This window comes from Staurois parvus, unplaced genomic scaffold (assembly GCF_062004578.1).
Source record: "Staurois parvus isolate SC_StPar_1 unplaced genomic scaffold, SC_StPar_1.0 ptg000066l, whole genome shotgun sequence".
NCBI lineage: Eukaryota > Metazoa > Chordata > Amphibia > Anura > Ranidae > Staurois > Staurois parvus.
Genome location: NW_028317862.1, coordinates 11058540 through 11346897, shown reverse-complemented (window position 1 = coordinate 11346897; position 288358 = coordinate 11058540). Strand labels below are relative to the sequence as shown.

The 288358-nt window shown below is 41.3% G+C and overlaps 3 protein-coding genes across 4 annotated transcripts; 1 reads left to right on the top strand and 2 right to left on the bottom strand.

Moving 5' to 3' along the window:
- Positions 1-54267: 54267 nt before the first annotated feature.
- RPAP2 (RNA polymerase II associated protein 2) lies at positions 54268-143173 on the bottom strand. The gene is made up of 12 exons (XM_089668940.1): positions 143057-143173; positions 139769-139814; positions 139437-139551; positions 136774-136872; positions 135694-135759; positions 134122-134210; positions 131742-131777; positions 115868-116786; positions 112871-112965; positions 107360-107440; positions 86608-86676; positions 54268-54492 (listed from the first exon to the last, which is right to left on the bottom strand). Exons 1-12 carry the CDS (start codon positions 143109-143111, stop codon positions 54333-54335), a joined length of 1830 nt encoding a protein of 609 aa, XP_089525066.1. The 5' UTR covers positions 143112-143173; the 3' UTR covers positions 54268-54332.
- Positions 143174-143228: 55 nt separating this feature from the next.
- GLMN (glomulin, FKBP associated protein) lies at positions 143229-245686 on the top strand. Of its 2 annotated transcripts, none has more exons than XM_089668938.1 (19): positions 143229-143404; positions 157123-157198; positions 165700-165825; positions 186790-186909; positions 190831-190939; positions 209984-210230; positions 213010-213112; positions 215232-215419; positions 225504-225557; positions 231379-231409; positions 231489-231578; positions 233604-233645; positions 233744-233817; positions 235949-236033; positions 239677-239786; positions 242369-242432; positions 244910-245033; positions 245300-245379; positions 245503-245686. In XM_089668938.1, exons 2-19 carry the CDS (start codon positions 157163-157165, stop codon positions 245626-245628), a joined length of 1809 nt encoding a protein of 602 aa, XP_089525064.1. In that variant the 5' UTR covers positions 143229-143404; positions 157123-157162; the 3' UTR covers positions 245629-245686. The 2 variants fall into 2 exon arrangements, with proteins under 2 accessions (XP_089525064.1, XP_089525063.1); XM_089668937.1 differs by having other exon boundaries at positions 143229-143438.
- A 681-nt stretch (positions 245687-246367) lies between these two features.
- On the bottom strand, positions 246368-287330 carry CUNH1orf146 (chromosome unknown C1orf146 homolog). Its single transcript, XM_089668939.1, has 5 exons — positions 287262-287330; positions 279695-279788; positions 273814-273982; positions 259481-259559; positions 246368-246741 (listed from the first exon to the last, which is right to left on the bottom strand). The coding sequence occupies exons 1-5, from the start codon at positions 287328-287330 to the stop codon at positions 246637-246639; spliced, it is 516 nt and encodes a 171-aa protein (XP_089525065.1). The 3' UTR covers positions 246368-246636.
- Positions 287331-288358: the final 1028 nt, after the last annotated feature.

Below are 288358 nucleotides of genomic sequence, written 5' to 3'. Positions count from 1 at the left end.
AATTAAAGGTAGGTTTATTTACACAGAAACAAGGCAAAAGTCTATGCAAGTCCGACAGCAACAGTAGATGACTTGGTAGGACAGAAGTTCTCCTGCCGAGGTCGTCTTCCAGGATAATCAAGTCGAGAACCAGCGGGAATCGTAGCCAAAGCCGGGGTCAGAAGCCAGGAAGAATGATCGCCAGAGCTGGGGTCAGAAGCCAGGAGGAGTCTTAGCCAAAGCCGAGTCAGTATCCAGGAGAGCAAAGAGTTAACTGAACAGGAGCTTGCTGCTGTGCAACAGACAGGACACGAATGCAATGGACAGCTACAAACAGCAGACTTAAATGTGATAAGCCACCACCTCCTGGGAGGAGCCGCAGAGGACTGAAAGCATAAAGGATCCCACAATGCTTTGCAGACCTAAGATGGATGCCAGCACATGGAGCAGCACAAGCCCTGAGGAAAGGTAGGACCTTGATAGTGTGCCTATACACTCATCGGCCACTTTATTAGGTACATCTTGCTAATACCAAGTTGGATCCCCTTTTGCCTTCAGAACTGCCTTCTTTGTGGCATTGATTCAACAAGGTGTTGGAAACATTCCTCAGAGATTGGTCCATATTGACATGAGCATCACACAGTTGCTGCAGATTTGTCAGCTTCACATCCATGATGCAAATCTCCTGTTCCACTACATCTCAAAGGTACTTTATTGGATTGAGATCTGGTGACTGTGGAAGCCATTGGAGTAAAGTGAACTCATTGTCATGTTCAAGAAACCAGTTTGAGATGATTTGATCTTTGTGACATGGTGCGTTATCCTGCTGGGAGTAGCCATCAGAAGATGGGTACACTGTAGTTATAAAGGGATGGACATGGTCAGCAACAATACTCAGGTAGGCCCTGGCATTTAAACAATGCTGAATTGGTACTAAGAGGCCCAAAGTGTGCCAAGAAAATATCCCCCACACCATTACACCACCACTAGTCTAAACCGTTGATACAAGGCAGGATGGGTCCATACTTTCATGTTTATGCCAAATTCTGACCCTAACATCTGAATGCTGCAGTTGAAATCAAGATTCATCAGACCATGCAATGTTTTTCCACTCTTTTATTGTCCAATGTTGGTGAGCCTGTGAGAATTGTAGCCTTCATTTCCTGTCCTTAGCTGACAGGAGTGGCACCCAGTGTGGTCTTCTACTGCTGTAGCCCATCTGGTTCAAGGTTCGACGTTTTGTATATTCAGAGATGGTATTCTGCATACCTTGGTTGTAATGAGTGGTTATTTGAGTTACTGTTGCCTTTCTATCATCTCAAACCAGTCTGCCCATTCTCCTCTGACCTCTGACATCAACAGAGCATTTTCATCCACACAACTGCTGCTCGCTGGATATTTTCTCTTTTCAGACTATTCTCTGCAAACTCTAGAGATGGTTGAGTGTAAAAATCCTAGTAGATCAGCAGTTTTTGAAATACTCCGACCAGCCTGTTTGGCAACAACAACCATGTCACGTTCAAAGTCACTTAAATCTCCTTTCTTCTCCATTCTGATGCTCAGTTTGAACTTCAGCAAATTATCTTCACCACGTCTAGATGCCTAAATGCATTGAGTTGCTGCCATGTGTTTGGCTGATTAGCAGTTTGTGTTACCAAGCAGTTGAACAGGTGTACCTAATAAAGGGTCCGGTGTATTTCTCACTATAGGTCCATTTATTCTCTTATACACTTATTCTTCACTTACAGAACATCTATCTGATATGAAATCATTTACTTTGTGTATGTCAGGCTTAGAGAAGACATGATGAAGTATGTTTGTCTACGCGTAAATTATTAGACCTCATATAGATTTTTAAATCTGGAGAAAAAAAACTACATGGCTTATGGCAGTTCAATCATGATTAATCCTGATGCAATGATACAAATGTATATTTTCTGTAACCTCCCTTTGAGTAACATCAAATGGAGATATTACAACTTACTTGACATGTACTGGAAAATATCAGATTGGGAGAAGAGACCAGAGAATGATGTTGTTACGGTAAGGGGAGGAAATGAGCAATCTATGACCAGAAAGTGCAGCTATTTCAACTTCTACTGTGTAGTGAATGTGAAAATCTTTGCTTCCTTATTTATCACAATTTGTTGTCCTGAGGTCACATCCAGCATCACTAACCTTTCATTAAATGTTTTGTTACAAAAATGGAATCTGTGCTCAGCAGGATACTGCTGCCAGTCTTCAGGTGACCAAGACACAAGTCTGGAGAGTTCCTCATTCCCATAGTGAACTCTAGCCAAACCATTTCACTGGAAGATCCCGTATTGTTTTTTTAGTTTTGCCTAGTTTTTTTAAAAAAGTAAAACAATGTATACAGCATCTATATGAATCTTGGAAATCTGTCCCAAACCATGTTTTATAGGCATGGCTACAGCAGCATGACCAGAGAACTGTGATGCATTTCCCAGTAAGCATTGTAGACTACTGACGGTCACAGTAGAGATCTGGCACCGTTGGAAGCAAGCTTTATGCCTACTTTTAAAGCAAGCCTTCAGCTAAAAACAAAACAAAAACAAAGGTGAAAAGATTAAATAACAAAACCAGCTTTTGCTGTAATATTCATATTTGATCTAGAGATTTCCCCTGCAGGACTTTTTTTCTGCCACAAGATGTCCTCATTCTGATGGCCAGCTCCATTCAACTCACTTTCCCTAAGCCCAGGTCCAGGGATGTCCAAACTATGGCTCTCCAGCTGTTGAAGTACTACAAGTCCTATCATGCCTCTACCTCTGGGTGTCTTGCCTGTGGATGTCAGAGTCTTGTAAGGCCTTGTGGGACTTGCAGTTCCTCAACACCTGGAGGGCCATAGTTTGGACACCCCTGCCCAGGTCAGTCTGGATCTGCAACAGACTGTGACTGAAAAAAGAAAAGAGAAGCAGGGTAGTGATGTGCTCCTTATCAGAAATTCTTTGGCAGGTAAAACATTACAAGGGGTGTATTTATAAAAGAATTGATTATAGCAATTTGGCCAGTGAAATGCATGTACATTCTTTCTGTGTGAATGGGTGGAAAATCTTTACTGGATTTTTTTCCTTTCATTAATTTAAAATGGAAAATACTGCATTTGGCCACTAGATGGCACTAAGTAGCATAGGAAATTCTTAATCCTATGAACTAGCATTTCCAGGAGGAGGGAAGCAATGGTGCCCCTAGAGTTATTTTGGGATACAGCACCAAACATATTAGTTATGTGTGATGGTGTGTATCCCATTACTTGTAATTGGCTGCTTCTGGTAAAAATCCTCCCTGCAGTGCATCCTTTCAAGCAGACAGATACTGCCCTCAGTGGCTGTACTGGAGTTATGAAGGTCCTGCAGAAAACTGCTTCTGGTAAAAAATATTCCTTCCAATGTCTCCTTTATAGGCACCAGGTACTGCCCTACGTCTATCCTCCAGTGCTGTAAGAGTTAATAGCAGCTACAGCCACTGAGGAAAGTTGCGCCCCTTGCACACTCCTTTTGCCCTCCCTACCATTCATATTGCTGGTATTACTACACTCACACAATGCATCACATGCTGTAAATAAGTGCATTTCCCTTTTGGAAAATCAGCCAACCCCAGACCACTTATTGGACAAAGAGGAGCAGCAGCACACTGATACATGATAGGTGATCATGAGATAACCATCAAGACAGGTTCCAGCACTTATAGTATAGATATTTAATAGCATATTGAATGATTTTTCTTAAGTACAAAACTGGATTAAATTATTGATAGTGTCTTTATATCTGCTTGGAGTGTAGCCTAAGGAGTACTCTTTATTAAATATGCCTGCTTGTCTGAGGCAACCAGGAGTGTGGCACAACAAAGGTGAGGTTCATCTACAGGCAACGCGTTTCGTCCATGTCAAAATGAACCTTTTTCCTGGTCCAGAGGTATTATGCTGATTTTCTGTCCAGCTGACAGCTTGCTGGTATGATCTTTCTGCTCAGTCTGTGCCCCAGACCCGAGAGGAACCATTACAAACTGCATAGGCACTTTTTATTAATGTGGTTGATGTGTAGTTCAGGGTGGGCGGACAACATTGTCACCTATTATATGTTCAAGGAGAGGTATTTTTTATAGGAGACCTTCAGTTAATTTTTCTGTTTAATAAAATGATATGAGTATTCTGATTACCTGTTTCTTTGCTTTATTTTTTGTGTACAGATTGAACCCTAGCTCAAACCGAAAGAAACAATAATGTCACGTTATTGGTGGTTAACTACTGTGGTCAAATGTAAGAAATGTATAGGCATGGGAACATTTTGCTTGTTTATCTATACGCTCATTTAATCGCCCATATGAGTTCACATCAAACCACAGCTACTGTACTTCCAAGCCGATGAAATCGTGTTTAAATGTTTGTCAGGGAGTGTTAGAATGAAAGAATATGTAAACCCAACATTTTATATTCCTGATATGTACCTGCTGTACCATATACTTGTATGAAAAAGTATCCTGTTATCTGTGTATTGCTTCATTTGTGTGAAATCCCTGGTATTCCTTCCAATCCCTCTGCTTTCCTATTAAAATCTTACCACACTCAGGGCTGTAGATATTTTTTTATTCAGGGGTGGGGGGGTTCAGCAGCAGGTACCAAGTAGTTCTTTTTAAATAAAATAAACTGCGCCAAATCCATAAACACTGGAAAAAAAGAAAAAGTATGTGTGTTGCCCATAGTAAGCAATACATCCTTAATTCCATTTTCTCAGGTCCTCTTAAAAATTTAATTTGATTTCAGTTTTTCCTTCTTCCATTTTTTTTTAACATGGCCCGTTACAGAAAATACAAAGAGAATTACATCCAGCATACAGGACAAGGGAAGCGGGACTATGCAGAGTCCATACATACAGAATAAGAACAGATACCGAGAGGTACACCCAGCATACAGGACAAGGAAAGTGGGACTATGCAGAGTCCATACATACAGAATAAGAACAGATACTGAGAATTACACCCAGCATACAGGACAAGGGAAGCAGGACTGTGCAGAGTCCATATATACAGAAAAAGAACAGATGCTGAGAATTACACCCGGCATACAGGACAAGGGAAGCGGGACGGTGCAGAGTCCATACATACAGAATAAGAACAGATACCGAGAATTATACCCGGCATACAGGACAAGGGAAGCGGGACTGTGCAGAGTCCATACATACAGAATAAGAACAGATAAGTAGTACTGTGCATATCCATGCATACAGAATAAGAACAGATACCGAGAATTACACCCGGCATACAGAACAAGATAAGTGGTACTGTGCAGAGTCCATACATACAGAATAAGAACAGATACCGAGAATTATACCCGGCATACAGGACAAGGGAAGCGGGACTGTGCAGAGTCCATACATACAGAATAAGAACAGATACCGAGAATTATACCCGGCATACAGGACAGGAGAAGTAGTACTGTGCAGAGTCCATACATACAGAATAAGAACAGATACCAAGAATTACACACGGCATACAGAACAAGATAAGTGGTACTGTGCAGAGTCCATACATACAGAATAAGAACAGATACCGAGAATTATACCCGGCATACAGGACAAGGGAAGCGGGACTATGCAGAGTCCATACATACAGAATAATAACAGATACCGAGAATTACACCCAGCATACAGGACAAGGGAAGTGGACTGTGCAGAGTCCATACATACAGAATAAGAACAGATACTGAGAATCACACCCAGCATACAGGACAAGGGAAGTGGGACTGTGCAGAATCCATACATACAGAATAAGAACAGATACCGAGAATTATACCCGGCACACAGGACAGGAGAAGTAGTACTGTGCAGAGTCCATACATACATAATAAGGACAGATACTGAGAATTCCACCCGGCATATAGAACAAGATAAGTGGTACTGTGCAGAGTCCATACATACAGAATAATAACAGATACTGAGAATTACACCCAGCATACAGGACAAGATAAGTAGTACTGTGCAGAGTCCATACATACAGAATAAGAACAGATACCGAGAATTATACCTGGCATACAGGACAAGCAGTACTGTGCAGAGCCCATATATACAGTGGGAAACCCCTGATCTGTTCAAATCTCACTCCTCTTGCGATCTGCAGTGGGTTTTAGTGCAATCTTAACAACACTGCAAATGCAGGTCACAAACGCAGTGCAAAACAACCATGTGATCCAGTTGCAGTGGGGCTTCAAAACTGGTGCATGCACAACTTTGGTGCAATGCAGTGTGATTTGAGCTCATTCAAAATGATTGGGCCCAATTCACCATTAAAATGAATGAGCTGCTGTGCCAAAACAAACACAGTCACTGAAGACTGCATAGATGTGAACTGAACAGAATGGTTTATACTTTCCATTTGAACACAATAAAAAAAGACCAGGGCATGCCACTGAGGGCAGCAGACAGTCCAGCAATTTGTTTTTTTGGCAAGATGCTCTGGTCGGATTTGAATCCCCTTGACCAGCCCCCCACCCTTATCTACGTTCCTGACCAAACTAGGCAGGAGAACACAGCGTGGTCAGTGTTCTAGCTGTACTGGGAGCTAGTCCAATGATCAGAATTGTGCTGACAACCCCCCCCCCTCCCGCACAGCCATTTACTAGGAAGATCATTGTACTGCTGCATCTCTTCCCCCACTCACTAAGATCCTTATGCCACTGAGAACAGAGGGGATGTGATCACTTATAAAAAAGAGGAAAAAAAGGTATTTATAAATTTTTTATATCTTATACACAAATGTTTTGCCTTTTATTTATATTTGAAGCTGAATGGGTTGTTTTACAAGGTGAAGGTTAACATATACTTTAAATGTCATGTTCGGGTTAAGAGATTGGTATAGTGTTGGAGTTATGGTTTAACACCTATGCCTCTGCAACACATGTTTTGTCACACATTTCTTTTTGAATTTTTATATGTGTGTTTATGTGAATGTTTGTGTATTTTGTATGATTTCTTTCATCCATTATATAAATGTATTAAAAGAAATAAAATGCTTGTGTTTTGGGGCAAGAAAATTGACAAGTGTAATCTAGGCCCTTGGGGTATAAGGTAAAGGGTTGAGGTTTAGGGGCATGGACAAACATTAAAGAGGAACTTCAGTGGCTCCCATTTCTCTTTTTTTAACTCCACTTACCTGTCATATATTAATAAGGTTATAGGATTAATATCTTTTTTTATTATGATGGTTGGCCGATTTCATAGGGTGAACTCCTTAATAAAGTCAGGTGACGAAACGCGTCAGGGTCAGGCCGCACAATGTTTGTTGTAACAGGCATCCACCTCACATCCCCCTCCAGAAGTGACGTACGTAAGCAGCGAGGAGGATCAGGTGAGACTCTGTCTATATCTCCTAGATTGCAAGCTCCAAGGAGAAGGGCCCTCCTATCCCTCTTGTATTGAACTGTATTGTTGCTGTATTGCCTCCCATTATATTGTAAAGCGCTGAGCAAACTGTTGGCACTATATAAATCCTGTATAATAATAATAATAATAATGATACACTGCTACCTTCCGAGCATATTGTGGATGTTGTGCATGATTTTTCCTATGTGAGTTCATTATTTTTTATATAATAAATGTTTTTTTAGCAGAATTACGCTATGAGTTCTCTTTTATTTCTTTCCCTTGTGATGGAGTAAATATTTTGGATGATATTCCGCCATCGAATCAGCCTCTAATTGCTACGTGATTGAGGATCCTTATAAAGTCTGACGCTCACCATTACCTATCAAGTTTATATGGACCACGATATCTGGTGAGTACCACTGAATTGAGGGAGGTTTTCCTCTGGAGCATGTGGTGACACTTGAGTGACGTTTCATGCACATACTCAATTTCATTTGCTCACGTGGTGACTTTAGTGGATTTGAAGGACTTTTTACTCAATCACATTTTATTAATTTCTTTTGGTGGACTTATTTGAAGTATTTATGCATTTGATGAATTGGACTTTTACTGATTTTATTTAATTTTATTGATTTTTATATATTCATATTTATTTGTTATAGCACAATATTTAATTGTACATTTATTTGTGTCACCATGTTATACTTGATTTTTTTGCACTGATTTCACTGGTCATTGTAAATATGTATAGGTTTAATAACATTGTTAACCTGGATGGTGCATGATTGTGAAGATTTTTCTGGAGTTTGAAATGCAGCAAACACTTTTTGCCCAAGGAGACCCAAGCTTAACATTTTTTACTTTCTCTTTTGGGTTGCGGTTCTGGTTAGTGGAGCACATTCCAAATGAGAGGGAGTGTCCTTTTGAGTTCTATATAAAGTGTGCGATACAGCACGCTGGTCATGCCCCTGACGATGTATTTTTGAGGACGAAATGCATAAGGGGAGTCAGGCCGGGTGATGTCATCGCCTTTCAGAAGGACAACAGCCATCTTGTCGGTTTGAAACAATAAAATTGATATGCCGGTTTTTACTGAAGTTTTTGTAAGTGCAATTTTAAATAAATTTCCAGGTTGAAATATTTACTACACAGTCAGCATCTTTTCTCCACATGGTGTTTTGTTACCTGATGGGAGGTTTGTTGTCTAGAGATCTTATGAATTGGAGAAGTGCCTGACCAGTCAATGGAGGGAGCCTGCATTCAGGATATCGTGTTACACCAGTTGGGCCAGTTTGCTGCGTTATTTGACCAGTCCTTTGGGCAGTCAAATTATCTGGTAAGAGGCTTTTATATTGGGTGGACAGTCTCCCCTCTGGATCGGACTCTCTCTTTCAAGCACCTATTCCTACCTGCATATGTGGATCCTATATGGACTTTGTCGCCACCTGTCTATGTTTTTAGCATTATTTTAAACAAAATATTTTATTCATTTTCATGTTACTGATAGCGCTGCACTTAATTGTTACCATTTCATATACTGTAGCATTGTCCTGGATTTAGATACTCACCAGCTCAGGGCATCCAGTGTTTTCAAGGTGCAGCAGCCGGGGTCTTGCACTGCATCTTGTCCTCATCAGTCATTGGAAGCTGGCCACCTCTTCTGGGTTCAGGCAGCTGGCCTCTGAAGATAACCACAGCTCCGCCTAACTGTCGCAGTGTTACCCTACTCTTATGTGATATGGAATCCCAGGAGGCTGAGGCAGCAGAGATATGTCATTCTCTCTATGGCAAAAATGGCAGTGGGTGGGCAGAGCTAGACCTAAACTGTAAAAGAATAAAATGAAATAAAGAGCCACAAAAAAGTGGCAAATCATATTGTGGAGGGTAGTGGACGTTCACAGAGGTTTAGATGATTTGGATGATGAATGTCCACTTTAAGGTTAGTGTGAGGGTTAACCACTTGACCTCCAGAGGATTTACCCCCCTTAATGACCAGGCCTCCTTTTGCTACTCGGCGCTGCACTAATTCAACTGATAATTGCGCGGTCATGCAATGCTGCACCCAAACGAAATTTACGTCCTTTTTTTCACACAAATAGAGCTTTCTTTCGGTGGTATTTGATCATCTGTGCGCTTTTTATTTTTCACGCTATAAACAAAAAAAGGCCAAAAATTTTGAAGAAAAACAATATTTTTTATTTTCAGCTATAAAAAATATATAGTAAACTGAAAGTTGGTTATAAATTTAGGCCAAAATGTATTCTGCTACATGTTTTTGGTAAAAAAAATCCCAATAAATGTATATTGATTGCTTTGTGTGGAAGTTATAGCGTCTACAAACTATGGTATATACTGCAATTTACGCCATTTTTTTGCTATACAGCGCTGTGCTAGTTTAATGGACAATTGCACGGTCATGCAATATGGTACATAAATGAAATTTACATCCTTTTTTTCCCCACAAATTGAGCTTTCTTTCAGTGGTATTTGATCGCCTGTGCGGTTTTTACTTTTTGCGCTATAAAAAAAAAGGCTGACAATTTTGAGGAAAAAAAAACAATATTTTAGACTTTTTGCTATAAAACATGTCCAGTAAAAAAAAATACAAAAATCAAATTTAGTCATAAATTTCTGCCAAAATGCATTCTGCGACATGTCTTTGCTAAAAAAAAACCCAATACGTGTAAATTAATTGGTTTACATGAAAGTTATAGCGTTTACAAATAGCGGGAAAAATACTGGGATTTTTAGGTTTTTTTTTATACTAATAATGGCGGCGATCAGCGGATTATGGCGGCGATCAGGGACTTATGACAGCAACCAGCGACTCATGGCGGGACTGCGGGACTGCAGCGGACATTTTGACATTGGGGGGTGCTGACTTGGGGTCACTGACATCCCCAAAAACACTAATACAGTGATCAGTGCAAAAAAAAAAAAAAACTGGCACTGTACTAATGGCAATGGGGAGGAAGGGGTTAACTTTATTTTGCAGGGAAGGGTTATAGGAGTGAGGGGAGTGTTTTACTAGGGGGCGGGGGTGTGTACTGGGAGGGACAAGGCTGATCGAGAAATAGAAACTGTTCTTTCTTGATCAGCTCATCCTCGAGCTGACAGAGAGGTGACAGACAGCACAGCTACTGCAGCTGTGCTCTCTGTCACTGTTTGCTGCCGATCGCCGGGACATAGCCGCTAAGGAGCGGCTGTGACCCGGGGACTGACATCTGCAGCGGTGATCCGCGGGACAAATAGGGCGGCGGCGTGCCTCGCACGCGCCCCCTATTTGTTTACAAAACACACGTCTTAAAACGTGGTTTTGCCTGTGAGTGCCGCCCTGCCGCCGTATATGTACAGTGGCTGGGCGGCATGCGGTTAAACAAACCAGTGTATAAACCCAAAATTTCATAGTCCTGATATCTGTCTGCTGTACCATGTACTTGTATGAAAACGTATCTTGTTCTTTTTGCATTGCTTGCTTTGTGTGAAATCCTTGGTGTTCTTACCAGTCCCTCTGCTTTCCTATCAAAAATTGACCACACTAAGCAAGAGAACACAGATTGATTAGCTGTTTAGCTGTGCTGGGAACTCAGTGTGCTCTCTAATGATCAGACTTTTGCTGACACCCCCTCTCCCTGCACAGTCTTTCACTGGGAAGATCATTGTTCTGCTGTTTCCCCTCCCCAACTCTCTGTTCTAAATTGCATAAGGAGCTTAGAGGGTATGTGATCACTTATAAAACAGGGAATCAAAAAGGTTTTTATAATTGTTTTATATATCTATACACAAATGTTTTGTTTTTCATTTCTATTTTAAACTGAATGGGTTGTTTTACAAGGTGAGAGATTACATATACTTTAAGGACCACAACGGTCAGATTACCACTGAGAACTGCTACAAGTATAACATTCAGGCAAGTGGTAGACTATTTTGTGCCGTGGGCAAAGCCAGATACGTGCACCCCCCCAAAAAAAAACCCCAAACATTTAATACAGTAGAAAATATTAAATCAACAAAACATGAAACTGCTAAATTTCTTTTAATTTGCAAAAATAAGTGCCATAAGATGGCACCAGCACAAATATTAAAGACAAAATCAGTGTCACGGACGGACTGTATCTGTGGCTGGCAGTGGCAGGGTTTTAGACACTGGCCAGGGACTTTCACATCCATTACATTTTTATTTTTCACCGATTGTCTTTTTGATATGGCTCATTGTTTTATATATTGATAAATTTGGGTATGAATATATTATTGTTTTTCACTTATTTAATTTACATGTTCAATTATTAGTTATTTATTTAGATAGGGGTCTGTGCACTTTTTAGAATATTAAGGACCTTTAGGACAGAATCATCAGGCATCATTTTAATGAAACAATTGAAAACAATCTTTGAAATTACACTAACCTGTTAATATTTATATGAAATGTTAGTGATATAGATCTACTTTACCAGTGCTGGATGTGGTAACAATTAGCTACTGATCAAAACTGATGTTAGGGCAGTGCTGAAGAGGTAAAAAAAAAACTGTAGTTGCTAACATTGTCCTTCAATTTGTCAGATTATTGTTAAATTGATCTGTTCCTCAGTGAGTATTTGAGCATAGGATAAAGTAAACAAAAAATAATTAAAAACATCATCTCCTTGTCCTCAAAGGGTTAAATGTGTTTGTGAAAGCATCATTGGTTCTCTGGGCAAAGAGAAGAATCTGTACCCTCAGAATGGAATATTGAAGCCAATAATAGTCCTAGATTACTTTGCCTATGAAACACAGATCATTAATATTACAATGCACCATAAGCAAAAACTAAATATTTTATTCAAGAAATTGTAGAACAGATACTGTATCTAATAACATTTTCTGTCTTTGTTCAATATTTACATGTTTCCTAGGCTGTATCTACCTCGTGGCAAACAAGGCGTTTGCCTAGGGTGGCAATTTTTAGGGGGGTGGCACCACCCCCCTGGAAGAAGGGACCTGGTGAGCAGCGGCCGACAGAGCCATGCAGGGCCACGATCAGAGGGGTACCACCAGTACTCCTGTAGGTGGCCCGGACAGCAGCAGGATTGATGTGGTGGGGGAGAGCAGTTGCAGAAGGATGCACTGTGTATCTCTCTCTCCAGCCGCTGAAAGCTGGTTTCTCCCCATCTCCCTCCCATTGGCTTTCTGCTGCTGGAGGGAGAGACAGACCTGGCCGGATGGAGGGGGTGCACTGGTGTTCCTGAGTGGCCGTTCTCTGCTGAGCTCCTTCCCTCGCCCACACTCAGAGCTGGGACCAGGGGACAGCCTGGAGCAAAGAGAAGAGAACTGATGGAGAGGAAAGAGCCTGGAGGAGGTGACCTGTGATGTGTTCTCTGGGCTCTCCCTCCTGTCATCCATCAAGCACATGAGACACTGATAGATCGTATGGGACTACACACACACACTATGATTACCACCCCCTGCCCATATTTCCTGCTGCCCAGAGATCAGCAGCCCTTGGGTGAGGGGGGGGGGAAATCATACTGTGTATGTGCAGTCCAATGAGATCTAACAGAGATCGTGTATCATGTGCTGGATGGACGACAGGAGGGAGAGCCCAGAGAACACAACACAACTCACCTCCTCCCGGCTCTTTCCTCTCCACTTTTTCTAGGAAGTGTAATGTGGATTTTGGGAAGAAGGGGGGGATTTGCTAGGAGGAATGGTGGAAGTATGTGCTAGTAGGGGAGAGAGTGAAAAGAGAAAGAGAAGAGAGAGGGAAAAGAGAGAGAAAGAGAGAGGGAAGAGAGAGAGAGAGGGAAGAGAGAGAGAAATAGGGAAGAGAGAGAAAAAGACACAGACACACTGCTCATAAAAATTAAAGGAACACTTTGAAACCACATCAAATCTCAATGGGGAAAAATACCATGCTGGATATCTATACTGATATGGACTGGGTAATGTGTTAGAAACATAAGGATGCCCCATCGTTTGATAAAAACGAAAATGATCATCCCAAATATCAAAGTAAAAAAATGATGTAGCAGGCTAGTCAGTTTTGCTGAAATTTCATTGCAGCAACTCAAAATGGTACTCCGTTGTTTGCATGGCCCCCACGTGCTTGCACTGGGGTATTTCCTCCCAGATCTGGGCATGACTGATCTCCTGGACAGTCTGAGGTGCAACCTGGCAGCGTCGGATGGACCGAAACATGATATCCCAGAGGTGTTCTATTGGATTTAGGTCAGGCAAGCATGGGATCCATTCATTGGTATCAATTCCTTCATCCTCCAGGAACTGCCTGCATACTCTCTCCACATGAGGCCGGGCATTGTCGTGCACCAGGAGGAACCCAGGACCCACTGCACCAGCGTAGGTCTGAAATGGGTCCAAGGATTTCATCTCGATACCTAATGGCAGTCAGGGTGCCATTGTCTAACCTGTAGAGGTCTGTGTGTCCCTCCATGGATATGTCTCCCCAGACCATCACTGACCCACCACCAAAACGGTCATGCTGAACGATGTTACAGGCAGCATAACATTTTCCACGACTTCTCCAGACCCTTTCACCTCTGTCGGGGTGAATCTGCTCTCATCTGTGAAAAGCACAGGGTGCCAGTGGTGGACCTGCCAATTCTGGTGCTCAATGGCAAATGCCATTCGAGCTCTATGGTGCCAGGCAGTGAGCACAGGGCTCACTAGAGGAGGTTGAGCTCTCAGGCCATCCTCATGAAGTCTGTTTCTGATTGTCCAGAGACATTCACACCAATGGCCTGCTGGAGGTCATTTTGTAGGGCTCTGGCAGTGCTCATCCTGTTCCTCCTTGCATAAAGGAGAAGATACCAGTCCTGCTGATGGGTTAAGGACCTTCTACAGCCCTGTCCAGCTCTTCTAGAGTAACAGCCTGTTTCCTGAAATCTCAATGAGACACAGAAAACCTTCTGGCAATGGCATATATTGATGTGCCATCCTGGAAGAGTTGGACCGCCTTTGCAACCTCTGTAGGATCCAGGTATCGCTTCATGCTACCAGTAGTGATGCTGACCCTATCCAAATGCAAAATTAGTGAAAAACAGTCAGAAAAGATGATCAGGGAAAAAATGTCAGTGGTCTCCACCTGTAAAACAATTCCTGTTCTGAATTCATCTCATTGTTGCCCATCTAGTGCACCTGTTGTTAATTTCATTAACATCAAAGCAGCTGACACTGATTAACTACCCCCTTGGCTACTTAACTGACCAGTTCAATATCCCAGGAGTTTAATTGACTTGATGCTATGCTCTGATTAAAAAGTGTTCCTTTAATTTTTTTGAGCAGTGTATATCCTAATGAGTGCTTTATTCATATACAAAATTAGTAAATCACTTCAAAAGATAATTACAAGCAGTATTGTGAACATATTCAGGTTTACTGTACATGTTAAAAGGATTACTTTACTTTTGTGGAAAGATATAGCAAATGATAAAAAAATAATATATCATATACAATTGCGACACAAGCCCTATTATAACGTAATGTTATTGAAAATTACCTTTCCTTTTAAATGTGCAGCACTGTACTCTGCAAACTGAAATACAATAAGGCAACTTGGAGGCATTTTATACACCTTTGGTCTACAGAATTTCCCCAGAAAGGTCATTTCCTGCATGGTTTTGGTGTTATACTCCCCAAAGGCCAAATACATCTAAAGGGATGCAAACCCTGCAACATTTCTCATCAGAACACTGAGAGTGCACCCATTGTTTAGAATGAACCAGACACTCCCATTGAAAATCAGTCTGCAAAGGACAAGGTGAAACAAGCAGCATTCATTATAAGCAGCAAAAGGTAGGAATCTGCTTCAAATGTGTTAAAATCCTTGCAATTGGCATAAATCACAAAGAGGAGATTGTTTCTTTTTTTTCACCACAAAATTGGAATTCCACTTTAGGCATGTCATGTGCTTAAAATGTCCCACTGTCTTAAAGCCTGAAAAGTATTCTCCTGACACCCAGAGCAAGAGATTTACCAGCAAACAGGCCTATATTTTTCTACTCTTTTCTATGTACTATACATGAATATTATAAGCACAGGGATTTCATAAATGGTATGTTGGTATTATTATTTTTTTTTTTTCACAGGATGGTTTTTTGTTCTTCTGAAATTGCCTTGTGGTTTTGTTATGTGGCCAGATGGAATTTTATAGCTAAAGGTCTATTCAGTAAATGCAACAAGAATGTGCAAAACACAATAAGCCACAATAACCAATCAGATTTCTGCTGTAAGCTCAGTTAAGAGAAGATTTCTGCTTAGCAGCTTTAGTTAAAATAGATGAAAACCCAATTGATAAAATCTTGTATAAGCATTAACATGTTAATGTCATTTCAAAAGCCATTCTTCACTCATTTTAAATCTGCAGCTTTCAGAAAAGTAATACCAGGGAATACTGCAAAGAAGAATCTTATGCAGGCATTTGCAGTCATGGGTTGACAATGCTCTGTCCTCATCCATCAACTGCTCTTCTGCATTGTCATCCTGTCACAGGTGCATATAATGGAGATTACAAGTGGCCATGGTGCCCCTCATCATGTAGGCATGCTCCACTGTTGCCTGTATTACCATCTGGAAGCTCATCTTGAGAAATGATGTGCAGCTGATGCTGGAGTGCGTGCATATAGACAGGAAGTGGCTGTAAAGAAGCTAAAGTGGCTGAGCAACACTAAAGCAGGCCATACATGGGTTGAATTCCAATCGATTTTTAGATAGAAAATCAAAAACATTGTTCGTCCTATAATCCAATGGTGCCACCAATGATTTAGGAAATCAGTAGTTTTTCATGAATTTTCCAGCATGCTCAATAAACGAAATGGGGAGGAACCATGAAAATCGGCCAGTGCCATTACCCCACTAACAGAGCAAAAATCTGGCAATTATTCTTAGGTCCGATTTTCGAATTAAAAATTATTCGACAATTGACCCTTGTATGGCCGGCCTAACATGCAACAAAGTATATCTAAGCCCAAAACATTTTTTAAAATGTGGGATCCTGTCCATGCCAATATGCACTTACTGCACCAACACTCACTTCTGTATTCATCTTCAAGGAAAGGGAACACTCTTCTAGTAAGCACTACTTTTAACTTAATGATATAAAGCCTAAATATTTGTATCTTGGTGCATTCCTTGTAAAAACTGTTCAGGTAGTAGCATCCCCCCTCACTCCGTTTACTTATTGAGCCCTCATTTGATCCAGCGCTGTGCTGTCTGCAGCAGCTCTCTCCCTCAATTCCTGGTCTCATGGGCTTTGCTGAGGCGGGGAGCAGGGGGTGGGGCATAGCCCCACTGTCTGTGTCCATAGACAAAGATAACGGTAATATGCCCGCACAAGAGCTCCCATAGGACGCGGCTTCTTATAAGGTCTCTCACCGGAGAGGAGGAGCCAGAAGCACTGGCGGCACACCGGAGAAGAGGAGGTAAGTATAAACATGTTTGTTATTTTTTTTTTTAAATTGCATTTACAATCACGTTAAGTAGTTTTAATGTTTATTTACAATGTTTTCCTTTACCTAAATTATTGTTTATTCACTTACAATGGGCTTTAGAACTTTGACCACTCCTGGAGAGTCAATTCCCCTGCAACAATTGCCATGTTCCTTTTCCTATGTAATACTCATATTATGTTGCTGTAATTGCATTGTACTATGTCTAACTGTTTTTTTTCATTAAAATTCCGATAAAAAAGAAAAAAAAGTTGGATAATGCCCTTGCTCTAAGTGTAGAGACCATTTACATACCTCCTGTAGCCCTACAAAAACAAATTTCCAGAGATGGCATCATCTCATCCTGCTTTGTGCCTAGGATGTTGCTAAGACACTCTCAGTCAATTGAAACCCCTTGCATGTACACTCTCTTCCATGTTACAGAAGCTCTGAGCTCAGCGATGCTACAACAATGAGATAGTGGACCACACTTGTGCAGGAATTTGAGAGTTCACTCCTGTGAAGGCTGTAGTGAGCAGTAACTGCTGGTAGTGTCTTAGCAACATCCTAGCAACAAGGCAGGACTTGAGGATGCAATATCTGGGAGCTTTTTGGCCAGGCTTCAGAAGGTACGTAAATGGCTTACAACTATGGCAAAGGGAATATCCAATTTCAGTCAATGCTGCACATTTTATTGTAGCTACATCCTCCCTTTACCTGCATAGGCAGTTTTTTTGGATAAAGGTGAATTAACCCTTTCAGCCTTACAGAACAAGTCTAGTTGAATGTGACCAACTACTACTAGCTGCAACACACTTAGCTTTGTATGATAATCTCTGCTGTGGTAACATGGAGTAAAAAGTGCATTATACTGCTTGTTACAGCAGCACCCAAATCTAAATAGAGCCGAAGGTCTCATTCACACTCAACGTGTTGCAGTAAGGTGTGGGGACGCATTCTACATTCTTTTGCAGTGCCATACATTATGAATGGCACCGCAGGTCAACTCTAACACCCATACACTGCAATGCATCCCAGTTGGCTCTGAGAAAGAGGTTCAACCTCAAAACGTGTCAGAAATCAGCTATCCAGAGGTCCTCCACCAGACTACCTTCAGGGGTATTGGACCACGCTGCATCTATTGTGACATGCTCTTCATTTGATTTTATTTCTCTTGTGAGTATTTTACTTTTTATCAATAAATTTCATTTTTAAAGGTAATGCACTAGGCCCGTGCACCCTCTTTTTGTCTCTTCATATACAGTTCTTTTTGGATTTTCCTGGTCCATTGAGGGCAGCAAGGCTTGCATTCCTTTCATACACATGTGGGAATACTGACATTGTGGAGTCCATTGTCCAGAGTAGGAGCTCAGGCATTCGCTTGCTTTTTTCTTCCTGCAATGCATCCCAACATGACACAAGCCACCACTTATGACATTGTGTCTCAACACGTGAAGAAACAAAAACTCCTGCACTACAGTGCTTTGCGTTGTGGTGTGAATGTGCCTTACAGGTATGCATGTCTAAATAAAGCCTAAGAGCTCATTTACACCAATTGTGTTGTGATAATGTGTGGTCATGTTAGGTGCATTGGTGAATGGCACCACAATGCAAGTCCAACACACATATGCTGCAATACATCGAAGTGCGGCACAATGCCGGGGGCCAATACAGTGTGCCAAAACACATGTCGACGCAAAAAACTTGTGGCTACAGCGCACTTTGTTGTGGTATGGATGGGCCCTAAAGCATGCACAGAAGACTCTGTCATGTCAGCAGTTTACTGATTTTACTTGTTGTCTAGAGAGGCCTTTTACATTTTATGGTGTCTTAGCCCAGCCTATTCAGCTGCACAATGCTAAACTCACACAGAGAATGGATTCCCCACAACATACAAACACAAGAGAGCTGAGCCTCACCTGTGGTGCCAGGGTTCATGTCTGCTTGGAGCATTTATTTCCCCAAATCACTCCTTTAGCTAATGTTTTAGTGATAGACACGCGACACATCTGGTACAAACCAAATAATTTCAGTCAGTTGGCGCCCAAAGTAAATATTTGCTGAAGAAATTACAGAGACAATTAGGAAGTACTAGTTATGTGAAGAGGAAACGTTAACCCTTTATTACAGCCTGCATGTCTGAACACATCAGATTTAGTAGGTCTTTCCCTGTCTGGGGAAGTTCTGCTATATCTCAGTGGATAAACAATGTCTTTTTTGGAATACCCTTCTTCTAAATGTCATCACTACAGCAGAGTTAATAAACGAGGCAGATTACCTGTAAAATTACTTAAGTTTCGTGGCTGCAGTCCTAAACCCTATATTCAGGTTTTTATATGCAACAATAATTCATCATGTGACATGTCTTCTATCCAACTGAACAGAGGGGTATTGTATTAAAAAGAAGACTTGTTAGAATGGCTAACAATTTGTTTGGATGCAATCACTGTTTGGCCAACAATTTTCTACCTGACACCTTCAACAAAAACTTCAATTGCATATTCAACTTTACGCAAGCAAGAGCACCTATGGCTCAAATTTTGGCCATTTCATCAGGAATCAGCTGCAGTTTGAGATGAGTATGGCAGCCTTAATGGGAAATCTCCAACAGTAACACAGACAAAAACACACCTAACAATCTTGGCATCGGTCGGGATTTGCCAGCCTTGGGTCACAAATAGACATAGAGGCTTGAATATACTTTACCCAGCAAGAAGACACATACCTTCTTCATGTTACCAATGATGGAACCCAGAACTCTGTGTCTGTCAATTGGCAGCTTCTTTGGATGTATCTCTGCTATCTCCTGCACTGGCTCAACCTTACGGTGAGACTTCCCATCTTTCATGGGCATTTTTCCCAATGCTTTACCCTCTCTCCCCCTGCTTGCTGTGGAGTGCAGTGGCATCACCCCACCACTCTTTTTGTGATCCTGGGCATCCTGCCTGTTTCATTACCTTTTAGGTGTGTATTTGATATGTGCAAAGAGAGATCACACAAACACTTGTAAGTATAACATTTATTAAAAGTAATGACAGATACAGATAAAGATAATATTAGAAAATATAATAATAACACTTAACTAAAGATGCTGACCATACATCTGTAACGATTACCCGTACCCTTGGGGATTCCAAACCAAGGGCTTGGCACTGGATCCTCAGTTAAATGATCCCACATAACAGTGGTTGCTCTGCAGTGACTTTAAACATTACTTTGATTCCAACTCTACCTCCAACCACACTCAAAAAACAGAAACTACAACAAATTGCAATTCTCCTTTCCCAAATAAGTGCGCTGGAACTCACTCATAAGAGGGACCATAAACCCTACATGGCAGCAAAACTAGCCTATGTAAAGGACTTCTTTATATTCAACTGCCTTTCCAAAGCTAAAGCCACCCTGGCATAATGTAAGAGATACATTTGCAAGAATATCAACCAGTGCAGTAGCTCTCCAACCCATGCCCTTAGACAACAATGGGTCAGGACTTTTATTACCTTTGTAAACTCAAAATCAGGGAACGGGAAGACACTCACTCACATCAGACATTGAAAAAATTATACAGTATGACCTTGTACAGTCTTCCAAAACCAAGTTGCCACCTAGAGCACATACCTCTGTAATTCTGACCTCCCTGCCCTTGACTATCAGGCCAGTTCTTTGTAAAATCCCATTACCCAACTGGAGTTAGCGATATCAACCATGCAGACAAAAAAACAGTAAACGCTGGACAAATTCACATTTGCCTATTAAAAAATCATCACGCATTCCATCCCCACACCTACATACAATGATGACCTCACTACATCAAGATCACCCTGTACTGGTGGATATCCACTTCACATTAAGATCCTGGGCAATAGCTTGCCCAGGGACCTCAACCAAACATTTATGATTAACTTCCCGCACTTTTACAGAAGATTATAACTGATCTATACCAATGGTCTCATTACACCTTCTCTTGGACAGATAGATATAACATTCTGCAACAGAACATTCTACCAAGACTATTATATCCCCTGCAAATGGCATACCCATACTTATCCCACAGGTTTTCCTGCCATTTATACATTCACTCCTCAACCATTTTTTTTGGTCAAATAAGACTGCCAGAATAAAACATACAATACAATAATTTCCAAAACATACAATCCACTCCATGGTCTATTAAACCCCGCCTGATGATAGGCACCACCTGGATGACCGGCCAGAGGGTTTTATCTCATAAGCATTTGTCAGTGCATCTCTGCTGCTCCCATTCATTGGAAACCCAGAGCTCATTCCCAAAACTTTGCAAACTTGCCTTCATCTGATTAAGGGACACTGATAAATACAGGGCAAAATATTTTTCTACTTGGCTATCACCCATAGATATGTCTTTGGACCCTGAGCATCTTTGGGACAATGGCGGTGCACATATTGACAAACTTCAATTGTTCTTCCCTAACTACAGCTTTGTCTATCAATTGGTACCCATGATGCCTTTTGAATAAGAGTATACTGAATCTTGTCCTGTGAAAAATGTCCTCTCCTATGCTACAAATTGCTGCTTTCTGCCAAACAAGATCCCTTGCTTACCTTCCTTGACATATCGGGATGAAACCTGAATCTACAGTTTACCCCAGAGGAGTGGTCCAAATGTCTTACCGTTTTCCCTAAATTGTCCTTTAGAAACAAATACCATGATTCTGGATATTAGAAAGCAAAACGATGGCATAGAACCTCCCAATCAGGTCCATATTTGGACTCAGCCCCATCTATTATAAACATTTTAGTAAATGATACCTCTAAATTGTGTTACTGGAGGCAGCATGTGGTCTGCTTTATAAGCAGAACTAATTTTCATCAGTGCAGGCTACTAGGTAGTAGAAAGGAAAAAAATATACCAAACAATAAAGATTCTTTTGACACCTTTCAACATTACCTGTACACCATTTACCCTACAGTTCTCTTGATAAATTTAGCCACAATTGCCAAGAGGTGGCCAGAAGAGAGTAACAAAATAAAGAAAAAGTTATCACAGTTCATGAATGTTAAGAATTGGCGCTGCATTCTCCAACCCTAGGCACAATCCCTAGGGTGCCATTATGGTAGAGTCCTGTCCATTATGTTGAGTTTTTCAGATGTATCCATTTTAGTACGTACACTATCTGAAAAGTGCTTGTCTGGAAAATGCAATCAGGGTATTATTATTATTTATTATTATTATACAGTATTTATAAAACGCCAATAGTTCGCTCAGCGCTGTACATTACAAAGGGGGACAGAACATGTGACAGAACAATACCAATACAATGCAAAACATGAGGGGATTGAGGGCCCTGCTCTTTCGAGTTTACAATCTAGGAGGTAGGAATTAAAAAAGTTTATCCTCCTTCAAAACCATTCTTATTCATGCTGAGCGTAGCTCCCCTTAGTTCAGGTAGATGAACTGACTATAATCTGTGTTTGTAGCCTTGGGGTAGTTAGAGGGAGTATAATTTATGTTCAGACATCAGGGGCTGTTCTTCAGAACACCTGGACCACCAAACAAACATTTCTTTCATCTCTGATAAATGATGCAGTAATATAGTACTAATATGAATGCAGATATATCTATTAAAGAAAAAACAATGTATCAGATTGAGTGGGGTTAGTTTACTGCATCATAAACAATTCATTTGGTGGAGAACAGATTGCAGGCCTGCTCCCCTACCTTAAACGGATCACATATCATGTCTGTTAACAATAGCTCAGAGTTTACGCCAGAAATCCTTGCCAGGGCCTGAAGCAAGGACCGTCTGCTGATCGATCCTCAACTCTCTGCATTAAGTTGGCGAATCAAAATTTTAACACACCAAGGAACCTTTGCCTCGGTAATTCTGTTGACTTTACTTGGAATAAAATAGCCAGTTAACAGCACAATCATACGTGTTTGACGCATATCAGTTTAATCAGCCAACAGAAGGTATGCACTGCTGGAGAATAGTTATTTCCTGTTCAGCAGTAAAATACATTGAACTTCCAAATAGAAAATGTTTAATGATTTTCTCTATAAAAGCAGGTGCATACAAAACGACAGTGACTTCAGCGTACAGTATGAATGCCAGATAAAATAGCCACCATTTGCAGCAAAATCAAACGGTGCTTTTTTCAGTGCGTATGGTAACTCCAAAATGTTTCTTTTGTATTAGGTAAAGTGTGGGAAGGTTTGAACCTCTGTCAGGTTTTTACTGCTGTCTGTGGCCCTGCTGGAAATATTCACTCTCTTTTGCTGCTGATGTCCACTATCTCCAGTATGGAAAATAATGGGAAATCCAACATTTTTGAGTGGTCATAGGAACAGGAGGTAATAAACCTGATCCGGTGACAACTGTCTGATGGGCTTTCTCCTTTCTTCTGAGAGATCTTCTCTTACCTCCTGCTGTGTCACTGGGGCAGGAACTCTCAGGTACTTATATAGCACCGTCAATACATATATATTGTATATTCGCATCAGTCCCTGCCCTCCAGGAGCTTACAATCTAAGGTCCATAATTCACATTCATATACTAGGGCCAATTTAGACAGGAATAAATTAACCTTCCAGCATGTCTTTGGAGTGTGGGAGGAAACCTATGCAGACAGAAGAAGAACTTTCAAACTCCAGGCAGGCAGTCCAGTAGTTGGGATTCAACCTGATGATGCTAGTGCTACTAGGTGGAAAGGGCCAACCACTTAGCCATTGTGCTGCCCTCTCTTGAAAATCTGAAAGGGGTCTTAAACATTCTATTTGTAACCCAGTCCTCAGCACAGACAGGAAAAGGATTCCGTATCTGGCAGCAGAGGAGACTTTTACATAGGAGGGGACTCTTGTGGTAGAGCTGTGCAATATACCCAATAGGAAGACACAAAGGATGTGGACTGCAAGGATTGTGGGAGGTGTAGTTCTAACAGTATGAGTTGGCTTGGTGAACTACTAGGAGGAGATAACTGTAGATCCCACAAGGCACTGGGGCAAAGAGGAGAGGAGGTTCTCTGCAGTTGTCCAGGGCTGAGGAGGAGTGCGGAGGCTGTTTCTGAGAGGACTGTATGCGCATTTGTTTGCTGGTAGACTGCATACTGCTACACCTGTGAGGCACAGAGAGAGACATATGAGGACATTGGAGAGAGCCACAGATGGTGATAGAGCCTGATGTTTTATCAAGGGGAAGTACACTGCAGACAAAGACCAGCTGTTTTTCACCCAGTATACAGAGGAAGACCTTTTACAAACACAAGATGTTGGTGAGAGGCTGCTTGCCAAATCAACATTGCACTTTGACAAAAGAGGGACAGTGTTGTCTGCAAGTATCACAAAGCCAGTGCCAGTGACATTATCAGAGCTTAAAGGAACCAAAGCCAGAGACATCATCAGTGTTTAAACAGACATTATCCTGAGCACTCATAACAGTTGGGCCCCAACGAGCTAGCCAGCAGAAAAGAGTACATGGCAGACTGCTGAACTTTTAGAGTAGTGTAATACTCTTTAGATAAGATTGCTCCAGTATAAAGTTTACATGAAGTTGCTCAGTACACCCATTGCTTGTTTTCACTGCATATTTCTTTCTATCTAGTTGCTATACATTCCTTGCTATAGTTTAACTGTTTGGTGCTTCATATTTCTTTTGCTACTGGGGTACTGCAACAAATAGTTCCCATCCAGGTAGGAGTGGTTGTTGCTATTTGCAGAGTAATGGACATGAAAACAAGGGACCTAGCACATCCAGCAGCTCCTTCGGGGGTAGGGGCTACATATTCTCTATCCAAAACCTCATATCAAAATACCAGTTGCCTGGTTGTTATGCTGACACTCTGGCTTCAGAAATCCCTATGTGCTTTGGGTCATGACTTAGAAGAAATGCATACCAGCCAAGTAATTCCTTTTCTTCACACTGTGAGGTCAGCAATGGCAACTGTCACATCTCTAGGGACTGTTTTATAAGTATATAAGGCATAACTTTTTTTTTGTTTTGGCCAAAGTAGGGTATTGGTAAACTCCTGTCAGATTGGTTCTCCTCTGTGTCCTATTGGGGCAGATTTACTAAAACTGGTGCACTCAGAATCTGGTGAAGCTGTGCATGGTAGCCAATCAGCTTCTACCTTCAGCTTGATCAATTAAGCTTTGACAAAAAAGCCTGGAAGCTGATTGGTTTCTATGCACAGCTGCACCAGATTTTGCACTCTCCAGTTTTAGTAAATACCTCCATTGCAACAATGTCCTTTCATCTCTTGTCTTGTAGAAACAGCAGCAAGTAAGAGGAAATACAGGCGTACCTCGGTTTATGAATTTAACGTGTTCTCCGGGACGTTTCGTATTGCGAAGAATTTGTAAACCGAAATGCGGTTTCCCTGTAGGAATGCATTGCAAACCGATTACTCCGTTTCGGGGGTCAGAAAAAAGTAAAAAAAAAAGTCTTTTATCTGTTCAAAACTCTTTATAAAGTGCACTTTAAAGGCATAAATACTGTACAGGAACATGATTAAAAATTAATTTGTAAATGCATTGAAGACCAATTAATCTGTAACAGAGGTTAGAAAAAAGTAAAAAAAAGTTTTATCTGTTCAAAACTCTTTATAAAGTGCACTTTAATCACTTAAACGGCTGGACGGGAGCAGTGCAGGAGCAGGTTACCGTTCATAAACGGCACCCGCATTTTCAAGGTGTGCGCTCCCTGGGAGCGTGAGGCACCGCGATACGGTGCCCTCTTTGTCTGGATCGCTGTTCGGGACCTCTGTGCAAGGTCCAGATCATGTGATCACTGATTGATCAATCAGTGTTCACATGAATAGTAGTAAACCAGATGTCTTCTGACACTTCTGACTCCTGCTTACTACTTGTGAAATCTGTGAATGATCACAGAGGTCACATGGTACAGACTATTCACAACAGCCTTGTACCATGTGACAAGCTGTGACCAATCACAGCTCTCACAGTATTTCTCAATGGAGCCGGACAGAAGGAGAAATGATTGCTTTTCCAGCCTTTATGGGTGTAAAAGCAATCAGTGTAAAAAAGAAAAAAAAAATCTTCATGACCCCCCAAAAGTAGTACAGTGTCACTATGGTGACACTGCACTGCTTGGGTGACAATATGTTAAAAAAAAAAAAAACCAAACAAATAGTAATATTAAAAAAAAAAAAAAGTAAAACATTTTTTTAAAAAAATCATAATTTTTGGTTATAAACTAATTTGTTTTTTTTTTTTACTAAAAGATAACTGAATACATTTTGGCCAAGATTTATGAAGAAAGATTATTTATTTGCAAAATGTTATAAAAAAAACACTTTTTTTCAATATTTTTAGACATTATCATTTATAAAGCAAAAAAAAAATAAAAATCCCAGTTGTGAATAAATACCACCAAAATAAAGTTTTATCTGTCTCAAAAAAATGCTAAAAAATTCATATGGGTACAGTGTTGCATGGCCGCGCAATTGTCATTTAAAGTGTAATAGCACTGAAAGCTGAAAATTGGCCTGGACAGGAAGGGGGTGAAAGTGTCTGGACTTGAAGTGGTTAAAGGCATAAATACTGTACAGGAAAATTATTAAAAACAAATCCGTAAACGCAATGAAAACCAATTAATCTGTTCCGGAGGTCAGAAAAAAGTAAAAAAAAGTCTTATCTGTTCAAAACTTTATAAAGTGCACTTTAAAGTCACGGGGCCGGCGCTATAAACCTCCCAGGTGCAATGCATCCTGGGGAAACTTACTTCGTATTGAGAAACAAATTCATAAACCGAGGCATTGTTTTCAATGGATTTCCATTCGTAAAACTGAAAATTATGTTAACCGATGCGTTCATAAACCGAGGTACGCCTGTATCTTCAAAATGAAGAAAATGCCCTCTTAGACAGTTATAGGTGAATAGTTGTCATCAGGGGAAGGTTCTTACTTCCTGTTCCAGTGACAAAGGTTCATTTTTTCCTTACTTTTATTTCCAGGAACAGTGGTCACTAAGATAATCAGAGAAGGTGAATGAAATTCTCCATCAGGGACAGCAATAAAACTAACCCAGGTTCTAATCTCTCCATACATTGTCCAAACCTAAATAAAAGCTTTGGCTTAGGTTCTCTTTCATGATGTAATAAACACCAAACCAAAATGCCAAAATGTAATATATTGCAGCTTACAAATCATTAGATGTGGTGGCTGCATTTGTTTTCCTTTTTTTAGACATGCAGACAGCAGCATTGTCAGTCTGGGAAGGGAGGTGAGTGTTAGATGTACTAGTAGATTTAAATACACTAACAAATTGAAGTCAAACTCCAGGTAACACTTTATAATGAGCTACAGCAGTTTCTTTCCTTATGAATAAATAAAAGCTGATCATTGTAAGCATCCATGTCAGTATTAAATGGTTTGTCTCATCCTTGTAACTCATACATCTGGACGAGAGCTTGTTCTTTTGTAAAACAACATACTTACTGGCTGGATCACCAAATGAAAATAGAAGAAACAAAACCTAAAAAAGAAAACTAATGCAACCATCTTGTCTAAGAGTTGGAAAGCTGCAATATAACAAATGTTTTCTTTTGGGTTTAATACTGCTTTAATTAATTTTAGGATTCATTTATATGAAGGTAAGATTATTTGCATCTACTAGAAAGTATTTTTTTTTTTATTCATTTACGCAAAAAGGCAATAGAACATACCTGTCCTTACACGGTTATTGTCCATATAGAAGCAAAATAGCAGAAATGTAAGCATTTGTGGATAATATTATGTAAATGGTTTAATGGCGTAATTATAACAACAATGTGTTTTATTTCTCTGTAGTCATAGTTGTTTTTTTTTTGTGGGCATAACAAATATTCCTTTTATTTAGGCCTTAAGCACCTACTGGAAAACAACAAACAGTGGATACACGGCCCAGTTTTGCATGATTACGGGATATGACCATCCATTGCCTAGTCAATATTCTGCCTTTCTTTGCTAAGGCACCTGTTGATATGTGGTACCCAGGGGTGGACTGATCATTTGGAAACTCGGGCATTGCCCGAGGGCCCAGGGTCAGTAGGGGGCCCCATGAGATGCCCCAGTACCTTTTTCATAGGCTTTTATGAGTTTGGGTAAGGACACAGGGGCCCCATGATCCCCTAATGCCCGGGGGCCCCATGAGTTGTCAGTCCGCCCCTGGTGGTACCTCTTCATAGTTCAGTTTAGAATACTCTATCAATGCACACAAATGTAAAAAAAATCACTTATTGGAACATTACTAATATAAATAATACAGATATGTTCATCATATCAAATACACTGATTATTACTTTATTAAAATAAAAATGCTAATGTGACAACTGATTAGAAAAAAATGTAAAATGGTTGTCAATATGTTACAGTTTCTAATTCCAACAGCATGTCCCCAGCTGTGAATTTGTGAACTGTCCAAGTCTGCTCATACCTGTTCTCAAACTTACTTCATGGTCCCCAGCCATGAACTTGTGAACTGTCCCAGTCTGCCCTTATCTGTTCCTAAACTAACTTCATGGTCCCCAGCCATGAATCTGTGAACTGTTCCAGTGTGTCCTTATCTGTTCTCAAACATACTTCATGGTTCCCAGCCATGAACCTGTGGACTGTCCCAGTCTGCCCTTACCTGTTCTCAAACTTACTTCATGGTCCCCAGCCATGAACCTGTGGACTGTTCCAGTCTGCCCTTACCTGTTCTCAAACTTACTTCATGGTCCCCAGCCATGAACCTGTGGACTCTTCCAGTGTGTCCTTACTGTTCTCAAACTTACTTAATGGTTCACAGCTGTGCACTTGTGAACTCTCCCAGTCTGCCCTTACCTGTTCTCAAACTTACTTCATGGTCCCCAGCCATGAACCTGTGAACTGTCCCAGTCTGCCCATACCTGTTCTCAAACTTTCTTCATGGTCCCCAGCTATGAACCTGTGAACTGTCCCAGTCTGCCCTTACCTGTTCTCAAACTTACTTCATGGTCCCAGCCATGAACTTGTGAACTGTCCCAGTCTGCCCTTACCTGTTCTTAAACTAACGTCATGGTCCCCAGCCATGAACCTGTGGACTGTCCCAGTCTGCCCTTACCTGTTCTCAAACTTTCTTCATGGTGCCCAGCCATGAACCTGTGGACTCTTTCAGCGTGTCCTTACCTGTTCTCAAACTTACTTCATGGTTCCCAGCCATGAACCTGTGGACTGTTCCAGTCTGCCCTTACCTGTTCTCAAACTTACTTATTGGTCCCCAGCCATGAACCTGTGAACTGTCCCAGTCTGCCCTTACCTGTTCTCAAACTTACTTCATGGTCCCCAGCCATAAACCTGTGGACTCTTCCAGTGTGTCCTTACCTGTTCTCTAACTTACTTAATGGTTCACAGCTGTGAACTTGTGAACTGTCCCAGTCTGCCCTTACCTGTTCTCAAACTTACTTCATGGTCCCCAGCCATGAACTTGTGAACTGTCCCAGTCTGCCCTTACCTGTTCTCAAACTTACTTCATGGTCTCCAGCCATGAACTTGTGAACTATCCCAGTCTGCCCTTACCTGTTCTCAAACTAACTTCATGGTCTCCAGCCATGAACTTGTGGACTGTCCCAGTCTGCCCTTACCTGTTCTCAAACTAACTTCATGGTCTCCAGCCATGAACCTGTGGACTGTCCAAGTCTGCCCTTACCTGTTCTCAAACTAACTTCATGGTCTCCAGCCATGAACCTGTGGACTGTCCCAGTCTGCCCTTACCTGTTCTCAAACTTACTTCATGGTCCATAGCCATGAACCTGTAGACTCTTCAAGTGTGTCCTTACCTGTTCTCAAACTTACTTATTGGTCCCCAGCCTTGAACCCATAGACTGTTCCAGTTTACCTGTACTTGTACTACTGTTACTGAGAGAGAAGTGTCCTCTGCTCACAATAAACCTTTTGGAGTACCCCACATCACCCCAAATCCAGTCCTGTTACAAGTTTCTACAAGCAAATAACCTTTAAAAGACAACCCCCTAGACTGTTCAATAAGCCGGAGTGAGTGGACTGTCGCTGTGTTCCTAGCTGCCTTTGGACTGCTTCGAGGTAGAACCTGCTAAACTACAGCGGCCCCTTTGGATTTAGCGCTACAAACATTACATGGGGGTAGCCACATTTGCTCATCATATATGAATGTTGTGCTGCCTACTCAGGTGTGCTGCACAGAGACTGTTTTATTGCTCAAAGCAGACTCTGTATGTGGCTAACTGATTTAATTGTTGTGTTCAGTAAGACAGCTATTCACACTACATTATATAGAGATAGCTATACATCATACATAGTATGCAACAGAGTGCAAGTAAAATAGGAAAATGACATCAAAAGTCACTTTCAGGTAAACGTTACAATAATAATGCCGAACGTGTACATGCTGAAAGTACACTATCATTCTTCTTAAAGGAGTGCAAGATGAGCAGATTTGTGGCTATCTGTAGCTCCTGAATAAATCAGGGTGTCACTGACTCAAAGGTAAGGGGAATCTGTCTACTTGAATTACAGAAAGACAGTGCTGTTCAGGACCTTTGGCCTGTCTGAGACACCTGACTTGCAGGGAACCTGTACTTGGCAGCAGCTGTGCTTCAGGGCATATTTTGTGTTCCCTGACCTTTATATCTTACCCTGGAAAGAAGGAAAACATATTTCAGTCGATTCATTAGAAAATGCAATGCAGGTAATATGTTTAATGAATATTATGCTATGGTGCTTTAATTGTAGGAATGTATAGACTTCAGAATCTAATAAAGGAACCTTTTCTATGCTTCAAGGTAGTTGCACAGGTGTATCGGTATTAAACCCACAACAGTAAAATCAGACTTTATCTGTGAAATCACAGTGGAACCTAAGGGGTTAATCCTCTGCATTGTTAAAAACGCTGTTTGATCCTGTCTTCTATGATCCTCCCCTTCTTCCAGTGTCCCCCTTTTATCTCCTAATAAGACATATGGTGTGGAGTCACTCTGTGCATGCTCAGTTTGGTGTGTATTGCTAGAGAGGTTTTATTTTCTTGGAGAGTGCATGTGATCAGCACGGGGCGAATCAGCACTTTCCAGACAGAGGGTCTGGGGTTCTGCATCCTCCTAGAGCAAAATGAAAACTCCTCCTACAAGCTGTAACCAGTTCTTTGCTGAACACTGATAGAAGTCACAAGACTGCTCTAACTGCTGATGAGAAAAGGTATTTAGTTTATTGCATTTCCATGTTGTGTGTACTGTGGGAGACCAGATATAATGAATGCAGGGTCCTGAGTTTAGTAACACTTTAAATAGTTTAAAGTGGAACTGGAGGAACTATTTAAAAAAAATAAAAAATATACAATGGTCCAGCTTATGTCGTTCTAATTCTTAATTTCTCAAACATGGCTGCTGGGGATGCAGAAATTCAGTGTATCAGTCTGTGCTACATACAGTCTTCCAGGTGCAATAGGCCATTTGCATATTTAACACAGGGTGGGTCACACTGTCAGCACTTTCGCCTTCCAGATGTCTTGGTGTTCTATGATTGGATGCGGCAGAGACTGCAACTTTATCTGTCACTCAGGGGCGGACTGACCATTTGGAAACTCGGCACTGCCGAGGGCCCAGGGTCAGTAGGGGGCCCCATGAGATGCCCCTGGTACCTTTTTCATAGGCTTTTTTGAGTTTGGGCAAGGACACAGGGGCCCCATGATCCCCTATTGCCTGGGGGCCCCATGAGTTGTCAGTCCGCCCCTGCTGTCACTCATCACCAGCTTGTCAAATCAGAGGACACCTTGTATTCATTCAAAATATACAAGATGTTCTTTGAACGGTGGAGGTGCCTAGCAAGTGATCCCCTGTGTTCGGTATGCAGACAGCAAGTCCCTCGAGCAGTATCCAGAACAGTAGGGTAGGAGTAGGGTGGAGCCTATATTGCTGACACCACGCTGCCGCCGCCACCAAGGAAGGGAGCGGTGGCCATTTTGGTACCTGTTTCATACCTTACTCCACGTGGATCGTTTTGTACATGCATATCGATATTTAATCAATAAATACTACACTATATTAGCTTTTTGGCTCCTGTGGTTGAGTCATCTTCCCCAGGACAAAGGATACTCGCACCACCGGTACTTAGAGGATACTGGATGATTAACCCCTAGGCTGCTTCCCTGTTCCTCCACCCAGATGTGACAGATTATAACCAATGCTTGTATACATCTAATTTCTGGTGAGTGTACATCCATCAGAGGTGGTGGATTCCCTCCAAGGATATGCGCACAGCTGCACTTTATTCAAATTGATATATAATGTTTATTATGAGGACTATTTCTGCTCATTTTCTTTAAAGATGACATTGGAGAGATATATGCGGACATTTATTTATTTACTTTTTGCACATACTGCACTGATTAGCACATTGAGTATTTTGCATAGATATTTATATGAATTGTCAGTTTTTATTAAATTATATATATTTATAGCGCTGCACTTTATCCATTTATATAGAACAGAAAACACTGACTGTATGTAGCAAAGGCTACTACAGTGGATTTGTGCATCCCCAGCAGCCCTCCAGATGTGAGATATGAAGGATTAGATAGAACCAAGCTGAACCAATGTAAGTTAAAAAAAACAACATTCCTAAAATTCAGCTTTCTATTAAAGTGGTTGTAAATGCTTACATATATCCACTGAAATGGCTAGCCTCAGGTGATACATTGAGATTAAACAAATCCTCCTTTATAAGTTGTGCCTGCTTATCTGCAGCGCTCTGTTCTCTACAATCATTCTAAGTACACAGGTCAAAGGCAATTTTTTAGCTCCAGAAGGTGGGGGGGGGATCTGATGTCACACACTGCACAGCACAGAGCTGAGTGTAATCTGAGACCTGAGCAGAGGGAATGTACACACTCTCTCCAAACAGTCTTACAGAGAAAGATGCACAGCTGAGACTGTCAAATACTTGCTGTGTGCTAGAGGGGAGGGCAGGGCTGTCTCCTGGGATTGCCTGGTGTCCAGTTCAACTCTCAGAAGTGACTCATGTAGATAGCAGAGGAAGGAGAGAGCAGACAGGATTGATACTACCTACTATAGATTGAGGCAAGTACATGTAGCACCCACCGAGATTAGGTGCTAGAAGTGAGGCAAATTTAGCTTTTTGCCTCTGCTGTTAGAAATAGAGACATAATTGTGTTTTGCCTACTCTGAGTTCTGCAGCTGCAGGCTTACCTGTCTTTCCAGAATCTTCTGGAAACATAGTGAGGGAGAGGGTAGATCCTGAGCTGCCTCTGTATACACACCAAGCCAATCCCTGGTCAAGACAAGTGACCACTAGAGGCCTGAGAGTGGTATATGAGGGTGGAAGCAGAGAGTAGCTGGGTCCTTCTCTGGCAGGAGATTGACCCATCCTGGAAATCCTGTCAAACCTTCTTAGGCTTAGGAGAGGCCTACAGAAACCCCAGATGTCTCTAGCTCACCAAGGAGCAGAAGAGTCCTCCTTTTGAATTCGCAGGAACACTGAAACAAAGTCCGGAGTGGATCTTTCTGGGATACCTTGTAACATGGATCACAGTGAGTAGGCCGCAGAGAATCCTGAGAGAGTGACTGTTGCTTGTGCACCCCTTCTGGATAGAGCAACCATTCCCGACCTTGCTGCCAGGGCTGCACTGTAGAGGAAGCCCCCCTGTGCTGAAAGCTGTTGCCACCCTTTTGTGGAGGAAAACACTGCCTGGTGCTGTTCCTTTATTTCAAGATAGTGTTCTCAGCAAGTTCACTAGTTTGGGGCATCCAAAAGCTTTTTTTTCCCAATCCGTATTCCATTTTGACCAAAACAAATAAAACAACATAGTTTGGCTGAAAAATGACGATCCAGCTCAACCATTAAAAAAAAAAAAGTTATAATCCTATACCCACAGTTGATCCAGATGAAGGCAAAAAAAACAAGCAAAGCATGATCCAATTTGCTCCTGCAGGGAAAAAAAATTCCTTCCTGATTCCCCGACAGGCAATTGGATATTCCCTGGATCAACGTTACCTATAAATGTTAGTATCCATATTATATTCTGTGTATCTAAGAAGGAATCCGGGACTTTTTTAAAGCACTCCACTGAGCTGGCCAGAGCCAACTCTTGAGGGAGTCTATTCCACATTTTACTGTGAAGAAACCTTTCTGTGTTTGGAGATTAAATTTCTTTTCCTCCAGATGTAAAGAGTGCCCTCTTGTCTTCTGTGATGACCTCAGGGTGAATAGCTCTACACCGAGTTCACTATATGAACCACTGATGTATTTATACATTAAGCTTGTGATCTACCAGAACCCCCAGATCCTTCTCCACCCTTGATTCCCCCAGTTGTACCCCCCCCCTAGTATGTATGATGCATGCATTTTCTTAGCCCCCAAGTGCATAACCTTACATTTATCAACATTAAACCTCATTTGCCATATAGTTGCCCAATTACACAGTGCATTGAGGTCGGCTTGTAAATTGGAGACATCTTGTAAGGACGTTATTCCACTGCACAGCTTGGTGTTTGGAGAACTGTGTCAAATGCTATACCACGTCCACCGCCACCCCTCTGTTCAAGGTTTTGCTCACCTTCTCATAAAAAGAAATTAGATTTGTTTGACAACTTCTGTCTTTCATGAATCCATGCTGTCTGTTGCAGCAGGAACTCATCTATGTGGTTTTTAAATAAACTCTCCAGTACCTTCCCAACTATAGAAGTTAAACTAACAGGTCTATAATTACATGGTAAAGATTTTGATCCCTTTTTAAATATAGGCACCACATTGGCCTTACGCCAATCCAGTGGTACTATGCCAGTCATTAAAGAGTCCCTAAAAATTAGAAACAATGGCTTTGCTTGAGGTGATTGTAGCCATGTTAGTGCACTTGCGACAGAAACAGTTGAGTACTGACGTGATACTTTTTTTATTTGCACTAACATACAATTTTGAGGACAAGCTTTCGGGGTATGTCCCCTTCTTCAAGGTCCAGGCAGTACTCTAGAGTACTGCCTGGACCTTGAAGAAGGGGACATACCCCGAAAGCTTGTCCTCAAAATTGTATGTTAGTGCAAATAAAAAAAGTATCACGTCAGTACTCAAACAATGGCTTTGAAATGACAGAGCTCAATTCTTTAAGGACCCGTGGGTGTATGCCATCTGATCCAGGTGCTTTATTCACCTTTATTCTGTCTAAATATTTCTGGATCATATCAATTGTGAGCCAATGTGGATCATCTGGAGCTGTGTCAATACCATGCCCATTATGGACAAGAGCTCCCCCATGCTCCTTTGTATACACAAAGCTGAAGAAGGTATTTAATAAATTTGCCTTCTCTTTGTCCCCAGTCACCCACTCTAGATTATTGTGTAAAGGGCCTACATGCTCGGAGTGGACCTTTTTACTATTAATATATTTGAAGAATGTTTTGGGGTTGGTCTTGCTATCTTCTGCAATCTGTCGTTCGTTTTCAATTTTTGCAGCCTTTATTTCCTTTTTACATATTCTGTTATAGTCTTTGTAATGTTTAAATGATGATAGCATTTTTCATTCCTCCTCAGTCTGGTGTCTATGGCACCATTTTGCTCTTGATAACAGGATCCAAAAGGTTCTGTAGATCTATGAAGGAATAGCCAGAATTACATAACCCCCCATGGAAGCATAATTGTATGAAAATGTGGCAGGGAAGTGTTCCTTTTCCCACTGTATAATATGGCTAATGGATAGAACAGTATACTGCAGGGCAGGGGAACACTGGTGATGATAGGACACATGTATGGCAACATATGTAAGATGGTATCACAAGTTCTTTTTCTGTACATGTACTGTAGAGCTTTTTAAAATAACTCCACATTTGTTGGCAAAAAAAAAAACAATCCCCTCTAAGTGATTAATGTACATTGCAAGGGTTTTAATATACTTTGTTGCAGATTCTTACCTGTTTCTGTTTTGAAGGAAAAGCTGTTCTTCTATGTCATTTGGTTACTGATTCTTAATGGGAATGAGTTTTTCATTATCTATCAGCTGATGCACTTGCAGTTTTCTAATAAAGAGAGTGGAATTCCTTTAGAAATATTTCGCCAAAATGGAAATTTGTGTCCCAGAGGATGCAAAAAAACCTGATTTGTATTCTAGTGCAGATTTCTGGGAATATCAGTGAGCCAATCACACAAGTAGGAAATTACTTTACTGGAGGCTTACAGTACACCAACTATGCGCAGAATGCCTCCAGGTTGCCATATTGCATTGAATTTTACAGAAAATTACAGCGCTACAGATTGAAAATTAGAGGTAATTTTTAATAACCTCAAATTACGATATGGCTTGTGCAACAATTGCATGTGCTATATATTTTTTTCCACAAAAGAAGGCTTTATTGGAAAAGTCCTGACATACAAGCCAGAGGAAACATCATAATACAGTATAATTAACAATACATTGCAGTATACAGCAATATGGGAATGAATGGGCCGCTTCATTCAGACATAGGCTGCTGGAAACTACCAAAGGCACATTGTGAAATAAGCTCAATATATCTTGCAATAAAAGTATAACATATATACGTATATAAATAATGCTTAGGAAGAGCAGTTTAGCAGGATGCATTCGAAGCTAACAAAAAGAGAGCAATCACTTGTTGAGCCGCATAATTTTCTGAGTGAAAATACATAATTGTACTGATATGATCACGACTTTCCAAAATCTGCTAAACCATTGAAAATGGAGGCTAACAGGCATCTTCGAGGTATCTCGCAATTTCATATATAACATCAACAAATTTTAGATTTGGGTGATAAGATGTATAGTAGGTGTGGTGAATCGTCCAATTCACGGTTTTAGATAATAAGAAAAGGAAACGGAAGCTGATATGAGAGGAAAAAAGTAGTAAGGAGAAAGAGGGAAGAAGCAGCATAGAAAAGTGGGCGAGTCCCCCTCCCAGCAGAACTGTTAAAAGTGGGGAAAACGAGCGAAAGTGAAAAGCCCAGAAGGGAACCTCCACATCGCCCAGTCAGATATTCATGACAGTTTTGTAGGCAGGAGTGGTCTGGAAGTGTATCCAGCACGACCACGTCTTCCGAAATTTGTCCAAAGTGTCCGATGATGTAGCAATTAATTCCTCCATCTCAAGAGTACGATTGCGTCTCAAAAACTAGTCCTTCAAGGAAGGAGTGGTGGGTTGCTTCCAGAGTACTGGGATACACATACGGGCCGCATTGATAATGTGCATTACCAAAGATTTATGATAGGATCGACCCATGGAGTGGTGAATCAAGTATTGCAGTGGGGTAAAATCTATGTGAAAGGAAGAGATCTGAACAATGAATCCGTGAACCTGGGTCCAGAATGTGCCAAGCTTGGGACAGTCCCACCAGACATGGGACATCATGCTGGTCACAGAGCAACAGCACCAGCAAGTATTGGGGACCTGTGGAAACATTTTGTGAAGTGGTTTGGGAGTGTCAATACCTTATAGTTGTGTTCTTGGATGGAAACATTCAGGGAGCTCTTATGGACAGAGCAGCAAATATTGCTCCATTCCTCCACGGTAAGGGCATATGATTGTTCTCTGTCCCACGCTGAAATAATGGGTTGAAGATGCTGAGAGTCTAGGCCAGAGAGCATGGAATAAATAGAGACTATTAGATGCCTCTGTGGAGCAGTGGATGTACACAGCTCCTCAAACGGCTTCAAGGGCTGGTTAAATTCCCCCACGGATTTAGGGTTGGTCAGAAAATGTCTAAGCTGTAGATATGACCACCAAGGCAGAGGCAGGAGTGGCAGAACAAAAACAATAGCCTCATATATATATATATATTTTTTAACCCCTTCCTGACCTTGAGACACATATATAGTCAAGTCCATAAATATTTGGACATCGACACAATTCTAATATTTTTGGCTCTATACACCACCACAATGCATTTGAAATGAAGCGAAACAAGATGTGCTTTAACTGCAGACTGTCAGCTTTAATTTGAGGGTATTTACATCCAAATCAGGTGAACGGTGTAGAAATTACAACTGTTTTCATATGTGCCTCCCACTTGTTAAGGGACCAAAAGTAATGGGACAATTGGCTTCTCAGCTGTTCCATGGCCAGGTGTGTGTTATTCCCTCATTATCCCAATTACAATGAGCAGATAAAAGGTCCAGAGTTCATTTGAAGTGTGCTATTTGCATTTGGAATCTGTTGCTGTCAACTCTCAAGATGAGATTTAAAGAGCTGTCACTATCAATGAAGCAAGCCATCATTAGGCTGAAAAAACAAAACAAACCCATCAGAGAGATAGCAAAAACATTAGGCGTGGCCAAAAAACTGTTTGGAACATTCTTAAAAAGAAGGAACGCACCGATGAGCTTAGCAACACCAAAAGACCCGGAAGACCACGGAAAACAACTGTGGTGGATGACCAAAGAATTCTTTCCCTGGTGAAGAAAACACCCTTCACAACAGTTGGCCAGATCCAGAACACTCTCCAGGAGGTAGGTGTATGTGTGTCAAAGTCAACAATCAGAGAAGACTTCACCAGAGTGAACACAGAGGGTTCACCACAAGATGTAAACCATTGGTGAGCCTCAAAAACAGGAAGGCCAGATTAGAGTTTGCCAAATGACATCTAAAAAAGCCTTCACAGTTCTGGAACAACATCCTATGGACAGATGAGACCGAGATCAACTTGTACCAGAGTGATGGGAAGAGAAGAGTATGGAGAAGGAAAGGAACTGCTCATGATCTTAAGCATACCACCTCATCAGTGAAGCATGGTGGTGGCAGTGTCATGGCGTGGGCATGTATGGCTGCCAATGGAACTGGTTCTCTTGTATTTATTGATGATGTGACTGCTGACAAAAGCAGCAGGATGAATTCTGAAGTGTTTCGGGCAATATTATCTGCTCATATTCAGCCAAAAGCTTCATAACTCATTGGACGCCGCTTCACAGTGCAGATGGACAATGACCCAAAGCATACTGCAAAAGCAACCAAAGAGTTTTTTAAGGGAAAGAAGTGGAATGTTATGCAATGGCCAAGTCAATCACCTGACCTGAATCCGATTGAGCATGCCTTTCACTTGCTGAAGACAAAACTGAAGGGAAAATGCCCCAAGAACAAGCAGGAACTGAAGACAGTTGCAGTAGAGGCCTGGCAGAGCATCACCAGGGATGAAACCCAGCGTCTGGTGATGTCTATGCGTTCCAGACTTCAGGCTGTAATTGACTGCAAAGGATTTGCAACCAAGTATTAAAAAGTGAAAGTTTGATTTATGATTATTATTCTGTCCCATTACTTTTGGTCCCTTAACAAGTGGGAGGCACATATGCAAACTGTTGTAATTCCTACACCGTTCACCTGATTTGGATGTAAATACCCTCAAATTAAAGCTGACAGTCTGCAGTTAAAGCACATCTTGTTCGTTTCATTTCAAATCCATTGTGGTAGTGTATAGAGCCACAAATGTTAGAATTGTGTCCATGTCCCAATATTTATGGACCTGACTGTATGCGGCAGAAGGAAATAGTGGGTCTTAACATTGAGCCATTGCACATCCTCTGAGGTTGTATGCTGAGGATGCACTTCTGGAATACTGAGCTGTTTCTGACAGCCCTCAGTCACTTCATCTGATCGGGAGTAAATAGGACAGACTAGGAAGCCACTCTGTTTCCCTGCATTAAAGAATATTTAAAGGGCCACTGGGCATAAGGGGGTAATTTAGACATTTTATTTTAATCCGTATTCATAAAATATTTTCTTTATATTTAGCTAAATTAGTGTGATGTTAATTGCGCCTTAAAAGTCATGTCTACTTCTTTGTTGTTTTTTGTATTTCAAAAAAAATTGTTGGATGTGGTGAATTTATGTTTAGTGTTGCCTCCTATGCCAGCATTTAGGTCAGGGGTTTGAGAACTAGTGTTAACTCCTGCCTTGCTGGGTCTCTCTCTACATACAGTATATAGATTTTTTTTTTAATATATTTTATTGACTAACATTTCTGCTGTTGTGAAAGTAGTTGAATGTGACATTTCTTGTGTATTGTGGAGAATTCTCTATAAATCACACATTCTTGTCTACAAATGGGATTCTTGAACTAATGCAACAAACCCAGTAAGTGCTTTTTGCCTGTGGCTACATTGTCAGATATCACAGCAGTGCAGACCTCTGGAATGCTCTGTACCACTTGTTCTCCCTGGGATGTGTTTTTATATATAAAGATTGTTGGGCTGCCGTGCAGCTTTATATAGAAAGCAGAAAGTAAATTAACCAGAAAGGCAATATGTGAGCTAGTGCTCTGATTTCTAGATTTGACAGGGCTGCCTTCTTTATGGACATACAACACTGCTTGCCAACATATAGCTTTGCCTGAAGATTTCAGCAACAATTCTGATAAGAATGCACAGAAACTACATTGAATTGCATATATAGGTTTACACATGGGCTCTTTAAAGCCCAACTCCGGGCAAAAAATATTTTTCCCTTGCAGTGGGTCTGTGCTCGCACTGCACCGGTTAACTACTCATTGTTTTCTAGGGGAGAGGAGAGTGGAGATATACTTACTTAATCCTCCTATCCTCCCAGCACAAGATCATTCTGACACCCCTGCACTCTAGGGGTCTTTAATAGTGGACTTTTCCTAAGGTCATAACACGCAGAGCAGGCTCCATAGACTAGGGACAGTCCACTGCTGGACTGTGGGGGGAGCACCGTTTTTCAGTGGTTGAAAGAATCAGGTGAGTGTAAACTTTCTGTTCACCCCTAGAAAAAAAAAAATCAAGCAGTTGACAGGTTTATCAGGCATCCAAAATGTTATCCTCAATATTACTATGGCTGTAGGGCAGCACTTCTAAATTACAATGTAAAGCAATTAAAGCAAACTATGGTCAAATAAAAAAATCAATATTGTTTTCCCCTGCCTCCCCTCCCCCCACTTTTACCTTTATCCAGCCTTTTCAATCTTTTCCCTTTCTCAGGGAACTGTGTTGCTATGTATATTTAGTGGTTTTTGCAGCTTATATATTTGTTAAATTGTTAGATTTTAAGACCATGTGCTGTTTTAGAAGCTAAGCCTCCCATATTGATATGCACATGAACCAGTCGGTTTATGAGCTCAGCAGAGGATATGATGTAACAGGAAACAGGGGGGAAGGAAAAGGAACTTGAACAACCATGTGGTGGGAGACAAAGATGGAGTTGTTCTAGAACAGGGGTCTCCAAACTTTCTAAACAAAGGGCCAGTTTACTGTCCTTCGAACTTTAGGGTTGCCGGACCATGGCCATTGGGAGCAGTTGGAAAAAACAATGCCCCATTTTTTATGTCATTGGAAAGGATTCTGCCTCATAATTAGTTTCACTGGGCCCCATTGTTAGTGTCACTAGGAGAAATTGGGCCCCTTCATTGGTGTCAGTGGGGGGAATTATGGCCCATTGTTAGTATCAGTGAATGAAATAGTGCCCCAAAGGCTGGATAAAAGCAAGCAAAGGGCCGCATCTCGCTCACGGGCCACAGTTTGGAGACCACTGTTCTAGAAGCAACAGCTGTTCTAGAGACTTGGAAGAAGAAACAGTGTGTTGGAGGACTTTGGAATGGTTTTGTGTTGAACTGTGAAGGAAGATCCTGGAACCATGAGAATAATTCATTACCAGAAAGAACTATGTTAAATAACTTTTCTCTCTCTCTATCCATTCAGTCGTATCCGACCCTTGGCGATTGCATGGACCATCACCCGAAAGCGACTTTTTCTATGAATTCTCTTAGCAATTATTTTTACAGGGTAGGTTGCCAGGTCTTTCCCCAACCCCTACCATGCAATAGATCCCACCTGGCCAGGGATGAAACTAGGGCACTTTAGACAGGAGCCAATTAAGCTACCAGCATGTCTTTGGATTGTAGTAGGAAACCAGAGTACCCGGAGGAAACCCACGCAAGCACAGGGAGAATATGCAAACTCCATGCAGGAGGCGCCATGGTTGGGAATTGAACCCATGACCCATTTACTGCATGGCAGACGTTCTAACCACTAAGCCACTGTGCCGCCCAAATAACTTTTAGTGATTGCCTATTACAGATGGTCAGCTTGTGCATGTTTAGGCATATTTTGTTATGATTTGTGTTTTCTGCATTTGTATGTCCATATTTTCTGTTTAGTAAAAGTATTCATGCACTACAGAGGTCTAGGTTTTCTTGGCGTTTATTGCAAGAACCTTTAAATTGACACCAAGCAAAACAGGAACCCTTACTAAAACCGAATCATCAATGGGGGAAATTCCCCTTGGGGAGATAACCTTCCTTACAGTGGTTGTCAGAATGCCACCCTTAAAGATAATTGGTGCCATGTTGATGGCTTTGTGTTGGTCCAAGAACTATGCAGACACCATCAGATGGCAGTTTGCAGCTCAAGGAACTTATAGCAACCTCTGGATGAACCCTAGTTGAGAAAGGCTGCCTTAATCCATGGTCCTGTGATCTTGGTCTTCTGAGGCTGCTCTGCATTTTTGTTTTCCCATTTCTTCAACATCATTGCATCTGTACAGGTTGGGACATGGGCATGCTAGAGCAACTGTCTACATTCCTGCCATGTAATCAGTCCTCTACAGGATGTAGGGTGTCGAGGTGGGACACATGCATTTGACACTCCTGGATATTTTGTACATTGAAGAGACTGATGCATGCTGAAATGTACGGGAGCTAAGACACAAGGGCCGCCAGAGAGGTGAGTATAATGCTCATCCCAAAAGAGTGTGCCTGGAAGCAAAAAGATCTGAATAATCTAATTACCAGAGCTTATTGCAATCAAAAATGTGAACAGAAACTGCCATTTTTTTTTTCAATTGTTTTGCAAATGTATTTCATGGGTGAAAAAATGCCCAGAAATGACCAGTCAGTGTGACATCTTAATATAGATCCTCTACAGGGTGTGCCCTGAGAATAGTTCAATCTCTGTTTCTTGGTTTTTATCAGCTCTGGGTGTTCCCTCAAAGCAGGTCAATACAATTATGCTGTGCAGCCGAGCAGTAAACTGTGAGTTTGATTCGCCCAACATACCCAAACATGTATTTTTCCAGTTGGTAAGCAAAGCATGACTCATAGGTCTTGTTTTATGATAGCCATATGTTGAACCTAGTTCTATCTCTTTTACGCAAAGTTTTCTAATCAGGATCTATCATTAAACAGGATTCACCATAAATTTAATATGATTACCACCCCTGCCCATTGAAAACATAATAACACACCATAAACACAGAGCTAACTTTAATACTACTTCATAACTATTGAAGCAGAATTCCATGCATGATCTTAATTGCATACTTACATCGGTCAGCATGGACTAGTGTAAGCATGAATATCTGATACCTGAGGGAACACTGGGAAAGCAGACAATCCCTATAGTAGTCGGCACTACTATAGTGATAACTGCATTCTTCCATGTCCTATGTCGTGCGGCTTGCCCTCTGCACACTGACCACAAAGGGTCTATAATAAATAATATCAAACGAGCGCTGGGTAAAATAGGTAGAGCAGCTGGCATAAAAGGTAAAACCTCTAAAACCATCTCATAAAATCATAACATAAAATATGCAGTGCTATATAAGATGATGATAAATAACGTACACGGGCACGAAACGTGTTAGGGAGGTGCCCTATTTGGTGACATCACTCCGCACGGCCCAAGTGGACGGCCAGCGGCCATTTTAGATTCAGTCATTGCCAGTTGTGAGTTCATATCTCTTTACCTGATGTATTGTTCCATCTCCTATTAAAGTACTACGCTATTGGAAGTTCTTTTCTCTGGCTTGTTTGTTACGAGCCCCCACTAAGGTGAATCCCTGTTACTCTACATCTACCTTCACGAGTGGTTCCCCCTGCTGGATGGATAGTGTGTTACTGGAACCTGGAGATGTATGCGGTATGTTACCTGTCTTGCTGATGTTTGCTAGATGACCTCCAGTGTTCCATTTCCCAGATCCAGATGACCAGGAGTTGGTTTTGATATACTTAAATGCGCATTAGATTGCGCTTTCTGGTTAGTGCAATATACACTCATTTTGAGCCACTGGAGTCACAGAATTTCACCTTTATATTGAGATTGAACTTGAAATTATTTGATTTTACACCACCTTATGCACTTTATTACATCACACCTGGACATTATTCACATTACTGTGTTTAACGCTCTGAAGCGCTTTTATCACCATTTTATTGCTTATGATATTATTAAGCAGCTGATTTATTTATCATCATCTTATATAGCGCTGCATATTTTATGTTATGACCACAAAGGGTCACTCGCTTGACACAGTCACCATTTACAGAACACCTTGTATTTTTTAAATCAATACAAGGCATTCTTTGAATGGACAAGGTGGAGACCTGAGCCAGTGACATTGTGATTCCCACCTAGTCCAATCAGAAAAGGCCTGGTATTCATAGAAAAAAAAACAAGGCATTCTGTGAATAGCAAGCACCCCCTGTGGTCAGTGTGCAGTGGTGAAGTCACTCAGCACAGAAGATTGCTGCTATCACTGTAGTAGTGCAGACTATTACAGCGATTTCCAAGCTGGAGCAATGTAAGTATGCAATTAAGATCATACCTGGAATTCAGCTTTTAAAGTTGATTGATTTAAAATAAAAAAAAGGAATATTTACAGTATGGCAAGGCAAAGGCTGTGTGCTAATATGTAGTTCCTCTATGTTATTGTATTATCCTGGACAATCACATGTACAGCTCCTGGAACTTAAAGCCAGTATCCAGTGACAGCATGCTGATAAGCAATATAGCTAAGCATGTTAATGAAAACTAGTTGATGGCAGCACAGGCAGCTGTCAAAAATGAACAGGCAATCTGTAAAAATTTGTGAAACATTTTTTGAAACCCTTAATAATAATAATAATAATAATAATAAAAATAAACGTTAAATAGGTTTTTCTGCATATCAGCCAATCACATTTTTTAAAATAAATGTGGGGGGCAGTAACAGCTCAAAACAACCACTCGTGTTTGCACTGCAAGTGAAAGTTTAGAAAACCCAAACCCAATTGGCGGGTAGAAGTTGCTGGAGACAATTCAACCCGCAGAAAAATAATATAAATAAGGTATTCTATTTAAAGCAATGTTTTTGCTAGTAAAAAGCATCTGATCACACCAATCTTGGTGTGATCAGATGTTTTTAAGGGCAGAGGAGACATCTGGGGTCTAATACCCTCCCAGATGTCTCAGAAAAGAGGACCTGTCACTGCTTATTGCTATCACAAGGGATGTTGACATTCCTTGTGATAGCAATAAATGTGATAAATGTATTTAAAGACAAAAATAATACAATTCAAATAAAATAAATAAAATACATTTTTAAAGCACCCTCGTCCCACGGTGCTCGCCCACAAGGGTTGGTCCCACACACATGTAGACAGCTATCGCACCACACCTGTAAGGTATCGTCACGAATGTCAGTGTAAGAGCATATTTCTAGCACTAGACCTCCTGTATAACTCTAAATGGATAACCTGTAAAGGCTTTTAAAGTGTCACCTATGGAGATTTTGAAGTCCCGTAGTTTGGTGCCATTCCACAAGAGTGCGCAATTTTAAAGCGAGATATGTTAGGTATCTATTTACTCTACATAACATCAGCTTTTATATTTTACCAAACTATTGGGTATTATATTGTGTTTTTCTGCATTAAAAAGTGTATTTTTAAAAAAAATTGCATTTGAAAAACAGCTGCACAAATAATGTGACATAAAAAATTGCAACACTCACCATTTTATTCTCTAGGGCCTCTGCTTAAAAAACATGTTGGGGGGGCGTTTAGCTTTCTAGAAAAAAATACTGATTTTACATGTAAACAAAAAGTGTTAGAATAGGCATGGTCTGTAGGTGGTTAAAAAAAGAAAACCGTGTTATGCACCGAGATCCGTGATTCATCACCACGCTGGTCTTGGCTGGACTGCACCACACACCAGTGTTGCAGTGCAGCGGATGGCGGGAGCGAGCCCTAAATGTATTTTTTTTTAAATACAAGCAGTGTAAGTTTCCTGGCTTTGCATCAGCCTCTTGCAATCCCCTGTACAGGAGACCGGTGGAGGAAGTAGTACAAAGAGCTAATCAGTTATGCTACAGTGCATGCAGCATGCTCACAGGAGGAGAGAGGAGTGACACAGAAATGAGTTCCTCAGTCTGCTGCTTCACCATTTGCTTTCCAGTCACGGGCTGGGGATGGGGAGGAGATCCATAAGAAAAAGCAGGTCTCCTGCCCTGTCAGAGTTCTTTATGATGTGACTGAGCTGTGTAAATATCAAGAATAAATGGGCAGAAATACAAATTTATACACAGTTCTGACATATGCATTTTATCTGTCTATCTACCTGACTACCTGAAGACTGGGCTTCAAAATGTATCTAAATCCAAAAAATGTGGTGACTGCATTAGGTTTCTTTTTTAGGCTTTTATTCTTTATTTTCACCTGGTGATTCAGCTGTAACACACTTACTGTCTTAGAGGGTTTCCTCTATGTATGCAGGAGAAACAGTGACACCCTTGGACAGGAGCACTGTCTGGACTAGAATTACATAATTTACGTAAAATAATAATTTATGTAAAACTATTACCAATTTAAACCTTGGCTCCAACTAACACTTTTTAGGCAATTACAGAAACAAGTTTTTTTTCCTTTTGGCCTAAAGTAAGCATCTCTGTTGGTGTTAAATGGTTTGTTTCAACCCTCTGTCATTTTTACTGGACAGCTTGGTCTGTTAAATAACAACTTCAATTTTGCAGGTATAAAAACGGGCATTTATTATTTTTGGTTGCAGGAGCCTGTAAAGCATAAAGATGCCATGCTTGTCTCCTGCAGTATTGCCTGTACCGGATGTATGGGCAAGCAGATATACTGACAGGAAGAATCGAACTACCACGGCACTCCATGCCATGATAGTTCATTGAGAACTACATTGCAACTCCCTCCTGATTGGCCTACCGAATCGCAGGCTAGCCCCTCTTCAGTCTACATGAATGCTGCTGCCAGACTCATCCACCTTACTAACCGTTCTGTATCTGCCACCCCTCTCTGCCAATCCCTCCACTGGCTTCCCATTGCCCAACGGATAAAATTCAAAACATTAACAATAACGTATAAAGTCATTTATAACTCTGCCCCAAATTACATCACCGATCTTGTCTCTAAATATCACCCAAACTGTACTCTCTGCTCCTCGCAAGAGCTCCTGCTCTCTAGCTCCCTTGTCTCCTCCTCCCATGCTCATCTCCAGGACTTTTCCAGAGCTTCCCCCATCTTCTGGAACTCTCTACCCCAATTTATCAGACTATCGCCTACTCTGCCCACTTTTAGGCGATCTCTGAAAACCTCTCTCTTCAGGGAAGCCTATCCTGCCCTCAGCTAATAATGGAGTCTTCTACTCTTCCTACCACTCCATCCCCCACAGTTATTACCTTTTGTACCAATAGCCCCTCCCTTCTAGATTGTAAGATCCAAGGAGCAGGGCTCTCCTTTCCCTCTTATATTGAACTGTATTGTTGCTGTATTGTCTCCCATTCTATTGTAAAGTGCTGAGCAAACTGTTGGGGCTATATAAATCCTGTATAATAATAACTACAAGTCGACAACCGCTAAGGCTGTTGGGACTTGTAGTTCATATACAGAACACTGTGAATGAATGAAGCAGCCGTGTGCCCAGCTGTTTTTAAAAAGTGACAGCTTGTACAGGGAATTCTCCCTGTACTTCTGTCTTGCTGTGGGGGGTTGGGGGCTGGGTTGCAGCACTGGAAACATAAAAACTAAAAATGGGTGGAACATGTAGCATGTTCCCAAAGGTGAACTTATCCTTTAAAGTAATTAAAAAAAATACTTACTGGAGGGATCACCAGGTGAAAATAAAAGGAAAAAACACCTAAAAAAAGTAAACAAATGCAACCACCACCTTTAAACATTGGTAATCTCCAATACATTACATTTTTACTTTCATGTTTAGATACAAGTTAGTTAATGATGTGTCAGTCTGATAAAAGCTTGAATATGTTTTGGTAGTCATCTTACAAACAGCAGGAAGTTCCAGTTCACACAACACGCCGCAGTGTCATGTCAACCAGTTAAAGCATTATATCTCTTACTTGGCTCTAAAGTGTTAATTCCTAATATCTATTATAAAATGTCAAACAAAACCTATAGGCTTTTAAGTGTATTTTAGATAAATTATTATTTTTTTTTTACATTATTTGCGTATACAGAAAATGCATATATTACTGACCTTTATTGCTGATGGAGAAGCAATTATATGATTTACAAATGCAACTATTTCCTGCTAACATCTCTAAACAAAGGCATAAGAATCATTGCTTGAATAGTTGGCCCACTCAAATGCAGGAAGAATTGAATAAATTCATAAATATGGGTTTTTGAAATATGAAGATACTGCCACATGTTGCATTCTCCAAGATGCAGAACTTTTAATTATAATGTGCTGCAAGAGGCTGTTGGAGAACTCCTCAGCTAATTATTAAAGTTACTTGTATAGCGCCGTCAATTTGGCCATCACAACATATATATTGTACATTAACATCAGTCCTCTGCTCTCAAAGAGCTCACAATCTAAGGTCCCTAACTCACATTCATACATACACATACTTGGGGCAATTTAGACAGGATCCAAGTAACCTATTAGCATGTCAAGTAGAAATGACTTTATTTTAGTACATAACGTGTATATATGAATTACATTTGTTGTTCATAGCAGTCAAATAGTTGTTTTGGAAAAAGAAGCATTTTACTGCAGCTGCACGTGTTAATGTAGTCGACACCTAGAGACCCTCTGTGCCCTCTAACCACATACAGCGTCTAAGTTGTAACCCCTCTACTGCTCTGCTAAACCACATAGAAATGTAAGAGGAGCAAAAGAAAAAAAACTTTGCACGCCTATCTTTACCCACTTCTGATTCTAGAAAGCGTAAATTTACCTTTGAAAACTAACAAGGACTGTGTGAAAAAATATACAATCATATATACCTATGTAAAGTGTACCCCACATTTCCAGCAAATGTAAAATTGTAAGGCTGATCTGTGAGATCACTCATTTTATAAATATTATTCATTACCTGTCTTGTTCTTATGCTTGTTTTTTTTATAGTGGTTCAGATTTTTCTTTTTATTTGTGAAAAAAATATTTTTACCTTATCATTTGATCCCTTTGTTCAGGCAATTCCTATCTTAATGTTCTTCATTAGACCTATGCATTTCCTTTCATTACGATTCGTTTCGTGCAAAAATATCATTTTCGGAGATTTGGATGTATACGAATCTCAGAACTGACATAGTAACAAATCAGAATAAAAAATTTAAACCAAATGAACAATGCATTTGTTTCATTTGGATAACATCAAATGATAGACTAGTAGTTCAGGCCCATGGGGAAATGAATTACATTTTCAAATTTGTTCCATAATTCGATAATGTCGTTCCACACATTAACTTGGATGTAGTTAATATTGTCCAATCAGTTCATGCCATTTCTCTTGGTTGGACTAGTGTCTGAAAATATCGAACCATTCTGATTCAAAGTTGTCTGATTCGATAATTTATTAAATATATATGGCAATCTTCCGGAAAAACTGCAAAATATTTTGAATTCACCTGGACCAACGAATATACAAAACTAATGCTGAAGATACTAAATGAATCCTGAAAGAGTTCAACATAATGAATAGGACAAAAGGAAATTCTTCAATGAACAAATGCATCCGAAACTAAACGAAATGAAAATTTCCAGTGTGCATGTCTATTCTTCATCAAAATGCCTTGTCCTACAGATATAAAAATCCTTTAACAGAACTACCATTCACCACCTGTACTGACCACTAGTTCTGTGACATTACTGAGTCTGACAGTGGCCACAGAGCTGGATACATTCCTAAATGTACAAAGCTAGATACTAATATCTACAGTGAGGAACAGAAGTATTTGAACACCCTGCGATTTTGCAAGTTCTCCCACTTAGAAATCATGGAGGGGTCTGAAATTCACATTGTAGGTGCATTCCCACTCAGAGACAGAATTTAAAAAAAATTCAGGAAATCACATTGTATGATTTTTAAAGAATTTATTTGTCTTGCACTGCTGAACATAAGTATTTGAACACCTAAGAAACAGCAAGAATTCTGGCTCTCAAAGACCTGTTACTGTGCCTTTAAAAAGTCCACCTCTACTCCACTCATTAATCTAACTTAGTAGCACCTGTCTGAGCTCTTTAAAGACACCTGTCCACCCCACAGTAAGTCAAACGCAAACTACTACCATGGGCAAGACCAAAGAGCTGTCAAAAGACACCAGAGACAAAATTGTGGACCTCCACAAGGCTGGAAAGGGCTACAGGGCAATTGCCAAGCAGCTTGGTGAAAATAGATCAACTGTTGGAGCAATTGTTAGAAAATGGAAGAGGCTAAAGACGACTGTCAGTCTCCCTCGGACTGGGGCTCCATGCAAGATCTCACCTCGTGGGGTATCACTGATGATAAGAAAGGTGAGGAATCAGCCCAGAATTACAAGGGAGGAGCTGGTCAATGACACAAAGAGAGCTGGGACCACAGTGTCAAAGGTCACTGTCGGTAGAACACTATGCCGTCATGGTTTCAAATCATGCATTGCACGGAAGGTTCCCCTGCTCAAGTCATCCCATGTCCAGGCCCGTCTGAAGTTTGACAATGACCATCTGGATGATCCAGAGGAGGCATGGGAGAAAGTCATGTGGTCAGATGAGACCAAAGTAGAACTTTTTGGTCTAAAGTTCACTCGTGTTTGGAGGAAAAAGAAGGAGGCGTTGCATCCCAAGAATGCCATCCCTACTGTGAAGCATGGGGGTGGTAACATCATGCTTTGGGGGTGCTTTTCTGTGAAGGGGACAGGACGACTGCACTGTATTAAGGAGAGGATGAATGGGGCCATTTATTGTGAGATTTTGAGCAACAACCTCCTTCCCTCAGTCAGAGCATTGAAGATGGGTCGTGGCTGGGTCTTCAAACATGACAACGACCCGAAGCACACAGCCAGGATAACCAAGGAGTGGCTCCGTAAGAAGCATATCAAGGTTCTGGTCTGGAGTGGCCTAGCCAGTCTCCAGACCTAAATCCAATAGAACATCTTTGTAGGGAGCTGAAACTCCGTGTTGCTCAGCAACAGCCCCGAAACCTGACAGATCTAGAGGAGATCTGTGTGCAGGAGTGAGCCAAAATCCCTGTTGCAGTGTGTGCAAACCTGGACAAGAACTACAGGAAACGTTTGACCTCTGTAATTGCAAACAAAGGCTTCTGTACCAAATGTTAACACTGATTTTCTCAGGTGTTCAAATACTTATGTTCAGCAGTGCAAGACACATAAATTATTTAAAAATCATACAACGTAATTTCCTGAATTTTTTCTTTAAATTCTGTTTCTCAGAGTGGGAATGCACCTACAATGTGAATTTCAGACCCCTCCATGATTTCTAAGTGGGAGAACTTGCAAAATCGCAGGGTGTTCAAATACTTCTGCTCCTCACTGTATATGTAATAACACCAGGGGTAGTTGATCCATGGAATATTCGATTGCCTCCTGCGGGATCAGGAAGTGTTTTTCCCCCTTGCTGGAGCAAATTGAATCTGAGCTTTTCTCCATGTTTAACTCAGTTCCTTGGGCCTACATAAACTTATTAATGGTAACTAAAGCTATTGGTCATGTAAAGATGTGTTATGCACTTAAAGTGTGAAACACATCTACTCCTTCATGGTCTAGCTCAGTGGTTCTCAACCTGTGGGTCGTGACCCCTTTGGGGGTCGAACGACCCTTTCACAGGGGTCGCCTAAGACCATCAGAAAACACATAATTTCCGAAGTGTAAAGAGCAGCTACTGTGTAGAAAGCAGCTGCTGTGTTGAAAGCAGCTACTGTGTTGAAAGCAGCAGTATTGGAGGTAAAACGACACTCATGAATTATAATTACTGGGTAAATAATTTTATGGTTGGGGGTCACCACAACATGAGGAACTGTATTAAAGGGTCACGGCATTAGGAAGGTTGAGAACCACTGGCCTAGCTGATAATATACAGGACAACCTGTGTTCAGAAACAGCAGGCTGTTATTTCACAGCAGCCTTGGAGAATGACTGTCTTCCAGAGAAACATCAGTGTAACAATAATGGCACTATTTTATCAAGCTTATATTCATACAATAAATACTGTCATATAGAACAGATGTTTCTCAGATGAACATGTAGGTTGTGCATGGTGAAAATTGCACAATGCACAACCCCAATTCCAAAGTTGGGAAGCTGTGTAAAATTTAAATGAAATCATAATGCATTTTTTTTGCAAATATACACTCATTTTATTTACAATAGAAAACATGTATAAACTGAGGAAATGTACCATTTCAAGGAAAAAAAAAAAATAATTTTGAAACTGATGGCAGCAAAACGTTTGACAGGGCCATGTTTGCCACTGTAAACCGCTCAAAGTTCCTGGATCTTCTTTGTTGTATTTTTCGTTTCAAGATGCGCCAAATATTATAATTGGTGGAAAGTCTGGTATAGATGCAGTATGTGCTTTAGCATTGTCCTGCTGAAATATGCAAGGCTGTGAAAAAAGACATCAACTGTATGGGAGCATATGCTGCTCTAAAACCTGGATATATCTTTCAGCATTGATGGTGCCTTTCCAGATGTGCAGGCTGCCCATTCTATATGCACTAATGCACCTTCATGCTATCAGAGATGCAGGCTTTTGAACTGAGCACCAATTACAAACCAGATGGTCCCTCTCCTCTTTAGTCTTAAGGATGCGGTGCCCATGTTTTCCAAAAAGAATGTCAAATTTCATTTTGTGTGACCACAGAACAGTTTTCCACTTTGCAACAGACCATTTTAAATGAGCTTTGGCCCAGAGAAGAATGTTTGTGGATTATGTTCTTCTTTGAATAATAGAGCTTTAACTTATACTTTTGGATAGCACAGCTGTGTTCACAGACAGTCATTTTTGGAAGCATTCCTGAGCCCATGCAGTCATGTCCATCACAGAATCATGTCCCTTTTTAATGCAGTGCTGTATTAGAGCCCGAAGATTTTGGGCATTCAGTATTGCATTTCGGCCTTGTCCCTTGTGCACAGAGATTTCTCCAAGGTGTCAGAATCTTTTGGTGATATTATGTACTGTAGATTATGATGTATTGAAAGTTTTTGCAATTTTACATGAGGAACATTATTCTGAAATAGTCTGATAATTTTTAGACACAGCTTATCACATATTGAAAAGATGCTCTTTTTATACCCAATCATGTGATTGACCTGTTGCCAAAAAATCTAATTAGTTGCAAAATGTTCTGCCAGCTTTTCCTTGTTAGTACTACCCCATTCCAACTTTTCTTAAAATGGTAAATTTTCCCAGTTTAAACTTTTGATGTTTTCCATTGTGAAAAAAATATGGGTTTATGAGATTTGCAAAACATTGCATTCTGTTTTTATGTAGATATTATACCGCATCCCAACTTTTTTGGTTTTGGGAGGGGGGGGGGGGGTTGTATGTATTTTATGGTCCCAGAAAAACACTATTTGAATTTTATGCCTAGCACACTTGCAAGTGCATCACTCTCTTGGTTTACAATTTGTAAAAAGTATGGATGATTTTCAAATGGCAATATTTAATGATCTTGATGGGCTCACATAAAAATCTGCTAACAATAAGTTGGCATTATCCCACCTCCCACAAATGACCTTTGAAATAGACTGGAATCGACTGGGTGAATGCCTAGCACAAAGTTCTCCAGTTAAGAGAATACCTTTCGTACATTTGCATTTCTATATTAAATTACTTTTTCGTAACAGGTAACACTTTAAAGTAAATAGGATAAGAATATGTGAAATCTGCACTTAGTATGTCAACCCAAAATGTCATAGTTCTGATATGTGCCTGCTGTACCATGTACGTTTATAAAAAAGTATCCTGTTCTTTTTGTATTGCTTCCTTTGTGTGAAAATACCTGGTGTTCCTGCCAATTCCTCTGCTTTCCTATTAAAAACTGACCACACTAAGCAGGAGAGCACAGCATGGTCAGTTTCCAGGCTGTGCTGAGAACTCAGCCTATTCTGCTCCAATGATCAGATATGTGCTGACATGCCCCCCTGCACAGCCATTCACAGGAAAGAGCAGTATGCTGCTGCTTCTCTTACCCCAGCTCTCCAGGATCCTTATGCAGCTGGGATCAGAGAATATGTGATCACGTATAAAGAAAGGTGAAAAAGAAGGTATTTATACTTTTTTTATATATGTATACACAAATGTTTTGCCTTTCATTTCTTTTCAAACTGAAGGGGTTGTTTTGCAAGGTGAGGATTCACATATACTTTAACCTTAGATCACAGAACCTGAAGACTGATGGGTAACTCCCTCATTAATTTATAAAACTGATTTTTTTATCAGCACACAAATATATGTAAAATCTATGATGTGACCCTTGCATTGAAACGTTTTGAGACCCCAAAGTTAGAGAATAGATGTGAATTCATAAAATCAAAGACAAAAGTTATGTTTTTCTACTTTTTAATAATATCATAAAATTGAAAAAATTATATTCTTGTTTAAGCAGGATTAAACTGATGATGAGGACAATGTATTGCTGGCAAAGTTCTTTTTCAGAAAATCAAGGTCTTCGCTGTGAAAGTGCAGCTCTTCTAAGAGTCTGGAAATAAACTCCGTGTACACTGTTTTTTTCTGGGAGTCTTTGTACAAAGGCATTGTGGGTAGTAACCTAAAAGACAGCAAAAAGAGCTTTAGAAAATATTTGATACATCAAGTCACAAATCACCACCATCACCTTCTACAAAATAGGCTTGAGCCCCCTGCATCCAAACTTGTATTTCTATATACACTAAATGAACAAAAGTTTGTGGACACCTGATAATCTCACATACTACAGTATATGGCAACAATTATGCGACACCCACTCCTAATTACTGAGTGCAGGTGTTTTCAATGAAGGTTCTTCTTAATATTACAGCATACAGAGAAATATTAAATAACTATGTGCTTCCAACCTTGTGATGACAGTTTAAAGGACGTTACTGTGCCCAAAAGTCAGGTCCAAAACAATATGGTTCGATGAGCTTGGTGTGGAGGAACCAGAGTTTCCTTCATAGAGACTTGAACTCAACCTTATTGAAAATCTTTGAGATATACTCAAATGCCTATTGCGTGCCATGGTTTTGTTTGTCAGTCAGATCACTAAGAAACTCATGAATAATTAAGGAAGAATACTGCTAAGCAGTATTTTCAACTGAACTGACCACTTAAAGCAGAGCTCCGCCCAGAAGGGGAAGTTCCGCTTTAAAGACTGGTCCCCCGCTCCCCATTAAGGATTGGCACCTTTGGGGAGCAGGTACCCGAAATTGACAGGTACCCGTTCCCACTTCCGCTGCAATCACCTAGGTGATCGGAGGAGGAAGTTGTCCTCCTACCCTCCCTCCTCGTAGTCTTTTGGGACACGTGACAGGTCCCAGAAGACTACGGAGCCATTCAGGAAGTGCAGAGCGTCTCCTGCATGCACAGTGGGCACACGGCTGTGAAGCCGCAAGCTGTCACAGCTGGGTGCCCACACAGAAGATGCAGGCGCCTGGAACACCAGACAACTGGTGAAACGGGCTGTGGGGAGGACACCGCAGGAACGTGGGACAGGTAAGTGGCTGTTTTTTAAAAGTCAGCAGCTACAGTTTTTGTAGCTGCTTATTTTTATCTTTACACAGTGCGACTAGAACTCCACTTTAACCGTGTAAGCTCAGAAAAAAAATAGGAAACCCTTCTATGAAAAGGACATCCTTTGTTTGGATTCCACATCCAAAAGTCAGATAAAGGAATCTGCCTGACCTGTTTGAGCCTACCCTGTGCATGTGTGTACGACACAGGTAAAAACTGATGCATTGAGCCATTTACTTGTATGGCAGGTTGTACGTAACATTGGTGGCTCCCTGGCAACAGGAAACCACCTGAAATATTACTCTGGGCATATTTTCAGCCTCTCCAAAACTGTGTGCATGAGGCTTCACAGCATATGCACTGAAATCACAGCTCATCATCCCTGGCTTCTTCTATCAGTGGGGACTTGGCACTTGACCAGGCTTGTAATATGAACAAATAGCAAGCGCTGTAAAACCTTTCAGCAATGGACAGCAATTCTGCAACCAGACTTCAGAACAGCCTCTATTGTGAGCTTTGAGGATCAATTATTCCACAGCACCTGCAGCTACAGAGTATGTGAGAGCTTTTAAGTATCATTTACTCCTTTTTAAGAACAAGCCTATACCTTTTTTTTTTTTTTTTTTTTTTTTTTTTTTTTAACAGGTAAGCATGCTTATACCTTAATGTCCTTAACCATGAACACGATAAAGTAATCCTGTAACAAAATCTCAATAAGCAATGTAAAATTAAGGCTTTGTAGCAAACAATCTAAGATGCCTGCTTCTACTTGCACAGCACCACTTGCCTATCCTGAAAGCTATTTAATAATTTGTTAACAGATTAGCTAAAACATAAATCTTATCTCATAAACGTAAAATCTCATCAGTGGCACAGCAAATCTGACCTCAGTCTGTTTCAAGACAAGGATTTAACTTCCTTGTCTTGAAACAGATCCCAGCAAGATCTGCAATAATTATTTCATCAACTTCACCTGCAGCTGCTGGGCACATGAAATATGAATAAGAGGAACTCAAGGGATACAGTCAATCAATAACCACAGAGAAGAATCACAATCCTGCACTTTATTCTGGAGTGAGATTACATTCATGGTATCTCAGACAAAATTACCATAATGCAAACGATGTCTTGATTTATCCGAGTTATATAAATGAAACTAGCATCTAAAATATACTGTATATACATATGTATGTATAAACACTTTTCACCATACTCAAAATGTTGTCAAATGTAATCCAATGCAACTGAAGTTAGAGAGAATCTGCCATTTTGCTTGTTCTCATAATGATTGATTATTAAAATAAAGATAATATAACTAAATGCACAGAGCCCAGTTTGTCTGCTTGTTTGGAAGTTAACTTAGGTGAAGTAGCTGAGCAAAAAGATCCCTGAAAAGAAGATATATTAGCACATTTTATTTTCCCTAATAAATTCAGGATCTAATATATTTAAAAAATGCATTTTTCCTTTAAAGTTATTTCAGTTCTTAAAAATTAAATACGCACGCTCAGGGCTTTTTTTTCCCTCAGAGAATAGGTGCAGGAACGCCCCCTTTTTCTCCACCCCTTACCCACCTCTGACCACCATCCCTTGGTTCCACCTCTACCCACCTCCCAGTACCACCCGTTTTAAAATATAGAACTAAGTATCATTTTGTGGTGCTAAGTAATTTATTTGGAATTTGTTAATAATAGCAAGAAAATCCGTAAAACAGACCCCTGCAGCCAACAACAATAGATCATCCCCAGCAATATTAAACATTAAACCCACAGCAACAATAGACCCCCCCCCCCCGCAACTACAGACCCCCCACAACAAAATACCACCCCAGCGACAATAGACTCCCAGCAACAACAGATCTTCCAGCAGGCAGCATCAGTAGACTTCTCTCTCAACAGAAGATACCTCCCAGCAACATAAGACCCCCTCAGAAACAATTTATCCCCTAACAACAATAGTCCTCCCCAGTAAAAATAGATCCCCCAGTAGCATCAATAGACACTCCAGCACACCCCATAATCACTTGCCATCAACATACATTCAGTGCTGGAGGTGCCGGAATGGCGTTCCTACTGAAAAAAAACAATGTGTACGCTTCCCATTGGTGATGGAGACATCCAATGGTGTCTTCAAGAACACACAGGGAGCCCTAAAATTCACTTCACTCTGAAATGCGAAGTCTAACATTTCCTAAAGATGTTTCACCTCCTCACTATTAGTCCAGTACGGTGATGTGTTAATGTGTCTCTAAGAAGTGATGTATAGTTATATATTCAAGTGTCCTGGGTTTCAGAACTTTATTAGATACACGTCTTTTATTTCAATAACTTTATTTAAACTTTCAAGAACAGAGAGATATGCTGTATTTTATATAATCATCTCAGAAGTTTCTGTCTAAAGGACAAGGACAGTTTTGAGCTCTCTCTTAAAACACCACAATGAAACATGTTATAAAGAGGTATGCTAAACACTGTACCCAAAATTGACTGCAACATACAACAGTACAATAAAAAAGAACTTTGGGGGAAAAAATAGAATTTATGGAGTCCCCGTAGCTTTTGCTGTCATACATCCAAGAATTAAAAAATAACCTGTATAACCACAAAGTCAGATTTAGGACATCAAAAGCTCTGTTCCATGGGCACATAGGAGACCCAGACCACGTCAAGACCTTCTGTCGCTCTCCAAGAAATACAGAGAACTAGCTGTACCTGACATTACAATATTTCATGTCACTTGCCATCTGGTACGACAAACTAACTGGTGGAGCCAAGGCTATCTCAAGCAGTGGCTTTCTCTGGAGCAAACCTTCTTTCAATACCCCCCATGTCATAGACAGGACCATGAATTTGTCTGTGTCTGCCCTGGGGAAGGATTGTCTACACTGGACACTCCGTCCACTGTGCACTCATTCTCACTTTCCCTCCCCGGCCACTAAGCCTGTCACACTTACAAGTGCTTGGCCAATAGTAGGGTTGGGTGGAGCCTGGTGGAGAACTGATCAACTAGTTCCTCTGCTCCACTTTTGATCTCACAACACATGGGAGTGGGACGATTCATAGCCACTGTTCAGTCCAACAGCAGTTTTCAAAGCCATCCACTACTGTACACTGTCACTAAAACAAGTCTTTCAGTTCCCCATCAGGCTCTGCTTATCCAGTGACAAATCATTTCCTAAATATTGGCATCCCTGGCCTTTCTGCTTACATTTAGCTTTCGCCTGGGAAACTCCTGGCCGAGAGCTAAATATGGCAGGGGATACAGCACTGTGTTGGAAGCAGTCACATACATGAGTACTGGCATACCTGTGTATGCCAGATCAGAGTTGGTCTTTATTACCACCAGTTCTCTGTTTAGGTAATTCTTTAAGAATTTTTTTGCTGGTGTACAGATAAATTCTGAAAGTGATGGTAGTATGTTTCCTGCAGTCATCCCCACTAGTTGGTGTTGTGGTGGAGACAAGTGACTGCTTTACCATATTTTGTGGACCTGCCCCCAAATCCACCCTTACTGGCGGGAAGTTTTTGCTTTGATAAATTACCTTACAGACCCCTCCCTTGCTCAGGATCCAACAGCCTGCTTGCTACACTTTAGCCCTCTTTTCAAGCTTAAATAAATACAGGCACTCCTTGGTGAAACACCTCCTCAACGAGGCTAGGGTCTGTATACCAGCACTTTGGAAAGCCCATTTTCCTCCTACTGTATGCCATTGGATTAGAACAGTAAATGGCATAATGCGTACAGAGGAACTCACTGCCTTAAGAAGACAGGAAGTCTTTTTTTGAAAAATGTAGCTCCAGAGGACCCACTTCACCTCTGAGATATCAGACCTATTTCATGAACTTGAAGATATATAGGCAACAATATAGTGGTATACACCACTGCATTAAGGTTTTTTTTTTTCCTATTTCTTTCGAATACCCATTCTTTCTACCTCTACCCTCACCCCCCTTAGGCCCTATTAAAACAGAAAAATCTAAACGGTGGGGCTCTGCAATTGCACCCCCACTACCGACATACATTATCTGCTACCACATATATTCTTTTCAAATCTGGTAGTTCCTATTTTCTTCTTTCAAAGTAGCTTCAGTAGATATATATATATATAAATAACTTTTTTACTGGCTAAGTCTTATTGGTTAATTAGCTTGTACATTTTTGAATTGTACTCAGACCTTTTGGCTTCACTGTTTATTAAGGTATAGGATTGTCTGTATCTTTTAAGCAACTTGTGAGTTTAAATAAAGAATTTAAATAAAAAAAAGTGGTGGTAGTAAGAACCACACAAATGCTTTTCCGATTAGGCGCAGTTAATTTTTAAGGGAACTACCACTAGAAAACAGTTATTAGCACCTCTTTAAATTCTCCTAAATGTGTGATGGCCAGGGCTCTCTTCATCACTCCCTAATCTGTATGCATACCCTCCTGGCACAACCCGAAAAAATCTTCCAGGCAGCTTTCTTCAGCAAGTGAAAAAAAATCTCTAAAGTTAGATGTATTCAATGTATTTGGCACTACAAATACTCTGAAATCTGTTGTCCCCTCTGCAGGAGGAAAATCTTTACATTTAGGGTCCTGACACACTATTTACATTTACAAACTAATGTAGAACCACCAGTATCATCTTCTCAGTGTCATCATCTAGCATGCTATGTCTTCTTCATTTCATACAGATTTCGAATTGTATTCCGAGCTTCCTCTTCTCGATTTTAAACCTGTTCCCAATGCTCTAACTTGTATAAAACCTCAAATAAAGAACTGGAAAATAACTCTAAAAAGAGTCCTTTGGGAAAATGTGCTTCATGTGTCCATCATGATAACACAATAGTGAAAAATGTGCGCACATACAATCACATTACCATGGTTTCCCAATGTTACCTAAAAAACAGAGTCAGAGAATTGCAGCATATTTTTGGGGGGATGTTAGTTTCCAGCTTTGGAAACTAAATCAAATTGTATTACGTTAAATATAAATTAGAAACTGTAGCAAAGGTTGGTTAGACCAGAGTTCCTCTTTATGAAACCTGATCTGATTAACGATGCAATGTTTCAGATGGCTGCATTAAATATTCAGAAAGTAAGCTCCTTGCTTTCATTATTGACTTCAAACACTGTGCTTCCTATTACATAACTACTACTGTTACACTTATCACAACAGAATCTGACCGAAGTATCACTCATTTACACATGTGCACTAGTACGGAAAAGTCAAAGAAAAATAACACTTTGCAAGACAAGGGAGCTATAGGTAAAGCCATTTAATGTTACCGTTGGATGGGAATAGAGCATTTCAGCTATAAGAAAGGGATCAGGAAAGCTACAGAGGAAGTGCTGAGAGGGTAAGATCACAGTGTGGTTATGTCTGTGCACTGGGAGACAAGGATATCAGTACTAAAGAGTGGAGCACACATAAGCAGTGCCACATCACAACACACCATTACTGATCATACAAGAGATTGCAAACCCTTCTGACCCTACCAGCCTAGACTCTCCAGCCTTGATCTGTGCAACAACCACAAAAAAATAAAATTGCTAATCTCTGGAAAACGGAAGGAAAAACAGCTAAAAGAATTGTTACATAAATTTCTCAATAAACGGACAATTATTTAGCAAAACTAATTTCACTGCTTACTGGAAACCTTTATATTATACGATGAAATATCAATAAAATACAACAGTCACTGAAAGAAAACAAGTAGGAACTGTACAGTTTCCTAACGGACCTTAATTGCTCCCTATGCAGTTTGTCAGATTTCCTTAACTTTTTCCTACAACAGCTTCCAATTCACTGACACTATGACTGTTCTGTGCCCCCCCTCCTTTTAAAGTGAAGGGGCTTACTAAACTAAAAGCCCTTTCATTGTAAGCTTGTTGGCCATCGTTTGAAGGATATACAGTGCGTTATGTAAAAGAAAAAAAAAAAAAAAACAAATCTCTGAGCAAATCTGCACATAAATTCACCAGGACCATGAATCTCAAATCCACAGGATTCAACGTGAACCCATGGCAGGGCAGACACCAAACGTCATCCCTAGTATACAGCAGACACCCCTAGTTACCGGATTAGATCACCACAGAACTAAATCAAAAAATTATTTGTGATTGGCTTCTACGAGTTACTTCTCTACTTTTTTGCCGTAGTTGGATGCAAAGAGAGATAATTACCAAAAAGTCAGCAAATCCATACAAATACAAATTACAAAAGACAATGTCCAATATGACCACTCTTTAACATTTCAGAAATACTGTAAATTATGTAAAAAAATTTTTACTCACTCTGGGGTCTTTTGACTCAACAACCTTGTCTGTGTAAAATTTATTTATTTTTATTTATTCCAGGTACTTATATAGCGCCGTCAATTTACGCAGTGCTTTACATATATATTGTACATTCACATCAGTCCCTAACCCTCAGGGGGCGTACAATCTAAGGTCCCTAACTCACATTGATTAATACACATACTATGGCCAATTTAGACAGGAGCCAATTGACATACCAGCATGTCTTTTGAGTGTGGGAGGAAACCAGAGTACCCGGAGGAAACCCACGTAGGCACAGGGAGAACATGCAAACTCCAGGCAGGAGGTGCCGTGGCTGGGATTCGAACCAACGACCCTAATACTGCCAGGCGGAAGTGCTAACCATTTAGCCACTGTGCTGCCCAGCCACTGTGCTGCCTAAAAGGTGCTATATCATCTGCCAATGATTTTGTGATTTATCAAACTAGGCTATGCTTAATACACAGTCATGTGGTGACCCAACACAAACATGTCCAAAACTCATTTTGGGTCAAGACCCATAGTTTAGGAAACACTGCCCCTCTGTATCCAAAATGAATACAAAAATTGCCATCATTCACTTTAAGTATCCAGTGCCAGCACAAAAACTAAACAACTCTCTGAACTAAATATGTGTTTTTCAGGGTAAATCACAGTATTTGGTCCCCACCAGCACAGCTCACACATCAGAGAGAAGATGTAGCATATGGCAGATGCAGACTTGCCTCAGTGTAGGAAGTTAAACTGCTTTGACACGAAAAACATGGCAGTTAGTTTGCACATCTGCTCAGGATGACTAGATTCATATTTTCACAGTTAACACCTTCAGGTTACAAAAAGATTTGGAGTCGTAGACAGGACAAATCCCCTAAGCCTTATATTGTTTAAACGTAAAGTTCACCATCTGTGATTTACAATGATTTCTGTCCATGAAACTGTTGTAGTGTCAATCGCAGGTGAACAAACAGTATCAGTGAACTTTAAAGTTGTCCCAAATTTAGTACAAAGAGCATGTAGATCTGACCATGTGCAAGAATAGGTCATTAATTTCAAAATGGTCAGGTTATTCCACAATCATTTTACACAAAAATATCACCTATTCACTTCACATCTTAATCTGTAACCTGCAGTACCAGGTCTATCCCTGAATCACAATGCATAACTGTGTGCAGACAAAATTCAATAATCAAGACATGGCCAGCTTTAGTTCCCATACACTATTCCAAACATGATAAATTCTGGTCGACTGACAGTGACGTGAGCAATCCCCCATATACAAGTATTAGCAGGCCATATATACCGTCCCCCCCCCCCCCAGTGTGATCCCTGATCAGCATTTTTAAACACAGAACATCAATTTGCAAAGCTTGCACAGCAGGATAAGGATTGTTATTTTCCACAATGTGACAGTTATTTTCAGCTGAGATTAAAAATTACAGCTACATGTCTAAAATAAACCCGCTTACCCTTGTGTTAAAACTTTGTGAATGAACCCTTCAGCCTTGTGTATATGTATTATAGAAGCATATATGTGTTTATACTCTACAGGCATAAGTAGTGCTACTGCTATCTCACAGAGGTCTACTGTTCAAAATAAAGTAAAAAGAAGACTCCACTGGTTAAGCTGTCTTTCCCTAGGAATCTGCCTGTCAAGAAACCTACAGAACACTGACATCATGATCCTGACTTGACCATGATTTGTAGTTAACACTGTTAGAAATTAGCATCAAAGTATTGGTCCAAAAAAGTACTTACTCAGTAGCTCAGATGGTTACTTTTTGGGATTGATCAGGTTAAGGTTAACATATTGTTGTGACTTGTAGTTACCACTGGTACAAAAAAGTACCAAAGCAGTGGTAATAAATAAGTGAGCAAAGCATCAGCTCAATAATTCAGATGTCAATAAGTTGTCTACAAGTTAATGTTGGGACAAATCAACACTTCACTAAAAGAAGTGGAGGCTGACAGCACTTCTTATAAGATATCAGGGAAAATCATTATAGAACAGTGCCTGTGCACAGTCCACAACCTGAAGAATAGTCATGCATTCCTCAGTGCTATGCCCAATACCTCAATTACCTATTATCAGGCCTCAGCACTGACAGCTGAGGGACGTTGTGGCTATGTCAACAGTGACTACCACAAAGTCACTATTTGCACATAAGTTTCAGAAGCACTTTGAACAGTAATTCTCTGTCACAAGTAAAGGCCTATCCTTACAACTAGTGGTACAAGCAATGATCATTAGATAATGAACAAAAATTCAGAACTCACACGACAGAAAATGGGATGGGGATATAGGGTGTAGTGGAAGGAAAAATGGGAACTGACTTAGAACACAGAAAATTATGGAGAAGAGTCACTGGGTGGAATGGTCCATAGGATAGGCAATGGGAGGAGGAGGCAGACCAAGGAAACAGGGCACCTGGATGGGAGCCAGCAAGCCTCGTCGGGGATGGTGAGGATCCTATGTGACTGGAGTGGTGGCAGTGTGAACACAGGTGGTGCGTCCAGAGGCTGATGATGGAAGAAGAGATGGATCAAAAGGCATCCGCCTCGGGAGGGACAGGTAGCTCCTCGTCAATGATGTGGGGAATCCCTCGAAGACAAGCAGAAGAAAGGGAGGGCGCCAGGTCAGGAGTAAGTCTTCCTTTTTTACAGTTTTTCACTGAATTTACTCCTCTTGACCTGTTGCCCTCCTCTTCTTCTGCCTATCATTACAATTAGCCTGTCAGTTTAGAACATTCACTGTTAGAAAACAAATGTTGCATGAAAATAAATCATTCTAACGCTATAATCTATTTTGCCCATTCAGCACTGTGAAGAAAGTGAAATGTGTAAAATCATTCCTTGTGTTATGTTTGTAATGTAGAAACCGGTCTTGCCCACTCTGTCCTATGACTCACTTCAGCAATGCTGAACTGATAACGCAGCTCTTATTTTGCAATCTTCCTGGTATTTTGGTCATGTGGTGTGTAATAGCGGCAATCTCTCTCCTCCCCTGCTCTTGCTCCTTTGATACCTCCATGTCTAAAATCTCACAAAACTTCAGATTCTGTGCAGAAAGGGAACAACAATAAAGCAAACTGTCCGAGAGTACTGAAATATGGTGACCTATGAATACAATTTACAGCACAGGACTGCAGCCTAATTTACCTTTCCTTCATTCCTCCACTGCTTGTTCAGGCACCAGGAGCAAAGAGAACATCTGTGTAATCTCCAAGTCGAGACTCTGAACTTACATAGGTCTGAGAACTCTCTTCCAAACCACACGACACTGCTTGGTACCAAATAAAAAAGAAAAAAGCGCCACTTACAAAAAACACCAAAGTGTCAGTAGCATATCCCACCCAAAATAAATTTTGGCAACAATAATCCAAATTAAAAGGTATGCGCTAATAACAAATTTATACAAAAGTGTATGTCATCATCCAAAAAACATTAGTGTTTTAAATAAATTATAGTGTCCAAACATAAATTAGTGTCCAAAAAAAAAAATATATCTTCAGTGACTTGAACCAATTGTGAGAAATCCACCACCAAAGGAGATTAAATAAACTCACCAGAGCTAATGGCTGGTCAGATTATAAACCAGCAACAGCGTTTGTGCTCTGGGAGCAATGAACCCGATGTCCAAATAGATATGGTGATGTTTCAGATACTTCCAGATAATAATCACAGCCAAACAACTTTGCAGCCCAAGCTCTTATGATGAACTTCTCCACTCTTTCTCATACCTCCATGAGAGCATGCAGTACACTCAGGGACAAAAAAGAGAACATAATGGTGCAATACGTTTTTTTCATTTATCTCTTTAATAAAAAAGGTATAAGGAAACTCGCAAACAAGGTGTCCAACAGACACCAGCTTCAATCGCAAAAAAGGGTTGAGATACAGTTAACGCTCACCGCAGATCTCTCCCATACAGCACAGACCAGCAAGGCCAACCGCCCCTTGATGACGTCGGTGTGACGAAACCGGTTGGGCGTGGCCTATTTGATGTGGACGTTAGAGAGCCTTGCTGGTCTGTGCTTTATGGGAGAGATCTGCGGTGAGCGTTAACTGTATCTCAACCCTTTTTTGCGATTGAAGCTGGTGTCTGTTGGACACCTTGTTTGTGAGTTTCCTTATACCTTTTTTATTAAAGAGATAAATGAAAAAAACGTATTGCACCATTATGTTCTCTTTTTTGTCCCTGAGTGTACTGCATGCTCTCATGGAGGTATGAGAAAGAGTGGAGAAGTTCATCATAAGAGCTTGGGCTGCAAAGTTGTTTGGCTGTGATTATTATCTGGAAGTATCTGAAACATCACCATATCTATTTGGACATCGGGTTCATTGCTCCCAGAGCACAAACGCTGTTGCTGGTTTATAATCTGACCAGCCATTAGCTCTGGTGAGTTTATTTAATCTCCTTTGGTGGTGGATTTCTCACAATTGGTTCAAGTCACTGAAGATATATATATTTTTTTGGACACTAATGTATGTTTGGACACTATAATTTATTTAAAACACTAATGTTTTTTGGATGATGACATACACTTTTGTATAAATTTGTTATTAGCGCATACCTTTTAATTTGGACACTGCTTGGTGCCTGAGTGGCTAATTGATAATCAACATTACTGTCAAGTGGGAGAAAAATGAGTGAATCCCAGGCCCCCTATAGGCAAAGCACAAGTTTGCTTTAAAAGCTAAATTCACCTTTTAAAAAAAACAAAAACTAAACACTTTTTTTTGCAGGTAAAATTTTTTACAAATGTACGTATTTTTTTTCTTAGGAGCCTACAGAGCATCACAATGCCAGGCTCCTAAAAACTCAAAAGATAGCGGTCTGACCGTATCTAATACGAGAGCACTCACCAGCACCCTTGTAGTTCATTGGGAACTACAAGACATCAGCCACAATGGCAGACAGTACTTTTAGTCTATTCATTCACAGGAAATTGTGAATGAATGACACGGCTGTGTGGGAGAGCCCCAAACAGCTGCGCTCTTTCAGTGCGTGCAAGGAAAAGATCCTTCGACAGCTATCACAGTGAGGAAGAACTGGTGGCAGGAGCTGGAACATGTTATATGTTCCACCCGAAATACGGGTGGAATATGTAACAAGTTCCAAATGGTGAACTTATCAACAGAGAACTTTAAGAACAATACACAGCAATAGTTAATCTTGGATAAATCAGTAGAAAAGTACACAACTGGCCTTTTTTCAAACCACTCAGTTTTCTGAACATAGGCTAGGAGCTTCTGATAACTGGTACTTAGAGGAAATGCATCATATTATAGTATGGAATGAATGAGCTATTGAAAGCAAAGTATAATAATGTTATAAATCTAGAATCATGGCATTTGAGATTAATACATGTTTTTGTATACATCCAGTTACTTACTGAATTATGAAATTATTACAAGGATGTATCAAATTAATCTCTGGAAAGCAGTCTTTCCATTATATCACATCAATATTTAATAAAATGATTTAAACCTTATCATAGTGGTATTGACATGTGTTCGCTAACAGGTTAAGCATGGAATATTTGTTTTACTGATTAATGTAATATCCCAGTTTTAAGGAAATTAACAAATATGTCCCACTTCTCCATTCTGAGTTAGACAATTGTTAACTTCAGACACTTATAACATGTCAAAGCTTCAAAGGCACAAACTGAAACTGCATAATTAAACAAATTTACTGAAAATATTGACAGTATACAGTATGACACATTTTTAGCTGAATGGAGGAATGGTTGACTTATGAGTATGTTATGTTGTCCTCAGATGTACTATATTGTAATATAAAAGGCTGAAACAAGGCCCACTGGCATCCAAGAGTTCCAAAACACAAATTGCAGCCTGCACCCCTTCCACAAAGTAGAGGATGCAGGCTGGATATTCATAGACTCTGGGTTATAGGATGATACCTTCAGGTGATTGGACATTGGCAAAGCTATTGGACACATCCCATTTGGGAATACCCCTGTAACCCCACCCCTAATCTGGAAGACCTAATAAAAATAATGTTATCAAACAATGCAGGAACAGAGATGAAGGTGGCTTGTGTCAAAATTCCTTTAATCCTAATAGTAAAGTATATATCCTGTGATATCCTCAAGCAAAGAGTCAGAAGGGTTGGTGGCAAGCAGTCAAAGAATCATACCAATGGACTTAGCAAAACAAAAAAAGGTCAAAGACCCCACTCAGAGTGCCGCTAAAAAACCCCCTGCAGCTCAAAAGCCCAGACATCCACCTAGCGGAACTTGGAGAATGTGGGAAATGAAGACCAGGTGGTGGCCTTACAAAACTGACCAACAGAAACCCGATGGTGGAATGCCTAGAAATCTGGTGGATTGAGCACATAAGGGTACAAAGAGGTGCCATACCTTTTTGAGCATAGGCTCTGGCAATGAGCAGTCTTATCCACCTGGCACCCTATTGGCAGCACAAAAAGTGTTTTTTTTTGTGTGTAGAGGCTGTACCTTTTTATATAGACTCTGACAGCCGTGACTGTGTTTAAACAATGGAAAGCAATTTCCTTGGGAGCACAAGGAACATAGGACAATGTCTTCATTAAGGTGGGAGGTTAACACCTCCTTAGGAAAAAAAGGAGGGTTTTTGATATAAGACTACTATGTGCCTTTGAAAGATTAAGAAGGGTTTCTTACTAGAGAGGGTTGATAACTCTGAAATGCATCTGATACACATGATAGCCATCAAAAGGCAGCTTTGCAGGAGAGATCACCCAAGGGGATTTCCCTGAAGGGTTAAAAGAGTGGTTCCTGCAAGGCAGAGAGCACCAGAATGAGATCCCAAGGACGCACAAGGTGTTGCAATTGGGGTCTGGTAAAAGAAACACCTTGAACAAAGGTTTCTAAGAGAAAGAGAGAGAGAGAAGTCAAGAGCTTTTGGAATAAGATGGACAAGGTCAAAACCAGTCCCTTAGGAATGCTTCTGGTCAAGTCCTGACTGCAGAAAAGCCAGAATACAAGGTACCAAGCAGTCTCTTGAGTTGAGATGTCTGTGCTCTAGCTGGATGAAAAAGAATCACTAAGTGTAGTAGTAGATCTTTCTTAAAGTGGCTTTTCTAGTCTTGAGCAATGTAGGAATGACACAGTGAGAATCAGGTATACCAGTGTCCTTCAAGACCCGAGCTTCAACAGCCATGCTGTTAAAGCCAGTGACTGAAAAGCAGGATGGTACAGGGGGCTGTGGGACAGCTGGTCTGGCCTGTTTGCAAGAGGCTTGGAGTCCTCTCCAGTTTGAGTATGTCTCTGTGCTAGGTTTCTTTGGGCCAGTTTTGTGCAATGAAAATCACTGTTTCCTTCTCTTTATCTTGCAGAGCTGGCGAAGAAGAATCTACATTAGATGGAAGGCATATATTAACCTGCTCTGAGCCCATGGGATTATCAGAGCATCAGATGCCAGTGCTAGGGAATCATTGGTCCTGATCACAAGCATGGGCAATTTGTTGTTGAACTTGAAGGCCAGGATGTCCCCATCTGGGGTCCCCCATTTCTGGCAGCGATTGAAGATGTTCGGATGGAGGGACAAATGGTGCCTTGCTTTAGACAATGATGGCTGAGGAAATCTGCCTTCCAATTGTCGACTTCTGGAATGTGACCATCAAGAGATTGCTGGCTAGTGCTTTTCTGTCTTGGAGATAACCAGACTTTCTTCCTTCAAGGCTACCTCACTCCTGGTTCCTCCCTGATGTTTGCTATAGTCCACTACCACATCTGATTGCACCCTGCTTGGATGTCCTTGGAGGTGATTCTAGTGGTGCAGAGCCAATTTTATTGCTCTGAGTGCCAAGATGTTGATGGGGAGCTTCGATTCACTGGGTGACCAGGTTGCTTGATCTGTGAGAGGCTCGAACATATCACTCCAGTCTGTGAGGCTGGCATCTGTTCTTACCACCTGAGGGATAAAGGACTTTGCCATTTCTAATGCTGAATCCACCAAGCTAAGGAGTTCCTTGCTTGGATGAAGAAAAGCATGGGGAAGTCGAGAGATGGACAATGTTTGCTCCAGGACAACAGAATATCATTTTGGAAGGGCCTTGTGTGCAACTGAGCAAAAGGAACAGCTTTTAAATAGGCAACCATGAGGTCTAGAACTCTTATGGAGAATCCCACAGAGGGCTGACTTTTTAATCTTAAGGTCTGAGTATGAGACCTTAGAGAAAAACGTGTTTCACGGAAAACCCTTGCCTGGGTCGTGTCTAGGATGAGGCATAGAAATTCCAGATGCAGGGAAGGCTGGAGGGCAGACTTTTGGAAGTAGATTACACAACCACAAGTCTGAAGAATCAGTATAGTCCTTTGGATGTTTGCAGACAGTTGTGAGGTAAATGAATCCTTCAGAATAATGTCGGCCAGGTGCCCAGTAACCTGAATGCCCTGAGTGAGCAACCACTCCCTGAGACAAGATATGGTTGAGGGTAGTTTGTAAATCTGACTGTCCTTGGGAAGATTTGGGTTGGTTTGAGAAAAGAAAATGATAAAGGGGTAGAGTGCCGTCTTTTAGCCATAAGAAGATTCTGTGCATATGTACATTAATGTGAGCCATTCTTGAAATTTGTTATGACATGATCTAGGGCATCAGCACAAAAAAGTAAGGAGGAAGACAGTGTTTATCAGTGTTCCTCTAGAGTTTAGTCCTGAAAGAAAGGATCCTGTTGAAAATTCATTGCCCTAGTCCAGTTAGCTGTGGCTTGATAGAGATTGTAGCAGTAGCTGGTTGCAAGGCTGGACCTGTGAGTGAAAAGAGCCTTTAAAAGGGTCTCAAAATTTTCTGTCTTCAGAATCCTTGAATGAAGGAACATCTTCTATACATCGGGGAAGATAATTATTTGATCCCCTACAGATATTGTAAGTTTGCCTAATTACAAAGAAATTAAGGGTCTATAATTTTTATCATAGGTGTACTTTAAATGATAGAGACAGAATATCAACCAAAAATCCAGAAAAAAACCCCCACATGATGCAAATGTTATAAACGGAGTTGCAGTTTAGTGAGTAACATAAGTATTTGATCCACAAACAAAACATGACTTAGTACTTGGTGGAGAAACCCTTGTTGGCAAACACAGAGGTAAGAGGTTTCTTGTAGTTGGTTACCAGGTTTGCACGCATCTCTTTCTAAATACTTAAGGTTTCTTGGCTGTTGCTTGGCAAATTGAAGTTTCAGCTCCTTCCATAAATTTACTACAGGATTAGGGTCTGGAGAATGGCTAGGCCACTCCATGACCTTAATGTGCTTCTTCTTGAGCCACTCCTTTGTTCTTTTGGCAGTATATTTTGAGTCATTGTCGTGGCTTCGGTGTTCTGGCTGAGGGAAGAAGGTTCTCATTCAAGATTTTATAATACATGGCCCCGTCCATTGGCCCTTCAATGCAGCAAAGTCGGCCTGTACCTTTAAAAGAGAAACAGCCCCAAAGCATAATGTTTCCACCTCCATGCTTGACTGTAGGGATGGTGTTCTTCGGGTCATAGTCAACATTTTTCTTCCTCCAAACACCATGAGTCAAGTTAATGCCAGAGCTCAATTTTGGTCTCATCTGACCACAGCACTTTCTCCCAATCATTCTCTGAATCATTTAGATGTTCACTGGCAAACTTCAGACAGGCCTGTACATGTGCCTTCTTAAAGAGGGGGATCCAGCGGGCACTTCAGGATTTAAATCCATGGCGGCGTATTGTGTTACCAATGGTTTGTTTGGTGACTGTGGTCTCAACTGCCTTGAGATCATTCACAAAGTTTTTCATTTTCACTTTTTCCAAGAGACATCGTTCTACTTCCTATTCAGCTAGAGAGGGTTTAGGTGGAGAAGCCTAGTGATGTTGGGCTCTGGACAGTGACAGCTAAATTAAGGTCTTCAGTGGTCCAAGAAACTCTGAAATAGCTGTAGAGAAATCTCCCCTGGTCAGATAGGCCACTTGTGTGCCTAGATAGAGCTACAATAGAATCAGAGATGCAGAATAGTAGAGTGAATATTTGCCTGAGCTACAATTCCTGGTCCTGGAATAGGTTTTATCACCTACAGAACACTAGCAAAAACAAGAGTCAAGTCAGTGACCAATCATCTGAAAAATAGCAGTCTATAATCCCTGCTATACAAATATCCAGCCTGTGTCCAGTACTGTACTCTTAAGAGAAAACTCTTTTTAAGTTCATCTCTTCTAAAGTCTGGTAAAGGCTCAATTCACATTGCTGTGACTTGGGATCCAACTTGTGAGACCCCAACTTGCATGACTTGTGAAATCCCATGTTAGTCAATGAGTGCTGTCTTAATTAGCACTACTGAAGTCACTCCAACTTTAGAAAAGGTTCCTGCACTACTTCAAGGCAACCTGTATCTGACTTGTGCCCATAGACTTTAATGGAAGTCGCCTCCAAGTTGCATCATCATCTATATTGATGTGATTTGGATCCGACACACCTTTTTTATTTTTTGACCAATTGGAAAATATCATTTTTTTCATTAAATTTTGTTCATTTATTGAATGTCTAATGAAATCATAATTTTCAGATCGAATGGAATTAGAATTGTGTGTAAAGAATAGCTGGTTGCTAAGGAGAGGGCTGGGAAGCCAGCTGCCGCGTCCTTAACAACCGATGACTCATCAGCTGTCAGTGGTTTGCCCACTGACAGTTGAATGTAAAGAATGTCGGTAATTAATTTTTTTAAATGCGTGGGGGGTCCCCCCTATCAATACCAGGCCCTTTAGGTCTGGTATAGATTTTAAGGGGAACCCTACACCAGAACTGAAAAAAAAAAAAAGAAAAACAGCGTGGGGTCCCCCCCAAATTCATACAGACCCTTATTCGAGCATGCAGCCTGACAGGTCAGGAAAGGGTGGGGGGGAGACAAGGGGTCCCCCAGATCCCAGCCCCCCCCATGTGAATGAGTATAGGGTACATAGGGGTATCCCTACTCATTCACCAAAAAGTGTAAAATGTGGATAAAAACAATTTTTGACAAGTCCTTTATTTAAAATAAAATTGTCCCCCAAAGTAGATTCAACATCACGATGACCGCCGCCGACGACCTGGGAAAGACAAGAGCTCTGCTCCTGACGTTGGCTCCTGCTGTCTGACAGTTCTTAAATTGCTAAGTGGCGGGGCCACCCGATGACATTACGGGGTGGCCCCGTTTCCTTGTGTCACCGACCGGGGAATGCAGAGTCGGTGACATCACAAGGGGGCAGGGGCACCCGGTGGTGTCACTGGGTGGCCCTGCCCCCAAGTCATTTCAGATAGCAGAGGGCTCAGATGGCAGGAGCCAGTGCTGGGAGCAGAGCTTTTTTATTTCTGATTGGCGGTGTTCACTGTGATTAATGTTGGATCTATGTCAGGGGACAATTTTTTTTTTAAATAAAGGACTTGTTTTGTTGTGTGTTTATTCACATTTTTTTGGTGAATGAGTATGGGGTACTATGTATCCCATACTCATTCACATGGGGGTGGACGGAGTGGACGGGATCTGGGGGCTTCCAGAGTCTGATAAGTCACCCCCGCAGACCCCCACAACCACAGCCTAGGGTTTTGGGGAAGAGGCCCTTAACATAGGGACAAGATGCTTGGGGGGGGGGGGAGAAGACTTTTTTTTTTCCCTAAATGAGTAACAAGTAGTACCATGTACACCTTAATGAATATTTGGGGGTCCTCTTATTTTTTTAAAGGGGCCTCCAGTATCTGACAAGCTTCCCCCTATGGACCCCACATTCACCAGGTCAAGAATGTAGGGATGAGGCCCTTGTTGGCATAAACACAGTGGCAAGGTGCTCTCCCAGGAAGAAGGGGAGGGAAGGGGTTTGCAGGGTACTTTGTTCCCATGTTGAGGGCATGTTGCTTGGCATGGATTAGAAGTGACCAATCAGGCTGCATTACTTGATAAGGGTGTGCTATGGATTTTGTGGTGGATCCCACACATTATAATTTTTTTTAAGGCACAGTAAACAAAACAAAACATAAAAAAAACAAAAACAGTGTGCATTTTTTTTTAAACAAAAGCTTGGAAATTGGCAATGAAGAAGGCCAGAAGGAAATGACAAGATTCGCTTCCCATAACGGGTTTTGCAGGTTTCCCAGAGATCGAACTTTCAGCACCCTGACCATCTTCTCAAGATCATAGCTGAATTGATGTTTACATTATTTTTAAATGTCCCCTTTCATTAAAATACTCACCCTTTCCATGCTCCAGTGCTGCCCTTTGCATTGCTGTCTGCTGCTGGTCATTGCTCCTCTTTCAGCCTGAATGACACCTAGGGGTTTATTTACTAAAGCTGGAGAGTCCAAAATCAGACTCCCTTCTGCATAGAAACCAATCAGCTTCTAACCTCAGCTTGTTCAATGAAGCTTTGGCAATGAAACCTGGAAGCTGATTGGTTTCTATGCAGAAGGGAGTCTGATTTTGCACTCTCCAGCTTTAGTAAATAAACCCCCTAGTGTCTGCCAACTCCCTGTAAACCCAGGCTGTCAATGACCTGGACTTACAGAAGAATGCCGCACAGAAAGGCACTCACATGCATCCCCACTGTCAAATCTGGAGTGAATGAAAGGAAGACCCTGCTCATGCCATGAACAGCTAGAAGACGGAGGTGAGGGGTTGGGAAGAGGAAATGAAAAGTTTACAAAATGTAACCGATTTGTCAAATAAAAGAAAGAAAGATTTTATCCTGAGCTGTATGAGAAATTCTGTTCACCAAGCAGCTTCCCTAAAATTACACTGACTTGACTACCGCTCATTGCACGCTTGTCTTATCATGAATGGCATTACAGATTACTTGCACCTGCTTACCGATGGCTTCCATTTGTATTTTCCCAGTAAAAGACAACAGCTGCCAGGCACAGAGATAATCTGTGTATTTAAAATAAACTATATCGACCTCTATCTACACATCAGCTTACAAAGGTCTGATCAGGAGACAGCAAACTGTTGCGGTCTGAATTTGGCTAAAGTTGATCATGCAAATTTGATTGGTTTTAAGCCCAGTGAATTGGCACCCTTCACAAACGTCAACATGGTGCTCTCAGGGTTCTATACTGATGTGTGTGGGACTGTGGCACCCCCAAGTTGTGCTGTTTTGTGTGTATAAGAACGGAAGACTAAGGGCTCACAGAAGTCCTTGCCACCCATCTGAGAACAAATGTGGTGGATCACATATTGGAAGGTGGCTGACAGGCAGCTGGAAGGCAAAATGTGATCTCCTCAGTGCCTGTTTTAAAAAAAAAAAAAGGTTTAAAAAAATTCACTTGAATGGACCATGGAGTATAATTTTTTTCCACGGCTGTGAAGTGTAGCGTTGTTGCCGTGGTATGTGTACAAACCCCTGCTGTTTCTGTGTTGGGTTAAGGCAGCAGTAAAACTTCAGCTCCACCGGCTCTTACTTACCCCTGGCTGCAAATGTGAATGAGCACTAATGTAGATTGACAAATCTGTGTGTGAAAACATCCATGCCTGCAAAAAAGATGAGGTATCTGTAGGCCTTATTTACTAAAAAGCTCTGCTCACCTGTGAGACCAAGCCCTGTTAGTACAACGTACAGGGCAGCTACCTCTTTGATTTAATATGCCAGAAGTCAAAGTATGATTTTTATATGGCTTGCAGCTGCTTATTTACAGGAGAATCAGATAAACTGATAGAAGGCTGCCTCTGCATAATTTAAGTTAAAATAAACCTGTCACAAACCTGGCCATTCCAAACTGAGCATTTATTACTAACCAGATGGTCCACAGACACGCCAGCCGAAGTTATATGCAAATCATTTCTTGTAAAAGATCAGCTTGCCCCCATTCTTCCCATTTTCTTAGCCTCCTAATTGTTTCTTTACGGTGATGGGTAGTGTTACTGACTAGTAGTGAGGATCAAGACTTGGGAGTGGAAAAGGGAAAACCTGAAAACAGACTAGAATAGAACTTCAGATGCCTATATTGCTTTATCTACTGACCATATTCACATGTGATTTTCATTTTTGCATTTCTCTTTTAAGATCTGCATGAATTTCCCAGGTTTACTTTAAACCTTGCCCACCCCAAATCCAATGCACATCCAAAAGAATCCCTGAAGCCTCTTATTTTCAGCCCATGTCAATAATTATGAAGCCAGCTATACTATAGAAAACAGACTAATATTAAACTGAAAGTGAACAAAGCAGTATTTTATTTACACTGACTTGGGCTTGTGATAACAGTTCTTTAAGCACAGGAAAAGAAAAGGCAGAAGTAAAGTAGAACTTTGTAATGCTGCTCCAAGCAGGAGTACAGTCAGGTCCATAAATATTGGGAACTGAAGACAGTTGCAGTAGAGGCCTGGCAGAGCATCCCCAGGGATGAAACCCAGCGTCTGGTGATGTCTATGCATTCCAGACTTCAGGCTGTAATTGACTGCAAAGGATTTGCAACCAAGTATTAAAAAGTGAAAGTTTGATTTATGATTATTATTCTGTCCCATTACTTTTGGTGCCTTAACAAGTGGGAGGCACTTATGCAAACTGTTGTAATTCCTACACCGTTCACCTGATTTGGATGTAAATACCCTCAAATTAAATCTGACAGTCTGCAGTTAAAGCACATCTTGTTTGTTTCATTTCAAATCCATTGTGGTGGTGTATAGAGCCAAAAATGTTAGAATTGTGTAGATGTCCCAATATTTATGGACCTGACTGTATGTCCTCTCTTCCCTTTGTCCTCAGATGTAGGGGTGCCGGTGATTTAGTAGTCTCAACTAGCGACAATATGTAACTACTTTACTTCTGTGATAACAGTAAAGGGCATCCAGAAAGCCACTCTCCCTCCCGCCCATTGTACTGTGTGTTATACGGCCTCAGCCAGTGCTTCACCACTGACCACTCTCCCCTGACACATCAGGAGGCGTGGTCAGTGGAGAAAGACTGGCTGGAGCTGTATAATACACTCTGCACAGGCCAGGAGGGACAGTGGCTTTACGGATGCCCATTACTGTTGTCACAGATGTAAAGTAATTACATGTTACAAGCTTTATTAGCTCTGTACTCCAACTGTCCAACATATGCAACCCTTCCCAGTGCCTAATGGGATACCTAGATGATAACTTCCCCAGTTGCATGAAACTCCTTTGTCTGTTGTTTTACTATGCTAAAATAACTGTACTTGTTCAGTGCAAATCACACACTGCTCCCACATTAACCCATTGACTTAGACTTATCGCTAGCAAGATGTATAAGCTAACATATGAGGCTCGTCGCTGCCCTAAGAACTTTGAAAAGGTTTGGTCTCCCTGGGTAAAACACACAAACTACAATCCCATCAGACTAAAATGGTATACCTTTTATATGTCACGCTATGCAGCTACGAGCTACTGGGATTGGCTTGACTCTCCAAGTGTGCCTTGATGCACTGAAGTATATATTGTATACTGCAGGAAATTTGAAAACATGTCATTTTGCTCTGTACGGCAGCGATGTATTGGCTGACTCTTGCTCACTCACATTTTTTATTTAAAAAAAAAAAAAAAAAAACCCATGAAACTTTTATAAAAACTTTATAAAATCAATAAAAATGTACCTTTAAAAAAAGTAGTTACAAATGTATGTCCCCAAGAATAGGGTATAAAAAGAGCTGCTCTATTAGAAACATACATAGACTGAGCGAAATTTGGCTGCAGGGACAGGCCGAATTTCAAGCAGTGTGTGGCCATCCCTGTTCAAAAGAAGTAAAATCATTAGATCAACCTTTGTCAAACAGACAAGTTGGAAAACTTTGTCGATTGGTGGCTACAGCCTTTAACTGGTGTATTCTGACAGTGCCATGTCCCGCTCTTTGAATAGAATGGTCCGTTAGCATGTTTCATGTCTATCATTTGCTTTTTGTATGTTGTATGTTGACCATTGCATCACTGATAGGTTTAATGTTATGGGAGGCAGTTATATATACTCATCCTATTATTTGATGCCAGGCATACACTTTGTGAAGCTTACCCGTAGTAACTCTGGGGTGCTTTTCTTCTATATTTTTGGGTTGTGATGGATGAATTCAATGACAATATACATTGATTTTGTATCTTTTCCATTATGGTTTTTGAAAAATCAATAAAAAAAATGGTTGAAACAGAATGCAGGGATTCTTCCATCCACCACATTTGTGTGGTTGAAGGAATCAGGTTTTTTTTTTCATTCAGCCTGCAGTCTGAATGATAAAAAATACTCATTAATGGCCAGTATTATTCTTTAACAAGTGATGGAAGTATTGCTCCTTACAAATGCTGGACTGTGTACAGAAAAATATCACATCAATCTGAAACATCTTAATTTTCATAAACTGCATAAATTATGATAACCCAGGGGCTACCATTCTCTAGTGTCCATTTACAAATCAGATAGAATGCCATTACACTGGGAGGGTTGCTCAGTTGACCATGCCAGATTGGTCACTTAAAATAACACTGTACAGCTTGAAATAACTATTCACTGAGTTAGTCATCTGCAGAGATTCACGGAGTTCTGACTTGGGGCACAGAACAGGTGTTTTCCTTGCTCTCTAGTTTGTGATTTCACTTACACTTGTAGAAATGACCAGTGTATAGGATCACCACAATCACTTCTATAGGGTGTAAGCAGAGTCAGCAGTTTGCAATTATTTTCAAAGAACAAACAGGTTTAAGGCTGAACTGCAGGCAAACAGGTTAATGTACAGGTTAAATACATACTGTATGCAGTATGGGGGCTGTTTTACTTGCCAAATGTTTTGTACATTTAATTTACATTGTTTTATTTCTGTTTTCAAAATCAAAGTAGTATACATTCTACAATCACTATGGTCATGTGTGATTCATTATAGATTTATAAAATTGTATGCCTTTCCACTTTTTAGAACTGGTCAGTTACTTCCTTTCACTTTATTGCCGTTCATTTTTTTTATCCATGAATTATGGAACAGTACGGTAAAATCCATACAGCTGATATAACATTTTAAACATGGTTTACAGTAATATAGACTTTTCAGTTCCTGTTTTGTGGTCACTATTTTAAAGCCATTTATAAACAGCTCCCTTTGGCCCATAGAACCAATAGCTCCAGCATTCTTACATTAATACACCAGAGAAGTGTAAAACATGAGATTTCAGTTAGATGTGAGAGCTGCACCCCCAGAGGACCTCTGCATGACATATTTACTTCAAGTGGTTGCACGATTGTCAAGCGATTATGGTCATTTTCTGATTGTTTAAATACCAGGTCCCTTAGCTGATGCTTCAGCTCCCTGAACATTCGAAAATGCTCTCACAAGCTTTTAGAGGAGACAGCTTTACCTGCCCCGCTGTTACTTGAGAAAGACTGACCACAGTTCACTGCCAACAGCCAGTTCAGATAAACAGAATGGAACAAGACATTTCTGGAGAAAAATGTTGAAAGCTTCCATTAGACTGTACCAGGGGTATAAACTAAAGACAGTTTAAGTCGACGCTGAAGATGGCTACATGGATTCTCATTTCCTTCTGAACTACTGCACGTCTCAACGTTTACCTTAAAATTCATTACTATTATATTTAATAAAAGCAAGAACACATGTTCAAAGTTCATAAAACACCAGAGGGAGATTTCTGACCAACTGCAAATTTAAACAAGTTGATAAATGCAGCAGTTTTCCTAACCAAGAGTACAGATTCCTATAATACTGATGAATATACCTAGTGCATTTATTATAATAATGGGCAGCTATGCATTTCCTTTATTGGGGTTAGTAATGCATGACCTCTCCTCTCCCATACACTTTTGTGTTTTACACAGTAGAACGTATGGAAAATAATAATTTTAATTTATTGGTCAACGAAAGCTGTTGAAAATTATTTTAGCCTCAACATAAAATGTTCTAAACATTCAAAAAGATCTATGAAACTAGCAATAGTAATATTCCCATCTGTAAAAGCCATATGAAACATCACATATAACAACAATAAGCACTGTGCCAGAACTGAAAGGCATGGCCATTACTTAATCAATAAGATGTCACAATGTTCTCAGTTTTTCTTTGTCAGAAACATCATCTGAATATGCAAATTAGCCATCCTGGGAATAGAACTGTATGAAAGATCATTGCTCGGTTAAACATATGTAGTACATGCTTGGAAAATGTTCTGCAGGCAAATATACTGTATCTTATCTGTTAGTAATATTGTAATATTGTATCTTAATGTAAACATTTAATAAAAAGATAGGACAGTAGAATGAACTATACAGCTGTCAGACATAGTTTGCATAATATAGCTTTATATACTCGCTGACTTTTGAGGCATTGGTAAAATAAGCATGCTTTAAAAAGTCTGCATGTCATATGAAAGACGCCTAACCTGGCTATAAAGGTTTCATCTTTAGTTCAGTATTGATATTCATTTTCAGCAAAGTTCATTTATACATTTTCAGTTCAGTATGAGTCTACCAGTTTACAGACAGAAAGTCTGACATGCAGAGAAAGTGCTTCCTTAATTTCTTATTTTAAAATTGTATATTTCTGCTAAAACAAAAAAAAAAATCATGTGAAAAAGCAAAAAAATAACAAACAAAAAAACAAATACAGGTATATAACAGGTGAGAGTCTTTCTATCTTAACCACTTCAATACCGGGCACTTTCACCCCATTCATGCCCAGGCCAATTTTCAGCTTTCAGCACTGTCACACAATAAATGACAATTACTCAACCATGCAAATACCCAAATTAAATTTTTATATTTTGAGACAGCATGAGCATTCTTTTGGCATTGGTGTTTAAAGTGTTACTAAACCCAGGACCCTGCATTCACTATATCTGGTCTCCCACAGTACACACAACATGGAAATGCAATTATTATAGTAAATATAAACTGCTAAACACCTTTTCTCATCAGCAGTTAGATCAGTCTTGTGACTTCTATCAGTGTCCAACTGAGCACTGGTTAAAGCTTGTAGTTTTCATTCTTCTCTCACTGCCCTATGAGATTGCATACCCCCTGACCCTTTGTCTGGACAGTGCAGATTGGCCCTGTACTGATCACATGCACCCTCCCAAGAAGAAGAAAAACCTCTCTAGCAGTACACACCAAACTGAGCACGTGCAGAGTGTGCCCGAGGCTGTGTTCTATCAGAAGATGAAATGGGGAATGTGGAAGAAGAAGAGGATCAGAGAAGACAGGATCAAACATCCATTTTACACAATGCAAAGGATTAACCCTTTAAGTTCCACAGTGAGTAGAACATGCAAGCTTTACTGCATATGCAGACTGATTACTGTTGCAGGTTTTGTAACACTTTAATCACCACTGAGTTTTTAAATTTTTTATATAAACGAAAAAAAAACAATTTTGAAAAAACAAAATTTTTTCTTTGTTTCTGTTATAAAAGTTTGTAAATAATCTTTCTTCATAAATTTTGAAAAAAAAAAAAATATTTTGCTACATTTCTTTGTTAAAAATAACTCAAATCAGTGTATATTATATAGTTTATGTGAACATTATAGCGTCTATAAGCTATGGTATGTATCATTGAAAATTGATCACACCTCATGTACTGACTGCCTATATCATTTCTTGAGACACTAACAAGCCAGGACAGTACAAATACCCCCCCAAATTACTCCTTTTTGGAAAGTAGACAGTCCAAGGTATTTTGTAAGAAGCATGCCAAGTTTTTTGAAGTTGTAATTTTTTTATCACAATTATTTAGAAAATTAAGAAATGAAATTAATAGTTAAATAAAATGTGTCTTTTTTCACAATTTATTTATTTACATACTGTCACCAGTGCAGTACACTGTCATCATACAACATGTATTATGTTCATTGAGCAGTATTGTGGATAGCTGTGATTAGCCCTGTCTGTACCATGTGAGCTCTGTGACCATTCACAGAGCTCATAACAAAATTACACAAAGAATGACTAGGAATGAAAGCCATTCATTGTGTACAAATGTCATGTGACTGCTGTGATTGGTCACAGCAGTCACATGGTACTGGCCCGGTATACCAATATGTCATCCCCTGTACTCACGCATAAATGCAAACAAGCACAATGGTGTGAGAGCAATAATTCTAGCACCAGAGCCCATATTTAACTCTAAACTGGTGACCTGTAAAGGCTTTTAAAGCATCGCCTATGGACAAATTTAGGTATGGTAGTTTGTCGCCATTTCACAGGCAATTTTAATATGTTGACATGCTTGGTATCTATTTACTCCATGCAACATAATCTTTTATGTTTAACAAAAAATTATTACATATAAGTGTATATTTTTTTTAATGGCTACACAAATATTGTGCAACATACAAAATTGCAACCACCACCTTTTCATTTTGTAGGACCTCCGCTTTTGGTAATTATATTATGTTTGGGGGTTCTAAGTCATTTTCTAGCAAAAAACATTTTAACATAAATGCGTGACAACCCTTACTACAAAACCCCACTACAATTCCTTGCTTAATTTTCTCAAAGAAGGCAAGATAACACCTGTATGCTACAGAAAAAAAAAACAGTTTTGATACAACTTTCTTCAAATAGAGTTTGTAAACCAGTATATTCTATATAGTCAATGAACAATTAAAGTTCAATCTCCCTCAATTCTGTTTTGCTTTACTTTGGATACAGATTGTGTTAAATGAGCTCAAGAGATTTTTTTTAATTCAGTATTCTGACTCTTGAAAGATTTAAGCGGTTTCAACATTTAACTATTTTTGGCAAAAATAAGGTAAAGAAAGACTAAAAAATTCATAAGATCTGTTTCACAAATTACCAGCTCAACCAGAAGAGCATATAATAAAAATGACAAAAGATTTGTTCTTATAGCTGATAAAAAATTGATGCCAAAGCATTCAAGTAAAGTTACTTTCTGTGTTCTGATTTAATGAATCATTTGAGCAGTATCTGACAGAGTGACACAGATGTAGGGCTCGTTGAAGCCTGCGCTAATATCTGCTAGTACAGCCTTTCTTGGGACAGTGAATATAGAACAATGTGTCAGACTGAAGCAATATCAAAATATATTAAGTGTAGTGCTAGGAAGGCTACAATGTTGGTCCACAACGTTCCTTGACCTGTGAATGTCTCGTAAGTACTTCCCTGCCCTAGAGGCTCAAATGACTCATCAAACCCACAACAAGAGGTAAAAGCAGCAGTTACATTTACAGAAAATTACTGTAATTCCAGATATGTACCTTGTTTTTGGAGTTATGGGAAGATTCTATTTTTAATTCAATTGAAATATTCTTGGAAAAACAAACATTTCAAATGTATACTATAAACACCAAATAAAATTTCATAAACTGTCTACCTAATGTTTGTCAAAATGCAAGCATATAAACATAGTACATCAAAACCTATCTTATGTATAGACATAAAATAATAATGTTGATAAACAAATATTACCTAAAATAAAAATATGCTTTGTGATTGTTACATCATCAAAGGCTTATTTTAAAAGCATATTTAAACCCAAAAACCAACATTTAATATATTTCAGCTTATAAATCCTTAGATGTAGTGTCTGCATTAGTTTTCTTTTGTCAGGCTTCTTTGCCCTTTTATTTTCACCTGGTAATTTGGGGAATGAAAAACTTCAAGTCTACACCAATTTTTCCACTATCACTATGGAGTCAGCCATGGTTGTTATACAGGCTGCCCTTCAAGTATTTTGTTTATCTCCATTACATTTATTCATGGGATTATTACTCTTTGAGCTTTCTTTTAAGCTCACAGGAAGTGGCAAGCATACATTCTGACAAAATCAACAGGTATTTGCTGGAAATATTCTTAATACGAAAATGAATGCAATCAACACATCTAGGGACTGGTAGGTAACAATAAAGTACATGTTTGTTTTGGAGTTTAGATACTCCTAAAGTCAGAACAAAGAACACGAATGGTGTGCAAAAAGTGGTAAATTCTGGCAGCCAATCAGATTTCAGACCCCCAAAGTCGGAATAATGAAAGGTGATATGCTTGGCTACTATATGTTACCTTACTTTTTACATTGCCCATATGTGCGTTCTCAGCCTCTATAAGCATGACATACAGTATGTACCTGTCGGTACTATGCATAACAGCAGAGCCCTGATTAGCTAAGAGTGCCAATTCTTGCCTCCCTTTCCCAGTCAGTGTAATATGTAGGAACGTGGGGAGGAATAGAAAGTATGATTTTTTTTTTAATAAATTAGGGTTGAACAGTTACTTACATAATGTTCAGACCTGACTGGTTATTTTTAATAACAAACAATGAATTTTATGCTGGGTTGGGGCACAGTATTCTCTAAAAAGTTGTAAATAAAAAATTTTCCCGCTCAACACAGCATTACTAATCACCAAACTAATGTGCAGCATAATCCAAATCCTATATCCTTATAAACGTATTATATGCAAAAAACATTATATTAAATCTGATAATAAAGTGCAAATCCATATAAGTGAATGCTTCAATTGGCACATCAATCCATTCGGTGTCCAGTCAAATGTCTCAACAAACTCATATATATAGTATGAAACCAGCTGCGAAGCCGCAACATTTCACTGACGGTTTCCCTTACTGAAAATGCGCCACTTACACTTGAAGCCGACTGAAGAATCAGCTCAGGTAGGGACATTGCTGGATCCCTGGACAGGTAAGTGTCCTTAAATTAAAAGTCAGCAGCTCCAGGATTTGCAGCTGCTGACATTTAATTTTTTGGGAGAGCCTGGAGCACCACTTTCAAAATCATTGTTCTTCATCAAAAGTGACATCCACCACATTGTGTTCACTTTAATTGCTCTCCTTAGATCAAATAGTGTATTCACACAGGTGCTTCCCTTCACTAACTATTGAACACACACTCACCAATTCCAGTTGGCTACCTCTCTCAAGCTCTGGCTATTGCCACATCAACTGTTGGTGAAGGAGTCCTGGTGGAGACCCACTGCTTTGTATCAGGGCTATTCCTTCTCAGCATATCTCAAAGGGCATACAAAGAAAACCCAACTTAGTGTGATATTGTGAAGGCACAAATATTTATTCTAAACAATGTTGCACTTACATGAAGAAAAGTAATTCCAACTTAACACGCGATCTGTCAGCTTTGCTAAAGACGCCGAGGTGCTCACACCCCTCTGGAAGCACAGCATTGGGGGCGGAGCCTGATGGCGTACGAGTTTCATGTTGGAGAGCAGAAGTGACCCATGAACAGCGTAGTCAGCTCCGCTTTCAGAGAGGTGTGAGAGCCTTGGCTTCTAAGGCTACGTTTACACTACTGTGATCAGATTTTGATCTAACTTTCAGTTCGGTTATGTAGTGCAACTCAGACGTTACTTTGAAGTGGTTTGCATATTGTATGGGGCCTGGAATCGCACCAAAGTAGTACAGCAACTTTTTCCAAAATCACTCCATGCTGAGTTGCATTGTTGTGAACAGGCACCATTGAAAAGAATGCAATTTAACTTTGTCATACGATTCTGTGCAACTCAAGTCACATCTAAAATCTCGCTAGTGGTAACGGAGCCTTAGGCAAAGCTGACAGCATTTGTGTTAAACTGGAATTTCAAGTGCAACATTGTTTTGAATACATACTTGTGCCTTTACAATATTACACACTCTGTTGGGTTTTTATATGCCTTTTGACATAAGGTATGAGAAGGAATAGCCCTGCCCCTGATACAAAGCAGCATATCTCCACCTGGACTCATTCATTAGCAGTTAATGCAGCAATAGCCAGAGCTTCTCAAAACGAGTTTTGCCTATCTTGAGACAGTTTGGCAATGGAAATTGGTGAGTTTGTGTCCAACAATTGGTGAAGGGAAGCAACTGTGTGGTTGCAGTACACTATTTGATCTAAGGAGGCAAGTAAAGTGAACACAATGTGGTGGATGTTACTTTGGATGAAGAACAATGAGTTTTAAGACTGGGTTTTCACAATTATGATTACTTTTTTCTTCCTATAAAGTTTAAACCAGTGTTAAACTCAAAACCAAAATGTCAGATATTGCAACTTAACAATCATTAGATGTTTAGATGTGGTGGCAGCATTAGTTTTCTTTTCTTAAGCTTTTCCCTCTGTTTTCATCTGGTGATCTGGCCATTAATACACCTCCTGTGCCCCCACCCTGGATGAAGGAGCACAGGGGGCACCTTTGCCAGTCTGGGGGGGGGGGGGGTGTTAGATGTACTAACATATTTAAATACACTAATAAATTGAAGCAAAACTCTAGCTAATACTTTATAGGGAGTTACATCAAACTTTTTTTTTCTTTTTGGGATAAAGGTTATTATAAATAAAAAAGGTGATAATTGTAAGTACCCCTGCTAGTGTTAAATGGTTTGCCTCATCTCTGTAACTGATCCATTCTGCTGCATAGCTTGTTCCTTTGAAAAACAACAGACTTGCTGGCAAGATCACAAGAAAATAGAGGAAAACCCCCCAAAAAAGAAAGAAAAAGAATGCAAACATCACATGAAAGAAATGGTAAGCTGCAATATAATAAATGTTTGCTTGTGGGTTTAATACCAAACAAATGATTATTCACTCATACGTATATTTGTACACTTTATTACGAGATTTGCTACATGTTCATTTTTGAATATAGGAAGTAATAACGGTATTGGATTTGGATTGCACTGCACAATCATTTGGTGATTAGTAGTGCTGTATTGAGTGGAAAAACTTTTATTCACCACTTTTTGGAGAATCTGTAAGGGGATAATAACATAGCAGCACACCAAGGGAGTTCACTTTTGACTAAATATTTTTGCAAGGATTTTTTTTGTCTGTGATAGAGCGAGGGGGGGGGGGGGATTGATCACTGTATTGGGTTGTGGCAGTGCCTTCCAGAAGTGACAAACTAGTAAACATTAAACATAGATTTCTAAAAATAATAAACAGGCAGGGTTGTATTTTAGCCTTTGTAATGAAAAAAAAAGGAACTATACTCACGCAGACAGAAGAACAATGCCAATTATAGACCATTCTGGAATAGTGTGATTAATGTTTTTGTTTGTGAATCTGAAAGACAAATGAAAAAAATATAAAACAAAATGTCCTCAAATATTATTTGGATTACCTTTAAGAAAAATAAAATTTCCAGCAAATATAAACACCCCCTCCACCTTCCCCAATCTCTAATGCCACAAATGTTTTGCTATTATGTTTTGAAATGTGCACAGCACAAAAGGATACAAGTTGCACAAGGATCAGGGGAAGACACACAGAGAACAGGAGGTGTAGGAGGACCGACAGAAATTTACACAAGGATAAAAAAATCATGCGAAAACTCGGGGGGGGGGGGGGGAATTGGAGAGAAGGAGCACATTGAAAGCCAATGAGCAGAAGTATTAAGGGAAGAAAGACATGAAAGACCAAAGGGAATATGAGGACTGGAGGAAGAAGCTCAAAGGAATACATGGGTGTCTATACAGTGTTTCACGTATCCTTCACCTAGGATTTAAACATTTTTCCAACTGAATCCAGTTAGAAAATGTGTGCATCTTGGGTGAAAGTTGTGCAACGTCTGTGAAATCATTAAAAAAAAAAAACTAAGGGGCCAGCGAGCCTTTAGCAAATTCTGCACTGCTTTCTCTCTCCCTGTATGTGAAAAAGCAATAGTGTGAATCAAGTGAGCAGCAGACCAGGATTTTGCACAACTTAAGTCTCAGTCTACAGTTTTGATAATTAACCCCTTCACGCCGAAGAGTAAAACATCTAAATGCCTAAGCACAATTTTGCAATGTTGACATGTGTTAGTAAAACCGTACATATCACAACTACTTTGTAAATCCAGGTGAATTATACCTTGTTTTTTTTCAGGACAAATTGGGATTTCATTTGGTGGTAAATGGTAATTGATATCTCCTGATTTTTTTTTTATCATCATCAAAGGAAACTGGCCCAAAATAGTAAAAACAAAAATTTTTTTTTTTTATTTAGCTGTGTGTCTCGTTACTACCATAACCTACCACCATAGAACAACCTAAAATAAATTCTCCAGCTCTTGATGATCGCAGCGATACCATATATGTGTATGATGTTTGTACCCGTAGTACAGCTTAGAAACAATAGCGCCTTTTGTTTTTGTTTTGTTTTTTTATATCTAAAACACATTGACACCAATTTTCTTTTAAATCCTGACCTTTGACCTTGACCCAAACACTTACCCTGGCACTGAACTAGATTCAGGTATTTTTTCTTTATTTTGTAATATTTATCTATCTTTTTTTTTTTTTACAAACTTTTTTTTCCCCCCCTCTAGGCGAGGAGTTAGAGAGATACAATGTATCTCTCTCCTCCATTCATGGAGAGAAAAAAAACACAAGGGGGCCAGGCTGTACAGTGACTAATCACTGTGATAGCCAGTCAGAGGCTATCACAGTGATCATGTGACCCGGAATCGGGAGTCCCGGGTCCCGATCGTTAGAATGGGACCCGGTACTCTGTGACACCACGGTCTTTGTGCTCTGAGCGTGCCATGCTGCGCACTCCCAGCAGAAAGACAGGTATGCAAATATGCGGCCCCATGGAAAAAAGCCCAGTTCTGTGAGGCCGCATATTTGTGTTACGTCGGCATCGAGGGGTTAAAGGATATCCAACCCAAAGTACAAATTACAAAATGTAATATGTTAAAGCTAACCATTCTTTAGTTGTGGTGGTTGCTTTGATTTTCATTTTTCAAGTTAACAACTTTTTCAGCAAGAATAGAAAAGTCCCGCGTTTTCCTTTTTGTTTTTGAAAAAGTAACAAGCACTAACATGAAACACAAGAATTCCATCTCTAAACGCCATGTGAGTCAAGTTATGTGGTTATATCAGGTCGCTGAGTTTCTTGAAATTCTCTGTAGACATAAAGTGTAACCAAACCACCCTATTACCATAGAAAGTGTCATATTGATCTCAGAGACAATATGTCTGCTTTTGGTTTTCCATTATTTTATTGACCACACCCCCACTTCACTGAATTCAGGTGAGGCACTAGAGATTTTCTGTATCACTTACTAGGCATTGGTGACTCATGGATCCTGCTGTCCAGAAAAGTTTTATGACCAGATAGTCTCCCCAAAGGTGGCTAAACATCCCCTGCTGCCTACAAACCCTCTAACAGCTGACACCCGAGAATTTAACTGCTAAATGGTCTAGCAACCTGCACCACCTTGAGTAGCAATTAATAGCATGTTTCCTTTATTTTAGAACTCAAAGAAGATACATGTACCAGCTGCTCTATTTTAGATTTCTGGACTTCTGTCAAAGTATCTTCAAGATCGCTCCTCTACTCTTTACCGAAGTAAGGGTCCTTTTGAAACTAATTCAAGTTGCCACGCACAGGAAAAGAGAGAGTGATTCTAAGATTTCCTCCTTTTCTTCCTGCCTTGACCAAACCAAAACAATTTAAAATATCTCAAAATGTCTTCCCTACGGCAACGAATAGAGAAAACCAGAGTGGAACTCAACTTTTTTTATTGACAAGGCAGAAAAACATTTGAGATGGATCAGGAGGAAATGTTTTTCCACTAAACCTGGTCCAACGATAGTTAATTTACTCAATGCCCATACCTGAGATGCCAACCAAGTCATTATCGTGGATAAATTTTCTTCTGTTCTGTCAGTCAGTCCTCGGACTTTTTACATAGAGACCTGGTGGATGATCTATTCCAAGACATCATGTTACCTTCTATATACAAGTCTATGATAGACGAGATAGAAGTGGAAATCACTGTCCTGACAGTCCTTAGGATTATCAAATCTTCGAAAACGCAAGAAAGCCAGAAGGTTTCTCGGCCTTATATTATAAAAAGTTGTGAGAGATGTTTGCCCCCCACATCAGACTAGCCTGTCTAAATCACATGGATTTACAGCCTTCCTCTATTTCAGCCCATATAATTATGCCCTCAAAACCTGGTAAAAAATTCTCTAGATTCACATAATTACTGACCAATCTTACTACTGAACATGATCATAAAAATCCTTGCAATTAGAGTCAATACATTTCTTCACACTCTTATCTCTAAAGATCGGGTGTGTTTTATCCCATATGGACAACCATCAGATAATATTCGCAAAGTCATCCACCTGATCCATCAATGACGAATTCCCAGCATGATTCTTAAGCTAGACATTTATAAAATATTTGACTCCCTTTCCTGGTAATAGATGCATTATGCCTAAAGTAGATAGGGCTTTCGAACCCGCTTTCTCTCTTGGCTGAAAGTTCTTTGCCACCATCTTTAGGCTACAATTCGCTATCTTTCTTGTTAGTCCAGGCTTTTCCAGAGTTACAGGAAAATTAATTCTATGAAGTTGACCATCCTGCCAAAGCTTTTATATCTATTTTGCACCCTTCCGATTTTCATCCTGTTGCACTTTTTGAGATCTTTCCAAAATTTTGTTTTGCGCTTTCACACACACAACCTCTGCAAATATTTCACAGCCACACAAATTGCTCTCTTGGTCTCCCTATATGCCTCATGACAAGCTCCCCTTTGGGTTGACCTGGAGATGCTTTGTTGTTCCATAGTCTCTCTCCCGTACCCACTACCACAGTTACCAACAAAAGCCATACCAACACCCATCAGCTCTTTAATGCTCCCCACACTCCATATTTGGGATTCCACCAAATAATTCAGCAAAGTCATTTTGCCTCTCTTTCCCCTTTTACCCTTCCTAGGCAATCCACTATTCCCTTCCGGACTAGACTCTCCTTGCCCTTTCACAAATTTCATTTTATCCACTCTTTCATAAATGGCTGCTGTGTCTATGCCTGGGCGGAAATTAGGGAAAAATAGCAGTTTTTTCGGCATACTTGCCAATAGGGAGCTCACAAACAGCATTTCCTCTTTGAGCATTTGTTATCATGCACCTCTTCCTCCTAAACTCATAAACACCTAACTCCTAAACTCATATCTATCATTTATTCACAACTGAATGATTCTACCAATACCTCTAGTCACACTTATGTCTCCAGATGGATTAAGTGATCTTCAGTGCACAAGAGATAGGGAAGACTGGTTACAGATTTGGTCAACTATGGCTATCTGCTCCATCAACTTATTCACAGTCGAATTCACATTTAAAACTCACAAGATGGTACATGGGCCCATCCCTATTAGCACACCTTAATCCATCTTCCTCCGGCACGTGCTACCGCAGCTGTTCCACCTTGGGGGACATTCTACACACATGGTGGACGTACCCCATGATTGCCCGGTTTTTTGACCAGGGTCTTGAAACTTTTGCAGGGCACTGGAACCTTTTATTAATGGCTTGGATGCTCCTAATGTCCTCCTCCCTCCCCCTTTTTTGCTTTTTTTTCTACACTACTTGATCTTTAGCTTTCATCATCACTCCCTTATCCCTCCCAGCTGTGAAGGCATCTTCTTTTATTGACTCCTTCTTTGCTTTATGTCTGCTGCTACACCTGGATTCAGTAGAACTTCTGGTCCACAAATAACTCGGTTTTTGGGTGAGATGTATATGGACAATTTGCTAATTTCTGTGTCATCCTTTATGTTTTATCTTGTACTTCAAAAATACTTCTATAAAAATTTTTTGAAAATGAAGCTCTAACGAAAGTATGAAGCGTTTTGCAATTTTTTTTTTTTTAACGGATTTTCAATGTACTGGGTGTCTTGTAAAACAATACACTGCTCAAAAAAAAAAAAAAAAAAAGGAACACTTTTTAATCAGAGTATAGCATCAGGTCAATCAAACTTCTGGAATATTGATCTGGTTAGTTAAGTAGCAGAGGAGGTTGTTAATCAGTTTCAGCTGCTTTGGTGTTGATGATATTAACAGCAGGTGCACTAGCTGGGCAACAATGAGGTGACCCCTAAAACAGGAATGGTTTTACAAGTGGAGGCTACTGACATTTTTTTCCCTACTCATCTTTTCTGACTGTTTTTCACTAGTTTTGCATTTGACTAGGGTCTGTGTCACTACTTGTAGCATGATGCGATACCTGGATCCTACAGAGTTTGCACAGGCAGTCCAACTCCTCCAGGATGGAATATCAATTCGTACCATTGTCAGGTTTGCTGTGTCTCCCAGCACAGTCTCAAGAGCATGGAAGAGATTCCAGGAGACAGGCAGTTACTCTAGGAGAGCTGGACAGGGCCGTAGAACCGTAGAAGGTCCTTAACCCATCAGCAGGACCGGTACCTGCTCTTTTGTGCAAGGAGGATCAGGATGAGTACTGCCAGAGCCTTACAAAATGATGTTATACTGCTTGTAAAATGCTGCTCTGGGGAGGCATATCCATGGAGGGATACACAGACCTCTACAGGCTAGACAATGGCACCCTGACAGCCATAACGGACCCATTGTCAGACCCTACGCTGCTGCAGTGGGTCCTGGGTTCCTCCTCCCGGCATCATATGGCGAGAGTATGCAGGCAGTTTCAGGAGGATGAAAGAATTGATACCATTGAAAGGCCCCCATGCTCGCCTCACCTAAATCCAATAGAATACTTTTGGGATATCATGTTGCGTTCCATCCGACGCCGCCAGGTTGGACCCCAGACTGTCCAGGAGCTCAGTGATGCCCTCAGGCATGAATACAAGCACGGGGGGGGGGGGGGGATTCAAACTACTGAGTACCATTTTGAGTTGCTGCAATGAACTTTCAGAAAAATGGACTAGCCTGCTGCATACTTGTTTTACTTTGTTTTTCAGAGTGTCGTTAAATTCAGTCTTCTATTGGTTGATAATTTTCATCTCCATCAAATCATGGGGCATCCTTACATTCCTAACACTTTACCCAGTCCATATCAGTATAGATATCCAGCATGATATTTTTCCTCATTGAGATCTGATGTGTTTTCAAAGTGTTCCTTTAATTTTTTGGAGCAGTGCATTTAATTTTTATAGTATATGGCACTAACTGTGTACTTGATATAATGATTAAATGTGTAATTTTTTGCTTTCTAAAACAAAGGAACGTTTAAACTGAATTACAGATTGTGACAAATATGTTAAACTATTCTAGAAAAGCTTGTGTTGGCAAGTAAACCTTCTGAATTGTGACATGGGAGTCAGGCTGCGCTCATGTGACAATGATGTACACCCACTGGAGTGTGGGTAAGCAAACGCGACAGCTCCAACGCATCTGGGGAAAGCCATTGAACATAGCTAAGAACAGGGAGTTCTGACTCAAAACAAGAAGGTATTGATTGAAGCAAGGGGAGGCGATATTCTTGTACTTAAACAGAAGAAGGTGCAGATATTTGTGTCTAATAACTTCTAGTCAAGGTTTATATTGATTGTCAAACTCCCAACACTGGTCACTGCCATTAATATGCTATTCAAAAATGATACTGACACAAGTGACTTATTGAACTGTTGTAATAGAGCCAGGCGTGCTTTTAGCAGAGGTTACTAAGCTTATTGTCAGGCATTCAAACTGCCTAAAATCAACAAAATGGAACAAGGAAGAAACATTTTAAATAACATTTTAAAAGAAGAGCTAACATTTTTCACTTAGTCTTCTGTTTCAGTTATAAATAAAGTTTTTTTTCTCCGCTTGACAAATAATCTAGAGCAGATCTACTAGCCACCAGGGCCAAATTTGCTGAGCATAGGTAAAGAATATTTGTAACATTTGTTCTATATCACTTGAAAAGTTTGGACCTGAAGCATTCTTCAATAAATGCTGGACTACATGACAGCAGGGTAATTGCTAGAGTTACAGCTGTCAGTTACACTATATTCTAAACCTGACTGTCCATTTCCTTATCTCACTCTAAACATCATGCAGAAGGACTATACATTATTACTGTAACAAATGATAAAGATTTAAGCACTTGACCTCCAGGCCTTTTTTTGACACTTTTGTTTACATGAAAAAAATCTATATTTTTTGTTATAATGTTTGGGGGTTCTAACTAATTTTCTAAGTTTTTTTAAAGCAGAGGCCCTATAGAATAAAATGGTGGGTTTTGCAATTATTTATGTCACACATTATTTCCACAGCGTTTTTTCGAAAGCATTTTTGGGGGAAAAAATACACTTTTTTAAATTTAATGCAAAAAACACAATGCATAACTCAATTTATTAAAATATAAAAGATGTCACGTTGAGTAAATAGATGTCAAACATGCACGCCTGTGCAACGGCGACAATGTTAATTTTGCTATCCGTAGTGCACGCTTAAAGCCTTTATAGATTACCACTTTAGAATACAGAGGAGGTCTAGTACTAGAATTAATGCCCATGATCTGACACTTGTGGTGATGCCTCACGTGTGGGACGATCGCTGTGTGCGCGTGGGACCGATGCGTGCCTTTGCCTTTGTGCAAGAGCATGCGGGTACTTTAATTTTTTTTTAATTACTATATATTTTTTTTTATTTTTACACTGCCACATTAATTTTTTTTTTTTTAAATCACTTTTATTGCTGTCATAATTTATGTAAACATCCCTTGTGTCAGCAATAGGTATGTGACAGGTACTCTTTATGGAGGGATCTGGGGTCTCCAAGACCCCCAAAATCCCTCCTCTACATTTAAAAGCATTCAAAACACCATGATCTGTGTTTTTCAAAGCTTTATTTTTTTTTTTTTAAAATGGCGCCATTTAGTTTTGAGTAAACCAGAAGAGATGTCAGGTCATCGCTTCTGGTTTACTACAGTGGAGAGCTGATCAAAGCTGATCCCAGCTTTGTTTGGCTGTCTGGCCAGCCAGCAGATGTGCTGGCTGGTCACTCAGGTCTCCCAGTGGGAAGTGTCCCCTCCCACAGCTTGTACATGCAATTAAGGGGCTAGTTAGCTGCTCGGATTGCTTGTACAATGTCGACTGTCGGCTCTAAAAATGGTAACAGGGTGAAGCCTGGAGCTGCAGGCATCATTCCGGTATAACCACTTGAAGTCCAGTGACATATGGGTAGGTCACTGGTCCTCAAGAGGTCAAAGTGCACATTTAGGACAGTTATCCTTTAGAAGAGTTTAACCACTTCCATACTGGGCACTTTTACCCCCTTCATGCCCAGGCCATTTTTCAGGTTTCAGCGCTCTCACACTTTGAATGACAATGGCGCGGTCATACAACATTGTACCCAAACTAAAATTTTATCATTTTCTTCACACAACCAGTTCTTTCTTTTGGTGGTATTTAATCACCACTGGGGTTTTAATTTTTTGCTAAATTAACAAAAAACAAAAATTTGGAAAAAACAAAAAACACGTTTTTCTTGGTTTCTGTTATAAAAGTTTGCAAATAAATAATTGTTCTTCATAAATTTAGGCCGAGATGTATTCTACTACGTCTTTGGTGAAAATAACCCAAATTAGGATGTATTTTTTAGTTTGTAGGAAAGTTATAGAGTTCACAAACTATGGTATAGATCTGAATATTGATCAATCCTGAAGTACTGACAGCCAATCTAATTTCTTGAGGTCCAAGAATGTCAGAACAGTACAGATATCCCCCAAATGACCACTTTTTGCAACGTAGACAGTCCGACGTACTTCATAAGAGGCATGGCGAGTTTTTTGAAGTTGTATTTTTTTTGTCATAATTTTTCGGAGAATGAAAAAATTGAAAAAAAATAATTTTCACTATTTTTTTTTTTTAACATACTGTCACCAGTGCAGTACAGCGTCATCATATAACTGGCATGGCGGTGATAAGGGACACTGGTGACAGTATGAAAAAAAATAATTTTTTTTATTTTTTTGTATTATTTTTAATTTTTTATTATTTTTTTTTTTTAAGATTTTTTTTTCATATTTCACTATGACCAAAGTAGTACAATGTTACCATAATAACATTGTACTACTTTGGGGAAGTGATCAGTATTTTTTTTTTTTTACACAATTTGCTTATAGCAAAGAATTACTTGGTATAAGCAAGCATTTACCTGAATGACATTGATTCATTCAGGGCTTTTTTTTTTTTCGTGCTTAGCTGTGATTTGGCCACGGCTAATCACATGACACAGCTGGGCTGTGATTGGCCCAGCTTGTGCATGTGATCACTGTGACCATTCACAGCTAAACACACTAGTATACAATGGATGGCATGAATGAAGCCATCCATTGTATACAACTGTCATGTGACCTGTTGTGATTGGTCACAGCAGGTCACATGGTACCGGCAACGGGGCCGGTACTCAGATCTGTCATCGGCTGTGTCCGAGGTACACGGCCGGTGACAGATCGCGCCGCTGCGTGGCTCTGCAGGCGCGCAAACAGCGCATGCCCGGGAGGACGCCATATGGCGTCCACCCGGAACGCTGAGGGATTTTGCCCGCCACCATCTGGCCATAGGCTGGGCGGGTAATGGTTAAGCTCTTATACTTGTAGCAAACCCATCAGTAAATAGGGTTGTTTAGGGTTAGCAACAAAAGGACAACAATGCCAAAGTGGCAATTTTGAAATGTTACATCACGTTTTTTGGTACTACAACAGTTTTAGGAATGCAGTATTTAAGATGACAGCCAAGATAACAGGATTTATCATTTATGCTTCACCTATACTAGCTTCAACATATTACTATGAAAATGTAGGTTGTAGTGATAACACACACTTATTGTGGCTAGATTTTCCATAAGAAGTGCAGAAGAGTAACAGTTCCATGCTCACAGTAAATCCTAAGTCTTGAGTGCCAACCAAGAAGAGCTTGTCCATGCGCCATGGAATTGATATGTATGAGAAAGCAGCAGCACTCTAATGACATCATGTTTTTCAGCTTTATTAGAAGCAGACAGTCAAGGTTGGCTCAGAGACCAGCTCCCGCTGACCAGCAATATAAGTATGCAAGCAGGTTACTATGGTGGATGACAAGGGTCCACCTGAGGTACGGAGTCTAAGAACTAACTGCTGTTCACTAGAGCTCTTGATGGTGGAGATGGGTTTTGCTAACATAGCAGATATAGCAAGAAGGGATCAAGCAGAAACATAGTTGGTAAAAAAGCCAAAAGATCAGTAAAAAGTGGTTGCAGTTTGAGATCAAGTAAAAGCATCATCGTGGAATAGGCCAAAGATTGGAGTGGCAGTGGAGAAACAGATAGCAGCAGGAGTGGGATATTGGCTGGAGAGAGCACAATAATCTGGCAAACAGCAAGGGAAAAAGGTATGGCTCAAACAGGAAGTTCATGGGAGGAGCAGAGATCAAAGTTCACATGAAATAAGGTACAAGGCAAGATCAGATAGTGAGCTGTCCATCATCTCAGGTTCCTCAGCAAGAAGAGACCTCGCCAGACACAACAGAAGCCTGTGGTCTGAAAATGCTTTCTTTATATAGATTTTCCATTACTTGGGAAAGGAAAACCATAAAAGATCCTCTCTTGTCAGAGAGAGTTGAAAAAAAAAGAAAAAAGTAAAAAAAAAAAGAAAGAAAAAGATTGCCCATAATGAGACATTTTTTACCAACAAACAGGATACTTGGTCAATAATTCCAACTTTGAAGTTTACATATCATAAGGTTGTCATTATTCTTGCTTGGACACAGAGCTGGGTTTATGTTATTATAGCTTTCAATTATGTTTTTCTTTTTTGTTAAAGGGAGACTGAACTCTGAAAGCTGTGCCACAAAAGGCAAGCAGAGAACAAAGGACTGGCCACCAGTATTGCCTGTGACTTCCCTGCAGCTGATCTTTCACCTACTACTGACTTAGCATGCCTTGATCTGCACTGTATCTCTGTGAGGGGGGAAGCCATCTTGGTAGAGGCACGGATTTGCTTCTTCACAGCACACAGAACACTGAGTGCTAGAGCAGTGAAACCACCAAATCTCATTTCACATCATCTGAGTCTAGCTGTTGGAGATATCAGTGCCTTAGTCCTCACACTGCAGATATACCGCTATGTGGATGTAGGCACCCTCACATAGCTGGAAGTGCACTGCTATTTTTCAGGAGGATTTCCAGACAAAAAGACATTTTTCAGGGCAGAATTAATTGATCACCATAACATAGATAATATTCAATTATTGGAGTTCAGTTCCACTTTAAAGGTTGTAGCTAGCTTGGCTTTTTTTCTTTATTTAAACAGTCAACATACCAATCTACATACATACTGTTACAGATTTTGTTTGCAAGACAGTCATAAAATGATGGTTTGCATTGCAGACTATACATTAGGCATCTGTTACTCTTTTTCCTATTAACTGACCGGTTCTTTGCCACATCATGCATATTAGAAAACATATGGTATAGATTACTTTATATACACTGATACCATTGCAGTCTATGACTGTACATGCCAAAAGACTTAATAAAAATCACCTGAAAAGAAGTACAGACAACACCCACATATACATGTCCTTTAATTGAGGCTGAATGATTCTTGAGAAACAATGGACCTGAACACAACATACTAAAAACATGGTCACATATTAAATAATTTTAACCACAGAAAACTGAATTTGGTGGTACCCGATGAAACAAACATGGTGTGAGCTTGCCTGCCTATTGAAAGGAAACCTGCCCTGATAATAATACACAAGTTGCCTTTGATAACCTCCTTCTGAAAATGATAGTTACTTTTGCCAACCCAATGGCATTACTACTTTTTGAGTTACTAACCTGAAACAAGTAATACTCTGGTCAGCGTTTCAGATTTTACTTGCTGCACACTTGTTTTGGGCCAATGACTCCAAAAGTACTGAATTAGATGAAAAAGCAATACAGCCAGGTAACTAGCATTTTCCAAAGGATGGTGGCCTTTGTATTTCTCTCAGCTCTCCTTTCTGCTCTACCCCTGCCACTGCCTCCCTCTGCTTTTGCTTTCAATTCAGCTTTCAAAATGAAAAACAGGCTTTAAACAGAACGTAGCTATAAAGGGTATTTGTAAACACTGTTTAGAAGTGTAATTTGCATAAACCTGGCCCCTCCGTGGGCAACTTCTAGTTGTTTCCTTTGCTGAACTCACTATAGAAATATTGAAACAAAAGCATATTTCAGAAATGCAATGCAACAGGCAGAGGACAAAATTATGTGAAGCTCTGGGTTTAAACCGCCTGTCTCTGATCGCGTTCACATTTATATGTTGCCTTTTAATTTTTTTCTAAGACCACTAATACAACCCCTGCATGGGTGTGATGTTATCTTTTACTTAGCTTGGCTTTTTTAACCACTCTGTACCCATCAGTTTCAGACAGTGTGACTTTTACAACTACAATAAAGTTTCTTTTGGTACCAGAAATGCAATGTAATTTTGTAGTTATATTACATTTACTCTCTATCACTCTGACAGTGGGTACAGAAAAGTATCACCCCCCTTTAAAATAATCACATTTTGTTGCTTTACAGCCTGAAATGAAGACAGACACAGTTTATGTTTTATCCAGCAAGTGAAAGATATAACACCAACATGTCAGAAAAAAATCAAATAAAAAAAAACAGAATCAATGAGTTGGAAAAAGGATCACCCCCCTCCCCTCCTAAAAATGACTTGTAAACTCAATCAGGAATAGCTAATCACCTTCTTAGTGGCACACACAGCTATTTGATTTTCAATTGTGATTAGCTGTGGTCATTTTGATTAGCTCAGCATGAAAACAGCTTTCCTGGAGCATTTCAGTCTCTGGTAATGCAACTGAAGCAAACAATCAACTATGGGTGGCAAGGCACTGTCAGAAGATCTCCAGGATAAAATTGTGGACAAATAAAAGTCAGGAGATGGATACAAAAACATTTCAAAGGCTTTATCAAGTAAAATCTATTAATAAGAAGAAGTACCGTATATACTCGAGTATAAGCCGACCCGAATATAAGCCGAGGTACCTAATTTTACCACAAAAAACTGGGAAAAACTATTGACTCGAGTATAAGCCGAGGGTGGGAAATGAGGCACCCTATTATTGGTGTCAGTGGAATAGTGCCCCATCTTTGGTGTCAGTGGGAGGAATAGTGTCCCATCATTGGTGTCAGTGGGAGGAATAATATCCCATCATTGGTGTCAGTGGGGGGGTGGAGGAATAGTGCCCCATCGTTGGTGTCAGTGGGGGGGGAGAAAAGTGCCCCATCGTTGGTGTCAGTGGGGGGGGAATAGTATCCCATGATTGGTGTCAGTGGGGGGTGGAATAGTGCTCCATGATTGGTGTCAGTGGGGGGTGGAATAGTGCCCCATTAGTGGTGTCAGTGGGAGGGGGGAGGAATAGTGCCCAATCGTTGGTGTCAGTGGGGGGGAGGAAAAGTGCCCCATCGGTGTCAGTGGGAGTAATAATGCCCCATCATTGGTATCAGTGACACCAATGATGGGGCACTATTCCCCCCACTGACACTTGCTGACCCCTGTTCCAGTATGGTGCTGCTGCAGCCAGCATATGTGGTTGCAGCAGCACCTAAGCACGGCACACTTACCTGCATCTCCTTCACTCGATTTTCGCGGGGCCGCTCAGCTCCGCCTCCTCGCCGGTGATTGGCCGCCTGTGTGCCTTTCCTGAGCTACAGTTCTGGCGGCCAATCACCGGTGAGAAGGCGGAGCCGAGCAGCCGCGCGAACATCCAGTGGACGAACCGAATGAAGGAGCAGCCGCGCTTCCTGGACCGGATCATCGTGGGACCGGAGCCAGGTAAGAGACAGCAGCCCCCTTCCCAACCCTGTACTTAGTTTCCCTTCTGTTCTGTCCCCCTGCTAGACATCTGCAGACGTTGACTCGAGTATAAGCCGAGGGGGCCGTTTTTCAGCACAAAAAATGTGCTGAAAAACTCGGCTTATACTCGAGTATATACGGTATTTGGTAACACAGATCCTCCCTGGATCGGGATGTCACAAGAGCCAGGAGGAAACTGGTCAGAGAGGCTACCAAGAGGCATACAGCAACTAAGAAGCAGTTGCAGGAAGTTATGACAAACAGTAGTCATGGTGTGCATGTAACAACAGTATCAGAAATTCTCCACAAATGTGGCTTGTATGGGAGGGTTGCACGAAAAAAAGCACTCTGCAAGAAAAGCCACATGAAGTCACGACAGAGCTTTGCCAAAACACACCTTGAAGATTCTGAAGCCACATGGAAAAAGGTGTTATGGTCAGATGAGACTAAAATTTAATTATTTGGCCTCAACACTAAACCATATGTCTGGCGGAAATCCAATCCAGCTCACCATCCATATAACACCATTCCTACAGTAAAGCATGGAGGCCGTAATATCCTGGCATGGGGTGTTTCTCAGGAGCAGGGACTGCAACACTTGTCAGGATAGAAGGAAAACTGGATGGAGCAAAATACCATCAGATTCTTGAGGAAAATCTGCTGCCCTTTGCCAGAAAGTTGTCAATAAGAAGAAGGATAACATTCCAATATGACAATGACACAAAGCACAAATTACCACACAGTGGTTGAAGGAGAAAAAAGTGAGTGGGGAGAGGAATAGTGCCCCATCGTTGGTGTCAGTGGGGGGTGGAATAGTGCCCCATCGTTGGTGTCAGTGGGAGGAATAGTGCCCCATCATTGGTGTCACTGATACTAATGATGGGGCACTATTCCTCCCACTGACACCAATGACACTTGCTGACCCCTGTTCCAGTATGGTGCTGCTGCAGCCAGCATTTGTGGTTTCAGCAGCACCTCTGCACTGCACACTTACCGGCTCCCTCACTCGATTTTCGCGGGTCCGCTCGGCTCCACCCCCTCGCCCGTGATTGGCCGCCTGTGTGCCTTTCCTGAGCTACAGTTCTGGCGGCCAATCACCGGTGAGGAGGCGGGGCCGAGCGGCAGGAGTGAGGGAGTGGCCGGAGTGACTGAAGGAGCCGCGCTTCCTGGACTGGATCGTCGTGGGAGCCAGGTAAGAGACAGCAGCCCTCTGCCCACCCCTGTACTTAGTGTCCCTTCCGTCGGAAGGGGGGGATGGCGGCGGCACCGCGCCGCCCCCCTAAAAAGTGCCGTCCTGACGTATACCGGTGTATAAGACGACCGACTTTTGAGAAGATTTTCAAGGGTCAAAAAGTCGTCTTATAGGCCGGAAAATACGGTATTACTTTATTATGTTATATAATGACAAAATTATTTCCAAATAAACAACCCCATAATAGAAATTTAAAAATTGCTCTGGTCCATAAGGGGTATACAGGCGTAAGAACTGGAGTGTTTATGGTTAAAGTTGAACTTTAACCAAAAAAAAAATAATAGACAGGAAAGAATTTTAATGCAGAAGCAACATGCTTGGTTTCCTCTGCATTACCTGCCTGTCCACCCCTGTACAGTGAGCCCCGCATGCGCAGCTCAATGTACAAATTCAGCAATGCCGAATCCGACAGAATTCCCAGTGAAATCATCTCAGCCCCGCCAATGACAGCACTGGCGATTGAGACTCGAAGGTGTCAGAGGCCGAGTGAGTAGCAGAGGGATGCTGTATCGCTGGAACTGAGGTGAGTATAGTTCCGCTTTAAAAGTCCCAATTTTCAGGTTCGCTTGAAGTGTAAGAAAATTTTGACTGGCAGAATTTGCACCAAAAATAGTCACACTTGTCTCACTTGATACTACAGAATACTATTTGTTTGAGTTTTAAACCTTATAGTGGTCTACTTGTAAACCCAAAAGGTTTTATTTGTTCTGTTATTTCTTAGGCCTCATTCACACAGGGCGTTTTTGCAGCCACTTTTAGGTGCGTCAGGCATTTTTTTCATTACTGCTTCGAAATGCCCCTCCATGTTATCATATGTGTCCATGCACACATTGGGATTGATTTAGTAAAGGCAAATAGTCTGTGCACTGCAAGTGCAGTTGCTCTAGTTCTGAGGGGAAGCTGTGAAATGAAGGGAAACTTTGCTGATTTCTATCATCCATTTATGTGCCATCAAAAATGCTGTTTTTCATTTTTCTTCCATGTGATTGGGTATTTTTTGGCAAATGAAGCTTTACCTCATTTACTAAGCTCTGAAGAAACTGCACTTGCAATGAACAGTATATTTGCGTTTAGCAAATCAACCCCATAGAATTTTAGAAGCTTTTAATGGCAAGGGCTTTGAGAAGCAGGAAAGAAACCCCACTGCCAGTGCATCTAGGAGCAGCGGAGTTTGGGCAGAATAATGCTTGGCACTACTAAAATCTTCTAATCGAGCCTAAACACTAGGCGCCTTTAGAGCTTGAGCATGAATTAATTTCAATAGCCAGAATATATTATTTATTCTGGCCGATTAAATGAATTAATGCCCAACAGCTTGACGCCTGTAAAAGCTCCTGAAAGCTTGTTAAAGCTATAGACACTTTTACAAGCGTTAAGCATTTTTTCTGCAAAAATGCTGCTAGCGTCTAGGAGGATTAAATAAATGTCCTGTGTGCATGAGACCTTAGGAGGAGAGTGACATGCTTCATCATTAAGGCCATTTTTATAGACCAGTGGTTATACTGGGGAGGCAGATACTGAGAGTCTGAGAACCGAAGTGAAGCAAATAATTTACCTTTTAGTTTACTTTCATGGCCTAAAAGACAGACACTCTCCAGGGAATAATGTGACATCTCCGTTTTGGTAACAAAAGCGTACAGGCACGCTGGGACTTTGCTGGGAGTGAACTATAACTGTACTAAAAAGTCTTCTGAGATCTCCTTAGAGCCTTTTCTCATCTGCGCAGAGTGGACTAAAACACTGCAGCAAGTGGGATGGATGGGAAGTGTTTCTAAAGAAGTCAGTGGAGGGGAAAATTTCAGCTCAATAGCTCACCATCCTGCTCTTTATTAGTCCTCTCTGCAGGGCACAGTGACAGAAGACTGTCATCTCTCTCAGTCTCCAACACTGAGAGGGGGGAGAGGTTACAGATATCATCATGGTAGCCTTTTAATGTTAGAATGTCTTATGTCTACTTGCAGTGAGGGAAGAAGAAAAACCTGGTTCTGGTTACCCGATATAAACCTTCTCAGATAAATCTTAATCAAATGGTATCCTTACAATTATAATTAACATGGGCATAATATAAAAGTGGATACTGTTCACTGGAATGAATGTCCGTTAAATAAATAAATAAAACCACAGGGAAAAAGAAAAAACGTTAGCGGATATAAAATGAAGGCACTAGGATTTACCTGCAGCAGCTTTATCTGGTTCATGAATGCCCAACAGTCAGGATGTTCTGAACAAGCTCTAATACTTTGTGGTAGTGTTGACTCTTGCCCTCCCCTCCTATTGGCCCAGCACTTTGATGGGCTGCTGAACTGGGCAAGGTGTCACAAAGTGACAGAGTGGTCAAAAAGGCTCAGAAATTGGGCATACAGGAAGCTATTAACCACTTCATGTCCGGACATTTTCACCCCCTTCCAGTCCAGGCCAATTTTCAGCTTTCAGTGCTATCACACTTTGAATGACAATTGCGCAGTCATGCAACAGTGTACCCATAGCATTTTTTTGAGACAGATAAAACTTTATTTTGGTGGTATTTATTCACCACTGGGATTTTTATTTTTTTTGCTATATAAATGAAAAAGTCCAAATTATGTTTTATACAATTTTGCAAATAAAAATATATTTCTTCATAAATCTTGGTCAAAATGTATTCAGTTAACTTTTTAAAAAAAGAAATAAACCACATTAGTTTATAACCAAAAATTATAATTTGTCAACATCTTTATATTATAATTTATGCTTTTTTTTTTTTTTACATACTGTCACCCTAGCAGTACAGTGTCACCATAGTGACACTGTACTACTTTTGGGGGGTGATGAAGATTCTTTTTTTTTACACTGATTACTCTAACACCCATAAAGGCTGTAAAAGCAATCATTTCTCCTTCTCTCTGACTGCATTCTTGCAGCCATTGAGAAATACTGTGAGAGCTGTGATTGGTCACAGCATGTTACATGGTACAAGGCGGTTGTGAATAGCCTTGTACCATGTGACCTCTGTGATCATTCACAGATTTCACAAGTAGTAAGCAATGATATCAGGAAGTGACATCTTGCTTACTACTGTTCATGTGATCACTGATTGGCCAATCACACACACAGCGATCGGTGTTCGGATACAGGGGGCACCGGATTGCGGTGCCGCACGCTCCTAGGGAGTGCGCATAGGCTGTGAATGTGGGCGCCGTTTATAAACGGCAACCCACTCCTGCACTGCTCTCGTCCGGTCATTTATGTACATGGGGCCGGATGGGAAGTGGTTAAAGCTGTTGCACCATTGCAATATTGTGACCTGTACAATTTTCTGTATTTCACTTACTAAATGTTCAATGTTGCTGCAACTTATTTATTTTTTTTTAGTAAATTCAATAACATTTTTACCTGTTAAAAAAAGCTGTTTTACCAGGATTCTTTTTTATTTTAGTAATGATTTGTTAGGGGATTTGCAGGTTTAAGGTGTTTTAATGACAGAAAAAATGTAATAACAGTAACAATTCCCTGCCGAATCTGAGCCTGCACATAGTATATCAAAATGAAAATATCAAGCTAGGATTGATGAATAAGGTTAAAGAATAAATGTGTTTCAAAGAGATATGTAGACAGGATCACAACAAGGAGTGAGGAGAAAGGAGATAAGGCAGTTGTTGCTTTATGATGCAAAGACTGTAGAAAGATCTTCTCTATTTGGGTAAGAAATGTTAGATAAGCTGTTAAAACTGATGTGATGCCTGATGACACTGAGGACAACAGAGTGGTGGACTCATTTCTATCTTGAAAGAGTGGCCAACCAAAAGGCCAACCTTTTACAACTGTAATCTCTTCACGCAAATATAAATTTATCCACCCTAAGTAACCATTCACCATTTGAAGGTGGGACCAGAGATGTCCAGTACTTGGCAATGAAACTCCCAGCCGCATTTAAAAAACAAGGTTTATTTTTCAAAAGACATAATAATTTTGAAGAACATACATTCGCTAGGAGCTATTTGCACGTTAAAAACAGATTTATAAAACAATGATTGTTACTTTCACCAAATTTTCACTGGTGGTGAATTACTCCCTGTAATTCAAAACATGTGCACTAAGAATACTCATGTGCAGTGAATGTTTAGTTAATGTCACATTCACTGCTTTATAAATACTGAATGTCCCCAGCTGTTTATGAGTTCCCCATGTCTCTACCATTCATACAATTGCAGAATTAAATGCATTAGGACTTGTGTGTTTCCTAACAGAGAATCTCTGAATCAAAAACAAAAATGTTTCGGCTGTTCTTGAAATCTCACATATTTTATGTTCTTATAGTTTAATGATTTATGTGGTAAACAGGTTTTGCCCACCTACAGCGCTGAGCAAACCCTTTGGCGCTATATAAACTCGATGTAATAATAGGTTGGTTTCGTCCTAAGTTGGGTTTTTCTTTTTTTTTGTGTGTATCTTCAATCTTGTGTTTATATTTATATTATTTTATCGGTTGCATTTCAACTGTGTGGATTTGTTTCTTCCTTTGGTCAATGGCCATGCTTGCCTGACTTTTGTAACTCCTTTATTTATTAAAATTTTTTGGTAATTCTTTTATTTATTTATATTGCCAGGGATTACATAGTACAATATATGCAGAAAAAGAAGACCAAATGGCATGTAATTAACCAAGTTAAGGGTATGCAGGGGTAAACTGGAAATATTATACAACAAACTGACTTAAAGCGGAGCGCCAACCAAAAGGGGAAGTTCCGCTTTAAGGACAACTCCCCCGCTCTCCATTAAGGATTGGCACCTTTGGGGGGCGGGTACCAAAATTTGACAGGTACCCGCTCCCACTTCAGGTCCGATCACCCTAGGCGATCGGAAGTGGAAGGTGTCCTCCCTTCCTCCCTATAGTCTTTTGGGACACGTGACAGGTCCCAGAAAACTACAGGACCATTCATGAAGCGCAGTGCTACTCGTACATGCGCAGTGGGTACCCGGCTGTGAAGCCACAATCTATCACAGCCGGGTGCTCACACTGAAGATGCCGGCCTCCTGGAATACAGGACGGCCGGTGAAACAGGCTGCAGGGGACACACCGCGGGACCGGTAAGTGGCAGTTTTTTAAAAGTCAGCAGCTACAGTTTTTGTAGCTGCTGACTTTTATTTTTGAGTGGAACGCCGCTTTAAAGAATGAAAGCAAACAAACAAAAAAAGAGCTCTGCAGTCAAGAACCAAGAGGACGCATGCAGTTCTACACTTCTGACAGTACACTGTACATGACCGATAAAGCAACAAAGAGAAGCGGTTTTTGGGGAACATAAAGGAAGCCTCCAGCAGGAAGAGATAAGGTAATTAAAACTGCTTTCTATGTTACCCCTAGTCAAAAAAAGCATTTAATCCTTGCAATGTGGGGGAGCCCCAACTCTTTATTTTACCCAGAGTTCAGCTATAATACCGCCTTATTATATTTAGCAATACTGCCGACACAGCCAGCAGAGGGTAGAACAGTGGAAGTGACACTGTCCTAAAACTTAGTATAACTACAGGCAAAACATTTTTATTAGTTTTGGATAGAGTAAAAAGGGATTAGAACTCTTGTCAGTTTTTTTCTGTCTGTGTCCCTGTTAAGGAGATTCAATCTCTCTTTTTGTCCTTTTCACCATTACTATTGAAAGGAAAAACACAAATTTTGGGTTGTCCCCAGAAAAGATAAGAGGGGAACTCTTTCAGTGGGGACACTAGTTATAGTGACCAGGGGGTCCTCAAAGAATTCCCTTTATTTGCAGATATTTCCTCTCACTTCCTGTTTGGCTATGGGAAAGGAAGTGAAGGGAAATCTCTGCAATGGGACACAGATGAAAAACATTCTGCCAGGGGTTACCAAAAAGGTTTTGCTTTTAGTTCTACATTAAGGCAAAAGTAAAATCCATACATTTCATGAAGAGCAAAAAAAGTACTCACCTAAACGTTTTCACCAGGTTGTGCAATTCTTTAGATACATCACTGTATGCAATCTGAAGAGGCACCAAAATAGCAGGAAGTCTGTAAAGAAGAAAAAAAAGTAAGCATTTTACATCACCTATGGTGAATATTATACAGATCTCTATTTTTATATCAAAGTATCAATCAGATAAAAACGCCTAACTGCTGCAAAACAATGACTTTCAGGTTTCACAAATCTACTCACACATAGAATGATTACTGCCAGGAAACACTGTTCTGATATCAGATTTTATATATCATTTTTAGAGAATATATTAACCACCTCCCATCCGGCCGTTGTATATAAACAGCTGGACGGTGGCAGTGCAGGGTCGGGTGGCCATTTATAAATGGCCTCCCCGCCCCCTGCTTGTGCGCGCTCCCTGGGAGCGCGCAGCATCACGATTCGGTGCCTCAGGACACAGTGGAACACCGATTGTCGTACAGGACCTCTGTGCGAGGTCCGGATCATGTGATCACTGATTGGCCAATCAGTGATCACATGCAGAGTAGTAAGCAAGATGTCACTTCAAACATAATTGCTTACTACGTGTGAAATCTGTGAATGATCACAGAGGTCCCATGGTACAAGGCTATTCACAACAGCCTTGTATCATGTGACAAGCTGTGACCAATCACATCTCACACAGTAGTTCTCAATGGATGCAAGAATACATCTAGAGAGAAGGAGAAATAATTGCGTTTACAGCCTTTATGGGTGTAAAAGCAATCAAGTGTAAAAAAAATCTTCATCACCCCCAAGTAGTACAGTGTCACCATGGTGACACTGTACTGCTAGGGTGACAGTATGTAAAAAAAACAAAAAAAAAACAAAAAAAACAAATAAAATAAAAAAAATAAACTAATTTGGGTTAATGTTTTTTACTAAAAAGATAGCTGAATACATTTTGGCCAAGATGTATGAAGATTATTTATTTGCAAAATTTTATAAGAAAAACACTTTTTTTCAAAATTTTTGGACTTTTTCATTTACATAACAAAAAAAAAAATAAAAATCCCAGTGGAGAATAAAAACCACCAAAATAAAGCTTTATCTGTCTCAAAAAAATTCAAAAAAATTCATATGGGTACAGTGTTGCATGCCCACACAATTGTCATTCAAAGTGTGATAGCACTGAAAGCTGAAAATTGGCCTGGACAGGAAGGGGGTAAAAGTGTCCGGACTTGAAGTGGTTAAAGGGCAACGGTACCTTTAGTGCTCCCTGAAGGCAGCCTGAAAAAATGCTTAGATGTCTTTCGGCTCCAGCAATCTTCACTGTGTGGGCCAGCCCAGTGCTGTACAACTTTTTCTCATAAAATGTCCCCACCAGATATACCTTTTAGTGCACATGCATGCCACAGCTCCATTCATTCCTAAGGGTGGGCTGTATTGTGCTGGACAGCTAGGGTACTGCTCACGAACAGGAATGAATGGGGTTGCATCAAACATGCCCAGCAAACAGGGGTACTTGGGAGAGTTTTTACTGCAAAGGCTATATGGTGCTGAGAAGTGAAGACTGTTGGAATGGCGAGTATTTTAGAAGGTTGCAATGCAGGGACATTGGGGGAATTACACTCACATATCAAAAAGATGGAATAGAAAGCATGGATGTACAAAGCCTGCATTTGCAGGTTTAAGGCTTTTAAGAAAACATTTTTATCATTCCTTTAACTACATTGGTATTTTAAATTTTCCTTCACAAAAGGTTTTACTGAATTTTATAGGTCACAGAGGTGTCACAGACATCCATGAAAAACAACATATTCAGAAAAGAAGGTATATGGGCCAGTTCACACTACATGCATTTCAGTGTGCTTTTTTTCTGCATCCAAAACGCACAGAAAGTAGGTTATATAGTTGACAATGTCATAATTCACATCAGTGTTTGCAGTTTCAGTGTGTTCCAGATGCAGAAAATAAAAGTAGAACAGGCTGCATTTTTCCTGCATACAACTATACTGGAACATGGTAAAAAGCTTAAAAAATGCACTGGAACGCACCAAAACGCACATGTCCCTATTTAGATTGAAGAAAAAGAGTAAAAGATGAACTGGAATGCACAAAAAATGCACATGTCCCTATTTAAATTGAAGAAAAAGAGAGTAAAAAATGTACTGGAGCGCACCAAAACGCATATGTCTACTGCAAAAACGAACCGGAAAGCGCCAAAAACGTGCATGCAGAAATGCATCTGGAACGTATCTGGACTGCGTTTCTATAGTGTGAACCGGCCCAGTGTTTTCCATGTATTCCAATGGCCCTAGTTCACACCAGTGCAGTCAGTTCCAGGTACAGAAAAAAAGGAGAACGTGCAGTATTTTTTCTGCACAGAACTGTACCGGAACATAGCAAACTGCATCAAAACTGCACCGGAAGAGAGTATGGTGTGAATTGTAAGCAAAAACGTATCTGGAATGCATCCGGAGTGTGTTTTTGTGGTGTGAACTGGCTCGAATAGTGACAAACACAAGCTTGTCATATAATATGAGGAGGTTCAGGAGGCTGACAATTATCGATAATATGGTTGGCCAAGAGAGGGAGTGAGGACGTTAAGTTGAAATGGAAGGACCACTTGATGACACAATTTACGAGGGATCGGATCGCCAATAAATTTAGTTTTATGACGGGTAGGGAGGAGTGGACAACAGGATCACAAGGAATGGGTAAAGGTGGGGGTGGTACTTGAAAATTCCAAATACACACATTGGTAGTTTTGACCTCTCACTGACTAAGAAATTAGGAAGGCTGTTCCCCTTCTGCTATTCTGACTGTTGTACTGATCCAAAACCTTCAGCAAACATACAGTTCTAACTTCATTATGCTCAAGAATGTTCTAGGTCAGAAAGATGACGCAGAACAGATTTTTTTCTTGCACCTACTGGAGTATGTAAGGTTGGAGTATTAATTATATAGGTAAAAATGTTAAAAGATAAAATGCTTTTTTGCAACTTTGGAGAAGATTTATTGAAACTGGAGCTCTAAGAATCTGGTGCAGCTGTGCATGGTAGCCAATCAGCTTCTAACTTTCAGTTTTAGCAATAAAACCCGGACGCCGATTGTTTTTATGCAGAGTTGCACCAGATTTTGCACTCTACAGTTTTAGTAAATACCCCACTTTTTGTTACAATTTGCCTTTCTTGTACACTCTGCAGTCATATATGATTTTCCAAAACGGACAAAAAAAATATCAAACATGGCTTTCATGTAGGTGGGGGGCTCTCTGTTCCTCTCAGTAGATTTTCTCTTATTAAGATCTTGAGACTGATCCTGCGACTGAAACACTAATAATTATTCTGTAGTTAGATCCCTCAGCTGATAAGGGCATTAAACCTACAGCATTTAACATCGCCCCATTATAAATGTATAATAAAAAAACAGTGAAAAATGCATACTGGGTTACAATTTTGAGGGTCATCCATAACAAAGAGTTATACTCTGCTAGGTCACCTACACCATGGCCTGCATATTATTTCCCCATTTATAACATGCGGGCTGTGGTATGGCATCTGCAGTGCCTCATGGGGTTCCCCCTGCTTATTGCAACTGAGGATGTTGTGTGATTGCAGTAGAGCCAGTCATGTGCCTTGAATTAGTTAAATGTGTGGTATCTTTTTTTTTTTGTAAAGTAGCAGTATGGCCATACTGCTGCTTTAAAAAAAACGTACCCGTTACTGATGACTGTGATCTGTATTACTTTTAAATGAACATGTCTGCTGATTAATTTTTACACTGCAAAATATTTTGGTTACATTCCTATAGCTTTAATGATGATGATTAAGTCTTAAAAAGTACTACAATACAACAGAATAGTTTGTATAGAAGTATCAGCATTAACACACATCTGGCTGATATGCTGAAGAATACTGCTGATAACTGGGTATCATCATCAATAGGTAATAACACCAGGGACTGTTGATCCAGGGAATATCTGATTGCCTCCTGCAACAAATTGGATCATGCTTTAGTCTTCTGTCACACCAAATCACTTTGAAATCGCACGAATTCAAGTGAAGTCAAACAATTTCAAAGTCGGCTGTCAGTCTGACTTCAGGTGCGGCTTCATGCACAGATGTCTCTGCAAGTTGTACCTGAACTTGCAAAAAGTAATGCATGAAGTACTTTCCAAATCGGTGCGACTCCGGCGGAGTTGGAATCGTGCCAATATAACAGCTTCCATTGCGGACAATAGGGTTCGACTTGCCATGCAATTTGAAATGAACAAATCGCACGACAATTCGCACTGGTGTGATTGGGGACTTATTGGGCTTTTTTGCCTTCCTTTGGATCAATTATGGGTATGGGATTGTGTATATGGAGGTTTTCTTTTGTTTATTTTTTATACTGGTTGAACTAGGTGGACTTGTGTATTTTTCAACCTGACTAATTTTGTAACTAGTTATAGTTACTAACAAAGTATAAAATGTATTCAATGACATTTAAACCCCGGTCACATCAAGCCCGACTTTGAAATTCAAAGTCGAGGACATGCTGATTTCAGGTGCAATTTGCAAGACATCTGACACAGATGTCTATGCAAATCTCACCAAAAGTAGTGCATATAATACATTAGGAATCGGTGCGGCTCCGACCAAGTCTGAACCGTACCTATATAACTGCTGTAATTGCGGACAATAGGGTTCGACTTGGCATGCTATTTGCAAATCGCATGCCAAGTTGCACCCAATGAGACCAGGGTATTACAACCATAAAACAATACATTTACATAAATATCTAAATTTCTTATAAACCACCTTGTGTTCACTTCTCATTCGTGCTATTCACAATATTTCTGTATAATCTCTGCAGTTTGATTTTAACGTTTTAAAAGTGTAGTCAGTTGCTTGCTGAAGCCAGACTTGGGGAGGGTGATAAAACAACTTAACACCCAGAGGCCTGAAAGATTAGATGACGTCCTTCAAGCTTGGACATAGTAATACTGATACTAACAACTTTGCTGGGCTTCCCTTCCAAAACTGTGGTAATATTACTTCATATTACTCCATTGTACAACTGGCTCAAAAACTAGCATAACCTGGCTCTGGCATTGTGACGTTTCGGGAGCAGGTCCAGTGTAACACTCTAAAGGGAGATCCATGTTCAGATCGCTCCTCAAAGAACATTTGACAGGTGGTGAGGAAGCATTGTATTGCCTTCTCACTGCTTGTTTTAACCTATAAAACCTGGTACTAGAGTACCGCAAACACGTGCATTGCATACAGTTGAATGGGTTACGATCAGCAGACGGTGCTGCCCACTGAACGTGGCAGTGGGGATCATTTTTTTCATCGCAGCCACAGCATATGCACCCCCTCCTCCATTGCCTTTGCAGAATATGGGGGAATGGTTTGGCTAGGCATTTTTACCCCCCCAAACACAAGTGTAAGGCAGAGTCCTGATATATATGTTTAATCCAGGTCAGTGCTTTAGAACATACAGAACTGCATGATAGCTTCCTTTAATACTGCACAAAAACACAGCAGAAAACTTACACTTTTTTCAGCTTCTCTAGTACAATTCGTCTGCGAATTTGCTGCTGAGAACAAGAATCTACAAGAGGCAACGGTGGAGCCCACGGAGCCTCAGCCTGGAAAAAAAAAAAAAAAAAAAAAAAGCATAAAACTTGTTTAGAAAATAAAAATTGTCGGCATGGCTGAGAAAGTAAGGCTGGAAAACAATATTGTTTACTGAGCAATAGCCTACATGTAATGGAACTGAAAAAGTGCCTTGGAGAGGCTATGAAATGTCTTCAAAATTAAAGAAAAAACTATGGATCAATGTGACCATCTACTACCATGATATACCATGACCTGTATAAACGAGAACTTTCATAGACAGCATACCAGTGGATATAAAGTCTACACACCCCTGTTAAAATGCCAGGTTACTGTGATGTAAAAATTGAGACAGAGATAAATCATTTCAGAACTTTTTCCACCTTTAATGTAACCTATAAATTGTATAACTCAATTGAACAACAAACAAATCTTTTAGGTGGGGGAGAGTAAATGTAAAAAACGAAAATAATACGGTTGCATAAGTGTGCACACCCTTAAACTAATACTTTATTGAAGCACCTTTTGATTTGATTCCAGCACTCAGTCTTTTTGGGTATGAGTCTATCAGCGTGGAACATCTTGACTTGGCAATATTTGCCCACTCTTCCTTGCAAAAACACTCTAAATCTGTCAGATTGCGAGGGCATCTCCTGTGCACAGCCCTCTTCAGATCACCCAACAGATTTTCCATTGGATTCAGGTCTGGGCTCTGGCTCGGCCATTCCAAAACTTAAATCTTCTTCTGGTGAAGCCATTTCTTTGTTGATTTTGATGTATGCTTTGGGTCGTTGTCATGCTGAAAGATGAAGTCCTCTTCATGTTCAGCTTTCTAGCAGAATACCAAAATTGACTGGTATTTGGAACAGTTCATAATTCCCTCTACCTTAACTAAGTCCCCAGTTCCAGCTGAAGAAAAACAGCCCCAAAGCATGATGCTGCCCCCACGCTTCACTGTGTGTATGATGTTCTATTGGTGATGTGCAGTGTTGTTTTTGCGCCAAACATATCTTTTGAAATTATGGCCAAAAGGTTCAACCTTGGTTTCATCAGACCATAACATATTTTGCCACATAGGAGACTTCAAATGTGTTTTTGCAAAATTTAGCCAGGCTTTTACGTTTTTCTTCGTAAGAAAAGGCTTCTGTCTTGCCACTCACTCTACCCCATAGCCCAGACATATGAAGAATACGTGAGATTGTTGTCACATATACCACACAGCCAGTTCTTGCTAGATATTCCTGAAGCTCCTTTAATGTTGCTGTAGGCCTCTTGACAGCCTCCCAGACCAGTTTTCTTCTAGTGTTTTCATCAATTTTAGAGGGACATCCAGTTCTTCATAATGTCACTATTGCGCCACATTTTCTCCACTTGATGATGACTGTATTCACGGTGTTCCATGGTATAGCTAATGTCTTGGAAATTATTTTGTATCCTTCTCCTGACTTGATACCTTTTAACAATAAGATCCCTCTGATGCTTTGGAAGCTCTCTGTGGACCATGGCTTTTGCTGTAGGATGCGACTAAGAAAATGTCAGGAAAAACCTACTAGAACAGCTGGACTTTATTTGGGGTAAATCAGAGGCACTTTAAATGATGCAAGGTGTGTACTGAAAACTATTAAACATTTAAACATGATTTTGAATGTTATTGCTTAATTCTGAACACAGCTACATCCCCAGTTATAAGAGGGTGTGCACACTTATGCAACCACATTAGTTTAGTTTTTTAAGGTTTACTCCCCCCCCCCCAAATATTTCAGTTTGTTTTTCAATTGAGTTGTGCAGCTTATAGGTCACATTAAAGGTGGCAAAAGTTCTGAAATTGTTTATCTTTGGCTAATTTTTTTACATCACAGAAACTAGACATTTTAAACAGGGGTGTGTAGATGTTATAACCCCTGTACATGCAGTTTGCTTCTTAACCTATACTTACATGATATGTGGCTTGTTGTGTTACAGTTTTAGAAGGTAAACTTGTCATTTCACAATAAACATTAATTAAAGTAAATGAGAAACAGTTGGAGGACAGATACATTTAATGGCACATACTAGGAAATGCCTTCAAGGCACTCCTAAAATTACAAAGTCTCAGGCCACCATACTTTGGAATTGCCAAATAAAAGTCCTAAAACTGACCCCTATTTTGGGGTTACCATCGCAACACCAAGAAGTTACCTCTTTTCCCAGGATAACTTTGCTAATGACCCTAAGGTGGCAAAGGGGAAGTTAAGGACAGAAGAGAAGTATCATAGTTAGGAGACTTATCATTATGCTTTCACTATCATCCTTTCAACATCACAAAACATCATTGCAAGCAGCATTTAACTCAAAGCCACAAGAACATGCTTACTTGAATAAGACCCAGCATCATGGTTCAAAAGAAGATGTATCTAAACCCCCAAAAACATAAAATGAGAGGAAAATGTATCTTTACTAATCTCATCCTTTGCAGAATACCTTGTGCTATAAATCCAAATAATTATTTTGATTACTAATTTCAACAGTTCATCTTTACAATTTCCTTACATTATCCTAGTACTGCATATTGTATCCTTTCAAGAATAACTTTACCCACAATATAGGCAGTGCATCAACCCTTCAATGTCATTTTACTTCTATCAACTCACATTGGTTGCACCAACGTCTAGCCCCATAAAATGGGGTATGGGGAATCTTTCAAAATACTGACAAGCACAGCAGAGGAAGCAGTGATGGTGAGCAACATAAAAACAATATAGTGGTGGATCTTCATTAATGAACTATATAGGTATGTACTGCTGTATATTAGAACTGCCAAGCAAATTCCATGAAGAAAGGAAAGAAAAGGTTTTAACAATAATGCTCATGTATATCTTTTGGTAATGAACCACACAATACCAGACTCAGATAAGAATTCTGAATTCTCTGTCTTGTTTAAGACTCAGCACTAACCTTTTTTGAAGCACTTTTGCCTTCTTTTAACTTTCCATTTTCTACCTCTTCAGGCAAAACATAATGTCCTCTAAAAAATTCCTGGACTCGAAGTTCCATAAGTTTGGTTTCTTCCTGAAGTTTGGCAAAATCTGGAAGAGCATTAGATTCATCATTGTCATTTTTGAAAGGTAAACACTCATTCAAACTTGCAGAATTTGTATCCTTAATGGCTTCAAAGCTAATGTCATCTTCATCCAATTCCTCAGTCTGGTCACTGGCAATAGGAACCTCTTCCTTGGGGACTGGAGGTTCTATTACATAGCTGGTTCCAAAGAAATATTTCACAGTCTCTTCTGATTTCCACCCGTTTAGTGTCTGTGTGAGGATGTCAAGCATGCTCCCTTTGACTGTCACTGGAGGAATTTTGTCTTTTAGTGCTGTCTGAGAACTTCTGGACTTTGAGATTAATCTTCGGAGATGCTCAGCACCAGTTTTGCTTACAGCTCTCTGAGTCACACAAGCAGTGTCCACCATGGCGCTTCCTGTAGACTGACCATCCTCTGTAATGTTGACTATGGCCTTTTTAGTAGCTTGGCTAAAGTCTTTTTCCTTACAATCAACTGTCCTTTCATGATCATTAATACTGCAAGTATTTAATCTTTCTGCAATTTCTGACACATTCTGTTTTATATCTACAATGTCAGGAGTTTCATCTTGCTGTGCATTAAGAAGACTTCCCCGTACTGATCCAGAGTTGTCAAAACTTGGTTCTGTGGTTGATATAACAGTGGACACAAAGGCCTGCTTTTGCTGACGGTTATCCGTCTCATTGTCAGAAGAGCTAGAGTCACCATCTTTTATCACGCGTTTAGGTTTCTCAATTTCTGCAGATCTGATGCGTCTGTCTGCTAGTTTGATTTCCTCTCCAGAATGGCCACTGAAATAAATATACAATGCGGCTGTTAAAATTTCTATATTGCAGTGTAACATTTTGCTATAGAGACAAAGATTTAAAAGGAATCAGTAATGGCAACATGAACTGAACATTAAACAATAAGTCCATCTTTTGTAAACAAACTAAATTATATATATTATATACACACACATACACACAGTATCTCACAGAAGTGAGTACACCCCTCACATTTTTGTAAATATTTTATTATATCTTTTCATGTGACAATACTGAAGAAATGAGGGAACCATGAATGCCAACATGTACTGTGACATACTGAAACAGAGCATGATCCCCTCCCTTCAGAGACTGGGCCACAGGGCAGTATTCCAACATGATAACGACCCCAAACACACCTCCAAGATGACCACTGCTTTGCTAAAGAAGCTGAGGGTAAAGGTGATGGATTGGCCAAGCATGTCTCTAGACCTAAACCCTATTGAGCATCTGTGGTGCATCCTCAAACAGAAAGTGGAGGAGCGCAAGGTCACTAACATCCACCAGCTCCGTGATGTGATGTCGTCATGGAGGAGTGGAAGAGGACTCCAGTGGCAACCTGTGAAGCTCTGGTGAACTCCATGCCCAAGAGGGTTAAAGGGAGTGCTGGAAAATAATGGTGACCGCACAAAATATTGAAACTTTGGGACCAATTTGGACATTTTCACTTAGGGGTGGACTCACTTTTGTTGCTAGTGGTTTAGACATTAATGGCTGTGTGTTGAGTTATTTGAGGGGACAGCAAATATATATATTTTATATCTTTTCTGCAAGTAAAAAAAATGTGCAGTTATTTTTTTTACTCTGCAGTCTGTAAACCATTGCATCCGGATCCTGCAGACCCTTAGTAAGCTGTCCTGCCCGTATCTCCTATGGGCAGGCAGTTACTGAACTGCAGGAAGATTCAATGATCTAGGAGAGATTGAGAACTACAAGCTGCCGTCCATGACATAGCTCTCTGAATGAATGAGGCAGCCGTGTGGGTAAAGCCCTGCGTGACCGCGCTCTCTTAAAATTGTGACAGTGGGTGTAAGATGAAGATCCTAGCCTGCTGTTACGGAGGGGAACGTTATTTGGAAGAAGAAGGTACAGGAGGTCAAACATGTTACATGTTCTAAGCTAAAAGCGGGTGATTTGTTTTAATCTTCTCTCCAATATTAAGATCCTATTTGATGTGTGACAGATTCAAGTGCAACTAAACACACCAGTTTAACGGTTTCACAATACAGTTACATTCAAGGCATGACTTGAATGATAACTGTTAGAGTTACTAGTATGCTTATGTTAGCTCTACAACGTACTGTCAAGCAATCAAATGGCTGGTGTCAAGCAATCAAACGGCTGGTGTCATAGCTGTAATCAAGTAACACCAGCTTTCAGGTCAAATGCAAGTTAGATAGAGGCTAACTGCAGGTCAAATGCACCTATCAATGAATTCTGACTGGTCTCAAAAGCATCTCAAACTGATGTTAAGCTGATGCCATTGACACAGACTTAAACTTCATGTACATGAGCCTACCCTGACCACCAACCACAGGAAACAGCAAATGGCGGCAAAATCACGGCAAAACGTGGCAACTGCGGTACCGTGTTTTTGCCGTGTTGCATTTTCCTGTGGTCAAAACGTTCTTATACTGAACGCGATTCTTCCTCATTCAGGAGAGGGAGGTTTAACCTCACCTAAACGTGGCAGCTCCTAAACTCTGCTAAAAGCCTATTTGTGCATGGACACAGGCTTTCATGGAGTTGAGTTTAGGAGCTTTGGCAAAAAAATGCCAAAAGCTCCTAAAAACTTGAGTTTAAGAGCTGCTTGTGTACATGAAGTCTTAGGCCCCATGTACACGGGACGTTTCTAAATGATGGAAACGGATTGCTGGAAAATGGTTAAAAAATGTTTGTTTAGCTGCGTTTGCATACCGTATTTATGTTTAGAAGCATTTTTTAAAGATAAGCACAGGAGAACCTCCCAATTGCCCAAAATGAACTGAAAAGTGGTAAATTATTAACTATTTCAGACTGTTTCAGAGAAATACAGAGAGTAGAAGCAGACACAACAGCATGTGTTCAGATTAGCTTAGGTGTGAGTTGCTCATTAACATCTCTTATTTCCAAGGGTGGGAAAAATGTCTGGTGGAGTGAGTCATTAAGGCTACCTGGCAGGGGGTCTTCATGAGGAATTTGAGGTGTGAATGGTTATTAACATATCTTTTGTTTCCAAGGGTGGGAGAGGTCTGAGGTGTGAATTTGTCATTACAATGTGTGACAAGCTTGGTAGGAACATCCTGTGTTCAGTGTTTTGTCCATCGAAGTACCTTGAAAATGCTTTGCATGTATTTTTCATGATGAAAAAAGGCTCTGGACAGCATCGGGAATTGGAAGAGTTAAAAAAAATTTAAAACGCAAATGTTTTGAAATGCGATTTGCCACGTTTAGCGTTTGAAAGGCTGATAAAATCGACTACTGAGCACATGTTTTCTGCGTTCAAAAAACGACTGTAAACGAAGATGTGTACATGGACAATAGGAAAGCATTAGGGTGAGTTCAGGGGCTGCTGAAAAAAACGCTGAACAGCTCCTAAACGTGAGTTTATCAGCTGCAGGGTACATGAACTGTGTTTGTCATAGTTAAACTGCTGTGCAGTACATAGCAAAATCCAGGCTTAACACTGCAACAAAAGTAACAAAGTGGACTTGATATGATCACTAAGCTAAAGGCAATCACAACAATGTATGATAAGGTCACCCTAAAATGCTTTAAGAGGGTGCATCCGAGCACAATTGCTGTGTTGCGTGTTGTATTTTAGGGCAGTGCATTCGTTTCAATGGGCTGCCCTATACACAAGACATGCAGAACAAAAGTGCAAGAACAATTTTTAAAATTGTGCAGCACCAAAAAGCATGGTACTGCATTAATGTGTATTTTGGCGGGTGTGAATGGATGCTCATTTGCAAGATGCGTGAGGGTGCCATTAACAATTATAGGCACCATTATAATGGTGCAGGAAACAGTCAGGATTGGTGTGCGCCGTATATTAAAAGGGCAGAGGGACACTTACACTGGGAAACATAAGGAGAGAGAGAGAAGAACACAGTGACATGGTGAAGAATGCTTATTGAACAAGGGAATAAAATAGCAAGGTATTTCACTCACACTCAATTCTGTGCAGTAAGCAGCAGGTTTATGAACCCTGCTCCCTCTGCTTGAGGCCCCCAGCACTGGAACCAGGAAGGTTCAGAGGGATAGACTAATCAGATGGGTGCAAATCACCTTCCTTCCATCTCCTCCACACAGAACTCTGCCCACCACCATGCATGTCACAAGGCTGTTGCTAGTGATGCGTTTTGGGGACATTCCTCTGAGTCCATTGCTCCAACCCTTCCTGATTCAAAAGCCAGTGGCCACAAGCAGAGAGATGAGGTTTCAGGAGCCTGCAGCTTACACATTTAATGCACAAGGTTTTAAGAACATCAATGCAATACCACATTGTATTTTTCCTGATAAAGGAACTCCACTTTGGTTGAGAGAAAAAAGCAATCCCTCTGAATGATCGAAGTATTGAAACAATCTTTGTTGCAGTGTCCTATTTCTGCTCTGAAGTGGCTTGCTTGATCATGGGGCGGACTGACCATTCGAGCACTTGGGCACTGCCCTAGGGCCCAGGGTCTGTAAGGGGCCCCATGAGATGCCCCTGGTACCTTTCATTTACTTTTTCATAGGCTTTTTTTGGGTGTGGGCGAGGACACAGGGGCCCCATGATCCCCTATCGCCCGGGGGCCCCATGAGTTGTCAGTCCACCCCTGGTCCTATGCATACTTGTTCTGAAGAGGAGGGTTTAGTTCATTATACTCAGCTGATGCACTTTCAGTGTCCAGAGAAAAGTTGCAGTGTCTGCATCCATTTAGATATAATTAACCCTTATGACATTTAGGTTGTAGGGAATGCCTAAAAATGTACTTGTTAAATCACAATATGGTTTATGTAGCATTGTATACAATGTGGTGTCAAAACGTTTCCAGACTAGTTTTGTAACATGCCAACAGATGGCAGCACAAGGCTGCACTCACGGTCACAAGGAGTACCAACCTTCATAAGTCAGTGTGCCAAAAGACATTGTCCTGTGTACATCGGGAGCTGTGCAACTGCAGCTATTCTGACCACGTGCGTTACCACATCTGCTATTTCACCATGTACAGAAAGTTAGAACAAGAGCAAATGTAAATTCTCTGTGAAACTGGGCAAATCTGCCACAGAGACTTTTGACATGATTCAGCAAGTTTACGGCGATGCTGCAATAAGTCATTCAAGGTGTTTTGAGTGGCAAGTGCACTTCAAGAGTGGAAGAACATCACTGGAAGACGAGAGATCAGGAAGACATTCAACAAGCTCAACTCTTGAAAATGTCACACCGTTTCGGCAACTTGTGCATGATGATCGTTGGAGAACAATCCATAACATTGATGGCATTGTAGGTGTGTCATAAAGAACAGTCCAGGTCATCCTCACGTGTGATTTGAATATGCACCTGGTTGCTGCAAAGTGCATCCCCAGGCTGCAATGGTCACACTTCCACACCTACCCTACTCGCCAGATTTGGCTCTTGCAGACCTCATTCTCTTCCGGAAGATGAAGACCCAGCTCAAAGATTACCATTTTGACAACATTGTAGAGATCCAGCTTGAATAGCAGAAGGTGCTTGACACGATTAGAAAAGAAGACTTCCAGTACACATTCTAGAAGTGTCAGGAACTCTGGGAACGCTGTATTGCTGGGCAAGAGGACTATTTTTAAGGGAATAGTGTGTAAATGTAGATAAAGTACATTCTTGTAAACAGAGCTAGGTCACAAAACCTTTTGCTACAACCTCATATACCATATTAATTATTAAGTATTATTACTTTTTTTTGCTACTTTTTGCACAAATTAGGAATTACCCTTTAAAAGAAGATTTTTACATCATGCCAGCGCACTTATTAAATAGGTTTTCCTACTTGCCAAATGACTTGCAATTCTATTCTATTATGATTCACGCAGCCTTTCAATACCACACAGCAGGTATGTCTGAGCCATTTTCTGGTTTAGCTTCCAGCATAACCCTTTCAGCTCCAGCCAATTGTTGGCTGAAAAAAATGTCACCAAGCTCATGGGTGAGCTTTAAAACAGTCTAAACACATGAAGTGGTTGAAGTGACAGTAAACTCTGCTTTTTGTTTATATATCTATTCATGTATGTATGCATTGAGCTAAACCTCCTCCAAGTCCCTTTTTTTTTTTACTGCTGTGATCTGACTTCCTGTTAAAGAATGGCTACGTTTCTGGTCGAGGTCTCACTGTATGTAGGAATGTAGCCATCCTCTCTTGTGCACAGGCAAGATGAACTTTGGGATTTGGAGTGTACATACAGCAGTGCACATGGCCGCAACTAATGTGCACTTTTTGTTAAAAAAACAAAACAAAAAAAAACACAGAAGTGAGGGGGAAAAGGAGAGGTTCTAAAGCTCACAGAGTATGTTACAAAGAGGCAGACAAACACAGGAAGAATCAATTGAATGAAAAATAGATGACAGGATCATTAGGTAGTGAATGTGTATGGATTATTTTTGGAGAAGAAGGATATTCTTTAGGGCAGACCTGGGCAAATTGCAGCCCTTTGGTTTTCCTTGTCTGGTCTGTGATGCCTCCACTGTTGGCATGCCTCTCTAAGTCTGTCAGCTTTCTTAGTGAGGAAACTGACAGGTTCAGAGAGGCATGCTGACAGATGTCCATGAGGAGTGCAGTAAGAACTGGAAGGAGAGAGCTTGGGAAGCCAATTGGTACAGGAGAGAGGTTTGGTTCTGCTGGGAGAGCATTGACTAGAAGATATATCTGCACTCTACAAACCCCAGGAGCCCTGCACCTGTTCTTCACTCTAAGTCAGGATCTGCAGAAATCCCTGCTGTACCGATCTCCTCTCCTTCCAGTCACAGTGCTGGCACCTCTGCTAATTATCACCTGAGCATTCAAAATGGAAGATCAATTAATTACCCAGTTAAGTTAATTAGCCCTTGTGCCTGACAGCAACCTCACTGCTTTTACCAGCATGCCCTACATTTACCAATGTTACTAGCAGAGTACATTTCTTCACTACTGCTTCTAAAAATTGTGAGTATACACACCATTCATGTACCTATTATTCCCAGCACCAGGAGTTTGCTTTCTATTTGTTTAGGTAATTACGTCCCTTCCCAGTTCAGTGTTGTTCACCTATTTTACTATACACTAAACTTTGGTTCAGTGCTCCACAACAGTCCCGTTTCGCATATGGCCCTTTGGAAAACTGAATTGCCCACCCCTGGTTTAGGGTCATTTTAAAGATCTGACACTATAACATTGGAAGGTTTCGGGATACAGAGACAAGGAGAAGGGCTGCTGCATTGTGAATTACTGCAAATGTTCATTGCGCATTAAAAGAGAAGTAGAGCCAAAGCTCTTTTGACTTTTCTACTCCTGTAGGTAACAGGAATGCAATTAGTCCTGCACTCCTGTGACCCGTATTCAGCCGACAGTTGGCTAAAGTCCACCGTCAGCTGACATCACTCAGCCGGTCCAGACTCTAGAGAGATCCCGACTTTAATGTCGGGAGTCACCCAGATGCATAATCAGCAGCTGGCTCAGCCTCTCAGTGCGCTGCTGAGAGCCTGAGCCAGCCGCTCCTGCCCCCTCCACAGCCCAAAGCTCCCTGGAGGGCTCTGCGCACTGAAGTCTGAGAACGAAGTGATCAGAGGTCTTTGAACACTCAGTTCTTGATGTAGAGCCAGTGGGGAACAATGGTGTATCTGCCTACAACAGGTAAGTATTTTTTTTTTTTTTTTTTTTTTTAATTCCGCACTTCTCTTTTCAACCTAAGCTCAATGAATGACTGCAGAGACCCAGACAGAAACATATCATTCCAAGAATTATACATTTTAATTTTTTTTTCTCCCTGCTTTCTATATAATATATTTTAAGACAAAATGACTACTGTCAAGACAGCTGCAAACATCCTCACTGACTGACAGATGACAAAGCTGCTGCAAACATCCTCTCTAACTCACAGATGACAAATAAATGATGTGTAGCTTGTTGACAAGTGAAAGAGAGGTCTCTTAAAATGAGATGATATTGAAAGTAAAGAAAATACGCTTTCATTTTTGTAATCAAAGTCTGGCTGCCCTTATCCACAAAATGTTAAATGTACATCATATTACAATGACAGTCTAGCAGAGAATTTGCTGTTTATTCATCAGTAGGGATGTGGCAGGAATCACAGCCATAATAAATATACCAGTACAAGTTACAGATTTATCCCCCAATTTTTTGCCCTGCATCTTCCACAATTACATAAAATGTATTGAATGACATGGTGGGGCCTCCAAAGACAGCACAAACAAATCTGGCATTAAACTGTCAGCAGATTTAATGAATATGACTTTAGCTTTTTTGCTAGCCATGCTGGGAGCAGGTTGTGTACACAGTATGTATTTGTGTCTGATTTCAACAGGTTTTGTTCGCTGCAGCTGCACAGTAAATCATACCGATCAAACAAACTGACCTTGCAAAAAGAAACAGGAAGTGCTCTGAGCTTTAATCACCAAAGGTTGATGGATTAAGATAACAGATATTGATGTTTTTTTATTTGGTGATACATTAAGAACTAAATCTGTAGATTTAGAGAAAACAGAATCCCAAGATAAACCTGGTCTGAAAGTTCTATCTAGCCTATTCATATATCTCACTTATTAATGCTTTTGACTAATGGGATATACGAGTAGATCACTGGTATATATACACAAATTGGATTTTCATATATACTGTATGTGCCAGTAGTTGGTTTCACACATCTATCCAAGTATTAAAAAGAAACTTAGATTTTAGCTGACAATTTCAGCTAAAATCTGCCATGTCCTTGCTCAGACACTTGCCTCAGGACTCTCTTCTTTATTCTAGCCCAGCATTGGCTCTCCTAGAGTTTTAAAGAGGAGCTACAGTTATTTCTAAAGTAATTAAACGTCAACAGCTACAAATACTGTAGCTTCTGACTTTTACTAAAACACACACTTACCAGCCCAGAGATCTAGAGAGGTCATTACTTAGGCCAGTTCTTCGTTGGCATTCGGTTCCCTGGAGCCATCATCTGGGGCTTGTGGGAAGCTGGCTGTGACTTCCTGCAGCTTCACAGCTGGCTGCCCCTTCCTATTCATGAGATGTGCTGCACCTTGTGAATGGACCTGCAGCCCCCTGGAATCTATGACTTGTCTCAGGATGGTGCAGGCAGGGCAGTGGGGGGCAAACTCCCACAAAGATAAGCTAGGTGAAGTGGGAGTGGGTACCTGCTAAAAACAAAAAAACCTTTCCAAAAGTGGTAGAGGAGGGGGAGGAGTAAAAGCAGAACTTCCCTTGTAGGGTAAAGTTCCACTTTAAGTTGGACCACACTTACACCAGAAGGCATTTTATTCTGATGAGTTTTCTATTTTTGATACAGAGTAATCCAATGCTTAAAGGATAAATTCACCTTTAGTAACATGTTACCTGTATTTAGGGTGTAACGTTACCAAAGAGCACCTGCCTGCATTCCCCTGATCCCTCATTGTGACAGTGGGAGGGGGATCCTCTCCCCACACCCGTTAACAGAGGGCTCCACCCACATGGCCATTTCATTAATTCACAGTTTCCTGTGAATGAATGAACTACAACAACTGTCAGGCAGTGCAGCAGACGGCTTGTAGTTCTCAATGAACTGCGAAGGTACTTGTGGCCGCTCTTGTAGTTCATTAATACTTGCTAGATTGCAGGAACAGTTGGCTCGTATGGGAGATACTGGTAGACAGCTTACGGAGAGTCTTCAGGATCCACGCATTGCACTAGAAAGACGTGCATTTATTTTTTAACAAAAAGGTGCCTTTAAGATGTGCACCTTCCTTATTTTTTAAAACAATGCCCTTTTGGAGGTTGCTTTATTGCCCTTTTTAGGGTCTATGTAGGAAATGAAGAATTGGAATACATATTTTTTAAAAGTGTGAAGACCACAATACATTATATAACTATGGTCATCTGTCACAGTGGTCCTGAAGAAGTAGGGAAAATACATCCTAGTGATTTGATAGTAGGTCAGCAGAACAGATCACAGCTCCAAACCTGGAGTTTGCTCAATTTCAAGTGCAGTGTATAAGAAAGCTGATATCCCTTATGTTAACCACAGGATGTCACACCAGAACTTTTTTTTATCATATACGATTTAAGTGAAAACACAATAATTACAAGGGTAATTTGGGTAGTTTGGGGTTTCTAAATATATAATAAAAATGTGTGTATGTATATAGCTTCACAGCGGGGTGCCCAATGCGCATGAGCTAGTAGCGCTGCACCTTGTAAATGGTCCAGCAATCGTCTGGGACCTGTCAAGTGTCCCAGAAGACTATGGGGAGGTATGATGACTTCTACTTCCGACCACCTAGGCAATCGCAGAAAAAGTGGGAGCGGGTACCTGTCACAATCGGGTACCCGCTCCCCAAAAGGTCCCAATCCTTAATGGGGAATGGGGGACACGACCTTAAAGAGGAACTCTCCCTTTTGGGTGGAGCTCCGCTTTAAATAAATGACAGTTTTTTTTATATGATCAGTCATATTTTTAATATCAATGCCAACATTTACAATTTCTGCCAGGGTATGCAAACCTTTGAGCACAACTGTATCTATATCTATCTACACACACACACACACACACACACACATTTCCTATACTATGTTGCAGCAATGGTGTAATGCTGCAGCTGTGCCTGCCAGCTCTAAGCTCCAGAACTGAGCGATTATATGACCGCTGACTGCTCAGTTCTTGGTCAGCTTGGAGAGGAGACCAGCGACTATCAAAATCACTTTTCTCTGCTCTGCCCCTCCAGCGCTGGGTTGGTGAGGGGGTGGTTGCAGCTGGCTTTGGTTCTCAGCTGCGTGCTGAGAGCCAGAGCCAGCTGTCAATCAGGCAGCTGGGTGAATCTGAATAATATGGTTGGGATCCTTCAAAAGCCTGGAGCACCTCTGTGACGTCAGCTGATAGCTGGCAATTATTAGTTGACTCTGGGTTACAGGAGAGGAAAAGTAAGTGCACTCCTGTGACCCAGAAGAGAAATATGGCTTTATTGGATTGTCAGTTCTGTTCACTGCAACAGTGTTGTGATGCAGTACTTTGAAAAAAAGTAGGGCTGACTGACGGTAATATGTAGAAAAGTAAATGGTGTACTTTAAACTGCACAATGACAACGATGGGTGTAGTAATGCAAAGCAGATGGGGCCACAGTCAGAAGTCCCACTAGCACACTGCACTCTGAAAGTAGAGCTATATATTGATTACGGTACGGTGGCCATGGATTACTCATTTTATTTTTCAATCAGTCAACGGTCTGAACGAAAAAAAAGAAATCAAACAAATTCCTGTATTCACACAAGTGAAGTGGATGGAGGAATCCTCTCCACTGGGACATAGTATTCAGACAATGGGACTCTCAGCTGTCAGAATACACTGGTCAGCGGTTGCAGCTGAGCAACAGATAATAATTTTCCTACAAGCTTGTTTGATACAAGTCGATCCAACGATCGACGTCTGTCGAACAGGCATGGTCACACATTGACTGAAATTCAGCCAGTCCCTGCTGAATGTTGATCTATCCATGGCCAGCTTAAGACTCTTGATTTTATGATCAGAAAATAGCCAATAAACCTATCTGCTGTTTATTTTTTCCTTCACATCTCAACCGACAAAAATTGGTCTACTATATACCTCCAGGCCACTTAGGGCAACCACTGCAATTACCAACAAGGAGCAAAGGAACCTAGGATGTTCTCATAGCTCTCAGAGATTCTCCAACATACTAAGGATAGGTGCATTACAAAGGGTGTCTAGAAAAGATTCCCGAGAGGTTATCTGACCATACTTGTAGCTCTGAGAAAATGTGTCATGGGGTTCTACCACAAAGATAGGAACTGAGCCTTACATTACCTGACTAAGGAACCATACCACAGTCCACATGGTATAAAGAAGAAGTGGAAGGTACTACTGAAGTATTTGTAGTTAGTAGTGTGTGAGAAGCTTTTGTGTCACTGCTGAAATATTGACCATATGCACTTCCATATTACCACTTACTGAAAGATTTATTAAAAACGGCTTAAGGTGTTTATCCAAAATGAAAATGGTGCATTTTGTGTTAGAGTAGGGAGGAATTAAAACCCTTGAGAGTTTTTTCTCATCTCTGACCCATTGGAGCGATTTTGTCTTTACTTCCAGTCCAATAAACACAGCAGGAAGTGGGAGGAAATTTCTCCCAAGTGAGGGAATTTTTTTCTTAAGGCAGTAGTCCAGGGATGTGCAATTCCTATCGGCTGATGCCCGAAACATGTAGTTCCGGGCGCCGGGCAGGTAGTATTTTTTGGCCTTAAGCCCTGCTGCGGGCAAGCAGTGGGCTCACTTGTCAGGTGAAGCAATCGGCGGCAGCGCTGCTGCTTTCACACAGTGCCAGCCTCTCCGCGCCCCCCGAGTGAGGTTTCCCGGGCTCCGCTTGTCAATCTGAAGGTCCGGCTCACCGTCGGCTAGGGGTGAAGGAGAAGCCCACAGTGTCAGCCTCTCCCCCACTATATGTCCCAGGCTCCGCTTGCCCATCTGCTGGCCCGAGACTGGTTCGGTGGGTGCCGTGGGATGTGGTATAGGGGAGGGAGGAGAGGGGACATATCTGCTCTGCTCCTTCTCCTGACCCTGGAGGTGATGTGAAGTCGCTTTCCGGTCTCCATTCGACAGATTCCCGGTCATTGAGGCCGGGAAAGAATGTAATGCAGTGCGATGTGCACCGTATTATATTAAGTGTAGTACAGGGGAGACAGGCAGGGTCTTTTAGACCCTGGATGTCTCAAAAAAGAGAACCTGTCACCAAAAATCATCACATGGGGACTTTTTGTTCCATATGTGATTTAAAAAAAAATTAATAAATGTATTTATTTTTTTGAAAATGGAAGTTACACCCAAGCATATAACACCCCCAAATTTTTCAAGGCCCCCCCCCACCCCCACATATGTATACATGCACAAACGTAAAAGCACATGCTTGGTCGCCTATACTACACATGAAAACGCTGATTGCAATACACGTTACATAATGCCGCGCATGCCAGAATGAGAGCCATAATTCTAGCACCAGATCTCCTCTGTAACACTATACTGATTGGGCTTTAAAAGTGTCGCCTATAGAAAATATAGGGTTACTAAAGCTTGTCGCCATTTCACAAGCGCATGAAAATTTAAGGTTTGAAATGCTGGATATCTATTTACCCGCTGCAACCTCGTCTTTTATATTTTACAAAACAATTGGATAATTTATTGCTTTTTGTGCCCTAAAATTAACTTAAGTGTATTTTTTAACTGAAATTTTGTGTTTCCTAGACCTTTGTGATAATATCGTGTGACATGAAAAATTGGAACTGCCGCTATTTTATTCTCTAGGATCTTTGATTTCAGAAAATATATAATGTTTTGGGGGTTTGTGTAATCTTCAGGCCTAAAACAATTTTTTAAACGTGTGCAAATAACGCAAAATCAGCTCAGGCAGTGAAATGGATAAAGGATAAGTCCGACACTCCCCTTTCCTGATGAGTAGCCAATCGGTGCTCTTTACACTGCAAGGTCTCTCCTCTCCCTGCTAGTCCCCGGGGGGCGGGGCTGGAGACAGGCAGGAAGGGGAGGAGGAGATAAACAGAGCAATGTTAAAGATATTAAAACGTTTAAAACACCGATTTAGTCCCTGGACAAGTAGTTTTTTCAAACATTTCCACACCCCTGGTAGTCACAGGAATATTTGGGGGAAAAAAGACATTTACCCACTTCAGTACTAGGCACATTCACCCGTTCCTACCCAGGTCAATTTTCAGCTTTCAGAGCTGTTGCATTTGAATGACAACTGCATGGTCATGCAACATTTTACACATATGAAATTTTTACCATTTTTTTTTTGGAGGATAGAGCTTTCTTTTGGTGGTATTCAATTACCACTGGGTTTTTAATTTTTTGCTAAACTAAAAAAAAATAAAAATAAATTGATCGAAAATTTTGAAAAAATAAACCAAAAAACATTTTCTTTGTTTCTGCTATAAAATGTTGCAAAATGTTTTTTCTTCTTCACTGATGTGCACGGATGAGGCTGCAGTGCCCCGATTATCAGTGTAAAGAAAGCACTGACAACCTTGCCGGGTATTGGCTGTCTCTTCCTCACACAGATGCAGTGTCTGTTTACATGTGATCAGCTGTGAATGGACACAGCTGATCACAGGGTAAAAGGCCGCAATGATTGGCCAGATGCACACCCCTGGCACATTCTGGTAGGATGTCTGTAGATGCCCTCCCAGAACAAGAGCACAGCGCTGTAGCCATCTTTCAGCTATAGGATGGTATTAAGGTGGTTAAAACAAGCCATCACTGACCTCTATAGCTAACTGGACTGTGAAGTAATTAATTCTCAAAAATACTTCATGTCAGATTCAGTCAGTTTTCTAGCAGCCTATAAGCAGCACCTAGTGTGTGTTTACATTAGAAGAGTGAAGAACTGTCATGATTAAAGATTTTAGTGCTTCTAAAAGGTGTTTAGTTTTTTTTTTTGGATAGGTGTTTATTATTATTGTTTTATTATTGTTTGCTTCTCATATGAAGGTTGATGATTAACCCCCTGCTGCCCAAGCCAATTCTGACACTTTTCACATACATGTAAAAATCTGCATTTCTTTACTAGATAATTACTTAAAACCCCCACATATAATACATTTTCTGAAAGTGAAGTCCCTGGATAAAAAAATTTGTTTTTGCAGTTTTTTATCTCACGTGATATTTGCGCAGCGGTTGCAGAATGCTAATTTTTTGTAAAAAAAATACACTTTAAAGAATTTTAGAGCACACAGACACAATTTAATACCCAATTGTCTGCTAAAACATAAAAGATGATGTTACGTGGAGTAAATAAATCCCTAACATATCATGCTTTAACATTATGTGTGGTCTCTTTATACTTCGATCTTGCTTACTGAAGAGCAACCTGATGATGGATCAGAACATCATTGATACAATGTAGTCACTTTACTATAATTGTTTTTTTGTATGAATATTTCTACACTACATTCTTTACTATCGTATGACCTAATTGCAATCTGTGATGGGTCTATGAAAAAAAAATCAAACGTTTATTGAACCATAAAAACATATGGTAGTAAAATGGTTATTGACAGCAACATTTAGGAACAAAATACTTATGTTTTAAAATATTTGGTCCCTACAGAATGACTTCACTTCACATCGGTGTTAGCTAGCTCCAAAAAAGGGGAAGGAGGTACACTTTATTTTGTAGTTGAATTTTTTTTATGCTTGAGATGATTTAACTTTATAAATAAGCAGATAAAACAGAGTGTGATCACTCTAGCTTCGCATCTCATCAAGGCTTACAAGTATAACCAATTGTAGGCTCAAGGCTTCTGTTCGCTCAAGTACAACATAATATACCACACAAACAATTGATATACTATACAAAATTCTTCATAAAAGTACAGCAGGAGGGCAGTCCCGCTAATGTGTTTCAAGCATAACACTTATGGCTGAAATCCGTCAGCAAAACTACTCTATTTATTTACTAATGCATTTTCAGATGACTTATTCCGGGCTTTTGTTAGAATTTCTTTAATAATATGCACTCTCTTGTATCAGCATATACATTGCTCCTCCAATGAATACACCATCTATGTTAATTTTTTTGTTTCTTATTTCTTTCCATCTTCCTTGTTATTTTTTTTTTCAGTGTACATACTGTATATTATATGCATAACATTAGATTAGAGTATAAAATAAAAAGTCATATTCATAAAATTACTAGTGAGGCAAGATAAATACAAGCATTGCATAAGAACATACCTCTTCCCTTCCTTGAGCAGTTTAATGACTGGTAGACTGGAAAAGAAAGCATATGATATGTTAGTAAATATGTTAAATAGTTATATGCTTTCTCAGGTTTACACAAACAAGCCCTACATGGTATATACTGATATGTGTTGGGAGGATAGAAGGATAGCCCAGCATCAGTCTAAGTAGTAGAGTCCAGGAACACCACCATTTAAAAAGATGACCCTGCAGCACCATCATGTGGTTGAATTGAGTAACTACATTCCGGTTTGGTACAACTAGCCTAAAAATGTGAGATTTTGCATTCTGTAAAAAAGGAGTTAAATTTGTTATTCTCACTTTGCTTAACCACTTGCCCTCCAGAGGATTTACCCCCCTTCCTGACCAGGCCATTTTCTGCATTATGGCGCTGCGTTACTTTAAGTTACTGAAAATTGCGCGGTCATGCAACACTGCACCCAAATTAAATTTATGTCTTTTTATTCCCACAAATAGAGCTATTTGACAATTTTGAGGAAAAAAACAATATTTTTAAATTTTTGCTAACAAACAAGTCCAGTAAAAAAAAAAAAAAATTAAAAATTTTTTTATTTTGTCATAAATTTAGGCCGAAACGTATTCTGCTACATGTCTTTGCTAAAAAAAAATCCCAATACAAGTAAATTAACTGGTTTACATGAAAGTTATAACGTTTACAAATGACGGTATATATACTGAGATTTTTTTTATTTTTACTAGTAATTGTGGCAATCAGCGACTTAGAGTGCGACTGAGGAGGGCATTTTGACACTGAGGGGAACTAACTTGGTGTCACTGACATCCTCAGTCATACCAATACAGTGATTAGTGCTAATAACATCCACTGACACTGTACTAATGGCACTGAGCAGGAAGGGGTTAACATGTGGGGCTATCGAAGGGTTAATTGTATGCCGTTTTGGATACTGAGCTGTCTTTGTGCTTCACTTTAAGCACACTGCTTTGCATGGCTGTGCTATGCACAGCAGTGTGCAGGAGTCGACAGGGGAGAGAACTGTTTTGTTTACAAACAGTTCTCCCATCAGAGATGCTCAGCAATCAATGGGCGCCAGCGTGTAATCACCGGCTGGGACCCGGTGATAGATAGCCAAGACAGCAAATGGCGGCGCAGGTAGGGCTCGCGTGCGCCCCCTACCTGGAAAAGCAAAATCACGTATATATACGGAATTTTGAGCAGCCATGCCACCCTGTAACAGTACTTCTGCTATAGGGTGGACGGGAAGCGGTTAATGGATTTTGATTCTTGTATATTAGGCAAATAAATCATCACCTCAAAAACGTTGTCTTAGGTAGAATTTCTTTGGAGGGTTAAAAATACTCTGATCCAAGAGATAAACCAAGTAAATATAAACGTGACACAAATAACATCTATTGACTGACAGCATTATATCCATCAATTCTAATCCTCTCTTTTTTCCTGCTCCTTTATCAGCCACCTGCTACTTGTTTTACTAAAGACAACTGTCTAACAAATGAGAATGGAGAACACAGGACAGAACTTGGAGGAGTCACATTGTTCTGTGCAATGATGGCCTCTACCCTTTGTGCAAATGTAATGACATACTAAGTAGGGATCTGTGGAAAGCCTAAGACCGCTGAGCTATGCAGCCAGCAGACATCTAATCAAGAGATGACACGGAATCTTAGATCTTGCTACAATGTCTGCACACAGTTGATAGGTGTTGATTTACTAAAGACAGACTGTTTACTTTGCAAGGGAAGTTGCACTTTGCAAAGGATTTTTTCCCAAAGCTTAGTGAATGTGGTGAAGCTCTGCTGACTTAAGTCATCCAATCATGTGCAAGCAAAAATTCTTTTTTTTTTCCTTGCAGGTTATTGGGTATTCTTGCAAAGTGAATTTTCACCATTCACTAAGATTTTGGACATTGGATAAGATGCTGTCTTCTGTCGCCTAGGTATGAAAAAATAGCCACCACTACTAAAACATTTCTTCGGATAGGTTCACATTTATGCACTGCATGAATGTGTGCAAGATCACACACGTTCCCTCAATGCACAAAAAACGTGAATCCCTATTGCATGTGCGTGGCTGTGCCATTAATTATTAATGCCACTGCAACACGTTCTCCAAATTTGAGTGCAAAAAGCTCATCAAAACACATGGTATAAAAGTACCATCCGTTTTGGTGTAGCTTTATATGAAAAAAAAAAAAGAAAAAAAAAAAAAAAAGAAAGCAGGTGTGTGCACTTTGGTATTAAGTTCACACGCAGGGCAGCCAATTGAAATGTATGGGCTGCCCTAAACGTAATGCACAACAAAAGTGAGCACCTTTGCATCTGCATAGGTGTTAACAGAGCCTTACCAATCCTGCACAAAACATCACACAATTACCTCTCTCCTTCTCTTGACCACACTGGACTTTCAGGAACCTGAGCTTCATAGTATTTAGATGCTCGATAGCAAAAATCACTGCAGAAACACTGAAAACATATTGTTATTATTCACAAACCATACCAAACCCGCAATCTAACAAATTACATTTTCAGAGGAATCCTAAACAACTAAAATACATTTTCTGAAAGAAAACATTCCTGATTACTTACATTATTCAAGCCTTAATATTCACAAACTTAAAGTGATTGTAAAGGCAATTTTTTAAAAAAAGAACTTGTCATACTTACCTGCTTTGTGTAATGGTTTGGCAAGGAGCAGCCCTGATCCTCCTCTTCTCAGCTCCCCTGCTGGCACACCTGGCCCCTTGCTCCTGCCAAGTGACTCCACAGCAAGCAGCTTGCTATGGGGACACCCGAGCACGTTTGCTCCCAAGCCACTGCTCTGTGTGACCATTCACATACAGCCATGGCTCGGCCCCGCTCTCTCCTCATTGGCTCACTAGCTCTGATTGACAGCAGAAGGAGCCAATCTTTCAGCCAATGAGGAGGAAGAGACATGGGAGACCCGAGGCTTGGGTGTACATTGCTGGATCGAGAGGGGGCTGAGGTATTAGGGGGGCAGGGAGATCTGCTAAACACAGGTTTTTACCTTAATGCATAGCATGCAGGTTGGTAAAAAACCTTCAGCCTTTATAACCACTTTAAACTTAGTAGTGAGGGGTATAGGGACACTATTTTGTGCTTAAGCTCAGTTCCAAATCGCATGACAAGTCGCACCCTATTTGTGCCTATGGAACCATTAAATCGGTGAGACTCTTTTTGGCGATTTCATGTGACTTGCATAGACATCTGTGCATGAAGTCACACAGATGTCAGGCAAGCCACACATGAAATCGCACAGGCCAGCAGCTTTGAAATCGTACTACTTCACTTGATTTCAAAGTCGCATTCAATGTGAACCAGGGCTAAAGGAATGAAACCTTAGGGTTACATTAAGGTTGGGCTTGTGGAAGAATTTATAAAAAAACACTGGAGCAAAATCTGGTACAATTGTGCATGGAAACCAATTAGCTTCAATCTTAAGCCTGTTCAGTTAAGCTTTGGAAATTTAAGTCTTAAGTCAAACGATTGCCATGCACAGCTGCCCCAGACTCTGCCAGCTCCAGTTTTGATAAATTCCTCCAGAAAGAGATAGGATCAAGTAGGCAATCAGGCTCTGCAGCAGGTCATATGTGCTGACAGGGAACATGCTGACAATGCTGTTCTGTGGAGAGAGCCATCCAAGCAGAGGGCTGACCTCATTAGTGTGCTGCTTCTCCTTTACTGTCCAATCATCAATACTCAGTGCGTCCCAGATCTGCTGTAGCTGCAGTGATGTACTCCGTCCTGGCTATGCTGTCTGGCAGCAGTATCCACATAACAAAGCAGGTTGCAAAGGATAACAAATCTTTTATCCGATAAAACACTACCTATATCAATATTTTGACTGTGTATATAGCAATTTGTCTGGAGCTCAGCTTTAATGCTTAATGGAAAAACACTGAGTATTAATCTAACATGTGGGCATTACCTTTCTTTCTGTGATATCATAAACTTTGTTTGTTCTAGTAGAAATTTTATACTTCTGTTTGGGCACCTATTGGAAACAAAACATTCAAGGTTATAACATTTAAGACACTTAAGTGCCAATAAACAAACATTTTTTGCATCAATCATTCTAACACATCTGATATACTAAAGATCTGTGTTTTATTAAGTCCCTTCTGTTGTTTCCCTGTTTCTTTTTTACCCTTTGCTTGCTCCCAATCCTCCACTGATGCACCTCACATCTGCTAGTATAGCGTGAGCAGTGCTCATTATTTCTGGTGATATGCTCCTCTCTATGCATACTACAATTTGCAAAGCACTGAATGCATCTGCATGTAGATGTGTAGTCTATCTCAGGAGCAAGCAAGGAAGGGTGGCTACGTTCACATACACAAGGGTGGCATGGAGAATGAATGCAGCCACCGTAGAGCCAGAAGTCTGGGAACAGTAGAACAAAAGCTTGGATTTGGGAGATCAAAAAAAGAAAACGGGGATATAAGGTAAATTCAAATTAAACATATTGCTTTTATTTTATAAAAAAATGTAAGTGTATTGTCACTTTAACAAAGTCAGTCCTTTATGAAACAAACATTAGTACTTTTATCTGGCACCCTGCAAAGTATACTTGCATATCTTATTGTCAAGGAACCCCCGCCAGAAGAGAAATATGGAAACCACTAGTGCAGATCTCTGTTTGTCTGTCTTTCATTTTGGTGCTTTGGCTCCAATGCTTGCTGAGTCACTGACCCCATACTAATAAAGAGATGAGGAATTCTGACTTCTGTTCGATTTTCATTGGAACATTTCTTGCAGGTCATTGATTATTACTTATTCTGAAGCCAGGCAGCTAGCAATTTTATTAGGTCAGCAGTGGCAGTCCCCATGTTTCTCTCATTACATGCATTATTTGTTGGTTTTGTTTGACTTATAGAATGTAATTTTTGAAAATGTTAACGTTATATAATGATTTCAATAATAGTTTGTATCTAAGGTATAGAGACATTTATTTTTTATAATAAAAAAAAACAAAAAACTTTGATACACAGTAAAAATGGATTCTTACATTTTCAAGGCTCTTATTACATATAGGGTATCCACACTGCTTGATAATTGATCTTTCCTCAACTGCGTCCTTATAGTGAGATGGAGAAATATACTGAGCCTGCAAAGTAAAACATAGAGACAACTGAGTATTTACATATTATATATATATATAAAAGCCTAAAAATATGTCTTCCTATTATATGAATTCTTATTTTCATTAGAACTACAAAGCAAAACAGCTTTTCAAAAGATAAACATTTCCCAAGACTGAGGCACACTGCACACAACAGTAATTACCATCTTAATTGATTAAAAAGGAACAAATTCATCTGTCGACAGTCAGATTAGTGAGCCCATAGGATATTCATAGCAAGCTCTCTACAAAAAGGATATATTTTCTTGGTTATACAAGGGGTGTTCAAGTCAAACTGGAACTGTTTGAGTTTATATAATAAAAGAAGTGGAAACTGCATTTATTTTTCGACATACTCCCCTGCTACATTTAACTAATGCCTGGAAAGCTTCGGCATAGAAGGATTTGCTAATATGCCTGAACAGTCCTAGGACCGCCTGCTTCACTTCATTAGTACTGAAATGTTGACCACAGAAAGATTCACCTCATGTGCAATTTCACAACAGGTTATGCATCGGTTGTCTAGGATCAGGCGTTCCACGCGCTGAATGTTCACAGATATGACTGATGTGGGTTGGGAACCACCAAGGCCAGGATTGTCAATTGCGGATCTACAGCCATCTTTGAATTGTTTATACCATTCAAATGTGTTACTGTGGCTGAGTGTCTCATCACCAAACTGTGCTTGAAGTAGTCTTCTATAGTTATCCGCTGATTTTACTTCGTTCACAAGAAACTTCATCATCACACACTGTTCCATGCACCCACTTACACTGTTGTCTGCCATCTCGATTAGCAGTCTCTGGACTGGCCCACGACATGTGCGCAGCCTATCAGTAATAAGACATACTTGCCACTTACTACTGCATGTAGTAATGCCACGCTAGCAACCCTTTTTATAACTGTAAAATTAAAAGTCCCGGTTTGACTTGAACACCCCACATACTTTCACTGTCATGTTATAGGAAATACACAGGTATGTTAAAGATGCAAAAGGCATAACTATGCTACAAAAATGTCCTATTTAAAGGGGATGTAAAAGCTATTTTTTTTTTTAATTAAAATAATAAACAGGTTTATACGTACCTGCTCTGTTTAATGGTAAAAGTGCAAAGACAAAAGTTTTACATAATTTAAAAAAAATTAAAAATCAGAAGCAGACTGGCTGTAGCCATACATCTTGACACATAGTATTATTATACAGGGTGCAGCAACATAACTTTCTTTTTTGAAATGCGTGCCATTCAGGCTGTAGCGGCCATAGCGGGGCGGGAGTGGTCTCAGGCGACAGGCGTAGTTCTAAAGTTTTTGTTCTCTTCCAGGTCAGTCATCATCATGCGTTGGAACAGTGAGCAGCGTGCATTTGCCGTAGAGGCCTACTTTTCGAACGGGTTTTCTGTGATCGAAACCCAACGCGCCTTCCGACATCGTTTCAATGTAGCCCCGTTGGGCCGTGTCCCGGACCGGAAATCAATTGTTACGTGGGTCACTACGTTCAGACAAACCGCGAGTATGACAAGACGAAGAGCTGGAGTCCCTCGACCCATCAGATCACCTGAGAACATCGAAGCAGTGAGAGCTTCAATCTTGCGATCCCCGCAGCGTTCTGCGCACAAACATGCATCTGCCCTTGGACTTTCGGATCGTTCAGTGAGGCGAATTCTTCACGATGACCTTCATTACCATCCGTACAAGTTGGCGATAGTGCAGGAACTCTCCGAACGCGACTTCAATTCTCGGAGGAACGCATGTGAGGCAGTACTAGAAAATGTCCCTGAGGACGCAATTGTTTTTTACAGTGATAAAGCCCATTTTCACTTGACTGGATGCATCAACAAACAGAACATTCACTACTGGGCCGACACCAATCCTCGAGAATTGCATCAAAGGCCTTTGCATTCATCTAAAGTCACAGTGTGATGTGCAATTGCCTCAGCTGGGATTATTGGTCCCTGGTTCTTTGAAGAAAATGAGGTCACAGTGACAGTGAATTCAGACCGGTATGTGAACATGTTGGAGGAATTTGTTTTTCCACGACTTGATGAATTGGACTTAGGGGACATTTGGTTCCAACAGGACGGAGCAACGGCTCACACTTCAAGAGCATCAATGGCTGTTTTAAGGGAACACTTCCCGGAGCGCCTCATCTCAATAAGGGGCGATTTGGAGTGGCCAGCCCGCTCCCCCGATTTGGCCCCTTGCGACTTTTTTTTGTGGGGTTTTTTGAAATCCCGCGTTTATGTAAACCGTCCAAGGACCCTACAAGACCTGAAGGCCAACATCCGTGCAGAAATTGCCAACATACCCACTGCTATGCTGGTAAGGGTCATGAAAAATGCCAGAAATCGGCTTATTCAGTGTATGGACAATGGGGGGCGTCACCTACCTGATATGATTTTCAAAACTGTGTGAAACAGAATTTTAGATATGTACCTACATTATTAAAGACAATAAAAACAATTCTGATTCATAAAATGGGTTTTATTGCGTGTTGAAAAAAGGAAGTTATGTTGCCGCACCCTGTACAAAAAAAATGTAAAGACACTTACACAGTCTAATAAGAAATCAGCTGTGATTTCGTCATCTAAGAAGCGTTCAACAATCTGGTGAGCCCTTTTCTCAGTTTCAATCTTATGCCTGACAGCACGTTCCAGGGCAGCTCTTCTGTGGGGTTCAATAACAAACATGGTATTGTTATAAATACATTTTACTTACATTGTACACAGCAAGCAAAACTCCTTCCAAAGGAGAGATCTGACCGCTTGCTTGCCATAATTACAAGGCAACAAAAATCCCAATTTATCCAGATAGGTGCTTTTTTTTTTATACGAGATTAAAAAAAAAAAAAAAAGAGAAAAAAAAAATTCAGACAATACTTTACCTCTTTGCTGCATCCTCACTTGTCAAATCACTGATTGGCACATTACCTATAAAAAAAAATAAATAAAAAAATAAAATGACCAGACAAATGTTAAAGTGGAGTTCCACCTCTAGAAAAAAAAAAATTAAATAAAAGTCAGCAGCTACAAAAACTGTAGCTGCTGACTTTTAAAATACAGACACTTACCTGTCCCTCGGTCCAGTCGTGTGCTCACAACTGCAGGTTTCACCGGCCGTCTTCTCTCCCTGGCGCCAAAATCTTCAGTGTGGGCACCAGGCTGTGACAGTTTGCGGCTTCACAGCCGGGTGCCAATGCACATGTGCGAGAAGAGCTGCGCTTTGTGAATGGCCCCGTAGTCTTCTGGGACCTGTCACATGACCCCGAAGACAATTAGGCGGAGAGAGGGTGGGAGGAGAACTTCTGCTTCAGGTTGCCTAGGCGATCACAGCAGATGCGGGAGCAGGTACCTGTCAAATTCAGATACCTGCTCCCCTCTCACTCCCCAAAGGTGCCAATCCTTAATGGGGAGTGGGGGACAAAGGCTTAAAGTGGAACTTCCCTTTTTGGGTGGAGCTATACTTTAAGATAACAATAAGCAACTAACCAACTACATTTTCACCATAAAAGGAACCTGCCAAGCCTGTTTACCGCCAGTAAAGCCAAATTTTCAACTAATGAGATTAAAAGGTCTGTATGCAAGTTGGTAATATGAGTTCTGTAATACAACCGAAGAATAAGGGGAGAGAGTGGAACTAGGACAGAGAGAGCAATGTCTCCTTTTGAGTAATATGTTTGGATGATTCAGATTACATGTAACTGTTTAATTTGCTTTTAATGTTTTAATAAAAATAATGGGTATGAAAAGCACTATGATTGCTGTTTGTGTTTCATCTGGAGAGTCACACTGCTTACATTGCTACCTGTGAATCGTTAAGAGGTTTTACTAACCTCTTCAGGGGAACAGCGCTGATAGACCTACTCAGAAATAAGAGGTCCAACATATCAGGCGAGCACGCAATCTGTGTGTTGGGTTGGCACAAGAGGTGGAAAATCATTTGTTGAAGTGTTAAGGTAGCTGTACACTGGAAAGATTTTGGGATCACAGAAGTGTTCTCTTGGACTTGATTTATGCTGTATATATATCAAAGTGGTTGTATACACTTACATTTATCTAGTGAAGCGACTGGCCTCAGGTGATATACAGAGCTGAAACAAATACTCCTACATAAGTTGTACCTGTGTATTTGCAGCCTTCTCTACATTCGTTCAAAGTCCAGAATTTTTAAAGCTTGTCTGAGAGTTCAGAAAAAAATGGGTCAGAGATCTGAAGTTACACTCTGAAGAGCTCAGTGAGGAGAGCTCTGAGAGCTGATTGGAGGGAAGAGACCCCCCCCCCTTTCAAACAGAACACAGGAACAGAGCTGAGGCTGTAAGTCTGCTGGAGGTCCCTCACTGTCACCTTTTTTCTCTTGGTGTCAGGAAAACTTGACAGAAGTGACTCATTCAGATAGCAGAGGAATGAGGCAGCAGACAGAAATTACACTTAGTGCTCTTAACTGAGACCATTACACACTATAGAGGGATATGCTTTTTTTCATATTTGTGAGGTTTACAGCCACTTTAACAGAGAACACCACTGTGTTACTGGACCGGTTAAGTTTGCATTATTCTTTATTATACACTAGATGCTGTGATTTTTTTTTTTGTTCTGACATTTCTGACACACATGCATGGCCAGTTCTGATCTTATGAGCAGTTATCACGAACCCTTTTTATACATGTGGATGAATAATAATAATATGGGATAAGTGGGAGCACTGAACTGTAATAAGTGAATTGTATTTTATTTAAATCCCTATTTAGTTGATATTCCGTTTCTTACTCCCTCACCATTTTTTTTTTTCGGGAGCCTAGGCGAGCAGAGCAGAAGCTTGGGTCCCTATCCTCCCATGTCACAGGAGGCTGCAAGACCATTCAGAAAGCACAGCAGGAAGTCACAGCTGTTTTCCCACGGTAAGCATGGCAGTGCTGAGGACCCAAAGAAGAACCAGCCCAGGTGAAGACAGTGCTGAAACCCTGGGCTAGTGAGTGTCTGTATATTAAAAGTCAGCCACTACAGTATTTGTAGTGGCTGACTTTTATTTTTTTTAACAAGACTAGAACTCCTCTTAAAGAGAATCTTCAGTCAGTTTTAAAAAAATTACAAAGTCAGAAGCTACAAATCCTGCAGATGCTGATTTTTAATAAAGAGATGCTCACAAGTCCATGGATCCTGCTCTGTCCTCACATGGGCTGGTTCTTTGCTGGTCCCTGGTGCTGCCTTGTTTACTGTAGGGAGCCATGCTGCGCTCTGTGAACACTCCTACAATCTCCTGGGACCTGAGATGTGCCCCAGGAGGTTGCAAGCAGGGAGCGAGGGGGGAGAACCTCTGTTGGGTTCACCTAGTGCAGGGGTAGGCAACCTGAGAGCCGCAGGACTACAAGTTCCATCATGCCTCTGCAAGTCATAGCTGTAACTGTCAGTTTTGTAATCTTTGCAATGCCTCATGGGAAATGTAGGTTGCCTACCCCTTACCTAGTGGAAGCAGGTACCTGCCAAAAGTGGAAAAGGAGGGGAGGAGAAGAATCAGCAGAACTCCCTTTTTAATGTGAAGTTCCACTTTAATGTGCAAATGACATAACGGTGCTGGCCTGCTGTAGTCTATAATTTTACATGGTCTTGGGGCTTTATGGGTCTGGAAGCTCCAGCAGCACAGGAAGTTCTTTTACTTGGCTTGGGGGGGGGGGGGGACATGCTATGTCAGGTTAAAGGGGTAAACAGGACAAGTGCACTCCTCTGTAGCAGTCAGCACCACTCCAGCGATTGGCACCATCTTCCAGGTCCTGTACCATCCAATCCATACCTGGAGTTCAGCTTTAAACTCTTCAGATCACTGCGTTGTGCCACAACCATGCCAAATGTGCACCACTTTCAGTTGTACCCCACCTCCACTGATTTCCCTATATCCCCAAGTAGGGTTCTGACCTGTCCACACTCCATCCTAAACTAAGAAAAGAAGTTGTGGCCTTAGTACTATGGCCGCCTCACAAAGAGCACTGCCATTAATCAGAAGTAAACAATAAAGGGCCATGCTGCTCCCATGCACGCCAAGGTCCTGTACTGTACGGTGCACTAACAAGTCCAGCAGCAGCACAGGCCGGGAGAAGACTTACAGGGAAGTGTAGAGGTACGCCTGTTCAATGCCCCGCCAACAATAAGATACCCCGAGTACATTGCGAACCTCTCACCTGGACTCTTTCTGGGAGCCTTCCGAGCTTTCCCCGAGCTTCTCCTCTCCGCCATGGCTCTCACACAACTGTATTGGACTTCCGTGCCTCTGCGTTCCAAGTCTCCATGCACCGGCCGTGACATGCGCAGTAGACCGGGCTAAGCGTTCCAAGCCTCGTATGTGCAGCAGGAAGCAGATGGAGAGGTGGAACGCAAAGCGCTCCAGGGTGATACCCAGCCTGTGCTGCATGTGCTGTGACAGTGCTGCTTGTGTCCGAGGAGAGGCGTCCAGTACAATCGCCATCATTTCCATGTGTGCGGGGAATAGGAGGGAGCAGAGCTTTGTTGTCTGACTGGCACCATGCATGGTGAGGAGTGCAGCCATCTCTACTGATAGGAAAGGTAATTGTGGGTTAAGCTTGTCATTCCTTTTCCTGTGATCTTCTCAGGACATATTGGGGTTTATTTACTAAAGCTGGAGAGTCCAAAATCAGACTCCCTTCTGCATAGAAACCAATCAGCTTCCAGGTTTCATTGCCAAAGCTTCATTGAACAAGCTGAGGTTAGAAGCTGATTGGTTTCTATGCAGAAGGGAGTCTGAGTTTGGACTCTCCAGCTTTAGTAAATAAACCCCATTGTGATAATAAGGAGGAGACACGAAATGAATGACTTTTAGTTTGCGGATACAATGTGTATCATAAAGTATTTCCAGTGCTGCTGATCACCTGCAGCCTCTTGACATACATGTGCTCCCTGGCATTTCTCATGGTAGGTGTTCTGATGGCGACAACCATGGAGGAGCTCAGTCTGAACACATCTAAACTATCCCGCCAGGAAGCTGACACTGTGAGCAGCCAATCATAGGCAGCGAGGACATCCCCCGCCCTGCAGGCACACATATCAACACCCCTTGTGGATACAGCTGCGGGGTGGAGAATGTCCTCGCTGCTTGGGATTGGCTGTCCATAGTGTCAGCTTCCTGGCGGGATAGTTTAGATGGGTTCAGACTTATGTCCAGACACGCCTGAGCTCATCCCTGGTGACATCAGTGGTCCATGCCTGTCCCATGTGTGCTGTAGTCTCCATCAGAAAATGGTGGGACAGGGTCATCCTATAACAACAAGTGCTTGTTCAAGGATGGGGAATGGTAAGGCTGCTTGCTATGGGGGCACTCATTCAGGCTTGCTCCTGAGCTGTGGTCTGTATGTCCATTTGCAGCTCAGCCCCCCCCTCTCTCCTCATTGGCTTACTGGCTGTGCTTGCCATTTGTCAGTTGTATCTAAGCCAATGAGGCAAGAGAGACCAAGGAGAGACAATGGTCTTGTGCACATCGCTGGTTCAAGATCGGGCTCAGGTAAGTATTGGGAGGGGAGGGGAACTGGTTGCAGAAGGTTTTTTAACTTGAATACATAGAATGCATTAAGGTAAAAAACCTTGAGACTTTAGAAACACTGTAAGCTGTCATTAAATTAGTACAGGCCTTGAAATTTCCACTCGCCTGCTCGCATTTCGCGAGTGGAAATAACATGGGGGCGGGGGTGAGGGCCAGATTGATCAAACAGCCGATGGATATGGAGCGGAGTGATGGCACCAAAGGCAGAATAAGCTTTCAGGCATTTAGGCACTCACACACTACCCAAGGGCCCAGGGTCCTTAGGAGGTCCTATGACAGGATCCTGAAAGGATGGGGAGGGCCGCAGGGTGGATTGTGCAAGCGTGCTACGAGTCTGGTCCGGTGAGAGGAGAGAGTGACTGACAGAGCCCAAGGAGGAGGAGAATCCACAGACTGGTGAGAACTCAGCATGTAACAGTGGGAGGAAGGGGGTGAAATGTCTGTAACAGGAGTGCTGAGAAACGGAGTGTGACAGGCTGAGAGAGCCAGAGGGGAGACGTGTGTGTGTATCTGTGTATATGTGTGTTAGTGTGTGTGTGCTTGTTTGTCTGTGTGTATGTGTACCTCAAATTATGGGAGGATGGTGCCATAATTGTGAGTAGCAGAAATACCAATCACCCCCTTTTTTGCCCCCTTCCCCCCCCCCTCTTTTTCTCTCATTCCCTTCTCTCTCACCCCCCTTTTTCTTTTTTTTTTTTAAAAGGGGATAGAGGACATGGTTATGGGGGGGGGAGGTGGAGGAGGGTATATATTAATTGCTGTAACTATTCTGGATAAAACATTTAACAGTGTCATTTAATGAGATAATTTACAAGGGCATGTTTTGGGGAGGGATTAGGGGCGTGGCAGGGTAGCAGTTAGGTGGAGCAACTGGTGGTAAGTAACTCCTAAGGCCTGGCTAGTAGCTCAGGACTTGAAATTTTGTTCCCTGAATTAGTATATGGGAGGTAGAAACTAATGAAACATACCACAAACATGCTGGAGCTGTGCATGTTATACACCTGACCAGAGGTATCTTATGCAGGCCATACATGGGTCGAATTCCGAAAAAATTTTCTTTGGAAAATTGGAAATTTTGTGCGTTTTGTAACCCAATGGTGCCCCCATTGGTTTCAAAATTTGACCAGCCAAGCCTTCAATTTCACATGTTGCTACAGAAAAGAAATTTTGTGGCCAGGAATTTTCTTTTCTTTCCAGGTCACAGCTCATTCTCATTTTTTTTTGGTTATAGTTCTTGCACGATTCTCCCATCATTGATCAGAAATTTGTTCGGTTTTCCAAAAATTTCCAACATACCTGATCACTCAAATTTGATGCTCTCACAAAAATCGGCTGTTTCTGTGGCCCACTAATGGTGTGAAATTTGAATGAAAATTCTTAGAAAAGATTTTCGAAATTCGACCCATGTATGGCCGACCCATGTTAAGGCTGGCCATACATTATACAATTTTCTGTCCAATTTCCTTTAGATTTACCCTCAACTACGTAGTGCAAGGGCCTGCCTAATTGGATACAGTTGAAAGTGTTGTTTAGGTTTGACCAACTATTATATGGTTTTTGGTAAATCTGAAGCAAAATTCTCAAGAAAATTGTTTAATGTATGGCCAGCCTTATACTTCCCGTTAAGAGTCTGTAAAAATGCCTGTGGCTGGAGAATATTTCCTATCAGAGTGTCAGGAGTATTGTGATAGCTATATTCCCAGCACTCAGTGGAACTGTCAAATGTGAATAAAAGAGAAGAGTCAATGGGCCGCCTGGCAGTACTAGGGTCGTTGGTTCGAATCCCAGCCACGGCACCTCCTGGCTGGAGTTTGTATATTCTCCCTGTGCCTGCGTGGGTTTTCTCCGGGTACTCCGGTTTCCTCCCATACTCCAAAGACATGCTGGTAGGTTAATTGGCTCCTGTCTAAATTGTCCCTAGTATGTGTATGTATGAATGTGAGTTAGGGACCTTAGATTGTACTCCCCTTGAGGGTTAGGGACTGATGTGAATGTAAAATATATATGTAAAGTGCTGCGTAAATTGATGGCGCTATATAAGTACCTGAAATAAATAAATAAAATGAGGTGATATACACCTTGTTGGAATGAACTCATTGCAAATCAGCACATAATTCTTCTTTAAAGCTCCACTCCAAAATCGTTCTTTTATTTTTGGATAGAGTGAGGAAAGTCATATGCATCCAACCTAAATTGCAGGTGTATTTCCATGTCCAGACACAGCTGCAGCACACAACCATGCATAGTAATAAATGGCCATATGCAAGTATACACCATTGTTAAAGCGGAGTTCCACTCAACCTATCAAAAAATAAGAGTCAGCAGCTACAAAAACTGTAGCTGCTGACTCTTAAAAAACAGCCACTTACCTGTCCCTCGGTCCCTTGGTGTGTCCCCCGCAGCTCGTTTCACCGGCCGTCCTGTATTCCAGGAGGCCGGCATCTTCACTGTGGGCACCCGGCTGTGATAGATTGTGGCTTCACAGCCGGGTACCCACTGCGCATGTGCAAGGAGCGCTGCACTTCGTAAATGTTCCTGTAGTCTTCTGGGACCTGTCACGTGTCCCAAAAGACTACAGGGAGGGAGGACACCTTCCGTTTCCGATCGCCTAGGCGATTGGACCGGAAGTGGGATCGGGTACCTGTCAAATTCAATGGTGCCAATCCTTAATGGGGAGCAGGGGAGCAGTCCTTAAAGCGGAGCTTCCCCTTTTGTGTGGAGCTCTGCTTTAAAGTTAAAAGCAATCTGTATATACTGCGAAAAATATGTTAATCCCTGCTGTGCACAGGGAGAGAAAACACGCACACAGAATCGTTGCAAGAATGATCTCTTGTCTATTGTGAATGTTACAACAGCGTTAGTACAGCTTAGACATAGGAATTGGATCACGTTAGTCGGTTGGACAATACACTTCTATGTCTCAGTAGGCAATCAAGGTCACAGCTGGCTATATGCCTAGGAATAATGTTCGCTCAGTTTTTCTCATGAGAATACAGCTGAACAAAAATAATTTTTAAGAACCCTATGGGTATAATAAATATAAAATAAAGTCTCTCAAGCATAGCTCTGAGCGAGGCCAACTTGCTCACAATGCTTGCCTAAACTCACACACAGTGCAAATCACGGCTATTATGTGTCCAGGGATTTACACCCCTGTGCATGTGTGACGTTATGCAAGCATTGTGTACACCCTGTTCCAAATTATTATGCAAATTATATTTTTCTCATTTATCTAAATAATTGATGTAAATAACAGTCAGCATAATTCTCATGTTATCAACTATAAGTTATTAAGAGTACAATTCAAATTTTATTGAACAAACCTAATGATAACAGTATTTTTTTTAAACTTAAAAAACTTACAATGCACTGTTCCAAATTATTACGCACAGTAAGTTTCAAAACACTTTATAGGTTGTAACGAACTGAAAATTGTCATTTGTTGTATTTGCAGCATATTTAGTGAAATCAAAAGCTATTTCAATCAAACTTTTAACAAAATTTTAACTTTTTAAACATTTTAACTGTGCTGTTCCCCTCATATTTGTTATTTAACTGTGCGGTGTATCACCAATTCTTATTTCACCATGTTTGTTTCTATGTCTTGATCTGTTGCTGCCATCTGCTGGCCAGAATTTGCATGCTGCATGCCTCTGTTATAGCTAGTAAGTGTTTTCTCTGCTGGGTGTGGTTTTAGGCAAGCCTTGGTTCTGGTCACCTCCTGCAGCCATTTTATCTGCTATATAGCTGTGTGACAGGACATTCAATACCCTGGGCTTGTGAAGGCATCAGTTTTTGACCAGCAGTTAGCCTCAGGAAAGATATCACAGGACAGCATCAATACCTCTACTACCTTACAGTATTGTATCACTGTTTGTCGCTGTATTTTGGACCAAATAAACCCACGCTGATTTCATTCCCGTGTATACGTTTGGATCCATCTAACCTGAACATCTGCCGGTCCGGTCTGCTCCACTGCTTGGATACGAAGGTAGGAAGTTACACAGCCATTATCAGATATACCTTCATTCGCCTTCATGTGGGGACAGAACAGTCAAAAACTGCCTTAAAGTCCATACCCCGCTACAGATTCCCTCAGAGTCCAGTACCACACTCAGGAATCTCCCTAGCAACAGGCCCACTTGCAGCAAATCTGCCCGGCTACAGTGCATGTTCCACAAGCCTATGCGGAAGCACTGCACATTCGCAGTATCTATACTCTTGCCTGGAAGTCCTCCACAACTCGCCAAGCCATTATTTACATCCTATATTAACCTTTCCTCGCATAATAGAAGTACTGTTTATGCACGTTCCTTACACTGCCGTGGCCGCCGCAAAACCCTACAATTCACTCTAAGCATATTAGAAATTTTATCAACGTGCCCTATCGGAGCCGTACTGCGATTTTCAGTGTCCAATTCAAAAGTTCATTTTCTTAAAGAGACAGCGCACCTTAAGTCAAAATGGCCGAAAAGGACTTTGCACAGTTCCCCAGTGATGAGCTAAAGCAAATGCAACCTGATACTGATCATTATGAAGGGCAGGGAACAGAATCCACACTTCCAGCAGAACAAGTCGTGCGACCAAGACGCTCTCTCAAACCGACAGTAAAGGTCATTGAAAATTATCACACCACGAAAGATGAGCTATGTGATAACCTGGAGGAGCAATGGGAACGAGTTTCCTCCCTCATTTCCGGACTTAAATCCTCCTCAGGTGATGCCACAAGTTTACAAGTTGCCATCGGGCGGCTGGACACAGCTCAAGAAAGATACAAGAGACTGTCCACAAGGTATATAACCTTTCTAAAAGACTCTAATATCGATGAAGCCCTATCAGAACTGAGCAAGGCAGAATCAATAGACAGACAAAGAGACGTCATGGTGCTGGATGTTAAAAGTAAAGCGGAACTCCGTATCTCGCATTTGCAAGAAACTAGATCGCACAGATCAAATTCATCTAAACATTCCTCTCGGTCATACAAATCATCGTGCTCAAGAAGCTCAGCCTTGAGCGACAGATTACTAGAGGCCCGCATAAACGCAGAGCAATCCAAAGCGAGACGCTCCTTCACAGAAAAAGAAGCTCTTGCAAGAGCAGAGGCCAAGAGGGCAGAGGCAGAAGCAGAGGCCAAGAGGGCAGAGGCAGAAGCAGAGGCCAAGAGGGCAGAGGCCAAGAGGGCAGAAGCAGAGGCTCGAATAAAGATTTTTGAATCAGAGATGCAGGAGGAAATTGCATTAACTAAAGTAAGACTACTTGAGCAAGCATTGAGCCAAGGTCTTGATCCAGTCTGCTCGCTACCACAGGAGATAGATGATCCAGTTGACCGCACCAGTGACTATGTACTGAATCAGGTATCTGCGCCACCCCCAGTTTGCAGTACCGTCCAAGCCGAGAACACTGAAACCTGCAAGTCAGCTCTACCTGCGGTACCAGTGCCACCCACAGCACCCGAGCAACCTAATAACCGTTACCCGGAAGTGCCCTCTCAAGGACGGTTGTTACAGCAAGATCGCTATCAGGCATTTTCTGGCCTACCTCCACAGCTCAAGCAGCAGTCATCACAATATACAGAGGCTAAACGACAGCTCAACCCTGCAGCTACATCATTCTACCCGGAAGCATCTCACCCCTTTACGCCAGGCAGCCCATACGCCCCAGGGGCATCACAAGTCGTCATGGCCACAAGCAGTGAGAAATCAGATATGTCTGAGTTTGCCAGGTTTATGGTGAGCAGAGAGCTAATCAACACCAGTCTCTCAAAATTTGATGACCGTGCAGAGAGCTACAGAGCTTGGAAGGCAACCTTCAAGGCCGCTATCGCTAACCTCAACCTAACCGCAGAGCAGGAGTTTGACCTCTTGATCAAATGGCTGGGCCCAGGCTCCACAAATCGTGTCAAGAGCCTCAGAACTGTCTATGTGGGACAAGCAGAAGCAGGTCTTGCTGCCGCCTGGCAGAGACTCGAACGTACCTTCGGCAGTGCAGAAGCAATAGAGAAGGCCCTATTCAAGAGACTGCAGAACGTTCCAAGGATCAATCTCAAGGATGTCCAGAAGCTTCAGGATTTAAGTGATCTGCTCATGGAACTGGAGCTTGCCAAGGGTGACCCTCGTCTGTCCGGGCTGTGCTACCTGGATACAGCTCATGGAGTGAACCCAATTGTTGTGAAGCTACCATACAGTCTGCAAGAAAAGTGGGCGGCATCAGTCTCAAGGTACAAAAGAGAGCATGACGTCACCTTTCCCCCATTTATTCACTTCTGTAGGTTTATCGATGAACAGTCCCAGATGAGGAATGACCCCAGCCTCGACTTCCTGGAGTTCAACACTACAGCTTCAGCGACATCATCACCAAGGTATGAAAGCGTCGTGCATAAACACAGAGACTTCAAGAGCAGCGTGAGTGTTAGAAAGACTAACCTACCATCTCCCGTAGTACCCACGGGTAAACAGTACACTACCTCATCAGGAGATAAGACCTTCAATCGTGAATGTCCCATTCATAAAAAACCACACTCTCTGAACAAATGTAGAGGGTTTAGATCCAAAACCATACAGGAGCGCAAGAAAATCCTCACCGAGCTCGGGGTATGTTTCAGATGCTGCGCTTCATTGGAGCACATGGCTAAGGACTGTAAATCTGTCATCGAATGTGAGGAGTGTCATAGTGAAAGACATGCCTCAGCTATGCACCCAATCCCACTCTCCAGAGATTCACCCACTGCCGTCACCACCAGTCCTGCTCCAAGTCATGGCGGGGAGCCCCAAAATTACGCTAATGCAGCGACTGCTGTTTCCTGCTCATGCTTGGATGTATGTGGGGAGGGCCAGTGCGAGAAATGTTGTGCCCGAATATGCCTGATCAAGGTCTACCCAGAGGGACTACCAGGAAAGGCAGTAAAAATGTATGCCATCATTGACGACCAAAGCAACCGGTCCCTAGCAGGTCCTAAATTCTTTGAAGCCTTTGGAATAAAAGGACCATCCGAACCCTATACCTTAAACACCTGCTCGGGCCGCATAGAGACTAGCGGCAGAAGAGCACAAGGATTCATCGCTTCTCCTGTCAGTGGGTATACGGAAATACCCTTACCGACGCTGATCGAATGTGATCAAATACCCAACCATAGGGATGAGATTCCTACCCCAGAAGCTGCATTTCACCAACCTCACCTAAGGCATCTAGCCAACGTTATCCCACCTATGGACATCAACGCCGAGATTCTACTCCTGCTCGGCAGAGACAATCTAAGGGTACACAAGGTGCGTCAACAGTGTAATGGTCCTGACTATGCGCCATATGCCCAGAGACTGGACTTGGGATGGGTAATCATAGGAAATGTATGCTTAAATCAACCAGGAATTGACTCCTTCAAAACGTACGTGCGTGCAGATGGACGCACAACTTGCATTAAGCCGTGTCCTCATCACTATGAGGTGAAAGAGAAGTCTCCAGGCCTCGTACAACTACCTGACGTCATTACTCCTCTCTTTGCCAACAACTTGGGGAGATCAGTCTTTCATACAACCAAGGACGACGATAAAGTAGCCTTGTCAGTAGAGGACAGAGAATTTGTCGAGATAATGGACAGTGAGTTCTTTAAAGACGAAACCAATCACTGGGTTTCTCCATTACCCTTCCGAGCTACCAGGGTAAGACTCCCGAACAACCGGGAACAAGCTCTGTCTAGATTTAACTCTCTTCAGCGTACCATGAACAGCAAGCCTGAAATGAGAGAACACATCGTTGCCTTTATGGATAAAATATTCCGTAACAACCATGCAGAACCAGCTCCATCCTTAAGGAAGAACGACGAGTGCTGGTACTTGCCTTCATTCGGAGTATATCATGCCACTAGACCTATGTCTGTAGGTTCCTTTACTAACTCTACTTGGCTTACAGGTCCGGAGTTTCTGCTAAGACAGGCGGACGAATGTGTACAGGAAGTTTTCAGCATCCAGGATCCGGATAATGATCCAGAAATCCGCGCTGAAGTTAGTGCATTGGTCACTGGAACAAAGCAAACCTCCAGCCTCGGTTGCCAGCGCTTTGAACGTTTCTCCAGTTGGATGAGACTCGTCAGGACTATCGCAAGGTTAGTGCACATTGCGAAATGTTATCACAATACTCACAAAGATCAGGATTGTCACGGTTGGCACGTCTGCCATAAACCCTTCTCTGCGGAGAACATCTCTCATAGTGAGTCCCTCATAATACGTCATGTCCAACAAGAGGAATTCAATGTAGAATGGAAGTGCTTATACAACAAACAGCAGATTCCAATAAAAAGCCCTCTTGCCAACTTAAATCCAGTTATTGACAGTTTTGGCTTGCTCAGAGTAGGTGGTCGTTTGAATCAAGCCCACCTAGGAGTTGCAGAACAAAATCCTCTCATCATTCCCAGCAAACACCATATCACCGTCTTGCTGATCCGACACTACCACAAAAAGACTGAACACCAGGGCAGGCAAATCACTGAGGGCAAGTTACGGTCTGCTGGCCTTTGGATTATAGGTATGAAAAGACGTGTGGCCCAAGTACTGCATGACTGTGTTCACTGTCGCAAAGCTAGAGGAAAACAACTACACCAACAAATGGCTGATTTGCCTGCGGACAGACTATGTACAGAGCCGCCTTTCACCTACGTTGGCCTAGACGTCTTCGGGCCATGGATGGTGTCCGCACGCAGGACCCGTGGCGGTCACGCAAACAGTAAGCGTTGGGCTGTACTATTTACTTGCATGAGTGTGCGAGCCGTTCACTTAGAGGTCATAGAATCCATGGACACATCCAGCCTTATTAATGCCTTAAGACGGTTCTTTGCAATCAGAGGACCAGTGAAACAGTTGAGGTCTGACCGTGGAAGCAACTTCATTGGAGCCTGTAGAGAAATGAACATAGACACCAAATCCATTCAAGATCACTTGGCGGAAAAGGGTTGCACCTGGATTTTCAATCCTCCTCATAGTTCCCACATGGGGGGCTCCTGGGAGAGAATGATCGGGATCTCACGCAACATCTTGAATTCTATGTTGATGGATGTAAACTCTTCAAGACTTACACATGAGACTCTAGTCACCCTTCTCGCTGAAGTTTCAGCCATCATCAATTCTAGACCCCTCGTGCCAGTATCTATGGATCCTGAAACACCAGCCGTACTGACTCCAGCTATCCTACTTACCCAAAAAACTGAGATTACGCTATTGCCTAGTGGAGAATTTACTCATGCGAATATCTACCAAAAACACTGGAAACGTGTACAATACCTAGCTGATTACTTCTGGAACAGGTGGCGAAAGGAGTATCTCAATATTCTTCAAGGAAGAAGAAAGTGGCAACACCACAAACCAAACCTAAAAGAAGGCGACCTCGTGTTAATGAAGGAGCAACATACCGTACGGATTGACTGGCCTATGGGACTAATTACAAAGGTTCTTCCTAGCAAGGATGGCAAGGTCCGTAAAGTGGAGTTGAAGATCTTCAGAAAGGGTGAGCTTAAAATATTCGCAAGGCCAATTAACGAACTCATTTTGATACTACCCATCGAGAACATTCCTGCTGGGTGAACTCTCCTGAACTTGAACTTTGTGGTTCTTCTCTATTCCAACTCGGAATCTACTATATTGTTATGTTTATTGCATTCTAACATGTTCTTTGTTACAGGTTGTTTTATATTTTATGGACATTCGTCATAGTGAAATCCCTTATGGAATTTCAGACGGGGAGTGCGCTGTTCCCCTCATATTTGTTATTTAACTGTGCATTGTATCACCAATTCTTATTTCACCATGTTTGTTTCTATGTCTTGATCTGTTGCTGCCATCTGCTGGCCAGAATTTGCATGCTGCATGCCTCTGTTATAGCTAGTAAGTGTTTTCTCTGCTGGGTGTGGTTTTAGGCAAGCCTTGGTTCTGGTCACTTCCTGCAGCCATTTTATCTGCTATATAGCTGTGTGACAGGACATTCAATACCCTGGGCTTGTGAAGGCATCAGTTTTTGACCAGCAGTTAGCCTCAGGAAAGATATCACAGGACAGCATCAATACCTCTACTACCTTACAGTATTGTATCACTGTTTGTCGCTGTATTTTGGACCAAATAAACCCACGCTGATTTCATTCCCGTGTATACGTTTGGATCCATCTAACCTGAACATCTGCCGGTCCGGTCTGCTCCACTGCTTGGATACGAAGGTAGGACGTTACACAGCCATTATCAGATATACCTTCATTCGCCTTCATGTGGGGACAGAACATTAACAGGTCACGTTACATTTTAACATAGGACCCCTTATTTGATAGCAGCTTCACAAGTCTTGCATCCATTGAACTTGTGAGTTTTTGGACAGTTTCTGCTTGAATTTGTTTGCCAGATGTCAGAATAGCCTCCCAGAGCTGCTGTTTCGATGTAAACTGCCTCCCATCCTCATAGATCTTTTGCTTGAGGATGCTCCAAAGGTTCTCAATAGGATTGAGGTCAGGGGAGGATGGAGGCCACACCATGGCCTTCTCTCCTTTTATCCCCATAGCATAGTTCTTCCTTCTGTACCAGGGAAGAAAGTGGTCAGTCATAAACTCCACATATTTTGCAGAGGTCATCTTTACACCTTCGGGCACCCTAAAGGGGCCGACCAGCTCTGTTCCCATGATTCCGGCCAAAACATGACTCCACCACCGCCATGCTGACGTCGCAGCCTTGTTGGAACAGGGTGGCCGTCCACCAACCATTCACTACTCCATCCATCTGGACCATCCAGGGTTGCACGGCACTCATCAGTGAACAGGACTGTTTGAAAATTAGTCTTCGTGTATTTTTCTGCCCAATGCAGCCGTTTCTGCTTGTGAGAATTGGTTAGTGGTGGCCGAATAGAAGGTTTATGCACAGTTGCAAGACTGGAGGACTCTACACCTTGATGTCCGTGGGACTCCAGAGGCACCAGCAGCTTCAAATATCTGTTTGCTGCTATGTAATGGTATTTTAGCAGCTGCTCTCTTGATCCGATGCATGGATCTGGCAGAAATCTTCCTCAATGTGCCTTTATCTGCACGAACCCGTCTGTGCTCTGAATCAGCTACAAATCTCTTAATAGTGCGATGATCACGCTTAGGTTTTCGTGAAATATCTAATGTTTTCATACCTCGTCCAAGGCATTGAACTATTTCACTCTTTTCGGCAGCAGAGAGATCCTTTTTCTTCCCCATATTGCTTGAAAATGGTGCTCTGCTTAATAATGTGGAACACCGTCCTTTAGTAGTATTTCCTTAAATTGGGCTCACCGGCCAATCTAATTATCAAAGGTGTCTGAGATTGTTTTCAGTGATCAAAAGAGCCCTGACACACAATGCCATCCATGAGTTAAACTGAAAAACAAAATATTTAATCTTTGTGACACTTAAATAGAATTTGCATAATAATTTGGAACAGGGTGTATATCCACATACAGTTATCCATTGCAATGGGGGACTGTGCACTGCAACTGTGTTCAATTGAAAAAAATATGCCAGATGCCCAAAATCATCCATGTGTGTGAGGCCTTTGAAAGGTTTTAAATTCTGTCTGTAAATGCTGTCTGTGTCCATGCTTAAGAGATTTCCTAACAGAGGTTCAAAACTCTCCACATTCTAATGTGTTTTTATTCTGTTTATAGCCCCACGTGTTGGATTTTCCTTTACTTCCTGTTTTGTCTGGCACCTGTCTTATAGACATGAATTGGGGAGATTACCCCTCATTTCCTGTTCTGAGGTCAGTGAGAGAAACCAGTGAATGCTACAGGAGATCAACATTCCTGGAAGTGCAAGTGTAGGTTTCATGCAGTGGTTCCTCATCAGTGGAAGGTTGCTTTACAAGCAAACCTTATTTTCCTCCACTAAAAGGAGACCGATGGCAGTAAAACTTGATTCTAATCATTTTCCTGGAAGCTTTAGGGCTCATGTACACTGCAGCTGATAAACTCACGTTTAGGAGCTTTTTTGCAATTTTTTTCAGCAGCCCCTGAAATTTGCCTAATGTTTTCCTATGTGTCCATGTACACATCGTCGTTTACAGTCGTTTTTTTGAACGCACCAAACTTGTGTTCAGGAGTAGATTTTACCGGCGTTTCAAACGCTTGTAAGCGCAGTTAACCGCGTTTATAAGCGTTTGCGTTTAGAAGCGTTTTTTAGCTGTTCCATGTCCAGATGCTGTCCAGAGCTTTTTTCATCATCAGAAATGCATGCAAAGTGTTTTCCATGTATTCAAATGGACCTGGTACACCAGCGCAGTCAGTTGCAGGTTTCACGTGAAGGAAAAAATGGTAGAACGTGCCGCATTATGCTCATGATGGGATCCATAGTGAATACAACCAGAAAAGACAGGTCATCTCAACACATACTGCTCTCTCTGCTTCTGTTCTCTCAAAATGTCTGAAATAGTTATTTTTTTACTGTTTTTCAGTGCATTCTGGGCATTTGGGAAGGTCTCCTGAGGTTATCTTTTAAAAACGCTTCTAAACGCGGTATGCAAAAGTGGCTAAACTAATGTTTTTTAACCTACGTTTTCCAGAAGCCAGTTTCCATCGTTCAGAAGACATTTCCAAACGCCCCGTGTACATGAGCCCTTACTCTGTTTTTCTTTTTAATTTATATATGAAAATTAGAAGATAATGGTTTTGTAAGATCTCAGTCTATATCTGACCTTCTCTTTTTATTAACAGATTCCCTTAGCATCTTCAGTACCAGTAACTTCAGGGTGCAATGGCAACTGATCTTCAAGTCCTAATTCAGAAATTTGTAAGTAATGCCAACTTTAGTCACATTCAAATGTAAAAGTTGTGGATTCTATAAATTTTCTGAGTAGCTAATCGTAGCGCTATTATCTGTTCTGTCCATAATTTATGATCTTTTTATTCTGTCCTTTCTAGACCTTCAATACAGTCTATATTTCATGATGGTCTATACTGTCCATATTTCAGGGTCTTCAATAATGTCTAAAGCAAAGGGCTTCAGATTGCAGACCACTGTTTTATACTGTTTACATTTTAGAGTTTAGACATTTGTACATCAGAGCCTTCAGTAATGTCCATATTTCATGACCTTCTTTAGCAGGGGTGTCAAAATAAATTTAATCATTGGCCACATCAACTTTATGATTGCCCTCAAAGGGCTGGTTGTATCTGTAAGACTAGATGTCCAGATCATTCTCTCCCCCACCTTCAGAAGTCAAGAGTCCCCACCCTCTCTTGCATCATAATGCACCCCCACCTTTGTGCTGCTGCAAGGAAGTAGCTGGGGACAGAGCTGGGAAGCAGAAAGTTCAGAGTCTGGAGGAGGACCAGGGGAGGGCTGGAGTCAGCTGCAGGAGTCTGAGACCAGAGGAGGTGGAGAAGAGGGGTGCTGTGGCTGCACAGAATCTTCAGGAGGCATTCTGTCATCCTCTCTGCTGCCAGCTGCTGAGATGAGCCTCTCCGCAGCTTCACAGAGCAGTACAGGAGCTGGTGGAGGAGATTTGTCCTCCTCTCTGTTCCAAACTGCTTAGACAAGGTGGGGGCAGAGACAAGGGTCATGCCACAGCTGCAGGAGGGCCACATAAACTGACTTGGCAAGGCCAGATTTGGCCCAGAGGCCTTGTGTTTGACAGCTGTGGTCCATAGCATCCATATTTCAGGGTCTTTGATAATGTCTATATTTCATGATCCTCTATATTGTCCATATTTCAGGGCCTTTGTTAATGTCGGTTTGTTAGGGCCTTAGTTGAAGTCTGTATTTAGGGGCATTTGTTAATATCTGTATCTCATGGCTTTCAATATTGTCCGTATTTCAGGGCCTTCAGTAATATCCACATTTCTTGGCCTTAAGGACATCATGATCACATATGGTGTGGCTTCTAAATACACATTGACAACGTTCTGAGGTTTTCAGCAGTGCTATGATCAAAGCCCATATCATATTCTTTAACTCAGGGTGTGTCAGGTGTGCCACTGAAAATAACTTTTAACAATCACTCCACCATGTGGGAATAAAACTTTTATTGGTTAGACTTAACATTATTCTGTCACATAATCTGATGATATATTTGTTTTAAGTTTTAAATTGCAGTTTGGTGATATTTCATATACAGTTCATCTAATGAACATGAGCTGAGTAAAAAGAGATCCAACAGTTTCCACTGTAATATTCATTATATTTACAAAAGTCATAATTAAAATATGGATTACAATAAACCAATAGACTCTTGCGAGCAGTCTGCAATGAAATATGTTAAACATATATAAAATGAAAGTGGTTCCAAACCTATGGGTACCTGTTTTTGGAAGCAGCTCACATACTATACATACTCCTATTAATGTGCCACAAACCTAATATAAAACACTATGCCGTGCTTCCATCTATAACATTTCCATCATAATCATTCTGAGATTAAACTAATATGTAAACAAAATATACATAGACCACATGCTTTCAAAAAATGTCCCTTCAATTCACATAATCCTTCAAAAAAATCATCTTATGACACATCTGTGAATGTTCCATCCATCCATTCAAATCTTCTCCCAAAATTTGTGCACCATCACAATACACCCGATGTGATCTCACATATACAATGTTTGGTCAAATATCGCTTGTGTCCCTTTAAATAGACTAAGTAGAGGTATATCCTGAAGTATCTTTTTTCCTGTATTGTAGACCATCTCCTCAACATTCCACTGCTCAGCATAAATGTCAAAGTAAGCAAAACATAGTGCTTTATCGCTACAAAACCTTTATTTAAAAAAGCATACAAATGAGCCACTCACATGCTTTTGGTGCTCATTCACACCAGATATATTCAGCTTGTCAGAATTGATACTGATATGATATTGTCAGCGTGTTACTGAATCCTCTCTGCCTGGTACCGTGAGCGCCATGATGTCATCAAGCCCCTCCCTTACGCGTTATGCCACAGGGTCACATGGCTTCCTCAGGGGTTATGATTGGATGCCACGCCGCTCCATTCGTATATATAGTAGTGCCTGCGGCCATATTCCAGTAGTCTCTCCTCATTTCATTTTATACCCACACTCTATATCTAGCGGCCATATTAATGTGGACCTTTAAACACTGTGCATGGTTAAATATTTAAATATTCATAATCCCAATGCCACCTCCAAAAATTATATACAAATACAGGAATTACATAAATAAGATAAATGTATAAAAATTACATATATAATTAAAATAGAAGACCTAATCCGCAATCATCCCATTGCTTACGAATCTAAAATATAACCCCTTTATATTTATTATGTGACTGAACCCCTAAATAGTAGTATTATATTGACTTTCTGACATATATATTAATTTTCTAATCTTTACAGATGCCTATAAGGAACTACCTATAAATATATATACACATCTACCTATCTATGTAGATGTGTTAATATTTGCTTAAAAAACACGTCAAATTAAATTCAGCATTCAACCCTTTGGGAACAAGGGACCCCAGCTTATAAATGGTGCACAAATTTTGGGAGAAGATTTGAATGGACGGATGGAACATTCACAGATGTGTCATAAGATGATTTTTTGAAGGACTATATGAATTTAAGGGACATTTTATTTGAAAGCAAATTATTTAGGTATATTTTGTTTATATATTAGTGTTAGGTTAATCACTGAATGATTATGATGGAAATGTTGTAGATGGAAGCGCGGCATAGTGTTTTATATTAAAATATGGATTACAGTTGTCTTTTCCAATAAAATGTATAGTAGAAAAAGGGGCAAAAGAGGTGGACACAAACATGTGATTTTGTTTTCCAGTGCATTCGCCTTACAGCAACTGCTCCACAGTAGCTGTCACAGATATACAGTGGGGATCGAAAGTTTGGGCACCCCAGCTAAAAATTTGTATTAATGTGCATAAAGAAGCCAAGGAAAGATGGAAAAATCTCCAAAAGGCATCAAATTACAGATTAGACATTCTTATAATATGTCAACAAAAGTTAGATTTTATTTCCATCATTTACACTTTCAAAATAACAGAAAACAAAAAAATGGCGTCTGCAAAAGTTTGGGCACCCTGCAGAGTTAATATCTTGTACTGCTCCCTTTGGCAAGTATCACAGCCTGTAAACGCTTTTTGCAGCCAGCCAAGAGTCTTTCAATTCTTGTTTGAGGTATCTTTACCCATTGTTCCTTACAAAAGTCTTCCAGTTCTTTGAGATTTCTGGGCTGTCTGTCACGTACTGCTCTTTTAAGGTCTATCCATAGATTTTCAATTATGTTGAGGTCAGGAGATTGTGAAGGCCATGGCAAAACCTTCAGTTTACGCCTCTTGATGTAATCCCCCGTGGATTTCGAGGTGTGTTTAGGATCATTATCCATTTGTAGAAGCCAGTCTCTCTTTAACTTCAGCTTTTTCACAGATGGCATCAAGTTACCATCCAAAATTTGCTGAAATTTTATTGAATCCATCTTTCCTTCTACTCGTGAGATGTTCCCTGTGCCACTGGCTGCAACACAACCCCAAAGCATGATTGATCCAACCCCATGCTTAACAGTTGGACAGAGGTTCTTTTCATTAAATTCTGTGCCCCTTCTTCTCCAAACGTACCTTTGCTCATTCCGGCCAAAAAGTTCAATTTTAACCTCATCGGTCCACAGAACTTGTTTCCAAAATGCATCAGGCTTGTCTATATGTTCATTTGCAAAGTTTAAACGGTGATTTTTGTGGTGAGGACGTAGAAGAGGTTTTCTTCTGATGACTCTTCCATGAAGACCATATTTGTACAAGTATCTCTTTATAGTGGAATAGTGTACCACAACTCCAGTGTCTGCCAGATCTTTCTGGAGGGATCGTGCAGTCAAACGTGGGTTTTGAATTGTTTTTCTCACAATCCTGTGAGCTGTTCTGTCTGATATTTTTTTTGGTCTTCCAGATCTTGCTTTAACTTCCACTGTTCCTGATGACTGCCATTTCTTAATTACATTCCGAACAGAGGATATTGACATCTGAAAACGCTTTGCTATCTTCCTATAGCCTTCTCCAGCTTTGTGAGCGTCAACTATTTTCAGTTTCAGTTTTCTAGACAACTGCTTAGAAGAACCCATGGTGCTGATTGTTGGGGCAAGGGCAGATGAGTCTGGGCATTTAAAACCTTTGAGATTGACATCACCTGGTCTTCCCAGATGATGATTGAGAACAATCCATGACACTGGCAGGTCTCAGCTTTGCAAAGGGGGCAGTGCATGCTATAAATTCTGCAGGGTGCCCAAACTTTTGCAGACGCCATTTTTTTGTGTTCTGTTACTTTGAAAGTGTAAATGATGGAAATAAAATCTAACTTTTGTTGACATATTATAAGAATGTCTAATCTGTAATTTGATGCCTTTTGGAGATTTTTCCATCTTTCCTTGGCTTCTTTATGCACAATAATACAAAGTTTTAGCTGGGGTGCCCAAACTTTCGATCCCCACTGTATGTTTATTGCTTGTATGGTAAATGCATGATGGCTCCCATGTGAGCAGTCCCTGACACAGTTCCACTATTGTGTTTGGTGTAACCTGTGTTTGGGATGAATGTATATACATCATATGGTCCCAGAATGAAGAAACAAGAAGTATACAGTAATATAGCTAGGTTTTGCAAATATATGAAAGATATTTTTAAAAATAAATTTCAAATATACCTATTATTTTTAAAAATATATATTTTTTAAAATATATTTTTCAGATTTTTTTTAACATATAAAAAATTCATTTTAACATATATTTTTACACATATTTGTAAATGTATTTCAAAAATGTAGATTTGTATTTTTAAAGACATACAGTACAGTATATTTGAAATGTATTTTTAAAAATATTTGTCATATTGGGGTTAGCTCAGGTGGGGGATCTCCTTCCCTGGGAAAAAGGTAGACCGCACAGCAGGCTTTCTTTAAAATCTGACTGGTTGTCAGTTTAATCAAGGTTTGCAAAAATATCAAAACAAACAAAACAGCAAAATAAACCCTTCCCATCCAGGCACTAACTAAACATAGAACATTTCCTCTCTCACAGGTGAAGGGCTTCTCCCTGTCACCCAAAACCAAAACAATAAGCAAACCTTTTTCTTGTTGTTATAACACACACCTTCATGCACAGCTCTCTCAGAAATGGCTTTCTGAGTCCCAGGCCACGAGCAGCTCCTTGCTCCAGCCCTGCCTTATTTATACCACCTGCTGGTGGTCATCAGTGGAGCACAAAATCCAGTCTGGAACCACCTTACACTTCAAAGTATGATCGCATGCCAGGTGACACATAATAGGAGATTTACTAAAACTGGTTGACTCAGAATCTTGGGCACCTGTGCATGGTAGCCAATCAGCTTCTAACCTTAGCATGTTCAGTTAAGCTTCAGCAATAAAACCTGGAAGCTGATTGGTTCATGCAGAAGTGGACAAGATTCTGAGTCAACCAGGTTTAGTAAATAAACCCCATAGCGTCCATCTATCACCTCGCCGTTCATACTGTCACAATATATATTGCGCGTTGAAATGTACTGTATGTGTTTAAAAATGCAAATCTACATTTTTGGAATACATTTACAGATATATGTAAAATATATGTTAAAGTGACTTTTTCTTTTATTAAAAAAAATCTGAAGAATATATTTTAAAATATATATATTTTTAAAAATAATAAGTATATTTGAAATACATTTTTAAAAATATTTTTCATATATTTTGTAATAAAAACACATTTCAACATGCAGTGTTTGTATGTGTATATATATATATATATATATATATATATATATATATATATATATATATATATATATATACATACATATACAGTCAGGTCCATAAATATTGGAACATCGACACAATTCTAACATTTTTGGCTCTATACACCACCACAATGGATTTGAAATGAAAGGAACAAGATGTACTTTAACTGCAGACTGTCAGCTTTAATTTGAAGGTATTTACATCCAAATCAGGTGATCAGGTGTAGGAATTACAACAGTTTGCATATGTGCCTCCCACTTGTTAAGGGACCAAAAGTAATGGGACAATTGGCTTCTCAGCTGTTCCATGGTCAGGTGTGTGTTATTCCCTCATTTTCCCAATTACAATGAGCAGATAAAAGGTCCAGAGTTCATTTCAGGTGTGCTATTTGCATTTGGAATCTGTTGCTGTCAACTCTCAAGATGAGATCCAAAGAGCTGTCACTATCAGGGAAGCAAGCCATCATTAGGCTGAAAAAACAAAACAAACCCATCAGAGAGATAGCAAAAACATTAGGAGTGGCCAAAACAACTGTTTGGAACATTCTTAAAAAGAAGGAACGCACCGGTGAGCTCAGCAACACCAAAAGACCCGGAAGACCACGGAAAACAACTGTGGTGGCTGACCAAAGAATTCTTTCCCTGGTGAAGCAAACACCCTTCACAACAGTTGGCCAGATCAAGAACACTCTCCAGGAGGTAGGTGTATGTGTGTCAAAGTCAACAATCAAGAGAAGACTTCACCAGAGTGAATACAGAGGGTTCACCACAAGATGTAAACCATTGGTGAGCCTCAAAAACAGGAAGGCCAGATTAGAGTTTGCCAAACGACATCTAAAAAAGCCTTCACAGTTCTGGAACAACATCCTATGGACAGATGAGACCAAGATCAACTTGTACCAGAGTGATGGGAAGAGAAGAGTATGGAGAAGGAAAGGAACTGCTCATGATCCTAAGCATACCACCTCATCAGTGAAACATGGTGGTGGCAGTGTCATGGCGTGGGCATGTATGGCTGCCAATGGAACTGGTTCTCTTGTATTTATTGATGTGACTGCTGACAAAAGCAGCAGGATGAATTCTGAAGTGTTTCGGGCAATATTATCTGCTCATATTCAGCCAAATGCTTCACAACTCATTGGACGCCGCTTCACAGTGCAGATGGACAATGACCCAAAGCATACTGCAAAAGCAACCAAAGAGTTTTTTAAGGGAAAGAAGTGGAATGTTATGCAATGGCCAAGTCAATCACCTGACCTGAATCCGATTGAGCATGCATTTCACTTGCTGAAGACAAAACTGAAGGGAAAATGCCCCAAGAACAAGCAGGAACTGAAGACAGTTGCAGCAGAGGCCAGGCAGAGCATCACCAGGGATGAAACCCAGCATCTGGTGATGTCTATGCATTCCAGAGTTCAGGCTGTAATTGACTGCAAAGGATTTGCAACCAAGTATTAAAAAGTGAAAGTTTGATTTATGATTATTATTCTGTCCCATTACTTTTGGTCCCTTAACAAGTGGGAGGCACATATGCAAACTGTTGTAATTCCTACACCGTTCACCTGATTTGGATGTAAATACCCTCGAATTAAAGCTGACAGTCTGCAGTTAAAGCACATCTTGTTCGTTTCATTTCAAATCCATTGTGGTGGTGTATATAGCCAAAAATGTTAGAATTGTGTCGATGTCCCAATATTTATGGACCTGACTGTGTATATATATATATATATATATATATATATATATAATATATTAGTGTATGTATAAATATGTGTGTATATGTGTGTGTGTGTATATATATATTTATTGAAATATATTTTGAAATATATTGAATATGGCCAAAATTATAGCATTTCAAATATATATCAATATATTTGGGAAGAACATTTTTAAATATATTTCAAATATATTTTTCTTCCATATGAGTATCCTTCATGATTTTTGTGTCTAGACGCATACCAGCCATTCCATACCTTTCTGTGGCCAACAGTGCATCCATAAGTACTGGAGCTATGGAACGTCAGCTCTTAATAGACATCATGTTCAATGTTACTTTACAGTAGAGCATACAGTAAACATAAATTGGTGACCTTGGTAGAGTATACAACATAACAGGTTACAAACAGACACGATGATGATGTGAAGATTACAGAGATACAGGGCCTAGTATAAAAAATCATGGTAAACTGTAATTTAAACATTTTAAATTTCTGAATAAGTGTACGAGCTTCAAAGTTATAAAAGAGCAAGTAATCCCTGTGTTTTTCTCATTTTTAGTACAGATATTAAGTGGTCAGCATTGTTGCCTTGTAGAGTATAGTACAAGGTACCTAGGTCTCTAAATACATGGAAACCATGCATTCTTTTTTTTTACTTTCGTACAGCTCTGCTTACAATACAAGATAATCTGATTTTCGAGGATATAGACTGTGCATTCCACTCAAGCAGGGACTGATATTAAAGCACTATATTGGGTATTGGTGGCAAGAAAAAGTAATTCCCATGTAATGTATAAATAATGTTCTTTTTTTTTTTTCAGCAAAACCTTTCAGAAGATGATCTGAAAGAAGAAGACACAAATGTGTTTCTGGTGACTTGTCAGAAGTGCCTAGAGGAGGAGCAGCTGACAGCGGTGCTGGAGATAATCCAAGATGAGAAGAACCAGGTCAGATCTGATAGGATTATGGGCATCACAGAGTATTAGAACCTTGTGTTTGTGAAGCACAGACAAATTGTTGATGGTGTAAACAACAAAAAGGCAAAGTAAGCTTTGTCATTTAAAAAGAAATATGAAATGTAGAAAAATACAAAACAGTCCCTAAATTTGTACATATAGTAAAGGGAATGTATAGTATATTTTCAGTGGCTTTACATACTTTAGTTATTATTGCTGTGTTTACCATAAGGTAATGACAGGGAATGCATTATTTTCAGTCGGTCAGCTGAGAGTTGCATTGTGAGCAGTAAAGTACAACTATGCTATAGTACTGCAAAGTAGGAAGCTAATCTGTGAGTATGCATGTATATGTATATACACTCAACGGCCACTTTATTAGGTACACCTGTTCAATTGCTTGGTAACACAAATTGTTAATCGGCCAATCACATGGCAGAAGCTCAATGCATTTAGGCATCTAGACATGGTGAAGACTGAAGGGAAATCGAGACTCATCAGACCAGGCAATGTTTTTCCAATCTTCTATTGTCCAATTTTGGTGAGCCTGTGCGAATTGTAGCCTCCATTTCCTGAGTAGCATCCAGTGGGATCTTCTGCTGCTGTAGCCCATCTGCTTCAAGGTTCGACGTGTTGTGCATTTTAGAGATGGTATTCTGCATACCTTGCTTGTAACGAGTGGTTATTTGAGTTACTGTTGCCTTTCTATCATCTCAAACCAGTCTACCTATTCTCCTCTGACATCAACAAGGCATTTTTGTCCACACAACTGCCACTCAGTGGATATTTTCTGTTTTTCGGACCATTCTCTGTAAACCCTGGAGATGGTTGTGTGTGAAAATCCCAGTAGATCTGCAGTTTTTGAAATACTCAAGACCAACCTGTCTGGCAGCGAGAACCATGTCACGTTCAAAGACACCTAAATTCCCTTTCTTCCCCCTTTCCGATGCTCAGGTTAGAACTTCAGCAAATCATCTTCACCACATCTAGATGCCTAAATGCACTGAGTTGCTGCCATGTGATTGGCTGATTAGCAATTTGTTTTACCAAGCAATTGAACAGGTGTACCTAATAAAGTGGTCGGTGAGTGTATGTAAACATCGAAACAACTATATATTCTTTTTAAAGAGACCCTGCTACCACTTCTAAATGAGAGAAGAGGAGCAAAAAAAGTGTTCACCAACCAATAGTGTTTACAGTCTCTTCCTCCTTGCTTCCAGCACACTCTCCTACTGTCTATCTTGAACATGCGTTTAGAAGGGCTTGCACTGCACGTGCGTTACTTGAGAGGTCAATAGATGCTTGAGCAGTTGACATCAGAGATAAGGTGGTGGTGTCCAGCAACACATGGAGTGCATTTCCTGACCAAGGGATGGAGGCACCCTTTAAGGCCAACATTGAGTTAAATTTGTTTTGGCAGGTTAATAGTTGGCAAAGGGGTTGCTAGGGAGTCTCTTTAAAGAGGCTTCCCAGAAAAGAGTTCCACTTACTTTGAAAGGTTTATTCACTGATGTATGGAGTGCAGGAGAGGAGACTGTACAACTGTGTGAGACTAAAGGTAGGGCCAGAGTTCATTAAATATAAAAAGGGTGTTTTTTTTAAAAAACTTGTGAGCCACTAACATTACATGTTATAATAGTTTTAGGAGCACGGCACTATTGTTTGTAATTTTATTTATACACATTGAGTAAGGGCCAGAGTTCAGCTTTAAAAAACTTTTCCTTGGAGTAGAAAATGTTGAGGCTTGAGCATTGTTCCTACAAGCCAGTGCACTACAGAGAAAGTAGCTTACCACGTACACTTTGCTTTATGTATGCAAAGATCTTCGCAAATGTTTCTTCTTTCTTGTTTAATTTTTATTATTGGGCCACAGCATCATGACAAATAATAGTGCTGAAAACGTCCTATTAATAAGTTGAATTAAAGTATCTAAAACCAAAACTTTTTTTTTGTCATTTTGAATGGAATAAGGATAAAACCCCAGTTGGATTTGTTTTTCCTTTTAATTTTTTTTATTGTCCAATAGTTTTTATTGAATAATTTTACAGAAAAAAAACAAGTATTACAAATGAACAATGTTCTATCATCCATACAAATATAAGACACCGATAACAACGAAGTCACAAAACAATGGACAGTTGAGGCAAAGCGCATATTACTCCACAAATCAAGGTTAAATGTAACTTGCCCAAACCAACATAAAAGGGACAATGTAGAATAGAGGAAAAGGAATAGCGAAAGCAAAGAAAAGAGTGGAAGAGAAGGTCAAGATGAGGGACATTAAGGCACAGCAATGTATTGAATCCACGGGTTCCACGTGTTATCAAATTTTTTCGACCTGTTGTGCAGGATACAGGTGAGTTTGTCATTAACCATAATCCAGTTAAGTTTTTTTTTAACATATTGCAGCGGATTGACCGATTGCTTCCAATATCTAGCTATAGTAATTCTCGCTGCCAGAAACATGTAGGTAATCAACTTATGGGCAGGGGCGGATAATTTGGAAACTCAGGCACTTCCTGAGGGCCGGGGGTCAGTAGGGGGCCCCATGAGATGCCCCTGGTACCTTTTTCATAGGCTTTTTTTAGTTTGGGCAAGGACACAAGGGCCCCATGATCCCCTATTGCCCGAGGGCCCCATGAGTTGTCAGTCCGCCCCTGCTTATGGGATTTCTTAGGAACACTATCTGGAAATTTATGAAAGAGCGCTGTCTCCGGGGATCTGCAAATATTTACTCCCATCACTGAATTGATAAAATTGAACATGTAAATCCAAAATCTGGTTGCAATTGGACATTGCCACCAGATGTGATACATAGACCCCACCTGGCCACTACGCCGGAAACACATCGCAGAAGCTATATTCCAACTGATAGCTGCCATCACCCATTCTGGTTATCCAATATCCCGCAAGGACAATTTTTCGAGGGTAAGGAGAAATTGTGCAGATCCAGATACATTTTACACTCAGGCCACAATCTTAAAATACAGATTTCTTGAAAAGGGTTATGATGAAACGGTACTAAATCCCACCATGGAACAAGTTGCCAGAAATTACCTTTCGGAGAGCCATTTCTCTTAGGAATAAAATAGCCCCTAACATCTTGGACCCTCCTATTACTGCATCCTTTTTTTCTAATATGAAAGGATTCTTTACCTGCAACAAGTGTGTTATTTGCTGGTGCAATGGAATACGGAAAAGGAAATCTGATTCCTTTGTGTCATTTTCTAGCAGCAAACAATATGACATTTCCACCTTTATATCATGCAACATTCGGTTTGTTGTTTATCTGTTAGAATGTCCATGTTGTAAACAGTACATAGGTCGCACTACTAGGAGACTTAGGGAATATGTCTATAACATTAATAAAGGCCTTAAGGAACACTCCCTCTCCAAACACTATAGGTATCATCATGGCAGGGATCCTTCATCCTTGAAATTCATGGGCATTGATATGATCCACCCTCACTGGAGGGGAACCAACAAGCATAGAGAGGTTTCTCAATTGGAAACCAAGTTGATATTTGAAATTCAGACATTGGCCCCTTTGGGACACAATATAGACATTGATGTAAACTGTTTTGTTGATAATAGTTAGCCCTGGTTTCTGTTCCCATTCAAAAATCATTATTTTTATAATGCATGAGATGATCCTTTTTCCTTATAGTTTATATATATATATATATATATATATATATATTTTTTTTTTGTAAGAGTTTTTAATGTATTGCCACTATATATTTGATGAATTACTGTCTTGACTTCCTATACTTCCCAAACTATATTAGACTGTAATTTTATGGCAAGAAATATTCAGCTTCCTTATATTCTTAGCAATTTTATTGAATATTAATAGTATGATTTATGTCATCCATTTATGCTGAATAGTGATTTTTCTTTTTATCATTACTGTGGGCCATCATCCCTGACCGTCATAACTCATTCCCCCTTTCTTGGTTTATATGATATAAATTATTATGAGGCTGGTTCTCTTTTTCTGCTCTGCCTCTTTAAATTTTTGAGAGGTTTGTCACATGGTATTGGTTCCTATGTGGCTTTTTATTAATAAATTAAGAACTGCCTTTTGTATTTATTATTCATTTCTATCTGTATTGCTAATTTGCTGGAGTAAATATTAACGTTCTTTTTTTATCGTGTTTTTTCATATATATTATTTCTAAGAATATTAGAAATCCTGGAATTTGTAACATTAGTTTTTCAATAGACAGACACCCGATGTCATTTGGCTATCTATTACATTCTTTCAATTCTATTTGGCTTTTATTTTTTTTCCCTTTAATATATTGTTTCTCCCCTGTCATATTTTTGTGGAAAGATGTGTTTTGCGTGACGGTCAGCGATGCAGATCCACTTAGTATGAAGATGTCATTAGTCCTCTTCATTTTGTCTTCAACAAAATGGTGCCCGCATCTGCACGCGTGCCTCATGGGCTATTTAAGGCCTTCAATTGACGTCTGGTATGCAGGCACACCCATTTTGATAACGTGCATGCGCACAAAACGCGTCAAGGAGGAGTCGTACGCTGTGACATCACGCCGCCGGAGCCTTAGAGAGTGGCTGTTCAGTTCCACTGTTGTCAAGCTGTGATTTTTTTGCTTTATTTCCACATGGAAGGTGTATTTTAACTTTTTTACTCAATAAATCAGATTAATACTACACTATGAGCACCTTCTTTTTTGGCTCTTTATTGAGCTAACGATCCCCAGGACTCCAGTAGGATTACGGTTGCAGAGCAGTCTCATATCCAGAGGAGGGAGTTTTTTTCAATGCTGTCTGTCTGGTCCATCTAAAGTCAAATTCCTGCAGATCCTTGGTCAATACATGGTTCAATACATTGCGTTTTTACTATGCACATCTGGTGAGTGCACAGTTTTATCAATCTCCTGCACGAATAAAAGTCACATGAAATAATCTGATATCACCTGTGCAATAGGATCCGTTTACAGCACGACTTTCTGACTGGTGTTTGTCAGACCCTCACCATCATATGAACACTTTTTTTGTTTTAAGACTTTCACAGCTGCACTTGTTTCATTGCGCCAATTGCAGCGCTTCATTCACTTTTTTTTTGTGATCACTTATACTCATTATTGTTTTCATATTATTATCACTAATAACACTGTTCAACAAATTTTTATTTTTTGCCAGTTTTGGAAACAAAAGGATCCATTTCTTAATGAATTTCACATTCTGAGTTCAAATAAAACAATGAAATTTGTCAATTGGCTCTAGTTTTTCTGTAAACGGAAAGTTTTCTACTATAGGCGTAATGACTACATAATGCACAATAATTATATAGATAGATGTCTTTCCACAAATATAAAGCAAGTGATATTGACTACATAACAAAGCCTAAATGGCATAATATATTGCATAGGATTACCAAGAAAAATTACAGCCATAAGCTAAGTTGAATCATTTTAATACTTAGGATTCTCTCTAGTTTTGTCTTCAGTTTGTGTCGGTTTTGCTTCTCTTGGCTTTTCTCTTGTATTCGAGGAAAGGGCTATCTCTTACAACTGCACGTGACTACACGCTTCAGGTTCTTCCTCACTTGACTCAACCACGAAGGATTCTGGTGCTTTAGGAATTGGTAGCCCCTCTCCATGAGGAACTGGACGTATTTATTCTGACTCAGATTGTTGTGATAGCGATTTATCCCTTGTGAGACCTCTCTGCCTAGCCTGTATAAGCAGATATAATCACTGTGGGCAATCCTTGTCAGATAGCTGAACTCACCAATACTGTGTTCATCCAGAAGTTGCTTTATTCTGTACATGTGACAACAGGATACAGCAGAATGAATGGTTTCCAGTATTATGCGGTCAAAAGATGATAATTTCTGTAGCGTACTATGCGGAATACATGTGTCTCTGTTACATGTGGTCTGTTAGCTGCATCCATGACACAGGAAGTGCTGAACTCAAGAAGAAGGGAGGAGCTTCATATACAAAGGAACTGTGTCATAGATCTCAGGGAGGCAACATGAAAAACAAAGTGTATACCAAATAAGACCACTGGATGGCAGCATTACTAACTATAGAAATGTCCATAGAAAATGGTACAAAAAATAAACTATATGAATTCTCATGTACATTAACATAAATATTAACTGTGTAACAGCATACTCCCCGTCTGGCATTGTAAATGTCACTATTTAAACCATAACGGTAGTTATACAATTGCAAATAAACAACAGCGCAATTTGCTTGAAGTCTTGAAGACCTGAAAGACATAAAAAAGAGAACATGCATATAGTGCAACAATTATAATGTAAGGCTTCAAGTTGTATCAAATAAAGTTCAAGACACTTCCTTCTTGAAGTCACAGGTTGGATCCAGCAGCATACGCAAGCAAGTTCATTCTCCAAAGGGTAAGAGCAGAACAAGTTCCGTGATAGGTCTGCTGAAAGTCTTTACAGTCCCTTGTCTTGCAACTTTCACCTCCACCTTGCGTACCTTGCCGTCATCACTAGGAATGCTCTTTGCAATGAGTCCCATAGGCCACTCGATTCTTTCAGCTTGCTGGTCCTTCAGCAGAACGAGATCTCCAACTTTAATGTTAGGGTTCAGGCGTTGCCATTTTCTGCGTCCTTGCAGAGTAGAAATATACTCCATTCTCCAACGATTCCAGAAGCAGTTGGAGAGGTGTTGTACTCGCTTCCACTGGTCATAGCACATATTTCCTGTTTTAAAGTTTCCAGGTGGAACAGGAACGGACCCAAGCTTCTGGGTAAGTAGAGTAGCTGGGGTAAGGATAGTTGGGGTCTCTGGATCTGTAGAAACTGGAACAAGTGGTCTTGAATTGATTATGGCAGATGCTTCTGCCAGGAAGGTGGTTAGAATCTCATGGGTAAGTCTTGTGGAGTTCAAGTCCATAAGCATAGAGTCCAGTATTTTTCGTGTGATGCCTATCATTCTCTCCCAAGAGCCACCCATGTGGGAAGAATGAGGAGGATTGAAAATCCATGTACAGCCCTTTTCAGCTAAAAGGTCTTGGATTGGCCTAGAGTTAAGCTGTAACTCTCGACAGGCTCCAACAAAATTAGTTCCACAGTCAGATCTTAGTGTCTTGACTGGTCCTCTGATGGCAAGAAATCGTCTTAGAGCATTGATGAAACTTGAGGCATCCATAGATTCTATGACTTCGATGTGTACTGCGCGCACACTCATACAAGTGAACAGCACTGCCCATCGTTTGCTGTTTGCTTGGCCTCCTCGAGTTCTGCGGGCTGTTACCATCCATGGTCCAAAGACATCCAAACCAACATGAGTGAAAGGTGGGTCAGTACTTAATCTGTCGGCTGGCAAATCTGACATTTGCTGTTGCTGATGTTTACCTCTTAGTTTCCGGCACTGAACACAGCTGTGCAGTGTAGTTGTAATCTGTCTTTTTGCTCCTATAATCCAAAGGCCTGCAGCTCTTATGGCACCCTCTGTGAAGTGTCTTCCTTGGTGCTTAACCCCTTCATGGTAGTGCCGTATGAGCAGAGTGGTGATATGATGGCGAGCAGGTATAATGAGAGGATTCTGTTCCTGATCTCCCAACTCAGCCTTGTTTAAACGTCCACCAACCCTTAACATGCCATCACTGTCAATGAATGGGTTCAGGTTTGCAATTGAACTGTTTTTTGGAATGTCCCTCTTGTCACGGATACATTTAATTTCTGAGCCAAAGACATCCTGTTGTACATTGTGGATTATGATCATTTCACCTTCAGCAATGTCTTTTGCAGAAAGAAGCCTTTGGCACATGTGCCACCCTTGACATTGAACATTGGTGGGCTTTGTGTGAAAGCAGTGTGCAATATGGACTAACCTTGCGATGGTGCGTACAAGTCTTATCCACTTAGAAAAACGTTCAAAGCGTTGACAGCCCAAGACGAGTCTTTGTTCAGTTCTGGTGACAAGGGTTTTGACTTCAGGACGAATCTCTGGATCTCTGTCAGGTTCTAGAAGACTGAAGATATCAGCTGAGGTTTCTTCTGGATGATCCAGCAGGAATTCAGGACCTGTTAACCACGAAGAATTTGCAAAGACACTTGCAGACACTGGCCTGGTGGCATGATCTGCAGGATTCATTTCAGATGGGACATAATGCCATTGTTCAGGTTTAGATGATTTCCTGATTCTTTCTACACGGTTGCTAACATACACATAAAAATGTTTAGTCTGATTGTATATGTAGCCCAGAACAACTTTGCTGTCTGTGTAGAATTTGGTGTCATCTATCTGAGTGTCCAACTCGCGCAGTATGAAATCGGCAATTTCTACAGCTAGCACAGTTCCACAAAGTTCAAGCCTAGGAATTGTGTGCTCAGGCTTAGGTGCTAACTTAGCTTTCCCAAACAGAAACCCTATGTGGGTTTGATTAGAGTCTATTACCTTGAGGTAGGCAACAGCTGCTATGGCCTCAGTAGATGCATCTGAGAAGATGTGAAGCTCTTTCCTCTGACTTGTAGCAAGGGAAGCTGAGGTGTAACAGCGTGGTATACTGATTCCATCTAAGGCATGTAGAGATTGTTTCCAGGACTCCCACTTTGGAAGCTTGTCTGTAGGCAGCGGAGCATCCCAATCTTTAATAGACTCTGAGAACTGTCTAAGTAAGGCTTTACCTTGTATGGTGATGGGAGCCACAAATCCCAATGGATCGTATAAACTGTTCACCACTGACAGAACACCACGCTTGGTAAATGGTTTGTCTGCAGAGCCGACTTGAAAGCCGAAGGTATCTTTTAATAAGTCCCACCGTAGGCCCAGACTTCTCTGTACAGGTGGCATGTCCATTCCAAGATTTAAATCTTTAAACCCAGTGGCATGATCGCCAGGTTGAAAGGCTTTCATAACAGCAACACTATTCGAGGCAATCTTGTGTAGTCTGAGGTTAGCCTCGGAAAGCATACCTTGTGTCCTTTGGAGCAGGTCTATGGCTTCTTCGTCTGTAGGTAAAGACTTAAGTCCGTCGTCAACATAAAAGTCTCTCTCAACGAAGTGTCGAGCATCCGCACCATACTCCTTTTCTCCATCAAGGGCAGTCCTTCGTAAACCATATGTTGCAACAGCGGGTGAGGGACTATTTCCAAAAACATGTACCTTCATGCGGTATTCAATTATCTCATTGTCCATGTTGTTGTTACGGTGCCACAGAAACCTTAGGAGGTTCCTATGGTCTTCACGTACAATGAAGCAATGAAACATTTGCTCAATATCAGCAGTTATGGCAACTGGTTCTCTTCTAAATCTCATAAGTATACCTACAAGGTTGTTGGTTAGATTCGGGCCAGTGAGAAGAACATCGTTCAGGGATACGCCTTGATGCTTGGCACTGGAGTCAAATACTACCCTGATTTGTTTTGGCTTACGTGGATGATACACTCCAAAGAAAGGCAGGTACCAGCACTCATCATGTCTTTGAAGTGGTGGCGCTGGTTCGGCGTGATCATTATCAAAGATCCTTTTCATAAAAGCGATGAAATGTTCCTTCATTTCAGGCCTGTTCTTTAGTGTTCGTTGAAGTGAGTTGAATCTGGATAGAGCCTGTTCACGATTGGTTGGGAGTGTGGCCCTTGCAGCACGAAGAGGTAATGGTGCGATCCAGCTGTTAGACTCATCCTGGAAGAATTCTTCATCCATTATTTTGATGAACTCTCTATCTTCGACCGACAAGGCTATTTTGTTGTCATCACTTGTAGTACAAAACACTGTGGTACCTAGGTTGTCATCACAAAGAACAGGAGTAACATCAGGTAGTTGGATGATGTCAAGAGGCTTCTCCTTTACTTCATAATGGTGAGGGCACTGTTTGAAGTGGGATGCACGTCCATTTCCCAACATGTAAGTTTTGAAGGAGTGGATCTCAGTTGATGTTCTGTCCAGGCATACATCGCCCACTATTACCCAGCCTAGGTCAAGTCTTTGTGCATAAGGGGCATTGTTAGGTCCATCGCATTGGTCGCGTACTTTATGTACTCTGAGAATGTCTCTTCCTAGCAGGACCAAGATTTCAGCACTCTTGTCCATCGCAGGAATCTCATCAGCAAGGTGCCTTAAGTGAGGATGATGATATGCAGCTTCTGGAGTAGGAATCTCTTCTCTTTCGTCTGGTATCTGATCACACTCAACTAATGTTGGGAGGGGTATGCCTTCTCCATCCTTGATATGAGAGACCATGAATCCATCGACCCTTCTGCCAAAGGTCTCTACACGACCAGAACAGGTTCTGAGAGTATACGGTGTGGCGTGACCTTCTAAGCCAAAGATCTCAAAGAATTTAGGTTTAACCAAGGATCTGTTGCTCTGTTCATCTATTATGGCATACATCCTAGCAGCTTCCTCAGGATGATCCTTGGGGTATATCTTGACTAGGCATATCTTGGCACAGCATTTGTGATCCAGTCCCTCTCCACAGACTTCTGTGCATGAAGAAAAAACATTACTTTTGGCTAGAGCATGACTTTGTTGCTCCCCGCCATAATTTGGGACAGGGGTTGAGGTAGGTAGCTGCTGCGGGTTGTCTGGAAGTGGAGTAGGATGCATGGCTGTAACATGTCTGTCGCTACCGCATTCTGTGCACTTGATGACAACTTTACAGTCTTTAGCAAAGTGGTTATAAGAAGCACAGCACTTGTAGCATATTCCAAGTTTCTGGAGAATCTCCCTGCGCTCTTGTAAAGGCTTTGCCCTAAGCCCACGACATTTCTTAAGAGGGTGAGGCTTCTTGTGAATAGGACACTGACGATTAGGGTCTTTATCTCTGGCATCCACAATGCCTTGGTCAGTAGGTGAGGTTGTGGAGGGTGAGATGTCTGTCCTTTTAACAGATATTGCTCTAGTATAGTCTCTACGTTTAGCTGCTGTGTTATCATACCTTGATGATGATGAGGATGAAGCAGGTAAGTTTGGTTCACTGAAGCTGAAGCTGGGATCGTTTCTCGTCCAGGCATGATCACTAATGAACCTGCAAAAGTATGAGAATGGAGGAAAGGATACGTTATAGTCTCTTTTGTACCTTGAGCCCTGTTGTGCCCATTTCTCTTGCAGGCCGTATGGCAGTTTAGACACCACTGGGTTAACACCATGAGCGGTGTCCAGGAAGCTTAGTCCAGATAGACGTGGGTCTGTCTTTGCCAACTCTAGCTCCATGAGGAGGTCACTTAGATCTTGGAACCTGCGATAGTCTTTGTTTCCTATTTTTGGGAAGTTTTGCAGTCTCTTGAATAGAGCGCTCTCTATGGCTTCAGAGCTACCATAGGCTTGCTCAAGTCTTGCCCATGCAGCAACAAGACCTGCGTCTGGGTGGTCAACATGTACTGTTCTCAGTCTTTTAACACAATCTGCAGATTCTGGTCCCAGCCACTTTATGAGCAAATCAAGTTCTTCCTTAGTAGTAAGGTTGAGATCAGCAATAGCAGCCTTGAAGGTTGATCTCCAGGCCCTGTAGCTCTCTGGACAGTCATCAAACCTTGAGAGGCTGGTGTTAATGAGCTCACGGCGAATCATATATCTGGCAAAGTCATTCAAGTCTGATCTCTCACTCTTTGGTGCCAAAGTAACTTGTGGAACCCCTTGGGTGTGAAAGTTCTCTGGTGATGTAGGGTGAGGTTTACCAGGGTAAAATGATGTTGCATGAGCGTTTAACTGTGGTGTAGTCTCTAAGGCTTGTGCTGGCTGTGGCTTGAGCTGCGACTTGTCACTGGAAGTCACCTTGTTGTTGGTAAGAGTTGATGTGGTTTGCTGCATAGATGTACTTGTGTTGTAGATTTGAAGAGGGTTAGGCATATGGAGCCGAGAGGTCTCTGTGTTGAGAGTCAGAACAGTGTTAGTAGGAGGTACAGGAGATGACTCTGTATCTTCGCAAATGTTATGCTTTAATACGTATTCACTGGTGCGTTCAACTGGATCTTCCAGTTCTGCTGGGATAAGGCAGTCTGAATTAGTACTTTGTCCCATTGCTTGTTCAAGGACTTTCAGCCTTGCTAGGGAAGCTGCTTCCTCCCCTTCCATCTGCAGAATCTTTATTTGGGAATCTGCCTCTGCTTGTTGAGAAGCCATTTGTGCTTGGAGAGCTTTGCTTTGAGCTTCCATCTCTGCTTGCTGAGCTATCTTGCATGCTTCTATCTCTGCTTGCTGAGCTTTGCTTTTAGCTTCCATCTCTGCTTGCTGAGCTTTGCTTTTAGCTTCCATCTCTGCTTGCTGAGCTACCTTGCGTGCTTCTATCTCTGCTTGCTGAGCTACCTTGCGTGCTTCTATCTCTGCTTGCTGAGCTATCATCTCCGCTTGTTGCGCTATCTTGCGTGCTTCTACCTCTGCTTCCTTTCTGGTAAAAGAGCTTTGCGCCTTTTTTGATTCAGCATCAGCGCGGGCCTCTATTAGCTTATCGCTTAACGTCGAACTTCTGGAGCGAGAGGATCTAGAAGAAAGTGCAGTGCGCTTGGTTGAGGTGGATCTGTGAGATCTGGTCTCCTGCAGTTGAGTAATGCGGAGTTCTGCTTTAAACTTAGCATTTTGCACTGCAAGATCCCTTTGTTGGTTTAGTGCATCAGTCCTGGTCAGTTCTGCTGAAGAATCCTCTATATTAGAGTCCTGCAAGAAAGCTGAGTATTTTACAGACAGCCGCTGGTAGCGTTCATACGCAGCAGATAGGCGATTTATAGAGTCTCTTAATTCAGCTGGTTGATCATTAAAGTGTGACAAAACTGACATGCATTGTGAAGTTTGGTCCCAGAGGTCTGACAGATTACTGGAGAACTCATCTCTAGTGGCTTCATAGTTTTCCCTGAGTTTCTGTGTCGGTTTTATTGTACGTTTGGGTTTTACGCTCTGTTCGGGAATGTCTGCAGAATCTGCTCCCTGTACGTCTGCTGGTTCAGAGGAATGATGTATCTGCGTTGGTTCGGCCATAAAGGAGTGTTCAGAGCCTTGTCTAGACATTTTTTACTGTTCTGCAAAAATTGGTACTGTCTCTTTAAGAAGACGAACAGCAGCTTAGACAGGTGGGGTAACACAGTTCAATGCAGAGAAACAGTTTTCAACATCCACATGAAGTGCAGTAAGCTTGTGCGACCATGTGCTTTGCAAGATGGCGGATGGCACTGAGCTTGATTGCAGATTAGGCACACACATATACACAGCAGGCTGTAGGGATTCTATGCATCTTTTGACTATTCTGACTCAGATTGTTGTGATAGCGATTTATCCCTTGTGAGACCTCTCTGCCTAGCCTGTATAAGCAGATATAATCACTGTGGGCAATCCTTGTCAGATAGCTGAACCCACCAATACTGTGTTCATCCAGAAGTTGCTTTATTCTGTACATGTAACAACAGGATACAGCAGAATGAATGGTTTCCAGTATTATGCGGTCAAAAGATGATAATTTCTGTAGCGTACTATGCGGAATACATGTGTCTCTGTTACATGTGGTCTGTTAGCTGCATCCATGACACAGGAAGTGCTGAACTCAAGAAGAAGGGAGGAGCTTCATATACAAAGGAACTGTGTCATAGATCTCAGGGAGGCAACATGAAAAACAAAGTGTATACCAAATAAGACCACTGGATGGCAGCATTACTAACTATAGAAATGTCCATAGAAAATGGTACAAAAAATAAACTATATGAATTCTCATGTACATTAACATAAATATTAACTGTGTAACAGCATAGTATTGCCGATGGAATATTTGGATAGTGCACAGATAACTTTTTTCTTCTTATTTAGCCCTTTTACAATTGGAGGCACCATACAAACTTGTATTTTGGCTGCAAGATAGGAGACCAGGACAAGAGCTGGGCACCACATATATGCTGCAATTTTTGTGGGACGGCACTGGAGCCTTTCAGTATACATGCAATTTTCTATTGGTCACCAGTATCAATTGCGCAATATGCAGCTGAAGTTGCATCATAATTTTGAATGGCTTACGTCATTAGATGGGTGAATATATCATGGAAACTAGAGCCAATCAACATTTTTTAGGGTCATTTTCGTTTTCACCACCCCAAAATTATGTAAGATTAGCTAATTTTATGCCCAAAACTTTTTACCTGTTGAACAGTGTAATTAATAATCATTATGTATTTTTAGTTTTGCACTGTATTATAATTTTTTTCAGCACTGCACCATTTTTGTCCATGTCCTTAGTCTGCTTGTCTTCAGCAAACTGTTTGGGGGTTTTCTTGTGCATCATCTTTAGAAGAGGCTTCCTTCTGGGATGACAGCCATGTAGACCAATTTGATGCAGTGTGCGGTGTATATGGTCTGAGCACTGACAGGCCCACCACCCCTTCAACCTCTGCAGCAATGCTGGCAGCACTCATGTGTCTATTTCCCAAAGACAACCTCTGGATATGATGCTGAGCACATGCACTCAACTTCTTTGGTCGACCATAGAGAGGCCTGTTCTTAATGGAACCTGTCCTGTTAAACCACATATGGTCTTGGCCACCATGCTGCAGCTCAGTTTCAGGGTCTTGGCAATCTTCTTATAGCCTAGGCCATCTTTATGTAGAGCAACAATTCTTTTTTTCAGATCCTCAGAGTCTTTTGCCATGAGGTGCCATGTTGAAATTCCAGTGACCAGTATGAGAGAGTGAGAGCAATAACACCAAATTTAACACACCTGCTCCCCATTCACACCTGAGACCTTGTAACACTAACGAGTCACATGACATCGGGGAGGAAAAATGGCTAATTGGGCCCAATGTGGACATTTTCACTTAGGGGTGTACTCACTTTTGTTGCCAGCGGTTTAGACATTAATGGCTGTGTGTTGAGTTATTTTGAGGGGACAGCAAATTTACACTGTTATACAAGCTGTACACTCATTACTGTGCATTGTTGCAAAGTGACATTCCTGCAGTGTTGTCACATGAAAAGTATAATAAAATATTTACAAAAATGTGAGGGGTGTGCTCACTTCTGTGAGATACTGTATGTTACTTCTGTCTCACCTGCTAGCAGTTTTCTTTTGAATATGCAAAAGGCTGCACATGTGCATGCCGCATGCCTTGGGGCGACTCTTGTGGTTACGCAAGATGACCCAAGGCTCCTATCCTGAAAGAAATTCAGGCAAAGATCTTAGTGGTAGCGATGGAGCAATGATGGACATCACTGCCATTGCATAACTGGAGAAGGATGTTTTGGCAGGTAGGCCCGTCTGAAATAATGTGCAAATTTGCTGTTCATACTTGCACATTATGGCAAAAATCCTGGGAAATGGGTGGACCTGAGTTACGCTTTTATTGCAACTGCTCAGTATTTTACAAAAATTATTAAGAAAAAATCGTAAACTAATTAAATATTGGAAGACAAAAATTCCATGAATGTGGGTGCAATATACTGAATGTTGTTTTATAAAGGATTTACCTGCATTAGGGTCTGTGTTTCCCTTTCTCTGATTTTTTTTTTGGGGGGGGGAGAGGGGATTCACCTTCATTCACCACTTATATTATTTTGTTCTATTGATCCCCCAGTTGGGGATAGGGGGCTATATACCTGTGTTCCCACTTCACAGGATGTTTCTGTGGTACACTATTCACTCAAGTTTTTCATTATTTTATTCATTTTTGAGTGTATTTATCACTTGGGATTTATTCATGCTAACGTTATGCACATTTATGTAGTGATTGTTTAATTTATTTATTTATGCATTTATATTTATTAGCGCTACACCATTTTATATTAATTTGTGTTTTCACCTACTGGGTTTAGGATTGGGTGTTAGCAGCTTAGGTGTAGGGATCATCCATTGAAGCGCAGTAGGATCCATTTTGTATTTTTTCCAGTGGATACAGGCAGCAATCATGCAAAGTCATGGTAATTAGTGAAGGGCTGCTTTAACTGACATATGATGGTGCAATTAGACATCAATGACATCTGGTTACGAAATTGTTAATGAGCTGAAACTTCTGCCTCATACACATAAATAATTCTAAACTATACATAAGTACAAGGTTGTATTTAAAACACACAGAGTAAGGCGATATTAAGCTGCTCTTTTCTAAAATAATAAAAATAGAAATCTAACTAATTTTAACGTTGGATATTATTATACAGTACTAACCAAAAGGTCTTTTTGTACTATAATGTAGCTAAAAAATAATCCACAGTTATTGATTTCTGCATTCAAACATAACAAAAGGCTCAGTACGTCTGGTGGAGAGGATCTTGAAGTGAAGCATTGTCAGTGAATTGTATTCATCTGAAGCTTACATTTTATTACTTACGTTTTGTGAAGTCTAGGATCAGCATGTCTCTCTTTTTTTTTTTTATTACTTTATTAAAGTATTTATTACTTCTACAATATAAACAGTTAAGAATCGCAGTTTGTCTCTTTTAACCATAATGATATCTTCACATTTGAACATTGACTTTATTTTTCACATAATTTAGAGACTCGAGAACGCAGTTGAGCTGTAATCCTGTGCTACAGACATATGGACAGATCTGCAGGGCTGTCATTTATCTTCATAGCTGGAGAATCCGATTAACTGTTACATCTGCTATTTCAGTTCCTGTAGTGTGGATGAGATGAAAACACAGGTCTAAATCACAGCACATGAGCACATTTGGGGGGCAAACAGACGCTGTACTGAGATTTAGTTGGTGTTGATGAAAATGCAGCTTGATAAATGTATTCTGTGATTCTTGCTCCAATGCGTTAACCCTTTTTTTCAGGACATTTTCATACAAAATCAGAAACGCTGAAAGGTTATTTCACTGAAACATTACAGTAGGTTAAGCCCCTATTTACAAGAAGAATATATTGGAGGGTGCAGAGTCGGGGTTAAAGGGATAGCTATTTATACCAAAAGATTACCCAAACTGGTTATGTTTGCTTTATTATTTTTTATTTTTATTATTTATTTATTACAAGTATTTATATAGCGCAGACAATTTACACAGCACATTGTACATTCACACCAGTCCCTGCCCTCGAGCTTACAATCTAAAGTCCCTACCACCCATGCATGCATGCACATACTAGGGCCAATTTAGACAGGAGCCAACTAACCTACCAGCAGGTCTTTAAAGTGTGAGCAGAAACTGGAGTACATGGTGGAAGCCAACAGGGAGAACATGCAAAATCACTTAAAGTGTTACTAAACCCACAACAGTAAAATCAGTCTGTATATGCAGTAAAGCATGCTTGTTATACTCACTGTGGGACCTAAGGGGTTAATCCTCTGCATTGTGTAAAAAGGCCCATTGCTCCTGTTTTCTCTGCCCCTCCTCTTGTTCAAATGTCCACCTGGTGAGACAGACTGAACCCGTATGCAAGTGTACATTCCAAACGCACACGTTCCTGCTTAAAAATGGCTATGTATATAAGTGGGTGCTGCAGCAACCGTCGGCTGGAACCGAACAAAATCAACAAGGGAGAATGTCACCAGCACACCGAGGATCACCAACATGCCTGATGAAGGGGTCCTGCGAGACTCTGAAACATTGCCTTACTGTAACTATGGGATCATTTATTAAAGCTTTTGGACCCATATTGGTGATCCTCGGTGTGCTGATGACATTCTCCCAGACTGAACCCGTAGTCACATGCTCAGTTTAGTGTGTATTGCTAGAGAGGTTTTTTTGTTTTATTGGGAGAGTACATGTGATCAGCACTATCCAGACAGAGGCTCAGGGGTTCTGCATCCTCCTAGAGCAGAAAGAAAACTCCTTGTGCAAGCTTTAACCAGTGCTCTGCTGAAGTCACAAGACGACTCTAACTGCTGATGAGAAAAGGTATTTAGCAGTTTATATTTACTAAAATAATTGCATTTCCATGTTCTGTGTACTGTGGGAGACCAGATATAGTGAATACAGGGTCCTGGGTTTAGTAACACTTTAATTTCACCTTTGTGATTGTCTTAATGGAAAGCAGTAAATTTAGACCTGAAGACAAAGCATGAAGTCCTTACTGTTAGGATTATCAGGAACTTTCTATCAAGGGAGGTGAAGGGATCCGTTATATAAGAGTAATTGAATGAGGATTGGATGCCTTGCCAACTAGAATTGCCGCCTTCAGCTATAAGGAACATGACATGAAAAGCTGTGGCAGTCTGTCACTGTAACACACATAGACATAGAGTAATGTACTGTTCACCATACGGTTTAGTAGTTGAGCAGAGCCTACCAATACCAAATTCCTTGTGTTATATTTCACACTGCAGTGAAGATGAATTATTTTGCCTTGCTTATACTTGCCTATGGCTTCATTATTTTGGATTTAAAGGGTCTTTCTGAATGAAGTTCTATGGTCCCATCATACACTGTCATTTTATAATGTTGGAATTGTAACAATACAAACAATAGTTATTTTTGAAAATCCAAATGTAAGCTGAACAGAAAAATCTCCTTTCATGTTGTGAGCACTGACTGTCTGCTGGCCATCGCTTTCCACAACTTCCTGAACTCCCAGCATGCTTTGCAGCTTCTCCTTTGCTGTTTACTGTCTATGGACTATGTATCTCAAGGTACCGTCCTGCCAGCAAACAGTGATTCCTGTACTGACTCCGCCTCCTGAGACTCCTCCTCTCAGCACTTCTGTAGTTCAGAAGGCAGGCTCGTTGAAATGTGTGACACAGCAGTGCGCCCTCTTAGGAAGCGGCTTCCTATGGTGGTGCACAGGGAAGAGGAGGAGCCATGTGTGCCAGTGGGACCGCAGAAGAGAGGGTTCGGAGCTGCTCTGCGTAATTCCATTGCACAGAGCAGGTATAACATGTTTATTATTTAAAAAATATATATCTTAGTATTTACATACTCTGTATTAAAGCGGAACTGCACTGCATCTGAGCACCACAAACCAAAAGCGCTATTTAATTTATTTTTAATATTCAAAGCAAACCCATCCATGCTTGTCTCCATGCTTTTATTTTGCTGAGAAATCACTTTGAAAAACACCCCCATAGCATTTCTGGACCTGACCATCTTGAGTAAGGGCAGATGATTAATGTAGTATTTACTTCCTGGAATCCATCTTCACTTAGCTCAGGCAGGAGGGTGTGCTTAGCTGAGAAAACCCCTCCTCTCCTCCTGAAGACTCCTGGGATATATGACATCTTTTGTCTAGGCATGTAAGCCAGGAAGTAACTAAATAAATGTAAAAAACAGTTTATCTGCTTTCCGTCTGCCCTATAGCAGAAATACGGTTACAGGGCGGCACGAGTGCACAAGATCACATATATATATATACGTGATTTTGCATTTCCGGGCAGGGGGGCGTGCGAAAGCCACGCGTGTGCCCTACCCTCTCTGCCATTCTCGTGCACGGCTTTCAATCACCGGGTCTCGACTGGTGATTACTTGCCGGTGCCCAGTGATATCTGATGGGGGGAGAACTGTTTTGTTTACTAACAGTTCTCCTCCCTGTCAGCTCAGGCACACTGCTCTGGATGGCCATCCAAAGCAGTGTGCTTACAGTGAAGCACACTGACACGGCCCCTACGTAAAACACTCTCAGCATACAGTTAACCCTTTGATCGCCCCTCATGTTAACCCCTTCCTGCCCAGTGCCATTAGTAAAGTGTGAGTGTTTTTTTCAGCACTGATCCACTGTATTGGTGTCACTGGGGATGTCAGTGACACCAAGTCAGTTCCCGCCAGTGTCAGAATGCCCGCCGCAGTCCCGCTATCTCTACCACCCTATATCTCTATGCTAAAACTTTCACGTAAACCAATTAATTTACACATAGTGGGATTTTTTTTTTAGCAAAGACATGTAGCAGAATACATTTTGGCCTAAATTTATGATGAAATGTAATTTTTTAAATTTTTTGGACATGTTTAATAGTAAAAAGTCAAAAATATTGTTTTTTTTTCAAAATTATCGGTCTTTTTTTTTTTTTTAAACGCAAAAAATAAAAAATGCCCAGGCGATCAAATGCCATCAAAAGAAAGCTCAATTCCTGAGAAAAAGGGCTGTAAATTGCATTGTTGCATGACCGTGCAATTGTCAGTTAAAGTAACGCAGTGCCGTAACGCAAAAAATGGCCTGGTCAGGAAGGGGGGTAAATCCTCTTGAGGGCAAGTGGTTAACACAAGTAAATATGATATACTTTCCTACCTATTTACTAATGGTTGCAGCATAAGGGTTCAAAATGGTCAATATTGATTGAGAGAGTGAAGTTCCACATTAAGGGAACGCCCAACTACCTGTTCTACACCCCTCTATCCCTAAACACTTACCTGGCTTTATGTCACTACTTACTCCCGTGCTGTCTCCAGCTGCAGCACTGCTACGTTCGCTTCATGCTTTTACTGGAAAAACTGAGTGCAGTAGAGCTATAGGCTCCTACTGCCATCAGTCATACTGCTGTGTGGAGAGAGCAGGGGCGTAACTTATCAGCCCTGTGTGTTATTATGGACACACACAGCTCAGTACGCAATGGGATCTCTCATGCATGGGTGCCTCCCTAGCTCCTGGCTAGCTACACTAGGCACTTGAAGGTGGAGCCAACTGTGGCAGCAGGGACTGCCAGAAAAGGAGGAAAGCGACCTTTCTTTGTAATATCGTTGCACAGAGCAGGTAAGTATAACCTCTTTTTTACTTTTATTTAAATTGTCCTCAGTATCACTTTAAATATTGACTATAGATATGCTCTAATAAAATTAATTAATTTACTTTTATGTAAGATTTTTTTTTAAGCTTTGTGGATACATTTAAGTTATTGTTTTAGAGATTATCAAAACAAAAAAATTGTTTAATGTGGATGAGGTGTGTATATATTATGGGTAGACTTCTGCTTCTGCTGCAGTACTCATGTAATCATGGCATATCTCCTAGCTGAGATCCAAGATGAGATTGTTGTACATGTTAGAGGAGGTTTGTCCATTATATCCGTAAACCTTTACCTGCTTTGGTCAGAATACTCTAATCCAAGGAGGGAATGCATTTTCTTCTTCAGTCATGCAATATGGAGTGATATTTTTGTTTCTGCAGGCCTTCATCAGAAATACAGGGTGGAATCTCATTGGACCCATAACAAAGTGCATGCTCACTAATGAACCTGTTGGTGACAAAGAGAAAACCTGTTTACAGATGATTAATGACCTGATACAGGTAAGACCATTTGCTTTCAGGTGTATGGGTGAAATTCCACTGTCAGGTATTAGGTGCAGTCGGTTTGCTGTCTGTTCAACAGATGACAAGCTGAAGCTACAGTGGAACCAAAGTCTATGGTGACTGTAAGGCCTCAATCACTCGGAGCCAGTGGCGGACTGACAACTCATGGGGCCCCCGGGCAATTGGGGATCATGGGGCCACTGTGTCCTTGCCCAAACTCAAAAAAGCCTATGAAAAAGGTACCAGAGGCATCTCATGGGGCCCTCTACTGACCCTGGGCCCTCGGGCAGTGCCCGAGTTTCCAATTGGTCAGTCCGCCCCTGCTCGGAGCATATCAATGCATACCCTTGTGCGATGCTGAGTTTACCCGAACGGTGACTCACAAGTGTTCTATGGATTCCTGTGCAGGCTGTCCCACTGATGCCAATTGGGATGCAGCAACTGCACGAACACAGCCACTGTTCCCAATTTGAATCCGTATGGGTTTATGGCCAAAAACGCACGCTGTGTGAGTTTAGGGACCTGAACCCACATGGATGTCAAATTGGGAGCAGCGGCTGTGTTCATGCAGCCACTGCATCCCAATTGGCATCATTGGGATTCCCTGCACAGGGGTGCACAGCATCCTCATGTAGGTAGATATGCCTTCTCCTGGGCATACTCATTGAAATGCCACATGTGAACGAGGCCAAAGTGTTTTTACACAGTCATTAGGTTTGCTGCTTATTAAAAAGAAACTCCGCCCCCTATCCATGAAAAATTCCCATTATTCCACTTACCTTTAGGGCTGGTTCACACTGCCGTGATTTTAGGTGCAATTTGGGAATTGAAATCGGATCTAATGAATGTGAATATGAGTGTCTTAACATACGCGATTTGCTGCAGCGCAATTTCAAAAGTAGTTCTTGTATTACGGTACTTATTCTGCAGCTTATTGCGATTTCACATTAGACTACAATAGAAATTGCACTGGAAAATGCAAGAAATCGTTTGGAAATATCAAATCAAATCACGGTGAAATCGCAAACAAAATGCACAATTTTAAATCGCATCCAGTGCGAACTAAGCCTTAATGCTCCTTTATTCAGAAAAAAACATACTCACAATCCCAGATAATTGGCTTTGGCCTTTTCAACCCTTCTGCTCTCCCACTGCACACAACGTCCCATACTGCCATCTTGAATGGCCTCTACCATCTTGAATCTCCCATGATTAGGAGTTGGCTGTCTCTTTCTTAGCCCCCTGGGATGTGTAATGCGAATATCCGAGGAGGCTGCGAGCAGTTGACCATAAGTTATACTTGCCTTTGCTAGGGATCCAGAAATGGGGCTGCTCTATCAAAAAAGAGATAAAGAAAGGTAGTTCCTATAAATAAAAAAAGACAGATGCTGTCTGCAGTTGTGTAAGTGGGAATTGGGGGTGCGGACAGATGAGAGGAAGTTGTTTTCATGAGTGAAGGTCCCCTTTAATATATTAATGAGTTACCATTAGATCTATTTACCCATAATGTATAGATATAATGTACAGATATCTTTGGTCATAAGCAATAAGTACCTGCACTCTGGAAAAATCTGAAATTTTAAATGAACCTGCCAGTTATTAAAAATAAAAGACTTGCTTATGGGCCTTAACCTTTAGTTGCCAGAAAGACCTCTTTCTGTATACTTTTGATCTCATTTTCAGTTTGTTATCAAGGCCCTGTCTCCCCTCATTAGTGTTTAGATTGCCCTTCTTTGCTCAGATTTGCCCACCAGCTGTTTTCCTGTTTGATGAGAATATGCCCTATTGGCCAGTGAGATCCTATGTTTATATTAAGGGGTTTGGCAGGAGAATACTCCAGAGACAACCCCTTAAAGAGTTACTAACTCACAACAGTAAAATCAGTCTGTATATGCAGTAAAGCATGCTTGTTATACTTGCTGTGGAACCTAAGGGGTTAATCCTCTCCATTGTGTAAAAACACAGTTTGATCCTCACTTCTCTGATCCTCCCCTACTTCCATTGTCCCCCTCTTATCTCCTGATAAGATATTTTGTGTGGAGGCATTCCACACATGCTCAGTTTGGAGTGTATTGCTAGAGAGTTTTTTTTTTCTTGGGAGAGTGCATGTGATCAGCACAGGGCTAATCAGCGCTGTCCAGAGAGAGGGTCAGGGGTCCTGCATCCTCCTAGAGGAGAATGAAAACTCCTCCTACAAGCTTTAACCAGTGCTGTGCTGGACACTTTATATTTATTAAAATAATTGCACTTCCATGTTCTGTGTACTGTGGGAGACCAGATATAGTGGATGCAGGGTCCTGGGTTTAGTATCACTTTAATTTCCTAATGGAACCATGATCAGAGGTTTGTGCAGAAGAATTGTATTAATAAAGATAATAGTAGACATACACAAAAACAAAATGGTGCAAAGGCCTAGTGCATTACCAGATAAAAATGTATTGGAAAAGTAATGAGCGCATATTCACTCTAGCTAAAGGCTAAAACCGCAATATAGAGCAGCCCCCATGATGTTCTGAAGAAGAAGGTCTGTCCCTTGAAACACATTAGCTAGCGAGTCTTAGTGAAGCTAGGGTTGTGGTGATACGTAACCCTATGAAGGCTACCCTGCCACCTGGGTCAGGTCTATGTTGCTGATTTAGCCTTTGGCTATTGTGAGCATGCACACATTACTTTTCTTTTTCCTAGAAACTGTTTTCTGGTAGTGACCAGACCTTTGCACCTTTTTGTTTTTGTGTATGTCTGTTTTCAGGATTTCCCAGTCTGTAGAGGGCAGCTTTGGCGCAGCTTCCCAGTCTGAGACAAGAATTGATACTTGAATGACCTATACTACAGTCCTTCTGGTTCTCACCAAGTTCCTTGGTGCTACAATGTCATTTGGAAATACATCTATGTTCAGATATCATAGTAGACATCTTGGGGTTTATTTACTAAAGCTGGAGAGTCCAAAATCAGACTCCCTTCTGCATAGAAACCAATCAGCTTCTAACCTCAGCTTGTTCAATGAAGCTTTGGCAATGAAACCTGGAAGCTGATTGGTTTCTATGCAGAAGTGAGTCTGATTTTGCACTCTCCAGCTTTAGTAAATAAACCCCCTTGTGACGTCTCATTGGACAAATTAAAATGGCTGACAGGTTTGATTTAACAGCAAGTAATAATTGCATTACCCTCATAGGGTACAACCGAATTATGTAAGCACCCTTGGCAGTGCTGGGACAAGGCCCTTTAACATTGAATACAAAAAAGGCCATAGTGAGCCCTCCTCCATGAGCTGTGAACGTCTTTGCAGGATAAGTTGCAGGTCCCATCCTTTATGTGCCCCACCTGCTGATGCATCCAAGGTAGCTGCCTATTTCTTGACCCGGCCATGATCTTTGGCTTTTCAGCTTGCAAGTGGATAGCTGTATCTGCTTAGTACCAAGTGACTTTGGAATGATCTGGTTGATTGGGAAAGTTCAGTCAGATGGATACAAAACTATATGAGTATCTTTTATTCAAGACCTGTCAGGCAACTAACTGTCATGCTTTGCTGGGCTTTTTTTTTTGCCTTCCTCTGGATCAACTGTGGGTGTAGGATTATAATTTTAGTTTTTTGTTTTTTTAATGGATGAACTGGATGGACTTTTGTCTTTTTTTTCAGCCAGACTAATTATGTAACTAACAGGGCATGGTATCTGCCTTTTCCTGCAAGTTAAAGAACAAAAGGTGCTGCGTGGGTCATCAGTCACCCACGAGGGTTGTTAAGCTATATCAATGTTTTTTGTATAACTGTGACTATGACATTCCTTACACTGCCCTCTTACAACCTGCAGGAGCTGCATCATGCCATCCATGCTCTCAAACAATTCAGACTAAGTAAAGGTAAATCTTCCATCAATGCAGGAAAAGTCATAATTGAATGTACGTACTCTTATTTTGCAGTTGTGCAATCCAAAGGAGATCTTGCTGGGAATTCTTGAACAGGTTGATGAAGCAACAGGAGATCTTATATCTCGAATTATTTTGGCACTGCTTCAGCCTCTGCAGACAGGTAATATCAGTAATCATTGCACAAGCAAGTATGATTGGCTTACATGGCATTGTTTTCCCAATATACCATGGAAGGAATTTATTAGAACTCGAGCAGCCAGTATCTGTAGCAGTGATGCGTGACAACTAATCATCATCTATCTTCAGCTTGTTCACTTAAAGGATAAAGTCACGTTTTAGACAAAAATAATAAATGCACTTTTTTTTTGTAGGTAAAAGAATGTGCATTTATTATTTTTGTCAACAGGAGCCTGGAAAGCATTGCACCAGTGTTCAGTGGATCGCTGGTGCCATGCAGGTCTCCTGCAGATCTGTCAGAATATCTGCTTGCTGTACTGTGGCAGCACCCAGATATTGCAGAGTTCCCCTTTAAATTTTAACATTTCGACCAGTATCTGCTTGAAAAGCAAGGTTTTCAGCTCGCTTTTCCCCTCCCTTTTTTTCTGTAAAGTAATGTGTACCAGGCTGTAGCTAGCACCCTTATCTGTAGCTGGAATTCAAGGCTATATTTTGCAGAGTTTAGAAAGTTTTTTGAATGTATAGAAAGGTAAAGAGGAAAAATATGCATTGTGATGTAATCATTGGTATATACGCTTGTAAGAAGTGGATACAACTCACTCGGCTTTGCAGGCATGAGCCCGGCTGGGTCAAACAGCGCTGTTTTTAATAAATCACTTGTTTTCCTCAAGGTCCGTGTCCGGAGTTTCATGGTTTTCCAAAATTGCTACTGTAGTATGGGATGTATGGCAAGCAGATATTCTGACAGGAAGCTTTATTGAACTACCATAGCACTCCAAAGCAGCGTGGTAGTTCATTGAAAACTATAAGCCCACAGCCGCTAAGGCTGTCGGGGCTTGCAGTTCATTCATACACGGAAGGCCATGAAGGAATGATGCAGCTGTGTGGGTGGAGCCCTGCACGGCCGCACTGTTTTCAAATTTGATAGATAATATGGGGAAACTTCTCCCAGTATTATCTGTCAGAGGGAGGGGGGCGGTGGTCAGTGGCTACGGCTGCGGCTATGAGAACATGTTCCCAAAGGTGAACTTATCCTTTAAGCCTTGAAAATAAAAGGTAGAAGTTGGTTGGTTTTCATGCACAGCCACTTCAGATTCTGGCTGCTCTAGTTTGATAATTTCCCCTAAATGTGTTTAAAAAGAATATTTATCAAGCTGAAATGTATCAGTTAATGATTATTCGCATTACAAAATTATATATTATAATAGTTCAACTGTTTTAATTTTAAACCCCCAAGATCAGCTTTTCTCAACCTCTTTCAATCATGGCATCCTTTAAAAAAAGCAGAGAAATGCTGGAGTCTGGCTACAATCGTCTTGGACTTTATTAATTTAAAATCATCAGCATACGCTGATAACAAAACTGCTAACGTGTTTCGGCTTTGCAGCCTTAATCAGAGCGATCTTGTCTTCACAAACATACCTCTATGACATACTGGTGGACCACACAGGAAGCAGACCATGCTGCCAATGTCCATCACAGCTGTGCTAACCTGCATGCACTCAGTATGCGAGGCACCCAATTCCCAAAAGAGACAAAAATTACAAAATACAAACAATTACTTGGGGCGTGGCTTGGCGCCGAGCGGAATGGCCGCTTAATGTAGAAGCTCCCGCCGGCCGGATCGGACTGCCATACAGCGTGGTCGGGAGGGGTAAGACAGACCCCTCACATCATGGGGAAACACGACCGGATCGCGGTCCCCAAGGGGCCCCAAGCCAGCAGGGAGACACATTAAGGAGCTCTTTAGCTCCCAGGCACAGAGAGCAGGGCCGCAGCCACCTCCCTCTCTCTCTCAATCCCCCTCTCCCCCTCCCTCTGCAGCCTCAGCCTCTGACACAGGCTGCTCTTCCTGCATGGCTATGCAGGCTGGAAGTGACACAGTGCCACAGCATGATCTCTCTCCTGCCACACAGTCCTTGTCCCTAAAAGACTTACATGCTGTGGCCTCTGATATAAAGGCCTCTCTGGCCACTACCCTGACCACTGCCCTACATGATTTAAGGGAAGACATTTGCGCAATGGGCTCAAGACTGGCTCAGGTAGAAACGGTCTCCAGTAGCAACAAGAATGCTATACTCCACTTACAGCGACAGTCAGGGGTCCACACTGCGACTATCAGAGAGTTCTACAGGCATAGTGAAGACTTAGATAACCGTGGCCGTAGACATAACATTAGACTCCGTGGTGTACCAGAATCCGTGGAAAACCCTGATATACCTAAGGCTGTGACAACCATCTTTAACGACCTTCTGGGTCGCCCGCCGGCGACCCCAATTGAGATCGAGCGTGCACACAGAGCAAGTCGGCCCAGGGGGAGCGATGTGGATCCACCCAGAGATATCATTTGCTGCATTGTTAACTTCCCGCTCAAGGAAGATATACTTCGATGCGCTAGGATCACAAGGCATCTGTCATACGAAGGAGCGGATATACAACTGTACCAGGATTTATCCAGCATGACCCTACAACAAAGGCGAGCTTTGAGGCCACTACTAGAGTCGCTCCGTTCCCATAATATTATATATAGATGGAGATTTCCGTTTTGCCTTTCAGCTCGGGTTGGTGGCCACACATATGATTTGCGAATTCCTGAAGATCTACCATCCTTTTGCTCGTCACTGAATATCCCATTGATTGACCTGCCTGACTGGCAGGGGTCTCTGAGAGGGCTTCCGACCCTGACCCCAGATGCAGCAGATGGTGCAATGGACTGGCAGGGCCATTCCCTTCGTAGAAGACGGACTGTCCCTTCGACTCCTCCAAGACCTCCCATTGGAGGCGCGGTGGCCGCTTCTAGCCCATCGGCCTCCCCCGCGCACAGAAAGCAACGGCACGAGCCTTAAATGGCTCCCGCTCCCCTTTCATCGGGCCACTTCTGTGTAATTTTTTTCAGCTGCCTGTGGTTAATTATATTTTTTCTGTTGTTCCCATGGCCTTCCCTAAGGAGCCCCGAATGCCTCCTCTCTCACAACCTGTTTTGCGCTGGACTCCCTTCCCAGTTGACACGTCATTTGCTAGCTTTTTGGGGAATCTACGCCTCTGGACTCTGACCAGCACCCACTAAAGGAAAGACGCCCTGGGGGTGTCTCCACTGTACCCCTGCCTCATTGGTTCCAAGACCTGCTGCGAGTGATAGTCGGCTGCTCCGGTGTGGATTTCTTGACCCCCGGCTCGCTCTCTACTGCTGAGATTTGGCTCCCCGGATCCCCCAGCTGAAGTTCTGTCCCCTCCTCATCTGGAATCCGCCCAGTGAAATGGTCGCTCACGTATCTGCCTTAGTGGTCAGCTTTCGGATCGTCCGCCCACCTTTTGCTGCATCCTCCTCGTACCCAAGGGAACCCCTCCTGCCTCATTCTCTGACGCTCTGTTATCTTTGAAGCGGCTCCCAGCTGAACTCAGCCTCTCCCTGGCGTTTTGTGACCGGCTATACCCAGTTGACTTCTTCAGTGCTGGCGCAAGAGGGCTGAGTATTGTATGCACTGTATTTGGGTCTGTGGAGATGGGCTGATGTCGGGATGGGGGGTGGGTTTGGAGATGGGTGTGGTGGGGGGAGTTTTTGGGGTGGCTCCTGGGGTTATTGCTTCTTGCCTGTGGTTAGATGAACGAGCATCCCCTTCCCTGCTTCCTATAGGGTTGTCCCGCCTGGCCTTGCCTTCTTCTCATTGGGTTATTCCTGTTTCCTGCTCTTGCTGTCAAGCAGCTTCTAGGGATAATAGCATGGGCGGGGCCCCCTTGAGGTTCATTTCCCCTTTGCTCTAAGGATCTTAGTGGCCGTGCGGTTGTGGGGGAGGTGATGCTCGTTCCTTTTGTGATGATGGGGGCATTGATTATATTTCTTATATACACTCGCAGTATAGGGTCAGTGCTTTGTTTAGTATCGGCTTCACTGGTGCTGATCCTGGGATGTTTAGCCTGTATTTGCTAACCACTTGGGGTTCCATTGTGTTTCTCATTGTTAATGCCTTGATTTTCGTTTGTTTTGCCTCTGCTAACCCGTTGATAACTTTGTTTTTTGTTAAGGAGATGCTTGCAATACTCGTCTTGGCCCTCCACTCTCCCACATTTGTCTTCCCTCGTTTCAGGCCTTGCGACCGTCTCCACATTCTCCAACCCTTCTCTTATATATGTGTCCTAGAGTTAACCAGACACTCGGGCTTGGATAGCGTGGGGACGGTTTTTGACCTGATTTACACCTCTTAGAATTTATTCCTGTCCCAGCCTGCGCTTTAGTGCCCCACACATGGCTTACACTTTGCCACTTCATGGAGTTGGTATGAGACCCTTCCTATGTGCGGTTTTTCCAGAACCTCCTACACCTTATGTCACTACCGAACTCCTCCCTCCTCTTCACATAACTTCTCACCTGATTACATATTTTGGCGTGACCACCGGCCGGCGGTGGCGTTTATTCTCGTCTCGGCGTCCTCCTCGTTCCCCACACAGTGGGCTCTGTGAGCTCCTACTGATCGTCTATACGGCGCGTTTTACTGTATCGTTTGTTTCCATTTCTTGCTTCTATTTCTTTTCTTTCTCTTTCCACCGCCTTCATACTTTCTCTCCTAGTCATCTTCCTCTTTTTTTTTTTTTTTCTCTCATAGGGAACAGCGGGTCTCTTCCTCAAGCCGTTTATCTTTTCCACTTTTTCTTATTATACTCCCCCCCCCCCCCCCCTTTTTTTTTTTTTCCCCTCATCCCTAGTGCATTTTACTGACGGGTTATCATGTCGGCCTCCACCTCAGTCTCAGGACCATTGTCCTTGAAATGCCTATCTCTCAATGCCAAGGGCCTGAACGTGCCCGAGAAGCGTTCCATGTTGCTCTCCTACGTGCGTAAACAAAAAGCGGATGTGGTCTTCCTCCAAGAGACGCACTTTCGCCAGGATTCTATCCCCAAACTTTTCAATTTCCATTTCCCTACAGTTCTCCATGCTGCTAATCCTCTAGCCAAATCAAAGGGTGTTGCCATCTTACTCGCCAGACATTGTCCTTTCTCGGTGTCGGACTCCCTTGTTGATCCAGAAGGTAGATACCTGTTTGTAAAAGGTTTTTGTGCTAAGCGACCTGTTACACTGGCCAATGTTTATGCTCCTAACACCAAGCAGGTTTCTTTCACGCACTCAATTACCACCGCCCTGGCTGGGTTCCAATCCGGAATGTTGATCTTAGGGGGCGACTTGAATATCCCACTAAGCCCACTATTAGACTCCTCTTCAGGTAGCTCCTTTCTGCCGTTCAAGGCCCTTAAACAAATACGCACACAACTACAACATCTACAATTGCATGACTCCTGGAGAACCCTTCACCCTTCTGTGAAAGACTACACATTTTACTCTGCTCCCCATAATAAATATTCCAGGATAGATTATTTCTTCCTGTCGCAATCGGATCTCCCACTCCTCCATGCTGCCTCGATAGAACCAATGGTTCTTTCCGACCATCACCATGACCTTGCGGTTCCCTGATGTGTTTATTCGCTCGAAATTCTGGCGCCTGGATGCTTCCCTTCTTGCAGATTCCGCTATTTTACAGGAGATACGCTCCAATCTGACGGAATATTTTTCCCTAAATTCCTCTCCTGATATCTCCCCCCTTACGCTGTGGGAAACCCACAAGTGTGTTATCCGTGGCTTCCTCATTGCAGCAGCGACAAAGCGCAAAAGAGATAGACAAGAACATTTGAAATTCCTCACGGGCAGGATACACTCCTTGGAGAGGGCGCATAAACGGTCTCTGGCCGCGTCGACCTTATCTGAACTAACGAGTCTACGCTCACAACTTCTTACTGAATTGGGCAGGGTGGTTAAGAAACGGTTCATTCTTTCACAAAAGCTGTATTATGAATTTGCTAATAAGAGTGGGAAGTTTCTCGCCAGAGCTCTCCGTGAGAAAAGATCCAGCATGACGGTGCACAGAATCAGGGGCTCTGATGGCACTATGGGCACATCTAACCCTGACATTGCCTCCCACTTCGAACAATTTTACACTTCTTTATATAATCTCCCTCCGGAACATCCCCCTCTGCCCACTGACAATTCCAGGGCCTCCCTGATTTCCGAGTTTCTCCGCCTTCACGGCCCGGCGGCCCTCTCGGAGGACTTGGCTGCATCGTTGGAAACAGACCTGACACTGAATGAGTTGCAGTGTGCTCTGCAACGGATGAAACCGGGTAAGAGTCCGGGCCCGGACGGCTTTTCGGCGGCCTATTATAAATCTTTCCTTGACATCCTGGGTACCCCTTTCCGATCGGCATTCAACACTTTCTCTCAAGACCCTCAACCTCAAAATCGCCTTCTGGAAGCCCATATCACAGTTATTCCTAAAGGTGACAAGGATGCCACACAGGTTTCTAATTATAGACCCATCTCCTTGCTGAATGTGGACATTAAAATCTTTGCGAAAATCCTTGCCAATCGACTTCTTCCTCTGCTCCCCTCCTTGATCCATTTAGATCAAGTTGGATTTATCCCGGGTAGGGAGGCCAGGGATAATACCATTAAGGCCCTCAACCTCCAACATTGGCTCTGTAAATCTAACTTTCCCGGTTTCTTCCTTTCCCTGGATGCGGAGAAGGCCTTTGATAGGATCGCCTGGGATTATCTGAAGGAGTCTTTGGTGCAACTGGGTCTGGGTGAGAAGATGCTCAATTTTATAATAACCCTGTATTCAGGCCCTACTGCGCGTGTCCGGGTCAATGGCCATTTGTCAAACTCTTTCCCTTTGGGCAACGGCACGCGTCAGGGTTGTCCCCTTTCTCCACTCTTGTTCGTCCTTTCCTTGGAGCCCCTTCTATGGAAGTTGCGCTCTAACCCCGACATCAAAGGAATTGCGGTCTCGGATAAGGAATATAAGCTTGCAGCTTACGCGGACGATATTCTTCTTTTCCTTGCCGAACCGCATATTACTCTGCCGAATTTACTAAAGGACTTTGCATTTTTTCGTTATTTGTCGAATTTTAAGATTAACTTTTCCAAGTCTTTCGCTCTCAACATCACCTTGCCTTCGGAAGTGGTTTCTGATTGTGAGTCGCGTTTCCCGTTTCATTGGGAAAGGGACTCACTTTCTTATTTAGGTGTACAGCTTACCCGCAACCCCGACGATTTATATGCTAAGAATTTTTTACCCACTCTTCGTTCTCTCCAAGGTAATCTGAATAAATGGCACCGTCCTTGTTTTTCGTGGTTTGGAAGAGCTGCGATAATTAAAATGAACATCCTTCCTCGCCTTCTCTACCTCTTTCAAACTCTGCCCATCCACATACCGCTTGCCTTCTTCACATCCTGTAGGAGGCTCTGTTCTCTATTCCTATGGAACCATAAACGCCCGCGCATTGCTTATTCCCAACTGATTCTCCCTAAACTTAATGGTGGTATTAGCCTTCCTGACCTTCACCGTTACTATTTGGCGTGCCAGCTCTGCCGTGTAGTGGACTGGCACGTCCATTCTGCTTCTAAAGACTGGGTGCAACTAGAACACGCCTTCTCGTCTGCACCCCTGATCTCGATCCCTTGGCTGCCGCTGAAGCATACGCCTCGGGTCCTTCTCACTCACCCTTTGGTAGGCCCTACCCTGAAAGCCTTCCGCTATACCTGCAAATCAGCATCTATTTCTGCGTCTCCGAATTGTCTCACTTCCATCCGACTCAACCCAGACTTCCCCCCTGGAATGTACAAGAACTTTCTATCTGAACATTGGCCGCATGATCAAATTTTGGCCAAACACTTTCTCCACGAAGGCAAGATGAAATCACTCCACGAACTGCGTGAAAGCTTGGGTACCCGCGATTTTCCTCTCTGGGTTTATTTGCAAATAAGGCATTATCTGCTCTCGCATAAACCTTTCCGTGATTGGACCCGCCCTCTTACCCCTTTTGAGGATATTTGCTCGAAAGGAGAACCGCGTAAGCATTTGATTTCAGAAATTTACCCCCTCTTAATTGAGAATAGGACCTATAACTCCCTGCCCTCCTGTCAGGCCTGGAATAGAGCTTTGGATGATAATTTGTCGGATTCCGACTGGGCACGTGTATTCAAATATTCTCATAAATGCTCCCTTAATGTCTCGACGCAGGAAAACGGTTACAAATTGGTGTCAAGGTGGTATCGCACCCCTTCGCGAATTTCTCATTTTAATCCTTCTTATCCCAATACCTGTTGGAGGTGTGGGGCTGCGGACGGATCATTTTTACACATCTGGTGGTCCTGTCCGAGCATTCAACCGTTTTGGCAAGAGGTCCATAGGATTGTAGTTTCGGTGACGACCGTGCCTCTGGATCTGTCTCCGGCCCAGTTTCTCCTCCATCATTCCTCCCTTCCGGGGGGACAATATCATAGATCTTTGGCTATGCATATGGTCAACGCGGCCAGACTCTGCCTTCCCGTCCTTTGGGGCTCTTCTCGCCCCCCCTCTGTTCGCGATTGGCTTGTCCGTGTGGGTAAAATGGCAGACATGGAGGAACTAATTGCGTCGGCCATTGACACTCCTACTAAATTTTCCCACATTTGGGCCTGCTGGATCTATTTCACAACTACTCCTACATACAGGTCTCTTATGGACCATCAGGTCTGACTTGGTCCGGCTTTCCTGCTGATGTTACTTCTTTACAGTAGTTTTTGTGGTAGGCACTGAGACTCTTTTCGACAATGTATCCCTTCTCACGCGACTCTGGCGTTAGCTTAACTCCTATCCCCATACATGATTAACCCCAGATATTGCTGTCATTACTCACCCCATATGTTCCCCCCCCCCCACTATTAATTTTTTTTTTTTTTTGTCCTTTCCACCCCCATCCCCCCCTTTCTGCTTCTATCATTTTTCTCTCTACCTCCCTTTCTCTCTTTTCTCCTTTCTCTTTTCTTCTCGCTTTGCTATGCTACCTGGAAAACTAGACATGCCATTCTTTCACTCTCCCCACTTCCATCAACGGCTCCTACCGCAACGTATACCGGTTTTGTAACTCTCCCCATTGCCATAAGTTTTTGACCGAATCCTACGTTCAGGTGCCATGACCACTCTTCCTATCGCTACAGCCCTGCATGGCGAAGCACGAGCGCAGGGGAAATTATATGATACAATTACACCCCATACTATACTATATTGGCTCCGGTTTGTTGCAAGCATAACCTTATTGTAGTCGGGTTTTGTATCATTGCATTATCTGTATTTTCTTGTTTGAGTTACTGCTGTGTCGCTGTAGGTGGTGCCTGCTGTTTCGCTTAGGCACCCTGTACATGTCTTTTGTACCATTATGTTCTTTATTAATAAAGGCTTTCTTTTTTGGAAAAAAAAAACAAAACAATTACTTATTGAAGTAACGTTTAAAAAATACAATATATCTAAGCAGAGCTACAAACATCCAAGATCACTAATCCAATAGCAGTTGCGGTGTAGTGAATATAACCAAGAGATTTGTCCTGCACATACCACCATAAATGTATTATTCCTTTCTAAAAAAAAAGGGGGGAGTTATTTATTGTGCTATTTCCATTTTATTGCTTATATACAGTTCAGTAGGGGACAAATCACAACCAAGCTATGTTACAATATCCAAAATAAATAGGACTGCTACTTGCCCTGCTCTAAAGTCTGAAATGTAAAGGAAGAAGATTTTCTGTAGGCTCCCAAGCTGTAAATCTGGCCATATTTCTACAGTATATAGCACATTTTACACACATACAGTGACTTGCAGGATTTCTCACCTTCCTCCGGCCACCCCTCCCAATCACTGAGAGTTACTGCCATTGACCTCAGCCTGACCTGGTTCATACTGATGCGGTGTGGAATTTGGAGCATTTTGTGTGCGAATTCCACACCACATCAGAATAGCTCCGCGTTCATGCGAACCACTCCGGGTGTGTATGTTAACAACACCCCGAAAGCGGTCCGCAAAACGCAGTGAGATGTGCAGAATTGGATCGCATAGGTGTGAATACCTATGCGATCCGATTCTAGTGCGGACCAAAAAAAGGGTCCTGCACCTTTTTGGTGTGGTACGATTAGAGCAATACAAAATGTATGGCTCCAATCACACCGCACACAAATTGCATGTGATTTGCACAGGAATGCGGTGTGTGTTCCTGTGCGAATCACATGCAATATACCACACCACATATATGTGAACCCAGGCAAAATGATCCCTCTCACACATGCCTCCTACTAGAATTACCTGTACATGTGTATGCACCTCTCCTACACTGATTTGCAGGAACAGTGAATACAATTCCAGTCCATAAAGTCTAAGAAAAAAGTCACCTGCAACCCCTTAGAACCCCTGATGAAACCAGATGACACCCCAGTTGAGAGACTGTTCTAGCTCACAGAACTTCCAGTACTGGCTTCTGTCAGCCGCTTCAGCAGGGGAGCAGTGTGGCTCACACCACTGTTTGATCGGGCAGTTCATCATCAGATCAGCTGGATGACATGAGTGGTCTGGGAGCAGGGGCGGCCTGACCACTCATGGAACCCCCGTGCAATAGGGGACCCTGTGTCCATGCCCACACTTACTCCACACCCAAAAAAGCCTATGAAAGGTACCAGGGGCATCTCATGGGGCCCCCTACTGACCCCAGGCCCTCGGACAGTGCCTGAGTGCTCGAATGGTCAGTCCGCCCCTGTCTGGGAGGTACAGCAACACACTGTCTCATTATACCTGTAGCCTCTGCAACTGTCCTTTTGTGAATGCATCTGCTTTTTATTCAATTTTCAATAAACACTGATTGTTTTTACTACGCTTAGATCCCTTGAGCTGGTTTTTCTTTGTATTATTACAGATGTTGCAATAATAGTAGCTAGTTTTGGCTGTATATGTCATATATGCACCCCCTGCATCAGTAGATAAATGCCATACATTTAGGGACCATTGGTGCTAGAATGTTAATGTGGGATACTGTGGGAAATTTTAGCAGACGTGTGCAAATATATGCATAAGCTGCAGAGGCCATGTCATGGCACCTCCGTGTACTGCAGCTCTGGGGTGTCTTGACATGGCCTCTGCAGCTTACGCATATATTTGCAAATGTGTGCAAATTAAACCCCCTGTTTTAACATGAACTGTTAGACAGGGTTAATTCAGTTTGTCGCAGGCTGGCTGGTAAGTGAGCTGGGATTTTTATTTGTTGTTTTTTGACATGTGTCGCCCTTCCATGTGATCCTTGATACAAAGGCCAGTTATAGGTTGGGGTGGTTGCCATTTGTTTCTACTTTGAAAATTTAGCAGATCCAAGTGGCCATTGTCCACCTTATGAATATTTGGTTGATATATGCATGCCCTGCAAAAATCCTGCACAGCAGGTTGATAGTTTGTAATCATTTCAGCAAATTGGCTGTTTGCTTTTGATTATTTATCTACCATGTGTGCTCAGTGTCTCACTTATGAACAATAGCATGCAGATGTCCGATCAAGTGACTGAAATGAATACTTGTGTGTACGTACATTCAGCGTTTAAAGTGGTTATAAACCCTTACATACACGCAGTGAAGTTAATGGCCTCAGGTGATACACATAGATGAAACAAATCCTCCTACATAGGTTGTGCCTGATTTATTTGCAGTCTTCTCTTCTCCACATCCAGTCAATGTCCAGAATTTATAAAGCTTGCCTGAGGGTTCAGAAAAAGGGGGCAGAGAGGTGAAGAGTGAGGAGAGCTCTGAGAGCTGATTGGAGGGAAGGGACACACCCACATTCACACAGCACACAGGAACAGAGCTGAGGCTGTCAATCTTCTTAAGGTCCCTCCCCTGTCACCTTTTTGTGAAATGATTCATGCTGATAGTAGTGGAATGAAGCAGCAGAGAGAAATGACACTTTTAATGCCCTCAATTGTGACAAATACACAGTATAGAGGTGTAAATGCTTTGTTCATATTTTATGTCTGAGGTTTACAACCACTTTAAAGGCCGTGGATGTCTTCTGTACTTCTGCACTGGCATTTTGCTGATCCATGCTGCTACATTGATTTTGTTATATGAGGAAACTCTCCATTAACTGTGTGTTCTGTATAACATCACCCATCGTAAAATATGTACCAAGTATTGATTTCTGGACTGAGGATCATAAATTATGTGTTTTTTATCTGGAGAACTGGACTTTATTAAAGCTGTGAGAAATGCAGCAGTTAAAGATTTTATGGGAATGTGCATTTCATTAGGCTGTTTGTATTTTCTAAAATACAGACAGACTACTATGAATGAGTATTTATCCTTGGTTCACACCAGTGCAGTTGTCATGTCGTGCTACTTCAGCGCAGCTTCAAAGCTGACTATTGCGATCGACTTCATTTAACAGATGCCAATGCAAGTCACAATGAAGTCGCACAGAAATAGTGCAGGGATCTTTTTCAAAGTCGCTGTGAATTGAGTTACACCTTTTTGAACAGTTTCATTGCTGCAAATGGGGTGCGACTTGTAATGTGACTTTGAACTGTCAAGTGGCATGACAAGTCGCACTGGTGTGAACCAGGGCTTTAAGTGTATGTTATTTCTATTTTCGGGCACCCAGCTACCACCCCTGGACACCCAGCACCCAGCTACCGGGCACCCAGCTACCACCTCTGGACACCCAACACCCGGACCACCCAGCGAATCAAGACGTCGCCCAGCGAATCTCCCGGACCACCCAGCGAATCTCCAGCCACCGAGCCACCAACATCACCAGACGCTGTGCCTACCAACACCCCCAGACATCGCACCCTACGACCCCTCCACTCGCCGATCCACCGGACCCACTGAAGACCCCTCGGACGCCAGCATACTGCACTCACAGATTGCAGCTACAGAAGGACTCTAGTGGACTCCTCCACGGTGATACAGACTCTCCACATCACCTCGCCCTGACCCATATCCCTTCACCTCCCCCGACCCGAACAGCACTGCACTCACCCCAGCATGCCACCTGCACTTCTCCTCCTCGTCTTCCTCTCCTCCATCCCAAAAATCGCCTCCCTCTACCCGCCCACCCCCCCAAAACAGCTCTACATTGCCCCTTCACTTCTGCCCTCTCCCTACTACGGCACTCACCACCTCCTCCTGGTACTCCACTCCCCGGTCGACCCACGTGCCACCACTACCAGACCCACACGCTCCTACACCTCCCATTCCCATGCCACCCTCCTCACCCTTCTCCTTCTCCTATCCGCCGGGGACATCTCCCCGAACCCTGGCCCCTCACCACCTCTCCCCCCCTCCAGGGACCCCCCTGCCCCCGCCAGCCGCCGCAACCCCCTCAACCTCATACCTGTGCACCTCCTCCCCGCATCCATCCCCCCTCTCTCGGTTGCACTTCTGAACGCCCATTCGGTTTGCAACAAACTAACTGCCATCCATGATCTCTTTATCTCCCGCTCCCTCAACCTCCTAGCCATCACCGAAACCTGGGTACAGGCCACTGACACTACCTCCCCTGCGGCACTCTCCCATGGAGGTCTCGTCTGGTCCCATTCACCAAGACTGAGCGGTCACAAAGGTGGTGGTGTCGGCCTGCTCCTATCACCGCTGAGCACCTTCCAGGTCCTCCCTAACCCCCCCTCCCTAACCTTCTCCTCCTTCGAGGCTCACTGCATCCGGCTCTTCTCACCCACCCCCCTAAGGATCGCAGTGATCTACAGGCCCCCCGGATCCATAGCCCGCTTCCTGGATGACTTCGCCGCCTGGCTTCCCTTTTTCCTCTCCTCTGAGCTACCGACCATCATCCTCGGGGACTTCAACATCCCCATCAATGACAACACCCCAGCTACCTCCCAACTCCTCCACCTAACCTCCTCCTTCACACTCACACAATACACTCAATCCTCCACCCACATCAATGGGAACACCCTGGACCTCGTCTTCTCCCACCTCTGTACCCTTAACCACTTCACTAACACCCCCTTCCCTCTCTCCGACCACCACCTCCTCACGTTCTCCACCTCCCCTTCCCCTAACTCCCCCCCCCCCAGTGCACCAAACCATCACCAGCCGCAACCTCCGCAACCTGCACCCTGCCCCCCTCCACTCGGCTGCCGACCGCCTACACGACAGCATCCTTCCACTGTCATGTCCTGACCTAGCCACTAACACGTACAACGACTCACTATCAGCTACCCTAGACTCTCTGGCACCCCTAACCACACGCAACATCAAACCCAGACCGCTCCAACCATGGCAGAACGACCACACTAAATGCCTCAAACGTCGCAGTCGTGCGCTGGAGAGACTATGGCGCAAAACCAGGTCCCCTCATGCATTCTCCCTCTACAAATCTGCCTTCCTCACCTACACCTCCTCCCTCCACGCCGCCAAGCAGGCCTACTTTGTTAACCTGATTAACACCCTCTCCACCTGCCCTCGCCGACTCTTCTCCACCTTCAACTCCCTGCTCTCTCCCCCCCCTCCTCCACTCAGTACCTCACTTACCGCCCACGAGATTGCCACTCATCTCCACAACAAGATTGACGCAATCCGCAAGGACATAGTCAACTTGCAATCTACCTCCCCATCTAGCCTCCCCCCTTCCATCACCCCCTCATCTCTCCCCTCCTCTGACCTCGCAACGGCACTGCCCCCCACCACACCCAAGGCCCTGCCTACCGTAACCCCCCCATCACTGCACTCCTTCAGCCCTACTACCACTGAGGAAGTCAGCAGAGTCTTCTCAGAAGCCCGCCTCACTACCTGCCCCCTGGACCCTATCCCCTCTCAACTCCTCCGGTCACCCCCCTCTTCCCTCATCCGCTCCCTTACCCACATCTTTAATCTCTCCCTCTCTACTGGCGTCTTCCCCTCCCCCCTAAAACATGCGCACATCACCCCCATACTCAAAAAGCCCTCCCTGGACCCCACTGACCTCAACAACCTCAGACCAATTTCCCTGCTGCCACTCACTTCCAAGCTCCTTGAGCGCTTGGTCTTCGATCGCCTAAGCGCCCACCTGACTGACAGCAACCTCCTTGACCCACTACAGTCCGGCTTCCGTCCCCTACACTCCACCGAAACTGCCCTCCTCAAAATCACCAACGATCTACTAACCGCCAAAGCCAAAGGCGACTACTCTGTCCTCCTCCTCCTAGACCTCTCCGCGGCCTTTGACACAGTCGACCACCCCCTCCTCCTTAATAAACTACTCTCCCTTGGCATCAGAGACACCGCTCTCTCCTGGTTCTCGTCCTATCTATCCCAACGCTCCTTCAGCGTTTCCTACAACGGTGCCACCTCCTCCTCACTCCCCCTCTCTGTTGGGGTCCCCCAGGGCTCTGTCCTTGGACCCCTTCTCTTCTCCATCTACACCTCCTCCCTTGGCAAACTCATACACTCCCACGGCTTCAATTACCACCTCTATGCTGATGATACTCAAATCTACCTATCCACCCCTCACCTCACCCCCACATTCTCCGCCCGCATCACTCACCTCCTAAATGACATCTCTGACTGGATGTCGCTCCATTTCCTCAAACTCAACCTCTCCAAAACCGAGCTTCTCATCTTCCCCCCAGCCCGCGCCCCCCCCATCCTTTCCATCACTACCAACAACACCACCATCAATCCCGCCCAGCAAGCCAAGGTCCTTGGCGTCATTCTGGACTCAAACCTTTCCTTTCAACCTCATATCAAATCTCTCACAAACACATTCAGGCTCCACCTCCGGAACATCTCCAAGATACGCTCCTTCCTTACCCCAGACACCACTAAACTACTAGTACACTCCCTGATTATCTCACGCCTGGACTACTGCAACTCCCTCCTCACCGGCCTACCCCAGTGCAGGCTCTCCCCGCTTCAGACCATCCTGAACTCAGCGGCCAGACTCATCCACCTCACCAGCCGCTCCACCTCTGCCTCTCCCTCCACTGGCTCCCCATTGCCCAACGCATTAAATTTAAATTGCTCACCCTGACCTATAAGGCCATTCACAACACTGCCCCTAACTACCTCACCGACCTGATTCCCAGGTACCACCCTACCCGTACCCTTCGCTCTTCACAGGACCTCCTTCTATCTTGCTCCCTGGTCTCCTCCTCCCACGCACGACTGCAAGACTTCTCCAGGTCCTCCCCCATCCTCTGGAACTCACTACCCCAATCCATCAGACTGTCACCTTCCCTCCTCACCTTCAGGCGCTCCCTGAAAACCCACCTCTTCAGGGAAGCCTACCCCACCCTCACCTAACAGCCGCTGCCCTTCCCTCCTCCTACCACTCCATCCCCCACAGCCGTTTCCTCCTGTGCCTCTACCCCCTCCCTCCTAGATTGTAAGCTCGAAAGAGTAGGGCCCTCTTACCCCTTGTGTACTGTTTGATGTTACTGTTCTGTTTCATGTATTGTCCCCCCTCTATTGTACAGCGCTGAGCAAACCCTTTGGCGCTATATAAACTCGATAAATAAATAAATAATAATTTCTGATATGTTCCTGTTGTTCCATGTACTTGTGTTAAAAAGTATTCTATTTTCATTGCATTGCTTCCCTTGTGTCAAATACCTGGTGATCCTACTAGTTCCATTGCTTTCCTATTTCAAACTGACCATACTAGGCATGACAGCACATGCATTTCAGCGTTATCAGTTTTCTTCTTTGCATCTTACTTAGGAGCACCGCCTGCATGTCCTCCAGTTGTCAGTCTTGTGCTAACACATCCCCCTCACTGGGAAGATCAGTACACTGCTTCCTCTTAGCCTCCTGTGGACACATGCCCCCCTGTAGTCTCCACTCCCAGCTATCTAAACCCCTTATACAGTTGAGAGCAGAGGTCATGTTATAACTTATAGAAAAAGGAAAAAAAAAAGGTATTTACAGTGCTCAGTATAAATGAGTACACCCCAACAGATTTGTCAGAAAACCTTTACTGTCCTTTCAGAATCAACATTTTCTATGGTACACTATACTACAAAATACTCCCACAAATGCAGGACATTGATGACAAACAAGATTTGTTAATTTGCACACACAAAAAAGTATTTTTTCTAACAAATTGGTTCAAGACCATGTTGCAAAAATGAATACACACCAATGAAAGTCTTAGCAAAACTACATTTTAGACAAATTCCTAATTAACAAGAATTCAGCTACAGGTGGGTCTAACTAGTCATTAAACAGGTGTCCAGTAGACAGTTAAGTATAAAAGGGCGTTACATAACAAAGAAAACCCCTTCCCATTTCATGCTGTCCGCAATGGCACCACATGGAAGAGAAATGTCACAAGGCCAGAGAAAGAAAATAATTTCCTTACACAAGAAAGGTGAAGGCTACAAAAAGATGAGTAAAGCTTTACTTTTCATTCAGAATACTGTAGCAAAAGTGATACAAAAATGTAACAAAGATGAAACTGCAGCCATCTCACAGAGACGTCCAGGCCTTCCATGGAAGTTAACACTTCAACAGGAGCGTCTTCTGATGAGAAGGGTTGAAGAAAATAGCCATTGTTTCTAGTGACACAATATGGCGTACACTGCAGAGGAATGGCATGCATGGGTGTAGTCCATGAAAGAAGCCTCTCCTAAAGCCCATGCACAAAAAAGCCCGCATACAATTTGCCAGGGCCCATGCTGAAAGAGAAGAAGACTACTGGACTCTGTTCTCTGGAGTGATGAGACCAAGATAAATGTTTTTGGATCTGATGGCTTCAAAACTGTATAGCGTTGCAAAGGTGAGGAGTACAATGAAAAATGCATGGTGCCTACAGTGAAACATGGTGGTGGCAGTGTCCTGTGGGGATGCATGAGTGCTGCTGGTGTCTGGGAGTCATGATGGTATCATGAACTCACAGATGTACTGCTCTATATTGAAAGATATTGAAACAGAAGATGCTACCATCACTCCGTTCCCTTGGTCGTCGTGCACTTTTCCAACATGACAATGATCCAAAACACACTTCTAAGGCCACTGCTGCATTTCTGAAGAACAGAGTGAAAGTGTTTCAGTGGCCAAGTATGTCTCCTGATCTGAACCCAATCGAACACCTATGGGGAATCCTGAAGAGAAAAGATGAGCATCTCTCTCCATCCAGCATCCAGGCTCTAAAAGAGGTCATTCTTGAAGAATGGAAAGAGATCAATGTTGCAATATATCACCAACTTATTCAGTCCATGCCTAGAAGACTTGGTGCAGTCCTTACAAATCATGGGGGTCATACAAAATACTAGACGTAGTAGTTTTGTTGTGGGGTGTATTCATTTTGCAACTAATTTGAGTAAAATGGGAGATTATGTAATGTAAGTTATATTATTAAGCTTACTTTCATGTAATGAGCTAAACAAATGTTCTATAAAACTCAGTTTTGTCAAAATTTTGGAAATTGTTCTCATGTTCATTGAGATATTTAATAAAATCTTACTTTTCAAAAGAGGTTTACTCATTTATGCTGAGGTCTGTATAATGATTTTTCTATATTTATATGCAAATGTTTTGCCTTGTATTTCTTCTTTAAACTGAATGGGTTATTGTCCTGTCAGCAAATGCATCATATTCCCTTACAGCAAGGAAAATACAAACAAAGACAGTTCAATATTTGTTCGTTCATTTAGTTCGTCTTGGTAGTGTTTGAACTAGGTAGCTGATGGGTAAATTTGTTTGTCCATTTTCTATTGTTTGCCATAAACTTTTATGATTCCTTTTTCTTTGCCTCTTCATGTTTTAATGCAAGTTGCAGCAGCCCCAAATTGTGTTTTTTTTTTTTTGGGACTCATTCACACAGGTGCTGAGGACCGTACACCATGAACTGGCCATTTGTTTATGCAAGTGGAGCAACCAGGTGCTGCATGCAGGGAAGTCTTTGGGGGTGCAGAGGCAGTATGGACACAGCTGTGTGGATGCAATTGCATGGCCCTGAATGCAGTGTGGGTTCAGTGCTCCTTACCTCCACACCTGTTACATTTGGCTGAGTGGCTCTGTGTATACTGCCACTGACTCCCCAGAGACTTACATGGGCTACCTGTACACAGCACAGGGTGGCTCCAGCGGCATAAACAAACACCTAATTTATGGCGTCCAGCCCTCAGCGCCCATGGAAATTAGGTTTGTTTCTTTCTTTTGTTCTTTACATATCATCTGCTTATATATTGCAGTTCTCCTGAAGCTTGGAAACAAGAAATCATACTCTGTGGGTCTATCATTGTCCACTGTCCATTCTCGGATATCCTATCTGCCAGTACCATACACTGTGGAGCAGATTAAAGAAGACAAGCATTCCCTTTGCCAGTGCTGTCTTGCCTTACTTCAGTTTATACAGCCATTTGTTGACCTTGTATCACAGACCACGGACGTTACCAAGGAGCAAGATCTTCAAGAGATGAGGAGGGAGCTCCTGACATTGTAAGTGTACATTTAGCTCAAAGTGGTTCTAAAGGTAAAAGGTTTTCTTTCTTTTTTTTAACCTTTCCATAACAGCTCCCCCAGCTATGCCCATCTGCTGTACAGTGGATATAAAAAGTCTACACACCCCTGGTAAAATGTCAGGTTTCTGTGTTGTAAAAAAAATGAGACAAAGATAAATCATTTCAGAGCTTTTTCCACCTTTTAATGTAACCTATAAACTGTACAACTCAGGTGAACAACATGCTGAAATCGTTTAGGTGGAGGGAAGTTAAAATAAAAAACTAAAATAATGTGGTTGCATAAGTGTGCACACCCTTAAACTAATACTTTGTTGAAGCACCTTTTGATTTTATTACAGCACTCAGTCTTTTTTGGGTATGAGTCTATCAGCATGGCACATCTTGATTTGGCAATATTTGCCCACTCTTCCTTGCAAAAACACTTCAAATCTGTCAGATTGTGAGGGCATCTCCTGTGCACTGCCCTCTTCAGAACACCCCACAGATTTTCAATCTGATTAAGTTCTGGGCTCTGGCTGGGCCATTCCAAAACATTAATCTTCTTCTGGTGAAGCCATTCCTTTGTTGATTTGGATGTATGCTTTGGGTCATTGTCATGCTGAAAGATGAAGTTCTTCTTCATGTTCAGCTTTCTAGCACAAGGCTGAAGGATTTGTGCCAATATTGACTGGTTTTTGGAACTGTTCGTAATTCCCTCTACCTTGACTAAGGCCCCAGTTCCAGCTGAAGAAAAACAGCCCCAAAGCATGATGCTGCCACCACCATGCTTCACTGTGGGTATGGTGATTTTTTTGGTGATGTGCAGTGTTGTTTTTGCGCCAAACATATCTTTTGGAATTATAGCCAAAAAGTTCAACCTTGGTTTCATCAGACCATAACACATTTTCCATCATGCTTTTGGGAGACTTCAGATGTGCTAAATTTATACCGGCTTGGATGTTTTTCTTCGGAAGAAAAGGCTTCGTCTTGCCACTCTACCCCATAGCCCAGACATATGAAGAATACATGAGATTGTTGTCATATGTACCACACAGCCAGTACTTGCCAGATATTCCTGCAGCTCCCTTAATGTTGCTGTAGGCCTCTTGGCGGCCTCCCAGACCAGTTTTCTTCTCATTTCTTCATCAATTTTGGAGGGACGTCCAGTTCTTGGTAATGTCACCGTTGTTCCATGGTATATCTAATGTTTTGGAAATTCTTTTGTACCCTTCTCCTGACTGATAAGTTTTAACAGTGAGATCCCTCTGATGCTCTGGAAGCCCTCTGCAGACCATGTAGGATGCGACTAAGAAAATGTCAGGAAAGACCTACTAGAACAGCTGAACTTTATTAGAGGTTAATCAGAGGCACTTTAAATGATGGCAGGTGTTTACTGATTCCTATTTAACATGATTTTGAATGTGATTGCTTAATTCTGAACACAGCTACATCCTCAGTTATAGGAGGGTGTGCACACTTATGCAACCACATTATTTTAGCTTTTAGGATTACTTACCCCCCTAAAAGATTTCAGTTTGTTTTTCAATTGAGTTGGACAGTTTATAAGTCACATTAAAGGTGTAAAAAGTTCTGAAATTATTTATCTTTGTCTCATTTTTTTACATCACAGAGACCTGACATTTTAACAGGGGTGTATAGACTTTTTATATCCACTGTAGCTCTTCTCCTCTTTTCCTCTATTCGCTAAGGGACTACAAAAGAGGCAGATCTTGCATTTTGCCATACAACATATTTTGACAATCCCACCCTTGAGATTATTGCTTTAACCCACTTTCCATCACGGCTGTTTTTGCTTTTTTTTTTTTGCACACTTGTTTCATTTTAGATCTGAAGATTACATAAAACCCCCAAACCAGTATATATTTTCTGAAAACAGGCACCATATAGAATAAAATAGTGGTAGTTATATTTTTTATGTCACACATTATTAGTGCAATGGTTTAGAAAGTGCAAAATTTTGGTAAAAAATACACCAAAGTTAAATTTAGGGCACAAAAATGCAATAAATTACCTTTTTTTTTTTTTAAATCGATACCCAACATGTCAAAATGTAAAATTGGTGCACCTGTGAAACAGCAACAGAATTCAGTACCCTATATTTTCCATAGGCGACACTTTAAAAGCAACTACAGGTCATCAGTTTAGAGTGAACTGTGAATAATGGGCCTAGAATTATTGATTTCACTCTGGCATGCGTGTTGATATGTAAAATGTGTAGCACAATCAATGTTTTCATGCGTATGAACCCCAATTGCACCCATTTACGTTTGTACATTCTTGTATGTGGGGGTGGAGGGCTCAAAAATCTTTTGATGGGGACTCTAAGTGCTTGGGTTCAGCTTTAATTTTTTACACTTTATTTTTCGTTACTAAACTTTTTTTTCATCACATAGGGGACAAAGAGTCCCCTATATGCTGACTTTTTGATGACAGGCTCTCTTAAATGAGACATCATTTAAAATACCCCAATGTCTCACCTGTCCTTCAATAGATCCCATGGAGTGTAGATCACACTTTATGAAATTCTTCTCTATAAGTAAAGTATTTACACTTTGCTTCTGGATCATTAATAGGACCGGGAGATCAGCAAATGGCCGTTTTCTAGTCTCCCTCCCCTCTACTTTTCATTATAACAACTAATGGCATATTGTATCAAAAAATCATGATAGTAAATTATGGAGTGTGGCTGTAATGAATGCAACAATATCGATCCATTCTGAATGCCCTAATACTTTATCTTCTACATCTGTCACAAGCTGTTTTAGTTGCTTGAAGTTTCCCCTCCTTACTGCTCAGCTCAAATTGGGAGAAGATGAACTAAAGGACAATCCGTTCTGCTTATTTGCTGAAGGCATCATGGTAAGCACAAGGAGAATCGAATGGATTTATTTGCTAAGTATTGGTCTCATTTCACAAATTTATTTGTTCATTGTATTTGGTAAATCATAATCACCTTGAATGTTTCCTTAGGAAACTATTGCTTTAATAGTATTAGCCATACAGTTTACAGTTCATACAATTTTGGAAAAGATTAGAGCATATTTATAAATTAATCCCCAGCCCCCCTCCCTTACCCCCTAAACTAACCTAAACTGGACCATAATCCCACCCGCAGGTGCTTACTTACCACCTATAACACAGCAGCCTCCTGTGTTATCTACATCCTTTCCGATAAAAATCTAGTGCCGGACTGCTCACACTTGTGCAATAAGTTCCATAGACTTGACATTTGTCCTGCAATTCATTCAGGTCTACAGTATTGAACATTGGTGTGCAAGCAGCCAGGCACTAGATTTTTACCAAATGAAATACAGATAATACGAGAATCTGCCACCATCGGAGGAGACAACTAATCATGTTGGAGCAATGCTGGTTCAGCTTGTGGGGGACTGGGGAATTTTTTTAAATTCATGATCAATCGATCAACGATCAAAACAGATCATTGCCCTCCCTTCCATCTGCTTCACATGGCTCCACCTGAAGTTTCAATGAGATAGTGATTGCCTTAAAAGAGAAAACTACTGCATTCTGTCCTCTAGTCCAGGGACGTCCAACCTTTTGATTTTCTTGGGTCACATTGGAAGAAAGGGTATTTTCTTGGGTCACACATAAAAAAACACTAAGAATAAGGATAGCTGATGAGCAGGGAAAGTTGGTCAGACCACAAGTTAACGATCACTGATATAGAGAATGTACATATCGGAGTAATAAAACTTCATTTTTTGTAATATTTTTTATTATAAAAGTAAAAGAGAGCAACATAAACTAGTGCGATATTGACACTGCTTTTGATAAACTGAAGCACCGTAATCTGGTTTGATGGATTTAGTAGCTATTCTCAATGAATTCTCAAGGTGCTTATCAGATATTTTCATTCTAATTTTGCCCTTCGTGTGCTTTTATCCTTGAAAACTCTTGCTTAAAAATACAGGCGCTGCCAAAAACTGGTGACATGAATAATGTAGGATAGTTTTCTTTGGGAAAATTAAAGCTACAAGTCCTCATGCACACTTGACGTTTTTACAGCGGCTGTTTTTGGCTTTTGACGTTTTTTTTCTACAGCCAGTAAACCCCCCAGCATGTTATCCTATGTGTCCATGCACTCATAGACTGTAATTAATGTTTTTTGGCAGGGACGGTTTTTGGCTGGAAAACAAAACCCAGGACTAGTGGGTTTCTAGAAGAGTTTTTTAGCTGTAAAAATGCTCTAAGGCTGAACAACGTGGAAAAGTCGGTAAACCACCGCAAACCATCCTTTTTGGAGGCTTTTTTGAAGAAAAATATTTTTTGGGTAAAAAAAATGCTAAAAAATCGCAAACACGGAAAAACGCCAGGAAAGGCAGCAAAACGCTAATGCAAAAACACTTAAAAAAGCTCAAAAACTTTACACAGCTAACGTTACTAGTGTTATCAAAACACCCCATGTGCATGGAGCCTAAAAGTCCAGTAAAGGGACACTGTCAATTTTTTCTTCAGTTGCATATGTTCACTAAGTGCAACTGCATTTTTACAAAAAAATTACAAAAGGAAATCAAAAATTTTAAGTAATTTTACATTTTTATATTGGGCTGCATTCATAGATGTCTTGGGCTGCAGGTTGGACAACCTTGCTCTAGTCCTTTCTGTAAACAATTAGGTTTGAGCTGCTTCTGCTGCAGATTTTGTGGCCTTTTTGGTTTTGCAACAGATAATTAGAATTTTATATTTCTCCCCAGTTTTCGTTAGATTACTAGATCCAATGCAGTTTGGACTCTTCTAGAAAAGCACAGAATGAAGGCTGTCTGCTTTGCCCATTGACAAATGCATGCTTTCATTTACTAAGATAACCAGAGCTGCAAATTTTATGCTATGGGCAAAATAAATGCCTTTAGTTCCTATCCTATGTAAATGCCTTTGTATAAATCCATTTGTAATTGGGTAAGGAAAGGCTACATTTTCAAAAGAGAAATGTTATTATTGCAAATTTTTTATGTTACAGGGTTTTCTTGTAGCATTGGGTGAACCCCTACCCAAGGCATTTATGCAGAACGTTCACAAAGCTGAAAGCCTGGAGAATGACGATACTGTGCCTCAGAAGGAGATGTATACGGCTGAGGCTGTAGCCTGCCTCTCTTACCTCTTGTTTGTTCATCATTTTGGCATGGACGCTTTTCCATTTGTATTTGGGTGAGATATCTGAAAATGTATAAAATGAACCTGTACGTTTCTATTCTGTGGAGTTTGTGTCAAGTGTTTGTGTCCTGCTGGTCATGATTGTCCTGCTTCAGATACCAGCAATCATTTGTTCTGGCAGTGGTGCTGAGGCCATAATGTCCTATTTTCTTCCAGCACCATGTGTTGGACAGGCACAGTCTCTTAGAGACTATTTGAAACTGGGTGGGTTTTTAGGGTGGCTCAAAAGACCCAATCAGCAGTAGTCTGCTTGGCTGCTCTATTAAAGTCCAACCCCAGTCCAATCCCCCCCCCCCCAAATAGTTCTCTGTTGCAGTTACAGACCACAGAGATTGTATCTTTTCCCTACTCTGTCCAAAACTAAAAAAAAAGTTTTAGCTGGCCTTGGGCTTTATTCCATCTTAAAGGGTAACTCCATTTTTGAGGGGAAAAAAATATATAGCAAATGTAAAAAAATAATACAGCATATATAATTGTGACATATTTTAATTTATTGTTTTTAAAAATTACCTTTCCTTTTCAATCTGAAATATGGATAATCAATCTGTAATTTTCTGTAGAATTCAATGCACTATGGCAACCTGGAGGCATTCTGTACACAGTTGATGTATGGAACGCCTCCAGAAATGTCATTTCCTGCTTGTGTGATTGGCTCACTGATTTTCCCAGAAGTCTACACCTGACTTTAGGCATCCTTTGCAACAAAAATGTCATTTTTAATAAAGCGCTGAGCAAACTGTTGGTGCTATATAAATCCTGTATAATAATAATATAATAATTTTTGTTGAGATTCTTCAGAAGGGTTCATCACTTCTAAAGGTACTCTATGCAGACCTTGCATCTTTCCCCATTAGAACACTGCAAGAGCATCAGCTGATCAAATCACTCCCATTCAGAATCCAAAAGACAGAAAAATAAACAGGTGGTTCTTTTAAAAAACATTTTAGCAAAAACAAGCAGGATTACTGAGTTCGTTAAATTCCCTGTAATGAACATTAATCACCTAGAGGGAATTGTTATTTTTTACACAACAAAAGTTACTGTTTAATGGCATGGGTTTAGTGTTGAGACACTGACAGTCTAGAAATGAATGTACAGAATTTCCACTTTTTCTCTTACCTCCCTGGCGGTATTCCCGAGTGTATCTCGGGGTTAACTTTCAGTACCAGAAACGGTAACCCCGAGCAACACTCGGGATTACAGTGCAGCGTTGCTCTGGGATCCCTCTTGCACTTACCTTGTCCTGCGGTCCCGCAATGTCCCCCTGCAGCGTCCCTGGCCATGGCATTCGTCTTTCGGGGGACGGAACTGGCGGGAATTTCAAAAATTTAAAAATTTTACATTCACTCAATACACTAAAATCTGATAGTATTACATTATTGTATCAAACCATTTCACATACATTTTGTCCTGTGCCCTGCCTGCATTTTTACCGATCTTTCTGCCTGGAAAGTGAGAAGCATTCAAAAAGTGTCCCTTTAGGTCAAAAGCGGTTGTAGACCAGCTAGAGAACAGTGATCGTATTAGAACCACTTGCAGAATTGAGTGATAATGATTCGTGGGGAAATTCGTCACCAGACACTGAAAACGATTTTGCGACTAAGCTCAGTGATGTGCGAACTTGGCGCTCTATTTCAAATTTCAGTGTTTTTGGTTTGATTACGTTATTGAATTAAATATATTATTATATTATCATTTTTTATAATTATTTATTATATTATAATTTATGGTTTCGTGTTTAAAATTTTATCATACCTGGGTTGTTTACTAGACTCTTGTTCGGACAAATTTCAGTGAGTTATTCCTAAGAATTACAGGCCTACAATAAAAAAAACAACATATTTCCATTGAAAACAATGTACCGCTTTGAGGACAGAAATGCTGACATAATCAGACCGCTAGGGAGGTTAAAGAGACAAGCAGAGAAAAGTAACAGTGTGTTTGTAAAGGCTACCACCCTAGATATGTTTGCTTTACCAGTCCTCCCCTGCAGATCCTGACCCCTCTACAGCTGGCACTGAAATACAAGTGTTGGCAGGTGTCAGACATTGAGGGGATGTCATTCCCCTGGTCATGTGACAGTGCTCAAACGTAGCAATTGGCTGCAAGACCTGAACGCTGTCAAATGAGAGCAGGACACGTTTTCCCCCATACCTTGAAGCACTGCGTATTGTTGCCAGCTTCTACTGGGCCAGGAGCAGTGAAAGAGCACTGGCTAGGTGAGCCCCATTCAGACGTTTATGAAGAGTGGACAAGTTCACATCCCACTCTGCTGTATGGACTGGCAGGTATAAACGGACTCCACTGTTTGTCTAAGTGGATCAGATCTGAGGACAGTCGGGTGTAAACAGTGGAATGGATCCCCTTCTGTTTTTAGGTGAACCAGATCGGATTGGAGGTAGGCGGGTGTAAACGGACAAACGTTTATTTACACCTGCCGGTCCATAGTGGTGAAAGGAGGGGCTGATCAGGACTGCCTGAAAAACTGACACACGGACCTGATCAAACCCTCTTGTCAAAGGGGCCTAACATGCATTTACCAACTTGTTCCATCAATGTTATTTACCAGACTAATGGTTTATTTAAGTGATACCAGCGATTCAATAAAGATTTATTATTCTTAAGCACAATTCTAAAGTGCAGTAATCAATACCCATCAATTAACTTGCATTTTGTTCTGGTATGAATGCAATAGACTGGTTTATATAGGTTTAAAGCTGACCTCTAGGCAGATATATAGTATACTACACAAACGAATGCAGACCCGTGTTCATTGATCCTATTCCGTATGGCATTTTCATTTGTAAGAACAAAGAGAACAAAAAAAATGCCCTACCTTAGATTGTACGCCCCTTGAGGGTTAAGGTCTGATGTGAATGTACAATATATATATATATATATATTTATGTAAAGTGCTGCGTAAATTGACAGCTCTATATATAAGTGCCTGAAATAAATAAAATAAATAATGCCCTCTATGAGAGCAGCTTTCTCTATACTGTGGGCTGACACAAGCCCGGCTGAGTTGGAGCCACAGAACCGCATATCAGTGCAATATGCAGAGTGTGAGTTTTGCTGATTGCCATGCTGTAATGCATGTAGGTAGAGCGCTTCAGACTTCTGTATACAGACTGAGGATCTCACATAGAGAGCATTGGCCTTCAGATGGAATAGGATTTTTTGGCTTGGAGGAAAAAAGGTACGATATTGAAAACTGCTGCCTAACTTTATAGGACTAATAAAGTACAGTTGTGCTCTAAAATATAAATATATAAACTCCAATGAAACATTTCCATCATACTAGCAAATTATTCAGAAATGCAATCTTCATTTGCAGCAAATCATCTACATGGTGAAGAAATGGAAATTGTGACTGGGAGGGAGCTTGTGTTAATCGTATAAAGGTTTATTATGGAAATTATATGTACAGAATTTGAAGATATTTAATTATCATTTTTAGGATTTTTAATATCATTGTTTTTCCCCTCAGCTGGGTTGTTCTTGGAAATTAATTCTATCAGCAATTAGAGACTGAATGAAAACAGACCCTTCTAGCCTATTACTGCAGATTAGGATTGCGAATGAACTCTTTTTTTGTACACATTATAATGAAGAGAAAATTAAACGCAATATTTTATATTTTTCTATTTCAGTTATCATGCTCAGACAAAATTATTAAGAAACATGCTGAAAAAAACAGTTGTGCATCATTTACTGTGACATAATATTAGCTTATATCCAGCCTAACAAAGCCATGTTCTCTTATTCCTCAGCTGTTAATAAAGCTGAAAATAAATCTGCATTTATGTTGCATTCCGTGGTGACTCCACCCCCCTTATCAACATGTTAATGACATTTTTAAATAAAATCTTTCTGTTTTCATTACATGCCTTACTTTAGACACAGTGACAATATATCTGGGTCTCTGTGCTTCTCTATGCAAAGCAGGGAGGTCATTACTGGTGGGAGGGTACTATACATAGGATCCTGAAATCATCACAGCACTCTCAGTCTCAGTACTTTTTTCAAGAACCCTCACGCCTGGTGCAAGCATTTTGGCTGGCAGTTGGGAGGAGTTATATGTATAGTATCTCACAGAAGTGAGTACACCCCTCACATATTTGTAAATGTTTTATGTATTTTAAGTGAAAATGTCCAAATTGGGCCCAAAGTGACAATATTTTTTGTGGCCACCATTATTTTCCAGCACTGCCTTAACCCTCTTTGGCATGGAGTTCACCAGAGCTTCACAGGTTGCCACTGTAGTCCTCTTCCACTCCTCCATGACGACATCACGGAGCTGGTGGATGTTAGAGACCTTGCACTCTTCCACCTTCCTTTTGAGGATGTCCCACAGATGTTCAATAGGGTTTAGGTCTGGAGACATGCTTGGCCAGTCCATCATCTTTACCCTCAGCTTTAGCAAGGCAGTGGTCATCTTGGAGGTGTGTTTGGGGTCGTTATCATGTTGGAATACTGCCCTGCGGCCCAGTCTTTGCAGGGAGGGGATCATGCTCTGCTTCAGTATGTCACAGTACATGTTGGCATTCATGGTTCCCTCAATGAACTGTAGCTCCCCAGTGCCGGCAGCCCCAGACCATGACACTTCCACCACCATGCTTGACTGTAGGCAAGACACACTTGTCTTTGTACTCCTCACCTGGTTGCCGCCACACATGCTTGACACCATCTGAACCAAATCAGTTTATGTTGGTATCATCAGACCACAGGACATGGTTCCAGTAATCCATGTCTTTAGTATGCTTGTCTTCAGCAAACTGTTTGTGGGCTTTCTTGTGTCTTTAGAAGAGGCTTCCTTCTGGGATGACAGCCATGTAGACCAATTTGATGCAGTGTGCAGCATATGGTCTGAGTACTGACAGACTGACCCCCCCACCCCTTCAACCTCTGCAGCAATGCTGGCAGCACTCATACATCTATTTTCCAAAGGCAACCTCTGGATATGACGCTGGGCACGTGCACTCAACTTCTTTGGTCGACCATGGCAAGGCCTGTTCTGAGTGGAACCTGTCCTGTTAAACCACTGTATAGTCTTGACCACCGTGCTGCAGCTCAGTTTCAGGGTCTTGGCAATCTTCTTATAGCCTAGGCCATCTTTATGTAGAACAACAATTCTTTTTTTCAGATCCTCAGAGAGTTCTTTGCCGTGAGGTGCCATGCTGAACTTCCAGTGACCAGTATGAGAGAGTGAGAGCGAGAACACTAAATTTTACACACCTGCTCCCCATTCACACCTGAGACCTTGTAACACTAATGAGTCACATGACATCGGGGAGGGAAAATGGCTAATTGGGCCCAATTTGGTCACTTAGTGGTACTCACTTTTGTTGCCAGCGGTTTAGACATTAATGGCTGTGTGTTGAGTTATTTTGAGGGGACAACAAATTTACATTATTTATACAAGCTGTACACTCACTACTTTACATTGTAGCAAAGTGTCATTTCTTCAGTGTTGTCACAGGAAAAGATAGAATAAAATATTTACAAAAATGTGAGGGGTGTACTCACTTCTGTGAGATACTGTATATCAAGAAACCGTGATTTAGTATTGAGACTTGTACATTTCTAGGCAGATTACAGCGGCATGCAAACTGTCCTAGGTAACACCCACATGTGGTGATGAGCCTCCATGTTTGAAAGAACTGAAATTCAATGAATGAAAGGGGCAGACCAGGGACAGTAAGTCTGTAAAGGTAAAGACTAGTTGATTCTGAACATCCTCCAGCCAAGATTTAGCAGGCTCTCTTTCACTTGCTACAGCTTCTAATGCACACTGTGAGAAATTCTGGGTCCTGCTTTAAAAAAATTGCTTTACTTTATTTTCACACACAGGGTCTGTCCTTGCTTTCTTGGTAGGGGCCTTCCAGGTTAATAAGGGCTCATGTACCCTGCAGCTGATAAACTCATGTTTAGGAGCTGTTCAGTGTTTTTTTCAGCAACCCCTGAACTCTCCCTAATGTTTTCCTATGTGTCCATGTACACATCTTCATTTACATTCGTTTACAAGCATTTGAGTTTATAGTCGTTTTTGTAACGCAGAAAACTTGTGTTCAGCAGTCGATTTTATCAGCGTTTCAAACACAAAACGCTCGTAAACGCGGCAAATCGCGTTTATAAACGTTTGCGTCTGAAATTGTTTTTTTAACTCTTCCAGTTCCCAATGCTGTCCAGAGCCTTTTTTCATCATGAAAAATGCATGCAAAGCATTTTCAAGGTACTCAGATGGACAAAACACTGAACACAGGATGTTCCCACCAAGCTGGTCACACATTGTAATGACCAATTCACACCTCAGGCCTCTCCCACCCTTGGAAACAAAAGATATGTTAATGCCCATTCACACCTCAAATTCCTCAGGAAGACCCCCTGCCAGGTGACCTTAATGACTTACTCCACCAGACACCTATCCCACCCTTGCAAACAAAAGAAATGTTAATGAGCAACTCACACCTAAGCTAATTTCAACACATACTTCTGTCTCTGCTTCTACTCTCTGTATTTCTCTGAAAGTCTGAAATAGTTAATAATTTACCACTTTTCAGTGCATTCTGGGCATTTGGGAGGTTCTCCTGCACTTATCTTTAAAAAACGCTTCTAAACTCAAACGCTCAAACGTGGCTAAACAGACATTTTTTAACCTGCGTTTTCCAGCAGTCAGTTTCCATTGTTCAGAAGTGTCCCGTGTACATGGAGCTTTAGCTTGGTAACACAAAGTGACTGCAGTCCAAACACCGGGGTGGATTTACTAAAGGCAAATAGATTGTGCATTTTGTAAGTGCAGTGGACTCTGCAGTTGCTCCAGAACTTAATAAATGAGGGAAGCTTTGCTGGCTTCCATCATCCAATCATGTGCAAGCAAAAATGCTGTTTTTAGTCTTTGCAGTGAAGCTCAGTCTTATTTACTAAGCTCCGGAGCAACTGCACTTGCAAAGTGCACAGTCTGCTTTTTGTAAACCCACCCCATTGACATGGTACTAAAGGTTTGGTTCTATTGTGTAGATTGGCATACTGCTGTGGGCAGAGTAGTTAGCTGGAAAATGAGGACAACTGTACCTTTAGAAATAAATTCTTACACCCCACGAGTGCAGCCTACCGATTACATATTTTCCTTCCTCCCTATACAGCAGTCCAGCTCTGCACAGCCTTTTCTCTGTAAATGTCACCACTAGAGCCTTAGTGTGCATGTGCACCATGGTCCTGTTCATTCCTATGGGAGAGTGCTACTCATGCAACCTCCAGCAGTACAGCAAAGTGAGACTCCAACATATGAATGAATGGAATCAAGGAGGAAAGGCTGTGTGGTGCCAGATGGGGCCACACAGACAAATTCACTGGAATGACGAGGAAGGGAAGTATGTAATCAAATGCAATGGACACAACAGGGGTCAGGGATTCATTAAAGGACAACCTGGCTATTAATTTCCTGCATTCTGCCCCCCTCTTCCCTAGCAGATTGTATTCGCAGCACAGATCTCTCTTCGTTTGTGGACTATACGGCCCTTAAATTAATAAAACATAGGTTGTAGCGCTGTTCTTCATATGTTGTGCAGTTAATCAATGTGCTATGGGGTAAGTACTTATGATGTGAAGTGATCACTCCGTGCTATACAACACCTCCCTCCTATCTGTTCCCATGAAGATGGAGAAATACCTATGAGGATCTCTCCTTCCTATCAGCCACCTACCTACTTGACCAAGTGTGTCACACTGAATATGCAAGCCGTGCAAAAATGGAAGGGTGGATCTACAAACCACCTCCCTCTTTTACAACAAATATTACAAAATTCGAAAACGTGAATAATATGTAATCAATTGGATATGCGAGTAGTACCTGGGATTTGGTAGTACCATACACCTCCCCCATGTAATACCATGCATATATGATAGATTGTAACAAACAGTGCAATATGCTCTACAGTATATATGATGCAATACAAATCCTGCAGACCACCTCCCTCCCTTTGAAAAAGTAATTTACAATATCACAGTGAACATGAAACTACAGTGAAACTAGGTTTTTGGATATTGTAATGTTTTTTGTAAAATAGGGAGGTGGTTTGTAGATCCACCCTTTTATCTTCAGTTTGACACACGTGGTCAGTTTGAGTACGTAGGTGGCTGATAGGAAGGAGGGATCCTCCTAGGTATTTATCCTTCTACTTTTATCCATCTTCACGGGAACAGATAGGGGGGCAGTATTTTATAGCATGGAGTGATCACTTCACATCACAAGTACTTACCACATAGCACATTTATTTACTTCACTACATATGAGGAACAGCACTACACCCTATGTTTTTTTTTTTGTTGCTACACATTCCTATTAGGGTATGGTAGGTGTTAGCATCAGTCCCTTAGCGTTGCGCAGAACCAATTCCGTTTTTTTATAATGTGCCCTTAAATTAAGCATCATTTATGTTGAGATCAGTGACACGTGACACTGCCCGGTGCCACAGAGAGAGGTTGTTGGAGAGGACATCAAACATTGGGTCTATGATTACAGTGAAAAAGTATTGCTGCAGCATTTTTTTTTCCTCTAGCAGAGTGAACTGTGATGTTTGCATTTGGATTCTTCATGTATAGTATGCATTTTGGATTCTTCATGTATAGTATGCATTTTGGATTCTTCATGTATAGTATGCATTTTGGATTCTTCATGTATAGTATGCATTTTGGATTCTTCATGTATAGTATGCATTTTGGATTCTTCCTGTATAGTATGCATTTTGGATTCTTCCTGTATAGTATGCATTTTGGATTCTTCATGTATAGTATGCATTTTGGATTCTTCCTGTATAGTATGCATTTTGGATTCTTCGTGTATAGTATGCATTTTGGATTCTTCGTGTATAGTATGCATTTTGGATTCTTCGTGTATAGTATGCATTTTGGATTCTTCGTGTATAGTATGCATTTTGGATTCTTCCTGTATAGTATGCATTTTGGATTCTTCCTGCATAGTATGCATTTTGGATTCTTCCTGTATAGTATGCATTTTGGATTCTTCGTGCATAGTATGCATTTTGGATTCTTCGTGCATAGTATGCATTTTGGATTCTTCCTGCATAGTATGCATTTTGGATTCTTCCTGCATAGTATGCATTTTGGATTCTTCCTGCATAGTATGCATTTTGGATTCTTCCTGCATATTATGCATTTTGGATTCTTTATGTATAGTATAGTATACTAGACTAGTAACCTTACTAGTTATTGTAAGGGGATGACAGGGTTGTCTTTCAGAAACTGCTTCGAGCAACGTAAGGCCTGCTGACCCTTTTCACCATGATCTGGCATCCTCAGGCATTGAACTGAGACTAATGCTGTAAGGATCTGTTCAGACGTGAACACAGAACATGCAGCGAGAAGCTCTTGTATCGAGTGGCTTTCTGGGAACTCGGATCAATATCTTCATACATGAGCGTAATCTTTCTCCTGCCAGTTACAATATGAAATGAGCAGTCTGAACAGGCAGAATTCTGTTTGCTTGTTTTACTTGATCCCAGGAGAGTTCAGAGGTATATCTTCAATATCTTTGTAATATAGTCATAGAAATAATTTAGTCTGTAGGCAGAGTCAAATATTTATTTATTACAGGTAATTATATAGTGCCATCCATTTAGGCAGCGCTTTACATATATTGCACATACACATCAGTCCCTAACCTTCAAGGCACTTACAGTCTAAGGTCCCTAACTCAGATTCATACATACTAGGGCCAATTTAAAAAGAAGCTAATAAATTAACCTACCAGCATGTCTTTGGAGTGTGGGAGGAAACCAGAGTACCCAGAGGAAACCCACACAAGCGCAGGTAGTGTCATGGGTGGGATTCAAACTGATGACTCTGGTGCTGGCTAGGCAGAAGTGCTCACTAGTTAGCCACTGTACTACCCCATGAAAGACTAGACCACATGAAAGATATGCTGTAGATCTGAACACATCTACTGGAGTAATGTTACTAATGTCTCCTTTATTGTATCAAATGGAAAGATTTCCTAATATACAGAAACATGAAGATAATTCTATAAATTAACAGAATATTATTTTATTTTTCCTAGGCCATCATTTGTGCTGAAGTCTAACATGGAACATATTGATGTGCTGTTAAAAAGGTAAGTGGAATTTTGCATCAATGCTCACTGTTTACAGCACTGATAACCTAAAGCAGCATCCATTAGAAAAAAAACAAGTGCACTCATATAGCTACCTTTTACCTGTTAAAGAGGTCCTGTGGTGTGGAAGCTGTACTCAATAAATCAAGCAGAGAGGGCAACAAACCAGTTGCCAGTATAAACCTTGTAGGATCCCTGCAACACTGTGTCCATGTGTAGTGGTAGGCACCTTGTTTCAGAAAGGGTTCTAATCTTTGTGACTGGTGATCTGATGATTGGTGGAGTAATGATCAAGAAGCAGCAAAAGAATTGGAGAAGTAAAAAATCCACAGATTGGATGAAACAGAAACTGGGAAATCCTTGTATTGCCAGTTCTCAGGTACAGCTTCCTCTCCAGCAAGCTCTAATCACCTATATGATATTTGGGCCCTCCCCTGCTATTTTTCATCTGTACTGAAGTGTTTGAGGTGCACCTTGGTACACGGACCTTTTCTCTATGTCTAAAGGCTATCAGTTGGGAAGAACTGGTCTACAGGGGATTGCCATTAAAGGGATCAGTGCAGGTAAGACCTTAACCCACGGTGCACAGAGACTGGGCAAGTGCTGAGGCAATGCCAGTGGGTCTGGACCTAAAAAGCGATCCGCATTTGACTTGTTACCAGAATCAGGCCTAGAAAGCACCAAATGGGGAACCCATTGCTAACCCTGCAAAGTCAAAACCAGGGGGAGTCTGGGTACAGGACTACAAGGCTAGGCTATGGTTTTCTGGGCATGCTCAAATTAGATGAGCACCAGGCCACCAGTTGGTAACGTATATTTTAGTATATCATTGACTGTTCCATTTCAGTATACACAATTTTTGGTAAGTGCCAAATAAAACACCAATACATATTTCCTGAACTGTAAAAAAAAAAAAGTGCTTGTCTCTTAATCCTTTAAATGGCTCATCCTTTCTTAGAAAGTTGTGTGGAGAGCCTGAGAACAGATTACAGGATATTGTATGAAATATTTCATTTCCAGCATGCTTTTAGTGCATCTCTGATGGCATACATATTGGAGTGTAAAATGTTAATGGATGCTGGTCAGATTTAGTTTAATGATTTCTATTAATGCACACCATTCCACTTGGCACTCAGATTCAGCAGCTGCTATAAACATAATGAAACTGGTTAGTAATCTGCTATGAAGGTGCTAGAACACATAAAAAGTATGTAGACCTAGGGGAAGTATTTTAGTTTTGTAGTTGGATGGAACTGATTGTGCTAGTAGGTTTAAGACTGAGATTGGAAGGAAGCTGTGAAAGCGGACAGCCTATCATAAATGACGTAGGCATTCCTCGCCCGTAGGTGCACGTCTACACCCCCTTTGTATATCATAGGTGGCTACACCACCTATAATTGGCTGCCTGCTTTGACAACTTCCTGGTGGGATAGCTCAGGCGGGTTAGGATTTGTAATATACTAAAAGGGTGCAGCGCTGGTAAAAATCACAAATATAATGTATATATGCTAAATTCATATATAGATAATTAACCACTTCCAGACCGGACACTTTTACCCCCTTCCTGACCAGGGCAATTTTCAGCTTTCAGCGCTATCACGCTTTGAATGACAATGACGCGGTCATGCAACACTGTACCCAAATGAATTTTTTACCATTTTTTTTAAACAGATAAAGCTTTATTTTGGTGGTATTTATTCACCGCTGGGATTTTTATTTTTTTTGCTATGTAAATGAAAAAGTCCAAAAATTTTGAAAAAAAGTGTTTTTTTTATAAAATTTTGCAAATAAATAATATTTCATCATAAATCTTTGCCAAAATTTATTCCGTTATCTTTTTAGTAAAAAAAAAATCCAAATTAGTTTATAACAAAAATTATAATTTTTAAACAATTTTTTTTACATTTTTATTTTATTTTTTTATATTATTATTATTATTATTTTTTTTTTACATACTGTCACCCTAGCAGTACAGTGTCACCATGGTGACACTGTACTACTTGTGGGGGGTGATGAAGATTTTTTTTTTTTTTTTTTACACATTGCTTTTACACCCATATAGGATGTAAAAGCAATCATTGCTCTTTCTCTCTGTGTGCATTCATGCACTCATTGAGAAGTACTGACTGAGCTGTGATTGGTCACAGCCTGTCACATGGTACAAGCCTGTTGTGAATAGGCTTGTACCATGTGACCTCTGTGATCATTCACAGATTTCACACGTAGTAAGCAATGATGTCACAAGTGACATCTTGCTTACTACTTTGCATGTGATCACTGATTGGCCAATCAGTGATCACATGATCGGGACCTCGTACAGAGGTCCCGTCCGACGATCGGTGTTTCACTGTGTCCGGAGGACACAGCAGGCACCGGATCGCGGTGCTGCGCGCTCCCAGGGAGCGCGCAGAAGCAGGGTGCGGGGAGGCCGTTTATAGACGGCCACCCGACCCTGCACTGCCACCGTCCGGCCGTTTATATGCAACGGCCGGTCGGGAAGTGGTTAATCATCAATAAGGTGACATTGTGCAAATTCATATGCAACTAGAATCTGTGACTAATATTGCAAAACATAAAAAAAAATAAAAATTTTGAGCATACCAAAAGGTGACAGTGTGGTTGAAATCACAGACGGACGCATAGACATCCACAAATTAATGAGCCTTGTATATAAATAGATAAGTAAGGTGACATTGTGCAAGCATATATGCCACTATATTATGTGGCTAATATCGTGAAAGATCTATAACCAATCTAAATGAGTCCAAAAAATGTGACCAAGATCGCTGATGATCTTCAGGCGTCCAATAACCGTAAACGTGAAAAAGGTGAGAAAATAAGGTAAAGACTGCGCACTCACCAGATACGCAATCTTTATGCGCATTTGTATATCATAAAAACGCATCAGGCGCCATCACATAGGTCTGGTCAGATCTGGTCATGTAGCCTCCACTGCTTCATAATCCATACTCCAATAGCATACGCTCTGCAATCATGATGAGCTCCCACAGGGGCTCAAAAAACAGAGGAAGCCAATAGTGTAGTATGTCAAGGATATTTATTCCAAAGTTCAGGCAGATGGGTATAAAAGAGTAATACTGACCAAATCAGGATGGCCGCTGGGACTCCTCGTGGTGCCGGCGGTGTAGCGTCAATCAGCTGTAGCTATACCCTGACCTAGGTAAGCTGAATCCCTATGACTACGAGCCATAGCTCGAAACGCGTCACCTGTTCCTTGTTCTAGGGACGTTGATGCATCACTGGATCTGGGGAGCAAGGAGCATCCTTAACACTGTGATTTGAGGTCAAGGAAAAACAGAATTGCAATCTTAGCAGGATTCCTCTAAGGCCCTGCTGCCCAACCTGTGGCCCATAGGCACTTTCTGTTTGACCCTCAGGGCCCCTGTGGACACTAATTTGTGTTTCCCTATTGCCCTGTTATAGCAGTGGTGTGTAGCAGTCTCAAGTATCTAATCTGTTTCCTGAGGCATGTCCCCAGTCTCCAACATCCTCCTACATAAGTTGTACCTGTTTATCTGCAGTCTTCTCTTCTCTACAGCCATTCAAAGAGCAGAATTAATACAGCTTGCCTGAAATTTCAGAAAGCAGGGGACTGGAATCTGAAGTTTCATTCAGTGAGGGGAGCTGATAGCTGATTGGAGGAAAGGGACCCCCTTCACACAACATGCAGGGATAGAGCTGAGGCTGTAAATCGCAAGCTGTGTGCTGGCTCTCCCTCCTCTATCACCTTTTTACCTCTTGGTGTCAGGAAAACTTGTCAGAAGTGACTCTTACAGATAGCACAGGAAAGCCGTGAAATACAGAAATGGCACTTAGTGGTCTGAATTCAAATAAGTACACACTATAGAGGGATATACTTTGTTCATATATCATGTCATAGGTTTACAACTACTTTATCCCAAGATCAAACGGTGAATGAATAATCCCCAGTGGGGACACCTGTTCCTTTGACAAATCCCGAAGGTAAAGATTCTGTTCATTTTAGCAAGATATACTCTCTTTAGCTATGGCATTTCAAGGACAGGAACTTTACAGCAAGGCTTTATTTAAACTTCAGAGGGAAAATAGATATATGGGCAATGCCAATTCCGCCGTCAGAGATGTAACCTAACAATACATTGGATTAACTATGATCTCTTCTTTCAGAAATCTGGTGATATTGTGTTCTCTAATAAATCTGGGGAAAATGTCACTGTAAATACGTATTTATAAAGTATTATATCCCATACATAGCCTGGAGTTGGAAAAGCTGAGGAATATATAATGTCTGATCCCCTGTGCTAAAATCAGTGTACCTTGCTTACTGATGGGGCTGAGCTCTAGAATTCTAGTAAATCATGAAGAAAAGTATGAAGCCTGACTGTGAATGATGCTGAAAGGAATGTCTTGCATGTACATTAATATTAATGGGGGAAAGCAAGAGACATTAGTCACCTGCAAGGAAAATCTATCAAGCTGCCTATCCTCTGTAATCACTGTAAAAAGCCACCATCTACTTGAGTTTATTTGCATTTTTAATATGCTGTATATATGTATGTGTGTGTAAATGTACATATTGTAAATAACAAACACACACTGATCAACCTTAGCATAATGACCATGACAGGTAAAGTGTATAACGTTGAGTATTTCCTTATGTTGGCATCTGAAAGTCAGTGAGATATATTGGGCAGTAGGTGAACATGTTGTCCTTGAAGCTGACATGTTGAAAGCAGAAAAAATGAGAATTAAATAAGTGCCAAATTGTAATGGTGCAGATAAATTTCAATTACCCCAATCTATAACTCGCCTTTATAGTAAGGTGCACATGGAAAGGGCTTTGCACATGTCAAACAACAGAAAAATTCTCAGCACACTTACTAGCTAGCCTGCAATAAAGCCAAATTAGCCCTGTCTAACAGAGGTTTTTGTTGCTATATGACTGGGTCAGAGCAACTCCCAAACTGCAGCTCTTGTGAGATGTTCATAGACTGCAGTGGTCAGGACCTACCAAAAGTGGTCCAAAGAAGGTGAACCGATGAACTGCTGACAGTCATGGTTGTCCAAGGCATGTGGGGAGCATAGGCTGGCCTGTGTAGTCTGATCCAATAGAATAGCTCTTGTAGCTCAAATTGATGATAATGTTACTGCTGGTTCCAATAGAACAGTGTCAGAACACACAGTGCGTCGCAACTTTTTGCGTAGCCGCAGACGGTCAGATCAGTCTCCACAGCCAAAAGCACCTACCTACAATGGGGACTTGAGCATCAGAACTGGACTATTTAAAGATAGAAGGTGGCCTGGTCTGCTGAATTCAGGAATGGTTTCAGGAACCCAACAACGAGTTTGAGGTGTTAATTTGGCCTCCAAATTTTCCAGATCTCAATTCAATGAAGCATACAATTTTTTTTCTTAAAGTGGAAGTCATGCCTCAAAAAAAACCTCCTTCATCAAAGCCAAAGTCGCACTGTAAAGTCACAATGAAAATCTCATGATTGTTGCACAGGTGTGAATGGAGCCTTAGGGTCTCACAGGCACATTTTACTGTGCTTCCTATAAATAAAACATAAAATGTCAGCAAATGTGAAGTATTTCCATTGATGTCCTGCAGTTTATGGAGAGGGGGAAAACAACCGCGGTTACAAATGGGCCCCTACGTAACTTAATTTTAGCATCTTTAATTTGATCATCTAACTGGTGGCCCAATTTATTATTTAAATGAAGCTGCTTGAGGGAAGAGTTTCTAATGTTGGCCATACACTGTGAGAATTTCACTACATGGGTGTCTCTGTCCTGACATTGTAATAAATTTTATTTTCAGGACTGAAGAATCTGTATTGTCCAAGGGGCTTGTAAGTTGACATTTGAAATATAGAGTAGTTGACTGCCAGATGCACCCATGGCACATAGTCTGAAGCTGTCTATTTGCAGGAGTTGCTGGAGCACAGTCTACTAAGAGTTGATAATGAAAGTCTCCATGAAGAGTTGTTAGACATTAAAGCCGTTGGACAAGTTTTACAGGTAAGACTTTACATCAGATACATTTTTGTTCCTGTTAAATGAAATCTTGCTAAATAATGCTCAAATATAACACATGCAGTCATTTATACCTCTTAGATAACACCCCTTTCTTCTGGTAGCATCAAATATTTTGCTGCCCTAGGGATGATGCAGTCATGTAAATCTTAGTGCCTGGACTGTAGGCTTCATTTTCTTGACTGTGTTTATACAGGCTGCCACACAGCTTAGCCCCCTATTGCCTCTCATGCCGTGACTTACCAGGTTCTTGATCACTGGGGGGGAGCAGGGAGTGAGAAACACATTTTGCACACACTCGGAGTTCATCATTTTCCCAGCATGCATTTGAATACATAACTTCAGAGCTCATGGAATTTATTAGACTTGTTTTAACTTAAGCACAGCTGCAAAGTTTTCTGTATAGAGTTAGCAATTTACCAAATGATCTGACATGTCACATGACTTGCTGTTGTATACTGATAGTTTAACTCCTCAGTTTTTTAAGAGAATTAGAAAATGGTTGAAAATAGAATGCATGAAGGTAAAAAACATTGAGCCTTTACAACCACTTTAAAAGTGAAAGTCCAGCCAAAATTTTTTTTTGTTTTGTTTTGGGTAGAGGGGGTAATAATTACAGTCCTGCTCTGGTATCCACCACTATCCAAGTTCTGTTAGAGAGATTTTCCTCACTTACCTACTATCACAATGACAACAGTTTCACCAGGCAGGGAGTGAAGGAAAATCCATAACAGGAACAAAGATTAAAAAAAAAAAACTGACAGATTTTAGTCTTTCCCCTGTACTACGTGTAAAAAAAACCCCATATATATATATCTATATATATAGATATAGTCCATGTTGTGTTTAGTGATCTGTCCTCTCTGGGAAAGGAAATCTCATTAATGGATCCCTAGACAGCAGTAAAAACTCAGCAGGCACTCCAATTACCCACTCTATCCAAAGTTGAAAAAAAATTAAGTTTTGGCTGGGCCTAAAACTTGCTTTTGGTTTTTCAAGCTTTTTGGAAGTGTAATATCTGAATCCGTTTAACAGATTTATATATCTAAGAATAATTTTCCTGGTTCAATTGTATTTTTTTACATAAAAATTGAAAAAAAAAAAATGTATTTCAGTAAATGTTTTTGAAAGATTTATCAAGAATATAGGATTGAAACTCAACCTAGGGCACCCCAAAAGATCAAGTCATGTAGTGTATTGGCTCCTGAGTGGTAATGTCAGAAGCAAGCGCTGTGAGCAGTTGTCTGTGAAAATCATATCTCAGCATACTTATGGATGTCTCCATACTATGGGTGGACGTAGACGTGGGTGGTTAAACCTGGCTGGGCTGAATCACAGTGGAAAGGAAATAATAGATGGATACACCTCATCAACACAAAATTCCATTTAAGGCCTGTGACTAATCAACTGCATATCACCACGCCAATGCTTGTTCTCAAGCTTACAGCAACCCCATCCCAGACCTTTTATTAAAAGTTCAATAATAAATTACTTGCAGTATTTTGTTGTTTTCCTCTGCAAGGCTTCCATTGTCCAGTAGATGAATCATCTCTAAGGTTGCTGCTGAGTGTCACCATCTTGAACTTGATGCCAGTAGCTTCAGCAGACCCAGATCTGTCATTGGCACAGACATTCAGCTGACAGAGCTTCTGTTTCTGTCAGTGCATACCCCATCTAAGGTGCGACTAAGGTGTCCTTTTATGAAACAGAGATCAGTGGCGATCCTGAGGATCGTTGCTGATCTCCAATCGCTAGTGGTTTAGGTAACAGAGACGATCAGTGGAGAACATGTTCTCCGCTGATCATCTCAGCACACAGATTGCCAGTGTATGAAGGAGCAATGTCAGCCCTTCACTGGCGATCTGTGTTCTCCCTCCAGATTCTCCAGCCCAGAATATATATGAATATATGACTGCAGATGACAATTGCAAGAAATGGAGTTTATTGTGCAAAGAGTTATTATTGTTGTCCTTGCACTGAATCAGTACTCTGTTTTGCCTTCTCTGTCAGGATTTGGTGAAGGTGATGACACTGTGTCCTATTGAACATCTGGTGAGTCAGACAAGCTGACGTAGGTGAACATTGTACTGGACCTGCTGTAAGAATGCAGTCTCATTATCTCCAGTTTAATCTCTGGGTATTTCTTTTAGAGGAAGAAAAGTCTGGCAATGTTACAGTTGGTGATTGACAAATTCTGTGTGGAAGGAAAATATAAGTTATTCAGGTAAGGGTTTGCCTAATCATACTAGAAGCATAAAAAATACACCATTGTTTCATGACTTAGAACCAATCATTATCAAAGGGCAAGTACCTTAAAAATAATACTTTAATTAAAGAGAACAATACAACAGGATCTACAGTAATTAGATTAGCTTTATTATAGAGTACTTGGCACTGTACAAAAGAAAAATTGGAGTTTTGTAACTTTGTTTATGATGCAGCCTTGGGTGTTCAGCGTTCTTCTTGAGTATTTTTCAGCATAAACTATATAATTTGGTAGTCAGCCTGCTCCAGAGATGTATGTTTGTTTAGGCCAGTGTTTCTCAACCTTTTCTCAGTCAAGGCACCCTTTAAAATTATGCACAATCTTAAGGCACCCCATTCTAAAAATTAAAAAAACTAAACGAATCGTTTTACATAATGCAGTAACATTCACCCATGTAGGACATCCAACGTTAGAGGTTGCAAAGGAAACATGCCTTTGTACACTGGTACTGACTAGTATTCCAATGCTTCTCTCCATCACTCAGCTAATGTGACCCCAGTGTTGATGGAGAGACAAACAAGGATGCTGTGCGCAATGTCCTCCATATTAACCGCTTCATGCCTAAGGGTAAAACAATCTTAATGCCTAAACACAATTTTGCAACGTTGACATTTGTTAGTAAAACCGTACATATCATCACAACTACTTTGTACATCCGGTGGATTATACCTTGTTTTTTTCAGGACAAATTGGGCTTTCATTTGGTGGTAAATGGTAATGGATATCTCCTGCTTTTTTTATTATCAAAGGAAAACCTGGCCCAAAATAGTAAAAAAAAAAAAAAAACTTTTTTTTTAATTTAACTGTGTGTTTCTTGTTACTACCATAACCTACCACCAAAGAACAACCCAAAATAAATTCTCCAGCTATTGACAATCACAACAATACCATATATGTGTATGTTATTTGTACCCATAGTACAGCCCAGATACAATAGTGTGCGTTTTGTTTTTTACCTAAAACACACTGACACTAATACCAATAAAAAAATTAAGAAAAAATCTTGATCTTTTGACCTTGACCCTGACCCAAACACTTATCCTGGCACTGAACTAGATCAAACCTTAATCTAGGTATTTTTTTATTATTTTTATAAATATTTATTTAATTTTTTTAACAAATATTTTTCCCCTTCTATGCCAGGCGTTAGAGAGATACAATGTATCTCTCTCCTCCATTCATAGAGGAAAAAAAAAACCAAGGGGGTTGGGCTGTACAGTGGCCGATCACTGAGATAGCTAATCAGAGGCTATTACAGCGATCATGTGACCCGAAATTGAGAGTCCCGGGTTCCAATAGTTAGAACGGGACTCGGGGCTCTCAGTGACACATATTTCTGTGACGTCGTTGCGAAGGGGTTAACTGAAGACATTGGTTGTTACAATGAAAACTTGTGGCTTTGTATAATTAAAATGCTAGACTGGATCCACCAGCTGGCAAATCTACAATTGTTGGGCATTTTGCCAGGGCATCCCTGGGGAAACCTGAAGGCACCCTGGTTGAAAAAGGCTGGTTTAGGCTGTCATGACCTGGAAGACATTTACTGAGGCAGGTACATGAAGACACTGTAAACTAGGTTCAAGGTGGAATAGACTTCTTCCTTTCCAAATACCTTCCAGTAAGGATTGGGGGAAGGTACTGCTTCACCAGTTTAAAACATCATCTTCACCAATTTTTGGGGTATTTTTCTGTGAAAAATCTTGCCAACATGTTGATGAATACCCAAGCCCCCCCCCCCTTCAGATGTGATGGCCCAGCAGGCACTTATTGGGTAGTTGCCTATTGCAAACGATATTTGTTTATAAATTCTCCCTCTAAATATGTGTAGAATATGAATATGTGTAGAATATGAATATATGTAGAGTATCGAAGAAGCCATCTTGAAAGAAAGTAAATCCCATCCCTAATAAGTTCCCTTTTGGGATTAATAATAATTTCCCTCTGGGATTCATAAAGTATTCTGATTTCTACATTTACCAGTGCAGTCTTTTGGATATTAAGTTGAAACACAATTATGGTTGTGGCCAATTAAGCTTCATAAAGTCTTTTACCCCATGATGATTCAACTAACAAGCTGCTCTTTGCTCAGGTGCCTGCTGAAGACAAGTAATCATTCTGGTGTGGAGGGTTACATCATACACAACATTAAGAATCAGATAGACGTAGCACTGAAGGTGAGATGTATTGAATCAATGGATCCATTTCTGGCATGAATTGTATTATTATGAGTCAGTATAAAGTTAATCTTTTTTTGTTTAAATAACAAACGTCATACTTGCTCTGTGCAGTGGTGTGGCACACAACAGCCTCGATCCTCCTCTTCTGGGGTCCCCCATTTGGCTCCTCCCCCTTCTGTGTGCCCCCCATACTGGGAAGTACTCCACCCTTGCAATGCTGGTCAGAATTGCCACTCTTATAGGTAGATACAAAGATCACTGGTGTCATGCTCCTGGCTTTGCAAAGTGGCAATGGCCCTAGAACTATTCAGGCACCAAATGGGAGGTCCGTCAAACACAGGAACCCTAGTTAAAAATGACTGACACAGACAATTGGCACTGGAACAGATTGCCCCTTTTTGGAAAATGTTCTCTCCTGTTTGGAAGAAAACTGTAAAGGTTTGTATTTGTCTGTCACTTTCTGTCTTAGTGACAATACAAACAGAGAGGGTGAATCTCTCCAAAGGGGACACAGGAAGAAAGACACCCTCCCCCCACTTTTTTTCAAATCTAAAAGGAAAAAGTTACAAGTTAGTCATGGGAAAGGTAAAGATATGTTTTTAAAAGAACAAACATGGTGTACTTACCTGCTCTGTGCAATGGTTTTGCGCTCTCTGGTCCCCTGCTAGCGCTCCTGGCTCCTCCAGGCTCACTTCCAAGCTGCACTGTATATGTCTATTGATGCACTCAGTGTTGTTCGACCCTGCCCCCCGCTCTCTCCTCACCGGTTGTGATTAACAGCAGCAGGAGCCGCTGTCTCTGAGCCAGTAAGGAGAGAGAGCAACAATGCTGCTCTCGGGTACAGCGCTGAATTGAAATCAGGCTCAGGTAAGTAAAAGGGGGGGCTGCACACAGAAGGTTTTTTACCTTAATGAAGACAATGCATTAAGGTGAAAAAAAAAACCTCCTCTGCTTTTAGAACCACTTTAAATAATTTGAAGAGAATCTATTATTTATTTATATATATTTGTCATGTTCTTTCTTTAGTGGGTATGTATATATCATATTTAACAGTTGCATTCTGCAGGTAACGCTCTAAACAAGAACTGCTCACAGCTGAAATTTCAAATAACATGTTAAAAATAGGCCTGAATGATCAGAGGAAGCACAACCGTCACCCTCTCAATCGGAACATCTTAATTTGAATGAATACATTTGGGCTGATTTACTAACAGAGTAGAGGATGTTTACTTAGCTTAGTGAATACAGTGAAGCCATGTCCACTTTGCATACCCAGTCATGGGGAGTTCCAGATCTGCTTTAGCTGAGTGCAGTGGAGGCATAAGTGACATTAATAAAGTTAAGTCAAAACAACTTTTTTAAGTTTAAAAAAAAAAAAAAAAAAAAAAATTAAAGATGGGTTTACAAAAAAAAAAAAAAGAAAAGTAAAACAAAATGTATAGGCAATACAAACAGCCAGCGTACACTCTTAAGCCCTGGGTTGTTCTACACCAAGTTTGCAAAGAAACAGTGGAGACTGGTATAGATACAAAATAAAAAACAGCGCAACGCAGTAAAATGACCTGTGTGTAAATAACACCAATAATAAAGGATATAAACATATTGCACAAGTCCATGTGGACAACAGTCTATGCAGTTCCAAAACTGTTTTGCTTATCAAATTTTATACCATTTTTTTTTTTTTTAATGTAAAAGCCTCCTGCACAAAATGTGCAATTCATATTAAGTTTCCCTGTGCAGATCATAGTGAGAGGAATAATCCCAGAGTCATCACAGTAACACCATTATTTAATTTTAATAAATGAACAGCTAAAGAGTCACCTATTGACCATTGTGGGTATCATCGTTTCACCATTATTTATATTTGGTATCAATTTACTTGACACAGTCTCCTCTTTTATAAGTAAAAGAAATTGTAGAGATTACATTGGGTTAGTATGAACTTCAATTAAATTTGAGTGCCTTTTTTTACTGAAACTATAGATATGATGAAAAGTTGCACAAATATTGTGTGACACATTAATTTACAACTACCACGATTTTCAGAACCTAAATAATGTTTAGGGAGTTTAAAGTATATCTTTATGTAAAAATGCACATTTTAGAATTGTGCAAAAAAAAAAAGGTCAAGCAGCAAACTATCATCCACTTTGGGTTTAGCTGCACTGTAACAGAGTTTTTTTCACCCTAGCAAATGTTAGAACACATACAGTACAAATGTACGGTTTTGCTTCCATAATTTGTAAAAATGTTTAATGTATGTGCTTTTGTGATTTATCCTGTGATTCTCTGTTGTACATCTGCTGATTTTTATGAAGGAGACAACATATGTCAGAGACCACAAATCTGCAGACTGTGCATCATCCTTGCCTGCTGTTTGGATTGCTTATGAATCTTACTCAATTGATGGCATTCACCTTAACCACTTCAATACCGAGCACATTTACCCCCTTCCCGCCCAGGCCAATTTTTCAGGTTTCAGAGCTTTTTCTTTGTTTCTGTTATAAAAATTTGCAAATAAATAATCGTTCTTCAGAAATTTAGGCCAAGATGTATTCTGCTACATTTCTTTGGTGAAAATAACTTAAATCAGTATTTATTATTTAGTCTGTAGGAAAGTTATAGAGTTCACAAACTATGGGATATATCTGAAAATTGATCAATCCTGAAGTACTGACAGCCAATCTAATTTCTTGAGGAGCAAAAATGTCAGAACAGTACAGATATCCCCCAAATGACCCCTTTGTGCAAAGTAGATAGTCCGACGTACTTCATAAGAGGCATGGCGAGTTTTTTTGAAGTTGTCATTTTTTTTTTTTAAATAAAGACATTTAAAAAAAAAGTCATTTTTTTTTCTTTATATACTGTCACCAGTGCAGTACAACATGATCATATAACTGGTGTGGCAGTGATCAGGGACACTGACTGGTGACAGTACAAAAAAAAAATGTGAATAATTTTTCAATTTTATTACTTTTTATTTTATAAATTTTTTTTCTCTTTTTACTATGATTTTCTTTTCATATTATACTATGACCAAAGTAGTATATAGTTATCATAGTAACATTGCACTACTTTGAGGATTAGTTTTTTTTTTGCACAATATGATTGCTTATATCAAAGAATTTCTTGGCTATAAGCAAGCATTTAACCAAATGAAATCGATTCATTCAGGTTTTTTTGTTGTGATTAGCTGTGGTTTGCCATGGCTAAACACATGACAAAAATGGTCTGTGATTGGCGCAGTCTGTGCATTGATCACTGTGACCAATCACAGCTAGTGACACAATTCTATACAATGGATGGCTGATACAGGGATGATTTAAATTCTCCTGCATAAGTTGTACCTGTTTATCTTTAGCAATCTCTTCTCTACAGCCTTCCAGAGTACACAGTTTAGATGGCTTTCCTCATTTATCATAAGGTAAGAGGCAGGGATATGATGTCACACACTGCACAGCACAGAGCTGAGTGTAATCTGAGACCTGAGTGGAGAGAATGGTCACCCCTCCTCTCTACACAGTCTCACTGGGAAATACCACTTGAGGATATGCTTTGTTCATTTTCTATTTCAGAGGTATACAGCCACTTTCACTTGTCATTTCAAAATTAATTGTAATGTTTTATTTTGGACTGTTAGGCTGACACCCAAAACAGGTGGTTCTTAGGGACTCGACTGACCCCACTTCTACACATGGTACTTTCACTTCCTGAAGGAGCAGAAACTGATCTATTGCAAAATTCTGACAGGTTGGTTTATTCAAAATGTTAAAATCCCATACTTCTTATAAATTACATGTAGATTTAAAGTTAATCTGCTTGTATTTTGCCTTCCCTGGTTCCTTCCTCCTACCCTCATCAACATGCTAGCATCTATAAATGAGGGAGATCAAACTAATGAAAAGATAAAAAATAATAAATCAAAACTTGCCAAGTAAAAAATGATGGCTAAAATGTAGGTAAAGGTGTGTCATATAATAGGTGGGGAGGTGGAACTCACTTGCTGCAATAGATGTGATGAGACTAAGGAGGCAGGACCCAGACTGTGGGTAATATAAAATGAAATAGAAAAATAATGAATTACAGACAGAGAGGTTGGCTACAGTACAGGGCTATGAAGGGGATGAAGTAGAAGAGTTTGACAGCTGTTTTGTTATAAAATGAAACAAGGCAAGAGTACCAGTTAGGTATAGCAACATAAATGACAAGCTAAACACGGGCGGTGTGCATTCTGATCACCAGGTGATCAACACAGATCTCCTGCTGATTGGAGCTGGGCGGATGACAGGTCCATGTCCACTCCATGTTTCAGCAGAGCAAACACTGAAAGAGCTGCTCTGCTCAGTGGGTGGCCAGGAGACTTTGCTGTCAGTTTACACCCAACTGCCTCAGATCCGGTCTGCATAACTTGAAGAGGACACCGTCCTCTCTTTTTTTTTTTTTTTTTTTCTTTTCTTTTTTTTTGGTGGGCCTGATTGGACCCAGAGGTAGGTAGCTGTAAATAGACGCAAGTTAATTTACACCCACCGGTCCATAGAAATGCATAGCCCATCCAATCAGATCCGCCTGAAAAACCGATTGGATCGGTCGTGTGAAAGGGCCCTAAAACAGGCTGATAATTGAAATATGTGTAGATAAGCACTAGAGGATAGAGCAGATGGCCATATCTAGACCTGAGGAGGGATCAGGGAAAGAGGCAGGGATAATGGAGTGGTAACCAGCAAAACTAGATGTGTTACCAATGCAGAAGAGAATGAGAAGCATCAAAGGGACAGCAGCGCTAAACGGACGGTCACTACTGGGCTATACAAGGGCAGAACATTGCACTGGGCTAAAGTAAAGACAGCCAAAAGGAAGTAGAAGAGAGGGGACATGGCGGCAGAGAAAGCTGACAGAAGGGGAGAGAGTGGCAGAGCTTTGGCCCAGAAGAGTGAAACTATGAATAGAGATGAGTGGGGATCAAGAGAGAGTTGTCAGAGAACTGTAAATGTGGAGGAAAAGATTGAGAGTGGAATCACTGTGTGGACCCACTGCGGAGGAAATAGAACTGCAGGTGATTGCTGCACTGTGCTGATATCAAGTAAAGCGGATGGGATAGAGCAGGGAAGCAGGAGAAGTGACCAAGAGGAGAAAGCTGAATAAGGTGGTAGAGTGGCTGGGCTATATACAGTACCAGCACAGCAGATTTCTGATAGTAGAAAGGAGAAGGAGGTAGCTTGAGATAATGCTTGGAGATCTATAACAGAGAAGGAACACTGATCTGTCACATCTTATCACACATCACAGGCTGCCAGCATGAGATGGGACTGGTATTGGTTCCTAAAATTGGATGCTTTTATATATTTTTATTTGATTTTAGATTTGCCCCAATTATTTATCTTCACATTGAGATTATATACACCTCATGACAATATATACCTTATGACTTTAATGTTTTTACAAAATATTATTTATACGAGATATTTTTGTTATGTTCTTTGTATACTAACCCTGAGTAAGGGGGAGGTATGTCCCCCTGAAATGCGTTGGACTTACCTGATGTTTTGATCAATAAACTTTTAATCAGACTTTTAAACTGGGTGCTCCTCAATATCTACCCCAGAATTCGACCACCTCCTATTTTGTCTAGGCCTGCAATATCCTGTTCTGAAGTTATTTTCTGGCATAATTTGGTATTATCTGCAAACACTGAAATTGAGCTGTTAATTCCAACTACTGTATCATTAATAAACAAAAACAGCATTGGCCCCAAGACAGAACCCTGGGGCATGCCACTCACAACATTAGACCATTCAGAGACTCTTCGAGTCCAGAGTCATTTATTGGTACTCTCTGGGCTCATTCATGTAACTAGTTCTTTCCTGTCCTCCCTCCCTGCTATGGTGCAAAGACCTTATGTTGTCCTATTACATTCTATGTTGTAGGGTGACAATGCTGCTTAGTATGGTTGTCACCCTAGAACATAGAATGTAATAGGACAACATAATGTCTTTGTGCCATAACGGGAGGTTGTTTTGTAGTTCAGAGATAGCAGGGAACTATGCTGACTGATAGCAGCCCAGTGGCAGAGAGTACGGGATGTTATCAGTTCAAAGGTTTCTGGCTGAACAACTAATTTTTTTCCACTTGTCACACAGATCTAATAAAACACTTTCAATGGTATATTTAACACACCCAAAGGGAAAATAAATCAAGAGACATGTATTGTTAGAGTTTACATGCACTTTAAGTTGAGAGCTTCCCCTGTGTTGCTTTTTGTACAGCAAAGCTGTAAAGGAGAGAGGCCATTTGGTTATGTATGTTAAGACTTTAATTTCTGTTTTTCTATACAGAATTATGGCTTCCCTCAACTTTCTGAGGTACTTGGTTATCAAGGATGATGAATTCATTAATGAAGTAAGTAATAGTCTTGTACTTCTGGCCAGTCCATAGTTGTATGTCCTTTATAAAAGCACGCTAAGCATCAATTAGTCAGATGGAGCCTGTCTCTAGAGTATTAATCAGTTTCTTTTCACAGAGGCAATGGCACCCTACAATGGGGGGAGTCACTTATTACAGCCTCACAGCACCACTGCTCTTATCCATAGGCTAAACTGGAAGTGGGTGGAGTCTACCTTTGGCTGACTCAGGGAATAATAACCATTTTATGGCAGTCCCCACCACCCTGTCAGTTTCTTCACAACAGCGACAACTGCAGGAGTTTGAAAGCAAGCTTCTATATATAACATGTTGCTGTAACAGACAGGTGCCAAAGAAAGTGTTTGTATTAATATTGTATTGCTTGTGCATATGCATGCACCATACATATGAGGGTTAATCAATGGTGGAGAAGGATCTGGGTGTTCTGGTAGATCATTGAATTAATAATAGTATGCAATGCCAAGCTTGTTTCCAAAGAGAGCAAAATCCTCTCTTGTATTGAAAGAGGAGAGATTATCTGACCTGAATTTATTCTCTCTTGAGAAGAGGAGATTAAGGGGGATATGATCAACATTAATACAAACAGTTGGGAAAATAATTATTTGATCCCCTGTAGATTTTGGAAGTTTTCCCATTTACGAAGGAATGAAGGGTCTATCATTTTTAATCATAGGTGTATTTTAAATGATAGAGACAAAATATCAATAAGAAAATCCAGAAAAAAACACATGATACAAATGTTATAAATGGAGTTGTAGATCAGTGAGTAAAATTATGTATTTGAGCCCCAAGCAAATCATGACTTAGTACTTGGTGGAGAAACCCTTGTAGGCAAGCACGGAGGTAGGGTGTTTCTTGAAGTTGGTTACCAGGTTTGCACACATCTCAGGAGGGATTTTGGTTTACAGATCTTCTCTAAATCCTTAAGATTTCTTGACTGTCGCTTGGCAACCCAAAGTTTATGCTCCCTCCATAACTTTTCTATAGGATTAAGATCTGGAGACCTTAATGTGCTTCTTCTTCAGCCACTCCTTTGTTGCTTTGGCAACAAAGCAGTGGTCCATGTAGTGAATTTGATGTACAGTGATTCACTTTAAAGTCATCACCGAGAACAAGGGGGCACTCTTTACATCTAGAGAAAAAGAGATTTAATCTCTAACTATGGAAAGGCTTCTTTACAGTAAGAGAGGTGGCACAAACTCACTCAAGAGCTGGTTCTGGCCAGCTCAGTAGATTGTTTTAAGAAAGGCTTGGATTCTTTCCTAAATGCACATAACATTACTGGATATTAATATTTATAGGTAAAGTTGATCCAGGGAATATCCAATTGGAGGTTTTCTATTTGTGTTTTTTTTTCTGTTAGTTAATCTGGTTGAAAAAAAGAGTCCATCCAGTTCAACCATGTAAGAACAAGCATGCAGCCAGTAAAATCAGATTTCCTTATTGTCATACTTGTTTCAGGTCAGTGGCTTAGGATTGTCTCAAGTAAGCCAACTTGCATTTTCACAGGGAAAGGTCGGCAACAACAGCTTTCATATTTTCTAAGAATGTTTACACCAAAGTGGAACTTTACTTTATTGAAATGCTAGTGTGAAGGCTTTTTATTGCAGAAAATACATACTTTGCTAGCAGGAAGGTGAGCATCATTTACTGTTAGGGAGACAAACTGCTTTAGATTGAGCTGTGCATGTGTAGCTCAGGGTACAATCAAGATGGCCAAAGACTCTGAAACTGGACGATGGCCAGGTGAAGATGGGAGCATCAGCAAGGAAGCCTTTATTGCTGGAGGGCAGATAAATGCTACATACTTTGAAGCCTCTTTCACAATGGCAATTGGATCAGGTCCGCCTGTCATTTGTTCAGGCAGAGCTGATTGGATGGTCCATGCATCCCGATGGACCAGTAGGTATAAAACGGACCTGCCTACCTCCAATCCAGTCCACTAAAGAAAAACGGAAAGGGATCTGTCCCCCTTCGCCTAGGCGGATCGGAGGGCAGTTGGGTGTAAATGGTCAGTCAGTCATCCGCAGAGCAGGCTCTGTCCATGTCTGTGCTGAAAAAGCAAGTGGACACGGAGTTGTCATCTCCTGCTCTGATAAGCAAGAGATCAGTGGACAGGTCACCCGCTAAGCAAAGTGGATTCTGTTTCATGTGAAAGGGGCCTAAGAGCATGCACCTAGATAACCTGCAAATTAAACGTTTACAAAGCTTCCACCCCAAGTATCACACTCTCCCTTAGTCCTGCAGCTGGTGATATCCACAAGTGTTTGCAGATGCCTGGGAAATTCAGTAATAAATACAAACAGTAAATCGTCATCCTTTTCTGCTTCTGTAAGCAGTGGTTCACTGTGGCTGAATGGAAAACACTAAAGTGGCTGCATGCCTAGTCAAATAATTCTCTTATGAAAAAAAACAAAAATCAATTAATTTATTTTTTTTTCACCATTGTCCAGACTGGAGTATGGACAGAACTACAAAAAACTGAACTGCAATTTCTGAGACCTCTTCACACCGCGCTTAACATGTCCAGAGCTCATTATGAAGCAGAGATTAAAAACACAAATGAGAAAAAGAAAGGTGAGAACTAAGTTATCCTGTCATTAGACCCTGTTCACAAAAGCATGACACGTGGTATGTTCATTACTGCGCATTCTGGTTTTTTGTTCCCCCCCCCCCCCCATCATTAAAAATCCGTTTTTTTAAACTCATGCATCTTAGTAAGTTACAACTATTCTTATCACCGTTCCAGAAATAGAGGCTTTTTTCATTCAGTTCACTAGCTGATCATCTTCCCTTGTGACACCTCTTACTGATGTGTTTATAGTGAATGCTGTGTGTTACAGGGCCGCATTCTAAGTCAGTGTGTTCGGTGACCGCTGGAGGGACCAAGTTACCTGACATGACTCCTGAAATGCAGCTTCAGGTACGCAGTTTTGCTAGCTGTGTGCAGTTGCCTGGCTTTGATCACTATGTTCTAGATTCTGCCCTGTGAAGGGTAGTGTCATTGTGCTTATCTAAACAACATTAACGGTTTTTGACATTTTAGGTTTTACAGTCAGCTCTTTTCACATTCGATTTAATGGAAAGTGTCCTCGCCAGAGTTGAAGAGCTCATTGAAGTGAAACTAAAATCTGCACCAGAGGAGAAAATTGGGTCAAGTAAAGATGTTTAGCTTGTTCTGTTCTGTATTTATCATAAACTCTTAGGCAATAAAAATTTTATAGGATGAAGATTTTGTGGATTTTTCACTACATTTGTTCAAGTTTCTCAAACGGTTTTAAAATAAATATGCTTTATTATACAAGGTTAATGTAAAAAAATTAATAAAATGTTATTCAGAAATGCATACAAGGATATAGACCAATTCAAAAGAAAAAAGATGACATTGGTAATAACTGAATGTATAAAAATGTACAGAGAACCTGTCACCACACCAAGCAACAGTAATCTTCCCATAAAACTATATGTACAGAACTGTCACTCAAGTGAAAGTTCAAGGCATTCCCTCTTTCTTCCTTCTCTGGCAGCTACATTAAAGGTTATGGAGGAAGGTGGATTAGGTACAGAGGAACTGCATCAGACACTCTCTGTAATTGGACATCATAGCCCTCTCTCCTATTCAGAGTTTGCTAAGGATTGATGGGAGCTGTGCTATGGAATTTACTTTTTCTGGATTAGGCACATTTGTCAGTAAGTTTAAAGGGGCACATTGGTTAAAATGTTTTTGAAATAGAAAATGCTGCAAGTAGGCATTTAAAAGTTTTTCTGTGCTGTTACTTGCAAATTGGTAACAGGGTCTGACTAAATGATGTAACACCACAACCTGGATAATTTGAAAGCATCTTCCAGGTTAAAAATGTCACTTTTGAGACAGCTCCCATGCAAAATACAGAACCTTGTATTTCCGATTTGAATGATTGCAGCTCAGGCTGCAGAAAGACACATTTTTTTCAAATGTGCAATTCAATAAAACAATCACACTGAATTTACCTCCATAAGGTAGGTACAGTGTTTACTGACCTCTAGCAAAGCGAATAGTGAATACTACAGGAATTATGTTGCTGATCTAAACCTGACATAACATGGGCATGTTAACAATTAGTAAATGAATCAAACATGCATTTAAACAATTTATATGTAATTACAACAGGTAATGATGCACTTTCACTGAGCTGTCGTTTCACATCTGGTTAAGTGTTTTCCACACTGGGCTGTTTTCCACAATATGCATTTTAGCTTGCAGAAGCCTGTCCAAAATGTTTTCAATATGAGGTTTGCATGTGGCCTGTAAAAGAGTCAGCACAATGGATCAAAGTATGACTTTTTTTTTTTTGTCTAGTGCATCTAAAAAAAATAAAAATAAAACTTTTATGGCATACAGGTGGAACAGCCTTGTCAATGGCTTGTGTTCTTTATCCAAGCCTTTGTAAACCCAATCACAAAAATCTCTCATAAGCCAGGGATGAATCTATCCTGTCTAATGTGGGGGTGCAGTAAAAAAAAAAAAAAAATGTAGGGGCACAGAGGATGGGAGGTCAGCAGGGCAATGTACAGGGGGTCAGCAGGGCAGAGGATAGGATCAGCAGTTTTTAGGATAGTGTACAGGGGTAAGCTAGGCAGTGTACAGGGGTCACCCAAGGGAGTGCAGTAGACTGGGGGGGGTCACTGGTGGTGAGAGAGGTAGCTCACCCCAGCACCCCCCCCCCCCACCCCCTAGATCCGACCATGCTATAACCTTTAACATGTTAAAGAGGAACTTCACCCTACCAAATTAAAACTAAGTTTCACCACTAATTGTCACTGTATGAAAAAAAAAACACATACAGTTGTGTTCAAAAATAATAGCAGTCAAACATCACTAACCTGATCAATCACTGCCATGTAGAAATATCATTTCTACCAAAAACAAATAATTTATTACCAGGTGTAGTAGATTAATAGAAATCCAACAGACCCAACAGTCATAACATTCATGCTGCTGATTCTATGTAATTGAATCACTAATTGAAAGGGGCATGTTCAAAATAATAGCAGTGTGGAGTTCTATTAGTGAGGTCATTCATTCTTTGAAAAAAAAGGTGGCAATTATTGCCCTTATTTAAGGAAGAAAGGCAGCAAATGATGTACATGCTGGTTACAGTGCATTTCTCTCTGAAATTCTGAGGCAAATGGGTCGTTCCAGACATTGTTCAGAAGAACAGCGTACCTTGATTAAAAGGTTGATTGGAGAGGGGAAAACATATAAAGAAGTGCAGAAAATGATAGGCTGCTCAGCTAAAATGATCGCAAATGCTTTAAGATGGCAACCAAAACCTGAAAGACGTGGAAGAAAGCGAAAACATTACCATTCGTATGGATAGAAGAATAGCCAAAATGGCAAGGACTCAGCCAACAATCAGCTCCAGGAAGATCAAAGAAGGTCTAAAGTTCCCTGTGAGTACTGTTACAATTAGAAGATGCCTATGTGAAGCCAAGCTATCTGCAAGAAGCCCCCGCAAAGTCCCACTGTTGAAAAAAAAGACGTGCTGAAGAGGTTACAATTTCCAAAGAGCACATTGACTGGCCTAAAGAGAAATGGCGCAACATTTTGTGGACTGATGAAAGTAAGATTGTTCTTTTTGGGTCTAGTGGCCAGAGACAGTTTGTCAGACGACCCCCAAACACTGAATTCAAGCCACAGTACACTGTGAAGACAGTGAAGCATGGTTGTACAAGCATCATGATATGGGGAGGTTTCTCATACTACGGTGTTGGGCCTATTTATCGCATACCAGGGATCATGGATCAGTTTGAATACATCAGAATACTTTAAGAGGTCATGCTGAAGAGGAAATGCCCTTGAAATGGGTGTTCCAACAAGACAATGACCCCAAACACACCAGTAAACGTGCAACATCTTGGTTCCAGACCAACAAGATGGACGTTATGGAGTGGCCAGCCCAATCCCCGGATCTTAATCCAATAGAAAACTTGTGGGGTGACATCAAAAATGAAGTTTCTGAGGCAAAACCAAGAAATAGAGAAGAACTGTGGAATGTAGTCCAGTCATCCTGGGCTGGAATACCTGTTCACAGGTGCCAGAAGTTGGTTGACTCCATGCAACACAGATGTACAGCAGTTCTCAGAAACAGTGCTTATACAACAAAATATTAATTAAGTGATTCAAAGGAAAGCAAAATCGTCAAACATTTTTCAGTTTATATAGTGAATGTTTGAGTTTGTAAAGAATAATACAAACACTGCTATTTTTTTGAACAGTCTAATATTCACTTTTCTTCAATTTTTTTTTTTAGAGGAACAACACAAATTTGATATATTTTTCTTCATGTTTTGATTTGGAATAGAATGTGTAGTGTTCCCAATGCATTTGTGTGTATGGAAATAAAAGCTATTAGAAGGATTTTGAGCTTTATTCGCTTTTTTTCAACACACTGCTATTATTTTGAACACAACTGTACTTACTAGTCCTGTCTCTATGTGAGAAGTGATTTCAGAACGAGTGTGAAAGAGGACCCAGTTGATGAAGAGTGTGATGAAGCTGAAGTATTATGGGTGGAACTGCACATAGGAGTGCATACTACAAAGGTATTCATTGGAGTTTGTTATAGGCCTCCAAGTGTTAATGAGGAGGTGGAAACTCAGCTCCTTGCACAGATAGAAAGGGCTGCAAGGGCTGGGACAGTGATAATAATGGGGGATTTCAACTACCCGTTAATTGACTGGAGTATTAAATATAAAAATGAAGGAACGCTATCATCGTTTAAACATTACAAAGAATATAACAGAATATGCAAAAAGGAAATAAAGGCCGCAAAAATTGAAAACGAACGACAGATTGCAAAAGATAGCAGGATCACCGCCAAAAATTCTTCAAATATATTAATGGTAAAAAGGTCTGGTCCAAGCATGTAGGCCCTTTACAAAATAATCTAGAGTGGGTGACTGGCGACAAAGAGAAGGCAAATTTATTCAATACCTTCTTCAGCTCTGTGTATACAAAGGAGCATGGGGGAGCTCTTGTCCATAATGGGCATGGTATTGACACAGCTCCAGATGATCCACATTGGCTCACAATTGATATGATCAAAAAATATTTAGACAGTATAAAGGTGAATAAAGCACCTGGAACGGATGGCATACACCCACGGGTCCTTAAAGAATGGAGCTCTTGTCATTTCAAAGCCATTGCTTCTAATTTTTAGGGACTCTTTAATGACTGGCATAGTACCACTGGATTGGCTTAAGGCCAATATTTAAAAAGGGGTCAAAATCTTTACCAAGTAATTACAGACCTGTTAGTTTAACTTCTATAGTTGGGAAGCTACTGGAGAGAGTTTACTAAAAGACCACATAGATGAGTTCTTGCTGGAAAAAAATATTTTAAAAAACAGCATGGATTCATGAAAGACAGAGGTTTTCAAATATGATTTCTTTTTATGAGGAGGTGAGCAAAATTTTGGACAGAGGGGTGGCGGTGGAATACTTGGATTTTGAAAAGCGTTTGACACAGTTCCCCACACACGGCTAATGTGTAAGGTAAAGTCTACGGGCTTGGAAAAATCTGTATGTAAATGGATAGAAAATTGGCTAAAAGATCGTATTCAGAGAGTAGTGGTTAATGATTCATACTCTGAATGGTCTGGGGTCATCAGTGGTGTACCCCAAGGTTCAGTGTTGGGACCCTTACTTTTTAATATATTTATAAACGATATAGGGTCTGGGATTAAAAATCCCATTTCAGTTTTTGCAGATGACACCAAGCTGTGCAGTGGAATAACGTTCTTACCGGAGGTCTTCAATTTACAAGACTACCTCAATGCACTGTTTAATTGGGCAACTATGTGGCAAATGAGGTTTAATGTTGATAAATGTAAGGTTATGCTTTTGGGGGCTAAGAATATGCATGCATTATACATACTAGGGGGGTACAATTGGAATCAGTGGTGAAGAATCTGGGAGTTCTGGTAGATCACAAGCTTAATAATGGCATGCAATGCCAAGCTGCGGTTTCTAAAGTGAACAAAATCCTCTCTTGTATTAACCACTTGAGCTCCTGAGGATTTACCCCCCTTAATGACCAGGCCTCTTTTTGCTACTCGGCGCTGCACTTATTCAACTGATAATTGCGCGGTCATGCAACGCTGCACCCAAACGAAATATACGTCCTTTTTTTCACACAAATAGAGCTTTCTTTCGGTGTAATTTGATCACCTGTGCACTTTTTATTTTTCACGCTATAAATAAAAAAAGGCCAAAAATTTGGAAGAAAAACAATATTTTTTACTTTCAGCTATAAAAAATATATAGTAAACTCAAAGTTGGTTATTAATTTAGGCCAAAATGTATTCTGCTACATGTTTTTGGTAAAAAAAAAATCCCAATAAGTGTATATTGATTGCTTTGTGTGGAAGTCATAGCGTCTACAAACTATGGTATAAATACTGCAATTTACGCCATTTTTCTGCTATACAGCGCTGCGCTAGTTTAACGGACAATTGCGCGGTCATGCAATACGGTACATAAATTAAATTTACATCCTTTTTTTTCCCACAAATTGAGATTTCTTTCGGTGGTATTTGATCGCCTGTGCGGTTTTTATTTTTTGCGCTATAAAAAAAAAAGGCTGACAATTTTTAGGGAAAAAAAAAACAATATTTTGGACTATTTGCTATAAAACATGTCCAGTAAAAAAAAAATGCAAAAATCAAATTTAGTCATAAATTTCTGCCAAAATGCATTCTACGACATGTCTTTGCTAAAAAAAAATCCCAATACATGTAAATTAATTGGTTTACGTGAAAGTTATAGCGTTTACAAATGGCGGGAAAGATACTGGGATTTTTAATTTTTATTTATACTAATAATGGCGCCGATCAGCGAATTATGGCAGCGATCAGGGACTTACGGCAGAGACCAGCGACTTATGGCGGGACTGCGGCGGACATTTTGACACGGGGGGGAACTGATTGGGGTCACCGACATCCCCAGTGACACCAATACAGTGATCAGTGAAAAAAAAACACTGAAACTGTACTGTCACTGGGGAGGAAGGGGTTAACATTTTTAGGATTTTACTGTGTAAGGGGAGTGTTTTACTAGGGGGCGGGGGTGTGTGCTGGACGGGGGGGGGGGGGGGGGAGCTGATCGAGGGAGAAAAATTCTTCTCTCCCTCTTCAGCTTGTCGGGGAACTGTCACAGAGCAGGCTGTGTGTAAACAATGCAGCTCTGCTCTGTGACAGTGATGACAGCTCATCGCGGGAAAACGGCCGGTAAAAACCGGCCGTGACCTGGCGGCTGACACCCGCTGCGGACACCCGTGGGACAGGCAGGGCGGGCGCGCGCCTCACGCGCGCCCCCTACCTGTTTTGCGGGGTCCGTTTTAAAACGTCGTTTTGCCTACCAGTGCCGCCCTGCCGCCGTACATGTACAGTGGCTGGGCGGCATGCGGTTAAAAGAGGTATAGACTCCAGAGAGAGAGATATATTACCCCGGTACAAATCATTAGTTATACCTCATCTGGAATATGCAGTTCAATTTTGGGCACCAATTCACAAAAGGAACATTGGGGAACTTGAGAAAGTACAGAGAATGGCAACAAAACTGATACAAGGCATGGAGGAGCTCAGCTATGAGGAAAGATTAGAGAAACTGAATTTATGCTGTCTTGAGAAGAGGAGATTAAGGGGGGATATGATCAACATGTATAAATACATCAGTGGTTCATATAGTGAACTCTGTGATGACCTCAGGGTGAATAGCTCTACACCGAGGACAAGGGGGCACGCTTTACGTCTGGAGGAAAATAAATTTAATCTCCCAACACGGAAAGCTTTCTTCACAGTGAGAGCTGTGAAAATGTGGAATAGGCTCCCTCAAGAGTTGGTTCTGGCCAGCTCAGTGGATTGCTGTATAAAAGGCCAGGATTCTTTCCTAGATACACAGAATATAACTGTATACTAACATTTATAGGTAAAGTTGATCCAGGGAATATCCGATTGCCTCTCGGAGGAAGGAATTTTTTCCCAACAGGAGCAAATTGGATCATGCTTTGTTGGTTTTTTTTGCCTTCCGCTGAATCAACTGTGGGTATAGGATTATAACTTTTTTTTTTTCATGGTTGAACTGGATGGACTTTTGTCTTTTTTCAGCCAGACTAACTATGTAACTAAGGAGCCCAGCATTGCCTTCCTTTCAGCCAAAGTTTTCTTATAATCTCTTTTCTTCTGTACTGCCATCTTAAAACAAGATCCAGCTAATGCTCAGACATGCTACAGATCGCTACCTGGTCTCTTATACCTTGCAGAAATCCACAACACATCTGCCTATGCGTGAGTTGTCACACTGAAAGCCCAAGAGGCAAAGGCCTATGTTATCCTCGTCTGGGCGAATAATAAGAAAGTGCCAGTATTAAAGTGTTCATTCACCATTACATTTTTCCTGTGGTTCCCACTGTACTTACCTCTCGGATTGCCGATCTGTCAGCACCCCCACAGCCACTGCAGTAGTCCAAGGATTTGAAATCCCGTTCTTCTCAGGCAGCACTTCCAGGACAGACTAGAAAGCTTGATTTGTCTGCACCCTTACAATCGGCTTATTTCCAGGGCATTTGTTGGGCACACTGCTTGATTCAAAAGCTGCAAATGTGAAGCCAAGAGTTTAAAACTGCATACTCCCACAAGGATCACACTGCTGTAGCCCCTTTGCATAGCATACTTTCCTGACAGCTCCATGTCATCAGCTGGGTAAGGGCCTGAGTCCACCTGCAGCTTCAGTTTTCCTCTTTTTTCCTCTCGTGCAGGACCTAGGTGTGCTCCTCTACCTGGCCAATCTAAAGGGCTGGCTGTCCATCCATGCATGTGGATTGCAGCTAGATGCGGTCCCTGGTGTACCAGCTAAATGGCCCACAATCCAGGGAGCTCCACTGCTGGTCCTCGGGGTGGCTTTTATTGCAGCTAACAGCCTTTTCTGGGGTCCGCTGGGTCCATGTGAAGCAAGCAGCGGTTCAAGCAGAGTCTCTAGGCATGCACACCCACGCAGCGCCAGTGTTTACAGTTGGATGGCGGAGGTTGGGTGAGCTAAATGTAAAAATGCTTTGTATCCAAATGAATGCTGCATTGCTGGCTATTGTTGTGCCTTGATTCCTGTAGCTGCTGTCCATACCCTGAACTCCTCCACAGATTGTACTCTGTATAATAGGTATATAAAGTAATACTTTGTCTGTTCACACATGGCATTACCTGTTGGTGGCTTCTCATATTTGAGAAGGTTTTTATGTTGTCAGCAATTCCCTTGGATGACTTGTGTATATTTCAGAATATTATTGTAATTCTGATGCAGATTCCTACCTTTTTTGTTGCTTTTCTTAACAAAACATTTTCATCATGTCCTGTTCTCTGGCAGGGCAAGGTTTGGTTCATTAACCACCTGGTGACTTCAGGGCTATGGTTGGAAGCTGAAGTATCAGCATCTGTCTAGCAGTGGTTAACCCTTTAGGGTTTGTTACTGAGCCAAGCTATTTTCTACTTCATTAAATTATGATTTTGGGTTTTTTAGTTGCTTTAAACAGCAGGCAAAGCCCTGTGAAAGGATTATCCAGTCTTGCTTGGGAAAGCTCTGAGACTGCTCATTGCCAGACAACCCTCTAAAGACTTTTCAAAAAAGAAGACAGATAAACATGAATGTAAGTGTTTCACTCATCCTGTGAAGGTGTTACGTGTTCTAACAAGGAGCAGTCTCATAGCCGTCCCAGGCAGAACAGCCTCTCCAAAGAGGAAAAGAAAATATGAATCTTGCTTTGTTCAACCAACCACAAATGAGGATGATGACACCAAACACGTTGTCACATTCATTAAGTGGCCAGTGCACTCAAAGCGAGTTGTTTCCACTCACCCTGTGAAAGGGTTATATGTTCTGGTGATTAGAAGTCTCATAGCCATGCCAGGCAAGACAGCCTTTTCAGACTCTAGAAAAAAGAAGAGGCAAACTAGCATGACTATGAATCCTGATGGTTTAAGCAGCCAGGGATAGAGATGATGACACCTAACAGGATGTCCCATTCAATAAACACATTGTCAACACTAAAGGAATGGATTCCACTTATCCTTTGAAGGGTTATCTGCTTTGGCAATGAGAAGCTGCCTAGTCTTCCCAGGTGAAGCATCCCTCTTCAGAGTTTCCAAAGAGGATGATGTGGATGGACAGGACTGCATGAATACTGCTTTTTTCGAGCAACCAAGGATAAAGACGACACCTAACAGGTTGTCACATGAGGCTAATACACTCTAAAGGAATGTTCTATCAACGAGCAGTCTCCTAGCCTTCCAGGTAAACATTCCTCCTCAGAATCTTCCAAAAGAAGATTCAGGTGAGCATGACTGTGTGAGCCCTGCTGGTTCAAGCAACCAGGGATAAAGACGTTGACACCTAACAATTTAGAATGTACGGACCACATGGTCAATAAATGTGATAAAGGAGTTGCTTCCACTCACCTTCTGAAGCGGTCATATATTCTGCCAATCAGCAGTTTCAGAACCTTCTCAGTCAAATCAGCCCTTGCCCGATTCATCCAAAGAACATGTGGACAAACATTAGTGCATGATTCCTGCTTTGTTTAAGTAGACATTGATTAAGATGAGGGTGACCAAATTGTCACAATTATTTAAGCATGTGGTCAAGCAAAGGAATTGCTGAATTCACCTTCTGGAAAAGCCATCTATTCTGGCAATGTCCAGTTTTCCTTTTAGGGCCATTATAACTGGTCTCAGTGCCTCCTCAAGCCAATCAATCCTCATCAGTCCCTTCTGAACAAGAAGATGAGGATGACCTTTGTCCATGTTATGGATTCCTCCTTTTGTAAGGTTGATGAAATTCCTTTAAATAGAAGCAAACCTGTGGAAGTATTTCAAGTGCCCCCAGAGGATGGCTTGACAATTCCCTTATGGTGACTGAATAAAAATGCCTGTTTAACAGGATTGGAGCATGTTGTCACAGCAGGATGTCAAGGGTTTTGAATCAGCCCTTTGGTCGGTGTGTCCCTTATGGGATTGGCCAGATACATGACTTTACCATTAGAAGATGCTATGACCTTCAATGATGTACTCAATAACTACATTGTTTTTGATCTTAGAAGGTGAAGTCTGCATTAATAGTGGTCGGTTTGATTTACTGCCTCAAGATAAACATCTGTTGAGTTAAAGGAGACTGGAGTTCAAGAGTCCGTTTCCACACACACTCCAGAGGGTCGCTTCTTCATTTCTGGCTAGGAGTCAAAGAAATAGCCAGTACAAGAAGTCAGCGAAGAGCTTCATGTCAGGATGCATTCTGGTATTTTGGAATTGTGCCAACCATACATGTCTTATGGGCACTTGGTCCCTCCTTCGACATAGGTACAGCTTTGGTGACAGATACATAGTCACTCAAAGGCAGGCATTTCAGGCCATATTTGGGAAATCTTTCATCCTTCACATCTCAGATCCAGCAGGTCAGGTAGACTCAGTTGAACTCTCGCCCCCTATCAAGTTGGGTTTCTGGACTGGTAGCAGTCAGAAGGCTGACATCAGAAGATATGGATTACGCCCCGTATGGAAGCGAGCCAAAACTTGTAGTGGGAAAAGCCGAATCTTCTGCGATGTCATTCTCATCTGACGACCTAGTGGCTGGTGGTGCAGTAAGACACCAGAAAAGTAGGAGTTAAGAAATGAATTTCAGGCTCTCCTAGCCTTCAGTGACATCATCCAAGGTGGACCTAACCTGGTGGTTAGACAGCACGACGACTGTTGTCTACATCCGGAAACAAGGGGGCATTTAATATCTCCCTCCTGAAGCAGGTTTCTCTGATTCTATTGGTCCAAGTCAATATCCTGCAGCTATCTTCTGCCTATATGCCCAGTTGGGGGAATCTTTAGGCAACCAATTTGTCCAGGAGAATCCTGGATGACAATGAATAGCCCAGACTGCCGTAAGTCTTTTGAGAAATAAAGAGCTTGGTAATCACTTCCAAAGGTAGACCTGTTCACATTCTCAGTCAACATAAAGAGTTGCTTTCCATTCCAGGGTCCAGCATCCACAAGCAGTGGAGGTGCTGATCGCAGAATGGATCTCCAGGACAGCTTATGCCTTTCTGCCTCTCCCTCTGATTCTCAGCTTCCTGCTGGGGCTGTGGCAGGGGAAGTTGATAGTTCTGATGGTGATCCAAGATTGGTTGAAGGGACCTAGGTACCCTCTGCCCCTCCTAATGAGTGCCAAGGATCCACTCCTTCTACCAGTAAGATCGGATTCTTCATGAGTTTGAGCTTGTCAGGTGTTGAATGAATGCGACTTTGGCTTGGGTCTTGAGAGGCTGAGGCTAATAGATCTCAGGCTCTATAAAGGTTGTGAATACTCTTATTAAAGCAATGAAGAACAGCACTAAGAGTGCCTATAGTAGAATATGACAGAAATTCACAGGATTGCTGCTGATCAAGGTTTTACACTGGGCTGTCACATTCTGAAGTTTCTGTAAGCAGGGCTTGATTTAGGTTTATGTGCAAGTGCTCTATGGGACCACATTTCCACTATCTCTGCCTTCACCGGCATACAGTGGGCATCCAACACTCAATTATACTGTCCTTCAAGCTGCAACTTGGTTGAAACCTACCTAAGGGATTGTTTGTGAAGTGGGATTTCCCATTGGTGCTGGACTTGCATCAGATGCCTTCAAAGTGGGACCTTGTGGCATCTCTCGCTGAAAACTGCTTTCCTGGTGCCAATCACATCAACCAGAAGAGTATCTGTATTAGCGGCCCTGGGGTTTAAAGAACCCTGTCTTACGTTCATCCTAGATAGGGTGGTACTCATGCTGATGCTCAAGATCGTGCCTAAGAATTCATAGTCCATATCACACAGAAAGTTGTCCTTCCTACATCCCTCTTGGGCATACCCAAGAAGTTAGCCCATCAGATGTGGGTCAAGCTTTAAAATTTAACATCAAGGCGACATCTGGCATCAGGAAGTCGGAGCACGTTTGTCATTCCAGGTGGCGCGTGTAATGATTTTATGGCTTTTATTGCCTCCTGGTTGGTGAAGCTCATCTCCGTGGCCTACAAGCTGAAAGGGTTGGCTGTGCCAGGGGGGGATCACTTCTGTCCACCCAAAGGGTCTCGACTTAGTGTCTGGGCACACTCAGCCTGCTGCTGCTCACAATCTGCAAGGCAGCTACATGCGGGTCAATATATACATTCATGGCTCATTACTGTATAGAAGCAGTCTTAATGATAGTTGAGTTTGGCAGAGGCATCCTGGCTTCTGCTTTTTAGCCAGAATTGAGGCATGTGAAATATTATCCCTCCCTTGTGTGGCTAGTTAGTTCCCAGCTGTGCTGACATGGAGCTGTCAGGAAAATGGAAAATTGAATGACAGATACTTACCGTAATTTTCCTTTCCTTCCATGTCAGCACATTTCCCACCCAGCTTGGTAGGACTAGTTACAGAGCACTAAGGCTGCAGTTGGGCTCAAATGTATGAGTTAGGTCCTGGAAGCATTGGGGGGGGGCACTTACCCAGCTGTGCTGACATGCAGCTAGTCAGGAAGGGAAAATTACAGTAACAGTCATTCAATTTTCCGTTTTGGGCTACATCAAAATGGTCATGGAGATTCATTTGAGGAAAATTAATGAGATTATCACTTTAGTTGCTTCAAAGAAGGTTTAGCAGCCATTTTGGTGTAACCCAGGTCCTGGAAATAAGCCTGAATGTAGGAATTTAAACTGGGGATATTTCAGCCAAGCGTCATGGGTGACAGAAAAGGCCTACAAGTAACAATATTTTTTCAAACAGCATAGTATAGTTTAAAACTACTGGGGCCCTAGTCTGCAGTGGCCAGTTTATGTAAAAGGTAAAATCTGCTTGTAATGTTTTTTTTCCTTGGAAAATGTCCTAAGGAGAGCAGCCAGACTACTTGATAGTAACTTTCCAGGCAGCTGGGGGCATCCTATCTCAGGAAAGCTATAGCCATTAGGGCTAGCTATAACTTGCAGGTAGATGCTGAATGGTGTCAGTGCTGTTTAGGCATCATTTGCATGGGCATTAAGCCACTCTGTGAATCCAAGCTGCAAGAATTTATTGATTCTTGTGGCTGACATTGACAGCTAAAGGTGACCATATATGAATCAAAATTCAGCCAGGTCCATAGGACCTGCTCGTTGAACAAAAAAGAAAAAAAAAAACAGAATAATGTATGGCCAGCCTAAATGCAGATAGCAGCAGCCGCAGAGCTTGTACAGTGCAATGACAGGCTGTCAGCAGCCACAGCTATTCATACCTGTTTGCACAGCCAGCAATCACAGCAGGTTAATGCTAATATACTTCTCTGCGTTGGGGTATAATTGTGCAGACCTTCCTTATTTTAATTATACAGATGGTGCTTTGTGATGGAATAGTCAGAACTAAGGACCACCTCACACCTTTCTAGTCTGTTGTAGTGCTTTTGTTGGGTTGCCAACACATAGCAACTCATGAAAAATAGCACGTGCTTTTTAGTGTACTACATGTTACTGTTATACATTGGTATGCTAGGTTCTAATGCCACCACACAAAGAGCCTTGGGTTACCGTGCATTGTGGTTTTATTATGTGTTACGCATAAAAGGTTTTGACAACACAGAACTATTAAAAAGGCAACTACTCCCAGGACTGCACAGTTGGATAGGTACCTTTTGTACAAATGAAAGGGAATTATGAATGTCCATATCTTTCCCACCACAATGGGCCATTGCTTGCTATAAATGTATATATGTAGGGAGGTAGATCTGATGACTAGCGTGACAAGAAAACGTAATGTTGCTAGGGTAGATGAGGAATTTGTGCATTTGTTGTGAAATAACCAACTTGACCTTGATCAATAAAATAGATTATATAAAATGTTTACCTCAGCCCTTATTTCAGCAAGTCAGCGCAAACTCTCCCAATGTCGTGGACTTCAAATTCAGCTATTGTATAGCAGGGTTGGCATATTATTCATACAAAATGAGGAAGATATGACATACTTGCCTTGACCACTGTTAACATGCTTTTAACAACATCGGCATTATTGTGTGCTGGAATGATTCGCAAATTACTTCCAATGAATCTGCAGATATATAAATATAATAGGTGGATAATTAGATTTCAAAATTTCAGAAAACGATGGAGCAACTTGGAAAGAATTGTTTATGCCAAACAAAAATTAATTTCCTGTTCATCACATAAATTATATATCTCTACAAAAGGACATTTTATAAAAAATACAAAATAGTAAATCTGCCATTTTAGGGAAATGTGGTAGATTTTTAGTCTACTAAACACAGTTGGACTTTCCATTAAAACAAAGCCACAGGCAAAGATGATGCCCTGGGCCTTAGAGCTTTGAGTTGGGGATCCTGTATAAGAAGTTTATTGAAGTTGACAGTCCACAGGTAAATCAAACATGTTTCGGAAGAAATGTCTCCCCTTCATCAGGGCTAGTACGTGGAGGAACAATAGACCGTAAAGACAACAAAGGTATCTCATCCAAGAATGAGAATATACAAAAAAAAAAAAGTGTATATATATATATATATATATATATATATATATATATCTCTTAAGAGAGCACATACACGCAATAGTGATCAAAAGCTATACAACAGACTGCTTTACATTAAATTGGATAACTCATTGAGATAGTTGATACCTTACAACTCAATAGTTCATGGTTTTCTTTTACTGTCAGCCATTAACCAAATAAAACCTCTTGCAGCAAGGGTGTTTCTATGGCTAGAAAATACCAAGTTTAGGAATAAAATATTAGGAATGGAAAGCAGCAGTGGAATAGGCAGTGGTTATGTTACTCCTTTGGGCCTGTTCACTGCCGCAGCTCCTTCATCCTAGGTGTATTCTGTAGATACACATTTCTGGGAAGCTGTTTGGCTGCAATTGTATCATCATTGGTCCAGCCTATGAAATTCCTGCCTAGAATACGCAAAGTTGAAGCACCCAGCATAAGTCCGCTGTTTAAGCAATTGGCAGTTAAAATGTGTATGCTTGATTCTGTTCTGTTCCAAGCTACAACCTATGGGAAGTCCAACTGTTACTTTAGATGTTGACAGATTGGTTAGCCATCTAACCTGCTATAATTCTGTAGGACTACAACAAGATCTCCACACCTGACCTAATTTAAACAAGACCTTCTGCAATCTTTTATTTCACTGTAGTCAGGGTTTTTCTGGGTTAGTGACAAAGTATGAAACCAATGGCTCAGAATGCCAGTCAACTAGCACTTTCAGAAGGTGGTCAGCAAAGGTTACCCCCAAAGTACTGTTATGGGTCCGATTGCTCATGCAAAGATGAGCAGATGTCTCATGCCTGTCAGTCTTAGAGAGAGATTTTTCTGTGTGGGAAGTCCCAATGCAGCTCTCTGCTGCAGGTGCAGTAGTACACTCAAGTGGCTTAGAAAGTACTGATGCAAACCCATCCAGCACGCACTGCTTCTGAGTGCTCCTCAACTGGCCACCTGAGGTGTTTAGGTCACAATTTTCTTTGAGCAACTCAGCAGAACATATAATTTGACAAATGGTGCCCAAATGTCTGCATACATGTATATACAGTCATGGCCAAAAATATTTGCACCCCTGCATTTCTGTCAGATAATGCATCACTTTGCCCAAAAAATTGTTGCAATTACAAATGTTTAGGCACTCATGTTTATTTCTTTTGTTTGTGTTTCTCCACTTTGTTGTGTCATACCAATACAAAGCTAAATCTGACACATTCCACGCAAAACCCCAAAAATGGACTGGACAAAATTATTGGAACCCTCAATTTAATATATTTGGTAGCACACCCTGTGACGGTGCGCGACGTCAGACCCCAGCCCTTCTCACCAACTCGTGACTGAAGGACCAGCCAATCTCGCACCGCACTATCACTTGCGTAACAATGCCACTCTCAGCTGCGCCCTGCACAAAGATTTTCCAGCTCGCGGGACCACAATCTATGTGCCACCAGCCTGAGAGTGATTGTTACTGGATTAGGTTAATTACGCAATTAACCCTTCACACTGCAACCACCACCTTTTTACGGAGAAGGAGGAAACTCACAAATCTTAGCCGTAACACTGATATTAGTATAAGTGTCTAATACACACTGTCACCACAGACAGATGTATTCAGAGGATTATTACATACAGTAGCACTCTTCAGAGACAGGGATCCTTTAGTTTGCATTAAAAGCTTTAGAGACACTTCAACATTTGTCAGAAAATAGAATTTATTACTAAAAAGGTCAAAATGGTGCAATTAAAATATTTACAGAAAAAGATGTAACAAAGATATAAAGAGAGCAATAAAACAACAGAGAAATAAATGAAAGAAGTTCAAAAGGCAGAATACTTGCAAGAGTCCTTGGTTTGAGCAGAGTCCAATCATCCGAACAAAAGGCTGCTTTGGCCCTCAAGTCTCTTAGGTGGTTCCCGATTGATGTAAACCACTTGCCGACCAGCCACTGTAGAAAAATGGCTACAGGGCGGCACCGCTGCACAAAATCACGTTTTAAAACGTTGTTTGCAAGACAGGAAGGGGGCGCACGCGAGGCGCATGACCGCCCTACCCGTGCCGCCGATCGCGGCCTCGGGTGTCAATCACCGGGTCCCGGCCGGTCATTACCCGCCAGGTCCCGGCGATTGCCGGCAAACAGTGACACAGAGCACAGCTGCATTGTTTACAATGCAGTTCTGCTCCCCGTCAGCTCCTAACACGCTGTTCCTGAGAGCAGAGCTTAGCTCTCGGGATCAGCGTGTTCCCGTGAAGTACACACCCCCCGCCCACTAGTAAAACACTGCCCTCACACAGTTAACCATTTGATTGCCTAAAAAAAGTTAACCCCTTCCTCCCCAGTGCCATTAGTACAGTGTCAGTGTTTTTTTTTTTTGCACTGATCACTGTATTGGTGTCACTGGGGATGTCAGTGACCCCAAGTCAGTTCCCCCCCAGTGTCAAAATGTTCGCCGCAGTCCCACTATAAGTCACTGATCACTGTCATAAATCGCTGATCACCGCCGCCATTATTAGTATAAAAAAAAAATCCCAGTATCTTTCCCGCCATTTGTAGACGCTATAACTCTCACGTAAACCAATTAATTTACACGTATTGGTATTTTTTTTTTAGCAAAGACATGTTGCAGAAATTTGACGAAATTTGATTTTTACATTTTTTTACTGGACAGGTTTTAAAGCAAAAAGTCCAAAATATTGTTTTTCTCAAAATTGTCAGCCTTTTTTTTTATAGTGCAAAAAATAAAAAATAAAAAAAAAACGCACAGGCGATCAAATACCACCAAAAGAAAGCTCAATAAGTGGGAAAAAAGGACGTAAATTTAATTTGGGTGCAGTGTTGAATGACCACGCATTTGTCAGTTAAAGTAACGCTGCGATGTAACAAACTGCTTCTGTAACCGCTAGACACCTTCCTTGTGAGTGTTATACTTTACTAATAAAATTTTACTGGTTTTAAACGTACTGCACTATCATATCTCTTCTGATTCCTCGAGCTTTGCCCATGTTATTGGAAGACCATTTGCTGCTTAGCTGTTCCATATGTGCTGCCTAGCTGTTCCATATGTGCTGATTGGATCACTATTGGTTGTTGTTCCTCTACTGGGATATCCTGCAGATCATCGCTCCCAGAGTAAAATGCTATCATGCTGGTTTATAATTTAATCAGCATATAGCTCTGGTGAGTGTATTCATTTCATCTGGTGTCGGATTTGCACATGGGTGTTTGTTTCAAGATTGACATTAAATTGATATTGGATTATCACTGTTTATGGTGGCTGGACTTATGTTTATATTTATGGATTTTGTTATTTCTACTATTCATCCTTGCATTTTTTGTGAATAATTAGCACACTCTTTATTTCTACATAATAGAAGCATACACTGGAAAATGGGCAAAGAAATTATCACATCACTACATTCTCCCCCTGCTGAAAATCCTTCCGACCCGGCAAGGATATACACATAAAACAACAACAAAATATAGCAAGTTAACATCGTTGTCGCCTTCTGCAGACCATTTCTCCAGAAGCAATCTATTACAGAGATTAGCTGCAAAGAAAACATGGTTAATAACAAATAGGCATCATGCTAACCAGTCTAGAATGGGCTGTAATCATGTCCATCAGAACATGAGGTTGTACGCATAGTTCTGTACAGCATAGCGGGGTCTTCCCAAGGTGTCATAAGTAAATATTGGTGGAGGTCGTCGAACATGATCTCCTCTCCTCAAGCCCTCAGGCATTAGTCCAGATAAATCTGGGACTGCACTAGTGGGAAAACTTGGTGCTTCAATCATGCCTGGAACTGTAGGCACAAAGGTTTGGGCTGTTGGTTCAAAAGCAGGAGTAGTTGGGTTCAGACCTCCCCTCTGAGGAAGGCTCCCATTAGTAATAGGTGAAGAAGCCTGTACAGGAGACTCTGGTGGAGGTGTAAACCAGTCATTGTCATCACACTGTTCTCTACTGTCTGCACAGGGACGCTCAGGGAGAGCATCACCTTCTGGATGATAAGGTGTGGTTCGGCTCTTGTCGTTGTTAAGCAATGTTAACAGCTCTTTAATTAGGCGACTTTCAAAGTCCTGTCCCTGGTCAGAGTGAAGTCGAGTTGGCAGTCCATAATGAACAAAAAATTTCTCCCAAACACTTTGGCCACAGTTACTGCTTTTTGATCTTTGGTGGATAGGCTTGAGCATATCGAGTGTAGTGATCAGTCACAATCAAAACATTTCCCACACCACTGCTGTCATTATCAATGCACAAAAAGTCCATGCACACTAAATCCATTGGACCAGAACTTTTCAAGTGTTCCATAGGAGCAGCTCGAGTAGGCAGAGTTTTCCGTTGCAGACATCTCACACAACGGCAGCAATAGTCCACAACAGCTTCCCTCATTCGTGGCCAAAAAAAACGGTCTCGGATTAATCCATATGTTTTTTCAACTCCTAGATGCCCATGTTGGTCATGCAAACTTCTCAAAACAGATTTTCTATAGACTTGAGGGAGCACTAGCTGTCTCCTTCCAGGATGATAATGGAACAAACGTACCCTATACAAAAGTCCATCGATTATTTTTAGTTCATCCCATTCCTTAAGATAGCAGGTACTCTGCTCAGGTAGGGTTTTTCTCATTTAATTAGGATCTTTGCAAAAAACAGACTCTCTAACATGTCTGATTACTGGATCCCTCATTTGTAGAAGAATCATATCTTTCTTTTGCAGCTGGATGTTTTCTGGTACACCTAGAGCAGTGGGGCAGCAATACATGTTTGGGATACACTCTTCACCAGCTCCCAATGAGTCAATAACTTGTAAGTCAGAGAAAACAATATTGTCTCCTTGTACAGCAACTGTAGCACAGTAGGCAGCCACAGCAGGCCCAGGTACTTCCTCCCATTCACTTTCTTCTAAGTTCATTGGCAATCCAGGATGCCTGGAGAGAGCATCAACCTCAATATTTTTGGGTCCTGGCTTGTACTTGAGAGTGAATTGGTAATTAGACAAGACAGCAAGCCACCTATGATCAGTGGCATCCAGCTTTGCTGTAGTCAAAACATAAGTGAGGGGGTTATTGTCAGTTCTCCTCTCAAACTGAGCCCCATACAAGTAATCATGCAGCTTTTCAACAATAGCCCACTTCAATGCAAGAAATTCCAGTTTGTGAATGGGATAATTCTTTTCTGCTGGGTTTAGACTGCGACTGATATAAGCAACAGGCCTTAGTCCTCCTGGGTACTCCTGATGGAGGACTCCTCCTAACCCATCGTAGCTGGCATCTACATGCAGAATGCATGGCTTTTGTGGGTCTACATAAGTCAACACTGGTGCTTCTGGAAGGCTTTTCTTAAGCTGTAGAAAAGCTTTCTCACAAGCAGAAATCCACCTCTCACTGAAAGGAGTTTTGCTGGTTGTGTCAATGCCAGGTGTTTCTTTAAGCAAGTCATTAAGAGGCTGAGCAGTCTTGGAATAATCTCTAATGAATCGGCGATAATAGCCGCAAAACCCCAAGAAGGACCTCAGTTCTGTCAGATTTGTGGGACGGGGCCAGGTTACCACAGCCTCCACTTTAGCAGGATCGGTTGCTACCCCTTCTGCAGATACGATGTGGCCCACAAAGTTTACTGAAGAATGGGCAAACTTACATTTGTCCAGGGAGAGTTTCAGACCTTCTCTCCTCAAACGATCAAGCACTTTAAACAGTCTCTGAATGATAAAAGGAACATGATGAAGGAACATGAGTTCCTCCAGAGTGGAGCCAAAAACAATTATGTCATCTAGGTAGACAATACATTGAGTGGGACAATTGTCCGATCCATTAGACGCTGGAAGGTTGCAGGTGCACCACTAATTCCCTGAGGCATTCGCGCAAACTGGAAAAACCCCAGGGGGCAAATAAAAGCTGTCTTTTCTTGATCTTCCTCACTCATTGGTACTTGGTAATACCTGGATCTTAAATCCATTATGTTGAAACCATTTGCTGCCTTGCAGGGCATCAAGAGCTTCCTCAATGCGAGGTAGCGTGTATTGATCTGGGACCAGTCACTGATTTAGAGTCCTGTAATCAACACATATTCGTACTCCACCATTTTTCTTTCTGACCACCACTATTGGGGATGCATACGGGCTTTTAGACTCAATAATGTTTTGATCTTTCATTTTGTGCACTCTCGAACATCATCCAGATCTTTAGGAGGTATGCGCCTGGATCTTTCTCTAAAGGGGGTGCTATCTGTTAGGCAAATACTGTGTTGAATACTTTTAGCACACCCAACATCCATGTCATCAGTAGAGAAAACATCATTGTATTCCATTAGCTGCTGTTCTAGTGCTTGTTTGTGCTTTGCAGGACTATCAGCTTCATTCAGGTAAAAGTCTAATTTGGTTTCTTTTTCCTCGGCCTTGGCAGAGTAAGAGCTAATGGTTTCCACTGGGTAACAATAGGCTACCTCCTGCCAAGCTGGTATTATAACAGGGTATGTGGTAACATTCCGAACAGTAACAACATCCATCCTTGGACATTTTAAACAATAGTCTTTCCTTTCTGGTACTATCTCCCAGCCCTTCTTTGCAGCCTCTTTCAGATCAGTCTCTAGCAGGAAAAAGCTACCGTTTGCACCAGGTGAAATTCCACATAAACCCGCAACACTCTCACTCCCCCTGCTGGAAGCTCGATGGGATGCCATGGATTCCCCACACATCCTCCAGGAAGATCAGGAGCAAAAGTTTGGCAGATATTTTGAAGTTATGGAGCAACAGGCAGTGAAGGTAGAGGAGTACCCTGTTGTGGCTGAAGAAACCTTATGAAAGCAGCCTCACCGGCTTCAACATTGGAACCCACAATCATAGGATCATACTCACTACCCCCGGGTGGAGGGCTCACATAGGCAATGACTTTAAGTGGGGGATCCTCATCAGCTGTCACACCAGAAATGTGAAACTCAACGTCCAGACAACCATCCATAAAAACAGGATTTTCTCCCACACCATAAACAGGCATAGTTTCCATAGGTTTCAAAGGGAGGTGGCTTAAGTGTTGCTGATAGAAGGGTCTGTAGATAATAGCCAGCTGAGAGCCAGTGTCAAACAGAGCAGTAGTGGGTATATCATTGTAACGGACCGCCTGACAGTACCTCTATCAGTCCCCTGATAGAGCCTCCCCAGAGTGAGGAGTCTAAGTACCGGAGCACTTGTTCACCAGGGCCCCTGATGGTGGGGATGGACTTGGAGCGCTCCGGGACCAGGTCGCAGCTGCTAGGTATCTCTACCAGAGGTAGAGGAGTCTGCCAAGGGCTCCAGCGGGTTAAGAGTCTGATGTGAGGGAGCCCAGGGATCCCTGAGGGATGGATGGACGGATGAGCAAAGTCAGAGTCAAACAAGCTGGGTCGGTAACTAGCGGATCGGTGAGGTACAAGACGATATGCAAAGGATAGTCGGGTCACACGCAGGGTCAATACCAAAAGATCAGATCTATAAGGGAACATCCAGGAGCAGAGTCAGGCAAGCCAAGGGGTCAGGACAGGAGAAGGCAACAAGGTCAGACAATCCAAATCAGAAGTACTCACACACAGGTAACAGGATACAAAAGACCATTCGGCAACAAGCATCTGTGCAGGGCTGGCTTAAGTAGCCCGCCCTGCACCTGACAGTCGCCGCCTAGGTCCCAGTGCCTGCCTAGTACTGTCAAGACGACGGATGCGCCTGGGTCCTAGTGCCCTGCTACCTGTACGTCTTGACAGATGCCTACGCATGTGTAGACCCATGCGTCGCGATGGTCCCTGACAATCATTAACAAACAAATTAAAAGTACATTTGCGGCCTACTCCAGGCAGTTTAGTGAACATTTGTTTTCTTGATTTTCCCTGTTTTCTTTTATACATTCGTCCAGCTTTACTGTGAATTTCAGAACTATCAGCAAGCAGTGGACACTGACGAACTGTGTGGCCTGTTTGTGCACAGTGGAAACATTTAATGTGGAAGAGAGGCTTATCATTGGAGGTTTTATCAGCAGATAGAGCTCTAAGCTGTGGAAGTCTACCAACTTCTTTGTTTTTAGCAACAGTCTCATTTTTGTGCTCACCCGAAGAGCTCTGATGAACTTTGCTTTTAGAAGGGGTACTAAAAAGGATATCAGCCTCCTGTTTCTTTACTTCAGTCATAGTTTCAGTAAAAGTAAAGTTTCTCTCTCTCAAAACAACTCTTAGGACCGGTGACATTGGGTGATGCGGCAGTAACCCCTTTATGATTTGAGCAGTCCTTAATTTATCAACATCTGTAGGAGAGATGATCTTCTCAGTGAGCAATCTTCCTAGAAGCACTTCTAGCCTCCTCACAAACACAGAAACATCCTCTCCCTCTTTATGCTTTGTCTGTTTAAAATCAGCAAGCATTTGATCCGGGTCATGGTGCAGTCCATAAGCATCTGTCAAAATATCAATATATTCTTGGGCACTGGTACTCACATGTGTCCTTGTAAGCTCGAACAATAATGGATGCTGGTGGTCTTAAGCTTTCCATGATGCGCTGTTTTTTCTTTTCCTCTGAGCAAGTCCATTCCTCTATCACTTGTTGTGCAAAATCTTTCCATACTTCAAAGCTTTCTTCACCAGCAGGGACAGGTAGCATGCCTGAAAAAGCCTTTAATTTGCAGTATGAATCAGCATGTAAATTCTGAGCAATGACTTCAGTGACTTTTACCAGCAGGTGCTCAATATGCCTCTCAGCAGATAGCTTAGGGTGTCTACTTTCCAAAAAGGGGTCATTTGGGGGTGTTTGTACTATCCTGGTATTTTAGCACCTCAAGAAACGTGATGAGCAGTCAGAAAGTAAAAGCTGTGTAAATTCCATTATCTATACCAGGGGTAGGCAACTTGCGGCTCTCCAGCTGTTGCAGGACTACAAAATCCATCATGCCTCTGCAAGTCATAGCTGTAACTGTCAGTTTTGTAATGTTGCAATGCCTCATGGGAAATGTAGTTCCACAACAGCTGGAGAGCCGCAGGTTGCCTACCCCTGATCTATACCATAGTTTGTAGACGCTATAACTTTCACACAAAGCAATCCATATACACTTACTGGGATTTTTTTTAACCAAAAACATGTTTGGCCTAAATTTATGACAAGATTTTCATTTTTTTGGATATTTTTTATGACCGAAACGAGAAAATAGTTTTTTTTAAAAAAAAAAAGTTTTCTTCAAACATTTTTTTGTTTATAGCGCCAAAAATAAAAAGTGCACAGGTGATCAAATCCCACCAAAAGAAAGCTCTATTTGTGTGAAAAAAAGACATAAATTTCATTTATGTACTATATTGCATAACCGCGCAATTGTCCGTTAAACTAGCGCAGCGCTGTATAGCAAAAAAATGGCGCAAATTGCAGTATCTATACCATAGTTTGTAGACGCTATAACTTTCACACAAAGCAATCAATATACACTTATTGGGATTTTATTTTATCAAAAACATGTAGAAGAATACATTTTGGCCTAAATTTATAACTAACTTTGAGTTTACTATATATTTTTTATAGCTGAAAGTAAAAAATATTTTTTCTGCAAAATTTTCGGTCTTTGTTTATAGCGTGAAAAATAAAAAGCGCACAGATGATCAAATACCACCAAAAGAAAGCTCTATTAGTGTGAAAAAAAGGACGTAAATTTAGTTTGGGTGCAGCATTGCATGACCGCGCAATTATCAGTTGAATTAGTGCAGCGCCGAGTAGCAAAAAGAGGCCTGGTCATTAAGGGGGATAAATCCTCAGGAGTGCGAGTGGTTAAAAGGAGAGCTAATTTTTCTCCAGGCTGTCAGTCTTTTTCTATCATCTCAAAGAGGTGTCTCCTGAGAACAAATGACCAATCATCCAGTTTGGGGATGGGTGTTAGGCAGTAACCAAGGTTATGACCAAATCACTTACAATTTCATACTACGGTCATTAACCTTCAATAGGTACAGGCAGCATCCTAGCAACTGGCAGATTAATATTTAGAATTATATTCTAAAACACACAGATATCAAACTTAGCACATCTCTGCTACTCCGGATAAAAGAAATTGCTTTCTATTCTCTTGTAGGTGCTAACCTAGGGATGTAAGGTGTCACGTGACTCATATTAAAATGACCTATCCGAATATATGCTTCATATTAAAGGTACCCAGTCCCTGCTGTAGTTTATGAATTTGTATAAAAAATGACTCATGTGGAATGTGCGTTTATTGCACATTCTAGCTCTAATGGCCTAACACAGTGATGGCGAACCTTTTTGAGCCCGAGTGCCCAAACTGCAACACAAAACCAACTTTTTTATTTCAAAGTGCCAACACTGAAATTAATCACTTGCCTACCGGGCACTTCTACCCCCTTCCTGCCCAGGACAATTTTCAGCTTTCAGTGCTGTTGCACTTAACAATGACAATTGTGCGGTCATGCAACACTGTAACCATATGCAATTTTTATCATTTTCACACACAAATAGAGCTTTTTTTGGTGGTATTTAATCACCACTGGGTGTTTTATTTTTTGCACTATAAATGAAAAAAGAGCAAAAAATTCAAAACATAAAAGGTTTCCTTTGCTTCTATTCTAAAATTTTGCAAACAGGTAATATTTCTTCTTTGATGTGCGTTGGTGAGGCTGCACTGATAGTCAGCACTGATGGGCATTGATGAGGCGGCACAGATAGGTAGCACTGATGAGGCGGCACTGGTGAGCATTGATGAGGAGGCACTGGTGATGCACTGATATGCAGGAAATGATGGGCACTGATAAGCGGCACTGACTGATAGCACCAACTGGAGGCACTGACAGACGGCACTGACCGGCGGCACTGCTGGGCATCATTGATGGGTGGCACTAATGAGGTGTCACAGATAGGTGGCACTGATATGCGGCACTGCTTGGTGGCACTGATAGGCGACACTGATAATGGGTACTGATAGACAACACTGATAGGTGGCACTGACTGACATCACTGCTGGGCACTGACTGGCGGCACTGCTGGGCACTGACTGGCACAACCGCTGGGCACTGACTGGCGGCACTGACTGGCAGCACTGCTGGGCTGCACTAATGGGCACTGGTGGGTGGCACTGGTGGGCACAGGTGGGTGTCACTGGTGGGCACAGGTGGGTGGCACTACTGGGCACAGGTGAGTGGCACTACTGGGCACAGGTGGGCAGCACAGGCGGGCACAGGTGGGTGCATTGCTGGGCACAGGTGGGCGCACTGCTGGGCACAGGTGGGTGCATTGCTGGGCACAGGTGGGCGGAACTTGTGTGTGGCACTGCTGGGCACCGATTATCAGGGCACTGATGATCAGTGACCCTGATGATCGGTGCCGTTCCATGCTCTGACAACTGCCGGTTTTCGGCAGTACTTTCCTCACGATCTGACAGCGTGAGGAAAGTGCAGCCGAGAACCGGCATTTGCATTTCCCGGTGATCAGCGTGTCATTGGACACAGCTGATCACGTGGTAAAAGGCCGCAGTGATTGGCCTTTTACCACGTCACGTGATCAGCTGTGTCCGTAGGACACAGCGATCACGGAGATCGCCCGATGCGCGCCCCCGGGGGTGCACAGAAGAGCGCATTCTTCCTCTTCTTCAGGGCGTGCCCACTGAGATGGCTCTGCGTGCCAGCTCTGGCACGCGTGCCATAGGTTCGCCATCACTGGCCTAACAGGTCATGACTTGCAGTTATTGTTTTACGATCGGGCAGAGGAAAGTGGTTTTCAAGCAGACCCCCTGGAACCAGGCTAATTAGTGGTTTACAGCCATGGAGTTTATCTAGCTGTGTTTTAGATAAGAGGCACATTTGACCCCTGTTCACTTACAGCCTCACATTCCATTCAAAAGGGAGGAGGGAGGACAGGAGAGACAACATGGCCACGACCTAACAAGATGGCTGTCAGTGTCCATGTCTCTATTTCGCACAATCATCACACACCCCTTGGAAAAAATAACTGAAATCAATTGCTTCCTGTAACCAACAATGAGTTTCTTACACCTCTCTACTGGAATTTTGGACTACTCTTCTTTTGCCAACTGCTCCAGGTCTCCCAGATTGGAAGGGTTCCTTTTCCCAACTGCTGTTTTGAGATCTCTCCACGTGCTTTATGGGATTGCGATCTGGACTCAGCTGTAAGACCCATCTTTCTGACACTGGGCCGTACATTGCATCCCAGAATTCTTTGGTAGTCTTCAGATTTCACAATGCCATGCACACAGTCAAGACATCCAGTGCCTGAAGCAGCAAAGCAACCCTAAAACATCAGTGAACCTCCACCATGTTTGAATGTAGGGACTGTATTCTTTTCTTTAAAGACTGCATTGCTTTTTCTGAAACCAGTAGAATGATGGGCTTTACTAAAAAGCTGTAATTTTGTTTCCAAATTTTTTTATGACAAACCCCAATCTGGCTTTTTTATGTTTCTGTGTCAGCAGTGGGGTCCTCCCGGGTCTCCTACCATAGTGTCCCTTTTTATTCAGATGACAACTTGTAGTGTGAGCTGACACAGTTGTACCCTGTGCCTGAAGGTCAGCGTGAATCTGTCTGGAATTTGATCTAGGTTCTTTAGCCACCCTTCAAACAATCTTTTATTGCAATCTTTGATACATTTTTTTGTTTTTGTCCATGTCCAGGGAGATTAGCTACAGTGCCATGGGCTGTAAACTTCGTGACAATGTTGCGCACAGTGGACACAAAAACATTAAGATCTCTTGAGATTGTCCATGCTTTTCCACAATTTTTGTTCTCAAATCCTCAGACAATTCTTTGTGCCACATCGAGCTTGGGGAAGAGAAAGAGCAGCAGAGACACACACCAGAAACTTTGAGTCAATTTTTCACCATTTTAATGGTTGCTGCTGTGATTTTTACATTTGTCAGCACCTGTTTAATTGATACAGGTGAGTTTAATTACAAATTACAGGAGCATCACAAACTTGGAATGCAATTGTTTCCTACAATTATGAGAAGGTGCCAATAATTTTGTCCAGTCTATTTAGATGGTTTTGCTAGGAAATTGTCAGATTTGGCTTTTTGTTTCTCCACTTTTCTGTATCATACCAATACAAACAAAACAAATAAACACAAGAATGCCTAAATATTTGTAATTGCAACAATTTTCTGGGTGAAGTGGTGCATTATCTGACAGAAATGCAGGGGTGCCAATATTTTTGGCCATGACTGTACATTTGTATATATATATATATTTACACATATATATATTTACACATATATATATTTACACATATATATATATATATATATATATATATATATATATTTATTTACATATATATATATATGTAGATAGATTCTGTCAATAAGTCCCTATAGACTTATGCAGGCCATAGATGGGGAGAAAAACGGCCGATTTTTCGTCCGAAAATAAAACCGGCCGATTATCTTATCGTTAGTGGACGATTTTGTCGGCCGTTTTTCGTGTATTTTGGACTTTCAGATTATCGGTGATGTTGGAAAATTTTCGAAAAACGCCCGACTTTATCCTCATTGATGGTCAAAAACGAACGATCGTTTTCCGAAAAAGGATCACAAAGGCCACAAAATGACATCATTTCCCGTTATAGGTTACTCATTAATCGGCCGATTTTCGTAATAATTGGTGGTCAGGTAAGTTTTTTAGACCGACCGTTAATCGGCCGAAAATCTGCCGTTTTTCTCCCCATCTATGGCCTGCATTAGTTGATAATTTACAAATCCATGCACATAAAAATTGAATGCACTTGGGAGCACAGAAGCTAACCAGGTGTTTAAAAGCAATACAATCTATGGTTAGTGATTTGAAATGTAAATCTTTACCTCAGCTGAATGCTGAACATTAAGTCCCATTCCTCTGGTCCATGGAGAGCTGCTACTATTACTAAGAAGCTGTTTCGATGAACAGATATAAACTGTTGGATTCTATCATGTACCGTTTCACTAGGTGTATCAAATAGCTCCTGAGCATTTGCCAACAAAAAGGCAATTCCTTGAGACACAAAAAAGTGAAAAATAAATTGCAAATACGACAAGTATCTTATAGTATAAAAACTTATAAAAAAAAGTTTTGAGGAATGGATGGAATTCCCTTCAACTAATCTTTGGAGGATGCTCACTCTGCAGAAATCCTGTTTATGTAATTTCATATTTTGCTAAAGTACAGAGGGTATAAAATGGTAAGTTCTCTTTAGGAAACATCAAAGAAAATGTTCAGTTCACTGGTGAAACTAGATCTTTATGCACAGCCTATATATGTACAGTTGTGTTCAAAATAAAAGCAGTGTGTTGAAAAAGTGAATAAAGCTCAAAATCCTAATAGCTTTTATTTCCATACACACAAATGCATTGGGAACACTACACATTCTATTCCAAATCAAAACATGAAGAAAAATATATCAAATTTGTGTTGTTCCTCTAAAAAAAATTTAAGAAAAGTGAATATTAGACTGTTCAAAAAAATAGCAGTTTGTATTATTCTTTACAAACTCAAACATTCACTATATAAACTGAAAAATGTTTGAAGATTTTGCTTTCCTTTGAATCACTTAATATTTGGTTGTATAAGCACTGTTTCTGAGAACTGCTGTACATCTGTGTTGCATGGAGTCAACCAACTTCTGGAACCTGTGAACAGGTATTCCAGCCCAGGATGATTGGACTACATTCCACAGTTCTTCTCTATTTCTTGGTTTTGCCTCAGAAACTGCATTATTGATGTCACCCCACAAGTTTTCTATTGGATTAAGATCCGGGGATTGGGCTGGCCACTTCATAACGTCAATCTTGTTGGCCTGGAACCAAGATGTTGCACGTTTATTGGTGTGTTTGGGGTCGGTGTCTTGTTGGAACACCCATTTCAAGGGCATTTCCTCTTCAGCATAAGGCAGCATGACCTCTTCAAGTATTCTGATGTATTCAAACTGATCCATGATCCCTGGTATGCGATAAATAGGCCCAACACCGTAGTATGAGAAACATCCCCATATCATGATGCTTGCGTAACCATGCTTCACTGTCTTCACAGTGTACTGTGGCTTGAATTCAGTGTTTGGGGGTCGTCTGACAAACTGTCTCCGGCCACTAGACCCAAAAAGAACAATCTTACTTTCATCAGTCCACAAAATGTTGCGCCATTTCTCTTTAGGCCAGTCACTGTGCTCTTTGGCAAATTGTAACCTCTTCAGCACAAGTCTTTTTTTCAACAGTGGGACTTTGCGGGGGCTTCTTGTAGATAGCTTGGCTTCACATAGGCGTCTTCTAATTGTAACAGTACTCACAGGTAACTTTAGACCTTCTTTGATCTTCCTGGAGCTGATTGTTGGCTGAGTCCTTGCCATTTTGGCTATTCTTCTATCCATTCAAATGGTAGTTTTTCGCTTTCTTCCAAGTCTTTCAGGTTTTGGTTGCCATTTTAAAGCATTTGCGATCATTTTAGCTGAGCAGCCTATCATTTTCTGCACTTCTTTATATGTTTTCCCCTCTCCAATCAACCTTTTAATCAAGGTACGCTGTTCTTCTGAACAATGTCTGGAACGACCCATTTGCCTCAGAATTTCAGAGAGAAATGCACTGTAACCAGCATGTACATCATTTGCTGCCTTTCTTCCTTAAATAAGGGCAATAATTGCCACCTGTTTTTCAAAGAATGAATGACCTCACTAATAGAACTCCACATTGCTATTATTTTGAACATGCCCCTTTCAATTAGTGATTCAATTACACAGAATCAGCAGCATGCATGTCATGACTGTTGGGTCTGTTGGATTTCTATTACTCTACTACACCTGCTAGTAAATTATTTGCCATGTAGAAATATCATTTCTACCAAAAACAGTGATTGATCAGGTTAGTGATGTCTGACTGCTATTATTGTGAACACAACTGTATATATTAAAACGAGTTATTGAATCTTCCACTGTGAATATAATCAAACCTGAATACATAGTATTATATTTAGCCAAGTACATTGACGTAAATACATTAGAATGTAAGATAATGAAAAACATTTCATAATAGCAAGTAAACCGAGTTTGCCCCATTCTCCTTCATTACCTACAGTAATTGAGTCACAGATTAAATGAGAAACATAGAACATGTGCCTATTCAGAATACAGTATTTATTGTATATATTTTCTGAATAGGCTTATTTCATTTGTGACTTACTATGTTAATACACACTCCCTCCCTCTCTTTCACTGTATGTATGTATACACACAAATTTGTAGCCATAGTAAAAGTATAAAAAGAAAAAGCACAGTACTATATATCCACAAAGCATGCTATAAAATAAATACTCGTTCAAACCCTCAAACCTAGCAGTGATCTTTTGTTACATCTCAGCTAGCCACCTTCAGTGTCACAAATGACATCACCAACGTAGGTGGGTGGTTGACTAGCAGCATAATTAATATATTACATATAGTAGGTTTTCTACATTTTTGCACTCCAGCTACACTCTTCAGAAAATCATTGTATTTTCCCGTTCTACTATCTGCTAATTGAGGCTATGGCAGGAATACTTAAAATTCCACTTTTTTTTCTACAGACGCCATTTTGTAACTTAATGTAACAAAATGCGTAATCTGCAGCTATTCTGATTTTCTATCTTTGATTTGATGTTCAGTTACAATGGTGGAGTCTACCCAAGGATAGTAAACAGCATCACTCGATATAACCGATAACGTCCATTGCATCAGCGTATGGAGTCACCTGTACATGCAGGGACTAGAGTTGTGTCTTCCACACTGCATCAATAAGAACACACAGCCCCATAGCCTAGGATAGAAGTGATTATCCTGCTACTCCTAGGTAACAGACTGGCTCCAGACTGCACTGTCCACTGTTAATGGTTTCCTTGTGATGAGCAGAAATTCAGGAAAAGCAGCACAGAGAGCAGGAGCCAGCTGCACTGAAAGTTGTAAATTAAAAGTGCTGGGGTAAAAAATTTTAAAAAAGTTTACAGATGAATGTATATTTTATTGTGCTCAGTCATGAACTAAAATACACTGAGCGTTTAATATTTTAACAAAGATTGATAAAAGTGATGGCAAAGCTTACATTAAAGAGGAGCTTCACTTATGTTTCAGGGCCAGTTCAGAGTTTTCTGCATGAATAGTAAGTTATATGGTTTCCAATGGCATAGTTCACACCAGTACAGTCAGTTTCAGTGCGTTCCAGAAAAAAAAAAATGAACATGCTGCATTTTTCTGCACTAAACTGTACTGGAATGCGGAAAAACGCACCAAAAATGCACATGCCCTCATTTCAGGTGAAGAAAAAAAAAAAAGGGGGGGGGGGGGGGAGTGAATAGTACTTTCACTTTTCAGAACAGAAAAGGTTGGTTATCTGTGATAAAGTGTGATAACGTCCTTGCAATGTGTATACAATAGGAAAAAAAAAAATCCCTTAAGTAAATGAAACACTTTAAGTAAGCTATACTTTATATAAATGAAAACTGGCACCCAAGAGCTTTACCTCTTCGCGCTGGCCGCACGCAAATGTGCGGCCTCCCAGCCTTGACGCCGAGCGGCCGCACATTTGCGTGCAATTAAGAAAAACATATGTGCTGAGAGCGCGCGCCCTGCGGGTTCCCAGCACACATCTGGTACTCATGGAAAGGTCCCGATCCCCTCTTTCGATCGGGACCTTTCCCGATCATGTGACCGCCGTGACGGCGATTCACGGTGGTTACATGACCCTAAAACCCCTCCCCGCCTCCTGAAACCCTTAAAGGGCCGGGAGGCGCCAGCGCCAAGGGGTTAACATTAATCATTAGGGTACAGATCTATAAAAAAAAAAAAAAAAAAAAAAGTACAATTAACCACTTGCCGCCCAGCCACTGTAGATATACGGCGGCAGGGTGGCACTGGCAGGCAAAACCACGTTTTAAAACATGTGTTTTGTAAACAAATAGGGGGCACGCGCGAGGCGCGCCGCCGCCCTATCTGTCCCGCCGATCACCGCCGCAGATGTGAGTCGCTGGGTCACAGCCGGTCCTTACCGGCTATCTCCCGGTGATCGGCGGCAAACAGTGACAGAGAGCACAGCTGCAGTAGCTGTGCTGTCTCTCACTTCCCTGTCAGCTCGAGGATGAGCTGATCGAGAAAGAACAGTTTCTCTTTCACGATCAGCCTTGTCCCGTCCAGTACACATCCCCGCCCCCTAGTAAAACACTCCCCCTCACTCTTATAACCCTTCCCTGCTAAATAAAGTTAACCCCTTCCTCCCCATTGCCATTAGTACAGTGTCAGTGTTTTTTTTTTTTTGCACTGATCACTGTATTAGTGTTTTTGGGGATGTCAGTGACCCCAAGTCAGTACCCCCCAATGTCAGAATGTCCGCCGCAGTCCCGCCATAAGTCGCTGGTCGCTGCCATAAGTCCCTGATCGCCGCTATAATTCGCTGATCGCCGCCATTATTAGTATAAAAAAAAAAACTAAAAATCCCAGTATCTTTCCCGCCATTTGTAAACGCTATAACTTTCACATAAACCAATTAATTTACACGTATTGAGTTTTTTTTTTTTTTTTAGAAAAGACATGTTGCAGAAAGCATTTTGGCAGAAATTTATGACTAAATTTGATTTTTGCATTTTTTTTTTACTGGACATGTTTTATAGCAAAAAGTCCAAAATATTGTTTTCTTCCTCAAAATTTTCAGCCTTTTTTTTAGCGCAAAAAATGAAAACCGCACAGGCAATCAAATATCACCAAAAGAAAGCTCAATTTCTGGGGAAAAAAAGGATGTAAATTTCATTTATGTATCGTATTGCATGACCGCGCAACTGTCCGTTAAACTAGCGCAGCGCTGAATAGCAGAAAAATGGCGTAAATTGCAGGATTTATACCATAGTTTGTAGACGCTATAACTTCCACACAAAGCAATCAATATACACTTATTGGGATTTTTTTTACCAAAAACATGTAGCAGAATACATTTTGGCCTAAATTTATAACCAACTTTGAGTTTACTATATATTTTTTATAGCTGAAAGTAAAAAATATTGTTTTTCTTCAAAATTTTTGGCCTTTTTTTGTTTATAGCGTGAAAAATAAAAAGCACACAGGTGATCAAATTACACCGAAAGAAAGCTCTATTTGTGTGAAAAAAAGGACGTAAATTTCGTTTGGGTGCAGCATTGCATGACCGCGCAATTATCAGTTGAATTAGTGCAGTGCCGAGTAGCAAAAAGAGGCCTGGTCATTAAGGGGGGGTAAATCCTCTGGAGGTCAAGTGGTTAACATAAGTGGACCCAGTTTGGATTTTGCATTGGAACCCTGTTGGTTTTAGCTACACTGCCTTTAAAATTTGATTATTACTAGCCATCTTCACAATTAACATAAGGGTAGTGTGCCATAGTGTGAACTTTCCTGTCAACTGAAAGCATTGTTTGCATGAATCTGCCTATGCTTGAATACACTAAGCTGGCATCTGCTCCTGACCTGAGAGGAGCACCAGGGATGAGCCCCAGTTGCCCACTAATAATTGGTAACCAAGGCAGAATCTTACCTGCTGCCATTGAAATTTTCCCAGACTGGATTGAATTCATTGAAAAAAGTAATGGCAAGCTAAACAATTGTAGGCTTTTCTCTGATACTATTTAGTACGTAACAGTACAGTGGTACCCTGGCAGGGAAAGGTCCATAGATGGAGGAGAAAGGGAAGCACTGTTTGGAGACCCAGTTCTTAAACAGTCTCTTACCAGACAGTGGAAAAATGACAGATCCCCTTTGCACAGATTCTGAAAAACGCACTTTGTGCCGTTGGCTTTGCAAGGATGTTGCTACTTCATGATCCTGTAAGCAGAACCATATATGCTTATTACACCATGGAAGTATAAATAATATCTGTAATTTAACTTGTACAGAATTTTTTTGGGTTACCTGGAACCCTATACGGGACAAGTGTAAAACACAATTTTAAGTATGCAGGCTAAAAAAAAATGCTGCTCTGATTACAGAGTATTACAAAATACACAGTTGTGCATCATAAATATGTGTTTCAGCAAATATTCATTGTTATAAATCAGTTCCTGATCTGTGTGAGTTAAATTTCCCCACATAAATTAAACCATGACCAACACAGAAGAGGCACAAGCCCTGGGCACTGTGCTATGGGGCACACAGCTGAGGCAAATTCCTCTGCACTGTGTAGGACTGAGCTGTCAAACTGACATGTGGGGACACATTGGATGCCTTCAGCTACCATTGTGCTCTTGCTGGGTGTACAATGTGTTCCTGCACCTTTGAGGAGTGGGCTCCCTCCAAGCAAACCTGCCCTTAATTTATCTTGGAAAGGCAGTATGGCTTTGCAAATGTGTGCAACTAAACCCTTGTGGGAGATTGAGGCTTTCTGTATGTAACAAGTGGCATTTCACTCCACTGTAAGTGCCTGCCCTAGATCAGAAGCTCCATGTGTACAATGCCCGGATGTCACAAAGCTTTGATGATTATGCAGAGAGCTGTATTCTCCTTGTGTAATCTGCAGGATTGAGCTTTCAGTTTGACAGTGTGGGTCTCAGCATTCATTTATGAATGAAAGGTGTCATTGCGGCTTTCATTCATGAATTACAGTGCAAACATTTTTCTTCAATATTTTGGCTCTTTATTAACCTTTAGGGCCGGTGCACATCACATGCAGTTCAGAGCGTTTTTTTTCTGCATCAAAATGCATGGATAGTAAGTTACAGTATCTGACAGAAGTGAGTACACCCCTCACATTTTTGTAAATATTTTATTCTATCTTTTCATGTGACAACACTGAAGAAATGACACTTTTCTACAATGTAAAGTAGTGCGTGTACAGCTTGTATAACAGTAGAAATTTGCTGTCCCCTCAAAATAACTCAACACACAACCATTAATGTCTAACCGCTGGCAACAAAAGTGAGTACACCCCTAAGTGAAAATGTCCAAATTGGGCCCAATTAGCCATTTTCCCTCCTTGGTGTCATGTGACTCAGTGTTACAAGGTCTCAGGTGTGAATGGAGAGCAGGTGTGTTAAATTTGGTGTTCTCGCTCTCTCTCATACTGGTCACTGGAAGTTTAACATGGTACCTCATGGCAAAGAAATCAATGAGGATCTGAAAAAAAGAATTGTTGCTTTACATAAAGATGGCCTAGGCTATAAGAAGATTGCCAAGACCCTGAAACTGAGCTGCAGCATGGTGGCCAAGATCATACTGCGGTTTAACAGGACAGGTTCCACTCAGAACAGTCCTCGCCATGGTTGACCAAAGAAGTTGAGTGCATGTGCTCAGCATCATATCCAGAGGTTGTCTTTGGGAAATAGACGTATGAGTGCTGCCAGCATTGCTGCAGAGGTTGAAGGGTGGGGGGGCAGCCTGTCAGTGCTCAGACACACTGCATCAAACTGGTCTACATGACAGTCGTCCCAGAAGGAAGCCTCTTCTAAAGATGATGCATAAGAATGCCAGCACACAGTTTGCGGAAGACAAGCAGACTAAGGACATGGATTACTGGAACCATGTCCAGTGGTCTGATGAAACCAAGATAAACTGATTTGGTTCAGATGGTGTCAAGCATGTGTGGCGGCAACCAGGTGAAGAGTACAAAGACAAGTGTGTCTTGCCTACAGTCAAGCATGTTGGTGGGAGTGTCATGGTCTGGGGCTCATGCTGCTGCCACTGGGGAGCTACAGTTCATTGAGGGAACCATGAATGCCAATACATACTGTGACATACTGAAACAGAGCATGATCCGCTCTCTTCGGAGACTGGGCCGCAGGGCAGTATTCCAACATGATAACGACCCCAAACACACCTCCAAGACGACCACTGCCTTGCTAAAGAAGCTGAGGGTAAAGGTGAAGGACTGGCCAAGCATGTCTCCAGACCTAAACCCTATTGAACATCTGTGGGGCATCGTCAAATGGAAGGTAGAGGAGCGCAAGGTCTCCAACAGCCACCAGCTCTGTGATGTCGTCAGAGGAGTCCAGTAGCAACCTGTGAAGCTCTAGTGAACTCCATTCTCAAGAGGGTTAAGGCAGTGCTGAAAAATAATGGTGGCCACACAAAATATTGACACTTTGGGCCCAATTTGGACATTTTCACTTAGGGGTGTATTCACTTTTGTTGCCAGTGGTTTAGACATTAATGGCTGTGTGTTGAGTTATTTTGAGGGGACAGCAAATTTACACTGTTATACAAGCTGTACACTCACTACTTTACATTGTGTCATTTCTTCAGTGTTGTCACATGAAAAGATATAATAAATTATATACAAAAATGTGAAGGGTGCACTCACTTCTGTGAGATACTGTATATGGTTTCCAATGGCATAGTTCACACCGGTGCGTTCCAGTTCTTGAAAAAAGAAAGTAGAACATGCTGCATTTTTTCTGAACTGAACTGTTCTGTAATGTGGTTAAACACACCATAAATACACTGAAAAGCACAAAAACGCACAAGCTGAAGGGGAAAAAAAAACGGAATGCATGAAAAAAAAAAACAAAACAAAACAAAAAAAAAAAAACTTGAATGCAGAAACGCATCCGGAATGCATCTGGACTGTGTTTCTATGGTGTGAACACCCATTTTTATTATTGCCTTCCTTCCCTTAGGCTGCATTCACACCTGAATGTGTTTCTTTGTTTGCTGCATGACAGCATGGGCAGCCCTTTTTTTGCACTGAGCCAAGTGTGTTTTGTCCCGCAACAAAATGCAGGACTTTCAACAATGTTTTGGTGCTACGTTTTGCCGCATTTTTCATAGGTTTCTGGCCATGTTCTTGGAACACGTTGGTGTGAATGAGGCCTTTTTTGTTTGTTTTGTTTGTATGTGTTAGTTATTGTAGTGAAAAAAAACACTTACTAGCTATATAGGGGGACTTTACCTGCCAGCAAATCCAGCACTTGACTGCTGTGATCTACTGCCACAGATGTAAGCCCTGTACACACGGGCTGAATATCGGGCAGTATCAGCCAGTTCAACAGAAACGTGTTTGTACGGCAGCCGGTCCGGCTTCTGTCGAAGGAGCATGACCAGGAGCGGACTGACCATTTGGAAACACAGGCACTGCCCAAGGGCCCAGGGTCAGTAGGGGGCCCCATGAGATGCCCCTGGTACCTTTTTCATAGGCTTTTTTTGAGTTTGGGCAAGGACACAGGGGCCCCATGATCCCCTATTGCCAGGGGGCCCCATGAGTTGTCAGTCTGCTCCTGGGCATAACTGAACAAAAAAAATCGGCTTCTGATCAGTGCTCTCAGCTACTGACCGGTGTGTTCTGGGAGGAGGGTTAGTCCCCCTTTCAGTACTATGATCTTCCCCGTTGGGCTATTGTGTTCTAACACTGCTTGTGGGCTGAACCAAAAAAAAAAAAAAACCCCAAAAAACAAAAAAAATGGATTCCTCCATCCACATAATCGAGGTGGATAGAAGAATCCTCCCCACTGAGACATAAGAGTTGATTTACTAAAACTGGAGAGTGCAAAATTTGTTGCAGCTCTGCATAGAAACCAATCATCTGTCATGTTTTTTTGTCAAATCTTAATTGAACAAGCTGAAGTTAGAAGCCTATTGGCTACCATGTACAGCTGCACCAGATTTTGCACTCTCCAGTTTTAGTAAAGCAACCCTATTGTATTCTGAAAACAGGGACTCTCCGATGTCAGAATACAATGAGCAGCGGCTGCAGTCAGCTGATCGGGAAAAAATTTTCAACAAGCCGGTTAGATTGATTTCTGTCAAGTGGGAGTGGCCACACAAGGATCACAATTTGGCTGAACAGGCCAAATTTGAATCCATCTATGGCCAACTTAAGTCCTGCACCGCCACGTCCCCTTTCTGCAGCCAGCCCCCAGTGACATGTCGCAGGTCTACCCTTGAGATGCTGCAAAGCAGCAAGCAGGACTTTTAAAGGTCCTTTCATATTGATCCAATTTTTGATCAGTTTCTTGGTTAAAAAAAGTAGTCGAAAAACACATGAAAAATGCACCCCTTTAAATCCTATGGAATGCTTCATACTGGTCTGTTGTGTTTCAGTTACATTTTTTTTAAAGTCCTACTTGCTGCATTTTTGGTGCAGTAAAAAACAAAAACAGAAAATTGCACCTCTTCATTGAAATGAATGGAAAATGTGGCAAAAACACAATGCACCTGTGGGAAGTGCTTTGTCCAGTCACATGTACAGGGAAAAAATGTGATGCAAACGCATCAAAATCACAACGCACCATCGCAAAAAAAACACATGTTTTTGCTGCGTTTTTGCAATGGAGCAGTATGAAAGCAGCCTAAAACACAAAGTACCAGTGTGAAGAGCTCCACAGGATTTAAAGGGATGCATTTGTCATGCTTTTTCTTCCATTTTTTTTTTTTTTTAAAACTGAAAAACTGATCAGTGTGAAAATGCCCTTATTGTGTTTGTGTTGGATAAAGGTAGATCAATCAGAATCTCCAAATCATAACAGAACCAATAAAACAAAAACTAATTTTTGTATTCATTCATCATTCTGATGAATCCACCTCCATCCAGCCCAGAGTACATAAAAAATAAACACATTAAGGCAAATATATCTTCTTAAATTCAAATTGACTTTGAATGAAGTTTACTAACCAAATTTGAATATACAAAACAAATTCTGAAAATAATTTTAACATAATGAATATAACAAAACAAAATGATTAACTTAAAGTGGAACCTAATTGATAAAATGATCACTTCAGGCTGGCCCCAATAGCAGGTACAGCTATGTAAAACATTTCAAATAAGTACCTAAACTGTTTAACCCCTTCACACCCAAGGGTAAAACTAATCTTAAAGCCTAAGCACAATTTTGTAACTTTGACATGTGTTAGTAAAACTGTACATATCATCACAACCACTTTGTGCATCCAGGTGGATTATACCTTGTTTTTTCAGGACAAATTGGGCTTTCATTTGGTGGTAAATGGTAATGGATATCTCCTGATTATCAAAGGAAAACTGATCCAACATATTAAAAAACTTTTTTTTTTTTTTATTTAGCTGTATATACCTTACTACTACCATAACCAACCACCAAAGAACAATCTAAAATAATTTCTCCTGCTCCTGACAACTACAGCGATACTACATATGTGTGTTAGTAGTTGTTTGTACCCGTAGTACAGCTCAGAAACAATAGTGTGCATTTTGCTTTTTTTTTTTTTTTTATCCTGCGACTAACACTGATACTCATTTAAAAAAAAAAATGACCCTGACCCAAACACTAACCTTGATCTAGGTATTTTTATCTATTATTTTATTTTTGTATTATTTTTACAATCTTTTTTTCTCTCTGAAAGGACAGAGAGCTATACAATGTATAATAAAATGATAAAATGCATCTCTCTCCTCCATTCACAGTGACAGCCAATCAGTGGCTATAACAGCGATCACCTGAACTGAAATTGGGAGTTCCAGGTCCCGAACATTAGAACAGGATTCGGGGCTCTCAGTGACACCCCCGGTCTGTGTGCTGGGAGTGTGCCATGTGGCAGGCTCACAGCACAAAGACAGGTATGCCAATTAGCGGCCCCACGGAAAAAAGCCCAGTCCAGTGGGGCCACTAATTTGCGTATGGTCGGCGTTAAGGGGTTAAAATCCAGTAATACACGGGGGTTTATTTACTAAAGATAAATAGGCTGTGCACTGCAAGTGCACAGTGAAAGTGCAGTTGCTCTACATCGGAGGGGAATGTGAAAGAAAAATAATAAAAACAGAATTTTTGCCTGCACATGATTGGATGAAAGAAAATCATCAGAGCTTCGCCTCATTTCAGAGCTTCCCCTCGGATCTAAAGCAACTGCACAGTATATGGACAAGAGCCTCTCCCCCCTCCCCCCCCAGTGAGACTCCCTCAAGAGTTGATTCAGAACAGCTCAGTGGATTGCTTTAAAAAAAGGCCTGGATTCTTTCTTAGATACACAGAATATAACTGGATCGTGGGCGGACTGACCATTTGGGAACTCGGGCACCGCCTGAGGGCCCGGGGTCAGTAGGGGGCCCCATGAGATGCCCCTGGTACCTTTTTCATAGGCTTTTTTGAGTTTGGGCAAGGACACAGGGGCCCCATGATCCACTATTGCCCGGGGCCCCATGAGTTGTCAGTACGCCTCTGAACTGGATATAACATTTATAGGTAAAGTTGATCCAGGGAATATCAGATTGCCTCTCGGGGGATCAGGGAGGAATTTCTTTTGCCTGCAGGAGCAAATTGAATCATGCTTTGCTGGGGTTTTTTTGCCTTCCTCTGGATCAACTGTGGGTATAGGATTATAACTTTTTTCTTTTTTTTTTAATGGTTATGGACTTTTGTCTTTTTTCAGCCAGACTAACTATGTAATATTATGTAGTATATTTACCTTTAGTAATTCAACCCCACGGTCTCAGCCTGCTCTGCACATGTTCAATTTCCCTCTATTTTTAGGCACTACCGAATTTGTAGAGGCCGATCTGCTAACAGCCTTACACCCTGGTCACACCGATCCAGACTTTGAAATTGAGCGACTTACAATGAAGTCAGATGTCATGCCAATTTGAGTTGCGATTTGCAAGACATCTGACACAGTCGGAACTGCACAGATATGACCACTGTAACTACGGACAATAGGGTGCGACTTGGCATGGGATTTGGGAAGTCGCACCCAGTGTGACCGGGGGCTTAAAGCAGAATTAAATCCTCCAATCCTTTACAGACAAGGAAGCTAGTTCTGTTTGATCTGCAACTGCCATGGTGCTGCATATGTGATCAGTTATGGTACCATGATGGATTGACAGTTTGGATGAGGGCACAAACAAATGTGATAGTTAGCAATCCCAGCATTCTAGGAATGTAATGGTTTTTTGAAACTGTTAAAATTGATGGGTTAATTCCGCCTTATAATTTACTGCTCTTCAGGGGCTCTGGGCTTTGGCAAAATGACCGCTTACAGCAAGAAAAAGGAGCAGTGCTGGAGGCTATTTATAGCGCACACTAATTTTGATAGCATAATTATTCATGTGGAATGTATGCTCCTTGCGAAAGAACACATTTTTTTTATCAAGTTGTTATGGGTAGTTACACTTTTACAAAATTAATTCAAACCAATTGCAAACCATGCCCCTTAATCGAATTAGCCACACCCCATGACACACCCACTTTAATGGCACAGTGTCTATCTGTGTCAGTATCACTGTTATGACATGGCCCTGAGGTTATACACAGAGATTTGGCCCCAATACCTAGTAACAGTGAATTTTTATACTAGCATTAGATGTGATGCTTAGTGTTTAGAGGACGTGAACCATACCTTTAGAATATTACTCATGATCACGGTAGTGCTCCACGTTTCAGTTTCCTTTCTGTCTCCTGTCGCCATTTTCCGCAAACTTTTAAAATGGGTAGACAAGGATATGTATGCAGATGAAAAACATTCACTGTAAGCAAAAACTGCAAATGATCCCAGATTATTTCAAGTATTTAATTTTGCAGACAGATGCATACATATAGTATACAGACATTTATATCTGATAGTTTGATGTCATTGTTAAGCATTATTACTCTACACAAACCTAGTTCTATATTTGCATGCACAGTGGCCCATAAAATGAAATAAAATCATTGATTACACCAGTCTAGCTCATTCGCTGAAATTTTACTCATAAGACTTCCTTCAGTTTACTGACACCTTCTCAATAAAGGTCATTTGAACAGCAGACCTGAGCAGGCTGGACTGCAGCGCTCAGATGCGGCTAAACTCCACGTCTGGCTGCAGCAACACTCAGTACTATGGTGACTTAGAAACTGGATGCTTAGTGGTGTCCAGAGCCAGTTCCACTCTTTACTGGACATACTCTGTGTCCGGGGACCATTTAGAGTCCCTAATCACATGTAACTACTCTGAAGAGGGTACAAACCTAGGTGCGCCATTGCTGACCGCAGCCGTTCATACACCGATGGTGGTATTTTTTTGACAGCAGAGAGAATCACAGGTTCTCACCAGCAGCCCCCCCATGTGAATGCGCCCTGATGGGCCTAGTCACACCACTGGGGTCCATTGCTCACCTCACAACAACATACTTTACCTCAGTGCACTGGGTGACTGGGCCCTTAGCGAGCCGTTTCATTTTGATCTAAATGTTCTCAAATTATTGGAACCTAGAAGAAAGAGGTGGCAGTGGTTATGAATTTTGCCTTTATGTGTCTCCATTTCACTTACATGTTTGTCAAGCGTTTGACTACTCCTGTTCTGTCAGCAGCAGCCTTTGTTGCTATGGTAACCAGGACTGTACTGCAGGCTGGGAACCGTCTCATGGAGTCAGTGGGAGGAGAGAAGGCCAGGACTATACACGGCCATCGTCAGACCCGACATCAGATTTTGAGGGAATTTCCCAAATCTGGTCTGTT

Coding starts and splice junctions, on each gene's coding strand:
- RPAP2 (XM_089668940.1), bottom strand. CDS start 143,111: ATGGCGGAGAGGAGAAGCTCGGGGAAAGCTCGGAAGGCTCCCAGAAAG. Junction 134,211..135,693: donor ATGATATCACAGAAAGAAAG/GTAATGCCCACA, acceptor ATATGTTTTCAG/TGTTTCTGCAGTGATTTTTG. Junction 112,966..115,867: donor GCAAAAGTGCTTCAAAAAAG/GTTAGTGCTGAG, acceptor TTTTTTTTCCAG/GCTGAGGCTCCGTGGGCTCC.
- GLMN (XM_089668938.1), top strand. CDS start 157,163: ATGGCAACTGATCTTCAAGTCCTAATTCAGAAATTT. Junction 210,231..213,009: donor AGGAGGGAGCTCCTGACATT/GTAAGTGTACAT, acceptor ATCTGTCACAAG/CTGTTTTAGTTGCTTGAAGT. Junction 245,034..245,299: donor CACAAATGAGAAAAAGAAAG/GTGAGAACTAAG, acceptor TGTGTGTTACAG/GGCCGCATTCTAAGTCAGTG.
- CUNH1orf146 (XM_089668939.1), bottom strand. CDS start 287,330: ATGGCGACAGGAGACAGAAAGGAAACTGAAACGTGGAGCACTACCGTG. Junction 273,983..279,694: donor TGTCATTTTTCCACTGTCTG/GTAAGAGACTGT, acceptor TTGTGTCTCAAG/GAATTGCCTTTTTGTTGGCA. Junction 259,560..273,813: donor ATGTTCAGCATTCAGCTGAG/GTAAAGATTTAC, acceptor ATATATCTGCAG/ATTCATTGGAAGTAATTTGC.